We start from the raw sequence: 288358 nt of genomic DNA, 5'->3' as shown, positions 1-288358 counted from the left end.
ATTCTGCAAAAAAAAAGAAAAATATTTGCAGATTGATTTTTTTTTTCTTGCAGATTGCCTGCAAAGTTGTAGAAATAATGAATGGCATCCTATGGGATGGACTGGGGGGAGGGTGTAAATAGTTGCCAGTATTTTATTGCTAATCTGCCCAATCGAAATACCAACGATTGCATTGTGTGTAGGGACAGTAAGACCCCGGGTGGCGGGCATAAAACCACCTATTATTGGGAAACTTGCTCACGCAGGCCCGGATTACACCCAGGAAACTGTTTTACAATTTACTATACCTTGGCTTTCTCCTCTGCTACCAGCCAATAGAAGATGCCAAACTGTCCAAATAATGTATCAAATTAAACGTTATAATGTGTTCTTTAAAATAAGATATACCATGTTATGGTGTTATGTTCCATGTTAAAATGGGAGAGAGAGTAAGAGGGAGAGTACATTTCTTTAGAAAAAAAACTCCAAGCAGAAACGACTTCCTGTAGGATAGAACTCAGAGTGGAAAGGGTTTCATCCAGCGCAGACGGCCTAAGAAATGTGTCTCCACAGCTCATAATTCTTCTCATCTCCACTGAAAAGCAGCCTGTTCCATCGGCTTGTTCCCTCTCTCCTGGGCCCATAACCTGAATAGCAGCTTGTTCCATCGGCTTGTTCCCTCTCTCCTGGGCCCATAACCTGAATAGCAGCCTGTTCCATCGGCTTGTTCCCTCTCTCCTGGGCCCATAACCTGAATAGCAGCTTGTTCCATCGGCTTGTTCCCTCTCTCCTGGGCCCATAACCTGAATAGCAGCTTGTTCCATCGGCTTGTTCCCTCTCTCCTGGGCCCATAACCTGAATAGCAGCTTGTTCCATCGGCTTGTTCCCTCTCTCCTGGGCCCATAACCTGAATAGCAGCCCGTTCCATCGGCTTGTTCCCTCTCTCCTGGGCCCATAACCTGAAAAGCAGCCCGTTCCATCGGCTTGTTCCCTCTCTCCTGGGCCCATAACCTGAATAGCAGCTTGTTCCATCGGCTTGTTCCCTCTCTCCTGGGCCCATAACCTGAAAAGCAGCCCGTTCCATCGGCTTGTTCCCTCTCTCCTGGGCCCATAACCTGAAAAGCAGCCCGTTCCATCGGCTTGTTCCCTCTCTCCTGGGCCCATAACCTGAAAAGCAGCCCGTTCCATCGGCTTGTTCCCTCTCTCCTGGGCCCATAACCTGAAAAGCAGCCCGTTCCATCGGCTTGTTCCCTCTCTCCTGGGCCCATAACCAGGTGCCATTTTGATTTAAGAGAGTGTACACACCACACTACTGATGCCGCCCATTGCGGATCACACCCAAATCTCCTTGGGCGACATCGCTGGGCCCAGCTGTACAGACATGACACCAGAGCAGGATCATTCACCAGGCAACCTAGGCAGGTGCTTGGGGCCTAGTGGGTGTCAAGGGGCCCAACAGCCACCTACACAGACCTCTCTCCACTTCAGCTTACCAAAAAGATCACAAGGGTGCCCCAAATCTACCACCTTGCCTGAGGCCCCATTATATCTTAAAGAGACTCTGTAAAAAAATGTTCATCCTTATTTCTTCTATCATATAAGTTCCTATACCTGTTCTAATGTGGTCTGTATTACTGCAGCCTTTCATAGTTGCACAGTGGCTGTGTTATCTCTGTTATATAATCTAATCGTCTTTCCTCTGACGGCTTTGTCGGGCTCAGGCACTCAGGCAGGAGGAATGTGCTGCTCTGCTTGTGATAGGCAGAAGCTATACACACCCTCTCCACACCCCCTGCAGGCTCTGTATGAGTCACAGACTGAGCTTCTCTTAGCCTATCACATGCCCTGTCTGTTGTTTGTAAACACTGCCTAAAACTGGCAATTATGAGCCAGGGTCGCAGCAGGGAGTGGCAGACACAGCACAGAGGGGCCCAGGAGAACATAATAAATAGAATGGTATGCTTTTTATTGTAAGAATTTTACAGTACAGATTCTCTTTACTACATCTCTGAATGACACGCTGTATTGTTATGTGGTGGGGGCAGAGGGACGATGAAGCAGCAGGTGCATGAAGTCATGGCGCGTGGCATGAACAATAAAGTTGGCCGTTGCTGGGGTTAAGGTGATCCGCTGGGCTAATCCCTTGCATGTCGTGGGCCAGGTGTCTCCATACATACGCCTAATTATTGGCTAAGGCGGTCGTTTTTCAGCCGTCTCAGGCGACTTGAGTGAACAAAGCCTTATGCTGGGAATACACCATGCGTTTTTTCGGCAGATAGATGGTTCGATAGATCATTTCCAACATCTCCGATCTTACTCTCTCATAGAAGTAAAGGGAAATTGATATGAAAAGATAAGAGAATTGAGCGGGAAATCGAGTGGAAAAATGAATCGAAAATCGATCGAATGGTGAATCGAAAAAATGCATCGTGTATGCCCAGCATTGAAGGGACTCCGAGCTCTAAATAAAAACGAAATTAGTACTCACCTAGGGCTTTCTGCAGCCCACCATAGGTTGGGAGATCCCTCGGCGTCCATCTGGCTCCTGTCCCAGGGCCTGTACAGGACAAATAGTGGGGAGCATAAATACATGAGTTGTTCAAAACTCTGTACAACCAGGACATCCAGCAATACAAGGACATACATGGTATAGTTGAGTGGTTTGAGACATCACCAATACTGGTAGTATACATGTTCATATGATAAATTATAGCAGCATTAGAGACACTAGGAGGAGGTCCCTACCCTTGTGAGCTTACAATCTAGAGAGTAGTGGGGTGGAGACACTAGTGAAGGAGACACAGGGGATGGCAGATGAGACAGTGAGCCTTCAATGCTACTCAGGGGCGTAGCAATAGAGGTTGCAACCGCATCGGGGCCCTTGGGCCAGAGGGGCCCCGAAGGGCCCTCCCTCACTGACAGTATTAGCTTTCTATTGGTCCTGTGCTCATAATAATCACTTCTATAGATACTTTAAATTGTAGTAATCATTAATAAGCTGTTCCCCATCCCCTTCTTGCACCTCTGACACTGTAGTTGCCATAGGTAGGTGTTGGTACGCTGTATCAATTGTTATGTATAAAGTGCTTGGGGGGGCCCCATTTTAAAACTTGCATCGGGGCCCACAGCTCCATGGCTACGCCACTGATGCTACTGTCTGAACAGGTGTGTGTTGAGAGTATGTTTGAAGGTTTCCAGACTCGAAGCATGATGGAGTGGCTGTGGGAAAGTGTTCCAAAGGAGAGGCGACGCTCGTTAAAAGTCCTGGATGTGAGAGGAGAGGTGACCAAGCTAGAGGACAAGAGGGACCCCCCTCTGGCGACAGCCCACCTGTGCATGAGGCTTAGCAATAAAGACGTGAAAGCATGTGTACAGGGCTTTACTGCAGCATCCCAAAACTCCACACACCACAAAGTGCATTCTCTATCAGCACTCTAGCCACATCCTATTTCATAGGACTGACGATATGGGGTGTGAATAGCCAGATTTGTGCCGCCACCCCCCCCCCCCCCCATCCTTTCTCCAGAACACCATTGGATGACCTCATCACTGAGTTTTCCAGGCAGGAGGAAGTTTAACCACTTCGCTGCCCGGGTACAGTATATCTACGCTCCTTTGGACTTCAGTTTCCAGCCCAGAGCATAGATATACGCACCCCCCGCCGCTGTCGCCACTGTCCGCGCTCCCGCTCGCATGTGCGCGCGCTCCTGCAATCGTGCACGCTGACGCTCGCTCACTCGGAGATCAATGAATGGGAAAAACCATTCCCGTTCATTGATCTCTGCCCCCAGCAATGATCGGCTGCTTCTATGAGAAGCAGCGAGATCATTGTGAAAAAAAACAGTTTCCCAGGCTCCCTGAACTTCCTGTAAGCGTATTTCCTATGCTTGCAGGACGCATTTACAAAACATTACTGTGGCCATCTTGTGGCCAAAAACTAAAACTACACCCAAAAACATTTTTCACATACAAATACATTAGTTTACAATATAAATTAACTCACTTACTCCCACACTCCCCAAATGTTACCAAATATTTATTTATTTTTTGTAATAAAAAATAAATAAATAAAAAATTACAATTGAAAAAAAAAAAATAGTTACCTTAGGGACTGAAATCTTTAAATATTTATGTCAAAAGGGTATAACACTGTTACTTTATAAATTATGGGCTTGTAATTAGGGATGGACGCAAAACTGAAAAATATGCACCTTTATTTGCAAATAAAATATTGGCGCCAAACATTGTGATAGGGAAATAATAAGTTACAAGGATTGTAATTACAGTAGCATGCATTATTTAAAAACTATAATGGCCGAAAACTGAAAAATTATGATTTTTTTCCCTGAATGTTTTCCTATTTTCCCAGTAAAACACATTTAGAATAAAATAATTCTTGGCATAATGTCCCACCTAAAGAAAGCCTAATTGGTGGTGAAAAAAACAAGATATAGTTCATTTCATTGCGATAAGTAATGATAAAGTTATAGACGAATGAATGTAAGGAGCGCTGAAAGGTGAAAAATGCTCGGGTGCTGAAGGGGTAAAACCCCTCAGTGGTGAAGCGGTTAATTACTGAATGTAAAGGGGCACCATGAGGGATGGCCACGTAAAAAAGAACAAATAATTCCTGGTCATGTGCTTTAAACATTTCTGCCTCTGGGACGTGAGCCTCAATAACCGGGACAAAGGGCCAAATAAAATGTGTGGGTTTTATCCACAGTAGAATGTTTTATTTTAAAACTATAAAGGCTGAAAACTGTGAAATAATGCATTTTTTCTTATTATTCACATTATAATGCATTTAGAATAAAATAATTCTTAGCATAATATATCACCCAAAGAAAGCCTAATTGGTGGCGGAAAAAAAGGCAGAGGGCTGACAGAGCAGTGCAGACATGATGTCACGCGGTGGGTGGGGCAGGCCGTGAGAAAAAAAGTAACGGGCGGCGCTTAATGAAAACCTGTAACGAGAAGAACCTCCCCTGGGGGGTACTCACCTCGGGTGGGGGAAGCCTCCAGATCCTATTGAGGCTTCCCCCGTCCTCCTCAGTCCTACGACGGCAGAGAAAATCCTCCCAGAATGGCGGCGATGTAAATATTTACCTCCAGGGCTCCAGCGCAGGCACAGTATCGGCTCTGCACGGAGATAGGCGTAAATAGCCGTTCGCTGTTGGCCCGCTCTACTGCGCAGGCACAAGTCTCCTGCAAGTCTCCTGCGCCTGCGCAGTAGAGCGGACCAGACGGAGATCGGCTATTTTCGTCTATCTCTGGAGAGCCACAACAGCGCCCCCGCTGGAGCCAGGAAAGGTAAATAAATCAGCGCTTGTCAGCCTTGTCGAGGGAGGATTCCGGGACACTTCGGGGGAGCCAGCGCTGGACTACTTGCAGCTACAGCGGAGGGGGAAGCCTCATTGAGACCCTGAGGCTTCCCCCCACCTGAGCCAACTTTAATCTTGCATAGTCACGTAGAGGCCCCTCTGGGTCAGGATATGTCTTAACTCTAGCCCTATAACCAGGGCTGGTCCTAGACTTTTTGCCGCCTGAGGCAAACTTAGAAAAAATTGCCGCCCCCCCTGTCACAGGAGCCCTAGTGACTGACCGCACTTAGCCTTCTAAACGGTGCCAGCGCACAGATCGTGCGAACTCTGGTCGCAGTCAATGCGCAGGAACCGTTAAGAATTAGCCGCAGACAACTCAGAAGGGAGCCTGTGAGACACGGGTAATTACAACGTACACACGATTCCACGGTATCTGCCACCACCACTGGTATGGGCCAGTGGACCCGTTTTACTGACTGACTAATCCTGCGAATAAAACGGTTAAACACACGGTATTCTGTCTAGCCAACAACAAACAAACAGTAGCGTATCTTCAGAGACCCGGGATCAGTTCTGTGTGTGCTGATAAGCAGGGTAGCGGAACAGTGAATGACTTGGAGGAAGTCTTTTATTCACAGCAATATAAATAATTAATATATACAGACAATTATTAAAATCAACAATTATTAAAACAGTAATAGCCAGTATAAAAAATAAAAGAAGGGAGAAAAATACTTAGTTCCTGGAAAGATGTCCTTTTTGTGGGAAAAATCAGAGTTCTGGGTTTCAATCAAAGTTCAGAGTTCAGACCAGGTGGATGCCAGCATATCCTCAAGCTGGCACCGATGAGTTCAAGATGTTTTCAGGGTGGAGGACACTGAGTTTGGCTCCTCTGCCATTCTTATGCCCCTGATTCAGTAGGAGGGAGTGAGGGCGGGCCCACACACCCCCTTAGAACATGAGATGAGTCCTCCCCTTGTCCTGGGGGACCAGAAATCATGCCTTAACCATATATGGGCTCTATCTCACAGAACCGTACAGGTCAGGGCAGATTTACTAATATTTTCAGGTCTGCCTCGATTTACCCAGCGCCCTGATACCAGACATGAGGGGTGGGACCCCTGTGGTATCATCAGGGCACTTTCAAACTGCCTAACTGGCAGTCCTTACCGCAGAATGTTCTGAAACTTCCTCAGAACCAGCATCGGGACTCATGCTACACTTCCCCCACGTTTGGCGAAGCTGCCATCTCAGGAACCCAAGAAATATGACAGATCTGGGAAGTTATGGATTATGCTATGAGACTCAGGTTATTCAGGATGTGTTCTAGCTGCTAACAGCTGACTTCCCTTTGATCTTTACCAGAGAGCAAGGTGTCAAGACCTCCCGAGGATTCGTAGCCTGCCTGGCTGCACCTAGGCATCCTGATCACCCGTGGGTTAATTAACATCTACATGAGATCAGCTAGGTGTCACCTGGTTCCCAGAACAGAAAGGGGAATTGTGCCTTCCACAGGAATATGTCCAAGCTAATTAACACCTCCCCCCAGGCTTTCACTTCAGCTAAGACAGATCCCCCAGCTGTTCCTAGGCAGAGGGATACTACACATCAAATCTTGGTTCTATTGATCTAAAGCGCAATCGATGCAGGGAATCGAGTGCGAACGTTCTTTTCTTCACGGGCGGTTCCAGGACGCGCCTGCGGCCCCGCAACCGTCCGTGACACCCCCCCTCCAGCCGTGGGTGCAGGGGGCCGGCCGCCGAGCTGGAGGGGTAGCAGGCAGGAAGGGGGTATTGGGCAAAGAGGCAGGGCCGCCCACTGTATTGTAAGTGGACGGCGTTGCAGGAAGTGACGTCAGTGGAACGTACGCTGGAACACGGAAGAGGTGAGTGATCCCCGCCCGTTGCCTCTTACTAGTAGCGGCTGCTACTTAACTTTTTAAAGCTGGAGGGGGAGCGCAGATGGGGGACCCAGGTGAGGGAGGGGGGGTCCGACACCCTTCCCCGCCGCTAGGCCCAATACCCCCTTCCTGCCCGATACCCCTCCAGCTCGGCGGCAGGCCCCCCGCACCCACGGACAGGCGGGTGCCGCCCCCCCCAGAAGTCCCGCCTGAGGCAAATGTTTTACCCTGCCTCATGAGCGGGCCGGCCCTGCCTATAACATGCATAATGCAGCATGCAAGACCCATCTGTTCACCCTCCTTTACCCTCCATCTTCGTAGCTCCAACCCCCTCACGTGAACATACCACCCCTTATTTGCCCCTCCCCCCCGCCCTTTAGATTGTAAGCTTACTTGGCAGCGCCCTCTTCCCCGTGTGCTCTTCTCTACCACTATATGGACTCAGTGACTCATCTGATATACTTATCCCTACATTGTGGTCTGCGTGCCATTGTTTATTGTTATATCACTATTTTGTGTACCGTTTTTTAATGCTGTAATTAGTGGCGTAACTAGACTTAATAGGGGCCCCCTTGGTCCCTGAACCCTATGAGGGTCATGTGATCGGGAGTTGGCGAATGGCAGCAAGGAGTGTTGTGTTGTGAAGCAGAATATAATTACACGATTACACGTGCTCACGCTACTCTGCATGGCAGGTGGCAGGGACTTTTTTTGAATGAACTAGGAGGTGTTTTTTACTAATTGGCAGCACTTGCGGTTGGGGAGAAGAAGTAGGAGGAGCCTCAGGGCACCCCTGCGACCCCCGCCATCGCCCATGGCTGGAATGTCCCTGTGTAACACTGTTTAATGTTGTAATGTCAGCCCTATCTTGTGTACAGTGCAGCATGATATGTTAGTGCTTTATAAATAACTTTTAATACCGTATATACTCGCATATAAGCCGACCCGCATATAAGCCGACCCCCAACTTTTACCTACAAAAACAGGGAAAATTGATTGACCCCCATATAAGCCGGGGGTAGGAAATGCTGGATTGGTGCAGGCCGCGTGATCCCCCCAGTGTGTCCCAGTATAGCTAGTATAGTGCCCAGTATGGGTAGGTAGGGCCTCAGTATAGCTAGTATAGTGCCCAGTATGGGTAGGTAGGGCCTCAGTATAGCTAGTATAGTGCCCAGTATGGGTAGGTAGTGCCCCAGTATAGTTAGTATAGTGCCTCAGTATAGCTAGTATAGTGCCCAGTATAGCTAGTATAGTGCCCAGTTTAGCCAGTAAAGTGCCCAGTATAGCTAGTAAACTGCCCAGTATAGCCAGTAAAGTGTCCAGTATAGCCAGTATAGTGCCCAGTATAGCTAGTATAGTGCCCAGTTTAGCCAGTAAAGTGCCCAGTATAGCCAGTATAGTCAGTATAATGCCCAGTATAGCTAGTAAACTGCCCAGTATAGCCAGTAAAGTGTCCAGTATAGCAAGTATAGTGCCCAGTTTAGCCAGTATAGTGCCCAGTATAGCCAGTATAATGCCCAGTATAGCTAGTAAACTGCTCAGTATAGCCAGTAAAGTGTCCAGTATAGCAAGTATAGTGCCCAGTTTAGCCAGTATAATGCCCAGTATAGCTAGTAAACTGCCCAGTATAGTCAGTAAAGTGTCCAGTATAGCAAGTATAGTGCCCAGTTTAGCCAGTATAGTGCCCAGTTTAGTGATCCCCCGTCCGCCCGCAGCTCCCTCCGCGGCCGCCGCTGCTATTACCTCTTCAGCCGGCGGCCGCTTCCTCTACTGCGGGTGCCCCTCTCGCTCTGCTCGCCGTGTATCACAGCAGCGCGCCCGGCGCTGCTGCTGTGACGAGGCAGGAGAAAGCGGTTCCCCTGGTAACGGCGACGCTGTTACCAGGGGAACCGCTCTCTCCTGCCTCGTCACAGCAGTAGCGCCGGGCGCGCTGCTGTGATACACGGCGAGCAGAGCGAGAGGGGCACCCGCAGTAGAGGAAGCGGCCGCCGGCTGAAGAGGTAATAGCAGCGGCGGCCGCGGAGGGAGGGAGGGAGCGAGCGGGAGGGAGGGAGCGAGCGGGCGGGGGGCGCCGCGGACCACCACCACCACCACAATAGAGACTCGCATACAAGCCGACCCCCTAACTTTTGACCCCCTTTTTGGGGGTCAAAAATTCAACTTGTATGCGAGTATATACGGTAATAATAATGCAAGCATGCAATTCATCTGCTTGTATGTCATATAAAAAGAAAGAAAATATAAATAAGTATTGCTAAAGGAAAGGGTTCTTTACAGTAAGAGTGATTAAGATGTGGAATGCATTGCCACAGGAAGTCGTTATGGCAAACTCTATACCTGCATTTAAAGGGGGCTTAGATGCTTTCCTTGCGTTGAAAGACATCCATGGCTACAATTACTAGGTAATTCCTAATGGTGTTGATCCAGGGATTTTATCTGATTGCCATCTGGAGTCGGGAAGGAATTTTTCCCATTTGGGGCTAATTGGACCATGCCTTGTGGGGTTTTTTTCGCCTTCCTCTGGATCAGCAGGGATATGTGAGGGAGCAGGCTGGTGTTGTACCTTCCTCTGTATCAGCAGGGATATGTGAGGGAGCAGGCTGGTGTTGTGCCTTCCTCTGGATCAGCAGGGATATGTGAGGGTGCAGGCTGGTGTTGTGCCTTCCTCTGGATCAGCAGGGATATGTGAGGGAGCAGGCTGGTGTTGTACCTTCCTCTGGATCAGCAGGGATATGTGAGGGTGCAGGCTGGTGTTGTGCCTTCCTCTGGATCAGCAGGGATATGTGAGGGAGCAGGCTGGTGTTGTGCCTTCCTCTGGATCAGCAGGGATATGTGAGGGAGCAGGCTGGTGTTGTGCCTTCCTCTGGATCAGCAGGGATATGTGAGGGAGCAGGCTGGTGTTGTGCCTTCCTCTGGATCAGCAGGGATATGTGAGGGAGCAGGCTGGTGTTGTGCCTTCCTCTGGATCAGCAGGGGTATGTGAGGGTGCAGGCTGGTGTTGCGCCTTCCTCTGGATCAGCAGGGATATGTGAGGGAGCAGGCTGGTGTTGTACCTTCCTCTGTATCAGCAGGGATATGTGAGGGAGCAGGCTGGTGTTGTGCCTTCCTCTGGATCAGCAGGGATATGTGAGGGTGCAGGCTGGTGTTGTGCCTTCCTCTGGATCAGCAGGGATATGTGAGAAAGCAGGCTGGTGTTGTGCCTTCCTCTGGATCAGCAGGGATATGTGAGGGTGCAGGCTGGTGTTGTACCTTCCTCTGGATCAGCAGGGATATGTGAGGGAGCAGGCTGGTGTTGTACCTTCCTCTGGATCAGCAGGGATATGTGAGGGAGCAGGTTGGTGTTGTGCCTTCCTCTGGATCAGCAGGGATATGTGAGGGAGCAGGCTGGTGTTGTGCCTTCCTCTGGATCAGCAGGGATATGTGAGGGAGCAGGCTGGTGTTGTGCCTTCCTCTGGATCAGCAGGGGTATGTGAGGGTGCAGGCTGGTGTTGCGCCTTCCTCTGGATCAGCAGGGATATGTGAGGGAGCAGGCTGGTGTTGTGCCTTCCTCTGGATCAGCAGGGATATGTGAGCGTGGAGGCTGGTGTTGTGCCTTCCTCTGGATCAGCAGGGATATGTGAGGGAGCAGGCTGGTGTTGTGCCTTCCTCTGGATTAGCAGGGATATGTGAGGATGCAGGCTGGTGTTGTGCCTTCCTCTGGATCAGCAGGGATATGTGAGGGAGCAGGCTGGTGTTGTACCTTCCTCTGGATCAGCAGGGATATGTGAGGGTGCAGGCTGGTGTTGTACCTTCCTCTGGATCAGCAGGGATATGTGAGGGTGCAGGCTGGTAATGTGCCTTCCTCTGGATCAGCAGGGATATGTGAGGGAGCAGGCTGGTGTTGTGCCTTCCTCTGGATCAGCAGGGATATGTGAGGGAGCAGGCTGGTGTTGTGCCTTCCTCTGGATCAGCAGGGATATGTGAGGGTGCAGGCTGGTGTTGTGCCTTCCTCTGGATCAGCAGGGATATGTGAGGGTGCAGGCTGGTAATGTGCCTTCCTCTGGATCAGCAGGGATATGTGAGGGTGCAGGCTGGTGTTGTACCTTCCTCTGGATCAGCAGGGATATGTGAGGGAGCAGGCTGGTGTTGTACCTTCCTCTGGATCAGCAGGGATATGTGAGGGAGGAGGTTGGTGTTGTGCCTTCCTCTGGATCAGCAGGGATATGTGAGGGAGCAGGCTGGTGTTGTGCCTTCCTCTGGATCAGCAGGGATATGTGAGGGAGCAGGCTGGTGTTGTGCCTTCCTCTGGATCAGCAGGGGTATGTGAGGGTGCAGGCTGGTGTTGCGCCTTCCTCTGGATCAGCAGGGATATGTGAGGGAGCAGGCTGGTGTTGTGCCTTCCTCTGGATCAGCAGGGATATGTGAGCGTGGAGGCTGGTGTTGTGCCTTCCTCTGGATCAGCAGGGATATGTGAGGGAGCAGGCTGGTGTTGTGCCTTCCTCTGGATTAGCAGGGATATGTGCGGATGCAGGCTGGTGTTGTGCCTTCCTCTGGATCAGCAGGGATATGTGAGGGAGCAGGCTGGTGTTGTACCTTCCTCTGGATCAGCAGGGATATGTGAGGGTGCAGGCTAGTGTTGTACCTTCCTCTGGATCAGCAGGGATATGTGAGGGTGCAGGCTGGTAATGTGCCTTCCTCTGGATCAGCAGGGATATGTGAGGGAGCAGGCTGGTGTTGTGCCTTCCTCTGGATCAGCAGGGATATGTGAGGGAGCAGGCTGGTGTTGTGCCTTCCTCTGGATCAGCAGGGATATGTGAGGGTGCAGGCTTGTGTTGTGCCTTCCTCTGGATCAGCAGGGATATGTGAGGGTGCAGGCTGGTAATGTGCCTTCCTCTGGATCAGCAGGGATATGTGAGGGTGCAGGCTGGTGTTGTACCTTCCTCTGGATCAGCAGGGATATGTGAGGGAGCAGGCTGGTGTTGTACCTTCCTCTGGATCAGCAGGGATATGTGAGGGAGCAGGTTGGTGTTGTGCCTTCCTCTGGATCAGCAGAGATATGTGAGGGTGCAGGCTGGTGTTGTGCCTTCCTCTGGATCAGCAGGGGTATGTGAGGGTGCAGGCTGGTGTTGCGCCTTCCTCTGGATCAGCAGGGATATGTGAGGGAGCAGGCTGGTGTTGTGCCTTCCTCTGGATCAGCAGGGATATGTGAGGGAGCAGGCTGGTGTTGTGCCTTCCTCTGGATCAGCAGGGATATGTGAGGGAGCAGGCTGGTGTTGTGCCTTCCTCTGGATCAGCAGGGGTATGTGAGGGTGCAGGCTGGTGTTGCGCCTTCCTCTGGATCAGCAGGAATATGTGAGGGTGCAGGCTGGTGTTGTGCCTTCCTCTGGATCAGCAGGGGTATGTGAGGGTGCAGGCTGGTGGTGTGCCTTCCTCTGGATCAGCAGGGATATGTGAGGGAGCAGGCTGGTGTTGTGCCTTCCTCTGGATCAGCAGGGATATGTGAGGGAGCAGGCTGGTGTTGTGCCTTCCTCTGGATCAGCAGGGGTATGTGAGGGTGCAGGCTGGTGTTGCGCCTTCCTCTGGATCAGCAGGAATATGTGAGGGTGCAGGCTGGTAATGTGCCTTCCTCTGGATCAGCAGGGATATGTGAGGGTGCAGGCTGGTGTTGTACCTTCCTCTGGATCAGCAGGGATATGTGAGGGAGCAGGCTGGTGTTGTACCTTCCTCTGGATCAGCAGGGATATGTGAGGGAGCAGGTTGGTGTTGTGCCTTCCTCTGGATCAGCAGGGATATGTGAGGGACCAGGCTGGCGTTGTGCCTTCCTCTGGATCAGCAGGGATATGTGAGGGTGCAGGCTGGTGTTGTGCCTTCCTCTGGATCAGCAGAGATATGTGAGGGTGCAGGCTGGTGTTGTGCCTTCCTCTGGATCAGCAGGGGTATGTGAGGGTGCAGGCTGGTGTTGCGCCTTCCTCTGGATCAGCAGGGATATGTGAGGGAGCAGGCTGGTGTTGTGCCTTCCTCTGGATCAGCAGGGATATGTGAGGGAGCAGGCTGGTGTTGTGCCTTCCTCTGGATCAGCAGGGATATGTGAGGGAGCAGGCTGGTGTTGTGCCTTCCTCTGGATCAGCAGGGGTATGTGAGGGTGCAGGCTGGTGTTGCACCTTCCTCTGGATCAGCAGGAATATGTGAGGGTGCAGGCTGGTGTTGTGCCTTCCTCTGGATCAGCAGGGGTATGTGAGGGTGCAGGCTGGTGTTGCGCCTTCCTCTGGATCAGCAGGGATATGTGAGGGTACAGGCTGGTGTTGTGCCTTCCTCTGGATCAGCAGGGATATGTGAGCGTGGAGGCTGGTGTTGTACCTTCCTCTGGATCAGCAGGGATATATAAGGGAGCAGGCTGGTGCTGTGCCTTCCTCTGGATCAGCAGGGGTATGTGAGGGTGCAGGCTGGTGTTGCGCCTTCCTCTGGATCAGCAGGGATATGTGAGGGTACAGGCTGGTGTTGTGCCTTCCTCTGGATCAGCAGGGATATGTGAGCGTGGAGGCTGGTGTTGTGCCTTCCTCTGGATCAGCAGAGATATGTGAGGGTGCAGGCTGGTGTTGTGCCTTCCTCTGGATCAGCAGGGGTATGTGAGGGTGCAGGCTGGTGTTGCGCCTTCCTCTGGATCAGCAGGGATATGTGAGGGACCAGGCTGGCATTGTGCCTTCCTCTGGATCAGCAGGGATATGTGAGGGTGCAGGCTGGTGTTGTGCCTTCCTCTGGATCAGCAGAGATATGTGAGGGTGCAGGCTGGTGTTGCGCCTTCCTCTGGATCAGCAGGGATATGTGAGGGAGCAGGCTGGTGTTGTGCCTTCCTCTGGATCAGCAGGGATATGTGAGGGAGCAGGCTGGTGTTGTGCCTTCCTCTGGATCAGCAGGGATATGTGAGGGAGCAGGCTGGTGCTGTGCCTTCCTCTGGATCAGCAGGGGTATGTGAGGGTGCAGGCTGGTGTTGCGCCTTCCTCTGGATCAGCAGGAATATGTGAGGGTGCAGGCTGGTGTTGTGCCTTCCTCTGGATCAGCAGGGGTATGTGAGGGTGCAGGCTGGTGTTGCGCCTTCCTCTGGATCAGCAGGGATATGTGAGGGTACAGGCTGGTGTTGTGCCTTCCTCTGGATCAGCAGGGATATGTGAGCGTGGAGGCTGGTGTTGTACCTTCCTCTGGATCAGCAGGGATATATAAGGGAGCAGGCTGGTGCTGTGCCTTCCTCTGGATCAGCAGGGGTATGTGAGGGTGCAGGCTGGTGTTGCGCCTTCCTCTGGATCAGCAGGGATATGTGAGGGTACAGGCTGGTGTTGTGCCTTCCTCTGGATCAGCAGGGATATGTGAGCGTGGAGGCTGGTGTTGTACCTTCCTCTGGATCAGCAGGGATATATAAGGGAGCAGGCTGGTGCTGTGCCTTCCTCTGGATCAGCAGGGGTATGTGAGGGTGCAGGCTGGTGTTGCGCCTTCCTCTGGATCAGCAGGGATATGTGAGGGTACAGGCTGGTGTTGTGCCTTCCTCTGGATCAGCAGGGATATGTGAGCGTGGAGGCTGGTGTTGTGCCTTCCTCTGGATCAGCAGAGATATGTGAGGGTGCAGGCTGGTGTTGTGCCTTCCTCTGGATCAGCAGGGGTATGTGAGGGTGCAGGCTGGTGTTGCGCCTTCCTCTGGATCAGCAGGGATATGTGAGGGTGCAGGCTGGTGTTGTGCCTTCCTCTGGATCAGCAGGGGTATGTGAGGGTGCAGGCTGGTGTTGCGCCTTCCTCTGGATCAGCAGGGATATGTGAGGGAGCAGGCTGGTGTTGTGCCTTCCTCTGGATCAGCAGGGATATGTGAGGGAGCAGGCTGGTGTTGTGCCTTCCTCTGGATCAGCAGGGATATGTGAGGGAGCAGGCTGGTGTTGTGCCTTCCTCTGGATCAGCAGGGGTATGTGAGGGTGCAGGCTGGTGTTGCGCCTTCCTCTGGATCAGCAGGAATATGTGAGGGTGCAGGCTGGTGTTGTGCCTTCCTCTGGATCAGCAGGGGTATGTGAGGGTGCAGGCTGGTGTTGCGCCTTCCTCTGGATCAGCAGGGATATGTGAGGGTACAGGCTGGTGTTGTGCCTTCCTCTGGATCAGCAGGGATATGTGAGCGTGGAGGCTGGTGTTGTACCTTCCTCTGGATCAGCAGGGATATATAAGGGAGCAGGCTGGTGCTGTGCCTTCCTCTGGATCAGCAGGGGTATGTGAGGGTGCAGGCTGGTGTTGCGCCGTCCTCTGGATCAGCAGGGATATGTGAGGGTACAGGCTGGTGTTGTGCCTTCCTCTGGATCAGCAGGGATATGTGAGCGTGGAGGCTGGTGTTGTGCCTTCCTCTGGATCAGCAGGGATATGTGAGGGTGCAGGCTGGTAATGTGCCTTCCTCTGGATCAGCAGGGATATGTGAGGGTGCAGGCTGGTGTTGTACCTTCCTCTGGATCAGCAGGGATATGTGAGGGAGCAGGCTGGTGTTGTACCTTCCTCTGGATCAGCAGGGATATGTGAGGGAGCAGGTTGGTGTTGTGCCTTCCTCTGGATCAGCAGGGATATGTGAGGGAGCAGGCTGGTGTTGTGCCTTCCTCTGGATCAGCAGGGATATGTGAGGGAGCAGGCTGGTGTTGTGCCTTCCTCTGGATCAGCAGAGATATGTGAGGGTGCAGGCTGGTGTTGTGCCTTCCTCTGGATCAGCAGGGGTATGTGAGGGTGCAGGCTGGTGTTGCGCCTTCCTCTGGATCAGCAGGGATATGTGAGGGAGCAGGCTGGTGTTGTGACTTCCTCTGGATTAGCAGGGGTATGTGAGGGTGCAGGCTGGTGTTGTGCCTTCCTCTGGATCAGCAGGGATATGTGAGCGTGGAGGCTGGTGTTGTGCCTTCCTCTGGATCAGCAGGGGTATGTGAGGGTGCAGGCTGGTGTTGTGCCTTCCTCTGGATCAGCAGGGATATGTGAGGGAGCAGGCTGGTGTTGTGCCTTCCTCTGGATCAGCAGGGATATGTGAGGGAGCAGGCTGGTGTTGTGCCTTCCTCTGGATCAACAGGGATATGTGAGGGAGCAGGCTGGTGTTGTGCCTTCCTCTGGATCAGCAGGGATATGTGAGGGAGCAGGCTGGTGTTGTGCCTTCCTCTGGATCAGCAGGGATATGTGAGGGAGCAGGCTGGTGTTGTGCCTTCCTCTGTATCAGCAGGGATATGTGAGGGTGAAGGCTGGTGTTGTGCCTTCCTCTGGATCAGCAGGGATATGTGAGGGTGCAGGCTGGTAATGTGCCTTCCTCTGGATCAGCAGGGATATGTGAGGGTGCAGGCTGGTGTTGTACCTTCCTCTGGATCAGCAGGGATATGTGAGGGAGCAGGCTGGTGTTGTACCTTCCTCTGGATCAGCAGGGATATGTGAGGGAGCAGGTTGGTGTTGTGCCTTCCTCTGGATCAGCAGGGATATGTGAGGGAGCAGGCTGGTGTTGTGCCTTCCTCTGGATCAGCAGGGATATGTGAGGGAGCAGGCTGGTGTTGTGCCTTCCTCTGGATCAGCAGAGATGTGTGAGGGTGCAGGCTGGTGTTGTGCCTTCCTCTGGATCAGCAGGGGTATGTGAGGGTGCAGGCTGGTGTTGCGCCTTCCTCTGGATCAGCAGGGATATGTGAGGGAGCAGGCTGGTGTTGTGCCTTCCTCTGGATCAGCAGGGATATGTGAGGGAGCAGGCTGGTGTTGTGCCTTCCTCTGGATCAGCAGGGGTATGTGAGGGTGCAGGCTGGTGTTGCGCCTTCCTCTGGATCAGCAGGAATATGTGAGGGTGCAGGCTGGTGTTGTGCCTTCCTCTGGATCAGCAGGGGTATGTGAGGGTGCAGGCTGGTGGTGTGCCTTCCTCTGGATCAGCAGGGATATGTGAGGGAGCAGGCTGGTGTTGTGCCTTCCTCTGGATCAGCAGGGATATGTGAGGGAGCAGGCTGGTGTTGTGCCTTCCTCTGGATCAGCAGGGATATGTGAGGGAGCAGGCTGGTGTTGTGCCTTCCTCTGGATCAGCAGGGGTATGTGAGGGTGCAGGCTGGTGTTGCGCCTTCCTCTGGATCAGCAGGAATATGTGAGGGTGCAGGCTGGTGTTGTGCCTTCCTCTGGATCAGCAGGGGTATGTGAGGGTGCAGGCTGGTGTTGCGCCTTCCTCTGGATCAGCAGGGATATGTGAGGGTACAGGCTGGTGTTGTGCCTTCCTCTGGATCAGCAGGGATATGTGAGCGTGGAGGCTGGTGTTGTACCTTCCTCTGGATCAGCAGGGATATATAAGGGAGCAGGCTGGTGCTGTGCCTTCCTCTGGATCAGCAGGGGTATGTGAGGGTGCAGGCTGGTGTTGCGCCTTCCTCTGGATCAGCAGGGATATGTGAGGGTACAGGCTGGTGTTGTGCCTTCCTCTGGATCAGCAGGGATATGTGAGCGTGGAGGCTGGTGTTGTGCCTTCCTCTGGATCAGCAGAGATATGTGAGGGTGCAGGCTGGTGTTGTGCCTTCCTCTGGATCAGCAGGGGTATGTGAGGGTGCAGGCTGGTGTTGCGCCTTCCTCTGGATCAGCAGGGATATGTGAGGGTGCAGGCTGGTGTTGTGCCTTCCTCTGGATCAGCAGGGGTATGTGAGGGTGCAGGCTGGTGTTGCGCCTTCCTCTGGATCAGCAGGGATATGTGAGGGAGCAGGCTGGTGTTGTGCCTTCCTCTGGATCAGCAGGGATATGTGAGGGAGCAGGCTGGTGTTGTGCCTTCCTCTGGATCAGCAGGGATATGTGAGGGAGCAGGCTGGTGTTGTGCCTTCCTCTGGATTAGCAGGGGTATGTGAGGGTGCAGGCTGGTGTTGCGCCTTCCTCTGGATCAGCAGGAATATGTGAGGGTGCAGGCTGGTGTTGTGCCTTCCTCTGGATCATCAGGGGTATGTGAGGGTGCAGGCTGGTGTTGCGCCTTCCTCTGGATCAGCAGGGATATGTGAGGGTACAGGCTGGTGTTGTGCCTTCCTCTGGATCAGCAGGGATATGTGAGCGTGGAGGCTGGTGTTGTACCTTCCTCTGGATCAGCAGGGATATATAAGGGAGCAGGCTGGTGCTGTGCCTTCCTCTGGATCAGCAGGGGTATGTGAGGGTGCAGGCTGGTGTTGCGCCGTCCTCTGGATCAGCAGGGATATGTGAGGGTACAGGCTGGTGTTGTGCCTTCCTCTGGATCAGCAGGGATATGTGAGCGTGGAGGCTGGTGTTGTGCCTTCCTCTGGATCAGCAGGGATATGTGAGGGTGCAGGCTGGTAATGTGCCTTCCTCTGGATCAGCAGGGATATGTGAGGGTGCAGGCTGGTGTTGTACCTTCCTCTGGATCAGCAGGGATATGTGAGGGAGTAGGCTGGTGTTGTACCTTCCTCTGGATCAGCAGGGATATGTGAGGGAGCAGGTTGGTGTTGTGCCTTCCTCTGGATCAGCAGGGATATGTGAGGGAGCAGGCTGGTGTTGTGCCTTCGTCTGGATCAGCAGGGATATGTGAGGGAGCAGGCTGGTGTTGTGCCTTCCTCTGGATCAGCAGAGATATGTGAGGGTGCAGGCTGGTGTTGTGCCTTCCTCTGGATCAGCAGGGGTATGTGAGGGTGCAGGCTGGTGTTGCGCCTTCCTCTGGATCAGCAGGGATATGTGAGGGAGCAGGCTGGTGTTGTGCCTTCCTCTGGATTAGCAGGGGTATGTGAGGGTGCAGGCTGGTGTTGTGCCTTCCTCTGGATCAGCAGGGATATGTGAGCGTGGAGGCTGGTGTTGTGCCTTCCTCTGGATCAGCAGGGGTATGTGAGGGTGCAGGCTGGTGTTGTGCCTTCCTCTGGATCAGCAGGGATATGTGAGGCAGCAGGCTGGTGTTGTGCCTTCCTCTGGATCAGCAGGGATATGTGAGGGAGCAGGCTGGTGTTGTGCCTTCCTCTGGATCAACAGGGATATGTGAGGGAGCAGGCTGGTGTTGTGCCTTCCTCTGGATCAGCAGGGATATGTGAGGGAGCAGGCTGGTGTTGTGCCTTCCTCTGGATCAGCAGGGATATGTGAGGGAGCAGGCTGGTGTTGTGCCTTCCTCTGTATCAGCAGGGATATGTGAGGGTGAAGGCTGGTGTTGTGCCTTCCTCTGGATCAGCAGGGATATGTGAGGGTGCAGGCTGGTAATGTGCCTTCCTCTGGATCAGCAGGGATATGTGAGGGAGCAGGCTGGTGTTGTACCTTCCTCTGGATCAGCAGGGATATGTGAGGGAGCAGGTTGGTGTTGTGCCTTCCTCTGGATCAGCAGGGATATGTGAGGGAGCAGGCTGGTGTTGTGCCTTCCTCTGGATCAGCAGGGATATGTGAGGGAGCAGGCTGGTGTTGTGCCTTCCTCTGGATCAGCAGAGATGTGTGAGGGTGCAGGCTGGTGTTGTGCCTTCCTCTGGATCAGCAGGGGTATGTGAGGGTGCAGGCTGGTGTTGCGCCTTCCTCTGGATCAGCAGGGATATGTGAGGGAGCAGGCTGGTGTTGTGCCTTCCTCTGGATCAGCAGGGGTATGTGAGGGTGCAGGCTGGTGTTGCGCCTTCCTCTGGATCAGCAGGAATATGTGAGGGTGCAGGCTGGTGTTGTGCCTTCCTCTGGATCAGCAGGGGTATGTGAGGGTGCAGGCTGGTGGTGTGCCTTCCTCTGGATCAGCAGGGATATGTGAGGGAGCAGGCTGGTGTTGTGCCTTCCTCTGGATCAGCAGGGATATGTGAGGGAGCAGGCTGGTGTTGTGCCTTCCTCTGGATCAGCAGGGGTATGTGAGGGTGCAGGCTGGTGTTGCGCCTTCCTCTGGATCAGCAGGAATATGTGAGGGTGCAGGCTGGTAATGTGCCTTCCTCTGGATCAGCAGGGATATGTGAGGGTGCAGGCTGGTGTTGTACCTTCCTCTGGATCAGCAGGGATATGTGAGGGAGCAAGCTGGTGTTGTATCTTCCTCTGGATCAGCAGGGATATGTGAGGGAGCAGGTTGGTGTTGTGCCTTCCTCTGGATCAGCAGGGATATGTGAGGGAGCAGGCTGGTGTTGTACCTTCCTCTGGATCAGCAGGGATATGTGAGGGAGCAGGCTGGTGTTGTGCCTTCCTCTGGATCAGCAGGGATATGTGAGGGGCAGGCTGGTGCTGTGCCTTCCTCTGGATCAGCAGGGATATGTGAGGGAGCAGGCTGGTGTTGTACCTTCCTCTGGATCAGCAGGGATATGTGAGGGTGCAGGCTGGCATTGTGCCTTCCTCTGGATCAGCAGGGATATGTGAGGGTGCAGGCTGGTGTTGTGCCTTCCTCTGGATCAGCAGAGATATGTGAGGGTGCAGGCTGGTGTTGTGCCTTCCTCTGGATCAGCAGGGATATGTGAGGGAGCAGGCTGGTGTTGTACCTTCCTCTGGATCAGCAGGGATATGTGAGGGAGCAGGTTGGTGTTGTGTCTTCCTCTGGATCAGCAGGGATATGTGAGGGACCAGGCTGGCATTGTGCCTTCCTCTGGATCAGCAGGGATATGTGAGGGTGCAGGCTGGTGTTGTGCCTTCCTCTGGATCAGCAGAGATATGTGAGGGAGCAGGCTGGTGTTGTGCCTTCCTCTGGATCAGCAGGGGTATGTGAGGGTGCAGGCTGGTGTTGCGCCTTCCTCTGGATCAGCAGGGATATGTGAGGGTGCAGGCTGGTGTTATGCCTTCCTCTGGATCCGCAGGGATATGTGAGGGTGCAGGCTGGTGTTGTGCCTTCCTCTGGATCAGCGGGGATATGTGAGGGAGCAGGCTGGTGTTGTGCCTTCCTCTGGATCAGCGGGGATATGTGAGGGAGCGGGCTGGTGTTGTGCCTTCCTCTGGATCAGCGGGGATATGTGAGGGAGCAGGCTGGTGTTGTGCCTTCCTCTGGGTCAGCGGGGATATGTGAGGGAGCAGGCTGGTGTTGTGCCTTCCTCTGGATCAGCGGGGATATGTGAGGGAGCAGGCTGGTGTTGTGCCTTCCTCTGGATCAGCAGGGATATGTGAGGGAGCAGGCTGGTGTTGTGCCTTCCTCTGGATCAGCGGGGATATGTGAGGGAGCAGGCTGGTGTTGTGCCTTCCTCTGGGTCAGCGGGGATATGTGAGGGAGCAGGCTGGTGTTGTGCCTTCCTCTGGATCAGCAGGGATATGTGAGGGAGCAGGCTGGTGTTGTGCCTTCCTCTGGATCAGCAGGGATATGTGAGGGAGCAGGCTGGTGTTGTGCCTTCCTCTGGATCAGCAGGGATATGTGAGGGAGCAGGCTGGTGTTGTGCCTTCCTCTGGATCAGCAGGGATATGTGAGGGTGCAGGCTGGTGTTGTGCCTTCCTCTGGATCAGCAGGGATATGTGAGGGTGCAGGCTAGTGTTGTGCCTTCCTCTGGATCAGCAGGGATATGTGAGGGGGCAGGCTGGTGTTGTACCTTCCTCTGGATCAGCAGGGATATGTGAGGGTGCAGGCTGGTGTTGTGCCTTCCTCTGGATCAGCAGGGATATGTGAGGGTGCAGACTGGTGTTGTGTCTTCCTCTGGATCAGCAGGGGTATGTGAGGGTGCAGGCTGGTGTTGTGCCTTCCTCTGGATCAGCAGGGATATGTGAGGGTGCAGGCTGGTGTTGTGCCTTCCTCTGGATCAGCAGGGATATGTGAGGGAGCAGGCTGGTGTTGTACCTTCCTCTGGATCAGCAGGGATATGTGAGGGTGCAGGCTGGTGTTGTGCCTTCCTCTGGATCAGCAGGGATATGTGAGGGTGCAGGCTAGTGTTGTGCCTTCCTCTGGATCAGCAGGGATATGTGAGGGAGCAGGCTGGTGTTGTGCCTTCCTCTGGATCAGCAGGGATATGTGAGGGTGCAGGCTGGTGTTGTGCCTTCCTCTGGATCAGCAGGGATACGTGAGGGAGCAGGCTGGTGTTGTGCCTCCCTCTGGATCAGCAGGGATATGTGAGGGAGCAGGCTGGTGTTGTGCCTTCCTCTGGATCAGCAGGGATATGTGAGGGAGCAGGCTGGTGCTGTGCCTTCCTCTGGATCAGCAGGGATATGTGAGGGAACAGGCTGGCGTTGTGCCTTCGTCTGGATCAGCAGGGATATGTGAGGGAGCAGGCTGGTATTGTGCCTTCCTCTGGATCAGCAGGGATATGTGAGGGTGCAGGCTGGTGTTGTGCCTTCCTCTGGATCAGCAGGGATATGTGAGGGTGCAGGCTAGTGTTGTGCCTTCCTCTGGATCAGCAGGGATATGTGAGGGAGCAGGCTGGTGTTGTGCCTTCCTCTGGATCAGCAGGGATATGTGAGGGTGCAGGCTGGTGTTGTACCTTCCTCTGGATCAGGAGGGATATGTGAGGGTGCAGGCTGGTGGTGTGCCTTCCTCTGGATCAGCAGGGATATGTGAGGGTGCAGGCTGGTGTTGTGCCTTCCTCTGGATCAGCAGGGATATGTGAGGGTGCAGACTGGTGTTGTGCCTCCCTCTGGATCAGCAGGGATATGTGAGGGAGCAGGCTGGTAATGTGCCTTCCTCTGGATCAGCAGGGATATGTGAGGGTGCAGGCTGGTGTTGTGCCTTCCTCTGGATCAGCAGGGATATGTGAGGGAGCAGGCTGGTGTTGTGCCTTCCTCTGGATCAGCGGGGATATGTGAGGGAGCGGGCTGGTGTTGTGCCTTCCTCTGGATCAGCGGGGATATGTGAGGGAGCAGGCTGGTGTTGTGCCTTCCTCTGGGTCAGCAGGGATATGTGAGGGAGCAGGCTGGTGTTGTGCCTTCCTCTGGATCAGCGGGGATATGTGAGGGAGCAGGCTGGTGTTGTGCCTTCCTCTGGATCAGCAGGGATATGTGAGGGAGCAGGCTGGTGTTGTGCCTTCCTCTGGATCAGCGGGGATATGTGAGGGAGCAGGCTGGTGTTGTGCCTTCCTCTGGGTCAGCGGGGATATGTGAGGGAGCAGGCTGGTGTTGTGCCTTCCTCTGGATCAGCAGGGATATGTGAGGGAGCAGGCTGGTGTTGTGCCTTCCTCTGGATCAGCAGGGATATGTGAGGGAGCAGGCTGGTGTTGTGCCTTCCTCTGGATCAGCAGGGATACGTGAGGGAGCAGGCTGGTGTTGTGCCTCCCTCTGGATCAGCAGGGATATGTGAGGGAGCAGGCTGGTGTTGTGCCTTCCTCTGGATCAGCAGGGATATGTGAGGGAGCAGGCTGGTGCTGTGCCTTCCTCTGGATCAGCAGGGATATGTGAGGGAACAGGCTGGCGTTGTGCCTTCGTCTGGATCAGCAGGGATATGTGAGGGAGCAGGCTGGTATTGTGCCTTCCTCTGGATCAGCAGGGATATGTGAGGGTGCAGGCTGGTGTTGTGCCTTCCTCTGGATCAGCAGGGATATGTGAGGGTGCAGGCTAGTGTTGTGCCTTCCTCTGGATCAGCAGGGATATGTGAGGGAGCAGGCTGGTGTTGTGCCTTCCTCTGGATCAGCAGGGATATGTGAGGGTGCAGGCTGGTGTTGTACCTTCCTCTGGATCAGGAGGGATATGTGAGGGTGCAGGCTGGTGGTGTGCCTTCCTCTGGATCAGCAGGGATATGTGAGGGTGCAGGCTGGTGTTGTGCCTTCCTCTGGATCAGCAGGGATATGTGAGGGTGCAGACTGGTGTTGTGCCTCCCTCTGGATCAGCAGGGATATGTGAGGGAGCAGGCTGGTAATGTGCCTTCCTCTGGATCAGCAGGGATATGTGAGGGTGCAGGCTGGTGTTGTGCCTTCCTCTGGATCAGCAGGGATATGTGAGGGAGCAGGCTGGTGTTGTGCCTTCCTCTGGATCAGCGGGGATATGTGAGGGAGCGGGCTGGTGTTGTGCCTTCCTCTGGATCAGCGGGGATATGTGAGGGAGCAGGCTGGTGTTGTGCCTTCCTCTGGGTCAGCAGGGATATGTGAGGGAGCAGGCTGGTGTTGTGCCTTCCTCTGGATCAGCGGGGATATGTGAGGGAGCAGGCTGGTGTTGTGCCTTCCTCTGGATCAGCAGGGATATGTGAGGGAGCAGGCTGGTGTTGTGCCTTCCTCTGGATCAGCGGGGATATGTGAGGGAGCAGGCTGGTGTTGTGCCTTCCTCTGGGTCAGCGGGGATATGTGAGGGAGCAGGCTGGTGTTGTGCCTTCCTCTGGATCAGCAGGGATATGTGAGGGAGCAGGCTGGTGTTGTGCCTTCCTCTGGATCAGCAGGGATATGTGAGGGAGCAGGCTGGTGTTGTGCCTTCCTCTGGATCAGCAGGGATATGTGAGGGAGCAGGCTGGTGTTGTGCCTTCCTCTGGATCAGCAGGGATATGTGAGGGTGCAGGCTGGTGTTGTGCCTTCCTCTGGATCAGCAGGGATATGTGAGGGTGCAGGCTAGTGTTGTGCCTTCCTCTGGATCAGCAGGGATATGTGAGGGGGCAGGCTGGTGTTTTACCTTCCTCTGGATCAGCAGGGATATGTGAGGGTGCAGGCTGGTGTTGTGCCTTCCTCTGGATCAGCAGGGATATGTGAGGGTGCAGACTGGTGTTGTGTCTTCCTCTGGATCAGCAGGGGTATGTGAGGGTGCAGGCTGGTGTTGTGCCTTCCTCTGGATCAGCAGGGATATGTGAGGGTGCAGGCTGGTGTTGTGCCTTCCTCTGGATCAGCAGGGATATGTGAGGGAGCAGGCTGGTGTTGTACCTTCCTCTGGATCAGCAGGGATATGTGAGGGTGCAGGCTGGTGTTGTGCCTTCCTCTGGATCAGCAGGGATATGTGAGGGTGCAGGCTGGTGTTGTGCCTTCCTCTGGATCAGCAGGGATATGTGAGGGTGCAGGCTAGTGTTGTGCCTTCCTCTGGATCAGCAGGGATATGTGAGGGAGCAGGCTGGTGTTGTGCCTTCCTCTGGATCAGCAGGGATATGTGAGGGTGCAGGCTGGTGTTGTGCCTTCCTCTGGATCAGCAGGGATATGCGAGGGAGCAGGCTGGTGTTGTGCCTTCCTCTGGATCAGCAGGGATATGTGAGGGAGCAGGCTGGTGTTGTGCCTTCCTCTGGATCAGCAGGGATATGTGAGGGAGCAGGCTGGTGCTGTGCCTTCCTCTGGATCAGCAGGGATATGTGAGGGAACAGGCTGGCGTTGTGCCTTCGTCTGGATCAGCAGGGATATGTGAGGGAGCAGGCTGGTGTTGTGCCTTACTCTGGATCAGCAGGGATATGTGAGGGAACAGGCTGGCGTTGTGCCTTCGTCTGGATCAGCAGGGATATGTGAGGGAGCAGGCTGGTGTTGTGCCTTCCTCTGGATCAGCAGGGATATGTGAGGGTGCAGGCTGGTGTTGTGCCTTACTCTGGATCAGCAGGGATATGTGAGGGAGCAGGCTGGTGTTGTACCTTCCTCTGGATCAGCAGGGATATGTGAGGGTGCAGGCTGGTGTTGTGCCTTCCTCTGTATCAGCAGGGATATGTGAGGGAGCAGGCTGGTGTTGTGCCTTCCTCTGGATCAGCAGGGATATGTGAAAGTGCAGGCTGGTGTTGTACCTTCCTCTGGATCAGCAGGGATATGTGAGGGTGCAGGCTAGTGTTGTGCCTTCCTCTGGATCAGCAGGGATATGTGAGGGTGCAGGCTGGTGTTGTGCCTTCCTCTGGATCAGCAGGGATATGTGAGGGTGCAGGCTGGTGTTGTGCCTTCCTCTGGATCAGCAGGGATATGTGAGGGAGCAGGCTGGTGTTGTACCTTCCTCTGGATCAGCAGGGATATGTGAGGGTGCAGGCTGGTGTTGTGCCTTCCTCCTGGATCAGTAGGGATATGTGAGGGTGCAGGCTAGTGTTGTGCCTTCCTCTGGATCAGCAGGGATATGTGAGGGAGCAGGCTGGTGTTGTACCTTCCTCTGGATCAGCAGGGATATGTGAGGGTGGAGGCTGGTGTTGTGCCTTCCTCTGGATCAGCAGGGATATGTGAGGGTGCAGGCTGGTGTTGTGCCTTCCTCTGGATCAGCAGGGATATGTGAGGGTGCAGGCTGGTGTTGTGCCTTCCTCTGGATCAGCAGGGATATGTGAGGGAGCAGGCTGGTGTTGTGCCTTCCTCTGGATCAGCAGGGATATGTGAGGGTGCAGGCTGGTGTTGTACCTTCCTCTGGATCAGCAGGGATATGTGAGGGTGCAGGCTGGTGTTGTACCTTCCTCTGGATCAGCAGGGATATGTGAGGGTGCAGGCTGGTGTTGTGCCTTCCTCCTGGATCAGTAGGGATATGTGAGGGTGCAGGCTAGTGTTGTGCCTTCCTCTGGATCAGCAGGGATATGTGAGGGAGCAGGCTGGTGTTGTACCTTCCTCTGGATCAGCAGGGATATGTGAGGGTGCAGGCTGGTGTTGTGCCTTCCTCCTGGATCAGTAGGGATATGTGAGGGTGCAGGCTAGTGTTGTGCCTTCCTCTGGATCAGCAGGGATATGTGAGGGAGCAGGCTGGTGTTGTACCTTCCTCTGGATCAGCAGGGATATGTGAGGGTGGAGGCTGGTGTTGTGCCTTCCTCTGGATCAGCAGGGATATGTGAGGGTGCAGGCTGGTGTTGTGCCTTCCTCTGGATCAGCAGGGATATGTGAGGGTGCAGGCTGGTGTTGTGCCTTCCTCTGGATCAGCAGGGATATGTGAGGGAGCAGGCTGGTGTTGTGCCTTCCTCTGGATCAGCAGGGATATGTGAGGGTGCAGGCTGGTGTTGTACCTTCCTCTGGATCAGCAGGGATATGTGAGGGTGCAGGCTGGTGTTGTACCTTCCTCTGGATCAGCAGGGATATGTGAGGGTGCAGGCTGGTGTTGTGCCTTCCTCCTGGATCAGTAGGGATATGTGAGGGTGCAGGCTAGTGTTGTGCCTTCCTCTGGATCAGCAGGGATATGTGAGGGAGCAGGCTGGTGTTGTACCTTCCTCTGGATCAGCAGGGATATGTGAGGGTGCAGGCTGGTGTTGTGCCTTCCTCCTGGATCAGTAGGGATATGTGAGGGTGCAGGCTAGTGTTGTGCCTTCCTCTGGATCAGCAGGGATATGTGAGGGAGCAGGCTGGTGTTGTACCTTCCTCTGGATCAGCAGGGATATGTGAGGGTGGAGGCTGGTGTTGTGCCTTCCTCTGGATCAGCAGGGATATGTGAGGGTGCAGGCTGGTGTTGTGCCTTCCTCTGGATCAGCAGGGATATGTGAGGGTGCAGGCTGGTGTTGTGCCTTCCTCTGGATCAGCAGGGATATGTGAGGGTGCAGGCTGGTGTTGTGCCTTCCTCTGGATCAGCAGGGATATGTGAGGGTGCAGGCTGGTGTTGTGCCTTCCTCTGGATCAGCAGAGATATGTGAGGGTGCAGGCTGGTGTTGTGCCTTCCTCTGGATCAGCAGGGATATGTGAGGGAGCAGGCTGGTGTTGTACCTTCCTCTGGATCAGCAGGGATATGTGAGGGAGCAGGCTGGTGTTGTGCCTTCCTCTGGACCAGCAGGGATATGTGAGGGAGCAGGCTGGTGTTGTACCTTCCTCTGGATCAGCAGGGATATGTGAGGGTGCAGGCTAGTGTTGTGCCTTCCTCTGGATCAGCAGGGATATGTGAGGGTGCAGGCTGGTGTTGTGCCTTCCTCTGGATCAGCAGGGATATGTGAGGGTGGAGGCTGGTGTTGTGCCTTCCTCTGGATCAGCAGGGATATGTGAGGGTGCAGGCTGGTGTTGTACCTTTCTCTGGATCAGCAGGGATATGTGAGGGTGCAGGCTGGTGTTGTGCCTTCCTCTGGATCAGCAGGGATATGTGAGAGTGCAGGCTGGTGTTGTGCCTTCCTCTGGATCAGCAGGGATATGTGAGGGTGCAGGCTGGTGTTGTGCCTTCCTCTGGATCAGCAGGGATATGTGAGGGTGCAGGCTGGTGTTGTACCTTTCTCTGGATCAGCAGGGATATGTGAGGGTGCAGGCTGGTGTTGTGCCTTCCTCTGGATCAGCAGGGATATGTGAGGGTGCAGGCTGGTGTTGTGCCTTCCTCTGGATCAGCAGGGATATGTGAGGGAGCAGGCTGGTGTTGTGCCTTCCTCTGGATCAGCAGGGATATGTGAGGGTGCAGGCTGGTGTTGTACTTTGTTCTCTGGTTGAACTCGATGGACATACGTCTTTTTTCAACCCAAATAACTATATAACTATGTAAAAAAATTACATATCCTCCTAACACCCCTCTCCTGGGGCAAATAGCGCATCAAAACCAAGGCCCTTATCCAATTAACCTATTCTCCCAAATTTTCTCCCAGGGGATAATTTTACATTTTATTTAAAAATATCTTTTCAGCACTTAGGAATGTAAAACGTCCTAAAAATCTTGGCAGCTGCAGCCTGATTGGTGGCTGACGAGCTGGGGGCGGGCCGTGACCATGCAGGAGGATGTCCCTGCACGTTTTTTCCAGAGTAAAATGAGCCATAAATTAGTTTTCTCCTATGTTGCTGTCACTTACAGTAAGTAGTAGAAATTTGAGAGAAGTGACAGGGTTTAGATTAGTCCATCTCTTCATGGGGGATTCTCAGGAATTTATTTATTTTCAAACACATTTAGTGAATGGCAGTTGCTCTGTCCAACTGCCAAAAAACTGTGTAGGGAGCAGGGAAGCTGGCCAGCATCATTGTATAAATCCTTTTTAGGGAATATCTTTATAAAGAATAAAGGCCTTGCTGAGAATCCCCTATGAAGAGATGGAGTAGTCCAAAACCTGTCACTTCTGTCAGATTTCAACTACCTACTGTAAGTGACGGCAGCATAGGAGAAAAGTAATTTATGGCTCATTTTACTCTGGAAAAAACGTACTTCTTATTTGTCCGTTTGCACGTTTTCAATTTTAAATTTTTTTGCCAAGACAATTAACGCTGGACAATCCAGGCAGACAGATCTGCTCAAACTTTGTACATCTACGTTAAAACTTTTTATATAGATATATAAGTTCTCTCTACAGTGAGACAGGTCCAACTAATTAACAAGCAGACAAAAACTTCAAACTCACTTCCTGCTAAAACACCTTTCCCTCCTCCGCTGCACAGGAGAAAACAAAGAAGGACAGCTGAAGTACAGCCTCATCAAATATTAAGGCCTAATTATCCCCACTTCCCCAGCACAGCGGTACCTGATTGGCTTTAGCTGCTGCAGACTGACACTGAGTGCAAGCCATCCTTCTCAGAAACTTTCAGATGTCACAGGGGAACCTTTCATGTCTTGTGATTCTGTGTGAAGATTGCACTTGTATTCCCGCCTGAAAGGTGACGCTTCCTCGCAGGAGACAGATACGCCTGGGATGCGGTATAATAAGCAAATTTCTGCACGGAACAAGGGCTGATGGATTTGTAGACGGAAAAGGCAGCTGATGTTGCTGGAAGAGGAAAGAAAACATAACTTATTACAGGTGAAAAAGATGAGCTATCATTTTACTTTTTTTTTTAAAGAGAACCCGAGGTGGGTTTGAAGAATATTATCTGCATACAGAGGCTGGATCTGCCTATACAGCCCAGCCTCTGTTGCTATCCCAAACCCCCCTAAGGTCCCCCTGCACTCTGCAATCCCTCATAAATTACAGCCACGCTGCTGACAAACAGCTTGTCAGAGCTGGCTGTGTTTATCTCTATAGTGTCAGTCTGCTGCTCTCCCCGCCTCCTGCAGAACTCCAGTCCCCGCCTGCATCCCTTCCCTCCCTGCTGATTGGAGGGAAGGGACGGGGGCAGGGACCGGAGCTATGCAGGAGGCGGGGGAGCAGCTGAGACTGACACTACAGATGTAAACACAGCCTCACAGCACGGCTGTGATTTATGAAGGATTGCAGAGTGCAGGGGGACCTTAGTGGGGTTTGGGATAGCAACAGAGGCTGGGCTGAATAGGCAGATCCAGCCTCTGTATGCAGAGAACATTCTTTAAACATACCTCGGGTTCTCTTTAAGCTGTACTTTGGGAAAACATAAAAAACACAATTTTACACAGCGATGTATAAAACTTTAACTGTACGGTTATGAGAAACCTTTAGGGCTCTATGGCAGCATCTCTGATTTTGTGCAGTTTTGTAAATGTGCGTGTTTGGCATACACATATGGTTTGCCAATGAACTGCTTTTAACATTCCCACTGCGAGTTGTTGCATTTGCAGTGCATCCTCGGCGATCCCCAAACACAATGCATGTTGCATTTTTGGTGTCCTGCCATTCAATGGGACTCAGCAATGCCACCAAAAAACATAAACGCACAGGGAAAAACGCTGGTGCTCTTCCTGTGCGCTTTGCGATCTGAGGGGTGAAAGGGCCCTAAGGCACATACATCCAAAAACAGCACCTGGAAATTTGGGCACAGGGTGAAGCTGAAAAAATGGTTCATCCTGCTTCTGCAAAAGTCCTGGCGTCATTAACCCTTTCAGGACCGGCTGCCTAACCACGGGGGGTGAGTTTGGTGGGTCAGGCAGCCGGATTCCTGCTAGAGCTTAGGTGGGCATAGTCTCCCTAGTGCGGCCAGGTGTCCCCTGTATTGCGGGCAGCCTTTACTCACCTCCCAGGCTCCAGTGATGAGCGGACCCTTCCACTCTCGCTGGCATCCCCACTCGTACTGCCGCTAAGTCCCGGGTCGTGGCTTGATGTCGTCATCAAGCTGCGACCCGGGACTTATGTCAGAGTAAGCAGGGATGGCGGCCAGAGCGGAGGGGAGCGGCGATCGCTGGGGGAACGTCAGGAAGGTGAGTGGATTCTTTGCCCCTTACCACTGCAGCTGTAATGGTGATCCGCCGGCGAACGTAGTGATCAAGTGATCAGGAGCCAAGCTTGATGGTTGGTGATCACTGAGGGGAGATGTCAGCTGCCATATGACAGCTTAATCTCTGTTCTCGGGTGCGGACGATCACGGCGGCAGTGGAAACAGAAGGCGGCGTAAGTCCTACGCCATATCAGGTTTAAACTGCCACAAGTGCGGTGTTGGATTTCATGTCGGCGGTCCCCAAAAGGTTAAAGGATACCAGATGTGAAAAAACCTAGAGAAACCGGGGTTACAGGCGTATGTTGTTACTTGTCCTGATGCCTTCCGCTCCTCTCGTTCTCCTCTCTGACCCCGCACAGATGAGAACAGGTGGAGTGCAGTGAACCCCCGGCCACAGACGCACTGTAGGATGTGCACAGCCCAGCCAGCGCCTGCGCAGCAGTGTCCGACTCCGGCAACCCGAAAGAGGCTGCCGGAGGGGCATTTAGGTAGACTGCTGGGGCAGAGAGAACGGGAGGAGCGGTAGGCATCAGGACAGGTAACAATATAAGCCTGCTCCCCCCCCCCCAACATTTTTCTAGGTTACTTCCTTTAATTACCATTCCCCCTCCAGGCCGACTATGGACTCAGCTATTGCTGGCGGGCAAACTGCCGGTTGAGCTCCATCTTTTTGCCAGGGCCCAAATTACTATCTGAGCGACGCTATAGCCGCGTAATCCACATTACAGCCTATAGCGGTGCCCATATGTCCGGCACCCTTTTAACTCACCCTAAGGATGGGTTCCTACTTGAGTCAGCCTACAACTGCCAGCGGGAGCGGACAGTCTAGTGTCCCCTCCGATGGTCCATTTGTGGTCCGGAGCAGATGTATTTCCACCATAGTCTATATGGGAAAGGCATCTGCTTAGCTGTGTCTGCATCGTATCTGGAAAGACGCATGATGGCACACAGTGGAAACAGGCCCTAAGGGACTGACCCTGCCCTTGTGAGCTTACAATGTTACCAAGAAAATGGTTGCATCTCATATTTAGTTTGTGCGGATCACTTTTTGGAATCAAGACCCAATATGGAGAGGTCTAACACAGGACTTTTAAGGGAATTTATATACAACTAGTTGACCTAAGCTCGTTTAAAAACGGAATATAGGTCTCTTCACGCTGCCACTGCTGCCACTTAGTGCGCGCGCGTTCACCTGCCCGCCACACGCGCACACCCGCCCGCCATGTGCGTGCACCCATCCGCCGGCCACACATGTCCGCCCACTTGGCCGGCCGGCCGGCCCGCCCTGCGTCCTGTCCCAACGGCTGTCAGTGCGTGACATGCAAAATAGCGCAAAGCACTGACACAGGGACAGACGCAAGGACACTTGTATTTTATTATATAGGATAAGGGCTTGCTCACACCTAGGGCGTTTTCGCTATTTTTTAAGCGCCGACATCGCCTTAAAAGCGCTTGTGCAATGATTCCTTATGGGACAGTTCATATCATGCGTTTCATCTGCTTTCCGCTGACCAAAGCGATGCCTGTACCATTTTCGGGGCTATTTTGCTACAATGGAAGGTATAGGAAAAGCGCAAAACGCCCAAATCGCTGTATGCGGCGACTGCATTCGCGATTTTAAAAATAAATACATTGTATTTATTCTTTTCCGGGTCAAAGAGTTCACTTCCTGACTTGTCTCAGGAAGTGAAAAAACAAACCGCTCTGCAAAAGCACTTTACACAAAATCGTCGTGCGCAGGTAAGCGCCGGGAGGGGAAAGAAAAATCACTCTCAAAATCACAAAACGTGGCTGTCAGCGATTTCGATTTTAGATGTGAACAAAGTCTAAGGGCTCAGCCACACTATAATGATATAATGATTCCTGAGCAAAGCCAGACTGAATGCTCAGTCGGGGATTTTATCAGGGCTGATAACAAGCAGGCTGAGCAGTGAAGGATGAAACAGAGAGCAGGGTAGGTGTTTTATCTAATGTTCCCACTGATATATATGGTAAAATACATGAGGGTGCTTTGTCTCTGGTTCCCTTTAAGGGGGCAGAGACCGCTGGTACTGGTACTGGTTAAAGAGTACCTATGATGAGATAGATGAGCTTTTTGTCCCTAGGCTTTTGCAAAGGACTAGAGGACATTATCTGCGCATGTAGGAAAAAACATGTAGCCATTTATTTATGAAAGGGTTCTTTACAGTAAGAGTGGTTAACATGTGGAATGCATTGCCACATAAAGTAGTTATGGCTAATTCTATTTCTGCGTTTAAAGGAGCTTAGATGCTTTCCATGCGTTGAAAGACATCCATGGCTATAATTACTAGGTAATTCCTAGGGGTGTTGATCCAGGGATTTTATCTGATTGCCATCTGGAGTCAGGAAGGATTTTTTTCCCTTCCAGGACTAATTGGACCATGCCTTGTGGTGGTGGGGGGGGAGGGTTGCCTTCCTCTGGATCAACAGGGATATGTGAGGGTGCAGGCTGGAGTTGTACTTTATTTTATGGTTTATCTTGATTGACATATGTATTTTTTCAACCCTAATTACTATGTAACTATGGTCAAAATTAAATACTCACCTGTCCTAATGTCTTCCCTCCAGGCAGGTGATCCCTTCGACTTGGGCCCAGGCAATATTTTGTGCCTGCTGAAGCTCTGGCCATGCCCACCTGAGCTGTCGCGACACACAGTCAGAGGTTTCCAACAGCTTTAGCTGTCTTCAGAAAAATAGTCGCTACTGCAAGGAGCATCACCTGTGACCCGAAGACGTCAGGACAGGTGAGTATTTAACCCTGCAACCCCACCATCCATCCTCATTCAGTTAGAGCCTGTCATTACAGGCTCTGTCTTTTTTAACATTAGGTACGCCTTAAGCCATTCACAGCTTCCATAGAGTTACCTCATTTCAGATAAGTGCACTGCTTTTCAACTCAGTCGGCAGAACGTGTTGTGCTGTAAATATCTTGAAATGCTTTGATCTCTCTCTACTGGCAGAAAATACAGAAACTGAAAACAGAGGTGCTCTGTTATTGTGTCACACTGCCCCCTACTGACACGTGGCCATAAATACATTTTACAACAGTACTAATGAAAAGCCAGGAAATGTAACTAATAAGAAAAGAAATGTGGTAAAATAAATTGGCCTGAAACATTTGCGAGCCTCTAAATAAATTGGCTGCTAAAGGGTTAATAAGCAGGAGCACATGTATTCTAAATAAAGTGAACACTAGATGTGACACCAGGTGTTTATCAAAAATGAATACCAACATTTCCTGTATAAATTCCATAGGGCGTTCTCTATCCGTGTCCGCCGGGTAGCGGTCTCCCCGATGGCATTCATATTTTATGTTAAAAGGGCACCGTAGCGTAGAAAACATGCATTAAGCAAACGGCAGCCTCCTTATAAATATATTTCAGGGCTGCTTTATGAACAGACATTGTCAGCAATCTATCAATAACATTATTACGAATACAGATGCTGGAATCAATAAAGCAGACAGGTCCAAACCATATAACAGATAGAGTATGTATACAATTACCCGTATAAGATGTGAGCTATCGATCTCTCCGTCCTGCTCCAAATGTAACATGTTCAGAATGCATTCGTTGTTTTTATTGTGCGGCTGGACAATACGGATTATTGTGAACTAAATCAGTGAATCTCCAACCGTCTGATTATAGCCAGAGAGTCTTAAAGACTGAATACGTTAGCGCAGACTTTTAATAATCCAAGATGTGCACTCAGCAGTCATAATGATAGAAGCTCTCCCTGCAGCCAAGGTGGGATTTCTGGCCAATTGCATTAAAGTGGAACTTCACTCAAACTTTTTCTTTTGATAGTGGAGGGAAGAGGTGTACATGTGGGGAATGTACATGTGGGGAATCAGGAAAAAAGGGTGCAGCAGACCTTGCAGTAAAAATAGTGCCATATTTTCACTTTATAGTCGCATATCGTGGCTTTGCGGAAGAAGGCGGTTAGCTTTAGAAGTGGGAATCTGGGATAAGGTGCCACCTAGGAGGGGTTAGGTTTAGGCACCATGGGGGGGCCTTAGGGTTAGGCAGCACTGGGTGGGTTTAGGGTTAGGCACCACCGCAGGGGGGGGGGGGGGGTCTTAGGGTTAGGCACCAAAGGGGGTTTAGGGTTAGGCACCACCATGGGGGGGGGGTCTTAGAGTTAGAAACCACCAGGTTACGCCACTGAAACTCGCACTGGGGCATCAAGCTCCTTAGTTACCCCACAGAAACTCACACTGGGGCAACAAGCTCCTTAGTTACTCCACTGAAACTTGCACTGGGGCATCAAGCTCCTTAGTTACGCCACAGAAACTCACACTGGGGCAACAAGCTCCTTACTTACTCCACTGAAACACGCACTGGGGCCCCAAGCTCCTTAGTTACGCCACTGAAACTCGCACTGGGGCAACAAGCTCCTTAGTTACGCCACTGAAACTCGCACTGGGGCAACAAGCTCCTTAGTTACTCCACTGAAACACGCACTGGGGCCCCAAGCTCCTTAGTTACGCCACTGAAACTCGCACTGGGGCATCAAGCTCCTTAGTTACGCCACTGAAACTCGCACTGGGGCATCAATCTCCTTAGATTACGCCACTGAAACTCGCACTGGGCATCAAGCTCCTTAGTTACGCCCCTGAAACTCGCACTGGGGCATCAAGCTCCTTAGCTATGCCCCTGAAACTCGCTCTGGGGCCCCAAGCTCCTTAGTTACGTCACTGAAACTCGCACTGGGGCCCCAAGCTCCTTAGTTACGTCACTGAAACTCGCACTGGGGCCCCAAGCTCCTTAGTTACGTCACTGAAACTCGCACTGGGGCCCCAAGCTCCTTAGTTACGTCACTGAAACTCGCACTGAGGCCCCAAGCTCCTTAGTTACGTCACTGAAACTCGCACTGGGGCCCCAAGCTCCTTAGTTACGTCACTGAAACTGGCACTGGGGCCCCAAGCTCCTTAGTTACGTCACTGAAACTGGCACTGGGGCCCCAAGCTCCTTAGTTACGTCACTGAAACTCGCACTGAGGCCCCAAGCTCCTTAGTTACGTCACTGAAACTCGCACTGAGGCCCCAAGCTCCTTAGTTACGTCACTGAAACTCGCACTGGGGCCCCAAGCTCCTTAGTTACGTCACTGAAACTGGCACTGGGGCCCCAAGCTCCTTAGTTACGTCACTGAAACTCGCACTGGGGCCCCAAGCTCCTTAGTTACGTCACTGAAACTCGCACTGAGGCCCCAAGCTCCTTAGTTGCGTCACTGAAACTCGCACTGAGGCCCCAAGCTCCTTAGTTGCTGGCCGTACAGATAAATACAGTTGTTTTACGTGTCTGATTTTAGTATTAGCAGAAAAATCTGCATATATAGCATCAGTCCATCTTGGAATTTGCTTGCTTTGGATTTTTCTTTGATTTGGTTGTTAGACGAGTAAGAACACATCTTTCTCTGTTATTCTGGCATCCACATGCCATACTTCACTTTAGGTCACTTTAAAAGGATTGGAAAATGATCTAAAGCAAAATTAGATTTTGTTAAAATGATTGGTTTCCTGTAGAGCTGACTGAATTCAATCAAAAGTTTGTGCCTCTCCCTCTCAATTGTTTGATCACATTAAAGTAGACCCAAAATAAAAATACAAGATTTCAGAAATAAAATCTATTTTCTAACTTATAATAATAAATAGCAGCCTTTTTCAGCTGCATGATGACAAATATAAAATATTTTACATTTATTGGAGGAACCCCTCCCTTCCTTTCATATTGCTGGGACAGAATCCGGCAGACTGGTGGAGGAGATAAAAAACATAAACACAGGCTGCTACTGATGATGTCACAGGGGAGGTGATCTCAGCTTGTGTGAGATGTCACATAGACGACGCCCCTGTGAGGGAGGGTAGCTGATGACACCCATGGTCTATAACCCCCTACTAAGCTCAGAAGTAATGGCTGCCACCTGTATAACCCTAGTTATGAAAAGAGAAGGGTGAAAAGCATGCACTGAAATGCTCATAGGCTTGAAGGAGTGTTTTATTTATCTTTGTATGTGTCAGAGTGGTGCAACTAAATACTTTGAATTAAAAAAATGTTTGGTTTGGGTCCCCTTTAAGAAAAAACAGTGCAGTTAGGGCTCGATCAGGAGTTCGGGTTAAATACAGGGCAGTTAGCAGTGAGGTCGGTAAGCTGTGATGTCACTGAGTGCCAGCGCCCAATCCTTACTTTCTAAATCCACCTGCTATGGGCCTTGTGGCCCTGTTACAGTTAAACACTCAAGGTTCTTTTACACTACATGCAATTCCGATTTTTGATGCTGCGATTCCTTCATGCTGCATTTTTTCTGTGTTTTTCTTCTTGTGGTGCTAGCAGGCCCAGATTTACCCCACGAGAGCCTATAGGCACAGATGTCCTGGCACCCTAGACTCCGCCCTCCATGCATGCAGGCCTGGATTTACATCACAGGAGCCTATAGGCACAGATGTCCTGGCACCCTAGACTCCGCCCTCCATGCATGCAGGCCTGGATTTACATCACAGGAGCCTATAGGCACAGATGTCCTGGCACCCTAGACTCCGCCCTCCATGCATGCAGGCCCGGATTTACCCCACGAGAGCCTATAGGCACAGATGTCCTGGCACCCTAGACTCCGCCCTCCATGCATGCAGGCCCGGATTTACCCCACGAGAGCCTATAGGCACAGATGTCCTGGCACCCTAGACTCCGCCCTCCATGCATGCAGGCCCGGATTTACCCCACAGGCGCCTATAGGCTAGAGATGTCCTGGCACCCTAGACTCCTCCCTCCATGCATGCAGGCTCGGATTTACATCACAGGAGCCTATAGGCACAGATGTCCTGGCACCCTAGACTCCACTCTCCATGCATGCAGGCTCGGATTTACATCACAGGAGCCTATAGGCACAGATGTCCCGACACCCTAGACTCCACCCTCTATGCATGCAGGCCAGGATTTACATCCCAGGAGCCTATAGGCACAGATGTCCTGGCACCCTAGACTCCGCCCTCCATGCATGCAGGCCTGGATTTACATCACAGGAGCCTATAGGCACAGATCTCCTGGCACCCTAGACTCCGCCCTCCATGCATGCAGGCCAGGATTTACATCACAGGAGCCTATAGGCACAGATGTCCTGGCACCCTAGACTCCGCCCTCCATGCATGCAGGCCTGGATTTACATCACAGGAGCCTATAGGCACAGATATCCTGGCTCCCTAGACTCTGCCCTCCCTGCTTGCAGGCCCAGATTTACATCACAGGAGCCTATAGGCACAGATGTCCTGGCACCCTAGACTCCGCCCTCCATGCATGCAGGCCTGGATTTACATCACAGGAGCCTATAGGCACAGATATCCTGGCACCCTAGACTCTGCCCTCCATGCTTGCAGGCCCAGATTTACATCACAGGAGCCTATAGGCACAGATGTCCTGGCACCCTAGACTCTGCCCTCCATGCTTGCAGGCCCAGATTTACATCACAGGAGCCTATAGGCACAGATGTCCTGGCACCCTAGACTCCTCCCTCCATGCATGCAAGCCCAGATTTACATCACAGGAGCCTATAGGCACAGATGTCCTGGCACCCTAGACTCCGCCCTCCATGCATGCAGGCCCAGATTTACATCACAGGAGCCTATAGGCACAGATGTCCTGGCACCCTAGACTCCACCCTCCATGCATACAGGCCAGGATTTACATCACAGGAGCCTATAGGCACAGATGTCCTGGCACCCTAGACTCCACCCTCCATGCATGCAGGCCAGGATTTACATCACAGGAGCCTATAGGCACAGATGTCCTGGCACCCTAGACTCCGCCCTCCATGCATGCAGGCCAGGATTTACATCACAGGAGCCTATAGGCACAGATGTCCTGGCACCCTAGACTCCTCCCTCCATGCATGCAAGCCCAGATTTACATCACAGGAGCCTATAGGCACAGATGTCCTGGCACCCTAGACTCCGCCCTCCATGCATGCAGGCCCAGATTTACATCACAGGAGCCTATAGGCACAGATGTCCTGGCACCCTAGACTCCACCCTCCATGCATACAGGCCAGGATTTACATCACAGGAGCCTATAGGCACAGATGTCCTGGCACCCTAGACTCCACCCTCCATGCATGCAGGCCAGGATTTACATCACAGGAGCCTATAGGCACAGATGTCCTGGCACCCTAGACTCCACCCTCCATGCATGCAGGCCAGGATTTACATCACAGGAGCCTATAGGCACAGATGTCCTGGCACCCTAGACTCCGCCCTCCATGCATGCAGGCCAGGATTTACATCACAGGAGCCTATAGGCACAGATGTCCTGGCACCCTAGACTCCTCCCTCCATGCATGCAAGCCCAGATTTACATCACAGGAGCCTATAGGCACAGATGTCCTGGCACCCTAGACTCCGCCCTCCATGCATGCAGGCCCAGATTTACATCACAGGAGCCTATAGGCACAGATGTCCTGGCACCCTAGACTCCACCCTCCATGCATACAGGCCAGGATTTACATCACAGGAGCCTATAGGCACAGATGTCCTGGCACCCTAGACTCCACCCTCCATGCATGCAGGCCAGGATTTACATCACAGGAGCCTATAGGCACAGATGTCCTGGCACCCTAGACTCCGCCCTCCATGCATGCAGGCCAGGATTTACATCACAGGAGCCTATAGGCACAGATGTCCTGGCACCCTAGACATCACCCTCCATGAACCTACAAACACCCGCCGAACTGCACCACAAGTGTGCTGGCTGTCCCAGCTGTCACTTATTCCTTAGTTACCTTGCCTGTTAGCAGCAGGTGCCCCTTAGCATTACATAGTCAGAAGTACCCTCAGTAATAAATAGCTAGAGGTACCCCCAAGTATTAGCTAGGTAGAAAAACCTCAGTATGAAGTAGCTAGAGGTGCCTCTGACTGAAGAGAGATCTCGTCAGTGGAATGCAGAGAGCAGGGTGCGTAACCTCTCATTTACACTCTCATCAGGCCTCTGCATAGGGAAGGAGGGAGGTGCTCAGAGAGGGGAGTGAGCTGCCTTTCTATCATCAGGTGTCTGTAGGCGCATGCCTACAGTGCCTTATGGTAAACCTGGCCCTGGTTGCTAGCATCCAATGAAAATCGCAAATCAGAATCGCCAATCGGAATTGCCATGTGCAGTGTAGAAAGATGCCTTGTACAGTATAATTTTGTAGTAATATACTCTCATTTAGCACCATTATGAGTATATGGGTGTAACGCCTAGTAGAGTAAATAGAACTTCGGTCATAGTGAACCTGCTTTCTGGACCCTGCGGTACTCTGTGGACAATGAGAGGGCAAATGCTTCATGCGTCAGTCGGAGACCTGTGAGCCATAGTCGGTGGGTGGGCCGGCATCCACTTGTAGCCTGCTTGCTATCAGTACCCTACCATGAGCCCGCATGGCCGGTGCATTGGCTAAAGACCACAGGCAGAAAGGCAGAATCTGCTGGTGAGGCCTATACTTCCTCTGTAAGCTGCTGCCTGATTACTGCAATCTGCCTATAGCAAGCCCCCCAAGTGTCCCGAATCCTGCGGGACTGTCCCAATTTGGGGGGGCTTTCCCGCTAGCCTGCTATGACCCCCCCAGTGTCCCGGCCAGCAATGGGCAGAGAGTGGGGGGGGGGAATGATCAAGGCGCCAGCCGCATTAATGTGACAAGTGGGTCTGGCATTACATACATTCCTCCCTCCCTCCGAATATGCCCCCCTGTGTCCCCCATGTTTGCAGAGTAAACTGTGCACAGGCTGTCATCTAATCTTACCATTGATCCTCGCGTACCGGCATCTGGCTTCACTCTGCTTCCTCTGACGTCACAGGAAGGAAGCAGAGAAAAGCCAGATGCCCAATGACAGCCCGCTCCGCTGCGCACACTTTACTTTTTTTCCGCCTCCTCTCCAGTGGCACCCTCCTCCCCACCCACCGGGCGAAGGGATATTAATTTTAAAAAAGTATTTCGGAGAAAATCTTTATGGGATGCATGACTAGGGGTGTGTTGGGGGTGTGGTTAGGTTCCGATTTGAAAATGTTGGGAGGTATGCTACAGGTCGCTTGTTGAACTGAGGGAATTGCCTATCATCTGTGACTTGCTTGTGCATGATTCCTATGCAATACATATATTGACTGTACAGTGATGTTTTTCTCCTTCAGTGCGTTATACTGTATGGTTATTTACTTACTTTAGTTCGCATTTTCAGTAAAATGCCACTGAAATAAAAACATGACAATTTCTGATATACAGTTTAATCTCGTTAAAATAAACTCTGGTATAGTAGACATTTGGGTATGGTAAACTACAGTGTTCTCCCCAGGCTCTTTTAGCCGGGTGCTCCGCCCGGCTAGTTTTGGTGAACACCCGGCTGTCATCTGCTCAACTCCTCCTCTGCTATAAGCAAAGAAGCGCCAGCCCTGCATTCTCTCACCTTGCCCCATCTGGCTACTTTGAGTGTAAAAAAATTCTGGGAAGAACACTGAACTACCTCTCCAGGTCCCGGCAAATCTTCATTATAAGTCTATGGTGGCAACGCCTGGTAAAGTAAACTCTGATATAATAAAACTTCTGTTATAGTAAACATGTTTTTGGCCCCTACGTGATGCTGACTCTGGGTATAGTAAACAGTGGGTGCTGCATGCGTCATTTGTCAGTGTGAAATGCATCATGTGCAGCATGCGCAGAAGACTCCAACTGACGCAACTCAACCAGTTACCAGGGCTGGTCGTGGCTGAACGGCAGACTGCAGGAGGACGGCAAGGAACTCAAACGTGTTTATGGGGTGGGAGGAAGCCCCGGGTAAGTATCCAATCTTTAGTTTTCAACATCTCTGGTACACTTTAAAGAAATATGAGGAATATGGAGGCTGCCATATTTATTTCCTTTTAAGCAATCCCAGTTGTCTGGCAGTATTGCTGATCCTCCCCCTCATATACAGATCAGGTGTCTCTGTCATTACTATTAGATCTGACCAGATAAGCTGCAAGCTTGTTTCTGGTGTTATTTATGCTGGGAATACAGAACACGTTTTTTGCCGCCCGATCCTCCACTTGATTCTCGTATCTTCCGTTCATTTTTCTAAACTTGTTCCTTTCACTTCTATCAGAAATCGAGCGGCAAAACAATCGTACGTGAGATCGGACATGAAGGAAAAGATCTATTGAACCATCTATCTGCTGCAAAAACGCATCGTGTATTCCCAGCATTAGACATTATTGCAGCTAAATAGATAAGCAGGGCTGCCAAAGCAACTGGTATTGTGTAAAAGCAAATAAATATGGCAACCTTCATATCACTCTCACGTCAGGTGTCCTATAAAGAAATAAGGCTAGAGGGATCACTAGAAGGGCCGATACTACTATTAAATTACTTAAATACTTTGGTCACATAATGAGAAGGCCAAACTCTTTAGAGAAATGCTTGGAAAAATTGAGGGCAAAAGAATAAGAGGATGGTAGAGGCTAAGATGGATAGACAGCATAAGTGAAGCTATGAACATGCCTATGCAACAGCTGAAATAGGCAGTGACTGATATACACATCTGGCGTGCAAAAGCTCATATGGTCACAAAGAGTCGGAGTCAACTAAACGCATCAGGAGGAAGAGGTGAATTGCACAGTGAAATGCATATTCTCTTAAAGTTGCCTGTATTGAGGTTGGTGGATAGGTGGGACATGGGCCTCAATTCACTAAGATCATGCTGGAGATAATAAGGCAAGTAAGAGAGTTATCTTATCTCTTCATTCCTTACGTTACCTCTTCTGTAGTTAATTTACCTCCTCTGTAGTTAATTTACCTCCTCTGTAGTTAAGTTACCTCCTCTGTAGTTGTTTTCACATGCAGTTAATGAACAGCCTGTCTTTAACTCTGGAGTTATTTTAAGGATTAAAGAGTTAACTTAAAGACAGAAGAGTTAACTTTAGGTTTGCCTGAGGTAAAAGGTTTCCTGAATACTACATGCCTTATCACCATGGTAACAACTCTAGAAGAGTTATTAAAGACAGGAGATAAGCTTAGTGAATTGAGGCCTTTGTCTGCAGAACAAAAATGAAATATGATTGTTATTAACAGGTTGAAAATCAGAAAATGTATAGTTCTGACAATGGTCCATCTGCTAACTCCATACTTGTCCTAACAGTTAAAATGTAAATGATGGGCATGTTTGTAAGAGCGGGATGTTTCCTGTGAGACAATGTGCGTTGGTTCCAACACGCCACTAATTAATTTTTAAACACCGTCGCTATTAAACAGCAATAAAATGCAGCATCTCAGCCTAAGCCTTACTTACTAATTAGACAAACAAGTCTTCGCTATCTCCCCTGTCAGGACATCTGACCTTCTGCCCAGAATCCCGTCTGTGAAACGCGAAGCTGTTTAATAAGCACCCCAGACGATTCTCATCCACTGGCTCATCACATTCTCCAACATGTAAATGAAGGCATCTGTGTACATGTGGCTGAATAATGGCTCCCAGAACTTAGGTGGAAGAAAGGCATTCGTCCTGATGATTTATTGTGCCTGAGAAAGACCTCAGTCCAGGGCTCAGAGGTACACATTATTTTAGGTATGCTGTCCACATCAATTAAAGGGCTACTACCACAAAGCATTGTAAAATGCATGTGCATGCCTATGCCAAGTGTACATGTGTTCCAGAGTGGTATGCACTATAAATTTAATTATTCCTATCTCATTTATACTTATAATAGGCAGTACAAATCTGACAGGTTTTGGACTAGTTCATCTCCTCATGGGGGATTTTCAGAATCTCCTTTATTCTCTACAAAAGCATTCTATGGAAAGGATTTAAACTAAGACGCTGGCTGCCCACCCCACTCATTTGCACGTATTTGTGTGTGAGCATGCTGCCATCACTCAAAGCCTTGACCGATTTCCCGATTCCATCAAAGCTTGGTATACAGATCCCATACTACCTGGGAAGATATGTTCTGGGGGGTTTACCCTCCTCTCACCCCCCCCCCCCCCCAGCCCCCCTCACCCCCCATTCATGTCAGTAGGAACATTTAAAAGGGTTTCATTAGCACAGTAAGAAAGCCAGAGTCCCCAAACTTGGCACAGTTGGTCACTAGGTGACCGAGGTAAAAAAAAATTCAGTGGGCGGAGCATAAAACAGCCAATCAATTTGTTTGATTGATAAACTGCTTCCATTCTCACATTATTGATCCTAATAACCCCAAAGCTCAGAAACTTGAGTGACTGTGTTTCAAGGTTAGAAAAAGAGGATGGAGCCAACAACTACCGTGTTTCCCCTATTATAAGACATCCCCCAAAAATAAGGCCTAGGTTATATTTCAAGCATGCTTGAAATATAAAACCTACCCCGAAAGTAAGACCTAGCAGGGACGCTTTGTTTATGTGGGGGGGGGGTCTCTTACTGCAACTCTCTTGTGGCTGCGCCCCCCTCAATTCCAAGTAATTTCTCCAGTGGTGATGGCGGGGGCATATTATTCAAGCTGTGAGGGCGCCCTTTGACCCTCACACTGACGCTACACGCAGTATGCTAAGTAGGCTCTGCACTGGTGCTCCCCTCTTGTAATAATCAATGTGTGCCTGGGACGCATCAGCTGGACGCACATGATTATGGCCTCAATTCACTAAGATCATGCTAAAGATAATAAGGCAAGAGAAAACTTACCTCCACACGTGAGAGAGTTATCTTACCTCTTCATTCCTTAAGTTACCTCTCCTGTAGTTAATTTACCTCCTCTGTAGTTAATTTACCTCCTCTGTAGTTATTTTACCTCCTCTGTAGTTAATTTACCTCCTCTGTAGTTATTTTCACATGCAGCTAATTAACAGCCTGTCTTTAACTCTGGAGTTATTTTAAGGATTGGAGAGTTAATTTAAAGACAGAAGAGTTAACTTTAGGCTTGCCTGAGGTAAAATGTTCCCTGAATACTACATGCCTTATCACCATGGTAACAACTCTAGAAGAGTTATTAAAGACAGGAGATAAGTTTAGTGAATTGAGGCCATTGATAAGAAGGGAGCGCCAGCGATGAACCGACTTAGCGTAATGCGTGCAGCGTGAGGGTCAAATTACTTGGAACGGAGGGGGGCACAGCCAGAAGGGATTTGCGGTAAGAGCCTCCTCATACATATAGCGATTTAGCGGGAGAACGACGGAACGATGGGACGTTCAAACGACCCGTCATTCGCGGAAATCCGACGTGTGTATGGGCCTTTAGTTTGAGGACCACTGGCTTATTGTTTCAGGCCTTGGATTCTGCATCCTAATTAGTGCTGATGTAGGCTATAGGCTGTAGAAACTACGTCCTTCATTAAAAATCGCCACTGCGCATGTATGTAATTGTGCGCATGCGTGGGTATGGTCGCGCACATGCACAATTCTGTGTTAAAAGTGAAGGCTTGTTGCTAGCAAATAGCAACAATCATTCAAAGAGTTAGGCAAGAAAAAAAGGACTTGTTTCCACCAGCCGCGGTGCGATGATCGCATCGGCTTGCACCCGAACGGAGCCAATGCAAGTCAATGATACAGTTTTGCGATACGATGCGACCTGGGAAAAAATCAGATGCATGCTGCAGATTCCTGCTCTAAGAAGGCATTTATTGTGGTCTATGGCTGCGATTCCTTATCTGTGAGGGTTATGCTATAGTCTGACTCAGTCCCAAACGAGACAGAAATTGTTGCTTGCATACCTGATGTTTAACTCTTTCAGGCAGCGAAAGAAAAAAAAGGAACACAGCCTAGTTATTTGTGAGCTGTACATACCCATGTCTATCTCATCATGTCACATGTCACTTCGGGTATCCTTTAAATGACATCCTAACTCCCTCTCAGCGTGGCCCAAAAATGAAGTTACAAATGAAGAAAAAAATGCAGAGCTAATTGGGACTTTCATCCAAACCCTTCCCTGAGCCAGACCATCACCTCTAGCCGGCTTTCTTTTTACGCACGTCCGTACTCAACAGTTAAAAAGCAGTATTGATTTCATTCGGTAATTGCATTGTACTCTATGAATAAATTTGAATAATTGGCCTTATATTTAGTTTCAGCCGAGAACTTTAGTTCATAATAGGCTGCGCGGAAAAAGAAAAAAACCGAAGATTGAGTCTATGCTAATTTTCAACCCAGGCAAAGCGCCGTTCTTTTGTGTCGCCACGTCGGCTTGCTTCTTACGGTATACAAAAGCGTACACTGTTATCAGGAATTTGCATGAGAAAGGTCAAAAACTGTGAAAAAGTCACCCAAAGAAAAAAAATCCTCCCAAACCCTTCGCTTTCAAGTTCCGTGGCAAGCAAAATGGGTTGCGTTAAAGGCGCTATTTTTCCCGGTTACATTAAGCTTTCATTATTTCCAAATGTCAGAAAGGGCAGATAACTGCGCGTAGGTAGTTTGTAGACGGGTTTTTTTTTTCCTTTTTCTGCTCAGATAACAATCCGAACGGCTTTAGAAGACGACGCCGCGATCAATGGACCGCCAGTGGGAATTGCAGTGGAAAATAGTGTTTTATAGCGGGTGGATGGATAAAAACAAGAAATCGGTAATTTATAGGCCATCCTGGTTACAAATCCTGCCTCATGAATGTTTCATATTCGCTTTTATATTCTATTGAACAAAACACCAGCTCAAAGTCAAAGAGCACATTTTCACCATAGACAAAAAATAAATACAAAATGATCGCTACAGATTTATACGTCACCCCAACATTGTGGCGTTGTGCAACTAAATGCAGGGGCAAACGCAGGATTTTTAAGGGGGGGGTTCCTGAAAGGTCCAGAAGCACGTATGTCCCGAGTGCTTCCGAATACAGGTGGCTCCATACTGCCCATGCACAAAAGTGCGCTGGCGTATTACGGAGCTGCCTATCTTTGGAAGTACTCAAGGACACGAGTGTTTCTGAGGGCTTCTGGTAGCAGCAAATGTGAACGGGGTACAGCGCTGGAACAACTCCCCAAGAGAGGAACAGGAGATAGACTTAGTTTGGACAATCCAGTGGAATATGCTACATAGTGTCACATAGCGCAAGCGATACCCATATGATGCAGGGATATATGCATCTGCGGAAGATGGCGGCGCTATATAAATACTAAATAATAATATTTTGCCTCACCAGGATTGCACTTTTATTTAGCTTTCCTGTAAGACAAGAACACACAGTCAGCCAGCCAGCACTAGGGGAAGAGGGAAACAAAGGTGAATGAGGGAGAACTGGTGCACACCAAGAGTGCTTCTGAGCGTTTTTCAAATCAACAGTGATTTGAAAAGCGCTTGGCTAATGTTACCCTATGTGGGTGTTCCCACAGCAGCGTTGTGATTTTTTCAAAATCGCAGGTATACTGCATGTAGCATGTTTTTGAGCAATTCATTCAAAAATCGCTCTGAAAATCACTTCACAAAATCACACTCACAAATTGCTAGCGATTGCTATTGTCATTTTGGCGTGCACTAGCCCAGAGAGAGGAGTGGAGAAATTGAGAATAGCCCCGGAGATGGAGCAGAGAACTTATCTGTATTGAAGTCCCACATCACACAGGCTACTTGCCTGTAATCGGACTCCTGTCCCTGTCAGTCTCTCACACAAGTCAGAAAGAAGCCCTCCTGGAGTCTAGGGACTGTCAAAAACTTTTCAGCTTGTTATCCACACCTTATCCACACATGCAGTCATTATAACAATGGGGAGAGACCAGACAGATGTTTGCCCACAGACCCTGAGTCCAGGCAAGCTCTGCATCATGCTGTGCATATTTACCAGCTTGCCTGCACTCTAATTTCATCATGTCTGACACTTCTGTGCTGTGGAGAGTCCAGGACTCCATAATCAACATTCTCTCACTGTAGGCTGCATCTTCTTGTGAGGGTTGTGAGGGAAGCTCGGGCTCGGCTGCCTCTCTCATTCTATTAGCTGGAGGGAGGCACCAGAAGTAAGAAGGGAGGGAAAATGAGGCTGTTTATATTATGCGGGCTTCCCTGGCTGAATACACAGCTCAGTGCAGGGGGGAGGTTCCAGACACCCGGAATAGCCCCCTGAGTTCGCCAGTGGGTGTATAATGCAAATGACAAACGATGGCAATACAGATACTGTTACAATACAGTTGTATGGCACCCTTTGTACGATCAACAATTGGATAGGTCACTATAAAAGATGAATATCTGCGCACACACACAGCCTGTTGCAGTGGCGTAACTAGAACTCATTGGGCCCCGCTGCGTAACTTTGGATGGGGGCCCCCCTTGACCCTACTGAACACTGAATAGGGACTGTCTGCAAAACTTTGTACGATTCCTTATCCGTGACTGAGCAGATGCAGTCATTAGAAAAAATGTGTAGAGAGCAGAATTTTTTTCTCTCCATACCCTTAGGCCCGGTTCACATTAGAGTTCCCTGTCCGGATCCACCTGATCGGATCCGGACCGTATACTGTACAAACAGAACGTCCGTTCCGCATAGCAATGCAAAGGCTATGCAGACGTTCACACGCGTCCGTTCCGTACAGTACGGAGCCGGATCGGATCCGGACACTTTTCCAACATGCGCTATTTTTTGGTCCGGCTCATCCGGCCCACACACCTGGACCGGAGCCTGAGTGCACCATCCGGATATAGAAAACCAATGGGAAACGGAAGCACAGAACACACTGGAGACAACACCTGACGTTCTACCCCACTTCCTATGAGGATTTATAGCGGCCATTTCGGATGGGGACACATGAGCCCAGCATATCTGGAGTGGAGCAGCAGTGACAGATGTGCTGGAGCTGTTTTGGCAGTATGTCGGAGGTGGAGGTGAGGCCTAAACAGCGGAGGACCTGATTCTACAGGTGCACCTTCTGCTGACCCCAACAAATTTTAAGGTTTTTTTTTAATCTTTTTCCCCCACGGATCCGGATGGCAGCCTGAAGCAGTCCTGATGCAAACGGACCGGATCCGGATCGGAACCGTACGGTTCCAATCCGGATCAGGTCCTGATAGGATCCGGATCCGGTCCGTTTGCATGCCAAAACGCAAGTGTGAACGGGGCCTTAGTTGTCAGTCTCGAAGGACAGGGAAAAGAAACTCCTCCCCCACGGGGCCCTTTGCAGCTTCTGGCCCCCCTGCAGCTGCATCCCTTGCAGGGTCTATAGTTACGCCCCTGCCCTGTTGATATATCAGTAGGTGACAAAGCTATGACTTACACACAGTCAATGAGTTATATAAAAAGCTCTGTAACATACTTGCTTAGCTACAAATGCTAACAAGAATAAATTACATTAATCATATATACTGTAGTCCATGAACATAAGTCCTTATGGTGTATCTTCCTCAACGTCAGGTGTGCTCAGGGCTGGATTTACTGTAAGGCATTGCAGGCACGTGCCTACAGGCGCCTGATAATGGAAAGGCGGCTCAGTCCCCTCCCCTAGTGCCTCCCTCCCTCCTTCCCTATGCAGTGTCTCGAGCAGAGTGTAAATGAGAGGTTACTCACCCAGCTGTGGACATTCCTCTGATAAGATCTCCCTTCAGTTGGGGGCACCTCTAGCTACTTAATATTGAGGGTACCTCTGGCTACCTAATACTAAAGGATGTAGCTATCTATGACAGGCAAGGGAAGTAAGGGAGAAGTGACAGCAGGGACAGCCAGCACACTTGCGATGTGGGTTCAGCGGGGGTTTATAGGTTCATGGAGGGCGAAGTCTAAGGAGCCAGGACATGATCTGTGCCTATAGGCTTCTGTGATGTAAATCCGGACCTGGGTGCGCTGGAGCTATAGGCAGAGGAAAACCTCCTTGGATTACATGCTATAGAACCCCCTGATGAGTCATGTGATAGTTGAGTAAACTAGTTGGGCAGAGCCTCTGACGGCATTGCCATAGCAGGAACCACGAGGGGACCAGGAAGGAGGGTTGGGAGTGTTACTTCGGCAGTCTGACGTAGTAGTGGATAGCGCTCTCGCCTTGCAGCGCTGAGTCCCTGGTTCGAATCCCAGCCAGATCACTATCTGCAAGTAGTTTGTATGTTCTCCCTGTGTCTGTGTGTTTCTTCCGGGCACTCTGGTTTCCTCCCAAAAACATACAGCTAATTTATTTGGCATCCCGCTAAATTGACTATAGATACGATACACTACATGATATATACATAGACATATGACTATGGTAGTGATTAGATTGTGAGCCACTCTGAGGGACAGTTAGTGACGAGACAAGATAGCATCAAATTCACTCTAAAGGCGGGCACAGATTCACAAACCCATGACAGCCACTTTTCAGCACACTGGTGGCTCTAGGCCAGTGATCTGCAAACTTGGCCCTCCAGCTCTTAAGAGAACCAGAGATGAAGCACCCTCTTGTATTTTACCTTATAAATCAGTGGGAACATAACAGTAAACACCTAATCTGCTAAAATGTTTCATTGTTCTCTGTTTAATCTGACTGTTATCACCTCTGAGAAGAATCCCAGACTGAGCACTCAGTCTAGCTTTGCTACGGAAAGATTATAGCTGAGTCTGTCTTCTCTGGTGTCTTTTCAAGCCCAAGCCTGCCCCCTTGTGGCTCTGCTATAATGACTCAGCTATAATTATTCCCTGCAAAGCCAGACTGAATCCTCAGTCCAGGATTCTTATCACAGCTGATAACAGACACTTTTAGCAGTGAGGATGAAACAGAGAGCATGGTAAGTGTTTTCTCTAATGTTCTTACTGATATATATGGTAAAATACACAAGGGTGCTTCCTCTCTGGTTCCCTTTAAAGAAAACCTGTAACGAGAAAAAGTTCCCCTGGGGGGTGCTCACCTCGGGTGGGGGAAGCCTCCGGATCCTATCGAGGCTTCCCCGTCCTCCTGTGTCCCACGGCGCTGGCAAAAAAAGCTCCCAGAACGACAGGAATGTAAAAATTTACCTTCCCGGCTCCAGCGCAGACGCAGTATCGGCTCTCCGCTCGGAGATAGGCTGAAATAGCAGATTGCTGTCGGTCCGCTCTACTGCGCAGGCGCAAGTCTCCTGCACCTGTGTAGTAGAGCGGACCTGACTGCGATCGGCTATCGCCTATTTCCGCCTATCTCCGTGCTGAGAGCTGCAACAGCGCCCCCGCTGGAGCCTGGGAAGGTAAATAAATGTAGCTTTTCAGGCTTGTCGAGGGAGGATTGCCGGAGACTTCGGGGGAGTCAGCGCTGGACTGCCTGCAGCTACAGGGGAGGGGGAAGCCTCATTGGGACCCTGGGGCTTCCCCCTTTTGAGGTAAGTACTCCCCATGGGAAGTTTCTTTTGTTACAGAGTCTCTTTAAGGAACTACAAGTCCCACAAAACTTTATGAATCATGACTGTGGCTGTCAGACTCCAGCAATGCATTGTGGGACTTGTAGTTCCTCAACAGCTGGAGAGCCAAGTTTGCAGATCACTGCTCTAGGCTCATGCCTACTGCTAAAGCTAATTACCCACTGAAAGAAACAACCAACGAACAATCTTATCTTTCAAAATCTTCATGAGATGTGATGTAAAGGTAGTCATACATTTATAGATTTGCAGCAGATTCGACCATCAGATAGATTTCTGTCAGATGCCTGTCAAGTGGAATCTGCCAGGAATCTGATGTGTGCCACCCACTAGGCACAGATTTCCAATAGATTTCAGAATGAAATGTATTGGAAATCGATCTAAATGCATTATTGGACCATTAGATCCAATGCAACTCTATGGGCCATGGATCTGCTACCAGCAGTGGATCGATTTTCCATCCTGTCAGATAGATCAAATTCATCTAAATCGATTTGATAGAATCGATTTCTGATAGATTCTATAGAATCGATTGATCAATTGATGGCTGAAATCGACCAGTGTATGGGCCCCTTCACACCAGCTGAGTTCTGTTTTTGAAAAGGCTTGCAATTTTCAAAACGCAAGTACTGCAAAGATACAATTGGAATCGTGGGAATGCATTCGCGTTTTTTGTAAAAAGGCTGCATTTTTCCTGCGTTTCCATTGAGGCCAACATAGTGGAAATTGCAAAACACCAAAGGCGTTTTGCGATTTTTGGTGTGAAAGAGCACTGAACGACGTGATAACACCGACGCATGATACGCTAAACGATACAATCGTTACACAATGGTGGATGAAGGCAGATTGCCTACATCCATCATAGTTTTCATGGACACATTGTTCAATAATCGTTCATAGCTCTGTACACACTGCTGCCTATGAACGATTATCTGCCTATGTGATCCCTTATGACGGTCATTTGAAAGCCATGAGAAATGAGTTTGCTGAATTTTCCCCACCAAGATCATACCGGCGATGTGTCACTCATACGTTTTGTGAGAGTTTTCATTGGGTATTGGCCTTAAAGAGGAGCTGTTAGGTATAAGGTCTCAGAGAAAATAAACACATATATCAGTAGCTAAAGATTGGCTGTACTTACATTACATATGCATTTCACTGTCCACGTTTGGATTTCACAGAATTTGTATATAGTATATGCAGAGATAGATGCTCCTGACAGCTCATGGCAGGTTCCATGTTTTTCTGTCAAATGTGTCGTCATGTCCTGCCTGCTTCCTGATCACAGATAAGCTGGTACTAAATAACACAGTGTGCAGTGAATATTAATGAGCCATGTGGCTAGGAACAATAGCTGACTCCTGCAGTGTACTCTGCCCGGAGATTTATCAGTGCTACGCGATTACAAGCTGCTGTAACGTCTCATTAGCAGCCAAGGGGAGAGCCCCAGAATGCTTTGCAGTATGGTATGCGGCTTGCGTCTTCTTGCGCCTTGCTTATAAGCACACATCAAAGGTAACTGAGATTTTTATCTTCACTAATGGCTTTTGGGCTTCCTTCTAAACTGTTTAACACAGGAGAATAGAGGTTTAAATTAGCTTCTGCAGCCTGACAGTTACTCTTTAAAGGATACCCGAAGTGACATGTGACAGGATGAGATAGACTTGTGTATGTACAGTGCCTAGCACACAAATAACTAGGCTGCATTCCTTTTTTCTCTGTCTGAAAGAGTTAAATATCAGGTAAGTGGCTGACTCAGTCCTGACTCACACAGGAAGTGACTACAGTGTGACCCTCACTGATAAGAAATTCCCCTTTTTTATCTCTTTCTTGCTCTCAGAAACAATTTTCTGCTAGGAAAGTGTTTTATGATTGGGATTTCTTATCAGTGAGGGTCACACTGTAGTCACTTCCTGTCTGAGTCAGGACTGAGTCAGCCACTTGCATACCTGATATTTAACTCTTTCAGGCAGAGAAAGAAAAAAAGGAAAACAGCATAGTTATTTGTGTGCTAGGCACTGTACATACACATGTCCAGTTCGGGTATCTTTTAAAGAGAACCTGAACTGAAAATTAAAAGTCAAAATAAACATACACAGGTCATAGTTACCTCCTGTGTAGTCTACTCGTCAGTCTCTTTCTCCTCTCCTGCGTCTTGTTTGTCCACTCTGATTGAGGCTAGGTCCACACTAGACCCGGTTGCAGGACGGACACTGCAGTCCGGAACAGGGGAAGAACCCACCGTACTTCAAACTGATGAAAGTGCATCAGTTTTGCATCAGTTTCCGTTCAGGTTTTTCCCTGACAGAAAACTTCTCCATCATTAGGAAGGAGTGGGAGGATTTTTTTGGGCCAATCATAAAGCTCAGGCTATCCGTTTTAACATCTGTTTTTTGCCTGTGGAACTGGAGATGCGTTTTCTCATTGCTTTCACTACCCCTGCGTGTATCCGTGGTCCTGATCCGTTGCGTGAAAATGCAGCAGATCCGGACCTTCCATTCAGGTTTTGAAAACGGATCCCCGCAAACGCAGACGGATCCGTTTTTTACTTGGGTGAGGCTGGCTGCTATTATCAACATTAGTATCCGGGACTCCGTTTTTCATCAGGTTTGAAAAACGCAGCCATGGATACGTTTCCGGACCTAGTGTGGACCAACTCTAATGGAATTATCCGTCCTCCATATTGAAAATGGCCATAACCCCATAACATCTTCCTGGTCAGCACACTGTTAAACTGTAATATCATCCACTTGAGCCATAGGGAAACATGGACATTACCTTGCGCATTCAGTTGTAACTGACAGCTGCTGATATAACTGACAGCAACTGGTATATTTCAGTTCTGACAAAATCTTGTCAGAACTGTGTAACGATCGGTGTCAGCACACAGAGAGAATCTGATTATTGGTGATCTGCAGAGGCGTATCTAGGCAATATAGCGCCCATGGCAAACACTGAGATTGCGCCCCCCCAAGTAGTCACATGCCTCCAGATAATCAAGTAGTCACTGCCTCCAATTAAAATTTTTAATTAGTCGTTTTTATTAAGTAGTTACACACCTCCAGATGCAATAATTTAGTAACCAGGTGCCTCACAATAAGCATTACAGTCAGGGGCATCAAGATCAAATAATTAGGTAGCCAAGTGCAGAAGAAGTTAGATTGTAAGCTCCTCTTGCACAGCCAGCCCGATCCCACCTCCCCCACACAAGGTATGCCTGCACCGCTGTAACAGAATTAGCAAATGCATTGCAGATGACAAATGATTCCGATGATAAATCACAACTAAATGATATCCCTGTGATGGTAAATTAGATGAGACAACAGAGTCTAACAGCATCTAATTCTGGAAATCCTGCTACTGTAACATCGTCACTCCACTAATGCCAAACATTGCTTCATACAAGAGTCCCAGAAATCAGCCTCCTGTGATGTAAAGAAAACCAGCCTATATTGAGCAGAATAATAAAACGTGATTCTGTAATATTATACATTGTTATTATACCACCAAAAGTGTGAATGGAATCACATAAGCAAATTACAAGGATAGCAAGAGGTCCTGTAGAGACATATAGCAGAAAGCAGTAATGAGGTCCTGTGGTGACATATAGCAGAATGCAGTAAAGAGGCCCTGTAGAGACATATAGCAGAAAGCAGTAATGAGGTCCTGTGGTGACATATAGCAGAATGCAGTAAAGAGGCCCTGTAGTGACATATAGCAGAATGCAGTAATGAGGTCCTGTAGTGACATATAGCAGAATGCAGTAAAGAGGCCCTGTAGTGACATATAGCAGAATGCAGTAAAGAGGCCCTGTAGTGACATATAGCAGAAAGCAGTAAAAAGGGCCCTGTAGTGACATATAGCAGAAAGCAGTAAAAAGGGCCCTGTAGTGACATATAGCAGAAAGCAGTAAAAAGGGCCCTGTAGTGACATATAGCAGAATGCATTAAAAAGGCCCTGTAGTGACATATAGTAGAATGCAGTAAAAAGGGCCCAGTAGTGACATATAGCAGAATGCAGTAAAGAGGCCTTGTAGTGACATATAGCAGAATGCAGTAAAGAGGTCCTGTAGTGACATATAGCAGAATGCAGTAAAGAGGCCCTGTAGTAACATATAGCAGAATGCAGTAAAGAGGCCATGTAGTGACATATAGCAGAATGTAGTAAAGAGGCCCTGTAGTGACATATAGCAGAATGCAGTAAAGAGGCCCTGTAGTGACCTATAGCAGAATGCAGTAAAGAGGTCCTGTAGTGACATATAGCAGAATGCAGTAAAGAGGCCCTGTAGTGACATATAGCAGAATGCAGTAAAGAGGCCCTGTAGTGACATATAGCAGAATGCAGTACAGTAAATAGGCCCTGTAGTGACATATAGCAGAATGCAGTAAAGAGGCCCTGTAGACATATAGCAGAATGCAGTAAATGGGCCCTGTCGTGACATATAGCAGAATGCAGTAAAGAGGCCCTGTAGTGACATATAGCAGAATGCAGTAAATAGGCCCTGTAGTGGCATATAGCAGAATGCAGTAAAGAGGCCTTGTGGTGACATATAGCAGAATGCAGTAAAAAGGGCCTGTAGTGACATATAGCAGAAAGCAGTAAAGAGGCCCTGTAGTGACATATAGCAGAATGCAGTAAAGAGGCCCTGTAGTGACATATAGCAGAATGCACTAAATAGGCCCTGTGGCGACATATAGCAGAATGCAGTAAATAGTCCCTGTAGTGACATATAGCAGAATGCAGTAAATAGTCCCTGTAGTGGCATATAGCAGAATGCAGTAAAGAGGCCTTGTGGTGACATATAGCAGAATGCAGTAAATAGTCCCTGTAGTGGCATATAGCAGAATGCAGTAAAGAGGCCCTGTAGTGACATATAGCAGAATGCAGTAAATAGGCCCTGTGGCGACATATAGCAGAATGCAGTAAATAGTCCCTGTAGTGACATATAGCAGAATGCAGTAAATAGACCCTGTAGTGGCATATAGCAGAATGCAGTAAAGAGGCCTTGTGGTGACATATAGCAGAATGCAGTAAAGAGGCCCTGTAATGACATATAGCAGAATGCAGTAAAGAGGCCCTGTATTGACATATAGCAGAATGCAGTAAAGAGGCCCTGTAGTGACATATAGCAGAATGCAGTAAAGAGGCCTTGTGGTGACATATAGCAGAATGCAGTAAAAAGGGCCTGTAGTGGCATATAGCAGAATGCAGTAAAGAGGCCCTGTAGTGACATATAGCAGAATGCAGTAAAGAGGCCCTGTAGTGACATATAGCAGAATGCGGTAAAGAGGCCCTGTAGTGGCATATAGCAGAATGCAGTAAAGAGGCACTGTAGTGACATATAGCAGAATGCAGTAAAGAGGCCCTGTAGTGACATATAGTAGAATGCAGTAAAGAGGCCCTGTAGTGACATATAGCAGAATGCAGTAAAGAGGCCCTGTAGTGACATATAGCAGAATGCAGTAAAGAGGCCCTGTAGTGACATATAGCAGAATGCAGTAAAGAGGCCCTGTAGTGACATATAGCAGAATGCAGTAAAGAGGCCTTGTGGTGACATATAGCAGAATGCAGTAAAGAGGCCCTGTAGTGACATATAGCAGAATGCAGTAAAGAGGCCCTGTAGTGACATATAGCAGAATGCAGTAAAGAGGCCCTGTAGTGACATATAGCAGAATGCAGTAAAAAGGCCCTGTAGTGACATATAGCAGAATGCAGTAAAGAGGTCTTGTGGTGACATATAGCAGAATGCAGTAAAAAGGGCCTGTAGTGTCATATAGCAGAATGCAGTAAAGAGGCCCTGTAGTGACATATAGCAGAATGCAGTAAAGAGGCCCTGTAGACATATAGCAGAATGCAGTAAAGAGGCCCTGTGGTGACATACAGCAGAATGCAGTAAAGAGGCCCTGTAGTGATATATAGAAGAATGCAGAGGCCCTGTAGTGACATATAGCAGAATGCAGTAAATAGGCCCTGTAGTGACATATAGCAGATGGCAGTAAATAGGCCCTGTAGTGACATACAGCAGAATGCAGTAAAGAGGTCCTGTAGACGTCACCTGACCTCTAGCAGCTAGCTGCACTACACACACATGCTGTTTCCGCTCCCAGGCCAGTCCCACCCCCATCAACCCCAGCGGCACGCACGGCCACGGAAACAGCCAATCAGGAGGGGGGAAATATCGCTGGGGGTGAGAGGCTCAGAGTCAGCTCAGCCGGGCAAGAAGTGGCGCCAGTCGGTGGCCGCCGTTACTATGGCGACCACACGCTGGGCAGCGCAGTGGGAAGGACTGTTTTGGGGGACAGATCGCCAGCTCAGGATTGCCAGCCGGCGGGGATGCGAGGCAGCAAGTGGGGGTGGAGCTGAGTCGCAGAGTGGGGGCGGAGCCAGCCGAGTCGCCGACGTTACCATGGCGACCACACAGACGCTGGGGAAGAGCGAGGACGGAGAGCTGAGCAGCGGCACAGGGAGGACTGTCACTGCGCTAGTGCGCTCAGAAGCAAGCCGCGCAGGAGGAGGAGCCGCCGATGATGACGAGGACAGCACGTGGGTGGAGGTGGAGGAAGAGAGTCGCTGACATTGCTATGGCGACCTGCCGCGACCACAAATGCTGGTGGGCGGGCCCGGCGGGGAGGAACAGAGAGGGAGGTGAATCAATGGGCAAGCTGTGGGCGGCAGCCGCCCGCACACACACGCAGACAGTGCCGGCGGCGCCGCTCTCCTGACCGGACCTAGGGGGCGATTAATTGCTTACTGGGGGATGCGCCTCCCCCCAGGTGAGTGACAAAGGGCGCCCATAGCAGCTGCCCCATGTGCACCCCCGTAGATTCGCCTCTGGTGATCTGCAGTATAACCAAGAATACAGATATATACCTGATTATTGATGATCTGCAGAATCACCGATAATACAGATATATTACTAACCTCTGGACACCTGTATATATAGTGAGTGTTTGGTGCAACAGTAATGACTTTGAGTAAACCACCTGATGAGCAGGTGGTCCTTGGCAGTATGGGCAATACTATTTTTGAGAAGCATGAGAACCTTCCAGCAGCCTGAGACCTTCCAAGGGGTGGAGTCTCAGGCTGAAGGTAGGAAGGGCCAGTGAGTGAGTGACACCTGAAGGTGGATGTCACTAGCTGGTCTGGAGACTATCTCTTAAAGGGAATGTCCAAGCAAAATAAAAAAATGAGTTTCACTTACCTGGGGCTTCTACCAGCCCCATGCAGCCATCCTGCGCCCTCGTAGTCACTCACTGCTGCTCCAGTCCCCCGCTGGCAGCTTGCCGACCTCGGAGGTCGGCGGGACGCATTGCGTACATTATTATGCATTCCCGCTAGTGCAGGAACATTAACACATACATTTTTACGCGTTACTGGTTCAATGCGTAAACATTTACGCATTGAACCAGTAACGCGTAAAAATGTATGTGTTAATGTTCCTGCACTAGTGGGAATACGTAAAAATGTACGCAATGCGTCCCGCCGACCTCCGAGGTCGGCAAGCTGCCAGCGGGGGACTGGAGCAGCAGTGAGTGACTACGAGGGCACAGGATGGCTGCATGGGGCTGGTAGAAGCCCCAGGTAAGTGAAACTCATTTTTTTATTTTGCTTGAACATTCCCTTTAAAGGGGAGAGTTAGCACTCGAGGTCGGGCAAGCAACACACGGACAGAAAAAGTACAAAGACAGAAGGCTGATTCGGTATCCAAGGCAGGCAGGGTTGGCAACGGATAATCAGAGGTGCATGGTACCAAATCAGAGAGCAGAGGGATAGTCAGGAAAGCAATAAGTCATAACAGATATCAAACAATGCCTAGTCTGGGTGTGAGGTCCGTGGTCTCTACACCCTGGAACTAGTCTGATGTATAACAGAATGATAACACAAGTTCCCTAATCTTGGGTGTGAGGTCAGTGGTCTCTACACCCTGGAACTAGTCTGAAGTATAACAGAATGATAACACAAGTTCCCTAATCTTGGGTGTGAGGTCCGTGGTCTCTACAACCTGGAACTAGTCTGAAGTATAACACAATGATAACACAGTAGTAATCTGGCTCAGTGTGAATTCCCAGGTTTTCCTGGTTCAAACACACTGTTGGAACTAACTAAGGTCTGAGTGCTTCCACGTAGTGTTCGCAACAGCAGACAACTTGTGACTGGCCAGCAGTAACTATATATAGAGCAGCGCTCTCTGGCGCAACCCCTAAGTGATAGACCAATAGTCACTTGCTCTGAGGTCAGTTGACCAGCCTGGTCAGCTGATCCCCCCTTGGCCGTCATAAAAGTTTTGCCTCTCAACGCGCGCGCGCGTATTCCTGAATCTGTGTGAACTAACAGACCCAGCCACACCAGACGCATGCTGCTGCGTGCAAACCGCCACGCTGGACGCTGAACCAGCCGCCTTGCTATCAGTACACGCGGCGGCTTTTCCGCGTTCTCTCACAGTACCAGACGCACGCTTCTGCGTGCAAACCGCCGCGCTGGACGCGGAATCAGCCGCCTTGCTGTCAGCACACGCGGCGGCTTTTCCGCGTTCTCTTACAAACTGGAAGGGATCATCGTAAGAAGAAAATGTTGAGCTTCTGAGAGGAACTGACGGTGAGGTTTGTATGTAATATTCATTTGCAGCTACGTCATGTGTTTATTTTATATAATTGTACGCAGTTCAGGTTCCCTTTAAGGTCAGCCATTCCTTTCAGGCTAAAGCATAACAAGACACCGGTTACAATAGACATTATTTCACACAGTCCAGAGATATGAATAAAAATGAACTATCTACCCTGTTGGTGGAGTTCTTCTCTAAGTAGCTCCCTGTGGTGATTTATTTGTTCGAAATTGCCGTAGATGATGATGAAAAACCTGACAAACATTCCAGCGCTTGTCAAAAAAAATAGTCTGGCTGGATAAGTATAAATACCAAATGAAAGAGGGACAGGTCCACTTTACTTGAAAGATTGTCCCTCATTAACTGTATAAGCTATAAAAAATAGTACATAAAGTAGAGAACAATGTCTTCTTCATCCCTTTATCTTCTTTATCTTCGTATAGTATATAAAAAAGAAAGTCCCTGTCGAATAGCCTAAGCAGAAACCTCCTCACCGCACAGCAGCATTTCCCGCCCATCTCTCCAGTCCTCACCAATCTCTCCAGTCACAGCGTGCATCACGTGACTCGGATCTCTCAGTCACAGCGTGCATCACGTGACTCGCCCCCCTCTGACTCGCGGCGCGCTCGCTGAGTGGATAGGTTTGGTCCTCGCAGTCTGCCGTCCCCAGCTATAAGCCTGACAAGCCGGAAGTGACGTCCCTCTCCCCTCTGTCTCCTGGCCTCGTACTGGTGAGTGATCCTTGCGGTGGAATCCGGCGGCATCCTCGGTGGGGATTGGGATGAGGCGGCGGGACAGGGTGCTGGAGGGTGGAGGGGATATGCGGGGATTGGAGTGGGGGGTTATTTCCAGGGTGCCGGGTGGTTATACGGAGGGGTAACGTCTCTGTGTGTGTCTTGCAGGTCCCGGATACAGCGCTGCAGCCATGGTGAGTACTGCTCGTGTGACTGTGAGATGCTGGGGGGTCTCTGCACGTGTCAGCTGAGCTGCCCTATAATGTGTCAGAGGTACAAGATGGGGAGCAGCTTACTGATGACCACTATGCAAAGTATCTATAGAAGTGATTATTCCTAGCACAGGACCAATAGAGCTAATACTGCAGATGAGGGGGGCCCTGATGCGGTTGCAACCTCTGCACCCCCTATTGCTACGCCCCTGTGTGTCATCTCTGCTGTAGCAGGGAGGACATTACTGGGCCAAAGTGGGCAAACTCCAACTTTAGCACTGTGTTTTGGGGTTCGTAAAAGGAAGACTGAGTACATTTATATGTAGTATACATAATTTATTCCTGATATTTAGTATTGGTGCTGACTGCAGCTATTTAGGGTACATAGTCATGTCACTGAGTGTCCTCAGAGGAGCTCACACTCTAATCCTACCATAGTCATAGTCTAATGTCCTACCATATTATTATTATGTATTTATATAGCACTGACATCTCCTGCAGCACATTACAGAGTACATAGTCATGTCACTGACTGTCCTCAGAGGAGCTCACAATCTAATCCTACCATAGTCATACTGTAATGTCCTACCATATTATTATGTATTTATATAGCACTGACATCTTCTGCAGCACATTACAGAGTACATAGTCATGTCACTGACTGTCCTCAGAGGAGCTCACACTCTAATCCTACCATAGTCATACTGTAATGTCCTACCATATTATTATGTATTTATATAGCACTGACATCTTCTGCAGCACATTACAGAGTACATAGTCATGTCACTGACTGTCCTCAGAGGAGCTCACAATCTAATCCTACCATAGTCATAGTTTAATGTCCTACCACATTATTATTATGTATTTATATAGCACTGACATCTTCTGCAGTACATTACAGAGTACATAGTCATGCCACTGACTGCCCTCAGAGTCCTCACAATCTATTCCCTCCATAGTCTAATGCTGGGGATACACGGTACGTTTCTGTACCGTGTATCGGCCAGCTGATAATATTCAGCTGGCCCGATCATGCCGCTCAATTCCCGCTGGCGGACAATTACAGGGAATCGAGCGGTCATAAGGAAGCGCCGGCGGGGACGAGCGGCAATCTATCCACGCGGAAGAGCGGGCATGCGCCGGCATCGAGCCGCTGGCTCGATCCAGCGCCCAAAACGAGCCGTGTATGTATAACGTAATATATATGTGTGTGTCAATCTATATGTCACCAGGGCTGTGGAGTCAATACAAAAATCATTTGACTCAGACTGCTCAGTTTATAAAACCTCCAACTCCAGGTACCCAAAATTGCTCTGACACCACAGCCCTATCACTGACATCTTCTGCTGCTCCTTACAGAGTACATGGTCATGTCACATGCTGTCCTCAGAGCTCACAATCTAATCCTACCATAGTCCTAGTCTAAAGCCGCATCTACACGAGTAAATGCGGCCGCGATGCTCCTTATCAATCGAGCCGCTAATGCGGCTCGATTGATAAGATCCGACAGGACGGATCTCCGCACCGCCGATTCCCTGCTCGCTCCCCGCGAGGGGACAATGGCAGGGAATCGTGCTGGAGATAAGCGGGGACGAGCGGGGAATCGAATGCGGGGTCGCGGCGGGCACGCGGAAGAGGCGATCCAGCGGCTAATCGAGCCGCCGGATCGCTACAATGTAGCATGGTGTAGATGGGGCTTAAAGCCCCATACACACGCTTAACAGCAGTCTTTTATGCAGCACAACTGTTGAACAACTTTTGTTGTGAAACAAGTTGAAACAGTTCGTCTTTTGCTGTTCAAAAAGCTCTAACTGTTGGATTGACTTATCAGTCTTATCAGCTTTTTGAACGATAGCAAAAAATAAAAAAACATTTTCTTTTGCTTTTTCAATTTGACGATGTGCAGAGGCGCCAATAGGATAAAAGATAATTAAAAAGTTTAAAATATTCGGGTGGCGGCGGTGGACCAGCCACTCAAAAATGGACTTGATGCGTCAGTCAAGAAACATAAAATTTATTCACATACTCCAAATGAACAAAATCGCAACGCGTTTCACGGGCAAAAACCCCGCTTCATCAGGCATTCAATAGTAGGAGTACAACACTTGAACAGGTCCAGTATACGCTTGGCACCTCTGAGGTGCCAAGCGTATACTGGACCTGTTCAAGTGTTGTACTCCTACTATTGAATGCCTGATGAAGCGGGGTTTTTGCCCGTGAAACGCGTTGCGATTTTGTTCATTTGGAGTATGTGAATAAATTTTATGTTTCTTGACTGACGCATCAAGTCCATTTTTGAGTGGCTGGTCCACCGCCGCCACCCGAATATTTTAAACTTTTTAATTATCTTTTATCCTATTGGCGCCTCTGCACATCGTCAAATTGTGATTACCACCCTGGGTGGAAGGGTGACAAACCCTCTTCTTTCTTCAGAGAGCGACTTCTTAATCCTGAGTGGGGACAGGTCTAATCTCCCCACCTGCCTATACAGTGGTTACCTGAGAGGTAACCCATGTTTGTGAGTATAATACTTACATGTCACATTTCCTCTTTGTATCAAACATACTACACCATATTGGGCTCTCGGTTTCTCTCCTTTTTATTTTGCTTTTTCAACTTGTTTCACAATTGTGCTGCATAAAATACCACTGATGAGCTTGTGTCTGGGGCTTAATCTCCAACCATATTTGTTTATATAGCACTGACATCTTCTGTTGCTTTTTACAGCGTACATAGTCCTGTCATTGACTGTCCTCAGGGGAGCTCACACTCTCTAATCCTGCAATAGTGACATATCCATCACAGTGTAGGGCCAATTAGCTTACCTATATGCTTTTGGGACATGGGAGGAAACCAGAGTGGAGTGTGATGGGGATCTTTATTGTAGCTTTTCATGCTCTGATGTGCTTTCTCCCACCACTTATAGCAAATATTTTTTTTTTTAGGATCTGTTACCACTATACCCCTTTTTTTGTTGTTTTCCATTCATTGCTAACAGGACAGTCAGTGAACGGCTACCGTGTTATACAGTCACGCTGCAAAGCGATTCGCTGGATCCATTGCAGTAAGTGGACCACACTTCTGTGCAGTCCGCAGCCCGGACAGGCAGATGCATCTGGCCCAGGCTGCACACATCGCTGCTGCTTGGTCCCTGTATTCAGGGAAGAAGCATGGGGATCCTCATTGGGCTGCAAGTCACACATTTCAATTATCAGCAACATTGACAATTCTCATTGGTTCATGGTGAACCAATAAAAATTATTCCTGTTGCTAGGGAGAAGTGGCCTAATGCAACCTATGGAGAGCACCCTGCTTCTGCTGACCTCAGAGAGGGACCAATTAGTGATCGCTTTCAATGGCACGCGGAGCGGATGCAAAATGGATGGAGCGCATCCGCCTAGCGAGTGTACTTAGCATTTTTATTTTTTCCATCTGCACTCGTGGGAACGCAGCCCTTAGAGATGAGCTTAAACGAATACTTAAGTGGGGAAAAAGTGAACTTACCTGGGGCTTCTTTCAGCCCCTTGGACTCGTTCTGTGCACACAACGTTGTCCTGGTCCACTCTGACCAGCTGCTACAAACCCTGCAAAGCTGGTTGGTCGGCTAGAGTCGGCGGCTACTGAGAAACCCAAGCCACACACACCCTGATCGTGCTTCCGCAGCCGGGAGCTTTCTGCGCAGTAGCGATTATCACGCAGAATGCTCCTGGCCACGGTAGTGCGATCAGGGTGTGCGCGGCTTGGGGTTTCGTAGTAGCAGTCAACTCTCCGACCACCCAGCTTTTCAGGGGTCACCACTACTGGCCAGAGGGGACCAGGAGGACGTCATGGGCACAGGATGAGTCCAGAGGGGCTGGAAATATCCTCAGGTAAGCTAAAATCATATTTATTTCCCTGCTTAAAGAGACACTGAAGCGAGCCTAAATCTCGCTTCAGCTCTCATATATAGCAGGGGCATGTGTGCCCCTGCTAAAATGCTGCTATCCCGCGGCTTAACGGGGGCCCCTTCACCCCCCAACCCACCCCCCGCAAACCTTGGTCGCAGACTTGGTCGGCGTTTTCTTCTTCCTGGAGGCAAGGGCTAACGGCTGCAGCCCTGCCTCCCAGCGCGTCTATCAGACGCGCATCGCCGCCTCTCCCCCGCCCCTCTCAGTGAAGGAAGACTGGGAGAGGCGGAGATACGCGTCTGACAGACGCGCATGGGGCAGGGCTGCGGCGGTTAGCCCTGCCCCAATGCGGAAGCGCTCCCCCGCATTACGGAGGGGATTTGGGGGGACAGGGACCCCCATTAAGCCGCAGGATAGCGGCGTTTTAGCAGGGGCACACGTGCCCCTGCTATATATGAGGTCTGAAGCGAGATCTATTCTCGCTTCAGACTCTAAGTATTCCTTTAAATTGGATCTGAACCCTTGTACAGACTAGAGGGAAAACCTAGAGAAATGCACCCTGTATGTATCTAGAGAGTTGTCTAATTCCCCCTCATCTGTCACTAATCAGCCTGGCATTTCCGGACTTATAAAATTCTTCCTCTGTACCACGATGGTCTGAGCCATGCTTATGCGCTTTGAATCTTACGGGAGAAAAGCGCTCTACAAATGTTGGTTGTTGTAATCACAAGTTTTAATCTGATCTCTCCCCTGTCACGTGACTGCCTATCGCAGAGATGGCAGATAAGCCCATTTGAAATCACTGGAGTTTAACCATATATCTGCTTTCATGAATCAGGAAGTAGGAACAGTGCAGATTTTAGGATTTGTATCGGCTTAAAAAAAAAACCTTTTTTGTTTAACCTCCTTGGCGGTAACCCCGAACGTAGTTCGGGGTAAGCCGCCGGAGGGTGCCGCTCAGGCCCTGCTGGGCAGATTTGTTAATTTTTTTTTTTTTTTGCTGGACGCAGCTAGCACTTTGCTAGCTGCGCCAGCACCCTGATCGTCGCCGCCCCGCGCACGATCGCCGCTATCCGTCGCGCCGCACCCCCCCCCCCACGACCCCGTGCGCTGCCTGGCCAGTCAGTGCCAGGCAGCGCCGAGGGGTGGCCCGGGACTCCCAATGACGTCCCGACGTCAGTGTCGTCATCCCGCCCCGTCGCCATGGCGACGGAGGAAGCCCTCCAGGAAATCCCGTTCTTTGAAAGGGATTTCCTGATCGGAGATCGCCGAAGGCGATCGAAGAGGGCGGGGGGATGCCGCTGAGCAGCGGCTATCATGTAGCGAGCCCTGGGCTCGCTACATGATAAAGGAAAAAAAAAATTAAAAAAAACTGCTGCGCTCCCTCCTGGCGGATTTTTTTATACCGCCAGGAGGGTTAAGGAGAACCAGAGATGAAGCACCCTCATGTATTTTACCTTATAAATCAGTGGGAACATGACAGTAAACACCTAACCTGCTCTTTGTTTCATTGTTCTCTGTTTAATTTGCCTGTTATCACCTCTGATAAGAATCCCGACTGAGCAGTCGGTCTAGCTTTGCTACAGAATGATTATAGCTCAGACTGTGTTCTTTGGTGTCTTCAAGTCCAAGCCTGCCCCCTGCTGGCTCTGCTCAGGAATCATTATAGCTGAGTCATTATAGCAAAGCCAGACTCAATGCTTAGTCCGGGATTCTTATCACAGCTGATAACAGACACTTTTAGCAGTTAGGATGAAACAGAGAGCAGGGTAAATGTTTTCTCTAATGTTCCCACTGGTTTCTATGGTTAAATACATGAGGGTGCTTCGTCTCTGGTTCACTTTAAAGCTTCTCCTGTTGTGTATAGTTTAGAGCAGAGAGGAGTTCTGAGTTCAGTTCTGCTTCAAAGAGAAACTCCAACCAAGAATTGAACTTTATCCCAATCAGTAGCTGATACCCTTTTTTTACATGAGAAATATATTGCTTTTCACAAACGGACCATCAGGGGGCGCTGTATGACTGATTTTGTGCTGAAACCCCCTCCCACAAGAAGCTCTGGGACAGCGGTACTTTTGGCAGTTTGTTACAATGTAACAAGGCTCACAGACAGGAAATAGCTGCTTACAGCTGTCTCTAACAGCCAAAACAGCTTGCAGCAGCTACATAACCTGCCCACAGTAAAAATGTCACCATGTAATGTCAGAATGTAAATCCGGAACAGGAAAGATTTTACAATGAGCAAACACTGACTAAATCATTTATACATAATTATTGTAAAAATGAAGCACTTTTTTTATTGCATTATTTTAACTGGAGTTCCTCTTTAAAGTACACCATAACTGAGAGAGATATGATGGCTGCCATATTTATTTCTTCTTAACCACTTCAGCCCCGAGAGCAATTTTCAAATATCAGCGCTGCTCCCATTCATTCGCTAATAACTTTTTACTCCTCATCACAGCTAAATGATCTATATTGTTGTTTTTCAGGACAAATTCAGCTTTGTGTGTTAATTTTGTTCAGTAATCACCTTATTTTCTATGCATTTTAAAGGGAAACTAAGGGAAAAAATTGAAAAACCAACTATTTCTCCATTTACATCCATTATAGCTTTATATTAAACAGTACTAACTATAAGTTAAACTGACTAATTTTATTTGCTCATCCATCCTGGTCATTGGAACATTTAGATTATGTTCCTAGTACAATGTATGGTGACAATATTGTATTTGGAAATAAAGGCCTTTTTTTTTTTTTTTTTTTTTTCCTCATTGTACACTATCGATTACGAGGCCTTATTTTGGAAAATAATAGTAATATACCCTCATGGCATACATATTTAACCTCCTAGCGTGTTCTGGACAAGCTGAGCTCGTCCAGAGACGCCGGAGGTCACCGCTCAGGCCCCGCTGGGCCGTTTTGAATATATTTTTTTTTTTTCAAACACGCAGCTAGCACTTTGCTAGCTGCGTGTTTGCTGTGATCGCCGCTGATCCAACGCGAAAGAGGGCCCTCCCCCGCAGACCCCGTGCGCAACCTGGCCAATCATTGCCAGGCAGCGCTGAGGGGTGGATCAGGACTCCCTATGATGTCACGTCGATGTCATTCCGTTCGTCGCCATGGCAAGGGGGAAAGCCCTGAAGGAAATGCCGTTCAGAACGGGATTTCCTGATGGGCATAGGTGGCGGCGGCAATCGGAAGGGTGGGTGGGAATTGGAAGGTAGGGGGTATCATGCAGCTAGCGCTAGGCTAGCTACATGATTTAAATAAAATTTAGGTTTAAAAAAACCATGTGCGACTGCGCATAATCAAAACGCCAGGGAGGTTAAAAAGCCAGGTTCCTAAGGTAATGTTTCTTTCATATTCTGTCACTTTGTTTTCATTTTACAAGTCTCTTATTTTGGTACAGAATGTGCGAAATGTTTGTTTTGATTCAGTTTGACTAAAAAACTACAGGAGACATGCGCCTCAACCCTAAAACTCTTTACACTCTGTTCATGGTTAAAATGATACCTCATATGTCTTGTAGTGCTACTAAAACTTTCCCAAGTTAAAACATATTTCTGAAAATGACTTTGAGTTTGTCCCTACCTATTTTTCATGTCACGTGGTTCACAGCTTTTAGACACATCAAAATGTATTCTACAACTCCTCACGGTTAAAATTATACCACATGTGCCTCATTTAGTAACAAACTGGTAGTGCACTGTCCTCAACAACACTGGACAAATATATTCGTCCAGTTAGGCTTAAAGGACTTCCGAGGCCGAAATTAATAAAATCACACTATACCCTTTTTTTTTTTTTTTTGCAGAATCCACGGAGGACGTCCTGCCCGCCCTCCGCTCCGTTCCGTCATCAATGCAGGTCTTTTCGTTCCCCCAGGGCTCGGCCAGACCTCACCGAACGGGTCGCATCGATGCCACCTCTAACATGGCCGCCGCCTTGCTCCGCGGCTGCACAGTACGCTTTGTCGCTGACGTACGCTTGGGGAGCATGCCGGGACCTAGTACGCGGCGGGAGGCGGGCAATAGGCTGCACAGTCGCGCTAGCGACAAAGCGTACTGCGCAGCCGTGGAGCAAAGCGGCGGCCATGTTAGAGGTGGCATCGATGTGACCCGTTCGGTGAGGTCGGGCCGAGCCCTAGGGGAACGAAAAGACCTGCATTGATGGCGGAATGGGGCGGAGGACGGGCAGGACGTCCTCCGTGGATTCTGCAAAAAAAAGGTATAGTGTGATTTTATTAATTTTGGCCTCGGAAGTCCTTTAAAGGGAACCAGAGAGGAAGGACAGTAAAAAAATAAAAATTTTATACATACCTGGGGCTTCCTCCAGCCCCATAAGCCCGAATCGCTCCCACGCCACAATCATCCGCTTCCTCTATCGCCGGTACCGGGTCCCGTCACTTCCGGCGGACGCGACCAATTGTCCGCATACACATTGGCTCCTTCCATACCCTTACGCATGCGGCTGCGTAGTAAGGCGCCACACGCGGAAGGATAAGGAGAGGGCACCAGTGATGTGGAAAATTGGCCACATGCTTCCGCCGACTGGCCGAAAGTACGGGACCCGGTACCGGTGAATACAGGCAGCGGAGGACGGCGGCTTGGGAGCGATCCAGGCCATAAGCCATAAGGGCTGGAGGAAGCCCCAGGTATGTGTAAAATCTTTTACTTTCTGCAGCTCTGGTTCTCGAAGTGGTTCAAGCGGATCCGAGATGAAAAACTAACTAGTAACTTGTCTCTATAGAGTGATGGGAAAAACTATTTGCCCCCTTCCTGATTTCTTATTCTTTTGCATGTTTGTCACACTTAAATGTTTCTGCTCATCAAAAACCGTTAACTATTAGTCAAAGATAACATAATTGAACACAAAATGCAGTTTTAAATGATGGTTTTTATTATTTAGTGAGAAAAAAAAAACTCAAAACCTACATGGCCCTGTGTGAAAAAGAAATTGCCCCCTGAACCTATTAACTGGTTGGGCCACTCTTAGCAGCAATAACTCCAATCAAGCGTTTGCGATAACTTGCAACGAGTCTCTTACAGCGCTCTGGAGGAATTTTGGCCCACTCATCTTTGCAGAATTGTTGTAATTCAGCTTTATTTGAGGGTTTTCTAGCATGAACCGCATTTTTAAGGTCATGCCACATCATCTCAATAGGATTCAGGTCAGGACTTTGACTAGGCCACTCCAAAGTCTTCATTTTGTTTTTCTTCAGCCATTCAGAGGTGGATTTGCTGGTGTGTTTTGGGTCATTGTCCTGCTGCAGCACCCAAGATCACTTCAGCTTGAGTTGCTGAACAGATGGCCGGACATTCTCCTTCAGGATTTTTTGGTAGACAGTAGAATTCATGGTTCCATCTATCACAGCAAGCCTTCCAGGTCCTGAAGCAGCAAAACAACCCCAGACCATCACACTACCACCACCATATTTTACTGTTGGTATGATGTTCTTTTGCTGAAATGCTGTTACTTCTACGCCAGATGTAACGGGACACGCACCCTCCAAAAAGTTCAACTTTTGTCTCGTCAGTCCACAAGGTATTTTCCCAAAAGTCTTGGCAATCATTGAGATGTTTTTTAGCAAAATTGAGACGAGCCTTAATGTTCGTTTTGCTTAAAAGTGGATTGCGCCTTGGATATCTGCCATGCAGGCTGTTTTTGCCCAGTCTCTTTCTTATGGTGGAGTCGTGAACACTGACCTTAATTGAGGCAAGTGAGGCCTGCAGTTCTTTAGATGTTGTCCTGGGGTCTTTTGTGGCCTCTCGGATGAGTTTTTTCTGCGCTCTTGGGGTAATTTAGGTCGGCCGGCCACTCCTGGGAAGGTTTATCACTGTTCCATGTTTTTGCCGTTTGTGGATAATGGCTCTCACTGTGGTTCGCTGGAGTCCCAAAGCTTTAGAAATGGCTTTATAACCTTTACCAGACTGATAGATTTCAATTACAGTACTTTATTCTCATTTGTTCCTGAATTTCTTTGGATCTTGGCATGATGTCTAGCTTTTGAGGTTCTTTTGGTCTACTTCTGTGTCAGCTCCTATTTAAAGAGACTCTGAAGCGAGAATAAGTCTCGCTTCAGAGCTTATATTCAGCAGGGGCATGTGTGCCCCTGCTAAACCGCCGCTATCACGCAGCTAAATGGGGGGCCTTTACCTCCCAAATCCCCTCGAGGAGTCCCGGGGATCTCTTCCTGATTGAGGCAGGGCTAACTGCTGCAGCCCTGCCTCACGCGCGTCTGTCAGCGCGTATCTCCACCTCTCCCCCCGCCCCTCTGTCTTCCTTCACTGAGAGGGGCAGGGGAGAGGCGGCGATGCGCCGCTGATAGGCGGCGCTGAGAGGCAGGGCTGCAGCCGTTAGCCCTGCCTCAACAGCAGCAAAATCTACGACCAAGTTGGTCGTAGATTTTGCAGGGGGGGGGGGTTGGGGGGTAAGGGACCCCCCGTTTAGCCGCGGTATAGCGGCGTTTTAGAACGGGCACACATGCCCCTGCTGAATATAAGCACTGAAGCGAGATCTCGCTTCAGTGTCTCTAAGTGATTTCTTGATTGAAACAGGTGTGGCAGTAATCAGGCCTGGGGGTGACTACAGAAATTGAACTCAGGTGTGATAAACCACAGTTAAGTTATTTTTTAACAAGGGGGGGGGGGACAATCACTTTTTCACACAGGGCCATGTAGATTTGGAGTTTTTTTTTTTTCTCACTAAATAATAAAAACCATCGTTTAAAATTGCATTTTGTGTTCAATTACGTTATCTTTGACTAATAGTTAACGGATTTTGATGAGCAGAAACATTTAAAATGAACCAGAGACGAAGCACCCTCATGTATTTTACCATAGAAATCAGTTGGAACATTAGAGAAAACATTTATCCTGCTCTGTTTCATCCTCACTGCTAAAAGTGTCGGTTATCTAGCTGAGATAAGAATCCCGGACTGAGCATTGAGTCTGGCTTTGCTATAATGACTCAGCTATGATTCCTGAGCAGAGCCAGCAGGGGGCAGGCTTGGACTTGAAAAGACACCAAAGAACACAGTCTCAGCTATAATCATTCTGTAGCAAAGCCAGACCGACTGCTCAGTCTGGATTCTTATCAGAGGTGATAACAGGCAAATTAAACAGAGAACAATGAAACAAAGAGCAGATTAGGTGTTTACTGTCATGTTCCCACTGATTTATAAGGTCAAATACATGAGGGTGCTTCATCTCTGGTTCTCTTTAAAGAGAGTCTGAAGCGAGAATAAATCTCGCTTCAGCTCTCATATATATATATAGCAGGGGCATGCGTGCCCCTGCTAAAACGCCGCTATCCCGCGGCTTAACGGGGGTCCCTTCACCCCCAGATCCCCTCCGTAATGCGGGGAAGCGCTTCTGCATTGGGGCAGGGCTAACCGCCGCAGCCCTGCCCCATGCGCGTCTGTCAGACGCGAACCTCCGCCTCTCCCCCGCCCCTCTGTCTTCCTTCACTGAGAGGGGCGGGGAAGAGGCGGCGATGCGCGTCTGATAGACGCGCTGAGAGGCAGGGCTGCAGCCGTTTGCCCTGCCTCTGGGAGGAACAAAATCTACGACCAAGTTGGTCGTAGATTTTGGGGGGGGGTGGGTTGGGGGGTCAGGGACCCCCGTTTAGCCGCGGGATAGCAGCGTTTTAGCAGGGGCACAGATTTAGTCTCGCTTCAGTGTCTCTTTAAGTGTGACAAACATGCAAAAGAATAAGAAATCAGGAAGGGGTCAAATAGTTTTTCACATCACTGTAGCTTATCTAAAGTTTAGATAAGACGCAGCATATCTAGCTGCAAACAGCTTCAAAAGCTTATGATTAATTATTGCTGTGATACAATGAGGGCAGCCATGTTCTGTTTGTCACAGGCTGAGGCCTGGAGATGCTATCAGCTTGCCTGTGTGTAAATTCAGCCCCCTCTACTCCCCCCCCCCCCCCCCCCTGAAATTATTGGCTAGTAACCTCCTCCTGCCCAGATTGAGCCCCCATAAGCCCTTGCTACAGTGTCAAGGCACTGTGAAAAGCTGTGGGCGTGGCTTGTTTAGTTTATAGGGAATTAGAGTTTTTAAAACAAACCAAAAAAAAGGATTTGGCTTGAGGAATGCCCTATAAACCATATGTAAGGAACACAATTGTGCAAGGAGTAAAAGTTTATCTCGGATCCACTTTAACCTCACTGGCGTTAGGATTATTTCCAGACTTGGGGTCTAAAAGCCGTGACATTTTTCACAAGCTTTTTAGACCCTAAAAATAAGTGGTAAAAAAAATACCACAGACAGATCTACAGCAGCTCCTGAATATCTCACTCAGGCTCGGGATTACCGCTCTGGGCTGCGTATTTCCGTCCTGAGTCTGACTTGGGATTACTGCTAAGGAGGTTTAACAATACCAGTTGCCTGGCAGTCCTTCTGATTTCTATGGCTGCGTAGTGTCTGACTCATACACCTGAAACAAGCATGCAGCTAATTCAGTCAGAGCATCTGCTCTGCATGTTTGTTCAGGGGTGCTAAGGGCAGCACGGTGGTGTAGTGGTTAGCGCTCTCACCTTGCAGCGCTGGGTCCCCGGTTCGAATCCCAGCCAGGTCAACATCTACAAGGAGTTTGTATGTTCTCCCCATGTCTGTGTGGGTTTCCTCCGGGTACTCTGGTTTCCTCCCAAATCCGAAAAAACATACAGATAAGTAAATTGGTTCTAGACTATGATAAATACATATGGCTATGGTAGGGACTAGATGGTGAGCCCCTCTGAGGGACATTCAGTGACGACTATATACTCTGTACAGCGCTGGGTAAGATGTCAGCGCTATACAAATAAAGTAAATAAAAGTATAAATAAATACTGATTGTCTAGCGCTTCTAAGATTAGATCACACTGCTTCACTTTAATGGTTCAGGTTATTGGAGCCGCTCACTCAGTGGGGTGTAGCAAGCAGAGGATCTAAAAAAAGATGAATGGAGTATTCCATAGTGTAAAACCAATAAAAAGTTTAATGTTCGCAAGTGCAAGAATTACTTACAAGATTGCAGTTAAAATGTCGCATGTAAACAGCAGATTGACACGTCCTCCTTCCAGTAGTGTGGGCACCGCCAGGCTGTGGCCAGCAGCAAAGCGTCCATTCTCGGGGAAAGTCCTCTCACTAGTGGGAGGCATGTCCTCGCTCGTCTCTTGCCTCTAGCGTGATGACGCGTTTCGGCATCCCTGCCTTCATCAGATCACAAGAGAGGTGGGCACAGAGGCAAGAGGTGGCACAGAGGGACACAGTGGTAGCCGCCTGCAATTTGCACTAAGCGGATGCAGGTGATAGAACACCTGCGGGGCTTAGTCCAGGGGCATGGCGCTCCAGGCAATGGCCTGTAATGCCTATGCCTAAAAACTCCCCTGAGTGGTGTGGAGGGTAGAGAGTCAGAAGTCTTATAGGCAGGAGTGAGACAAGGTGACAGTATTCCTAAATCATTGCAGTACATTTAAAAAAACACCTATTACTGAAATTGATGTCAGCTGAAATGGAGCATTGCTCAGTGCAAATCAGGTTATGATTAATTACCTGACAGTTTCATTAATCAAGCTGTAAAGGACTCTCTCATTTGACTAATGATTGTAATTAACTTGTTTAAAAGTTCTTCCTCAGCCCATGCTAATTCTGGGTCATGTAAGGTGCAATTTAGCTTACATTTTTTGTTACCCTAAGTGGAGTGTCAGCTCCCCTAGGATGAAGCGCTCGGTGACTAATTGGGCGCCAGCAATAACTGGAAGCCAAATTGCATCTTTCCCCCACTGATCGCTGCCTCTCCCGGACCCTCTCAGTGAAAGAAGACTCAGTGGGGCAGCTAGAGGCGGTGATTGAATGGCCTGGAGGCAGACCTACAACCCAAAGCTCTGCCTTCTCCAGGAAGTAACAGAGGATTCTGCCCGGGGGATTTTGGGGATAAAGACCTCTTTCACGGAGGCGGTGATTGAATGGACTGGAGGCAGAGCTACAGTGCACAGCTCTGCCTCTCCTGGGCAGCAAAATCTGAGACTTTGAAAGTCGTAGGATTTTGCTCCGGGATTTGGGGGGATAAAGACTTTGGACGGCCGTGGGGATGCAGCAAATCATCTTGGCTGATACTCCTCAAGAGGATTCTGACAAAGGTGTTTTTGCTCGCTTCAGTTTTATAAACCAGATAACTGGCAATCTAAACTATGATGCAGAGTTTGGGGTTTTATTTCAGTGTATATAACAGTATTAGCTGGTGAGATGGGGCGCTTATTTTTTTTTTTTTTTCTATTGAACTAGCACTGCTGCCTGGTCTTTTTGTATGTATGTATATGTAGGTTTATTCGTTTGAAAGTCATCATGTTGCTTTCTCTTTTTAGCCTCGCAAAATTGAAGAGATCAAAGACTTCCTGCTCACAGCCAGGAGGAAGGATGCCAAATGTAAGTAGCAGAAGTAGCCTATAGATGGTTCTTGCATACAAAATAGCGGTGCTTATCCTACATAGATACATGGATGGTTCAGAGCAGTCTCTTCAGATGCTCTATTAACCATTTCAGCCGCCTGGACGTGGCGCGTGCCCCTGTGCCGTCCCCCAGTAGCCCTGGGATCAGTGAACGGGAACATGGTTCTTGATCACCGATCCGTGTCCCCAGCAGAAAAACCGAAGCGCTCTTACTAGAGGCTTCAGTCTTTCTGCAAATAAAATTTTCCACGTCCCCCTTGTGCTTCCGGTTAGTGAGAAGCACAAGGAGAAAAAAACTCCAAGGTGGCCAAATAGTAAAAGTACATCTACATATGTTTTACATTACAATTTACACATATAACAGTAAACATTAACTGTTTATTTCCCACACCAAAATACTACTCAAATAAAATTTTTAATGGAAAAGAAAAATTACAATAAAAAGTTACCTAAGGGTCTGAACGTTTTAAATATGCATTTGAAGGGGGTATACTATGAACCTTTTTTAAATTATAAGCTTGTAAATAGTGATGGACGCAAAAAAACGGAAAAAAATGCACCTTTATTTCCAAATAAAATATTGGCGCCATACATTGTGATGGGGACAAAATTTAAATGGTGTCATAACCGAAACAAACGGGCAAATAAAATACATAGGTTTTAATTATGGTAGCGTGGATTATTTTAAAGCTATAATGGCTGAAAACTGAGAAATGAATTGTTTCCATTTTTTTTTCCTTATTAATCCTGTTAAAATACATTTTATAAAAAAATTATTCTTAGCAAAATGTACCACCCAAAGAAAGCCTAATTAGTGGCGGAAAAAACGAGCTATAGATCAATAAATTGTGATAAGTAGTGATAAAGTTATTAGCAAATGAATGGGAGGTGAAAATTGCTCTGATGCATAAGGTGAAAAATCTCTGCAGGCTGAAATGGTTAAGAACGCTTCCATTGACTTACATTAAAATCAAAGCAAAATAGTCGCGATTTTTTTAAAAAGTCTCCTTTCTGCCACGGTTTTACTGCAATTTAAGTTAATGGAAGGGTTTGAAAAAAAAACAACCTGCAAAATGCTTTTTGGTGTAACAGGGCCCTTTGACTTTGGAAGTGATGATTTATTATGCAAGTCTGTGATATATATTTACTGTACTCTGTAAAGAACTGTGAAAAAATGCAGGTTTTTTTCTTTAATGTGTATGGCCCACTCTCCAGTGTGCTGTTTGCATTGCAATGCATGTGGCCTTGCATCCTATATAAAATGAGTGGCATTCGTGTTGTCCTCCAATGCACTGCCAATCTCATTCATTTACAATGAATAGGATCTCTCTGCATTTGCGCAAATAGCATACGACCATTCATTGTTACCAAGCCGAATCTCTGCGCATGGTTTCAAACCTCAGAGGTTGTGAGTTGCTGAAAACTTGATGAGCAGTACACAAGTGGGGAAACGGCCTGATCATTCTTAAGGTGTGTGGCTTTATAGGGGTTTTTAAATGTATTTAATGTCTTCTTTCCTGTAGCTGTTAAGATTAAGAAGAACAAGGATAATGTGAAGTTCAAGGTGCGCTGCAGCAAGTACCTGTACACTCTCGTCATCACAGACAAGGAAAAGGCAGAAAAACTGAAACAGTCCCTCCCTCCTGGTGAGTTCCTGCTTAGCTTCTTATTGTTTATTAACCTTGGCAAGAGCTTAAAGTGAACCAGAGATTAAGCGCCCTCGTGTATTTTACCATATATATCAGTGGGAACATGACAGTAAACTCCTACCCTGCTCTCTGTTTCATCCTTCACTGCTCAACCTGCTTATTATCAGCCCTGATCAAATCCCCCACTGAGCATTCAGTCTGGCTTTGCTCAGGAATAATTATAGCTGAGTCTGTCTTCTCCCATGTCTATTCAAGCCCAAGCCTGCCCCCTTGCTGGCTGTGCTCAGGAATCATTATAGCTAAGTCATCATAGCAGAGCCACAAGGTGGCAGGCTTGGGCTTGAGAAGACAGACTCAGTTATGATTCCTGAGCAAAGCCAGACTGAATGCTCAGTGGGGGATTTTATCAGGGCTGATAACAAGCAGACTGAGCAGTGAAGGATGAAACTGAGAGCAGGGTAGGTGTTTTCTCTAATGTTCCCACTGATATATATGGTAAAATACACAAGGGTGCTTCGTCTCTGGTTCCCTTTAAGACTACGTTTCCACTAGCCGGCGCACACTGTTGCGAGACGTGCGGTGGCACTTCCTGGTCTGTGGGTACGCAGATGAGTCCCAGATGGGATTCGCCGAGTCCTGCACGGCAACTGATGGCAGAGTCGGGCGAATCGGCCGGCGGCTCCATTATTTCCTATGGCAGTTTCCACGTGTGGTTTGCCTGCGGGGTAACTGTGAATTTGGCCCGGTTTCCGCACTAGTGGGAACCTTATGCTAGCTACACACGTTGAAATTTACTGCCATATGGATTACTTCCAACTTGTCCAATCTGATTTTTTTTTTTTTTTCTCCCTTCATAGAAGTGAACAGAAAATTGATTGGAAATCAGATCGGACATATTGGAAATAATCGATCTGACAGTAAATCTGTCAGAAAATTGCATCATTTATACCTAGCATAAATCGAGAGGGATATAGCAGCAGCCATATTTCCTTTTAAAGTGGACCTGAACTCTTGCACAGGACACAAGGAAAACATAACAGAAATACACCCTGTATGTATTTAGAGAGTTTAGCCTGTCTAATTCCCCCTCATTTGTGTCTAATCACTAGTTGTAATTTGATCCTCTCCTGGGACTTTAAGTGATGGGCATTTTGTACCAGTTAATGCATTTGACCATTTTAAAAACAGCCTCTAGGTTTGTTGCTGCACGCATGCGCCTCTGACCACCGCACTCGGTCGGCCCGCCTCTTGGCCCCTGCATCCTGTCCCAGTGGCTGTGTCAGTGTAGGACATGTGCAGGGACACTTGTTCTTTAAATTCACCAGCAAGCAAGACATGATCCTACCTAAAAGTGCACCAGGCATTAAGAAACATAAGTTTTATGCATACCTGAGGCTTCCTCCAGCCCCCCTCCACACTGATCGCTCCCATGCTGTCTTTCTTCGCCTCCTCCTTCTTGTAGAAGCCCTGCAAGTTTGGCAAGTCTATCCTATGCAAGAATTCAGCTACACTTTGACTTTGTCACCACTGTCTACTCCTAATAGCATTTGCATCACTGATAGTTTTGCAATGGAATCTTGTCCGTAAAAACCTTGCTTGCGGAGTTCCCATCATACTGTGTAGGTCAGGGGTCTCAAACTCGCAGGCCATTTGCGGCCCTCGATACAATATTTTGTGGCCCTCGCCGGCAAAAGCTTCCTTATAGTTCGTTTCAGTGCTCCCAAGTAATCCGCCGCATCCCCACCGCCAAATGAGGGCTGCAGAGCCCCCAAATTGCCCGGGGGGCAATCCGCCGGCATTTCCTCGAAGTGGCAGAGCTTTCAGCTGCAGCTCTGCCCCTCCTGACGTCAATCGCTGCACGGATCGCCGCCTCTCCCCGCCCCTCTTTGTGAAGGAAGAGTGAGAGGGGCGGGCAGAGGCGGCGATGCGCAGCGATTGTGAAATTCCTTATGCGGCCCAGCCTCATCCTGACTTTGCCTCCTGCGGCCCCCAGGTAAATTGAGTTTGAGACCCCTGGTCTAGGTGCTGATGGGGTTTGTGAGAATGGTATTTAGCTCGGCTGGCACTTTTGCAGCTGTAGACTTAACAAATGCTTGCAACTTGTGGATGGGGTTATATAGGTAGTTGCATTATGCTAGATACACACTGAGATTTTCTGGCAGATTTACTGTCGGATCGATTTGCAACATGTCCGATTTGATTTCTGACAGTTTTCCGTTCACTGTAATAGGATATATCAGAAATCAGATTGAACATGTTGAAAATAATTGATCTGCCAGTAAATCTGCCAGAAAATCTGTGTGTACCCAGCATTACACAACAAAGATGGCGCTGCCTACAATCTCCACTCCAGCAAATGTAAATTCTGGCAAGTATTTTGCTAGGTTTTTGACTGTCCCCTGTGCAGTGGGAAATATAATTGTATAAAATGTAACACAGATGTTTTTGTAGAATGATTTTTCTGATGGGTTTTTTGCTTTTTCTTTTCCAGGTCTGTCAGTGAAAGAACTGAAGTAAAAAAAATTTTGGCCTCTTGTTCAATAAAACTGTTAAAAACCAACTACGTTTCCTGTCGTATGTGAAAGTCCCTATAGAGGTTAGCGGTCTTGGCAGCTAGGGTCATTGGCTTCTGTAACACACCATTAGGCTTGCTCATCACGGATTAATCACGAGTAACTACGGTGGTTACTCGTGATTCAAATTGGCTCTAATTGCTGCAGCTGTGCAGGTAGATGCGGCGGGGTTAATTACCCAGAACACTGCTCTTTGCCCAGCGTTTCAACAAGCTCAAGCATCCTAATGGACACGTTGCAAGCCTGGCTATGGAGCACTTCCTCCTTCAAGGACAATGCAGTGTGGTAAACTACAAAGCATGGACCCAGGAGAGGAGGCAGATCAGCATGGGTTGTGTGAATATACAAAGCTAGTGCTAATTGCACAATTGTCCTGGCATGTGCAGGGTTGCATGCATATCATGACTGGAGAAGGTTAAAGCCTCATACGCATGCTCAACAAGTCTTTTCAATGCACCATTATCAAACACCTTGAAGAAGTTGGTCGCCTCTTATCAGTGATATGACAAAAGTTATCCAACGACTGAGAAGACGCAGCTCAAGTCAATCCAACTGTTGGATTGACTTGAGCTGCGTCTTATCAGTCGTTGGTTGCCTCTTATCAGTGATCTTTTACTTGACAAAAGTTGTCCAACTTCTTCAAGGTGTTTGATAATTATGCATTTAATAGACTTAAGTGTGTGAGGCTTAAGGCTGATCCGAGATGAAAAACTAACAAGTAACTTGTCTATATATTTTATCTAAAGTTTAGATAGTTTACACAGCAAATAGAGCTGCAAACAGCTTAAAAAGTTCGATTTATAGCTGTGATACTATGAGGGCAGCCATGTTCTGTTCGTCACCCTACACGGAGGCAAGTTGATGGCATATCCATCTCTTAGCCTGTGGAAAATTTCACTCCTCCTCTCTGCCTCTGAAATCTCTGGCTAGTAACTCCTCCTCCTGCCCAGACTGAGCTCCCATAAGCCCTTGCTACCTGAGCCAAGTGCCAAGGCTCTCTGAAAAGCTGTGGGCGAGGCTTGTTTAGTTTATAGGGAATAAGAGTATTAAAACAAAAAGTATTAGGCTTGAGGAATGCCCTATAAACTATATATGAAAGGAACACAATTATGCAATGAGTAAAAGTTTCTCGGATCCACTTTAAGGCCTCATTTCCACAAGCAGTTGATAAGCAGTGAAATGCCTCTCAAATTCTTATGGCCCATTCACTTGAGCGTTTTGCCGGCGATTTCGGCAAAACGCTCAAGCACTGGCGGTTTTTAAAGCGCTAGGGTAATAAGTCTATGGGCCCGTTCTCATTTGAGCTATTTGTGCAAATCGCCCAGAAACGCAAACGCGTAGCCTGCACCATTTTCAGGTGATTTCCCAGCGATTGCGTTTCAGTGCTATAGAAGCTCAAAATGCGATCGCAAAAAAAATTGACAGGTGTGAATGGTTTTTTTTTGGGGGGGGGGGGGGGGGGGCCTTAATCGCCAAAAACACCAGAGCAAAATCGCTAGTGTCTTGCGATCAGCAAGTGTGACTGGGCCCTTAGGGCCTTTTTCCACTACCCTGGGATTTGCATTTTGATTCTAATCGCAAGGTACATTAAACTAATGGAAGCTGCAGCAGCAATTTCCATTAGTGTGATCCGATTGTGATGCGATTTTGGTCCAAGGGCAATCGTCTTGCTGTGTTTTGGATGCGATTAAGCTCTACTGAGTATAGTAGATCAATCGCATGGTGGGAATTGAAACGTGATGGCAATTGCATTTCATAGTGGAAAAGAGCCCTTAAAGGGAACCAGAGACGAAGCACCCTTGTGTATTTTACCATCTATTTCAGTAAGAACATTAGAGAAAACACTTACCATGCTCTCTGTTTCATCCTCACTACTAAAAGTGTCTGTTATCAGCTGTGATAAGAATCTCGGACTGAGCATTCAGTCTGGCTTTGCAGGGAATAATTATAGCGGAGTCATTATAGCAGAGCCACAAGGGGGCAGGTTTAGGCTTGAAAAGACACCAGAGAAGACAGACTCAGCTATAATCTTTCCATAGCAAAGCTAGACTGAGTGCTCAGTCAGGGATTCTTATCAGAGGTGATAACAGTCAGATTAAACAGAGAACAATGAAACAAAGAGCAGATTAGGTGTTTACTGTCATGTTCCCACTGATTTATAAGGTAAAATACAAGAGGGTGTTTCATCTCTAGTTCTCTTTAAAACTACTCACTGCTGCCTGGTAACTGCTTGCTGAGCACACAACTGCCCATGGAAATGAGCCCTTACACTCCTGTGTAGCTTTCTCTCTATTGACCTGCACACTACTCTCCATCTTCCCAATGGAAGTGTAGGGAAGATCGGCGTAACATGGTGGGAGGTGTAGACAGGCGAGTTAATCCTCTGAGGTCTAAATCCCTTTATGGCATGGAACCCACTAGCAGCACATTTTCAAGCGCTTGCGATTTGAACATTTGGCTAGCGTTGTGTTAGCCAACTTGAGGGATTTTTTTTTTATCCGTTTTATAGCATTACATTAGCAACCGCTTTTCAAATCACAGGCGCTTAGAATAGTGCTGCTAGTGTCCCAGGCCTACGTGCTGGGCCAGTTTATCTGTTTGAAGAATGGTTCTTGCTCATTGGCAGCAGGAAGTCTGCCTAACTCTGCTGCGCCTGTGGTGAGTGTGAAAGCAACTATCTGCTGTGCGGCTCCATCTACCTGTGGGAAACCACTGTATGCTGTGATTCCATGTTATGTAAGTGATGTCAGTACATGAGGCTGCGTACAGGCACTCCTGGCGGCAAAGGGGAGTATAGGAGGCGCAGAGGGGAGCTGCTTCCACACTTGCGCCATACTCCTACATGCCCAGCATGGATGCATTCGTACAGATGACAGCTCGCCTATGAATTAGTGTCCTGGCCAGCAGCCATGTGGGTCCAAGGAGGATCTAGGAAGTATCTGGTCTAGTCAGAGGCTTCCCACTACAGTATAATGTTATAATAAACGTTAGGGTATGGTACGCTAAAGACCCCCATACATTAGCGATTATGGACAGATTTGATTAAAGGTGGCCACTAATACAATCTTTCATCCAATTTTACCAAATCTATGCATTACAAGGGTAAGCTGAGTGATATATTGAATGGATAATTTAGGCAGTTACCTTATATTACATAGAAATGGTAAGATTGGATGAAAAAGATTGTATCGTTAGTGTCCAGCTTATGAGACAAATCTCGCTCTAATCAGATCTGATATGAGAGAAATCTGTTGGCTGCCCATGCTGAAATTGATCAGGAATTGGTCTTGTCTGCTGCCTTGCTGCACCCCTCCCCCCCCCCCCCCCCCCCCCCGCACTATACATTACCTGTCCGTTGCTTGTCCTCCGTTTATTCCGGACACACTCCTTGCTCCATACATGCGCCCCACGTGGCTGGTGGTGTACATGCGGATGTGTGTGACATCACACACGTGCCCTGTTACTCTGGCAACCACTTGGGCCATGTTTTATGGAGCACGGAGTGTGTCCAGAGCCAGTGGAGGGCAAGCAGCAGACAGGTAATGTATAGTGCACCGGGGGTGGGGGCTCCGTCGTGGTTGTCGCTTGTGCCGATATATTGCTTGACGTTATGCCCACGCACACGATTAAGCCAGTCGGCCTTGCATTTCATCTAGAAATTGGTCGCATTGTTGATCGAGCATGCGCTTGGCCCCGATTTTCTTCCGATTATAATAATCGGGTGATTGGTCACTAAGTCGCACAATGTAAGGCCACCTTAAGTGTCCAGGTCCCGGCCAAGCATTGTTATATGTATATGGGAAGAATGCCTGGTATAGTAAACTCTGATATAACTTTAGTTGCTGTAAACCGTTTTTTTTTTTTTTTTTGGTCCCTGAGGTATTGGCTAGTGTGGAAAGTGGGCAGGAGCATGTGTTATACGTCTGTTGAAGACCCTTGAGCCTTGTGGCTGGGCTGGCATCCACTTGTAGCCAGCTCACTATCTACATTCTACCCTGCACAAGCCGGTGAGACGTATGCTTCCTGTGTAAGCTGCCACTGCCTGATTACTGAGGTACCTGCCTGTCATCCGTGACTTGCTTGTGCATGGCTGCAACAGTACAGTATCATCCAGGATGCACAGACTTATGGACAGAGGAGCACACTATAAATACTGTACCTGCATGAACTGGTGATGTGTATGATTCCTGTGCAAGATGTGTGATTATTGCATGCAAATCCTTGCATAATGAGCACTGTGCATTTTTGTCTAGCTTAGACGCTGTCTGCGCTCGCTTGCTGATGCATTGGAAAGAAAAAAATACTCCCAACTAAGATACAGTACCATAGTATTCTTTTGTTTGCTTGAGTATGACAATTTCTAATATAGTAAACTACTTTGGTCTCTTAGGCCAGGCTCACACTTAGGGCCATTTTCCAATTGCAATCACAAACGCCAGCAATTGTGATTTCTCATTACCTTTGTCATGCGATTTTTCATTTGCATTATCACTCTCAAAATTGCTCCAGAAAGCGGTTATTTGCAAATCGAATCACTATAGTGGAAAATAATTACCGTGATTTCTAAGATATTTAGAAATCACCAGTGATTTGCGATTTTTTACGATTCAGCTGTGCAGTGGAAAAGGGCCCTTACCAGAATTGCATGTGTTTTCCACTATGTGCTATGGGGAAAACATGCGATTCTGCGAAGTGTGACCCTGGCCTTAGAGTTTGCTATAAAGGATTGAGCTAATTAACCTCCCTGGCGGTACGCAGTTTCTGAGGCTGCGTCCGTGGGAGGGATTTTTTGGATTAAAGTTTTTGTAAACCTTGTAGCTAGCACTAGGTTAGCTACCATAGTCTCCCGCACCCTTCTGATCCCTCGATCGCCGCCGCTATACGATAGTTGCGATCCCAAGAGAGCCGCAGACTCCCCAATGAGCTTCAGTTGTTGCTATGGCGACAATCGGACATGACGTCTGATGTCATCGACGTCATGCGCAATCCCGATCCCATAGCGAAGCCCGGAGCTGATTGGAGAGGCTGCGCCATTGCGGGATCCAGGGGGATGGGGGAAGGTATGTGTAACTGCAGCGATCGTGGGGGGGAGAGGAGGGACTTAGGGGGACTATGGTAGCTAGCGAAGTGCTAGCTACAAGGTTTACAACAAGTTTTATCTGAGAAATCCCCTGCGGCGGCTACCCCGAGTGTAGGTGGGGGTTACCGCCAGGAGGGTTAACATCTTGAGCCCATATGGCTGCTGGACTAGACAGTAATTCATGGCTGTGCTCCTGTCTGTGTGAATGCATCCGTACTGGGCATGTGCAAGTATGGTCCACGCATGCCTTTCAGCACAAAGCCACTTGTGCACGGAGGGAAAAACCATGCAAGAGCGGCTTTGTGCTACTGGGCATGTGCAGACCCTATCCACCCATGCTCAGTACGGATGAACTCATTCATGGACAAGAGCGCAGCTACGAGAACATATCTGGCATGTCCTCATCAAATCTGTTTACGAGGACCCATCGCTGTTATGGTGGGTACCAGGAAGATCCAGAAAGCCTCGAATAGCCAGAGGTTTCCTACTACTGAGGTAAGTGTGTCGTTTTCATGCAAGAATTTGATTCGGGTATGCTTTTAACCTGAACTCTTGTACAGGACAGAAGGGTAACAAAGAGAAATGCACCCTGTATGTATTTAGAGAGTTTAGCCTGTCTGATACCCCCTTATCTGTAAACAATCACAACTGTAATTTGATCTCTCAGCTGTGTCAGCTGGCTGCCTTGGCAGAAGAGCTAATTTGTAAATACAGGATATCAACCCTATGTCTTCTTCCATGAAAGCAGGAAGTAGGCACACTGCAGATTGTTACAGCTGATACAAATCCTGAAACACAAGGTCATTATGCTGTTGCTTATCTTTTAGAGCGGAGAGGAAGTTGTGAGTTCAGGTCCGTGAGCTTTATCCCTCTGTGAACGTGGACTGTCCTGAAGAGTGCAGCACATGCACCAGCTGATCAGGAGGACCATGTGGATGATACACATAAGCTCTATTTGTCATATAACTCAATTGCCTTGTGCCATGTGACTCCATCCACACTGCTGCCATATGGAAATAATTATAAGAATTGTGACTTCTTAAAATCCAATTAGGAAACAGAAAACTGCAAACATATCAAAGCTACATTACAGTATAATCTTGTTATAGAAAACTCCAAGGGACCAGAAAAAGCAGAAACTTTCCTAGAAATGGCCCAGCATGCCCAGGTACGTTCTCTGCTGCTAAGGACCAACGCTGTACTCTCATTTCAGGCATAGTGCAAGCACTGGCTCATTTGGTGCACTACAAGGTTAAAGGGAAGATCCGCGCAGATTATAAAAAACAAACTGCACTTACCTGGGGCTTCTTCCAACTCCTGGCAGTCGATCGGTGCCCTCGCCGCAGCTCCTCTCCCTTCCGGCGTCCAGCGGTGAAGAAGCCGACCTCGCCAGGTCGGCTTCTGTGCGCTCCACGGCGGGCGGGGGGGGGGGGTCACGTGGTGTAGGGGAGTCATTGGGTCTCTAATGCGTGGGCGCAGTGCAGTAGAGACCAGATGATGTCACACCACGTGACCCGCACCGTGGAGCGCACATGAAACCGACCTGGCGAGGTCGGCTTCTTCATCGCTGGACGCCGGGAGGGAGAGGAGCTGCGGCGAGGGCACCGATCGACTACCAGGAGTTGGAAGAAGCCCCAGGTAAGTGCAGTTTGTTTTTTTATAGTCTGCGCGGATCTTCCCTTTAAGTATACCTTAGGGCAACATAGCCAGACTAGACAAATTGCTGGTACAGTATCCAGGGCTCCTTAAAAATTGCAGCTGTCACTGAATAGGGGCAGCCACTCGCTTCCTGTGAGTGGCGCCGATACCTCAGTAGGCGGGACTTGCAGCACATGTCCTGCAAAACTTTCTGCTCACACTTGAGCCAATCAGGAAGCCTCTCTTCAAAATGCAGCCAATCATGATAAGCCACTTGCATTGTAATGCGAATGGGTTTGATACCTCCAGAGGTGGGACTTAGCACTCTCCTTAGTTTTGTAGCAAGTAGACCCGCACTGATCTGCACTACAAGTGAAAGTATCCTGTGTGCGCTCCACACGCTACAAGGAGCGTCATCACTAACAAGGGAAGAGATACCCGAGAGTGCGTACAATCCCGTGGGAGGACTGTGATGATACTTTTATCAGTGATTGCAAAGTGGAAGTGGTAACGCTGCATCCTCTTTTGTTTATGTTCACATTATTCCTCATTTTCCCTTTACCATTCTTTTTGTCCTACAAATGTTATCAGGCATCAGCTCACCAGCCCATGGGTTTCACACTGACATATGATGCATGCTCCGCCCACTGACATGACGCATACACCGCCCACTGACATATGATGCAGCTCCGCCCACTGACATATGATGCATGCGCTGCCCACTGTTTACTGTATCCAGAGTCAGCATTACATAGAGGCCAAAAAGCATGTTTACTATACAGTAACAGAAGTTTTATGATATCCGGGTTTACTGTACCAGGCGTTGCTCCCATAAGCCCGTTCTACACCATACAATTTTTTTGTGCGTAACGATTCAATTCGATTGAATCTGACATGTCCGATCAAGACTCGATTTGCCATTATTTTGCAATGGCAAATCGAATCCCGATTGGACATGTCGGATTGAATCAAATCGAATTGATTAATCGAATCGCACAAAAAATTGTATGGTGTAGAACTGGCTATAGACTTATAATGGAGACTGGCTGGGACTTGTAGTGGTAGTTTACTATACATGAGTTTATTTATAGCGAGATTATACTGTATAGATTAGTGGAAAACAAGTAATGCTTGATGTCCTGGATAAGTATTGGGCATTATTAGTATATATTACATGTTTCACAAGTTGCTATCTGAGTGCAAGAGGAGAGATTAGCTCCTTACTTGTGGTGGTACATCCCATGCTGAGGTGTGCATTGTACACAGTGCTGCATGCGTGTTTTTGTTTTTTTTAATAATCTTTTATTTCAGCAATACGGAATGCAATATACAAAACCAAAGATGCTCCATAGTATACAGAACATGGTACATTTTAAAGGTAACAGTAAACCTATCAAGGCAGTACTACTATTGGTAGAATGAAATAGTAATGATTGAGACACAAACTGAAGGAGAAGCGTGCTACCTGGACAGGTGAGTTGGCTCCGCTGCCAATACTCTGCAGGTCCCCTGGGGGACAACTATTTACTTGGGAAGGGGAAGCTCATCTGGCTCTAGGGCCTTGAGCAATTGCCTAGTCTGACCCTATGTAAATTTTGGCTCTGCTTATGGCGGTAACCCTGAGCTACACTCTGGGTAGCCGCCGCAGAGGATTTCTCTGCCCTGGGAGGGATTTTTTAAATTAAATTTGCTTTAGCCTTTGTAGCTAGCACTTTGCTAGCTATCATTGTCCCCCACCCCGCGATGGCGCAGCCTCTCCAATCAGCTCCAGGCTTCGCTATGTGGAGGTCCGGGATTGCGCATGACGTCGATGTCAGACGTCATGTCCGATCGTCGCCATATCGACGACTGAGGGCCCTTTTCCACTAGAGCGATTGTGATTGCTGAATCGCAAAATCGCAAATCGCTAGTGATTTTTAAATCGCTAGGGTTGTTACTTTATCATAGAAATCATGAGAAGTATTTTCCACTATAGTGATTCGATTTGGAAATCGCTAATCGCAAATCGCAATCGCTTGCTGGAGCGATTTTTACAATGATAATGCAATGCAAATGAAAATCGCAAATCGCAATCGCATAACAGAATTAATGAAAAATCGCAATCGCAATCACTGGCGTTTGTGATTTGTGATTGCGATTGCTAGTGGAAAAGGGCCCTAAAGCTCATTGGGGAGGCTGCGGCTCTCGTGGGATCGCGACTAAGTATCGTATAGCGGCGGTGGTCGGGGGGATCAGAAGGGTGCGGGGAGACTTGGGGGACAATGGTAGCTAGCCTAGTGCTAGCTACACTTTTAACCAGAAGGAAGGCGAGCAAACATATTCAAGCAATAAGGTTTTGCTAATATAAACACAAATGTGTTCTATGTAAGGGGGTAAGGTCTTCGACCTGACTATGAAACTATACAATTAAAGGAAAAGCACCACCTGAACAGTAGAAATATTACAGGAACAAATAACTGGTGCAAAAGTCCAAAGTATATGCAAATACTACTTTTATTAAACCAAATACATAAGGAATAAAAACAATTAAAAACAAGGCAACGCCGTGCCCAGCCAACACATCCCTTGTACAATATAAATAACAATATTTGTATGCTCTGCTATGAGTTGGTGAACTGCGCAAACAGTGACTAGAGTTGGGCCGAACGGTTCGCCTGCGAATGGTTCCATGCGAACTTCAGTGGTTCGCGTTCGCGTCCCGCAGGCGAACCTTTGCGGAAGTTCGGTTCGCCCCATAATGCACATGGAGGGTCAACTTTGATCCTCTACATCACAGTCAGCAGGCCCAGTGTAGCCAATTAGGCTACACTAGCCCCTGGAGCCCCACCCCCCCTTATATAAGGCAGGCAGCGGCGGCCATTACGGCCACTCGTGTGCCTGCATTAGTCAGAGTAGGGCGAGCTGCTGCAGACTGTCTCTCAGGGAAAGATTAGTTAGGCTTAGCTTGTTCCTGTCTGGCTGCATACCTGTTCTGTGAACCCACCACTGCATACCTGTGCTGTGAATCCACCACTGCATACCTGTGCTGTGAACCCACCACTGCATACCTGTTCTGTTCAGTGGACCCGCCACTGTATACCTGTTCATTGAACCCACCACTGCATACCTGTGCTGTGAACCCACCACTGCATACCTGTGCTGTGAACCCACCACTGCATACCTGTGCTGTGAACCCACCACTGCATACCTGTGCTGTGAACCCACCACTGCATACCTGTTCTGTTCAGTGGACCCGCCACTGCATACCTGTTCTGTTTAGTGAACCGCCACTGCATACCTGTTCTGTTCAGTGGACCCGCCACTGCATACCTGTTCTGTTTAGTGAACCGCCACTGTATACCTGTTCTGTTTAGTGAACCCGCCACTGCATACCTGTTCTGTTCAGTGAACCCACCGCATCAGTGCGCATACCTGTGCAGTTAAGTGAACCCGCCACTGCATACCTGTTCTGTTCAGTGGACCCGCCACTGCATACCTGTTCTGTTTAGTGAACCGCCACTGTATACCTGTTCTGTTTAGTGAACCCGCCACTGCATACCTGTTCTGTTCAGTGGACCCACCGCATCAGTGCGCATACCTGTGCAGTTAAGTGAACCCGCCACTGCATACCTGTTCTGTTCAGTGGACCCGCCACTGCATACCTGTTCTGTTTAGTGAACCGCCACTGCATACCTGTTCTGTTCAGTGGACCCGCCACTGCATACCTGTTCTGTTCAGTGGACCCACCGCATCAGTGCGCATACCTGTGCAGTTAAGTGAACCCGCCACTGCATACCTGTTCTGTTCAGTGGACCCGCCACTGCATACCTGTTCTGTTTAGTGAACCCGCCACTGCATACCTGTTCTGTTCAGTGGACCCACCGCATCAGTGCGCATACCTGTGCAGTTAAGTGAACCCGCCACTGCATACCTGTTCTGTTCAGTGGACCCGCCACTGCATACCTGTTCTGTTTAGTGAACCCGCCACTGCATACCTGTTCTGTTCAGTGGACCCACCGCATCAGTGCGCATACCTGTGCAGTTAAGTGAACCCGCCACTGCATACCTGTTCTGTGAACCCGCCACTGTATACCTGTGCAGTTAAGTGAACCCACCTACCTACGTGAGTGCACGCAGTGTGATATACCACTCCGTGCATACCCGATATGGACAAAACAGGTAGAGGAAGAGGTAGTGGCAGAGCCAGAGGAAGGCCACCCGGCAGGTCTGCGCGAGGTCGTGTAAATGTAATTTCGTGTGGACCTGGCCCACAGTACAGTGCTCGGAAGAAGGCACGTCCCATCACCTCCCAAGATTGTCAGGACGTGGTTGAGTATTTAGCGACACAGAACACCTCATCTTGCTCAGCCACCAGCGCTACTACTAGCACCACTTCCGCTGCATTTGACACTTCGCAAGAATTATTTAGTGGTGAAATCACTGATGCACAGCCATTGTTGTTACAGCCAGATGAATTTTCACCAGCTCATATGTCTGAGTTACGCGGCAACATTATGGATGTAACGTGTAAGGAGGATGAAGGACCTACTGATGTTGGTGCATGTTTGGATTTGTCTGAGGCAAGCGAAGCTGGGCAGGATGATTACGATGATGACGATGATAGGGATCCTCTGTATGTACCCAATAGAGGAGATGAAGAGGGGGACAGTTCAGAGGGGGAGTCAGAGAGTAGGAGGAGGAGAGAAGTTGCTGAAAGAAGCTGGGGCAGCTCTTCGTCAGAAACAGCTGGTGGCAGTGTCCGGCACCATGTATTGCCACCTATGTACAGCCAGCCAACTTGCCCTTCAGCATCAGCTGCTGAGGTCCCCATAGTGCCCACATCCCAGGGTGGCTCAGCGGTGTGGAAATTTTTTCATGTGTGTGCCTCAGATCGGAGCAAAGCCATCTGTTCGCTCTGCCAACAAAAATTGAGCCGTGGAAAGGCCAACACTCACGTAGGGACAAGTGCCTTACGAAGGCACCTGGAGAAAAGGCACAAACAGCAATGGGATGGCCACCTGAGCAAAAGCAGCAGCAGCACACAAAAGCAAAGCCACCCTCCTTCTCCTCTTCCTCCTCCATCAGGTGCATTATCTGCTTCTGCCGCTTTCTCCCTTCCACCTTCACAGGCACCCTCCTCCACTCCGCCTCTGCCCTTGAGCGCTTCCTGCTCCTCTGCCCACAGCAGCAGTCAGGTGTCCGTGAAGGAAATGTTTGAGCGGAAGAAGCCAATTTCGGCCAGTCACCCCCTTGCCCGGCGTCTGACAGCTGGCGTGGCGGAACTGTTAGCTCGGCAGCTGTTACCATAGCGGCTGGTGGACTCTGAGGCCTTCCATAAATTTGTGGCCATCGGAACACCGCAGTGGAAGATGCCAGGCCGCACTTATTTTTCGAGAAAGGCCATACCCCAACTGCACCGTGAAGTTGAGAGGCAAGTGGTGTCATCTCTTGCGAAGAGCGTTGGGTCAAGGGTACACCTGACCACGGATGCCTGGTCTGCCAAGCACGGGCAGGGCCGCTACATTACCTACACAGCCCATTGGGTGAACCTGGTGGTGAACGATGGCAAGCAGGGCGCAGCGGACCAAATTGTGACACCTCCACGGCTTGCAGGCAGGCCTCCTGCCACCTCCTCTCCTCCTGCTACATGCTCTTCGCTGTCCTCCTCCTCCTTGGCTGAGTGGCAGTTCTCCTCTCCAGCTACACAGCCCCAGCTCCGCAGGGCCTATGCTGCATGCCAGGTACGACGGTGTCACGCCATCTTAGACATGGCTTGTCTCAAAGCGGAGAGTCACACTGGAGCAGCTCTCCTGGCTGCTCTTAAGAAACAGGTGGATGAGTGGCTGACCCCGCACCACCTGGAGATAGGCAACGTGGTGTGCGACAACGGCAGCAATCTGCTTGCCGCTTTGCATATGGGGAAGCTGACACACATACCCTGCATGGCACATGTCATGAATCTAGTGGTTCAAAGATTTGTGGCAAAGTACCCTGGCTTAGCGAATGTCCTGAAGCAGGCCAGGAAGTTCTGTGGGCATTTGAGGCGGTCTTACACAGCCATGGCACGCTTTGCGGAAATTCAGCGCAAAAACAACATGCCGGTGAGACGCCTCATTTGCGATAGCCCGACTCGCTGGAACTCGACCCTGCTCATGTTCTCCCGCCTGCTAGAACAGAAGAAAGCCGTGACCCACTACCTCTACAACTACAGTAGAATGAAACAGTCTGGGAAGATGGGGATGTTCTGGCCCGACAACTGGACACTGATGGAGAATGCATGCAGGCTCATGCGGCCGTTTGAGGAGGTGACCAACCTGGTGAGCCGCAGTGAGGGCACCATCAGCGACTTAATTCCCTACGCTTACTTCTTGGAGCGTGCTGTGCGTAGAGTGGCGGATGAAGCTGTGAATGAGCGTGACCAGGAACCGTTACGGCAGGAACAGGCATGGGACCAATTTTCATCAGACCCAGCTGTTTCCTCAACACCTGCGGCAGCACAGAGGGGGGAGGAGGAGGAAGAAGAGAAGTCGTGTGCAGAAGACGAATCAGACTCAGAGGATGATGAGCAAGGTGTTTCTTTGGGGGAGGAGGAGGAGGAGGAGGAGGGGACAGCGGCAGGAGAACAACCTCAGCAGGCATCGCAAGGGGCTTGTGCTGCTCAACCTTCCCGTGGTATTGTTCGCGGCTGGGGGGAGGAGGTTGACTTACCTGACGTCACTGAGGAAGAGCAAGAGGAGATGGAGGGTACTGGATCCGACTTTGTGCAGATGTCGTCTTTTATGCTGTCCTGCCTGTTGAGGGACCCCCGTATAAAAAACCTCAAGGGGAATGAGCTGTACTGGGTGGCCACACTACTAGACCCTCGGTACAGGCACAAAGTGGCGGACCTGTTACCAACTCACCGGAAGGTGGAAAGGATGCAGCACATGCAGAACCAGCTGTCAACTATGCTTTACAATGCCTTTAAGGGTGATGTGACGGCACAACGCCAGCAAGGTACCACTGCCACTAATCCTCCTCCCGTGTCCACGCAGTCAAAGACAGGACGCTCCAGCGATCTCATGGTGATGTCGGACATGCGGACGTTCTTTAGTCCAACGCCTCGCCGTAGCCCTTCCGGATCCACCCTCCACCAACGCCTGGAACGGCAGGTAGCCGACTACCTGGCCTTAAGTGTGGATGTAGACACTGCTGTGAACAGCGATGAGGAACCCTTGAACTACTGGGTGCGCAGGCTTGACCTGTGGCCAGAGCTGTCCCAATTTGCCATCCAACTTCTCTCCTGCCCTGCCGCAAGCGTCCTCTCAGAAAGGACCTTCAGCGCAGCTGGAGGCATTGTCACAGAGAAGAGAAGTCGCCTAAGTCACAAAAGTGTTAAGTACCTCACCTTTATCAAAATGAATGAGGCATGGATCCCGGAGGGCTGCTGCCCGCCCCAAGACTAAGTCAGTCCCCGCACACACAGCATCTCTGCCTGCACGCCGTGTGACTGGCTGCCTGGCCTGCCCCAAGAAGACTAAGTCGCTCCCAGTCCCTCCACACAGCATGTCTGCCTGCAGGCCGCTTGACTACCTTCTCCGCCACCACCAACAGGGTCCGGGACTCCAGGCGGATTGCTGAATTTCTTAGGCCGCTGCTAGCAGCGGCCGCTGTAATAATTTTTCGGGTGCGTGTACATGACTGCCTAATTTTTCTGGCTGCACTGCGGGCAGCTGCAACAACAAAAGAAAAGGCATGTACATGCGCCCATTCCCCTTCGTGATCATTACCTTGCCGTGGTGAAGAGGCTTGCGTATCACAATGGAGCAATGACCGGCGCCTAGATGAGTGTCTCGGGGGGCACACCCACGATAATAAGGTCGTTGCCTCATTGTGGTCAGACCAAATTTGATCAGCTGGACAGTCACTGTTCTGTCATTCAGCTACATCAGCCAGGTGAACATATGGGCTGTAAAGCCACCAAAACCTGCACTCTCGCCATGGTGCGCACCAGTAAAGCACGGCCGTCACTACACAAACAGCTGTTTGCGGTGCGTTACACGGTGAGTTTGGTGTGTCAGTGTGAAGCAGTACTCTAATTACACTCCCTGATTGATGTATACACATGCAAGATGTTTGAAAGCACTATAGGCCTGTCATTTAGCATTCAATGTGATTTCTGCCCTTAAAACGCTGCTTTGCGTCAAATCCAGATTTTTCCCGGGGACTTTTGGCGTGTATCCCACTCCGCCATCCCCCCCTCCAGGTGTTAGACCCCTTGAAACATCTTTTCCATCACTTTTGTGGCCAGCATAATTATTTTTTTTTTTCAAAGTTCGCATCCCCATTGAAGTCTATTGCGGTTCGCGAACTTTAACGCGAACCGAACCTTTCACGAAAGTTCGCGAACCCGGTTCGCGAACCGAAAATTGGAGGTTCGGCCCAACTCTGACAGTGACCAAAAGTTAATGGTTATGTAAATAGCATTATGCTAGATGTAGCATGTATAACCCGATATGCAACACCAGTGTCACAGTAAAGGTATTTTAATAAATAATTTGTATAATAGACACTGTATTGCTAGAGTCCACAGGATACACATGCAACCACAGCAAAATGCAGTTCAGGTAATAACATCTCCTGTACAAAGCATGAATTCAAAAACGTGTGCTGCCCAATCTGTGACTCATCATGTACAATAGGACCTCATGGAGGATAATTAAAGTTTGATACAAACAACAACAGTGCAAACCTAACAATGGGTCAAAGACCACTACTATAAAGTGCAAAGGAGTGAAGTATGACCACGTCCCACAGCAGCTTCGGCGGAACTAGTCGGACGGGCGCAGGAGCGCCGTTGCAGCCGTCCCCAGCCCTCCTCACACCATATACTTGGTAAGCTCTGCGATCTTTCTCCTCTACTTGGCCCCACTTCACATTTTTCATACTTCACTCCTTTGCACTTTATAGTAGTGGTCTTTGACCCATTGTTAGGTTTGCACTGTTGTTGTTTGTATCAAACTTTAATTATCCTCCATGAGGTCCTATTGTACATGATGAGTCACAGATTGGGCAGCACACGTTTTTGAATTCATGCCTTGTACAGGAGATGTTATTACCTGAACTGCATTTTGCTGTGGTTGCATGTGTATCCTGTGGACTCTAGCAATACAGTGTCTATTATACAAATTATTTATTAAAATACCTTTACTGTGACACTGGTGTTGCATATCGGGTTATACATGCTACATCTAGCATAATGCTATTTACATAACCATTAACTTTTGGTCACTGTTTGCGCAGTTCACCAACTCATAGCAGAGCATACAAATATTGTTATTTATATTGTACAAGGGATGTGTTGGCTGGGCACGGCGTTGCCTTGTTTTTAATTGTTTTTATTCTTTATGTATTTGGTTTAATAAAAGTAGTATTTGCATATACTTTGGACTTTTGCACCAGTTATTTGTTCCTGTAATATTTCTACTGTTCAGGTGGTGCTTTTCCTTTAATTGTATAGTGCTAGCTACACAGGATAGAACAACTTTAATTCAAAAAATCCGTACCGCGGACGCAGCCTCAGAAACTGCGTGCCGCCAGGGAGGTTAAAGCGGATCCGAGATGAAAAACTAACTATAACAAGTAACTTGTCTATATATCTTATCTAACGTTTAGATAATTTACTCAGCAAATCTAGCTGCAAACAGCTTCAACAGTTTATGATTATTTATTCCTGTGATACAATGAGAGCAGCCATGTTCTGTTTGTCACATTACACACAGGCAAGCTGATCTGTATCTCCACCCCTCAGCCTGTTAAAACTCCACTCCCCTCTCCTACTCCCTCCTCCCCTCTGCCTCTGAAATATCTGGCTAATAACCTCCTCCTGCCCAGACTGAGCTCCCATAAGCCCTTACTACTAAGGCTGAGAGTGCCAAGGCTCTCTGGAGAAGCTGTGTGCGAGGCTTGTTTAGTTTATAGGGAATTAGAGTATTAAAACAAAACCAAAAAAAGTATTTGGCTTGAGGAATGCCCTGTAAACTATATGAAAGGAACACAATTATGCAATGAGTAAAAGTTCATCTCGGATCCACTTTAAGTGGGATTCCTGCCTTAGATTGCCAAATTTAGCAATGAGTCTTAAGCTGGATACTCACGTTACATTTTTTCGTGCCATTTTGCGACCCAATCATTTTTTCGGCACTATTCTGCACTCGATTCTGCACTCAATTCTCTTATCTTCATTCTTATCTTTTTCCATTCACTGCTATGAAAAATCGAGTGCAGAAACGATCGGGAGCAACATCGGACATGACAGATTTTATCTATCTGATCCATCTATCGCACGGAAAATCGTACCGTGTCCGTGTGTACCCAGCACCACACACGAAATGATTGATGATGTGCTAAGTTCTGTTGCAAACTGCACACAGCTCAGAATTAATTTTGGAACAAATGCAGCAGCTTCTGAAGTTTTGAGTTATCAAGCTGCATGCTCTTTTCAACCAATTTAGAAAATTAGCATCTCACTTGCTCATCACTGACTGCCACACATTAAAAATGTGTATTAGTTTGAGATATGATTAACGATATCAAATCTGGCCACTAGATGGGGATGGCGCACCATGTGACACTTGTAGACAAATTTAGCAATTACCCTCCGGACAAAGATGTTATCTATCTATAGCTATGAGCCGAATTCTGCAAAACGATGATTAACTTGACTCCGCAGACACCGGGGTTTATTCTAGTTTCAGAAGTATAAATTGCAATCTTGGCTTGAAAATAGCTCCGTATTTCACCCTGTCCTCATGGCTGTTAATAAATTAAAGTCACATTTAATAAAAGTGTGAGGTTAAGGAACCAGAGACTGTCATTTTTCATAGGCTCTTTATAAAATGCTAAATGCCCAGCTGTCTGCTGATTCCCTGCCTGCAGTTGTTCTAGAGACACACCTGCAGCCAGTACAGTCTGTACATTGGTTTAACAGGTGACATTTGGCAAACAGATGGCTGTTATCATGTGTGGCAAGACAGTTATCCTGTAAATAAATTGTGGAGAGGAGATATGAAAGCACAGAAAGAATGCTTGCAATCACTATCAGTGATGCAAATGCTATTAGGAGACAGTGGTGCCAGAGCCATTACCATACCTCCCAAATGTATGAGATGAGAAAGAGGGACACTTAAGCCACACCCCTGCCACACCCCTGATCACGCCCCCGTCACACCCCTAGTCACGCGTACCATAAAGATTTCATAAGAAAAACATGTTTTATAATTTAAACCACACTGATCCTTTCTATCCTGGTTCATTTCGCCTTCATATTAATATTTTAAAATTAGTAATATATCAATTTAAAGGATGGGAATAAAGTTTAGATTCACTCAAACACATTTTGTAGTGGAGAAATATATAAATATTTACATAGAAAGAGGGACAAAGTCCTGAAAGAGGGACAAATGAGGAGAAAAGAGGGACAGTTGGGAGCTATGCATTAATGTGGAACTGAACTCTTGCACAGGTCAGAAGGAAAACACAGAAAACTGCACCCTTCTATGTATTTAGGGAGTTTAGCCTGTCTTAGGCCTGGAATTGGTAAGTAATTGGCTATTTATAATTGAAAGCCTGCACCACCAAGCTTTAGGCTGCACTGCATTTTTAAAGGATACACGAAGTGACATGTGACATGATGAGATAGACATGGGTATGTACAGTGCCTAGCACACAAATAACTAGGCTGTGTTCTTTTTTTTTTCTTTCTCTGCCTGAAAAGAGTTAAATATCAGGTAAGTAAGTGGCTGACTCAGTCCTGACTCAGACAGGAAGTGACTACAGTGTGACCCTCACTGATAAGAAATTCCAACTATAAAACACTTTCCTAGCAGAAAGTGGCTTCTGAGAGCAGGAAAGAGATTAAAAGGGGTCAATAGGTCATAGATTTTAGCTCTGGCATACTTCAATGAATGTGTCATTGAGTACAACCAATAAAACAGTTAAAACTTAAAAAGTAGATTTAGGCTTCTTGCACACCAAGACGTTGCATTAGGTGGCACGTTAAGGTCGCATAGCGTGCACCTAACACAACGTATGGTGCTGCAAGAGCCGACGGTAGAGTGAGCCGCGTTAGGCGGCTCGAGTCCTATAAGGTCTCCCAGAGTGGCGCTGATTGGCCGGCGGGACCACGTGATGCGGAGCGAGACACTCCGCATCACGTGGTCCCGCCGGCCAATCAGCTGCCGCCAGTGCAGTGAATATTAAGTAGCCATGTGCGCGGCTACTGTAGCTGGCTCTCCCCGCCTCCTCTCCGCCCCCCACTGCGCATGTGCAAACAGTCTAACGCGGCTATAGCCGCTGTAACGCCGTAGCATGCTGCACTTTGCACCGAACGTGCAGCATTACATGTAACGCAACGTGGGCTGTGTGAACAGCCCACTTGTGTTACATTGCTGTGCGTTGGGGGAGCGTTACAGGCGCACTAACGTGTGCCTGTAACGTCCCTGTGTGTAAGCAGCCTAAACCATAAAATAAAACTGTGGACTATCTTAAAAAGTCATTTTAGGATAAGGAAGATAGATACAATCATTTATTTATTTAGTTTATTTTCACTTTGGATGTCCTTTAACTGTACAGACAGCAGACAAAAAATGAATGGGACTGAGTTGGAGAGGCTTAAGCAGACACTACAGAGATGACAGTAGTGAGGAGAGCAGCGCCAGTGAACGTATGCAACATGTTGCTTACATGTTTAATAGAAAAAACATTGGGAAAAAAGTTTATTTAAAAAAAAATGAAATACAATCCTAGTAAGCGTATTTAGAAAGAAAGTCTTTGAACAGGGCCTGGAGACGCCTGCATGACTCACACACACACACACGGTTAGTTTCTTGTGCACCTAATTGGCACACTGATTGCCATGTCCACCACCAAAAGAACAGCGAAATGGTTAAATTGTAAAAAGATGCCTAATTGTGATCCTGTGACTCTGCTGAGGGGGTGATGGGTACACAGACATGTGACTCTGCTGAGGGGGTGATGGGTACAGACATGTGACTGTCCTCTCCACTGACACACCAGTGTTCCAGCCACAATGGAAAACTTGATGTTTTATTATGGACTATCCGAGAGGAAGCAGTCTGTGCACTTCTAGTTTCTATAATGACCTCTGGCAGGGACAGTGGATGGATCACAAGGCTGAGATCCACTTGAATTTTAAGGCTGGGAACACACGAGGCAGAAACGCTAGTATTAATGCACCTAATGCAAATACAAGGGAAGAAAATATGGCCTATAGAATAGCACCACTCGCTGAGTATAGAGAAGTGTGAGCAATCTATATTAAAGTGCAATAATTAGTGCATATACAACATGGGATCAAGAATCCATTATTGTCAGTGAGAAATCCATAAAGCACAATATTATCGATGTGCAAATGATCCTAAACTGCACACTCGCTAACAGGGCCGGATTTACCATAAGGCACTGTAGGCACCTGCCTACAGGCGCCTGATGATGGAGGGGCAGCTTACTCCCCTCCCCTAGCGTCTCCCTCCTTCCCTATGCTGAGTCCTGAGTGGAGGGTAAATGAGAGTTTACTCACCTTGCTCTCAGCACTCCACTGACAAGATCTCCCTTCAGTCGGGGGTGGGGGCACCACTAGCTACTTAACCACTTGATGACCACAGTGCTAACCCCCCCTAACGACCAGGCTGTTCTTTGCTGCACTGGGCTGTCTAGGCTTTTCAGCCTCCTGCACAGCCCAGCTATGGAGCCCAGCAATCAGACTCACCTCCTTTTTTGTCCCTAGGGGACATGCTGCCGGAGGTGTCTGATCGCTGTGGCCGTTTATTTACTTTTTTTTTTTTTTAGCCTGTATAGTCTCCTTCCCTCCCTCCTCCCTCCCCTTCCCTCCTCCCCTCCGTGCTCTGAATTGGAACAGGACAGCGATCCGTCCTGTTCCGCCTCTCATAAGCATCGGCCTGATCTCGTACAGAGCTGCTGGGGACCGCAGCACTGTACGGATGTAAACAAAGGGGATTTCTTTCCCCTTACGTTTACAAACAGCCTGTTAGCCGCGATCGGCGGCTAGCAGGCTAATAGCGGCAGGGAACGATCGCGCATGCGCGCGCCCGTTCCCTGGGAAACTGCAGCTCCAGGGCTTCACGCCAATTGGCGTCAGGCGGTCCTGGGGCTGCCGCCGCGTTCACGCCCATTGGTGTGATGCGGTCGTTAGGTAGTTAATACTGAGGGTACCTCTGGCTACCTAATGCTAAGGGACATCTGTAGCTACCTATGACGGGTAAGGCAAGAGGTGACAGCTGGGACAGCCAGCACACTTGCAGTGCGGTTCAGGGGGGATTTGTGGGTTCCTGGAGGGCGGAGTCTAGGGTGCCAGGACATCTGTCTCTATAGGCTCCTGTGATGTAAATCCTGGCCTGCATGCATGGAGGGCGGAGTCTAGGGTGCCAGGACATCTGTGCCTATAGGCTCCTGTGATGTAAATCCTGGCCTGCATGCATGGAGGGCGGAGTCTAGGGTGCCAGGACATCTGTGCCTATAGGCTCCTGTGATGTAAATCCTGGCCTGCATGCATGCAGGGCGGAGTCTAGGGTGCCAGGACATCTGTGCCTATAGACTCCTGTGATGTAAATCCGGGCCTGCATGCATGGAGGGCGGAGTCTAGGGTGCTAGACATCTGTGCCTATAGGCTGCTGTGATGTAAATCCGGGCCTGCATGCATGGAGGGCGGAGTCTAGGGTTCCAGGACATCTGTGCCTATAGGCTCCTGTGATGTAAATCTGGGCCTGCATGCATGGAGGGCGGCGTCTAGGGTGCCAGGACATCTGTGCCTATAGGCTCCTGTGATGTAAATCCGGGCCTGGTGTGATGTGCACGTTTACATAGGAAGTGCGATGCAACCTTTCGGCAATGATTAAAGTATGATCACCCCACAGTGGATTGAGCACAGCGTGTAAACAGTCTGTGTTCCGGTTTGGCTTATACTTTGCGAGGAATAAGGGTAAACATTGTTTCTGCGGGTTATTTTTATAAGCATCTAAAACACAGTCGATCCCTGATGCGTGTACTGTACTGTACAAAAAAACAAAAAAGAGGTTGGGTTCACACCATGTGGGAGCGCCAGCGTATCTGTACAGCATGCATGGCACTATGGCGGTCCGTGGCGGTGCCCCCTGCACTCGGGATCTTGTGGGTGCCTTTCTGTCAGAGAAATCGCAACACATCCAATGTCCAAAACAATCGCGCAGATCGCATTTGTCCACCTCCGAAATGCAACGCACAAACCCAGAAACCGAAGCAGGCAGACGTGTGTGAATAGACCCATAGGGAAGCATGAAGATATTTTGCATGTCTGTTGGTCTGCGGCCGTCTGATTGGGTAAACCTTCCAGCAGTGCAACTAGTGTGGGCAGTGGCAACAGTACTCCTAACGTAATCCATGCTGTACTATTGCCAAGGTTGCAAAAAAAGAGGGATTTGCAGAAGTATCGCAAAAGGGGATGTAGAGATTGAAACCTCATCTGCGGCCCTTCTCCGATTGGTGCATTTGCTCTTTATTGGTGCTGTAACGGTAATGATCACCTTTTTATGTGCTTTGTATAGTGACAATCATTGACAGAACATTCCCTTTCCTCTGCTTACACCCCTCTCACACAATGACTGTTCTTGGAAAGGCAGCTTAAGTTAGGTGGTCTGTATCTTGAGATTATAATACATACAATGGGGAGGGCAGGGCAAAATTTGCACTGGGATCCATGGCTGTGTAATCATGGCTATTTGAACTGATTTTCAGTTTAAAGGCGGCCATACATTAGAAGATTATGGGCAGATCCGACCAAGAGCAAAATGTATCTCTAATCGAATCTGATTAGAGATAAATTTGTCTCTAGTGGTATCTGCCCATACTCTACAGGCCGATTCCTGTCCGATTTCAGCATGAAATCATCAGGGAATCGGCTGAGCCGCCGCCGTCCGCCCCGCCGCCGTCCGCCCCGCCGCTGCCCCCAAAATGTATAAATGTATGTAATGTAGTGCATTTATACATTACCTGTCCTGTAGCTAGCGGCGCATAGCGTCTGACATCAGCCGCTATGCGCCTTCGTGACATCAGAGCGCCGCCGGCGTCTATGCGAAACCCAGAGATGGACGGAAACCGCGTGGAGGCCGACACCGGATAGGTAATGTATAAATGTATGTAGTGTAGTGCATTTAAACATTACGTGTCCTGTAGCAGCTCGCAGAGTCCATCCGTCCATCTGGCCGGGTAACAGCCGCATACACACTAGCGGCGCATAGCGTCTGACGTCAGCCGCTATGCGCCTTCATGGCATCAGAGCGCCGCCGACGTTTATGCGGAACCCAGCGAGATGGATGGAAACCGCGTGGAGGCTGACACCGTACAGGTAATGTATAAATGCAGTACACTACATACATTTATACATGGCGGTGGCGGGGGTTTCATCGTCTCATCGCTCGTTCGCAATTTGGCCGCCGTACCTCCGCACACCCGACCAACCAAACTCGGCCCGACATTTTCTAACATGCGCGATCGACTGTGCGGCCAATTTCTGTCCCGAAATTGGTCGCTTTGTCAGTCGGGGCATGCACTTGGCAGCACCAGTTTTCATCCAATTCGATTATAATAATCGAATTGAATGGTCAATTGGTTGGTTGGTCAACTAGAGTATAGCCCCCTTTAAGCAATACTGAAAGGATACCTAAAGGTGCGTACACACGCACTACCGGCAGCAATGACGGGTCCGCCGGACCCTTCCCCTGGGCGGACGTTCTGCCGAAGTAGCATGTGTGTATGCGCTGTCTGCAGACTGATAAGACTGTTTCCGCTGTTACCCTCAGCGGATTGTTCAGAAACAGCCTTATCAGTCCGCCGACAGTGCGTGCACACGCACTACTGTCGGCAGAACGTCCGCCCAGCGGGAGAGTCCGGCGGACCCGGTCGTCATTGCCGCCGGTAGTGCGTGTGTATGCACCTTTATGCTGGGAATACACAATCAGATTTTTCATCAGATTTACTGTCCGATCGATCCTCCGATCATTTTTCTGATCGTTTTTTTTTATCGATTTCCATTCACTTTTAAGAGAAATCAATCAGAAAAATGGTCAAAAATCAGATCAGACCTGTTGGAAATGATCTATCGACCCATCTATCTGCTAAAAAATCTCATTGTGTTTTCCCAGCATAATGCTAGGTACACAGTACAATTTTCTGACAGACTTACTGTCAGATTGACTATTTTCAACATGTCCAGTCTGATTTTGAATCCATTTTATGAACGATTTTCTGTTCGCTTCTATGGAAAATCAATCAGAAATTAAATCGGACCTGTTGGAAAAGTAAATCTGTCAGAAATTTTTATCGTGTATACCTAGCGTTAGCCCACAAAAGAAATCCATGACCATGTGCCACGCAATCAGGGAGCGCCTGCACAGTCTTCCCGACCCTCTGACCAGGAAGTAGCTTCAGAGGGTCGGTGCATGAAAGCGGAGGGCAACGGACGAGAACGGGGGGAGTGGTGGGCAGGGCTGCTCAAATCCGATCCGGGAGACATCCGGATTGTTCTATCCGGATATCTCCCAGTTACCTGTGCGGGGTGGGCGGGGGTTAATCTTACCTGTCTGAAGTCTTCTTCGGTCCGTCCCTCGGCGCCTCCCACGATGCAGTCCAAGCGGCGGTCACGTGATTACAAACACTTCCTCCTTCCTGGTTGAAGGAGGAAGTGTTTGTAATCACGTGACGCGCATCGTGGGAGGCGCCGAGGGACGGACGAAGAAGACGTCAGACAGGTAAGATTGACCCCCCCCCCCCCCGCCCAGGTTTACTGGGAGATATCCGGATAGCAACTATCCGGATGTCTCCCGGATCGGATTTGAGCAGCCCTAGTGGTGGACATTAGGAGAGTCCACTACACATGCCTGCTGTCCCTGTGTTCCACCAACTGGTTGAATACGCCTTCGGTAATTCCTCATGAAGGCTTTGGAAGTAGTCACATTCCCGAGTGCGCCCAAAGATGAGCGGGTCCATACTGTGAGTGTGCTTCCGCGCATGTGCAGTACGGGGGCGCCCGTTTTTTAAAAGCACTCGAGGACACAAGTGTTTCCGAAGTCTTTTGAGTAGTCCCAAAGGCGTGGACTTTCACAGGGAATAGTGGTGGGCGGAGTACAGGAAATACTCCAGTGCTAGGCCCAGAGGGTAGGGGGAGGGCCTAAAGTCTACCTTGTAGCAGGGCCATTGTGGCTCAGAGGTCTCCTCCCTATCTTCCAGATTGGGGATCTATGAGAGATGGATGTGGAGATTCCTGAGCTTAAATGTGATGGAATCAGGGTGCATCTTTACAGGGCCGCCAAAAGCCCTGGCAGTCTTTCCACACACACCACCATACACCAGCATGCCTGTGAGTTTTCCCTGGATCTGGCTGTGTGTAACAGGATTACTCACATATCTGCGCTGTTATCGTCACATCAGGTCTGAATTATCTGAACACAAGACAAGAAAGTAATGGATGGCAGATGTTAACAGAGAATTCTAACTAGCATTTTTACAAAGTCTCAAGATTCCGACAGTTAGCTTAAATTTGCATTTCCTGCTCCCATGGCGATTCCCTAGTGGGCAATATAACGCTAGAAAGGAAATTGCCTGAATATAGGTAAAAATGACTGATGTCGCTCGGTTACGGCAATGGGAGGGGCTACTGTATCAGAGGCAGGGAGAGTAGGAAGGTGGGAGCTTCATGGCCCTAGACCCTCACGGGCTGCACCCTCAGTAATTACCCCTCTGGCCCCACCCCTGAGGAGTCCAATTAGAGACAGCTGACCTCAGGCTCTAGACCTTCGCAGCTGCACTAGGATCGCCACTTTAATTTTAGCACCTGCGCAGTTTGCATAGCCGCTAATCAGGTCTACAGCCCCGCCTTCCCGGCGTCATCGCTCCCAGCCTCCCAGCGCGCTTGCAGACTTCAAGCGGGTGCTAAATTTAAAGCGGCGATCCTTATCTATATCAGATAGGGCGACCATGGGGAGGGTCGGGGTCTGCTCCGGAACCTGCAACAACATAATGGAAAGTGAAACGGATGGGGTGCGGCCTGTCTACCAGGAGGACTGCGGTGTTAAAGAGGTACCTAACTTTTTTTATGATTCGCGTCGTAAGCCGTTTCCACTTGTGGCGCAAGACTTTCTGGTGTGCGGATACTGAGATGAATCCCATCAGCCGGGCCATGCAGGGCTATGGGATTCGCATCCTCCTGCGCCATTTCGGATGCAAATGTCGGCCGAATCGCTTACGCTAGCGATTCAGTCAGCGGCGCCATTATACCCTATGGCAGAGTTTCTCCGCGCGATTTGCCTGCGGGGAAATTCGGCGCGGAAACCACACCAGTGGAGACGCCCTAACAAGGCTGGTAATAGTAAAAATCGCTACTACTATATACACGGAAGTGTATCACAAAAATAATTATTAAACGCTTTAATGAATAATAACTAAAACAGCATAACAGTAACAGTAATAAAGTGACTATAAGCTGATGTAAAAACTATAAAACTAATGTGAATATCATACAAAGAGTGACCTCTAGTGTTGCACACAATGCCATCCTTATCAATCATTATTGATTATTATTATTGTACATCTGCCGCTAGGGGCAGGGCAGGTACAGTCAGCAGATGGCCACAATCACACGCGGGTTGGATGTACGCGCAGCGCGCCCCCGCGCACAGTGTCAGTGGCCGCGCAGCGCGCCCCCGCAGAGAGTTGCCGGAGTGTTGGGAGCGGAGCGGGGATAGCGGGGATGGCGGCTGCACGCGTGGAATACATCACTCCCTGGTGGGTGTACTGGCTGCACAACGTACCCCACCTGGATCTCACCCTGCAGCCCCGGAGCAGCGACTTCCAGCCCGGAGACCCCGGCTACAGGCAGGTCAGTCAGTGTGTGCAACTGGGAGCAGCAGCCTGATCACTCCTGTGTGTAAGGGGGGCACAGCAGCCTGGTCACTCCTGTGTGTAAGGGGGGCACAGCAGCCTGGTCACTCCTGTGTGTGAGGGGGGCACAGCCTGATCACTCCTGTGTCTGTTCACTGCTGTGTGTAAGGGGGGCACAGCAGCCTGATCACTCCTGTGTGTAAGGGGGGCACAGCAGCCTGATCACTCCTGTGTCTGAGCACTGCTGTGTGTAAGGGGGGGCACAGCAGCCTGATCACTCCTGTGTGTAAGGGGGGCACAGCCTGATCACTCCTGTGTGTAAGGGGGGTACAGCCTGATCACTCCTGTGTGTAAGGGGGGCACAGCCTGATCACTCCTGTGTGTAAGGGGGGTACAGCCTGATCACTCCTGTGTGTAAGGGGGGTACAGCCTGTTCACTCCTGTGTGTAAGGGGGGTACAGCCTGATCACTCCTGTGTGTAAGGGGGGTACAGCCTGATCACTCCTGTGTGTAAGGGGGGTACAGCCTGATCACTCCTGTGTGTAAGGGGGGCACAGCCTGATCACTCCTGTGTGTAAGGGGGGCACAGCCTGATCACTCCTGTGTGTAAGGGGGGCACAGCCTGATCACTCCTGTGTGTAAGGGGGGCACAGCCTGATCACTCCTGTGTGTAAGGGGGGCACAGCCTGATCACTTCTGTGTGTAAGGGGGGCACAGCCTGATCACTTCTGTGTGTAAGGGGTGTACAGCCTGATCACTCCTGTGTGTAAGGGGGCACTCCTGTGTGTAAGGGGGCACAGCCTGATCACTCCTGTGTGTAAGGGGGGGCACAGCCTGATCACTCCTGTGTGTAAGGGGGGCACAGCAGCCTGATCACTCCTGTGTCTGATCACTCCTGTGTGTAAGGGGGGCACAGCAGCCTGGTCACTCCTGTGTGTAAAGGGGCTACAGCCTGATCATTCCTGTGTGTAAGGGGGGCACAGCCTGATCACTTCTGTGTGTAAAGGGGCTACAGCCTGATCATTCCTGTGTGTAAGGGGGGCACAGCCTGATCACTTCTCTGTGAGGGGGGCAGCAGCCCGATCACTCCTGTATGTCAGGGGGGCACAGCCTGATCACTCCTGTGTGTAGGGGGGGCACAGCCTGATCACTCCTGTGTGTAAGGGGGGCACAGCCTGATCACTCCTGTGTCTGATCACTCCTGTGTGTAAGGGGAGCACAGCCTGATCACTGCTGTGTGTAAGGGGGGCACAGCCTGATCACTCCTGTGTGTAAGGGGGGCACAGCCTGATCACTCCTGTGTGTAAGGGGGGTACAGCCTGATCACTCCTGTGTGTAAGGGGGGTACAGCCAGATCACTCCTGTGTGTAAGGGGGGCACAGCCTGATCACTCTTGTGTGTAAGGGGGCACAGCCTGATCACTCCTGTGTGTAAGGGGGGCACAGCCTGATCACTCCTGTGTGTAAGGGGGGTACAGCCTGATCACTCCTGTGTGTAAGGGGGGCACAGCCTGATCACTCCTGTGTGTGAGGGGTGCACAGCCTGATCACTCCTGTGTGTAAGGGGGGCACAGCCTGATCACTCCTGTGTGTAAGGGGGGCACAGCCTGATCACTCCTGTGTGTAAGGGGGCACAGCCTGATCACTCCTGTGTGTAAGGGGGGCACAGCCTGATCACTCCTGTGTGTAAGGGGGGTACAGCCTGATCACTCCTGTGTGTAAGGGGGGCACAGCCTGATAACTGCTGGGGGGCACAGCCTGATCACTCCTGTGTGTAAGGGGGGCACAGCCTGATCACTCCTGTGTGTAAGGGGGGCACAGCCTGATCACTCCTGTGTGTAAGGGGGGCACAGCCTGATCACTCCTGTGTGTCAGAGGGGCACAGCCTGATCACTCCTGTGTGTAAAGGGGGCACAGCCTGATCACTCCTGTGTGTAAGGGGGGCACAGGCTGATCACTGCTGGGGGGCACAGCCTGATCACTCCTGTGTGTAAGGGGTGCACAGCCTGATCACTTCTGTGTGTCAGAGGGGCACAGCCTGATCACTCCTGTGTCTGATCACTCCTGTGTCTGATCACTCCTGTGTGTCAGATGGGCACAGCCTGATCACTCCTGTGTCTGATCACTCCTGTGTCTGATCACTCCTGTGTGTCAGAGGGGCACAGCCTGATCACTCCTGTGTCTGATCACTCCTGTGTGTAAGGGGGGCACAGCCTGATCACTTCTGTGTGTGAGGGGGGCACAGGCTGATCACTTCTGTGTGTGAGGGGGGCACAGGCTGATCACTCCTGTGTGTAAGGGGGGCACAGGCTGATCACTCCTGTGTGTGAGGGGGGCACAGGCTGATCACTCCTGTGTGTGAGGGGGGCACAGGCTGATCACTCCTGTGTGTGAGGGGGGCACAGGCTGATCACTCCTGTGTGTGAGGGGGGCACAGCCTGATCACTCCTGTGTGTGAGGGGGGCACAGCCTGATCACTTCTGTGTGTGAGGGGGGCACAGGCTGATCACTCCTGTGTGTAAGGGGGGCACAGGCTGATCACTCCTGTGTGTAAGGGGGGCACAGGCTGATCACTCCTGTGTGTAAGGGGGGCACAGCCTGATCACTCCTGTGTGTAAGGGGGGTACAGCCAGATCACTCCTGTGTGTAAGGGGGGCACAGCCTGATCACTCCTGTGTGTAAGGGGGGCACAGGCTGATCACTCCTGTGTGTAAGGGGGGCACAGCCTGATCACTCCTGTGTGTAAGGGGGGCACAGCCTGATCACTCCTGTGTGTAAGGGGGGCACAGCCTGATCACTCCTGTGTGTAAGGGGGGCACAGCCTGATCACTCCTGTGTGTAAGGGGGGCACAGCCTGATCACTCCTGTGTGTAAGGGGGGCACAGCCTGATCACTCCTGTGTGTAAGGGGGGCACAGCCTGATCACTCCTGTGTGTAAGGGGGGCACAGCCTGATCACTCCTGTATGTGAGGGGGCACAGCCTGATCACTCCTGTATGTAAGGGGGGCACAGCCTGATCACTCCTGTGTGTAAGGGGGGCACAGCCTGATCACTCCTGTGTGTAAGGGGGGCACAGCCTGATCACTCCTGTGTGTAAGGGGGGCACAGCCTGATCACTCCTGTGCGTAAGGGGGGCACAGCCTGATCACTCCTGTGCGTAAGGGGGGCACAGCCTGAGTGATCACTCCTGTGTGTAAGGGGGGCACAGCCTGAGTGATCACTCCTGTGTGTAAGGGGGGCACAGCCTGAGTGATCACTCCTGTGTGTAAGGGGGGCACAGCCTGAGTGATCACTCCTGTGTGTAAGGGGGGCACAGCCTGAGTGATCACTCCTGTGTGTAAGGGGGGCACAGCCTGAGTGATCACTCCTGTGTGTAAGGGGGGCACAGCCTGATCACTCCTGTGTGTAAGGGGGGCACAGCCTGATCACTCTTTGTATGTCAGGGCACAGCCTGATCTCTCCTGTGTATTGGGGATGATGGGGTTACAGCCTGATCACTCTTTGTATGTCAGGGCACAGCCAGGGCACTTTGTGTTGATATTCGTTATGCCCATCGTGGTGAAGCAGAATGATGAGAATGCCGTTATCTTCTCAGTGGTTTCCCTTCTGCAGGATATTATTTCTCAATACTGGAGTTGGAAGTAAGATCAGATCCACAGATTACAGTGGGAATAATGGTTATTGACATCCGTTGGAAACATTCTTTGTCACCTGTAGAAATTGCTGTACCAGAGCTACCGATGAGCGCTAAGCTCCCCTCGCCCTTCTCCTATATATAGTTACTGATACCCGACTGCAGAGTGAGGGGGTCAGGTGCACCGATTAGAGATCTTTGGGCTTAATGTATCCATCCAGGCAAGGAAATTCAGCACTAGTCTACTTTAGGGGACCCAACAGGGAACCTCATCGGGAAATTCAGCTAACACGTTTGGGTTGACGGCTCTCTCTTGCTCTGCTAGATTTCAGATAGGTTGTAGTAAACCACTCCCCCACACTATTGAGCCAATCACAGAGGAGATTTCCAGGTGTAGAAGTCTGATTCCTCCTTGCGCCAGTTTTCTCTCCATTCTGTTCTGTTGTTGTGATAAACCTGCCCCAGTGATTAGACAGGTGCTTCCTCCCTTGCTTTTATCCGTGAGGGATTTGGCCATACTCTGGGGACCCCAATGAAGACACCACAATCCACTTCTTGCTTCATGTAATCTCTTTAGTGAAATCACATCTCCGTTCCCCCCTCTGGCTTTGTCTATCCTCCCAAACAGGGCTGGTAATTGCTTGCAGGCACTAATGTATATGTCTCCCTCCTATACAATGATGCTCTCACCCCTCCCCCTAGCTGTTATTTTCCTGCCCTCCAGGGATGCAGATCTGCCAGGATCTCACAGACAGTGTGTAAAAATGCCTAATGAATTTGGGGAGGCTGTTAAGTCTGTAAATTAGTGTTGTGTTTTGCACATGAGACGCGTGGAAAGCAAACTAAGTATCTAACTGGACGTGAAATGACTGTATTAGTATGCTTTTGGTGGCGTAACTAGAGGGAACAGCTCCTGGGACTGCAGGAGGGCCCAGAGGTGAGTAGGGGCCCTCCCCCAACTACTACCCTTCCCTTTCTCTGAAACTGCAGATATAGAGGTATTGTGGCTACACGTGTTATGGGCGTGAAGAGCCTGATGGCAACACTTGTTTTATGTTTTTAACCTTTGGCCACCATCTATGTTACAATATCCCGCCGCACCCAGTGTTCTCCCCAGAAATGTTTTTCCAGCCGGGTGGCATGAAAAAGTAGCCGGGTGGGGCGAGATGAGAAAATGCAGGGCCGGTGCTTCTGAGAGCAATTATGCTTACAGAATAGGAGGAGGTGAGCTGATGATAGCCGGGTGCTCATCAAAACTAGCCGGGTGGAGCACCCGGCTAAAAGAGCCTTGGGAGAACACTGCGCACCGCCTGATAGCAGCCTGACCCGGAAGTGGTGGGCGGAACTACACTACGTCCACTTGCCGCTCTGCTGCTAGCTGGCTAATAGCGGTGGGAGGCTGTGCATGATAGGAGAAGACGCTTACCACCACCGGGACTCAGCTCACTCCCTTCCACGCTACTTCTGATGACGACGGATGGATCGAGAGGCTTGCGTCCCCACCCAATCCTAAAGCTGGCCACTAACGGTCCAATTTCTAGCGAAAAATCGTTTGTGCGATCAGAAATTCTGATCAGAAGTGAAATATTGTAATACATCGTTCACTACACTATCAACGAACCAATCTTTGCTTCCTTTCTATCACATTTTTTTTCACTCGTTTATAATCGATTGTGTCCACCAATGGAGATTATTTACAACCAATTCGATCAGAATTTCTGATCGCTCGAACGATTTTTCGCTAGAAATTGGATCATTAGTGGCCACCTTAAGAGGGACATATGCGCTGATCGGCTGGGCACTCACTGACAGCCACACGAAATCCAGGTGAGACCTGTCCTGGATAGCACAGCAGTGTCTCCAATTACTTGATAATCAGAGCACTTATTTTTTTGTCTTTTTTTTTTTTATACACTTATTTTATGAGCCTTGTGAGATGGACCCCCAGGCTGTGAGGGTCACCAAGGGGAGGCAATGGGAGGGTTGTGAACGTTAAAGTGAATGGGAACCTCTATAGAAAAAAAATAAACCAAATACTCACCTAAGGAGAGGGAAGGCTCTGGGTGCTATAGAGCCTTCCCGCTCCACTCGCGGATCCATCGTTCCAGCGCTGGCTCTACCATAGCAGTAAGAAGTCCTTGGGCAAGACTTCCTAACACAGCAGGGTGGCCTCTCGAGCACGCCCTTAGTGGCTGCAGCTCTTGTGCGATTTAAGTCCAACAGGAGAAAGGCGCTGTACAATTGTTAGGATTATTAGGATTAAGTAACTTTGACGTCCTCTAAACGGGTGGTGTCTCACTCGTGTTCGCCCCTCACCTCTTTTTATACTATACGTTATGCTGTTTGGCCAAGAGTTCAGACGTGTGTCCAGAATTGTTGCCCCGAGGGATCTCTCTACCGGGTAAATATTGATGCCCTCCTCATTGAAATTTATGATCGATTTCCATGTGAAATTGATGGAAATTAGCGATCGGTCCAGAGTGAAGATTTCCATTGCTCAGTGGCCATTGGTGGCAGTAGATCAACGGCCCGTAGAGTTGCATTGAGCAGTGGGTGGCTGCTGTTCGATGGATAGATTTCTGGATGAGCAGCTGATCAGTTTTTTGTTTAAACTAATCGGTTTGTTACAAAAAGCTTCAGGTTTTCATCCCCTTCACAACGTTCGCCGTCACATTCGTGTTCCACGGCCGCCGCTCGGGTCCTCTGCACAGAAGAAACGCCAGTATACAGATCCAAGAGCCCCATCAGGAGCATCGGCCTCCCATCAGCTTGCAAAAGACCAAAGGGAATCCTTCCTGTGAACCAGGGAAGTTTTTCATTGGTCCACCACTCAGTCAACCAGTGAGAATCCTCCCTGTGGAGGGACGATTGCCACGTGGCTGTGGAGTACTAAAATCATCCAACTCAGTTTATGAAACCTCCGACCCCAGGTACCCCAAATGCTCAGACTCAGACTCCGACTCCTGAGTCTAATTCTTACCAAGGCTATGGATTTGGTAGAAAAATCATCTGACTCCTCAGTTTATTGAAATCCCCGACTCCAGGTACCCAAAATTGCTCTGACTCCTCGACTTCGGCTCCACAGCCCTGAGTTCCGAGTGGTCCATTGCAAACCAGTTGTATCTTGATGCTTCTGATGGGGATCTCGGCTCTTTATACTGGCGCTTCTTTCGTACAGTGGAGCGAACGGCAGCGGCAGGGAGGTTAAGGGCTCTGCCTCTGACACAGGAGACCTGGGTTCAAATCTTGGCTCCTCCTGTTCAGTCAGGGCTGGTGCACACCAAGCGGCTTTTTCAGCATTTTTACAGCTGCTTGCGGCTGCGTATCCGCTTGGTCAATGTATCTCAATGGGGTGGGTCACACCAGAGCTGGAGGCGTTTTGCTGAAACGCATACTCCCGGGGTGAGGCATTTTTTGGATTGTGGAGGCGTTTCTGTTAAGTATAGGAAAAACGCAAGTATAGGAAAAACGCAAACCGCTTTGAAAAACGGCAGTTCAGAGCGGTTTTGCAGGCGTTTTTGTTACAGAAGCTACAGAAAAATAAGAAAAAGCGTTTTAAAATCTGCTAGCATTTTGCGGATCTGCTAGCCGGTTTTGGTGTGCACCGGGCCTAAGCCAGCACCTATTCAGCAGGAGACCTTAGGCAAGTCTCCCTAACACTGCTACTGCCTATAGAGCGCGTCCTAGTGGCTGTAGCTCTAGCGCTTTGAGTACGCCAGGAGAAAAGCGCGATATAAATGTTCTGTGTTCATTTGTTTAGTGGACGGTGGCAGGTGAGTATGTGTGAAATGGGGGCGGCGAGCAGTCTAGTCAGAATGGACACCTCATAGGTGGGCATCCGTTGTCATTCACTTTGTCCGGATGATCTGGAAAAGCCGTGCAGGATCCAAAGTTGCACCCCACTCATCGGAATGGACTGATCTGAACGGATCAAATGACTCTGCATAGGATCTGTTTGATCCATTCCGTTTCATGCTGCTAAACTGAACTTTTTTGTGCCAGTGTGAACGAAGACTAATGCTGGGTACACACGTTGCCATTTCCCACTTGATCCGCGGGATCGATCGATTATTTCCCGCATCTTCGATTCAGTTTCGTTCGATACAGTATACAAGCATGCAAAATCGACGGCTGTATCGAACGAAACCGAATCGAACATGTCGGAAATAATCAATACCGATCGATCCCGTGGATCAAGTGGGAAATTGCAATGTGTGTACCCAGCATAAGGGTTTTCAAGCTAATCTCTGTGCTCTGTTTCCTTCTGTAACGGCGCGTACACTACACACGCCGTATTTTTACAAGCGACTGGCCCCTCAGACCCTCCCGCGGAGCAGTCGTTCTGCCAACAGTAGCACATGTGTACAAGCTGTCGGCAGACTAATAACTGTTTTTGACTGATCCGCACTGTCGGCAGAACGTCTGCTCCGCGGGAGGGTCTGACGGACCCGTCGCTTGTAAAAATACGGCGTGTGCACGCGCCTTTATGTGCCAAAGTTCAGGTCCACTTTATTGTAATGTCTTCTCCTGGGCAGTGCTCAGCCTTTCTATTGTCTATAATGATTAGCGGTTTGTCCTTGGAGCTGTAATGCTGGGAATACACAATGCGTTTTTGTTGGCATATTTAGGGCCCGTTTCCGCTATGGTAAATTTGCATGCATTATCTGTATGCAAATTCGCATAGCCATGTATTTCAATGGGCCTTTTTCCATTACAGGCTAAATTTACTTCCCTCCGTAGGCAAAAAACCCAGCTGCCTCTGTAACAATTTTCTGCGCGTTTTATGTGTTTTTGCGTTAACACATACGCATTTTCACATGCAGAAGTCAATAGTAATGACCGGCAACGGGAAAATTAACACGTGTGAATTCACATGAAAAAAATGCCCGCAAACACACACAAATTCGACTACGCAGGCGAATCTGCAAGCGTTATTTTCTATGCGGATTTGCCTAGTTATGGTGGAAATGTAACCTTACTTTCCGATCACTTTCACTTCTATGAGAAATCGATCAGAAAAATTATCGAAATCAGATCGGACCTGTTGGAAATGATCTATCGAGCCATCTATCTGCCGGAAAAACTGGTGGTGTATTCCCAGCATTAGTGGCAGGTTTTCTTATCTCAAGCTCCTGACTCACACACATCAGTGAATCAGATGCTAGAGGGAGCGTTGGAAAATACTGGTTTTCTTTTACAACGTTAAAAAAAGGGAACAAAGTTAGTTTCAATTTGACGTTTCTACTTCCTGTATGGACTATGCAGATTCAAGTATTTGAGTGATTTACTGGTGGCGAATTATACACTTATGCTGGGAAAACGCGATACCATTACCCGTCCAATCGGCTGGAATCGGCATTGGATTCCGACATGTCCAATCTGTTTCCGTTCGAGAAAGGGATACATTTTGCAAAGATATCAGGAAATCGATCCCTTTATCGATTAGGAGCAGTTTGGACATGTACACGCTACAGCTTCCTGTCTGATCACCCATCCATAGGACGGTATATTGCATTGTGTGTTCCCAGCATTAAGCCTAATACAAACATCCAATTTTGATTGCCTAATCACTGACCCAGTTTCCCCACCTCCATGTAGTATGAGAGTTAACCTACACAATCTGCTCAAAATTAGCTGTATGTGCCAGGCAACTGGTATTGATTAAAAGGAAGTAAATATGGCAGCCTCCGTATACCTCTTACTTCAGTTCCCCTTTAATTGGCCAATGTTACCACTTCCATGTGGTATGAGCCAAAAGATTTTATTCCATGAACAGACTGAGGAAGAATGCTCTTATACTACGTGGAGGTGGCAAAATTGGCCAATAAAAATTGGATGTGCGTATGTACCCTTGAGTTAGGCAGGCTTCCCACTAGTGGCTGAATAGTGTCATTGTTAAGGGCTTTGCCTCTGACACAGGAGACTGGGGTTTGAATCTAGTCTCTTCTTGTTCAGTAAGCCAGCACCTATTCAGTAAGGAGACATTGGGCAAGACTCTCTAACACTGCTACTGCCTATAGAGCGCACCCTAGTGGCTGCAGAGTCAGGAGAAAAGCACGATGTGTCTTTGTCTTGCGAGTTGTTTTGCCAAAGTTTGCAAGCTTTTTTTTGTATCGCAAAGCTCAAACAACTGCCTAATAAAATAATGGTTCATAGCAACTCACATTAAGTGCCTAACCTAGACAAAACTGAGCTCCTGATCTTTCCACCCATGCTGCTGCACCCCTCCCAGATTTCCACCTCACAATCGACAACACAGCCATTGTCCCTACCTCCCAGGCCCGCTGTCTGGGTGTCACCTTGGACTCTGAACTCTCCTTCATCCCCCACATCGAAAACCTCACCAGAGCCTGCAATTTCCACTTCTGTAATATCTCCAAGATCCGCCCCTTCTTAACCCCGGACATGACCAAACTGCTCATCCATGCCCTCATCATCTCCCACCTTGATTACTGTAACTCCCTCCTTTCTGGACTCCCCTTGAAACGCATTGCCCCCCTGCAATCAGTGATGAACGCGGCTGCAAGACTCATCCATTCTTTGCGATGCTCCAATTCCACATCTCCCCTTTGTGAATCCCTGCACTGGCTCCCTATCAGATTCAGGATAAGTTTCAAGATTCTATGCCTGGCGTATAAATCTGTGCACAAAACCTGTGCTACCTACATCTCAGAGCTTGTTCACAGGTATACACTGATCGTCCCCTCCAATCCTCCAACGACCTTGGCCAAACGCATTTCCCACTCCCATGTCGCGCCTGCAGGATTTCTCAAGAGCTGCCCCCACCCTCTGGAACTCCCTTCCACCACTCATGACTTGCTCCCTTCTTCAACACATTCAAGCAAGCCCTCAAAATCCACCTCTTTAAGATGGCATACCCACCCCCTACCACATAGTAACTCTGTACTGAATATTTATTCCACAGCCCTACCTAGTAAACCCCCCCAGCCCCCCCCCACCTTAGATTGTAAGCCTCTGGCAAGGTTCTCCTTTCCTTAGTGTAGTCTACAGGATCGTGTGCTCCTGTCCTACGACAGCCTGTACTTGTATTACTGGGCCTACCTAACCAGCCCATATTGCATGATCATGTATTTTGTACAATTTGTATGTATAACTTTGTCCTATATTGTAGAACCTTGTTATGTCTGTCAACCTTGTATCATTGTATATATTTATTGTCCAGCGCTGCGTAATATAGATAGAAAGGACCAGTGTGGTTTGAGTTATAAAGCAACTTATTTTTCTTATGAAAACTTTGTTATGCATAACGAGGGGTGTGACAGGGGCGTGACTTAAGTGGGAGGTATGGCAAGCATGCAGACCAGATGTCTCTGACTAAAGTGTGACTGCATTAGCTGCATGCTTGCTTCAGGTGTGTGATTCAGACTCTACTAATGCATGACAGATCAGTAGGACAGCCATGGAACTGGTATAGTTTAAAAGGAAATAAAAATGGCACCCTCCATTCCCCTCTCACTTCAGGTGTCCTTTAAAGTGGAGCTGAACTCTTGCCCAGGACAGAAGGAAAACAGAGAGAGATGCACCCTGTGTGTATTTAGAGAGTTTAGCCTGTTTAATTCACCCTCATCTGTGACTAATGACAACTGTAATTTGACCCCTTGCCCTGTCAGCTGGCTGCTTAGGCAGAGCAGCTAATTATTAGACACAGGATGTTAACACAATGGGCCTGATTCACAAAGCGGTGCTAACAGTTAGCACGCTGGTGAAAAGCCCTTTATCACGCCTAAACTCTGTTTAGGCGTGATAAGTTTAGGCATTATAAGTTTAGGCATTATAAGTTTAGGTGTGATAAGTTTAGGTGTGATACGTTTAGTCATGATAAGTTTAGGTGTGATAAGTTTTTTTAGGCGTGATACGTTTATGTGTGATACGTTTAGGCGTGATACGTTTAGGCGTGATACGTTTAGTCGTGATACGTTTAGTCGTGATACGTTTAGTCGTGATACGTTTAGTCATGATACGTTTAGGCGTGATACTTTTAGTCATAAGTTTAGGTGTGATAAGTTTTTAGGCGTGATAAGTTTAAGCACCAACTGGGTTAGCACCGCAGTGCACAGCTGATCAAAAGTTTTGCGCTAGCAAAGTCTGCTGCACTTTGCATAGAGTTTAATGGCGCTGCTTTGCGTGCGGGACTTTGCCTGCGATCTAAACTTATCTAAACTTAGCATGCCTAAACTTATCATGCCTAAACTGAGTTTAGACATGATAAAAATGGTTATCACGCCTAAAGTCTCTAACTGGGTTAGCACCGCTTTGTGAATCGAGCCCTATATCTTCTTGCGTGAAAGCAGGAAGTAGTCACACTGGAGATTGATTGCAGGATTTGTGTCAGCTGTTGCGCATCTTTTAGAGCAGAGAGGAAGTTCTGAGTTCAGGTTCCACTGTAATCCAGAGGAAGAAGATGAGTTGCCGGTTGCATTTGACCCATGAAACAGGAGTTTACCTGCTTTGCTTTTATATACCGTTTATGTTCACATTGCAGTCTGATTGCTGTTAGAATTTGGCTTGCTGAGTTTGGTTCTGGTTGGGCTTCAAAAACAGAAGAATTGCATGATGGGAAGGCATGGCTGCGATCTGGGCACGTGCACGACATTCGCTGACCCCAAACACACATCTCAGTGTGATTAGGGAGACGCAACTCTGATTGGCCGCCGCGGCTTAGCGCACAAGACCTCCGTGCTGCATTTTGCCACTTTGAATCAGCCGGTGGCGGGTTGACGTGCGTCTCCAGGATGACAGCTCTGTCGTGTAATATTTAGGGTGTGATTATGAAATGTGACAATGGGGGACGGGTAGGGCTTAAAGAGGAACTCCAGTGAAAATAATGCAATAAAAATAGTGCTTCATTTTTACAATAATTATGTATAAATGCTCAATGTAAAATCTTTCCTCTCCCCGATTTACATTCTGACATTTATCACATGGTGACATTTTTACTGTGGGCAGGTTATGTAGCTGCTGCATGCTGTTTTTGCTGTTAGAGACAGCTGTAAACAGCTGTTTCCTGTCTGTGAACATTGTTACATTGTAACAAACTGCCAAAAGTACAGCGGTCCCAGAGCTTCTTGTGGGAGGGGTTTCAGCACAAAATCAGTCATACAGCGCCCCCTGATGGTCTGTTTGTGAAAAGCATTATATTTCTCATGTAAAAGGGGGTATCAGCTACTGACTGGGATAAAGTTCAATTCTTGGTTGGAGTTTCTCTTTAAAGTGACCTGCGTCCAAAACCTGCCGAGTAGCGTGAACCTGTGAAAACGTTACGCACATTGCTATCTCATGATTGCTCTGTCTTGCTGTAAGTTTGCTTCACTTAGAGGAATGCTTTTTATTATGTTTGTGGAATGACTGTAGCCTGGATTGTAAATTGTGCCCGCCCCTTCCTGACTCGCTAAACTGCTCCCAGCGGCGTCACTAAGGAGCTTTGGGCCCCAGTACTAGTTTTATATCCCCCCCCCCCCAAACACTCTATATATAACAATTGCGCTTTGAGTCCTATGGGAGAAAAGCGCTTTACAAATGTTATTGTATTGTATATGGCGCAACTAAAACTGCCAAGGACAGCCACAGTGTCAGAGGTGGAGGAAGGGGATGGGGAACAGCTTGTTAATGATTACTGCTATTCAAAGCATCTATAAAAGTGATTATTACCAGCACAGGACCAATAGAGAGCTAATACTGTGGTTGAGATAAGGTCTCTCAGGGCCCCTCTGGCGCAAGGGCCCTCTTGCGGTTGCTACCTCTGCACCCTGTATTGCTACGCCACTGGCTGCTGCCTCTGGCTCCATCTCTAGTCATGTGATATATAGGTGCTAGTATTAGTGAGCGTCGGTATTTAATTAACCTAGCACAGCTCTACTTACCTTAAAGAGAACCTGTACTGAGTAAAATTATTTAAAATAAACACATGAGGTAACTTCAAATAAATATTACACACTTACCTTGACATCAGTTCCTCTCAGAAGCTCACCATTTTCTTCTGACAATGATCCCTTCCAGTTCTGACAACATTTTGTCAGAACTGAAATATATCAGTTGCTGTTAGTTATAGATCAGTTGCTGTCAGTTACAGCTGAGAGGAGAAATGATGTGTCCATGTTTCCCTATGGCTCAAGCGGGCGATATTACAGTTTAACTATGTGCTGACCAGGAAGCTGTTATGGGTAATAGCTATTTTCAAAATGGAGGACGGAGAATTCCCTTGATCACAGTGGACAAACAGGACACAGGAGAGGAAAAATAGATTGAACAGTAGACTATACAGGAGGTAAGTATGACTTGTGTATGTTTATTTTGACTTTTAATTCTCAGTACAGGTTTTCTTTAAAGAGAAACTGTAACCAAGAACTTCATTAAATTAAATTATTAAATTCATTATTAAATTATTTTTACGGGAGTTCCGCTTTAATGCCAACCTGGGACATTTAAAAATGAAAAAGTTGTATCATTACCTCGGTAGAGGGAAGCCTCTGGACCCCCCATCAATGTTGACCCCCAAATCTTGCGGTCATGCTCCTGCTTGTGAATGGGCGTGGCCACACTGTGCAGGGGCAGGACGGCCTGTGCAGTAGCATGGAGCCGTCACTCTGGCTCGGCAGACAAAGCAGAGTCCATGCTGTGCTAGTGCGCTGGCCCGAGATGCCTGCCCCTGCGCAGTGTGATCGAGCTCCGTCGGCAAGGCCTTGATGATGGGCTTTGGGGGTCCCAGCCCTGGAATGGCGAGATGGAGGGGGACAGCGGAAGCCTTTGGATTATCCAGAGGCTTTCCTCTACCGGGTGAGTACCCTAACTGGGCACTTTTTTCCACATCAGGTACACTTTTAGCTGAGTTCACACATGAAATAAAACTCAGCAGAGGTCGGCCAATAAGAACCGCCTTGGTACTAGTTCACTTCAGGGGACAATTGTCCAATCACAGCACCGTCTTACAGCACAAACTGTTGTGATTGGCCAAATAGTGTGGGCGTAGTTTACTACAACCTAGCAGTGCAAGAGGGTGTCGTCTACCCAATCACATTAGCTGAATTTCACCGAGGTCCCCTGCTGGTTCCCCTAAAGTGATCTAGGGTCACTGCCTCTGCCAATAATCTCACGTGTGTACAGCGCCCCCCTATGCTCAGTGCCCCCTATCCTCAGAATGTGTCACTAGCCTAGAGGCTAACAAAGGTTCTGTACAGCCTCAGCCCTGCAATGTCACCTGAAGAATTCAGCCCGTATACAAGGCTTTTGGGTGCATACAATCATTCAATTTGATTGACCAATTTTAAGGCTAGGTGCACACTTGCAGAAATGCAAGCGTTGCGGAAAACGCTGCGTTTTTGCTGCTAAGGGCCCGTTCTCACGGCAAACCGCTAGCGGTTCTGCAAGAACCGCTACACAATGTAGCGAGTGGCAGTGTTCTCACTGCTGCGGTTGCGGTTAGCGATAACCGCAACCCCGCTGCATGCATCGGTTTGCCGGCGACGAGCGTCCCGCGATTAACGATCGTGATTAGCTTGCACAGCACGCTAATCGCGATCGCTCCAATACCGCCGCAGTGTCCAGTGACTTTTCCACGCTAATCGTGGGAAAATCACTCTCGCAAAACGCCGCAGGTGTGAACGGGCCCTTAGAATGGAAGTTTGCGTTTTTGATGCATGTGTTTTCAAAAATGCTGGTTTTGTTGCATAACCTTCAAAAACGAATGAGTCAATGGAAACGCAATGGTATGCATTTTCCATGCATTTTTCTATGTGTTTTTGGTTAAAAGAATTGTTTGATGTATTGCTGCTTCCTGTTGTCTTCCTAATGATTTGCATAGAACACGAAAGAAAAACGCATACGTGTTTTGTATATGCGAACCTCAAACGCATAAAAACGCCCAAAATGAAACCTGACATAAAACGCAGCCTTTCATGTCATGTCATGTGTGCACTCAGCCTAAAAGTAAGTATAGAAATCGTGCATGTAAACAAAGTGGTGGACACAATCGAGACAGGCGAAATGGGCTCAGGAAATTTGGGCTCACCATAGGCCGTAATGTGGATTAGACAGCAATTTGGGCGCTGTCAAAGGACGGAGCCCAAATTACTATAAAACCAGTGTAAGGTGGCCACCAGCAATAGCTGGAAGCTGAATTACGTACCGTATATCCCCAGTGTCCATGGCAGCCAGGATGAGGAATAGTAACTAAATACGCCACGACTGAAAGGGCAACTGGAGTGAGAGGTATATGGAGGCTGACATGTTTATTTCCTTTTAAGCAATACCAATTGCCTGGCAGCCCTGCTGATCCTCTGCCTCTAATACTATTAGCCACAGCCCCTGAACAAGCATGCAGCAGATCAGGTGTTTCAGACTTTAAAGTCAGATCTGACCAGACTAGCTGCATGCTTGTTTCTGGTGTTATTCAGATACTACTGCAGAGAAATAGACCAGCAGGGCTGCCAGGCAACTGGTATTAATTAACCACTTGAGGACTGCAGGGCTAAACCCTAGTGACCAGGCAATTTTTAGCTAAATTGGCCACTGCAGCTTTAAGGCCTTGCTGCAGGGCCGCACAACTCAGCACACAAGTGATTTCCCCCCCCCCCTTTTCTCCCCACCAACAGAGCTCTCTGTTGGTGGGGTCTGATCGCTCCCCCCATGTTTATTTTTTTAAAAATAAATATTATTGTTATGTTTTTTTTACTTAAAACCCCTGTTTCTTTAAGTTTATTCCCACCCTCGCTCCCTCCCTCCCCACAGCCAGCCAATTATGGCGATCGGCTGTCATGGGCTTCTGCCTATGAGAGCCGATCGCTCTCTTGTCCCCCAGGGGGACAGCCGTGTCACACGGCTGTCCCCAGTGCAGCGCTGCTGCTGATCGCAGCGCTGCACCTAGAAATAGACGGCGTGATCGCCGTCTAACAGTCTCCCGAGCGGCAATAGCCGCTCGGAGAAGGCGGGGCGGAGCTCCGCCCTCCGAGCATGAGATGCGCGCGCACTATGCGCGCGATCTCATGCAAAACAGAGCCCCAGGACTTTACGCCAATTGGCGTTAGGTGGTCCTGGGGCTGCCGCCGCGGCCACGCCTACTGGCGTGACGCGGGCGGCAGAAGGTTAAAAGGAAATAAATATGGCAGCCTCCATATACCTCTCTCTTCAGTTCCCCTTTAAGCTGGAGCAGTATGAGATGTTTTCTGGCTTAGCCCTGTGCCAGAATTTCCCATCACCTTAATTACATACATGCGGACACAATACATTTTTCACAAGTCTAATGCGTTTACTGCTGCAATACTGCTCGTTTCCTCTCCTTTCTGGATTTAGCTGGTGGGTGGATCAGCCAGGTGTGATTATGTGATGCCCAAAGCAGGAAGAACAATAGATCCTGCCGTCTTACTACATCTCCCAGCATTCCCTTATGACAGATTTACACAGTAGAGGGTGGACGAGGCTTGCAGGTTACCTGAATCCAGTGTTGAGTAGTTATAAAGGGAACATGACCTGAGAGGTATATGGAGGCTGCCATATGTATTTCCTTTTAAACAATAATAGTTACCTGGCTGCCCTGCTGATCCTCTGCCTCTGATTTTAGACGTAGACCCTGAACAAGCATGCAGCAGATTAGATGTTTCTGACTGAAGTCTGACTGCATTAGCGGCACGCTTTTTTCTGACACTACTGCAGCTAAAGAGATCAGCAGGACATCCAGGCAACTGGTATTGTTCAAAAGGAAATCAATATGGCAGCCTCCATATCCCTCTCACTTCAGGCTCCCTATAAGACCACAGTTTAGTGTCAGAAAGCTAGAGACAATAGAGCTTTTATCCTTGTCTATACGGCTTCACAGCTGCACAATGTTTTCTTTGCATTAAGAAAAGATCCAGAGGTAATAATTACCATTTAAAGGGGTTCATTGGTGGTGTAAAAAAAAAAAAAAAAAAGACACTTACCTGGGGCTTCTACCGGCCTACTGCAGCTGTCATGTCCTGCGCCGCCCTCCTAACAAGACGAATAGTGCTCGCTCCCGCGCGCGTCATCAGGAGCTTACTGTGCAGGCGCAGTGCAAAGTTTTCTTGTACAGCGTTTGCGCAGTAAGCTCCCAATGACTGCGTGCATGAGTGCGCAAGTGCACGGCTACGCAGCCGCAGTCTAATTACATAGTTATTTGGGTTGAAAAAAGACATGCGTCCATCGAGTTCAACCAGAGAACAAAGGGACAAACAGCTCATCCGCCAAGCTTTTATATTGCCCTCTGATGTATTTATACATGTTAATTAGATCTCCTCTAAGGCGTCTTTTCTCTAGACTAAATAAACCCAGTTTATCTAACCTTTCTTGGTAAGCGAGACCTTCCATCCCACGTATCAATTTTGTTGCTCGTCTCTGCACCTGCTCTAAAGCTACGTACACACATGCGACAACGATCGTTCGTTGTGAACGACAAACAAACTTTTAATTGACGAAAGAACAACCTAAGTAAAGTTAGTTTTTAAAGGTGTGTAACGATCTGATCTGATCTGTTAGAACGAACGTTACATCACGTAAAGCAACTATTGCGCTTGCGCATAAAAATGAAAAGTTCCATGGAAAAATAGCGAAATGCGCATGTCAAGCCTAGTACGAACGATCGTTTCTAACGATGTACTACTTTTGCAAACGATCGTCATTGGAAAAAATCCGCCGAGCTATATCGTTCGTTTTTAACGAACTAGCTTGTCCGTCGTTAGACTTAATGATCACTGGCTCCTTTTTTTTTAAACGATCGCCGTTTGAAATGATCGGGGAACGATCGTTTCAAACGACTATAGTCGCATGTGTGTATGCACCTTAAGACTGCAATATCTTTCCTGTAATGTGGTGCCCAGAACTGAATTCCATATTCCAGATGTGGCCTTACTAGAGAGTTATACTGGGGCAATATTATGCTCGCATCTCGAGTTTTTATTTCCCTTTTAATGCATCCCAAAATTTTATTAGCTTTAGCTAATTAGACGCGTTATTAGACTGGCACCGGCGGTGGGGAACCGTGGATCGGAGGAGGACGGCGCGGGACATGACAGCTGCAGGGGACGATAGAGGCCCCAGGTAAGTGTCTTTTTTTGGTTTTTTAACACCACCAAAGAACCCCTTTAAAGGACAAGGGATATGGAGTGAGAGGGATAAGGAGGCTGACATATTTATTGCCTTTTAAACAATGCAAATTACCTGGCTGCCCTGCTGGTCCTCTGCCTCTAATGCTTTCAGCCGTATACCCTGAACAAGCATGCAGCAGATCAGGTGTTCTGACAGATCTGACTAGATTAGCTGCATGCTTGTTTCTGGTGTGATTCAGACACTACTGCGGCCAAATAGATCAGCAGGGCTGCCAGGCAACTGGTATTGTTTACAAGGAAATAAATATGGCAGCCTCCATATACCTCTCACTTCAATAGTCCTTTAAACCAATCAGAGCGATTGCTTTGAGAATTAGCTTTGTTTAATGCGGAACTACTTCCTCGCTATAAGATAAGCAAGAGCATAATAACCTTTAAAGAAACAAACATTCATTTGTTACAGCTGATATAAATCCTGCAATACAGCTGCAGTTTGTCTACTTCCTGCTTTCATGGAAACAGACATATTGTTTACAGCCTGTGCTTTAAAATGAGTTTATCTGCCATGGCAGTCAGCTGACACAGGGGAGAGATCAAATTATAACTTGCCATTAGTCACAGATGAGGGGGAATTAGACAGGCTAAACTCTCTAAATACATACAGGGTGCATTTCTCTGTGTTTGCCTTCTTTCCTGTGCAAGAGTTCAGGTGCTCGTTAATGTTGGTTTTAGATATTGGAATGCATTGGATGTGGCGTAAATGGCTTGTTTGGCCAAGTGCTGCAGAACAGGTAGTGATGCAGGTAATACGAGGGTCCGTTCTGTATGGCGTAGACCGTGCGGTGATATCGGCGGCCTCAGCAGGCGCTGTGTTAAATAGCAGATGTGACGGCGGGACATAAACTCCCCTTTGATGAAAGGTTTGCAGGCCGTAGTTAACATAACTCTCGGGGTAATGGAGGGCTAATGTGTAAAAATGGACCCGTTCCGCTCTCATAATGGAGGCTAATGAGTGGGTAGGGAGAGGCCATATACATGGGTATTATTATCCTTCATTCCCAGCGCTATAAATGGCAGAGGAAGGGGGGACTGGTAATCTTTCTCTGCGTAATCTCTATTTAAGGTGCGTTATTTAACCCTGTAATAGGGGTTAGCTTTTTACAAACCCACTTTTTTGTCCTTTTTGCTTTTACAAGCCTTAAAGTACCCGAGCCGAAGCAAAATGAGATACTTCCCTAAAGGGAGGAAAGCCTCAGGATCCTATTGAGGTTTCCCTCCCTGCTGTGTTACCCCCAAAGCATTGTCGCTAATCCTATCGGGGCGCACAGCTCTTTTTCCTCCAGCGTGACCGTGCAATAGCCGACGCCGCGCAAGCGGGCTGTAGTTTGCCCAGCGCTGGTTTAGCCTGTTTAATTCCCCCTCATCTGTTTACTAATCACAAGTTGTAATTGGACTCCTCCGCTGTCAGCTGACTGCCATGGCAGAGCAGCTAATTTGTACACAGGATGCTAAAGGGACTCAGTGCTGATATATAAAAAAAAGATTTATACATACCTGGGGCTTCTCCTGTGGCTCTGACTGAAGTGACAGGACCCGGTTCCCGAAACTGCAGATAGCGGAGGACGGCGGCGTGGGAGCGATCCGAGTGGATGGGGCTGGAGGAAGCCCCAGGTATGTGTAAATCTCTTTTTATATCTCAGCTCTGGTACACTTTAACCCTCTGGAAGCAGGAAGTAGACACACTGCAGATTCTTTGCAGGATTTGTATCGTCTGTAACAAAGGAATGTTTTTTTCTTTAATGGTTGTTATGCTGTTGCTTATCTTTTAGCGCAGAGAGGAAGTTCGGAGTTCGGGTCCGCTTGGAAGTTTTCCATGTTCGATGTCCGGGATAGGTGCGCGTTCAGCAGTGGTTGTTCCTGTAGTTTATTTATAGGCACAACCCTTTGTCTTTATGGGCCTCGGTGAATTGAAGCATATTTCCATGTTTCTAATGCTGGGAATACACAGCTCGATTCTGAGCCACTTAGACGGCTCGATAGATAATTTCCGACATGTCCGAGGTCCGGCCCGACCGTTTCCCCGCTCGATTCTGCATGGAGGACAATGGGAAAAGATAAGAAAAACGAATGGAATATGAGAGAATCGCCCGTAGAATCGAGCACGGAAAATGATCTGCCGCGGAATCGAGCGTCAAAATCGACCCGCGTATTCACAGCATAAAGCTAGGAATACACCATGAGATTTTTGGGCAGAGAGATGAGTCGATAGATAATTTCCGTCAGGTCCGATCTGATTTCCGATCGTTTTTCTGATCGATTTCTCATAGATAGAAATGGAAAAAAACGATCGGCACGTAAATCTGCTGAAAAATCTTCTTGTGTATTCTTAACATAATATGTTTCCATTGGTTTTCAGGAACTGCATTGGAAGCATTTTGTGTTTTCTGAACATAATTCCGCTTTCTGAGCTTCCTTAATGTTATCGGCCGGTCTGCCACCTTCTATCCTGAGCGCCCCCCCCCCAGGAGGCCACCTCACCGGGGTGGGGAGATCCATACAAGCCGTACATTGTGGTCACCCATCTAATAGCAGGTGCAGAAAGGGTCCCTCAGGGGACAAGAGGTCAGGGAAAGGTCATCGTTTAGAAAGTTTTTCATTCTTTAGGTTGGTTTCCTAGCAAAGGTAATGAATTAATAATGCTGATGCCTCTTACTGCGGAGAGGCCTTCCTTTCAAGGGAACCTGTCAGCTGCTGCTATTAACACTTTTCAGACATGAAAATTTTAAAGGGACATTACTCCACTAAGGGCACTTCTTGTGCCCTTAGAACGGGCTCAGTTTTTTGTGCCATGGGTACAAAGTCTCACTTGTTTGTACTGGGAGGGACTGAGATGCAATTCCACTAAATAATGCAGCACGCGGTACAATTTTTACGAAATGAGCAAGCACAGACCGCTCCTGGCTACGGAAGCACGATCAGGAGGTGCGCGGCCTACGGAAGCGTGATCAGGAGGTGTGCGGCCTACGGAAGCGCGATCAGGAGGTGCGAGGCCTACGGAAGCGCGTTCAGGAGGTGCGAGGCCTACGGAAGCGCGTTCAGGAGGTGCGAGGCCTACGGAAGCGCAATCAGGAGGTACGAGGCCTACGGAAGCGGGATCAGGAGGTGCGCGGCCTACGGAAGCGTGATCAGGAGGTGCGCGGCGTATAGAAGCACGATCAGGAGGTGCGCGGCCTACGGAAGCGCGATCAGGAGGTGCGCGGCCTACGGAAGCGTGATCAGGAGGTGCGCGGCGTATAGAAGCACGATCAGGAGGTGCGCGGCCTACGGAAGCACAATCAGGGGGTGCGCGGCCTACGGAAGCGCGATCAGGAGCTGTGCAGTCCGGGGCTTCTCATGCAGCTTTCAGGGTGCACAGCTGCTGTTAGGTAAGATTTCTTCTTCTATAAAGCTTTGTACACACGTCAGATGAAACTCGACCAAATTAGCCGATTACAACCACCTCTGTCCAGCTTGTGTATGGCAGCCGCAGCCCCTGACCCCTTTTGGCCGAGAGCATTGTTCCCCCCACTTACCCGGCTCCCATGTGATGTCACTCCAGTTCCACTCCACGCCCCCACCCCGGGCATAGGAAAAGAACACATCACTAGCCTAGAGGCTAGTGACGCATCCGCTAGCCTTGCCCCTGCAATATCACCCAAGTGATTGAGTACCAAATGCATGCCTAGCATTACATTTTTGCCCGGACAGTCATTTTAAAGGTAACCTGGACCATGTAAAATTTAGAATAAACACCTGATGTACCTGCAAATAAATATTACATACCCACCTCGCCGTCAGTTCCCCTCAGAACCTCACCATTTTCTTCTTACAATTCCTTTCAGTTCTGACAAGATTTTGTCAAATCTGAAATATATCAGTTGCTGTCAGTAATGTATCGGTTGCTGTCAGTTATAATTGAAAGGACAACTGATGTGCAAGGTAATTTCCATTTTCCCTATGGCTCATGTGGGCGATAATATAGTTTAACAGAGTGCTGACCAGGAAGCCGTTATGGGGTAATGGCCATTTTCCAAAAAGGACGGAGAATTCCATTGACCACAGTGGCCAAACAGGTCAGAGGAAAGGAGAAAGAGATTGATGAGTAGACTACACTGGAGGTAAGTATGATGTGTGTATGTTTATTCTGACTTATAATTTTTAGTTCAGGTTTGCTTAAACTAGATGGCAACTGGTGTGGTGTTTTCCTCTGATCGGAAACCGATAGTAGCAAGGCAAACATGTTTTGTAAGAATCTCTGTAAGAGGAAGAACACTGGAGGCGACATGCGGACAGGAAGAGGGGATTTGTCTTGTGATATAGAAAACAGGAAGTGGATGCAGTGGGAGTATTAGGCAGATGAGAGGGTTTAATTGCCTTTATCCTGCTGCATGTTGAGGGGGGAGGGAAGGGGGGATACTTCCTTATAACTTGTCACTGCTTTCATCATAGTTGCCAAAAAGTGATAATATCTTCCAGAGTCTGAGACATCTGGTCTCATTTCCCTGATCCTTCACGTCTCTGTCACAGATACTGCAGCAGAATGAAGCTATAAGTCCATACCCACCATGCAGTTTTTCCACGAGGAACGATCGTTTTCAGGATATCACGTAACCTTGTTTAGCAAATAATCGTTAAATGGTGATTGACGATGTGTGACCCCTCACTGCGGTCTTCGTATTGAACGACCATAGTGACGGATTATTGGATGAGCTACTGTTCAGATCGCTATTGCCGCTCACGTAAGTTACAACGATCCTTCAGATAATTGTTCGCACCGCAAGGTTTGCTTGTCGCTTTCACGATCACTGAAGTTGCATCGGGGAACGATTGTTGTTCGTCGCTGACTCCCCAAGGCCTCTTCACGTGGGTTCTCAGCTTTAGGGCCCTTTTCCACTACTCTGCATTTTGCGATCTGATTCTGATCATTAACAGATGGCAAAACGCAAGGTATGGTAAAACTAATGGAAATGGCAGTTGGTTTGGTTTGAAACTCAATCTCTTCGTAGCACGATTGGGATTGCCGCTGCATTGCATAGTAGAAAACAGCCCTTACGGTCAGGACGTTTTTATTGGTGTTGAGCTCTGTACACACGCCTGAGCTAAGGCGGGCGATAATGATTGCCTATGCCCAGAATCCAGCGTGTGTACAGCAGCCCCTGACCCCTCCTGACCGCTCGTACAGCGATCCATTCTGGCGGATCACTTTGGCTACTCGACTACTGAGAGCAGTGTCCTCCCCACTTAAACTGTCGGACATAAAATAAAAAAATCAATATCTAGTCAACAAGTAGTAAGGATGCTAACCAGGTAATCCAAAAGTTAAAAATCACTATTTATTTTCTTGTTGATAAATGATCATTCCCCAGTTTACCTGACTGTTATTTGGTACATTGCCACACAAAGGAAGTTGCAGGGCATGCTGGGTTGTTTTTTTTTTTTGCTTCTTTAAAGGACCAGTATGGCGAATGGGCTTTGCAGTGAGTCTCTTATGCTCAACAGGTGCCCCCAGCAGCACCAGCGCAGACGTGACTCTAAAGGTCCCCTCCGCAGGCTTCCTGAGTGAATAGCGGTGACGTCACCTGTCAATATGACAGGCGCTCCCGCTGTGTCTGCGAGCAGCTATATCAGCGCTGGTTTGGAACGGCCGATGGAGGCAGAGGTGAGAGCGGTATACCTACTTTGCAACTGCCGCTTGTACACCCCTATACTGACTTAATCTACACCATGTCGCCATCGCCTATACAGGGGGGGATTGAATGCATAAACTAAGTTTTTATTTTTCATAATGCACAATAAGAAGAAATAAATGCTGGTAACTACTACCCACATTACACCAGCTCTTAACCACTTAACGACCGCCTAACGCCGATAGGCGTCGGCGGGTCATTAGTGGTATAGCATGGAAACGGCCGCTCGATTGAGCGGCCTTTCCATGCCAGTTCACGTAGGCTGTCTCCGTGAACAGCCGGAGAGCCGCCGATCGCGGCTCGCCGGCCAAATGTAAACACGCGGGGAAGAAATCCCCGCTGTTTACATCACAAGGCACTGCTGCGCAGCAGCGCCGTGACGTAGGTCGGCGATCCCCGGCCTCTGATTGGCCGGGGATCGCCGGCATATGATAGGCTAAAGCCTATCCTAGGATGCGCAGGACGGACCTCTGTCCTGCGCATTACGGATGAAGAGGGAGAGGGAGGTGAGCGGAGGGAGGGCGGAAATGGCTGCGGAGGGGGGTTTTGAGGAGCCCCCCCGCTACTCCGTAATAGCCGGCGGCGATCAGACCCCCCCCAGCAGGACATCCCCCTAGTGGGGAAAAAAGGGGGGAAGTCTGATCGCCCGGCCACATTCCTGATCGGTGCTGCGGGCTGTAGAGCCCACGCAGCACCGATCATTAGAAAACCCCCTGGTCCTTAAGTGATTAAGGCAACTATTTGTAAAAAAGCCCATTCGCGATACTGGTCCTTTCCCCTCAGACATAACTAATGCAGCCTGAATGGCTGAAGCCTCTTTCCCTCCTGTTTTCCTCTCCCACACCTCGGTTCCTCTCTGATTGGCCAATATTTCTCATGCTGAGACAATGCACTTTCTATTGCAGAGCTGGGTGGGAGTGCCTGAAGACTGGGAGAAGGGCGGGCAATGCAGAGGAGGGTAAGGGAGGAAATGACATCAGGTCTCAGCTCAGCGTTGATGTTCCCTCCCTAATGTGAAAGCTTACTGTCCCTCAACAGCAAACACCATAGACAACATTCGTACATTACTGTGTAAACTCAAGGAAAAGGAAGGGGGTTCAATTTCTGGTCATAGTGTCCTTATCTTATCCAAAATAGGAAGATTTCTGTTACTTGCATGCTGGTATAAGTATTGTTACTGTAGCAAGAAAAAACCCACTCTCCACAATCCTGCTGGCACTGCACAGTTCCTGCAGTTAGGCAAAGGCAACCAGATCATTTTTTTTTTCATTTTTGGATCTTACAACCCCCCTAACTATGGCTTGTAATTTTGCTTTAAAAATGCTATAACCTACATGAACTAATCGAAGAGATTCCATACATAAGAAAAAATAATAATGGCCATCGCTGAGTGCTGCACAAGACTGGGGAGACACAGCAGCCTGGCGAAAGCCTTCAAGTGTTTTACTTCTGGATCTAGTCCAGCTTAAAGCATAATAATGATATATATACTCTGGATGGCTGCATGAGACCAAAGCAGATAGTTATCAATTTTTAATAAGTCGCTAACAGGTCAGCAAAGACTGAGCCAATGTGGTTAATCTAGTAGATGAAAAATAATCTCTCAGGATGATAAAAAGCACATGCAGCAGTAATGTGATCTCCCCATTACTATACAGAGCAGGGCGAGCAGCTATCTCTACACTTCCGTCATAGGCTCCTGTATATAGCTATTGTTACTATTATTAACTGATGGGCAATATTGGATCCTCCCACAGGTTTACTGTCATCTCCACCTAATACAGGAAGGAAGGGGACAATCTGCAGCAGGACACTGACAGCAATAAAATCCTTTTTCTCTGGACATCCTCGGACAGCACCCTGAGAGATGTCCACTTCCACACTCACTGGACAGGACTGCACTAAAAAATGGGCATATATACCTATTCATTAGTATCAGCTATAGGAAGTAGCATTAGACATAGTTCAGTTCTTGTCTTGTCCATGCAGGATGCACATTGTCGGAACCTCTGAGGCTTTCCATGCCAGTGAGCAGGGGCTGACTTTCAAAGGTGCCCATATATCTAGCCATGTATGGGCAGATCATCCAAGAGACAGATCTCTCTCCTATCGAATCTGATCAGAGAGAGATCTGTCGGCTGCCCACACACCCCAGGCCAGTACAAAATCAATTTCAGCATGAAATCTGTTGGGATATCGGCCTTGTGACTCCATCGCTATCCTCCCAAATGTTAGATGTGCCCCTCGGTGCCTGTGCATTAACATATCTCACCTATCCACCGTCTTTGCTCCTGCTCCACATTTGCATCCCACGTGACTCCCCCGCACGGCATGTGGTGCACAAGTGATGTCACACACCAGTGCTGTACACGGAAGCCACGCGGGACCCGAATATGCGGCAGAAGAGCAGGTGGACTCGCAGCGACCGTGGACAGGTGAGATATTTTAATGCAGGGGCACATGTAACATTTTGGGGGGACAGCGGCCGGGGGTTCTATCCCATTTGCTGCCTGCCCAAATATCGCACACGATCCGCCATATTGACCCGAGATTTTGGTTGAATTATCGATTAACAACAGATTCAACAATAATTATCAAATCGGACAATCGCCCACCCAATCGTCAGATGTATGGCCACGTGTCTTCAGGGGGGATCCTGTACACTAGTCTCGTGTCCGGGACTGGTCAGTCTTATGTGTTTACAAGGCTTTGCCCTTCCCCCTCTATTTCATACTAAAGGATGCCTGTTTTAAAGGACAACTGAAACAAGAGGGATATGGAGACTGCCATATTTATGTCCTTTTAAAAAGTGCACATTACCTGGCTGTCCTGCTGATGCCTCTAATGCTTTCAGCCATAGCCCCTGAACAAGCATGCAGCAGATCAGATGTTTCTGACATCATTGTCAGATCTGACGAGATTAGCTGCATGCTTGTTTCTGGTGTGAATCGGACACTACTGCAGCCAAGTGGATCAGCAGGCAACTGGTATGGTTTAAATGGAAATACGGTAAATATGGAGCCTCCATATTCTTCTCACTACAGTTGTTCTTTAAAGAGACTCTGAAGCGAGAATAAATCTCGCTTCAGAGCTCTTAGTTAGCAGGGGCACGTGTGCCCCTGCTAAACCGCCGCTATACCGCCGCTAAACTGGGGGTCCCTTCGCCCCCAACCCCCCCCGCATACCTTGGTCGCAAACGGGTCTTATATTTTCTCTTCCTAGAGGCAGGGCTAACTGCTGCAGCCCTGCCTCTAGTCGCGTCTATCAGACGCGCATCGCCGCCTCTTCCCCGCCCCTCTCAGTGAAGGAAGACTGAGAGTGGCGGGGGAGAGGCGGAGGTACGCGTCTGACAGACGCGTGGGAGGCAGGGCTGCGGCGGTTAGCCCTGCTCCAATGCGGAAGCGCTCCCCGGCTGCACGGAGGGGATTTGGGGGTGAAGGGACCCCCGTTTAGCGGCGCGATATCGGAGGTTTAGCAGGGGCACGCATGAGGTCTGAAGCGAGATTCATTCTCGCTTCAGACTCTCTATAAAGTGTAACTGTCGGGCATAAAATCAAAAATCATTTTTTTTAATCTGGTAAACAAGTAATAAGGATGCTAACCAGGCAATCCAAAAGGCAAAATCACTATTACTTCTCTTGTTGATAAATGATCATTCCCCAGTTTACCTGACTCTTATTTGGTACACAAAAGGGAAGTTGCAGGGCATGCTGGGTTGTCCTTTTTTGCTTCTCTACTTCCCCTCAGATTTAAAGGGAACCTAAACTGAGAAGGAGATGGATTTTTCATTTTAAAATAATACCAGTTGCCTGACTCTCCTGCTGATCCTGTGTCTCTAATACTTTTAGTCACAGCCCCTGAACAAGCATGCAGATCAGGTGCTCTGACTGAAGTCAGACTGGATTAGCTGCATGCTTGTTTCAGGTGTGTGATTCAGCCACTACTGCAGCCAAATAGATCAGCAAGACTGCCAGGCAACTGGTATTGTTTAAAAGGAAAAATCCATATCCCTCTGTTTAGGGTCCCTTTAACTAATGCAGCCTGATTGGCTGAAGCCTCTTTCCCTCATGTTTTCCCCTCCCACACCTCTGTTCCTCTGTGATTGGCCAATATTTCTCATGCGGAGACAATTCAGTTTCTATAGTGGAGGACGGGCAATGCATATACAATCAGGCAGAGGAGAGTAAGGGAGGAAATGGCATCAGGATTGGCTTCAAAATAGCCACAGTTAAAATGGGAAATGCTAAGAAGGATTTTTTTCTTTTCTTTTTTTTTACTGTAGAAAAATTACTAAAATCAAAACGTGGACAGTGCAATGCATCTGTAAGTAGAGCAAGTATTTATCTACTTATATATTTGTTTTTTTTTTCTGAGATAGTATGGCTGACAGCTCCTCTAAAATTCTATGTTAACAACCTGCATTCAAATAGCGAGGAAGGAATAAAAACCCTGCTTTGCCAATCCAGAGGACCTGGTTTTCCCAGAAAAGCTCTTTCTATACGTAGTATCCACAAACGTTTCAAATCTCAGGCCCGCACACACGCTAAATCAAGGTCATCTGACGGGGATTGGGACCCGATACTTCTGGCGACGTTGCAGGCCTGAGGCTGTGCAGACAAGTCATCCGCTGGTGAGCGAGTGACGTGTTCAGTTCTATGCAGGAAGAGAGTGGGCAGTTCTGGAGTGACGGCACGTGGTGGGCAGGTTAAAGTGGAGCTGTCAGTCATACTATCTCAGAATAAAAAAAAATATATATAAGTTATATAAGTACCATTAGATAAATACTTGCTCTACTTACATAACATATGCATTGCACTGTCCACGTTTTGATTTTAGTAATTTTGATACAGTAAGAAAAAAGAGAAAATCCTTCTTAGGATTCTCCATTTTAACTGTGTCTATCTTGAAGTCAATCCTGATGTCATTTCCTCCCTTACTCTCCTTCCCTGAAGCTCTGCCCTTTATTGTCAGTAAAGTGCAAACACATTGTGTATAGATGACGATCATATGAAAAAATATCGCAGATATAAGTAACTAAAATTGCATTTGTTATTCCATGCAGATTTCGAGATCACAGCTTTTTTGCTGTCATGATCGCGAATTGGCAGTGGAAGAGCCCCTTATGGTATAATTATATGAATAGTCCTTTCTGCCTTATTCACTCTGACCTCTGCTGCCTGCCTCATCCACCTCTCCTCCCCCTCCTCTGATGCAGCTTCTCTTTGCTGATCCCTACTGACCTCTGCTGCCTGCCTCATCCATCTCTTCTCCCGCTCCTCTGATGCTGCCCCTCTCTGCCAATCCCTACTGACCTCTGCTGCCCATCTCATCCACCTCTCCTCCCTCTCCTCTGATGCTGCTCCTCTCTGCCAATCCCTACTGACCTCTGCTACCCACCTCATCCACCTCCCCTCCTGCTCCTCTGATGCTGCCCCTCTCTGCCAATCCCTACTGACCTCTGCTGCCCATCTCATCCACCTCTCCTCCCTCTCCTCTCTCTCCTCTGATGCTGCTCCTCTCTGCCCATCCCTACTGACCTCTGCTGCCCACCTCATCCACCTCTCCTCCCACTCCTCTGATGCTGCCCCTCTCTGCCAATCCCTACTGACCTCTGCTTCCCCTCATCCACCTCTCCTCTCGCTCCTCTGGTGCTGCTTCTCTCTGCCAATCCCTACTGACCTCTGCTGCCTGCTCATCCACCTCTCCTCCCGCTCCTCTGATGCAGCTTTTCTCTGCCAATCCTTATTGACCTCTGCTGCCCATCTCATCCAACTCTTCTCCCGCTCCTCTGATGCTGTCCCTCTCTGCCAATCCTTATTGACCTCTGCTGCCTATCTCATCCACCACTCCTCCCGCTCCTCTGATACTGTCCCTCTCTGCCAATCCCTACCGACCTCTGCTGCCCATCTCATCCACCTCTCCTCCCACTCCTCTGATGCTGCCCCTCTCTGCCAATCCCTACTGACCTCTGCTGCCCATCTCATCCACCTCTCCTCCCGCTCCTCTGATGCTGCCCCTCTCTGCCAATCCCTACTGACCTCTGCTGCCCACCTCATCCACCTCTCCTCCCGCTCCTCTGATGCAGCCCCTCTCTGCCAATCCCTACTGACCTCTGCTGCCCATCTCATCCATCTCTCCTCCCGCTTCTCTGATGCAGCCCCTCTCTGCCAATCCCTACTAACCTCTGCTGCCTGCCTCATCCACCTCTCCTCCCGCTCCTCTGATGCTGCCCCTCTCTGCCAATCCCTACTGACCTCTGCTGCCCATCTCATCCATCTCTCCTCCCGCTCCTCTGATGCAGCTTTTCTCTGCCAATCCCTACTGACCTCTGCTACCCGTCTCAACCACCTCTCCTCCCGCTCCTCTGATGCCGCCCCTCTGCCAATCCCTACTGACCTCTGCTGTCCATCTCATCCACCTCTCCTCCCGCTCCTCTGATGCTGCCCCTCTGCCAATCCCTACTGACCTCTGCTGCTCGCCTCATCCACCTCTCCTCCCGCTTCTCTGATGCCGCCCCTCTGCCAATCCCTACTGACCTCTGCTGCCCATCTCATCCACCTCTCCTCCCGCTCCTCTGAGGCAGCCCCTCTCTGCCAATCCCCACTGACCTCTGCTGCCCGTCTCATCCACCTCTTCTCCCGCTCCTCTGATGCTGCTCCTCTCTGCCAATCCCTACTGACCTCTGCTGCCCGCTTCATCCACCTCTCCTCCTGCTCCTCTGATGCTGCCCCTCTCTGCCAATCCCTACTAACCTCTGCTGACTGCCTCATCCACCTCTCCTCCCGCTCCTCTGATGCAGCCCCTCTCTGCCAATCCCTACTGACCTCTGCTGCCCATCTCATCCATCTCTCCTCCCGCTCCTCTGATGCAGCCCCTCTCTGCCAATCCCTACTAACCTCTGCTGCCTGCCTCATCCACCTCTCCTCCCGCTCCTCTGATGCTGCCCCTCTCTGCCAATCCCTACTGACCTCTGCTGCCCATCTCATCCATCTCTCCTCCCGCTCCTCTGATGCTGCTCCTCTCTGCCAATCCCTACTAACCTCTGCTGTCCATCTCAACCACCTCTCCTCCTGCTCCTCTGATGCAACTTCTCTCTGTAAATCTCTCCATTGGCTACCTATTACCCAAATGATTTAGTTTAACCTCCTCACGCTATCATACAAATCTCTACATCAATTGTCACCTCCTTACATTTCCTCACTAATCTCCAGATACTACCATCCCATCAGCAACCTTTGCTCCTCCCAGAATAGCCTCAAGCTTGGTTACCTCCTCTCACTCCCACATCTGGACTTCTCACGAGCATCATCTCTCCTTTGGAACTCTCTCCTCCAGCCTGTCCGTTGTGCATTGAGCCTGGAAACCTTGAGGGTCCTTTCACACTGAGGCCCTTCCGCAGCCTAATGCTAATAGAATGGGGTAGTTCACACTCCCCACGTTGCGGTAAGCTGCGCCGGAAGTGCCCTATCTAACGCACTTCAATACCTATGTTGCCTGTGTCGGGCCGGAAGTCATGTAAGTCTATGGTAACATGCGTACATTTTAAAAAACCTGCCACAGTTATCTGTGCCGCGCATGCGCGGAAGCGAATTTTAGAGATATGCTTCCGCGCACGACATTGATTGCCAAATAGGAAGTGAGCGTCACTTCCTGTTTGGCTGGATGCCAGACAGGGATTACTGCATACTAACTCTGTGATCCCTGAAGGCCGGTGTTTGGCAGTACCTTTAACGTTCTCTTGGCAGTTCCTTTAACGCACCTGTTCGGACAAGCCTATAATTTGCTATAGGTAGCATTGGAGGCTCACTGCCTCATCCGCTAACCCCGAGACAGGCAAAAGCGGTGCAGGAAATTCGGACACACCATGTGCTGCCATAGGCCGTAATGTGAATTACAGTTTACAGCGGTGCTGTAAACTGTACTATAAAAACCGCGTAATTTGGCCGCCATCGGAATAGCAACACCGCTGGGACTTTTGCAGGAGCAGGATGAGCCATTTTTCGGCTTTACCCCATGCCCTAATTTCCTGACTCCTTCATTTCATGCTTTCCATTGCCTCATCCGCTAACCCCCGAGTCTCATTTCCCTAATGTCTCCACCTCACTACTCTCTAGATTGTAAGTGTGCAAGGACCTCCTCCTAGTGTTTATTTGCATATTTACCAGTATTATCAGTAGCCTTAAAGCGGTATTGTCACAATAAAAATCAAATTTCAACAGCAACTGGTCTGAGTGTATTAACCCTCTGGGGGATAATCCCGAGCTGAGCTCGGGGTAAGCCGCCACAGAGGATTTCTCAGGCCCTGGTAGGCCGATTTGCATAATTTTTTTTTTGTTGCACGCAGCTAGCACTTTGCTAGCTGCGTGTATATACCGATCGCCACCGCTCCGCGCTGATTCACCGCTACCCGCCGCACCGCTCCCTCCCCCCCCCAAGATCCCGTGCACAGCCTGGCCAATCAGTGCCAGGCAGCGCTGAGGGGTGGATCAGGACTCCCTCTGACGTCGTTGACATCATCCCGATCATTGCCATGGCGACGGGGGAAGCCAAACAGGAAATCCCGTTCTTAACGGGATTTCCTGTTTGCTTTGATTGCCGGAGGCGATCGGAGGGGGTAGGGGGATGCCGCTGCACAGCGGCTATCATGTAGCGAGCGCTAGGCTAGCTACATGATTAAAAAAAAAAATAATTTTTAAAAAATGTGCTGCGCCGCCCCCTGGCGATATTATTGTATCGCCCAGGAGGTTAAGTGATAAAGATGCTAATCCTGCATTCAAAACTTGCAAAACTTTTTCTGCTCTTATGGTCTGTATTTATCACATACTTTAGGAGCACTGGCCCTAGTGCCAAACAGTGCCAAAGAGTTGAATGCTGGGAGTTCTTTTTATCTATAATATATTCCTCCTCTTCCATTTATTTCCCTGCCTAGCTGCTTATCTGAAACACCCTCTGATCACTTGTGTTTACAAGCAAGGCTGAGGTGACTCAGTGATTGGAGGATAAGACAGTGCAGTTCCTAGTATACACCTCAGTGGGAGTGTCTGAAGACTCTGGGAGGAGGGCAGCTAATGAATACACAATGAGCAAGAGAAGGGAGGGGGGAAAACAAGAGTCAGGGAGGATATGATGTCAGCATTAGCTTGGCAAGATGGCCACTGCCTTGAATAGAATTTTCTGCTTTTCCTTTATAAAACTCACAGGAATCATTACGTGGATAGCACAATACATCTGTTATGTAAGTAGAAGTAGTATTTATCTACTTATATATGTGTTTTTTATTTGTAGGTTAGCATGGGTGTCGTTTGTTCTTTAAAGGATACCCAAGGTGAAAATAAACGAATGAAATAAACACTTGTATCTATCCGCCTTCTCCTAAAAATGACTTTTTAAGGTGTTTCACGGTTTTATTTTATATTTAATTCTACTTATTACGTTTTTACTGTTTTATCCAGAGCAAGAGCTAAAATCTATGAACTTTTGACCCCTTTTATCTCTTTCCTGCTTTCAGAAGCTATTTTCTGTTATTAAAGTGTTTTATAGTTGTAATTTCTTATCAGTGAGGGTCACACTGTAGTCTGACCCAGTCCTGACCCACTTACATATCTGATGTTTAGCTCTTTGAGGCCCAGTGCACACCAAAAACCTCTAGCAGATCTGCAAAACGCTAGAGGTTTTTGAAGCAGATTTCAGAGCGATTCTAGGCATGTTTAGGGCCCGTTCTCACCTGAGCGGGAATTGCGCGATTCCCGCTCTCGGCACACCGCTAGCGGTTTAGCAAAAACCGCTACACAATGTAGCGAGTGGCAGTGTTCAAACTGTTGCGGTTAGCGATAACCGCAACCGCGCTGCATGCAGCAGTTTGCCGGTGACGAGCGTTCCGCGATTAGCGATAGTGATTAACGTGCAAAGCACGCTAATCGCAATTGCTCCAAAACCGCTGCAGTGTCCAGTGATTTTTCCGTGCTAATCGCGGGAAAACCACTCCCACAAAACGCCGGCAGTAATCACCGGCGTTCTGCGATTATAAGTGTTCTTCTCTTCTCAGCTTCTGTAACAAAAATGCCTAGAAAACTGCTCTGATCTAGCGTTTTCCACTTTCCTATACTTTTGAGGCAGAAACGCCTCAGAAATCGAAACAATGCTGCAGCCCCCCAGTTTGCGTTTGGGGAAAAAACGAGCCGCCCTGGTGTGCACCAGCCCATTCACTTTCATTAGCCAAGCGGTTTTCCCCCTGCGAGCGTTTAAAAAAAAAACGCTCCAGAACCGCTCTGGTGTGCACCAGGCCTGAGACAGAGAAAGATAAAAAAAAAGGAACACAGCCTAGTTATTTGTGTGCTAGGCACTGAACATTTCTGGGCAGCACGGCGGCGTAGTGGTTAGCGCTCTCGCCTTGCAGCGCTGGGTCCCTGGTTCCAATCCCAGCCAGGTCAACATCTGCAAGGAGTTTGTATGTTCTCCCCGTGTCTGCATGGGTTTTCTCCGGGCACTCCGGTTTCCTCCCACATTCCAAAAAACATACAGATAGGTTAATTGGCTCCCCCTTAATTGGCCCTAGACTGCAACACATACACTACACAATACATACATAGACATAGGACTATGGTAGGGAATTAGATTGTGAGCTCCTCTGAGAGACGGTTAGTGACAAGATGATATACTCTGTACAGTGCTTCGGAAGATGTTGGCGCTATATAATACTAAATAATAATAATAATCTTATCATGTCACTTCGGTTATCCTTTAACCACTTAAAGAGAATCTGTATTGTTAAAATCGCACAAAAGTAAACATACCAGTGCGTTAGGGGACATCTCCTATTACCCTCTGTCACAATTTCGCCTCTCCTCGCCGCATTAAAAGTGGTTAAAAACAGTTTTTAAAAGTTTGTTTATAAACAAACAAAATGGCCACCAAAACAGGAAGTAGGTTGATGTACAGTATGTCCACACATAGAAAATACATTCATACACAAGCAGGCTGTATACAGCATTCCTTTTGTATCTCAAGAGATCATTTGTGTGTTTCTTTCCCCCTGCAGCTATCTTCCACTGAAGTGTCAGGCTGTTTCTTCCTGCAGAGTGCAGACAGCTCTGCCTGTATGTAATTCCTCAGTATGTGAAAGCCCAGCCAGCTCAGAGGACGATTTATCCAGCTTGTAAAAGATAAGAGAGAAACTGCACTAATCTAAATAACACACAGGCAGTGTGCAGAGAGGGGCCTGGAGGGGAGAGATGCATCACAGAACCACAACACTGAAGAACTTGGCAGCCTTCCAGACACAGGCTGACAAGTCTGACAAGAGAGAGATAAGTTGATTTATTACAGAGATGGTGATAGTAGAACGTGCTGCAGTAAGCCAAAACACATTAGAATAGCTTTTGGAACGTGTAGGATGGAAGAAAACCGGATGCAATTTTTGTTACGGAGTCTCTTTAAGGACCACGGGCTTAGACCCCCTAGTGACCCGGCTATGTTTGCCACTGCAGCTTAAAGGGCTCACTGCAAGGCTGCACAGCTCAGCACAGGATAAATTTAATACATTTTACTATTTGTTTTTATTTTGTTATTCCTCCTTCCCTCCCCCCGCCAGCCAGTTACAGCGATCGGCTGTGATAGGCTTCAGCTTATTACAGCTGATCGCTTCTCTGCCCTTAAAGGGGACAGCCATGTCACAGTCCCCAGTACATCGCTGCCATAGAGCGCAGCGCTGTACTATATAAATAGACAGCAGTTTAGCCGTCTAACCGTCTCCTAGCGGCAATCTCCGCTGAGAGACTGATGGTGGAGCGGAGATGCTCGTGCAACGGCGCGCACGATCTCCTGCAAAACCCCGCACCAGGACATCGTTGGCTGCGTTCATGGCAATTGGTGTTACGTGGTTGGCAAAGGGTTAAACCCCAAATCCGCTATGTTTGTATTTCTATTGCTGGATATTCTAATTATACAGCGTTCTTAACCTCTTGTATCTACGCCCCCCACCATTTGTACTGTTCTATGTACGGGGCAACGGAATGTGTTGACACTATATCAATGAAAAGTAATAAAAGTCATTTAGATTTCAGTTGTGCTGTGTAATATTTTAAAGGTTTTCGTAAATGGAGGATATCTAAAAATAGTAAAGTTAGAAAATAAAAATCCCACCGGCGAGAAGTTAGCCAGCTGTTTCGGAGCGTGTCGTCGCCTATCTCGCAACTATCACATCCTTTTATTGCTGGGAGCCTAATTGAGAAGGCTCGGTGACACGCAGCGTTTAATGGCGTTTGATGTGGTCGTTATCTGCTTGTCGATCTCCTGGAGTCAGGGGACGGTTTCCTGCCATGAGAAAGAAGCCAGATTATTATTAGGAACAGAATGGTGGAAGTGATGAGATCAGGAAATTGAGGAAGAGGAGGGGGAGGGGTATAATTCTTCTGAAACATAAAGGCCTATACGTCCCTTCTCCCCCCCCCCCCAATTCCCACAGACATCACAAGGTTCGGATCTCTTGAGTCACGCGGGAATGTTGGGGGGGTACACAGCCCAATCCTCAGCCAGTAGCAGCTCTGGGCCGGGAGGACGCGAGGCAGGCAGCCTGGGGATGTGGTTTATGGAACGCAATAGCCAGACACTGAGCTCAGCGATTTTCGCTTTGACCGTTTTACCTCAGAAGAACTTTCTTTTGAAAACTGAGGAATGCATGTTTTAAAGGATGAGAGAATTTATAATTCTAATAGGAGGAATCAAGTCCAAATTGCTCCCTGGTGAATAATGCAATTATGACCAATTACTGATTTTGCTGCCGTGAAGCGATCTGTTCCTTTCCTTGGCTCCGCGATCTTTACACTTTTCCTGTTAGCGGCAGTCTGTACACTGTGTACACTTACCCTGCTATTTTACCTACCTATCTACTCACTTTAGTGGGGCGGGGTTGTCCGAACACCCTAGAGCGTCAAACTCAAATACAAAGTGGGGCGAAATTGAGCTCTGGGACCAAGTTGTGGGCCGAGCTCAATGCCTAGTGGCAACCTCTTTCCCTTCTAAAGTTCCCTGGCGTCTAATCCACTATTTAATTCCCTGGTGTCTAGTGGTCCTCCCTCCCCTTTGCAGTTTCCTGGGGTCTAGTGGCCCCCCTCCTTCCCCATACTAGGGGTCAGGAACCTTTTTGGCTGAGAGTCATAAACGCCACATATTTTAAAATGTATTTCCGTGAGAGCCATACAATATGTTTCAAACTGGTAAAGTGTACATGAGCAGCAGAGGGCTCACGTCCCTGTTGCCATGGTGATGTGTATACAGTTGATCCGCCAGGCAGCAAAAGTGTCAGACACGTCTTCAGCTTCTCTTGGGTTTCAGCAACATCAGCAATTTCCCAGAGAGCCAGACAGGAGAAATACCGACTAACAGCTTGTACAATTAGCGAGCTGACTTGGGGTTGATTTACTTTATAGGACAAGATCCCCGCACTTTGGCCCAATAGGCTGCCTGTCAAGTGACAGGCAGCCTATTGGGCCAATCAAAGTGTGGGGATCTCGTCCTACAAAGTCACTGGACCTGACAGGGTCCAGAGTGGGACAATTGGAGCAGCTGTTAGTTTTGGGGGAGAGCAAGTAAGTTAGTAGTACATGCTACAGCAGTAGTGTGCCTACTTTGAAAATGTTACTTGCGCTGCCACACTAAGCTGCGCTGCTTGAGCAGTGTAGCTTAGTGAATCAACCCCTAACTGTCAGCCAGATGTAGCCATCAAAAGAGCCACATCTGGCTACCGAGCCCTAGGTTCCCTACCCCTGTCCTATACAGTTCCCTGGTATCTAGTGCTTTGCCCCTCTCTCCCCCATATGACTTCCCTGGTGTTGCAGATAGAGGCGCTATTCGTGCTACTGACGAGCTACTGTTTGTCCCCTATCTTATTGCCTGATGAAGCGGGATGTGCCTGCGAAACGCGTTGCATCTTTTGGGGTACCAATAATAATTGTATTTGTTTAATTCGGACAGTATTTTGAGTCTGCTTTCCGGAGGTAAGTCCACCACTGCCTCCTAGCAAATTTTAAAACTTTTATGACCTTTTATCCTGCTGGCGCCTCTGTTCTCCTACTACAATAATACTGTGTCCACCCCTGGTGGAGGGGTGACCTACCCCTACTTTCCTGATCTACAGAGAGCGACATCTTAATCCTGAGTGAGGACAGGTCTAATCTCCTAACCTGCATCTACAGTGGTTTCCAATACATACTACACTATATTTGGCTCTCTGTGTTTCTTATTTATCCCTGGTGTTGTAGGGCTTACCCTCCAATATCGCTTCCCTGGTGGTCTAGAGTGGACCAAACATAATGCAAAGTGGGGTAACCACCTGAGGGCCAAATCTGATGGCTCCAAAGGCCATATTTGGCCCACTGGCCGGACTTTGACATGTATGCCCTAGAGAGAAAAAATACAAGACGGTGGTAGCCCAGATAGGGTAGCACATTTGTAGCTCAATTATGGTTTTGATATCGCCCAGTTGAGCCATAGGGAAACCTGGACATTACCTTGCTTATCAGTTGTCCTTTCAGTTATAACTGACAGCAACTGATATATTTCAGTTCTGACAAAATCTTGTCAGAACTGGAAAGAATGGTTCTAAGAAGAAAATGGTGAGCTTCTGAGAGGAACTGACGGTGAGGTAAGTACGCAATAATCGTTTGCAGGTACGTCATGTGCTTATTTTAAATAATTTTACCTGGTTGAGGTTCACTTTAAGGTCCATACCCATGGCAAGATTGTCATTTGTTTTCATAAACAATCATTCGTTCAACGCGATATTGTGTAACTGTCATCTAACGCGACCGATTGTGATGTTTCCGCCTGAGCCCAATCAGAAAGCCGCTACTGCATCTGAGCTGGAGCCAGGGATGGTAACTATTGCAGATTTTTTGGGGGAGCCAGCATAGGACTAGGGGGGAAAGCCTAATTAGGATCTAGGACCTTCCCCCACTGAGTTAAGTTTCCTGGGGGGGGGGGGGGGGGTGTTACAGTTCTTCTTTCAGGCTACTTTCACAGTAGGTCGTTGAGTTTGATGCGACGTTAAGGTCGCACAACGCAGCTGTAACTCTAAGCATATACACTTTCACTGTGCGACATTAAAGTCGCACGTTAGAAAATGTATTTACTGTGGAACGAAAACTGCGCATGCGAAACATTTTTAAAAAGAAAACAAATATTACTGAGCATGTGCAACACAAATAATGCAGCAGATTCATTGCTAAACGCACAGCATGCAGCACTGTCTAATAACGCCACACGTTACACACTAACGCAACGCAACGTGTGCACTGTGAATGTCGCACAGACTTTCCATTGCTGTGCTTTACTCTACGATAAAATATTTTATAACGTGCGACTTTAACGTCACACTGTGAAAGAGGCCTAAGCGTTAAAGTGAACCTTAACTGAACAAAAGAAAGTTTCACTTACTTGGGGCTTCAACCAGCCCGCTGCAGCCTTCCTTTGCCCCGGTACCAAACTGATCCTCTGCTACCCCACCGCGGCCTAGTTTCGTTTCTGCCAACTAAGTGATCAGTCGGTGGTCCACTGCGTTTGCGCGCCCCTGGTCGCACGCATCCCCGTGCGCGTTAATGTCAGCGATCGCGTCCTGAGCCGGCACAGTAAGATGCTTTCTCTTACGGTGCTTGTGCAGGACTCGCTCACCGACGTAACAGGCAGCAGGGGAATAATGAGGGGGAGATTGGTCTATGAAATGCATGTCAAACTCCAGCCCATGGGCCAAATCTGGCCTGCAGATCCATCAGATTTGGCCCGCAAGTAGTTTCCCTACTTTGCATTATGTTTGGCCCACTGTAAACCAGCTATATTGGAAGTGAAGACTTTGATCACCAGGGAAGCCATAGGCAGGGAGGGGGGAAGCACTGGACACCAGGTAACTGTATAGGGGAGGGAGGGGGGCCACTAGGCACCAGGGAAATGTATAGGGGAGGTAGGGGGGGCTCTAGACACCAGGGAACTGTATAGGGGAGGGAGGGAAGGGTCACTACACACCAGGGAACTGTATAGGGGAGGGAGGGGGACCACTAGACACCAGGGAACTGTATAGGGGAGGGAGGACCACCACTAGACACCAGGGACGTATATAGGAGAGGGAGGACCACTATACACCAGGGAACTGTATAGGGGAGGGAGGGGGCACTAGACACCAGGGAACTGTATAGGGGAGGGGGCACTAGACACCAGGTAACTGTATAGGGGAGGGAGGGGGGCTACTAGACACCAGGGAACTGTATAGGGGAGGGATGGGGGCCACTACACACCAGGGAACTGTATAGGGAAGGGGGGGGACACTAGACACCAGGGAACTGTATAGGGGAGGACCACTACACACCAGGGAAGGGAACTGTATAGGAGAGAGTGGGGCCACTAGACACCAGGGAACTGTATAGGAGAGGGAGGGGGGGGCACTAGACACCAGTGAACTGTATAGGGGAGGGAGGGGGGCCACTAGACATCAGGGAACTGTATAGGGGAGGGGAGGGGGGCCACTAGACACCAGGGAACTGTATAGGGGAGGGAGGGGGGCCACTACACACCAGGGAACTGTATAGGGAAGGGAGGGGGCCACTAGACACCAGGGAACTTTATAGGGAAGGGAGGGGGCCACTAGACACCAGGGAACTGTATAGGGGAGGGAGGGGGACATTAAGCACCAGGGAACGTTGTAAGGGAAGTAAATGGCCACTAGACATTGATGTTGGCCCGTGTCTTGGTCTCAGTGTTAATTTTCAGCCCACTTTTTGTGTTTGAGTTTAACCCCCGCTGCTCTATGACTTTGCACGGCAGTTTTCTTTATTTTCGAAAACTTTTTTTTTTTGCATAATCAATTTGAAAATAAAGTTCTGTTGATTGCTTGTAATTAAACCGCGCCTGAACTTTGGGCTTCGAGTCAAGAGTTATTAAAGCGATTCTGGCTTGTATAAGACTGCTTGAAGAGGCTTTTATCAGTCCCTTGAGCGATCACCCGAAACTGCAGCCGATACATCAGATATTTTGGAATCAAACAGAGATGATTTGCTGAGAAATCAATGTTGTCTGCGGTAGTAAATATTGTGCATGGTTGCTGAATTTTTACATTAGCTGTACCTCCTACATGTGGACTTAGGCAATGTTATAAACCAGCGCTTTTGAAAGCAGTTTTTTGCGGGTTTTTTTTTAAAATCGCCTTTCCCTGCGCTGTACAAAGCGCGTTTTTAAGTGCTTTTGCTGAGGGATTTTTTTCAATTCCTGGTGTCAGTCAGGAAGTGAACTCTTGTACCCAGAAATGAATAAATACAAGTATTCATGAAACTGCTGGGGAAATCTCTATACAAAGCGGTTTTTCAAGCACTTTGCGATTTCCTTCTCTTCCATTATAGTTCCAACGGATGAGACTGGCACCATCAGGAAAGTATATGCTCTTTTATTTAATACCAGCCATTATAGCGACGTTTCAGGGCAGCCGCCCCTTTATCAAGCTAAGCTGTCTTGCAAATTTCACTCGTACAAGTACGCCTTATATACACAACATGCTATGCATCAGCCAATCAAATTAAATACTGTTTACACCAATCATATGGTCCATCCTCACAGCGGACCTGATGGGAAACTAAGTTAATTGGCTCTAATAGGTCCGTTTGAACATATGCCCACCTCCCTCCCACACTCACCATCAGTCAGAAGGAAAACGGCAGGTCAGGTTGCCGGGGACGCTTTGCTGTTACTCCCACCAGGCCGCCGAACCGGCGAACCTGATGGGGAACCTGCACGCGTGACGTGTGCGGAGACGGCGACCGCCGTCCCCGCCCACGTTTCCCAGGCAACAGCAGACGCATGCGGCGAACAACGCTGCTCTGCGCTGCAGATGACAGCAGACCCGTCATAATCCGCCGGGCCAATGGGAGACCTGGAAATGGTAAATAGAAACTCCATACTATATCTACACACGGACCACTTCGTCACAAAACCTAGTAGGAAAGTCAGGTTAGGAATAGGCTATACATCATAAAATATCGCCAGTTGTCTATCACTAAAGTATCTACCACTCAGATAATAATTTCATCATTATGATCTTCCGGGGGAATTACATTGTATCCAGTGGTTTATACCCTCTTAAAGGGATAGTAACTACATATAAGATGTTGTTGGGCATTATAATAATCAGTCTACAAGCATAAAATGTTCTCTTATTAGAGAGGCAGACAGGACAGAAATACATTTATATGAATGGTAATAAATCCAACTGCCGGTTTAAACCCCGGTGTTCCATTGTATTTAGTTTCTTGATCCAATAAGCCTCTCTATAGAGTAATTTTTTTATTCCATCTCCTCCTCTACTGAGCACACCCACCTGTTCAATTATCATGTATCTTAACTGACTAACTTGATGGTTAGCTCCTTTAAAATGGAAAGAAACAGCCTGATCAACCAAGGATTCCCTGATCGCATGCTTATGTGAAGATAATCTTTTTTTGATCTTCTGGGTCGTTTGACCAATATATAGTAGGCCACATGGGCATTTAAGCGCATAGACAACGTATGCAGAATCGCATGCGAAACAACCATGTAACTTGAATTTAATGCCTCTGTGGGTGATAGTGTCACCCTTAACCACCCTGGCGTTCTATTAAGATCGCCAGGGCAGCTGCATGAGGGTTTTTTTTAAATTAAAAAAAAACTATTTCATGCAGCCAACTGAAAGTTGGCTGCATGAAAGCCCACTAGATGGCGCTCCGGAGGCGTTCTTCTGATCGCCTCCGGCGGCCAAAAGTAACACGGAAGGCTGCAATGAGCGGCCTTCCGTGTTTTGTTTACTACGTCGCCATGGCGACGAGCGGAGTGACGTCGTGGACGTCAGCCGACGTCCTGACGTCTGCCGCCTCCGATCCAGCCCTTAGCGCTGGCCGGAACTATTTGTTCCGGCTGCGCAGGGCTCAGGCGGCTGGGGGGACCCTCTTTCGCCGCTGCCCGCGGCGGATCGCCGCAGAGCGGCGGCGATCGGGCAGCACACGCGGCTGGCAAAGTGCCGGCTGCGTGTGCTGCTCTTTATTTGATCAAAATCGGCCCAGCAGGGCCTGAGCGGCACCCTCTGGCGGTAATGGACGAGCTGAGCTCGTCCATACCGCTAAGGTGGTTAATAACTGAACTGCAATGCACACAGTTCATACAAGGAAAGGTACCAATGCGATTAGACCTTGATCGACTCAAGGTGCCACTTCCCATATCAGCGCGGACCAAACGGTCTCTCCAATTGGGCGCTCTTTTATATGCTATAATTGGTGGTTGTTTAAATTGCTCAATATTCGGAAAACTGTCCGATAATAGATGCCAATGTCTCCTAATTATTTTTGCTACATTTTCACTTTGTGTGTTGAACCTAGTAACAAACGGAATTCTCTGACTATTGTCCCTTCTAGTTCTACCTCCATAGTTATCTCTCTGTGCTCCACTCCTTGCCACCTTCACTATTTCCTCAGGATACCCCCTATCAATGAATTTACAGTGCATTTCATCAAGTCTCTGAGTCCTGACTACCTCATCCTCAACTATCCTCTGTACCCTCTGAAATTGTTCAAACGGACCTATTAGAGCCGATTAACTTAGTTTCCCATCAGGTCCGCTGTGAGGATGGACCATATGATTGGTGTAAACAGTATTTAATTTGATTGGCTGATGCATAGCATGTTGTGTATATAAGGCGCACTTGTACGAGTGAAATTTGTTCTAATGCAAGACAGCTTAGCTTGATAAAGGGGCGGCTGCCCTGAAACGTCGCTATAATGGCTGCTATTGAATAAAAGCATATACTTACCTGATGGTGCCAGTCTCATCCGTTGGAACTATTACAGCGCTGGAGTTTGGCCGCTTGACTGTGGCACATCGCATTGAAGTTATAGAGGAGTGCTCCACCAAAACTACTAGGAGCTTCTCTTCCATTATAGGCAAATCACCCCAGAAATGGTACAGGCAGCGGTTTGGGGAGCGGATTGAACGCAAACCGCTCATATGCGAACCTTCTCATAGGGAGTCATTGCATACGCGCTTTTAGGGCGATTTTCAAAATAGCCGGCGCTTAAAAAAACCCATTAAAACGCTGTCGGTGTGAATGAGCTGTAAATCCAGTTTGCGCCGCGAGTGCTTCAGGGCATTAGAACGTCACATGCGTCCTATCAGCGGCGGCGTACATTTATTGTAGCCTGTGGTTTTCCAGTCTTTTGCTAAGTGGCGATATTGTCTGCCGTGTAGGGTAACCGGTGTAATTTCTGTGCACCGCAGATTGTAATTGGCTGTGCCGACTTGGTGGCAATTAAAAACACTGATCTACGTCAACCTTTAGGCTGCTTCCACACAGGGACGTTACAGGCGCACGTTAGTGCAGCCTGTAACACAAGTGGGCTGTTCACACTGCCTACGTTGCGTTACATGTAACGCTGCATGTTCTCCCGAAAGTGCAGCATGCTACGGCGTTACAGCGGCTTAAGCCGCGTTAGACTGTCTGCACATGCTCAGTCAGGTTGGGGAGGAGCGGAGAGCGGCCGGGCACATGGCTAATTAATATTCACTGAACGTTGTGACGTGCAGTGTTTACTTCCTGGAGCATCCGCTCTGTGCGGCGATTGGCCGGCGGGACCACGTGATGCCGCATGCGTCCAAGAGTACGCATCACGGCATCACTGACGCCAGAGTGAGCTGCACAACGCGGCTCACTCTGACGTCCACATCGAAGAGCACCAGGCCTTGCGTTAGGGGCACGTTATGCGACCTTAACGTAGCACCTAACGCGACGTCCTGATGTGCAAGTAGCCTTATGGTGCCCATACACAATACAATAAAAACTTTCGATTTTCCCGTTTATTCGATCTAAATGATCGAATTGAATGAAAGTTGAAAATATTTTTTTTTTCGATCAAGAAATTCGAACGATTATCCCGTTTTTTCGGGAAAAATGATCGGACATGCTGGAAAAATCTTTATATTCGATCTAACAGAATAATCGAACTAAATTATCTAATTGAAAATTGTACCATATATGGCCACCTTAACAGTGCTCATTAAAGATACCATTTTAGCTTTTGGTCCTTTTTGGCCCCTTGCACACTGCTAGGAGTCCTGGATCACCATGAGCTGGCTGGGCTATCTGTCCCTCTAGGTGTTTCAGGTCCTACACCTTAGAGCCGCAGTAACCCATGCCATGCACTGATGAGGATCAACCAATCCCAAACAGTCTGTATGCATGTTGGATTGTTGTGAAAGTTTAGCCTCACTCCCCCTCATCTGTGACTAATCACAACTTTAATTTGATATCTCAGCCGTGTCAGCTGGCTCCCTTCGGCAGAGCAGCTAATTTGTAAACACAGGATGTTAACCCTATGCCTGCTTCCATGAAAGCAGGAAGTAGACACACTGCAGATTTATTGCAAGATTTGTATATGCTGTAAGGCCTGGTGCACACCAAAAACCGCTAGCAGATCTGCAAAATGCTAGCAGATTTTGAAACGCTTTTTCTTATTTTTCTGCAGCGTTTCAGCTAGCATTTTGCGGTTTTGTGTAGCGGTTTTGGTGTAGTAGATTTCATGTATTGTTACAGTAAAGCTGTTACTGAACAGCTACTGTAACAAGAAACGCCTGGCAAACCGCTCTGAAGTGTCATTTTTCAGAGCGGTTTGCGGTTTTCCTATACTTAACATTGAGGCAGAAATGCATCCGCAATCCAAAATCTGCAGCAGCCCGGGAGTATGCGTTTCTGCAAAACGCCTCCTGCTCTGGTGTGCACCAGCCCATTGAAATACATTAACCTAGCGGATCCGCACCCGCAAGCAGATCGCAAACCGCAGCGGAAACGCTCCGGTGTGCACTAGGCCTAAAACAGAAGTTGGTTTTCTTAAATCAGAAGGTATTTACAATTATTCAGGTTGGAGTGAGGGGAGTTGTGGTTCACCATGAGCTCGCTGGGTGTTTCAAGTCCTACTCCATAGAGCCACATTAATCCATGGCATGCACTGATGAGGATTAACCACGCTGAAATAGCCTGTATGCATGTTGGATTAGTGTAGGTCTGTAGTATTAAGAAGCTGACACATCATTGCATTCCACTGGTTTTGGAGATGTTTTTAGCCATCAGGGACAACAAAGGATGATTTGCATATTCAGCAGTGATGCATTGTGGGACATCTCAGAGCTCACGCCAACCTGAATAATCGCAAATACTTTATTTTTTTAACAAGGCAAACATCTGTTTTTCATATCATCTTATTAAGAGGACTCTTTTAGCTCCTTACACAATTCTGGGAGTTGTGGTTCACCATGATCTAGCTCAGTACTCTGTAACTATCAGCAGTGATGAAGAAATGCTTTTCTGTAAAGGTTATTGTGCTGCTGTTCATGTTTTAGAGAGGAAGTTCTGGGTTCAGGTCCGCTTTGAGTGTCATCCTGTCCATATTATCTGTTATCTGTCATCCTGTCCATATGAGTGAACTATTGCATATATGTTCCCCGCTGAGCTGGGCTGACTCGTCTCTTTGTCGGTCTCTGAGTTGTCCATCCAAGGTTGCATTATATTCATTCTTTTCTCTTTAACCCTTCAGTCGCTGCTGTTCTGGGCCTTGGTCATCGCAGGCTGCGCCTTCCTCAACCTCCTCTTCATCACCATCTATCTCCTCTGCTTCTGCTGCAGCAAGAAAGATGAAAGCGTGGAGACCAAGAGGCCGCGTTCCTGCTGCGTCACCTGGACCGCCACCGTGTCCGGCCTGCTCTGCTGGTAAGACAGACGCTCTCTCACGTGACGTTTTCCAGAAGTCCTGCGCCCCATAAGCTAAGCTGCCGTTTTGTTATCCGCAAGGCTGTCTGCAAATATTTCCCCCTCTTGCCACTAATCAGGCACTTCCGGGCCGCCGCCATGTGCCCAGACTTCCACCTTATGCTGAAAAATACGGCTTTTATTATAGGCGCCTGTGGTGGCGCTGGTTTTTTCGTAAGTGCTCCTGTTCTTTTTTTCCCATTTCGACAGCAACCAATCAGAAATGAGTTCTTAATGTTGTTCAGTAAGTTATAGCAACCAATCAGAAATGAGTTCTTAAGCAACCAATCAGAAGTGAGTTCTTAATATTGTTCAGTGAGTTACAGCAACCAATCAGAAATGAGTTCTTAATGTTGTTCAGTAAGTTACAGCAACCAATCAGAAATGAGTTCTTAAGGTGGCGACTAACGATACAATTTGCTGAGCGATCATTTACGAACGATTATTCGTATGAGCGATCAGATTGATCGATCCGAAAATCAGATTGATTTCATTGATCTGATTCGATCGGTTAGGCGGTTTTTGTCTGTTCGTTTATATATTTATATAATAATCGTTTGTAAGCAATCGTTCACCGCATTGTATCCTTCGTGGCCACCTTTGGAGGGTTTGCGAACTAACAACCAATCAGAAATAAGTCCTAAAGGTAGCCATACACCTGACGATTATGGGCAGATTCGACATAGAGACAAATTTATCTCTAATGGAATTTGATTAGAGATAAGTTTGTCTCATGTCGAAGCTGCTCATATATTACAGGCCGACTTCCGTCCGACTTCTACATGAAATCTTCAGGGAATTGGCTGAGCCCTCCATGTCTGTCCTGCCGCTGCCCCCAATGTATAAATGTGCCCCCCCCTAGTGTGTGCATTTATACATTACCTGTCCTGTAGCAGCCTCCACGCGGTGACCACCCATCTCGCCGGGTAACAGCCGCATAGCGTCTGACGTCAGACGCTATGCGCCGCTACCATGTATGAGTGTATGCTGAACCCGGCGAGATGGATGGACACCGCGTAGAGGCCGACAGCTGACAGGTAATGTATAAATGCACATACAGGGGGCACATCTATACATTGCAGCGGCAGCAGCGGGGGCTTCGCTGCTCGTTCCAAAATCGGCCACCGTACCACTGCGCAACCAAATTCGGCCCGATATCTTGCAGCATGCGCGATCGACCATGCGGCCAATTTCCGTCCCGAAACTTGGCGGCACCGATTTTCATCCAATTCGATCATAATAATCGAATTGGATGGTCGATAGACCGCCAACTTGCCTGATGTATAGACACCTATTGTGTTGTTCAATCAAATCTTCATAGAAAGCCGTACGCGCTTCTTTAAAAATCACTGCAATGAGCCTTTATGGTAGCAGATAGCAAAAACCATCAGGAGGATCCCCCATCAGGTGTGAACTCACCAGATATGTAGACCATCAAGGCCAGATCCCACAGCCTCTCCGGCAAGTCTCCTTCCACTCAGACGGGTTTCCCAGATGTCCAGTGCTGTTAATATAACAGACAGAGACTCCTCATCGCGTAAAAGTCTTACTGCACTTTATTAAAAAAACTTCAAAAAAGTCCAATCAATGTGCATAGGACACAGCAAGGGTCACTTACAACTAAGCTCAGTTGAGCACGTGGGGAATGCATAAGGCAGAGCCATATAAAGCTGGATGGTCAGGCTCCCTGCCACTAACAATCTAACCCACTGTTGAGTAAGTTTGACCCGCCAAGATAGCTATAAAAGTTAAAACCAGCAGCATGTACTCTCCAGCCGCGTCCGACCGGTATACACGCGTGACGTTACGCCGTAGCTCCGCCCTCCGCGTCTGAGTGGAAGGAGACTTGCCGGAGAGGCTGTGGGGTGGCCCATACCCCAAACGTGAGATCTGGCCTTGATGGTCTACATATCTGGTGAGTTCACACCTGATGGGGGATCCTCCTGATGGTTTTTGCTATCTGCTACCATAAAGGCTCATTGCAGTGATTTTTAAAGAAGCGCTTACGGCTTTCTATGAAGATTTGACTGTTTAATGCTTACACACATTATGCAGGAGCGCTCCACATAGCAGGAAGCCTATGGACTTTCATATGTGTTTTTAGAATATATGTTTTTGATGCACTGATTTGCTAATAGATTGCCCTCATACATCAGTGAATGAGCGTTAGCTTTAATATTTCTTGTGTTTAGGCTGGTTGTATGTACACTGAGCGCAGCTTTTACTGTGTGTTTATTTATTGGTAGTGTTGTTCAATAACTTACAGCAGCCAATCAGAAATGAGTTCTTAGTGTTGTTCAGTATCTTACAGCAACCAATCATAAATGAGTTCTTAGTGTTGTTCAGTAACTTACAGCAACCAATCAGAAATGAGTTCTTAGTGTTATTCAGTAACTTACAGCAACCAATCAGAAATGAGTTCCAAGGCTCAACACACACCATACAATCTTGGTTGTTCAATCTTACCACTTTCATGTAGTATAAGAGCTTTTCCAATCAATCATTCAAGGTATTTTCAATCTGTTGGCCCTTATACTACATACATTTGGTAAATCTGTACAACCAAGATTGTATGGTGTGTGTTGAGCTTTAGTGTTATTCAGTAACTTACAGCAACCAATCATAAATGAGTTCTTAGTGTTGTCTAATAACTTACAGCAGCCAATCATAAATGAGTTCTTAGTGTTGTTCAATAACTTACAGCAACCAATCATAAATGAGCTCTTAGTGTTGTTCCATAACTTACAGCAACCAATCATAAATGAGCTCTTAGAGTGCTGTTTGCTGTGGGTTACTTTTAGTGGTACACCTGCACTACTTCTCCCATACATTGCCGGATATATTAGATCTTCACGCCAGCCAATAGAACTCTGTCTAACAGCAGGGCTGTGGAGTCGGGGCAATTTCGGGTACCTGGAGTCGGAGTTGGAGGTTTCATAAACTTAGGAGTCTGTGTTGGATGATTTTTGTACCAAATCCACAGTTCTGGTAACTATTATTCGGAGTCGAGGAGTCTGAGTCAGAGCTATTTTGGTTTCCTGGAGTCGGAGTTGGAATCAGTGATTTCAGAAACTGAGGAGTCGGAGTCGGATGATTTTTGTACCGACTCCACAGCCCTGTGTAACAGTCTCAGTTATAGTCTGACCCTTGGAGCAGCATCAACAGCTTTTATTGCAGACACTTGGATAAATGAGGCCACATTGGACAGTCACAGCAGGGATTATCATACATTTCAGCATCAGGTTTATATGACGCCCCTCCCAGCCTTCAATCCCTTCCTTGGCTGATGGTTGGGGGGAGGAGGGGGGGGTTAGGGGGCCAGACCACGAATCATTCTAATTACATTTCGCTCTCTGCAGGGCTTAGCGTGAGGATTGTGTTTATAATCTGCAGCAGCCCGCGAAGCGCTGATGTGAACGCTGGGATCAGGATGGGGGTGTACCGAGGGAAATGACAGGTCAGCTTTTCAAGATGAGGCCCAGTGTCATTATGTGACATGGCAGTATTAAGCCCTCTGTTTGTTGTGTGTATGAGGACGCCGTCTGGCTTCTCATCAGAAATATATTGTCAGCTGTGAGCCAAGTAGAGACCAGTGCGAGATGATGGTCCCCCCTCCCTGAACACCGTGAATCCAGCGCAGGAGAGATATCACCACCTGTGAGATATACTGTATATATATATGTATATATATATATATATATATATATATATGTATATGTATATGTGTATATATATATATATATATATATATATATATATATATATATATATATATATATATATATATATATATATATATATACAGGATCTTCTCAAAAAAATTAGCATATTGTGATAAAGTTCATTATTTTCTGTAGTTCAAGACTTTTATTGTTTTAATATTGATGATTTTGGCACACAGCTCATGAAAACCCCAAATTCCTATCTCAAAAAATTAGCATATTTCATCCGACCAATAAAAGAAACGTGTTTTTAAAACAAAAAAAGTCACCCTTCAAATAATTATGTTCAGTTCTGCACTCAATACGTGGTCGGGAATTATTTTGCAGAAAGGACTGCTTAAATCCGGCGTGGCATGGAGGCAATCAGTCTGTGGCACTGCTCAGGTGTTATGGAGGCGCAGGATGCTTCGATAGCGGCCTTAAGCTCATCCAGAGTGTTGGGTCTTGCGTCTCTCAACTTTCTCTTCACAATATGCCACAGATTCTCTATGGGGTTCAGGTCAGAAGAGTTGGCAGGCCAATTGAGCACAGTAATACTATGGTCAGTAAACCATTTACCAGTGGTTTTGGCACTGTGAGCAGGTGCCAGGTCGTGCTGAAAAATGAAATCTTCATCTCCATAAAGCTTTTCAGCAGATGGAAGCATGAAGTGCTCCAAAATCTCCTTATGGCTAGCTGCATTGACCCTGCCCTTGATAAAACACAGTGGACCAACACCAGCAGCTGACGTGGCACCCCAGACCATCACTGACTGTAGGTACTTGACACTGGACTTCAGGCATTTTGGCATTTCCCTCTCCCCAGTCTTCCTCCAGACTCTGGCACCTTGATTTCCGAATTACATGTAAAAGTTGCTTTCCTCTGAAAAAAGTACTTTGGACCACTGAGCAACAGTCCAGTGCTGCTTCTCTGTAGCCCAGGTCAGGCGCTTCTGCCGCGGTTTCTGGTTCAAAAGTGGGTTCATGCTTCCATCTGCTGAAAAGCTGATGAAGATTTCATTTTTCAGCACGACCTGGCACCTGCTCACAGTGCCAAAACCACTGGTAAATGGTTTACTGACCATGGTATTACTGTGCTCAATTGGCCTGCCAACTCTCCTGACCTGAACCCCATAGAGAATCTGTGGGATATTGTGAAGAGAAAGTTGAGAGACGCAAGACCCAACACTCTGGATGAGCTTAAGGCCGCTATCGAAGCATCCTGGGCCTCCATAACACCTGAGCAGTGCCACAGGCTGATTGCCTCCATGCCACGCCGCATTGAAGCAGTCATTTCTGAAAAAGGATTTCCGACCAAGGTGCCCTCGGGGGAGCCAGCGCAGCACTGAGGGCGCCGGGAGAGGAGAGGGAAGGCTCATTAGGACCGAGCCTTCCCTCTCCTTAGGTGAGTATCTGACTTTTTTATTTTTAAAACGGTATCCACTGGCTTTAAAGCACATTCCCTGGCTGTCCTGCTGATCCTCTGCCTCTAATACTTTAAGCCATAGACCCTGAACAAATTTGCAGATTATTATTAAACTATTATTATTAATTAGTATGTATATAACGCCGACATATTACGCAGCGCTGTACAAATTATATTGTCACTAACTGTCCCTCAGAGGGGCTCACAATGTAGTCCCTCCTATAGTAATATGTCTATGTATGTATCATAGTCTAGGGCCAATTTAGGGGGTAATCCAATTAATTTATCTGTATGTGTTTAAGATGTAGGAGGAGACCGGAGTGCCCGGAGGAAATCCACACAGACATGGGGAAAATGTACAAACTCTGTGATAGCACCTTGGCTGGGATTTGAACTGGGGACCCAGCGCTGCAAGGCGAGAGTGCTAACTGCTACGACACTGTGCTTACATATTATGCTGCTCTGTACAGTGGATAGGGGAGACATTTCAAATTTTAACAATGTTACACTTGGACAGTATATCTGCTGCTTTTTTCAGGTGTGTGAATCAGACACTACTGCAGCCAATAAAGTGAACCTGGGGCTACTGCCGTGTTCACGCCAATTGGCGTGGAGCGGTCGGCAAAAAGTTAAACAATACCAGTTGCCTGGCTGTCCTGCTGATCTATTTGGCTGCAGTAGTGTCTGAATCACACATCTGAAACAAGCATGCAGCTAATCTTGTCAGATCTGACAGTAATGTAATGGCGGCCACTAATGATCCAATCTTTTTCATCCAATTTTACCAAATCTATGTAGTAGAAGGGTAAATTGAGTGAATATATTGAAAGGATAATTTATGCAGTTCCCTTTATATTACATGAAATGGTAAGATTGGATCATTAATGGCCCCCATTAGAAACCCCTAAAACTGCATGCTTGTTCAGGGTCTGTGGCTAATAGAACTAGAGGCAGAGGATCAGCAGGACAGCCAGGCAACCTGCATTGTTTAGAAGTAAATAAGCCAGCCTGCATATGCCTTATTACTTGGTGTCCTTGAAAGAGACTCTGTGTTAAGTAAAACGTCCCCTGGGGGGTACTTACCTCGGGAGGGGGAGGCCTCAGGATCCTAACGTGGCTTTCCCCGTCCTCCGGTGTCCCGGGCAATCTCCTGCTGCAGCCCTCGAAGTACGGAGATGTAAATATTTACCTCTCCGCGCAGTAGCCGCTCTTCCTTCGGGTAAGGCGGAAACAGCCGCACCCAATTGTATCCGCTCTACTGCGCGGGCACAAGTGTTTTTGCGCCTGTGCAGTAGAGTGATATGAATACCCCAGAGGAATTATTATTTTTTTTGTATACAGAGTCTCTTTAAGATAATACTAGGAAATAACAGGCCAGGAATTGGTTCCAGGCTGGTAACACTCCCTCCTTAGCTTGGAAGATTCATGTTATGATGGATTCACTTACAAGGACCTATCTGTAGAGATTTTATGTGATAATTTACACAGAGAAGAGGCCTGCGGGCCCTGGTGATGCCTCCCTGTTCCCGTGAGGTGACATTTTCCTGCGACACGTTGCTGTTATGTAACATTAATACTGCAGTACCCATCCCGTTAAAAAAAGGGATTCCTGTATAAAAGGTGTGAGGTGGAGCTCACTGCTTCCCACCTACCAAGAATAACTTCAGCGCCTCCGAGGTGCCAAAACCCATCATTTTACTGATACCGCTTATGGAGCGACTGCAGTGCTCGGTGCTTTCTGCTGGGATCTGCAGACGGGTTCTTTAAAGTGGAGATGAACTCTTGCACAGGACAGAAGGAAAACAGAGAAATGCACCCTGTGTGTATTTAGAGAGTTTAGCCTGTCCAGTTCCCCCTCATCTGTGACTAATCACAAGTTGTAACTTGATCTCTCAGCTGTCTCAGCTGGCTGCCTTGGCAGAGCTGCTAATTTGTAAAAACAGGATAGAAACACACCCTACGTCTGCTTCCATGAAAGCAGGAAGTAGACACACTGCAGATTGATTGCAGGAGGTCTCTAAGCTGTAACAAAGACATTTTTCGTTGAAGGTTATTAAGCTTTTGCTTATGTTTTAGAGTAGAGAAGAAGGGCAGAGTTCAGGTCCACATTAAGGTGGCCATACACAATGCAACCAAATATATAGACTTTTTTTTTTTATTTCAAAAGTTTTATTGAAATTTTCATTTTAACAAAACAATTAGTACATAAAAACAGCTTCAACGTAGGAAGGGTAGTGGGAACCGCTTGTACAGTTATTCTTAGCATATACATTTCACTTAGAGGGAAAAGGACAGGTATGATAACCAGTACTGTAACATTATGGTGGTTAGTGCATCTTGAAAAGAGGCTGTTACTGTCAGAGATGCTTTTCCTATAGGAAAATCTAAAATAATGTTCTTACCCCCAAATCTTTCAATGAATGTCTTGTGTATGTGTTGGAAAAATCAAATAGAAAAATACAGAAATTGATCCTTTTATTTGATTACTTAAAAAAAAAAAAAAAAAAAAAAAAAGCAGTCAAGTGTATGGTATAGCGGTTCAGATTTTCAAATTAATCAATCGGAAAAATCGAATGGATTTTCTGGTAAGAAAAAAAAAATTGAATTATGTTTGGCCACCTTTTTGGCCCATTATCAGTTCACAAAAGGGCCCTTTTGTAGAGGAGCAAAATCGGTTCACCCTTTTCACACTCTCATGCAAATCCTCGCTGCAGAGCAGCCAATCAGGAAGCAGCACTATCCAGACAGCTAATCTAAGAGCAGAGGTGTTATTATTCTGCGCTCTCCCATACGCCACACAGAGGCTCCTCTGGGTCAACATGTGTCCTAAAGGCAGCCATACATGGGAAGATTCGACCAAGAGACAAATCTCTGTCTAATCCAATCTAATTACAGAGAGATCTGTTGGCTGCCCACAGGAATCGGCCTTGTGACATCTGCTGTCTCGCTGGTCCAATGCTGTCCCCCCATGTCAAATGCCCCCACCCCCCCAGTACCCGGCGTATCATACTTTACCTGTCCGTGTCTCCGTCCTCCGTCTGTACACGTGGCCCATGGAGTAACGTTGGCGCTTGTGTTATATCACACCTGCCCACGTCAGCAACCACGTGGGACGAGTGTATGGGCGGAGCCAGCAGCAGGCATGGACAGGTAAGGTATAGTGCACCCGATGGGGGGGGACATTTGACATAAGGGGGGACAGCGCATGGGGGTTTTGTGCATTTCTTTCTCGTCCCTATACCGCTCGTCTTTAGTGCCGCAGAGCCGATCGACCACGACGGCCCGGCATCTTGCAGCATGTCTGCGGCCACCGATGCGCGGCTGCCCTAACCTCGGCTGTGCAGCGAACACATCACTCCCATCGCAATGCGTCGGTCAGGTATGAAAGGCCCCATAGACCTTCATTGCCTTAGCATTAACCTGCGCTAACGCAACGCAATGAAAATGCCCCAGTGTGAAAGGGGCATAAGCGTTTTCTCTTGTCCTCTGCTCTGCCATTTACAGAGATTAAAGTGCATCTGAAGTGAGGGAAATGGAGGCTGCCATATTTATTTAAAGGACATCCAAGGTGGAAAAAATATGAGATAAACAATTGTATCTATCCTCCTTCTCCTAAAAATGACCTTTTTTTTGCTATCCTGCAGTTTTATTTTATATTTATTTTTATTTATTTATTGTATTTATAAATCGCCAACATATTGCGCAGCACTGATTTTAAAGTCAGTTTTAAAGTTTTTACAGTTTCATGGCGTTTTTTTCAATGTTACATTCATTGAAGTATGCCGGAGCTAAAATCTATGAACTATTGTCCCTTTTATCTCTTTTCTGCTCTCAGAACTGAAGCCATTTTCTGCCAGGAAAGTGTTTTATGGCTGTAATCCCTTATCAATTAGGGTTATGCTATAGTCTGTCCCAGTCCCGACCCAGACAGAAACTGTCACGTACATACCTGATTTGAACTCTTTCAGGCAGAGAAAGAAAAAAAGGAACACAGCCTAGTTATTAGTGTGCTTGGCACGGTACATACACATGTCTATCTCATCATGTCACATGTCACTTCGGTTGTTCTTTAATTTTAAACAATGCAGATTGCCTGGCAGTCCGGCTGATTCTCTCCCTATTATACTTTTAGCCATAGACCCTGAAAAAACATGCCAATGAAATGTCTAACTGGATCAGCCGCATGCTTGCTTTTGGTGTGATTCAGACACTACTGCAGACCAGAGATCAGCCGGACAGCCAGGAGGTAATTGGGATTTTTAAATATGGCAGCCTTCATACCCCCCTCCTTTCAGTTTCCCTTTAAAAACGAGCCATGCAATGGCCTGTAATAATCAGCTACTGGATGCCGGCTTGGCCGTACTGATAGCTGAACAGTCTTACTTTTGTGACTGCAGGTAACCTTTAAAATGTTCCAAATTCTCGGACGTTTCTCTTAAATGCATGCCAAGGTGTGAGCCGCTAATACCGGTGCTGCAGCAGGGCCCGCGGCCCGCTGTAATTCTCTGCTGCGTTTCCTCAGACTCTGTGCTGGAGCCTCGCATCGGCGCTCGCTCTGTCCTGGTTTGACCCCTCACCGTCTTCCCAGCCGTTTTTTCCAGAACGGTCTGTGCGGCTTCTATAGAAGAGAGCTGCGAGAGCGTCTGCAAAATACAGGAGTTAACCATTCCTTCCGCGGCTGATCTTATTGTATTCCCAGAAGCGTTATGAATTCCGTATGCCTATTCGATTTTAATTCATTCCGGTCTCCAACACCCAGAAGTAGTGGGAAGCTTCCCAGATTGACTGCTTACACCCCTTCTCCCTGTAAATAGCAGACTACACATATAGTAGTATCGCAGCGGTGCTGTGGGCCTTCCTGCTGGTCCCCGTTTCTTTCCCACCTGTTGCCCACGGCTGCGTGTAACAGTGTAGTCATATATCTGTTATCTGCACATCAGGTCTAAAACTATAATGCATGCTGAGAGCAGGGATCAGACCTGATTATCAGATAGCAGATCACCTATACGTGAGCAAAGGCATTACTGCTTACCCTGAGGTCCCCAATTCCACCGGGCACACTTGGGTCTCCCTAGAGGATTTAAGTAAACAGTGCAATACTCCCATAATGGCAACCAGTGCACAGTATGAGGACACTAATGTAAGCTCTCACCCTTCCCACATATCTTTAAAAGACTCTTGAAGTGAGAGGGATATGTAGTATGCCATCCTTATATATTTTTAAACAATACCAGTTACCGGCATCCTGTTGATCTTTCTGGCATCAGTAGTGTCTGAATCACACACCTGAATCAAGCATGCAGCCAATCTTGTCAGAAACATCTGCATGCTTGTTCAGGGGCTATGGCTAAAAGTATTGGAGGCAGAGGATCAGCAGGGCTGCCAGGCAACTGGTATGGTTTAAAAGGAAATAAATATGGCAGCCTCCATATACCTCACTTTAGATACATCTCAGAATTAAAAAAATAAAGAAATCATATTTACTTACGTGGTGCTTCCTCCAGCCCTTGGAAGCCTGTATGTACCTCGCCACAGCTCCACTCCAAGGCGTTCTCTGAGGGTCCATACAAGGTCACTAGCCTCTGCGCATGCGAAAGTGCGCAGCTGCACCACTCGAGCTACTGTGGCAGGAACGTTCTGCGCAGTGCTTATGCGTGTGCGCAGAACGCTCCTGGCTATGGAAAGCAATAACAAGTGGCAGGGTTTTGCACATACACAGAGGCCACCAACCTGGCCGGCTCAGCACCTGCTATGGAGGGGACCCTGGAAGACAGGCTTGGAGCAGAACTGCGGCGGGACACACACACAGGCTTCCAAGGGCCGGAGGAAGCACCAGTTAAGTAAATCCGAATTCTCAGATGTGTCCTTTAAAGTGAACCAGAGAGGAAGCACCCTTGTGTATTTTACCATATATATCAGTGGGAACATTAGAGAAAACATTTACCCTGCTCTCTGTTTCACCCTCACTGCTAAAAGTGTCTGTTATCAGCTGTGATAAGAATCCCGGACTGAGCATTCAGTCTGGCTTTGCAGGGAATAATTATAGCTGAGTCATTATAGCAGAGCCACAAGGGGGCAGGCTTGGGCTTGAAAAGACCCCAGAGAAGACAGACTCCGCTATAATCTTTCCATAGCTAAGCTAGACTCAGTGCTCAGTCGGGGATTCTTATCAGAGGTGATAACAGTCAGATTAAACAGAAAACAATGAAACAAAGAGCAGATTAGGTGTTCACTGTCATCTTCCCACTGATATATAAGGTAAAATACAAGAGGGTGCTTCATCTCTGGTTCTCTGCGCAGGACAGAAAGTCTTCTGGATATTGGTACCTCTCCTGCAGGGTCTTGTGACCAGTGACTTCACTTTCTACAGGAAAGGAACTCTGTGTGCTTACATCCAAAACCCTATTAGATAAACTCAGTGGGAGTGTCATTAGGTATCGCCATGTGATTGGCTCATGTACTATACCTGTTTAGGCATTCCAGTGCGGATAAGGGGAGGTGAAACCCATTAAGGCCCCTCCGTCCTCTCAAGAGGTGTAACCAATCTTGGATGGGGAGGGGCCGCAATTGTTGAGGGTTTTCCTGACCTGCTCTTTCAGCCTCTATGCAAGTCATCATTTGGCATCAGTGAGCGCATAGATGTCATCAGCCCTTGTCCGTTGACTGCATGATTTTAAGTAAGCCTGATTTCTGTGTTCGCAGATACACTACAATGAAAAGACAACAGCAAAGTTGTTAAAATAAAGGGAAGGAACTGTAGAGATTCATAAAATAAAAAACAAAAAAAAGAAACCCAAAACAATAACGCCTATAAAGGACCATTCCGGGGAAAAAGGTAATCGGTTAAAACGTGACAGAACCGTCAGGTTTTCGACTAGTCCATCTCCTCTGTGCTTTTTTAGGGTTTTACTTTGTTTTTAGAAGCATTTCCTGAAGGTCAGTTTAAAGCGAACCTAAACTCAGAACTTCCTCTCTGCTCTAAAAGCAACAGCATAACAACCTTTGAAGATAAACATGTTACAGCTGACACAACTCCTACAATAAATCTGCAGTATGTCTACTTCCTGCTTTCATGGAAGCAGACCTATTGCTAACCTCCTGTGCTTTCAAATGAGCTTGTCTGCCATGGCAGTCAGGTGACACAGCTGCGAGATCAAATTACAACTTGTGATTAGTCCCTGATGAGGGGAAATTAGCCAGGCTAAACTCTCTAAATACATACAGGGTGTATTTCTGTTTTCCTTCTGTCCTGTGCAAGAGTTCAGGTCCACTTTAACTGCCAAAATAGTAAGACGCTAGCCTCCCTACTCGCTGGCAAACTACATTGTCAGTTAGACTCGGGAACTGCCATTCTGGTAATGCTTTTGAAAACAAAGAAAACTGTGAGAATCCCCCCTGAGGTAATGGACTAGTCTGAAACCTGTTAGTTCTGATTTTAACTGCTTACCGTTTTCGCTGGAGCGGTCCTTTAACTAAATCATTAAAAACGCTCTTCACAGCAAACAGCTGGTGCACGGCGGGCATCATCGATAACGTTTAGCGCCTTCTATTATCCCGGCGGTGAGCTATTGACATCCTATTTTTACGCGGACGCGATGTTGGGAAGAGGAGTCGGGGCCATTGATTGATGCTGCGCTGTGATGACAGGCGGAGAGATCCGCGAGAGGCCGAAGCAGGCGGAGGCTGAGTGGCTGATCCTGGATTCGGGCCGCTGAGAGGGATCTGCTTATATAACAGAACCTCACGGCGCTTTTTACTTTTTTATATTTAACAGGCAGGCCTTAAAATAGCACCACGTGTGTTATCATCTCCTCACGATGGGCGCACTGGAGAGCTCATTATTCAGGAAGAGGGGACACTGAGCTGCAGATGCAGAGCTATGCAAAGCAGAAAAAGCAACAATAGCCATATCCAGTCTCTCAGTGATATTGGGAAGTCGTAGCTTACCTTCTGGGTGTTATTCTGGTTTGAAGTGAACCTAAAGCGAGTACAATTCTTTAAAGGATCTCTGTCGCAAAAATCTTAAAATATACAATACATGTAAACACATACAAAGAAGTACATTTCTTCCAGAGTAAAATGAGCCATACATTACTTCTCTCCTATGTTGCTGTCACTTACAGTAAGTAGTAGAAATGTGAGATTACAGACAGATTTTGGACTAGCCCATCTTCTCATGGGCGGTTCTTAGGGTTTCCTTTATTTTTAAAAGCACTTAGTGACTGGCAGTTGTTCCGTCCAACTGCCAAAATAGTGTGCAGCGAGCAGGGAGGCTGGCCAGCATCTTTGTATAAATCTTTTTCAGGTAATGTCTTTATAAAGAATAAAGGCCATGCTGAGAATTCCCTATGGAGAGATGGACTAGACCAAAACCTGTCAGTAATGTCAGATTTCTACTACATATTGTAAGTGACAGCAACATAGGAGAAAAGTAATTTATGGCTCATTTTACTCTGGAAGAAATGAACTTTTTAGTTGTATATGTTTTAAATTTTAAGATTTTTCCTCTTTAAAATAAACACATGACATAGCTTTAAATGAATATTACATACTTACCTCACCATCAGTTCCTCTCAGAAGCTCACCATTTGTTTCTTACAACAATTCCTTTCAGTTCTGACAAGATTTTGTCAGAACTGAAATATATCAGTTTCTATCAGCTATAACTGAAAGGACAACTGATGAGCAAGGTAATGTCCATGTTTCCCTATGGCTCACATAAGCGGTATTACAGTTTAACAGTGTGCTGATCAGAAAGCTGTTATGGGGTTACGGCCATTTTCAAAATAGAGGATGGAGAATTCCATTGATCACAGTGGATGGACTGGATGCAGGAAAGGAGAAAAAGATTGATGAGTAGAATACATGTTAGGTAAGTATGAAGTGTGTATGTTTATTTTTACTTCTTGAATTTTCAGTTATGGTTTGCTTTAAAGTGGTAGTGCACTATTGTTTGAAGGGTGACTTCACTTGAGTAAAAAATCTTCAGGCAGGTAACTTGGGAGCAGCGCCTGTTAACCACTTTACCCCCGCGCGTACGTATTTCTCCGCCCCTTTTTCCATCCTTTAACAACCAGGGACGTAGAAACACGTACTTTCCGCGTTCCCGACGCTGCCCGCGCTCCCGCTCGTAAACACGCCGCCCGCCGCTAGTAAACACGCCGCCGCCCGCTCGCCCAGAGATCAATGAACGGGAAAATCCATTCCCGTTCGTTGATCTAAGCCCCGCAATGATCAGCTGCTCTCCTATGGGCAGCGCGATCATTGTGAGAAAAAACTCACGTGTCCAGCCTCCTTATACATCCTCCAAGCTTCCGGAGGTCGCATTAAAACAAAAAGTTACTGTGGCCATCTTGTGGCCAAATAGTAAACTACACCCTACACATTTTTCACATACAAATAAATGACTTTTACACATAAAATTAACTCATTACCTCCCACACTCCCCATTTTTTTTTTTTGTAATTAAAAAAAAATTAAAAAATTTACAATTAAAAAAAATACATAAATAGTTACCTTAGGGACTGAACTTTTTAAATATTTATGTCAAGAGGGTATGACACTGTTACTTTATAAACTATGGGCTTGTAATTAGGGATGGACGCAAAAATGAAAAAAAATGCACCTTTATTTCCAAATAAAATATTGGCGCCAAACATTGTGATAGGGACATAATTTAAATGGTTTTATAACAGGGACAAAAGGGCAAATACGTTTCATGGGTTTTAATTACAGTAGCATGCATTATTTAAAAACTATAATGGCCGAAAACTGAAAAATAATTATTTTTTTCCCCACATTTTTCCTATTTTCCCATTAAAACACATTTAGAAAAAAAATAATTCTTGGCATAATGTCCCACCTAAAGAAAGCCTAATTGGTGGCGGAAAAAACAAGATATAGTTCATTTCATTGCGATAAGTAATGATAAAGTTATAGACGAATGAATGGAAGGAGCGCTGAAAGGTGAAAATTGCTCTGGTGCTCAAGGGGTAAAACCCCTCAGTGGTGAAGTGGTTAATTTGGGTGCTGCCATAGACCACAATGTTAATTGAAGCTAAAGCACAGCCCAGTATATAACCACTTCAGCCTAACTGGACGAGTATACACGTCCAGTGTAGTTGTGGAAGGTGCACCACCAGTTTGTTACTAGATGAGGCACGTGGTATCATTTTAACCGGAACAAGATGATGAATGTTTTGGTGTGTTTTCAAGCTTGGACCCATGTCACATAATAAATAGGTTGTGACAAAGTCAATTGAAAATAAAAATTAAATTATGATCAAACTTGAGAAAGTATTAGTAAAACTACACAAGACATATGTGGTAACATTTTACCGTGATAAGTAGTAGAATAGATTTTAAGTGGTTAGGGTTAAGGGCTTGTGTATTCTTTTAGTAACAAAACTGAATCAATAGCAATACAATTTTCATATATTCTATACCAAAACCAAGACTTGTAAAATGAAAACAAAGTGACAGAATATAAAAGAAAATAACTATATTGTTACCTTAGGAATCTGGGTTTTTAAATATGTATGCCATTAGGGTATATTCCTGTTATTTATGCGAATAAGGTCTTGTAATCATTGACAATGTACGATGAGAATGCAAAAAGCACAGAACAGAAAAAAAAAGACACCTTAATTTCAAAATACAATATTGTCAACATACATTGTGCTAGGAACATAATCTAAATCTAGTAATAACCAGGATGGATAAGCAAATACAATTTGTGGGTTTAACTTATAGTTTGCACTGTTTATTGTAAAGCTATAATGTGTGTAAATGGAGAAATAGTGTGGGTTTTTTTTCTAATTTTTCTCTTATTTTCCCTTTAAAATTCATAGAAAATAAGGTAATTGCCAAAATGGGAAAATTAATCATATATATTGCATTATTGACTATGGATCCATTTTAAGTACACTTTATAGTATACTTTTATCCTCCTTACGAAAAAGCAATCTTATAAAATTATCTGTATTTATGTTTCAAGTATATTAGCAAGCTACATTACACTGACATGCCTGAACTTAAAGTGGACCTGAACTCTTGCACAGGACAGAAGGGAAACAGAGAAATGCACCCTGTGTGTATTTAGAGAGTTTAGCCTTTCTAATTCCCCCTCATCTGTGAGTAATCACAACTGTAATTTAATCTCTTAGCTGTATCAGCTTGGGAATCTCCTCTGCCATGTTAGAGCTGCTAATTTATAAATGCAGGATGTTAACAATATGTTTGCTTCCGTGAAAACAGGAAGTAGACCCTCTGCCAATTAATTGCAGGATTTGTATCAGCTGTAACTAAGAAATGTTCTTCTTTAAAGGTTATTATCCTGTTGCTTGTCTTTTAGGCTTCTTCCGTACAGGGACGTTACAGGCGCACGTTAGTGCGCCTGTAACGCTCCCCCAACGCACAGCAATGTAACACAAGTGGACTGTTCACACAGCCCACGTTGCGTTACATGTAATGCTGCACGTTCTCCCGAAAGTGCAGCATGCTACGGCGTTACAGCAGCTTAAGCCGTGTTAGACTGTGCGCACATGCTCAGTAGTGTTGGGGAGGAGTGGGGAGCGGCCAGGCACATGGCTAATTAATATTCAGTGCACGGTGTGATGTGCAGTGTTTACTTCCTGGAGCGGCCGCTCTGTGCGGCGATTGGCCGGGCGGGACCACGTGATGCCGCATGCGTCCAAGAGTACGCATCACGGCATCATGGACGCCAGAGTGAGCTGCACAATGCGGCTCACTCCGACGTCCATATTAGAGAGCACCAGGCATTGCGTTAGGGGCACGTTATGTGCCCTATAACGTCCCCTAAACGCAACATCCTGGTGTGTCACTAGCCTTAAAGCAGAAAGGAAGTTCTGAGTTCAGGGTCTCTGTAGAGAAAGCCCGTGATAAATCCATAATGGGCAGGGTCTTTAGATTCTCTTGGTGGACTCATCCCCTTGAATTTTTTATTCTGTATTCTGCGGTGTGGATTGGGATAGCATGTGGGGTCCTTCTGCCTCCCCTCCCCCACAGGAGGGTAATTGGGATCTTAGCTTGGAGCACCTCCGGGGGCCAGTCTCTTACTCCAGATATGTCAGAGGAGGTTAGTGACGCCACGTTGGCCCCGAATCGCTGATATCTGCTAATTCCATAGACTGCTGCCTCTCGCTACCTGAACAGAAGCCCTGAATGCAGGAGGTACCCCGCAGGCGAGCGCGATCTCCAGGACTATAAATGACATATGTAATGACATATGTAACCACTGAGGCCATGTCCTCATGTGCAGATTATACTTCCCATGTTCTCCACCAAATTCCATCGAGGATGCACCCACTCTGAACATTCATTACTATTAGTCAATTGGCCTCAATTCACTAAGATCATGCTGGAGATAATAAGGCAAGAGAGTTCCTTAAGTTACCTCCTCTGTAGTTAATTTACCTCCTCTGTAGTTAATTTACCTCCTCTGTAGTTAATTTACCTCCTCTGTAGTTATTTTCACATGCAGTTAATTAACAGCCTGTCTTTAACTCTGGAGTTATTTTAAGGATTGAAGAGTTAACTTGAAGACAGAAGAGTTAACTTTAGGTTTGCCTGAGGTAAAATGTTTCCTGAGTACTACATGCCTTATCACCATGGTAACAACTCTAGAAGAGTTATTAAAGACAGGAGATAATCTTAGTGAATTGAGGCCAATATTGTCAACATTCGTTTCTCACCATTTCTACACATAGCACTGTATCATATTATTATTGTTGTTTTTTTATAAGATTGCAGCAAGATCTTTAGACAGATGTTGAGGCCCTTGTCTAAGACAAGACAAATAACGTATTATTGCACTTTTCTCCTGGCGGACTCAAAGCGCCAGAGCTGCAGCCACTAGGACGCGCTCTATGGGCAGTAGCAGAGTTAGGGAGTCTTGCCCAAGGTCTCCTTGCTGAATAGGTGCTGGCTTACTGACCAGCAAGAGCTGAGATTCCAACCAAGGTCTCCTGTGTCAGAGGCAGAGTCCTTAAAGTGTACCTGAGACGTAAGGATTTAAAAGTTTTATACATACCTGGGGCTTCCTCCAGCCCCCTCTGCAGCGAGCGCTCACACGCTATCTTCCTCCACCTCCTCTTCTCCTGGTAGAAGCCCCTTTAGCTTGACCAGTCGGCACAGTTCACCCACGCGCGCTCCCGTCTTGCTCCTGCAGCAAGGATAGTGACATTTAGAAGAATGCAGTACTTTATTCGGGACACCCAATTTTACGTTTATCTTCCGGGTTTCACCATCAGCAACACCTGCTGTATGTGTACGTTGAATGTAGCCGTTCACATCAAATGCGCTGCGCAGCAGTACGATGCTCTATGATGCGCTTGTGTGGTGCTGCATGCATTCTGACCGCAAGCGCAGAGCTGACCAATTCACTGTTAATGGGTGTGTTCAATGTGCACAGCATTCTCAGTGGATTCCCTGCAGCTCTGTGGGGAGTGCATATGTAGAGTATAGTACAACTGTGTAACAAAGTAAACCTGAGACAGATGAAATTAAAGTTTTATACATACCTGGGGCTTCCTCCAGCCACCTTCAGGATAATCAGTCCCTCGTTGTCCTCCTCCACCACCTGGATCTTCTGCTATGAGTCCAGGTACTTGAGCCAGTCAGGCGTAGTGCGCATGCACACACTCCGCCGCCAGGAGCATACTACACCTGTGCAGCACTGTTGCCCAGGTGCAGAATGTTCCTGGCTGTGGGAGCGGCATGCGGCCGGACAGTGCTGACTGGCTGAATTACCAGGACTCATAGCAGAAGATCCGGGTGGTGGAGGACAGCGAGGGACTGATTAGCCTGAAGGGGGCTGGAGGAAGCCCCAGGTATGTATAAAACTTTACTTTTCATCCGTCTCAGGTACCCTTTAATTTGTAGTCACCAAACCAAATTTTAATAACATATCAAATTATTTGATTTCATCAGCAAAGGGAGTGCGTACATTTGCATGAATCAGCATCAATGCAGAATGATTTCCATCTCACTGACCATCTCTATTAGTGACACAGCTACACATCAGGCTTTATACTTACAGCATAGATGTTATTTAGTGTGTACACATCATATATACAGTCACAATCCGATATGTATATCTGACTTTAAAAATACGGGGACTGCTTTATTGAAGCAGCAGAAGTAACTATTTTTGATTGGTTTATTTCATTTTTGTGGGCTAACAGCTATTACTGTATATATAAATAATTTATGATGACTATTATCTGAGAAATAGAACATTTTATCATATATTCTTTTTTAATTACAATTTAAATTCATTAGGAGTCGGAGTCTGTGCATTTTTCCCGACTCCGACTCCAGGTACCCAAAAATTGCTCCGACTCCACAGCCCTGATGTATAATTATAGCTTTGTAATAAAACAGATGTGAAAAAATAACTTATCCATCCTTTTTTGTTTTCTTTTTGCAGTGCTGCGGTGGGCATCGGTTTCTATGGAAACAGCGAGACCAACGACGGCGTTTACCAGCTGACCTACTCTCTGGATGACGCCAATCATACGCTGGCTGGTGTGGACAGCCTGGTAAGGAGCGGGAAAGACGTTCTATTTGTCGCGTGTGGCACCGTGTGCGGGGCAAGGCATATGTCCAGCGCCGTCTCCTTATGTCGCTGTGCTTTGCCGTGTGACACTGGAGCGCTTTGTGCCGCAGATGAAAGCGATGAGTGCAGCTGTTCCAGGCGGTGCAGAGTTGATGGCTCGCTGTCCCCTCCGCACATTCGCTTCTTGTGGCATTCCTCCGCTGTGTGACTAATGGAGAGATGATGGACTGTTCTGGGAATGCCCGCGTCCGACTCTCACCAGCCATCTGTTTGGAGGAACGTGTGGCAGCTGAGGAGCAACTGCTCTAAAGAGGTGCCAGAAGCAATAGAACAGACCCCAGGCAGCTGTGAGCGGCAACAGGCAGTTTATGGGCTTCTCAAGTGGCCTTTGGTTGGCCAGGAAATGAGGGCAGTCTACAGAGAAGCTTTACAGGCGGGACTGGGGCCATTTTTGTTCCTGATTTGCCGAGCGTTCGTGCATGTCGACAGTAACCGCACTGCTGCCTGGCGCTGCTTGTTGCCATGGTATACCCTTACTGGGATACTTATGTATTTACATGGCACTGCCATCTTTTGCAGCGCTTTACAGAGTATCTGATTCAAATTCCTCCCAGACAGATGGCTGGTAAGAGTCAGACTTGGGCATTCCCAGAAGAGCCCATCATTTCTTCAGTATAGGCACATAGTAATAGCTTGTACTATACATACTGGAAGTAGCAGAAATCAGCACACACTGCAGCTAGTTTATTATCAGTGCAGGCACAGAGTAACAGCTTATACTGTACATACTGGAGGTAGCAGAGCTCAGCACACACTGCAGCTAGTTTGCTATCAGTACAGATACAGAGTAACAGTTTATACTGTACATACTGGAGGTAGCAGAGATCAGCACACACTGCAGCTATTTTACTATCAGTATATCAGTATAGACGTAGTGTAACAGCTTATACTGTAGATACTGGAGGTAGCAGAGATCAGCACACACTGTAGCCAGTTTACTATCAGTACAGGTACAGAGTAACAGCTAATACTGTACATACTGGAGGCAGCAGAGATCAGCACACGCTGCAGCTAGTTTACTATCAGTACAGGCACAGAGTAACAGCTTATACTGTACATACTGGAGGTAGCAGAGATCAGCACACACTGCAGCTATTTTACTATCAGTATATCAGTATAGACGTAGTGTAACAGCTTATACTGTAGATACTGGAGGTAGCAGAGATCAGCACACACTGTAGCCAGTTTACTATCAGTACAGGTACAGAGTAACAGCTAATACTGTACATACTGGAGGTAGCAGAGATCAGCTCACACTGCAGCTAGTTTACTATCAGTACAGGCACAGAGTAACAGATTATACTGCACATACTGGAGGTAGCAGATATCAGCACACTCTGCAGCTAGTCTACTATCACTACATGCACTGATGCACAGAGTAACAGCTTATATTATACTGTACATAATGGGGGTAGCAGAGATCAGCACACACTGCAGCTAGTTTATTATCAGTACAGGCACGTAGTAACAGCTTATACTGTACAGACTGGAAGTAGCAGAAATCAGCACATATTGCAGCTAGTTTACTATCAGTATAGGCAATAATAATAATAATGGTGACATACCAATTTTTTTTGTAAATGAGGTAAAACTGGTATCAGTATATCTTGCATGACTGATTAGGGATCCTCGTTTGAGCACAGTATGTGTAATTTCACTAACACTGATCACTTCCCCCTCTGATTGTGTCTCTGGCCACATGCGGACAGCACTCAGCAGGATTTTACATGCAGAGGTTACATAATTGCTTGTGTTTGGGAAAAGCCATTATATTCAGCTGTTTGTCTTCCTAATACCATGGCAGCTGCTTCAGAGTGAGACGAAAGGCCTCATTGGATGGCTGCGGCATCCCGTCCATTCTGCACTCTCGTCCCCCACGATCTCACATAAGCCGTGAAGAAACAACTGCAGGAGCTCGATAAGCCTGGACAGGGCAGTAACTGGAGACGGGCAGCTCAATAGCACATCAAGGAAAAGAAAGTAAAAATGTCTTCACGGTCCGTGTGTCAGGCCAAGTATTGAATCCGGCAGCTATTATGTTTCGCCCAGCTTCATCGCCGCTCGGGGAGATATATCACACAAGAAGTGCGCACTGTGGCAGTAACTGGGCAAACTATATTCATTTCATTCATTTCTTCTTCTCTCACTTCTTTGGCTACCCATAAAATGGAAAATTCGGTTTAAAGTGGAACTGAAATAATACAAAAAACAAAGAGTTTCACTTACCTGGGGCTTCTGCCAGCCCCTTGCAGCCTTCCTGTCCCGCGCCGGTCCTCCACGATTCTCCGGGCTCTCTCACCGCCAGCTACTTTCAGTGGACTCGGCAACTGCGCCAGCGCGCCCTGGGCTACACGTATCTTTCTACGGGTTCCCCGCCCACAATAGTCTCCTGCGCTAAGAGCGCAGGATACTATTGCGAAGAAGGATACGCGTGGCCAGAGTCGCGCAGGCACAGTTGCCACGTCAGCGATACCGTAAGTAGCTGGTGGCAGGAGAAAGGAGAACCGGCGCAGGACAGGAAGGCTGCAAGGGGCTGGCAGAAGCCCCAGGTAAGTGAAACTCTTTGTTTTTTTTATTTTAGTTCCGCTTTAAGATTGGCTTATTGACATTACAAACCCTTGCCCAATTTGGGCTCTGGATATGTAAAGGACTTGTTGCAACTGCATCACAATCGTAGACCAAAGGGATCTAATAAGTCTTCCTTAGCCTGGGATCAAAGTGGAGCTGAACTCTTGTACAGGACAGCAGGAAAACCTAGAGAAATGCACCCTGTGTGTATTTAGAGAGTTTAGCCTGTCTAATTTCCCCTCATCTGGGACTAATCACAAGTTGTAATCCAATCTTTCCCCTGTGTCAGCTGACTGCCATGATTGAAAGCATTGGATGTAAACAATACAGTGGTGTGAAAAACTATTTGCCCCCTTCCTGATTTCTTATTCTTTTGCATGTTTGTCACACTTAAATGTTTCTGCTCATCAAAAACCGTTAACTATTAGTCAAAGATAACATAATTGAACACAAAATATAGTTTTAAATGATGGTTTTTATTATTTAGTGAGGAAAAAAAACTCAAAATCTACATGGCCCTGTGTGAAAAAGTGATTGCCCCCTTGTTAAAAAATAACTTAACTGTGGTTTATCACACCTGAGTTCAATTTCTGTAGTCACCCCCAGGCCTGATTACTGCCACACCTGTTTCAATCAAGAAATCACTTAAATAGAAGCTATCTGACACAGAGTAGACCAAAAGCACCTCAAAAGCTAGACATCATGCCAAGATCCAAAGAAATTCAGGAACAAATGAGAATAAAGTACTGTAATTGAGATCTATCAGTCTGGTAAAGGTTATAAAGCCATTTCTAAAGCTTTGGGACTCCAGCGAACCACAGTGAGAGCCATTATCCACAAATGGCAAAAACATGGAACAGTAATGGACCTTCCCAGGAGTGGCCGGCCGACCAAAATTACCCCAAGAGCGCAGAGAAAACTCATCCGAGAGGCCACAAAAGGCCCCAGGACAACATCTAAAGAACTGCAGGCCTCACTTGCCTCAATTAAAGTCAGTGTTCATGACTCCACCATAAGAAAGAGACTGGGCAAAAACAGCCTGCATGGCAGATATCCAAGGCGCAAACCACTTTTAAGCAAAAAGAACATTAAGGCTCGTCTCAATTCTGCTAAAAAAACATCTCAATGATTGGCAAGACTTTTGGGAAAATACCTTGTGGACCGACGAGACAAAAGTTGAACTTTTTGGAAGGTGCGTGTCCCGTTACATCTGGCGTAGAAGTAACACAGCATATCAGCAAAAGAACATCATACCAACAGTAAAATATGGTGGTGGTAGTGTGATGGTCTGGGTTTGTTTTGCTGCTTCAGGACCTGGAAGGCTTGCTGTGATAGATGGAACCATGAATTCTACTGTCTACCAAAAAATCCTGAAGGAGAATGTCCGGCCATCTGTTCGTCAACTCAAGCTGAAGCGATCTTGGGTGCTGCAGCAGGACAATGACCCAAAACACACCAGCAAATCCACCTCTGAATGGCTGAAGAAAAACATAATGAAGACTTTGGAGTGGCCTAGTCAAAGTCCTGACCTGAATCCTATTGAGATGTTGTGGCATGACCTTAAAAAGGCAGTTCATGCTAGAAAACCCTCAAATAAAGCTGAATTACAACAATTCTGCAAAGATGAGTGGGCCAAAATTCCTCCAGAGCGCTGTAAAAGACTCGCTGCAAGTTATCGCAAACGCTTGATTGCAGCTATTGCTGCTAAGGGTGGCCCAACCAGTTATTAGGTTCAGGGGGCAATTTCTTTTTCACACAGGGCCATGTAGGTTTTGAGTTTTTTTTCTCACTAAATAATAAAAACCATCATTTAAAACTGTATTTTGTGTTCAATTATGTTATCTTTGACTAATAGGTAACGGTTTTTTATGAGCAGAAACCTTTAAGTGTGACAAACATGCAAAAGAATAAGAAATCAGGAAGGGGGCAAATAGTTTTTCACACCACTGTATGTCAGCTTCCATGGAAGCTGGATGTAGAAACACTGTAGACTTATTCCAGGATTTGTATCAGCTGTGTTTAAAGAAATGGTTTTCTTTAAAGGTTATTTTGCTGTTGCTTATCTTATAGAGCAAGAGAGGAAGTTCTGAGTTCAGGTCCGCGTTAGGTGTGTGTTAGGTAATGTTCCCCTTGCTAGCAGAGCGTGTTGCTGGGGGCCACGCAGGACCTGTCACACCTGTCACATTGCTGCAGTAGTGTGGATGGGAGGTCGTTATCTGGAGATAGAGCAGTGTATGGAGAGGGCAGAGATGTGACATGCTCTGTACAGCTCAGGCTGGGATACGGATAGTGTAATGCCCTCCACACTCTCATTTCCTTTCTCTACAGTGCTGAATGCTCACTCTGGAGGCCACTGCCCCGCTCTCCTCCCTCCGGAGGCCACTGCCCAGACAGGCCAGCAGCTGGACAACGCCAACCCATTTCCCCCCCCCCCAGCGCAGTCTGCTGCTCAGTCCTAAATCCTCATCCTCCAGGGAATGCGTCCTGCTTCTCTCTCTGCCATCCTCCATCCCTGCACTGCCTTCATGGGGCTCTCCTTCCCTCCCAAACTTCCCCCTCCCTGTTCTGTATGTATTCTATCTTCTGTCTCTTTCCTGGTCTTCTGTTTTTCCTCCTCTCTCTGTATCTCCCTCTCCCCCATTCTCTCTCTCTCGGTCTCCCCGCCTTCTCTTTCATCCTTCTGACTCTTGAAATACGATAACAGAGGCGCCAAGTAGAATAAAATTAGTTAAAATTGTTAAAAAGGGGGGAAGTGGGTGGACTCACTTCCCTTCTGAAAAAAAGGCCGGACAATGGACAGGTTACTTACAGTCTAAAGTAACATTTATTAGTAATTTCAAAAGTGCAACGCTTTTCACGGGTAACAGTCCCGCTTCTTCAGGCAAACGATTTTTGGAGGGTGCAAAATCAGGTCATGAACCGGGAAGAGCGCTCTCTCTCTCCAGAACCCACTTCTGGAATTTGTGACTTTAAAGAGAACCCGAGGTGGGTTTGAAGAATATTATCTGCATACAGAGGCTGGATCTGCCTATACAGCCCAGCCTCTGTTGCTATCCCAAACCCCCCTAAGGTCCCCCTGCACTCTGCAATCCCTCATAAATCACAGCCATGCTGCTGACAAACAGCTTGTCAGAGCTGGCTGTGTTTATCTCTATAGTGTGAGTCTGCTGCTCTCCCCGCCTCCTGCAGAACTCCAGTCCCCGCCTGCATCCCTTCCCTCCCTGCTGATTGGAGGGAAGGGACGGGGGCAGGGACCGGAGCTGTGCAGGAGGCGGGGGAGCAGCTGATACTGACACTACAGATGTAAACACAGCCTCACAGCATGGCTGTGATTTATGAGGGATTGCAGAGTGCAGGGGGACCTTAGTGGGGTTTGGGATAGCAACAGAGGCTGGGCTGTATAGACAGATCCAGCCTCTGTATGCAGATAACATTCTTTAAACACACCTCGGGTTCTCTTTAAAGTCAGAAAACCACTGTGCCTGCGCAACCGCGCCCTTGCTTCCGCTGATGTCACCAGAAGTGTATTGCGCAGGCACAGTGGTTTTTCCGACATTAAAGGGGACAGAAGTATCGGTGAGTGGGTGCGCTGACACAGAAACTCTGCGGGGGACCACTAGAAGCACAGGTAAGTTAAACTCTTTTTTTCCCCCGACCCCTCCCTACAGTAGTCCTTTAAATCTGGTTTTCCGTATCTTTCAGCGGTCTCTAGGGACAGCTGTGCACACGCACGCTAGGTTCTTAGCTAACACAGCCCAGATCAATCTATGTTTTGTACGGAGCTTTAGACCAAATCCCGGCTCATCATTCATCTGCAAGTAATTGTAGACGTATTGACCACTGCGGTAATTTGTTTAAATTGTACAATGTTGGAACTCTCCGCATGTTTACAGAACAAAGCACTGTTGTCAACTTAAAAACTGCCCGTATTGATATATGTGCCGAACGATTACTTTTATCAGGCACTAGTAGAGGATGTTAAAGGGGAACTCCGCTTGGAACTAACGCTGCTCAGCAAGACTTTTTGGCATTTAATGCCATTCTCTTTATTTTGCAGCCAGCCTTTCTAATGATGAGCAATGGTGCCCGCTATGCAAACTGTGGCTACAAATAGTGGTCATGAAGCGCCCGCATTTCCATCATTTACAGGTGTAACATGGGAGTATGATAGTGAAGAGCATGGTAAGGTTTGCAGAGTTGGCGGTGGTTAGGCATTGGGGAAGGGGGGTAGGTTAAGTGTAGGCATCGGTGGTGGGGATCATTTAGGACCCTGTATTGTATTGTAGGAGGTGTTTGTAGGAGGTGGCTGGAAAGTGCACTGGTTAAGGGCTCTGCCTTTGACATGGGAGACCAGGGTTCGAATCCTGGCTAGGTCAAGTACCTATTCAGTAGGGAGTTCAAGGCAAGACTCCCTAACACTGCAGGGTGGCCTCCTGAGCGCGTCCCAGGGGCTGCAGCTCTTGAGTGCTTTGAGTCCGACAGGAGAAAAGCGCTATACAAATGTTCAGATTATTATTATTATTATTATTATTATTTGTTAGGGTTAGACATAGATGACGGGATTGTTTAGGGTTTGGCATCGGTGTAGGGGGGGGCTCGCTTAGGCATTGGTGGGGTGGGGGGTGATTGACGTTATGCATCATGGGGGAGGGGTTTTTAGGTTAGGAATCGGGGGCGGGGGTGTGGTTGTGTTGGGCACCGGTGGGGGGATCGGTTAGGGTTGGGCATCAGTGGGGGGGGGGGGGGGGTGCAGGTTAGTTAGGGGTAGGTGTCAGAAGAGGGCTGTTCAGGGTTTAGGCATTGGGAGGGGGCTGGTTAGAGTTAGGTGTCAGAAGGGGGCTGGTTAGGGTTGGGCATCAGCTGTGGGGCTTATTAAGGTAAGACATTGGGAGTGGGGGGTGGTTATGGTTAGGCACTGCCTGCCAGGTTATGGTTAGGCACTGCCTGCACTCCCTGTGGGTGTTTAGGTTTAGGCATCAGTAGAGGGAGGATCCTGCGTGGGGATAGGGTTAGGTTTAGTGATAGTAAAATTTCAGTAACATTTATAGATCTTGTAATATCAGAATTACCATAGTGGAATTCCCCGGTGCCCTTTTTGGATGTACACATCCTGAAATATCCAGAAAATCACCGGTACAGTCATTTGTGCCTTGGGGAGATAATCAAAAGCAATGTCTGGCTATTGGGTGTTAATCTAACCACATTTGGAAAGCAGTAATGTTCTATTTATGTGAGATGCATTTTAATTTCACATAAGTGTGCATGAAGTGACTCCGCCCACCAATGAGAGTGTAGCTGTTTCATGGTTGTGCAGTGGGGCTGTTGCCATCCGCACCAGTCTAAGTATTCTTCTTCTGATCTCGCCCACGTTTCGCCCGCAGGTGTCCGGCACCACCCACAAGATGAAGGAGAGTCTGGATCAACATCTGCTGCGTCTGAACGAGATATTCGCCACACACGGGGACTACGTACAGACCCTGCGCTTCATGAAACTCATGGCCAACAACGTGGTGTCACAGCTCAGCAGTCTGCCCAGCTTCCAGGTCACCAACGGACAGCTCTCTGCGTTCGCCAGACAGGTCAGCTTCATCGAGTATTACAGGTGAGGCTGACTGAACCTTCGGGCGACACTTAAAGAAGAACTCCAGTGAAAATACTGTAATCAAAAAGTGCTTCATTTTTACATTAATTATGTATAAATGATTTAGTCGGTGTTTGCCCATTGTAAATTTCTTCCTCTCCCTGATTTACATTCTGACATTTATCACATGGTGACATTTTTACTGTTGGCAGATGATGTCAGTAGAAGGAGATGCTGCTTGCTTTTTTGGCAGTTGAACCCAACTGTAAACAGCTGTTATTTCCCACAATGCAACAAGGCTCTCACAGTGCTTTGTCAGAACCCTGGTCCTGACATTACACTATGGGAGGAGTTTCACCACAATATCAGCACAACGCCCCCAGATGATCTGTTTGTGAAAAGGAAAATATTTCTCATGGGAAAGGGGGTGTCAAGTTCAATTCTTGGTTATGGTTTCTCTTTAAAGTGGGATGACACGCCATATTAACTAAAAAAAATAAAAAATCATCCATTAAGAAATGACAATTTTTTTTTTGTTCTTACCTATGCTGCTGTTTTTAGTGTTGCGAACGGTCAGCTTTAAAGAGAACCAGAGACGAAGCACCCTCATATATTTTACCATATATATATCAGTGGGAACATTAGAGAAAACACCCACCTTGCTTTCTGTTTCATTCTGCACTGCACAGCCCGCTTCTAATCAGCCCTGATAAAATCCCCTACTGAGTATTCATTCTGGGTTTGCTCAGGAATATTTATAGCTCAGTCTGTGTTTTCTCATGTCTTTTCAAGTCCAAGCCTGCCCCCTGCTGGCTCTCCTCAGGAATCATTATAGCTGAGTCATTATAGCTGAGTCATTATAGCAAAGCCAGACTGAATGCTCAGTCGGGGATTTGATCAGGTCTGATAAGAAACAAGCTGTGCAGTGCAGAATGAAACAGAGAGCAGGGTAGGTGTTTTCTCTAATGTTCCCACTGATATGTATGGTAAAATACATGAGGATGCTTTGTCTCTGGTTCACTTTAAGAGAAATGTGGTATGAAAAAAAAGAATATTTCTGCTGGCTTCCTGTTTCTCTGTGACATCACTTCTGCCCCTTTTTTCCCCCCAGTGCAGTGTTAATTGTACCTCCTGCTACCACAGCTTACTGCCCCTCCCACAGCAGACATCGCCTAGACAACAGGCTTACATCACTGTGTAACCTCTTCAGAAGACAGGAGGGGGAGGGATTCAGTTACTTTTTTGGCCATTAGCCAAGTACCCAAGGGACTATAGATTGTGGAAATCTACTGACAAACAATCGTTCTACTATCTATTAAGCGTTTTGAAAAGGCAGATGAAGGTTACGCTAACAATTGGATTGTTAAACGATGGATAACGTTCTGTAGACTTTAGCGGAAACATTGTTTAAAGATCTATACATATATATGAGTGTCGTTAAACAATCGGTTCCTTTGTGATCCATCATAACTGTCTTTTAAAACGAATGATCATCGCCGTACATCGGCCGTCTTTTACTGGTGTTTGCCACTTTTTCGTGTAGTGATATTTACACAATGTTGGCTGGAACGAATGTTAATCTGTCAAAATGGCATAGAGAATCTTAAAGAGAACCTGTACTGAGTAAAAATATTTATAATAAACACATGAGGTAACTTCAAATGAACATTACATAGTTACCTTGCCATCAGTTCCTCTCAGCAGCTCACCATTTTCTTCTGACAATAATCCCTTCCAGTTCTGACAATATTTTGTCAGATCTGAAATATATCAGTTGCTGTCAGTAAAATATCAGTTGCTGTCAGTTATAGCTGAGAGGAAAACTGATGTACCAGGTAATGTCCATGTTTCCCTATGGCTCAAGTGGGCGATGTTACAGTTTAACTGTGTGCTGACCAGAAAGCTGTTATGGGTAATGGCCATTTTCAAAATGGAGGAAGGAAAATTCCCTTGATCACAGTGAACAAACAGGACGCGGGACAGGAGAAAGACACTGAGGAGTAGACTACATGGAAGGTAAGTATGACTTGTGTATGCTTATTTTGACGTAATTTTCAGTTCAGGTTTTCTTTAAGTTGGTATGGACCCACAGTGTCCTTATCTTATTCGAAATAGGAAGCTTTGTCTTATGCATGCTGAGATAAACTTGTTACTGTAGCTGAAGTAAAAAAAACTTCCCACAATCCCGCTGACACTGCACTGTTCCTGCAGTTAGGCAAAGGCACCCAGACCAGGTAAAAAATAAATATTTTTGGATGTTACAACGCCCTTTTAATAGTTGTATTCAGGAGTTTGGCCAACATAGGAACCACAGACATCAATAGGTGAAACCAGTAAGATGTAAACTCTGTGTACATTATAGGTCTACCTTCACCAGGATAGGCTTGGGGGATGCAAATGATTTGTTCATTGTTATTGTATCTGCTGGCAACTTTTGAAGTGTAATTTGGCCTCAGGAATATATAGGAGGGACCCTAAGAATAAAAAGTATACAAGCTAAGTCCAACCCTATGTAGACCACTGACCGTTCTCACAGTCTCACCTGAGTTTTAACCTCCCTAGCGCAGAGGCGCCGGAGGCCACCACTCAGGCCCTGCTGGGCCGATTTGAATAATTTTTTTTGAAGCACGCAGCTAGCACTTTGCTAGCTGCGTGTTTCTCCGATCGCCCCCCATCCACCCCCCCCCGCCCCTCAGACCCCGTGCGCTGCCTGGCCAATCGGTGCCAGGCAGCGCTGAGGGGTGGATCGGGGACTCCCTATGACGTCACGGCGTCGATGACGTCATTCCGTTCGTCGCCATGGCGACGGGGAAAACCCTCAAGGAAATCCCGTTCAGAACGCGATTTCCTGACGGGCAAAGGCGCCAGCGGCGCTCGGAAGGGTGGGTGGGAATCGGAAGGGAGGGGGGGATCATATAGCTAGTGCTAAGCTAGCTACATGCGGCTGCGCATAATCAAAACGCCCAGCAGGTTAAGGTGGCCATACACACACTGATCAGAGAGGGATCTATTCCTACCGCACACAGCACATCGATTTTCAATCCATTTCAGCAGGAAATCTGTTGAAAATTGATCGAACCACCGGGTTGCACTGCTTGATGTAGCGCAATGCTGTGGGCCGTTGCACTATGCGGCCATGCTGCTTTTCAGATGGGCAGGGGGCTTAGCATTGGGGAGGTGAAAGACCTCACCAAAGCCGGATCATCCACTAGGCAACTTAGGCAGTTGCCTAGGACCTGATGGACGTCCAGGGGCCCGACTGCCACATTTTCTGTCTCCTGTTCGCCACCTTACGTTATAAAAGAAGCCAGGTGGCCAGCAGGGGGAGCCAATTCTTGTATCTTGCCTTGGGCCCCATTTCATGTTAATCCTTCTCTGGACAGCACCGACTAGTAGTGCATTTAGCACTGGTGGGAAGGTTATGATGCGTGTAGCAGAACAAGTATGCTGTGTTGGTCAGGCCTTTTAGAAGTTTCTTCTTCATGTTGTGTCTCCCTAGGTGGCTCTCCTATCTCCTTCTATTCATCGTGGACCTGCTGATCTGCCTGGCGACGTGTTTGGGATTGGCCAAGCGATCCAGATGTCTCCTAGTCACGTGAGTACACAACACAACAGCACATCGGGAATGTATGGGGCGTCTGTGAGCAACAAGCTGACCACTGCTATGAACTGATGTTGCATTCGGGCAAATCCCCAACATCTTTCATTAGCTTTGGCTGGGTGGCTTGACGGTCTTAGAGCAGAAAGATTTAACCTCCCTGGCGTTATTTCCACATTTTAGCTTCTGAAAGCCGTGCAATTTTTTTCTCAAGCTTTTCGACCCTAAAATCATACCGCTAGATAGATCTGTGGCAGCCCTGCACATTACTCACCTCCCATGGATCCAGCTCGGGGTTACCGCTCTGAGTTGCAGATTTCTGGCCCGAGCATGACTCGGGATTACCGTTAAGGTGGCCATGAATCTATCGAATTGGGGGCCGATTGACCACCGGATTCAATAATTATTATTGAATTGGATTAATATCGATGCCACTAAGAGCTGGAATTGGTTGCATGCATTGATCAGACTTGCTGCAAGTTGTCGGGCCGTCTGGGTTTATTGGGTGTGCGGCGATAACGCCGAGCGATACCAGGATGAATGCGACAAAACAATCGGCGCCGTCTTCCCTAATGTCAGATGTACAACATCCCCCTCATCTCCCCCAGCCTCCCTCGTGCACTATACCTGTCCGTGTCCACCAGTGGCTCCATCATCCCTCCATACACACCAGCGCACCAGATGCCGGCGTACCCTTGGGCGCCTGTGTGATGTCACATGGAGCCCGGAGCCAGTGCCGGACACGGACAGGTAGAGTATAGTGCACCCGGGGGAGGGGGGACATTTGACATTAGGGGGGGACAGCGTCGGGTCAGCGAGGAGGTGGAGACGGCGTTCCTGAACAATTTTAGCATGTAGTTACGGCGCCATCTAGGGGTGACCTCCCGCACAGCATGACTAGGAACATTACAGCCAAGCCACACCCACTGCAGGTTCCCCACTGTAACTTCCAGACAAGCCTTTATGGGATACTTCTGGTGGTCTCTTCTCTTCCCACCATCCTAATCATATTTATAAAGACACACACATCTATATATAGAAGTTAAGCCAATTAAAACGCCCCTTAAGTGCAGCCGGCTCTGTAAATGTGCAGCAGTTAAGTGATTGCATTGGCCGAGCCGGCGTTAGGCGATGATAATTGGCTCGTTAGGGTGTGCTGGAAGCCTTTCTTGTCTCGGAGCGTGGGAAACACGTAATCAGAGCAGCAGATAGAGGCAGTGAGGCTTTCCATCTGTTCCCGGGATCCCCCTGGGACGCTCTGATTACCGGTTCCTGCCTCTCCCCCTCCTCCCAACGCTGCACCCATGGATTTCGGATCATCTTGTTTGGGATGGGGAGGGAGAGAGTCGGTATCAGGGCACAGATAGCAGCTATTAGCACAGGAGACAGGTCTGCAGCAGCCATGAATAATACAGGAGGGAGAGAGATAGGCCTGAGTGCTTCTGCCTGGATTCAGACCACACAGATAAGATACAACATGGGAAGGGCACCGCATGCTCCTTCTCACTACAGGCGCTTGTTCATTTTTTCAAGCGCTGGCAATTTTTTAAAATCGCCTTGAAAGCCAGAGCTATGGAGTTGGAGTCGGATGATTTTGTACAAAATCCACAGCCCTGGTAAGTATTAGACTAAGGAGTCGAGGAGTCGGAGCCATTTTGGGTAACTGGAGTCAGAGTTGTAGTCGGAAGATTTTTGTACCGACCCCACAGCCCTTACACCATGCTTTCCTATGCGCTAGTTCAGATTGGGGCGTTCCGTTGGCTTTCCGATCTGAAAATCGTTGCATGGACATTTTTCGGGGCGATTCCGCCTCAATGGAAGGTATAGGAAAAATGCAAACGTTCACAAAATCTGTTTGAGCAGCGATTGCGTTCCCGTTTTTAAGAATAAATACATTGTATTTATTCTTTTCCGGGTCCAAGAGGTTACTTCCTTACTTGCATCAGGGAGTGAATTAAAAAAAACGCGCCATCCACCCAAGCGCCGGGAATCGAAAAAAAAATCACATCTAAAAACTGACGCAATAGGAACGCAATGTGAACAAGGTCTTAAAGTGGAGCTGAACTTTTGCACAGGACAGAAGGGAAAACACAGAGAAATTCACCCTGTATGTATTTAAAGACTTTAGCCTGTCTAATTCCCCCTCATCTGGGACTAATCACTAGTTGTAATTTGATCCTCTCCTGTGTCACATGACTGCCATGGCAGAGATGGCAGATAAGGCCATGTGAAAGCACAGGCTGTAAACAATATGTCTGCTTCCATGAATCAGGAAGGAGAAACTGTGCAGATTTATTTTAGGGTTGGTATCAGCTGTAACAAAGAAATGTTTTTTTGTTTAAAGGTCATTATGCTGTTGTGTATCTTTTAGAGCAGTGAGGACGTTCTGAGTTCAGGTCCACTGTAAAGGACAGCTGAAGCGAGAGGGATATGGAGGCTGCCATATTTATTTCCTTTTAATCAATTCTAGCTGCCTGGCTGTCCTGCTGATCCTCTGCCTCTGATACTTTCAACCACAGCCCCTGAACAAGCATGCAGCAGATCAGGTGTTTCTGACATTATTGTCAGATCTGACAAGATTAGCTGCATGCTTGTTTCTGGTGTTATTCAGATACTACTGCAGCCAAATAGATCAGTAGGGCTGCCAGGCAACTGGTATTGTTTAAAAGGAAATACATATGGCAGCCTTCATATCACTCTCACTACAGTTGTCCTTTAAAGGGAACCTGAACGGAGAGGAGTTTGGAGGTTTGCCATATTTATTTCCTTTCAAAGCGGAGCTGAACTCAGGACTTCCTCTCTACTCTTAAAGAGGAACTCCAATGAAAATAATGTATTAAAAAAGTGCTTCATTTTTACAATAATTATGTATAAATGATTTAGTCAGTGTTTGCCTATTGTAAAAGCTTTTAAATCCCTGATTTACATTCTGACATTTATTACCTGGTGACATTTTTACTGTTGGCAGGTGATGTAGCTGCTGCATGGTTTTTGGCAGTTGGAAAGAGCTGTAAGCAGCCATTTCCCACAATGCAACAAGGCTCACAGACAGGAAACTGCCAAGAGTACCCCAGTCCTCAGAATTTCTTTGTAGGAGGTGTTTCACCACAATATCAGCCATACAGCGCCCCCTGATGGTCTGTTTGTGAAAAGGAATATATTTCTCATGTAAAAGGGGGTATCAGCTACTGATTGGGATAAAGTTCAATTCTTGGTTGGAGTTTCTCTTTAAAGATAAGAAATGGCATGATAACCTCTAAAGAAAAACATTTATTTGTTACAGCTGATACAAATCCAGCAATAAATCTGTAAAAACCCTGCAATAATCCTGCAGTGTGTCTTCTACCTGCTTTCATTAAAGGAGAAATATTAAAAAATTAACAAATTATTTATTTGTTACAAATAACGTATTTACAAATTAGTTGCTCTGCTGAGGACTGCCGAGATTCCTCTGCTGACACAGCTGAGAGATCAAATTGCACTTGTGGTTAGTCACGTATGAGAGGGAATTAGACAGGCTAAACTATCTAAATACATACAGGGTGCAATTATCTGTTTTCCTTCTGTCCTGTGCAAGAGTTCAGGTCCACTTAAAACAATACCAGTTGCCTGGCTGTCCTGCTGATCACTTGGGCTGCAGTAGTGGCTGAATCACACACCTAAAACAAGCATACAGCTAATCCAGTCAGACTTCAGTCAGAGCATCTGATCTGCTGCATGCTTGTTCAGGGGCTGTATGGCTTAAAGTATTAGAGGCAGAAGATCAGCAGCACAGCCAGGGAATGTGCATTTCTTAAAGGACACCTGAAGTGGGAGATATATTGAGGCTGCCATATTTACAGTTGGGTTTATAAATGGTTCTAATTTTGGTTCTGTACATTACCACCATGAATTTTGAATTAAACAACTCTGATTCAATTGAATTGCAGACTTTTAGCTTCCATTCAGTGGATTGAACAAAACGATTGCATAAATGTCCACGTATGCGTGCACACACGCAACTTGCTTGGCCCACAATGCAATGCGGTTCACAGACAGGAACTGTTAGGACCATGGTCATGACATCACACTGTGGGAGGGGTTTCACCACAATATCAGCCATACAGAGCCCACTGATGATCCGTTTGAGAAAAGCAATAGATTTCTCATGGGAAAGGGGGTATCAGCTACTGATTGGGATGACGTTCAATTTTATGATAAAGTCCCTCTTTCTGGTTCTTGGTCTACGTGAGGAGGAGGATCTCTGAAGAATTGCGTGATACAGACAAGCTTTCTAAGCACAGTCGTTGTGTGAGCAGAGGAAAAAGAATGGTCTGTCAGAGGCGTATCTAGAGGGGTACACGCATGACTTGTGCCATGGGCGCCACAGCACCATGTGCGCCATGGCTGCCTCCTCCTCCCTCATGCTTCACCAATATACTGAAGGATGCCTCTCAGGCATTTGTACCTGCTCTTATACTGGAGGACATCTCTCACTACCTATACTGGGGGGTCTACTTATACTGGGGGACACCTGCCAAATCTATACTGGGGTGGTTACTTATACTTAGGGGAACCTCTTATTACCTATACTGAGGGACTATACTGGGGGATACCTCTTACCACTTGTGCTAAAGAAGGTTACTTATGCTAGGGAGAAATCTCTAATTACATATACTGGGAAGGCAGCGTAAACATGGGTCTACTAATACTGGGTGAGCTACCTCTGGCTACCTATACTAGGGTGCTACCTCTGGTTACTTTTAAACAAACCATGATGAGATAAGAAATGAGGTGGGTATGGCCCGGGCAAACAAAAGTATAATAGTCACCAAATATAGTCAAAATACAAAAACTTTATTATTAATTGCATATGTAATAGAAAGGATTAAAAATATGCCCCCCGGCCTCCCCCACAATCCCCTCCCTCCTGCCTCTGATGTAAACACGGATCCAGTCAGCCCCAGCATGCACATTCACACATACCAACATACATACAAAACTGTATAGCCATACAAACAAAGCTAAAAAAATGTATGTCTTTGTTATTGGATCCAGAAAAAATGTGTATATTCAGGCCAATCCTGAGTATGTTGTGATGGGCAAAGGTCTTTGCTGTGCCCAAAGTTCCTATTTTTCAATCAGATTGGTATAAGCAGAAAGATTATCCATCCGGAAACATACAATATAGGCACAACAAGGGGTTAGTCCAGCCTCTGATTGAATATCACTCCAGTGTTAGTAAAGATGCAGCATGCAGGCAATCCCTCAGCCAAGCCCTCTGATTAACGTGAGATTTCTGGCATATGCAGCAGTTCAAGCCAAATAATGCAATAATCAAATTCCAGTAACTAAAGCATCTTATATATGTTGTATAACTCAGGCAGATGCTCACACAGTATCAGCTTGATAATGGCAGTCCACATACACAAACAAGAGTCATGCCCGTGGGGCTGCTTACGTGTCCAGAATGAAGATGCTGGGATGCAGTGTAGCCATACTTGCTACTCGTGGTATGGCCAGGATTAGTGCCTGAAATGAATGTGGTATCCAGTGTGGGGAAAAAACAGAGGCTCAGTCCGTACTTGATGGTGTCCCACAGTGAGTGTGCCGGGCTGGCTGGAGAGCGGGGAGAGAACTCCCGGACAGGCTTGGGAGGAGGCGGTGTGGCGGCCGGGACGCAGTCCAAGCGTCCTCTACCGGTTTCGCCGGACTTCCGGCTTCCTCTGGAGGTTCGTCAACTTCCTGTGTCCCGCTGATTTTATTCCCCCATCGGCGGGACGCGCCCAGCCGGTCAGCCACGCCCGCCCCCGCCAGCGGCCAATGCCGGGCGAGGGGGCGGGGCGGGCGGACACAGCGGACAGGCGCAAAAGCAACCTGCCCGATACGTCCGCCAAGCCCCGCCCCCACGCCCGACGCGCCGCCGGAGGGGGCAGGCGAGACCAGGATGCACAGCCACGCACATCCAGCAGAGGGGGAAAAGGAAACATAAATCAGAGGGCAATTGCGTAAGGTATATAAACGTCATTGATTCATGCATACCTCAAACACACAATATCCCCATTTAATTTCTGGTTACTTTTACTTGGGGGTTAACTCTGTACCCCTATACTGGGGAGACTTGTATCATTGCAAGAAAATAAGCTGTTATTATGGGACAAGGTGGTCTGATGGGGGGAGGGGGGTGCAATATCAGTGTTTTCCATAGGTGCTATGTCTCTGAGATACGCCCCTGGTTCTGGTAATGGTTACCGCTATGTAAAGCACGTATAGAGGCATCCACTACTATTACAGCGCTAACAAACAGCTAATACATTTCACATCGAATATTTGAACCATAACTTTGTATTCTATGCTGTGCACGATCTGGCTTTGCCGCTGCCTATGTTACCTGCTGTGCTGGTTGGGGGTGGTGGGTGGGCCAGTTTAGTTGGAGTCCATGGGGTTATATTGTTTTGTTATATGTAACTTTGTTGACAAATCAGTAAAACTGTTTTTCAAATCCCCCATAAAATCAGCTAATGCAGTGACTGTAGGAGGCCCCTTAGTGGCCAGGGATCCTGGTGCGGTTGATGCAATTTTTTTAAGCCAAATTTTTGTCTTCTGAAAATAGATGAATCAGATTCAGATTCTGCCAAGTTTGATTGGTTCATTGTTAAGTAGCATAAAATTGCTATAAAATTAGCATCAGCTTGAATAATTAGCATGCCATTGACCATCACAACGCATAATGGGGTAATGTTTACAAACAGCCGGCAGCCAGAGGGGGTCTCTGGGCTCTTCGGGGGTATGAGGTGTTTGTGGGCTGGTATTGTATATTACTATATTATGTAATAAGCATTGTGTTTTGTATTGCAGGATGCTGCTGTTTGGGCTGGTGACGATGTTACTAAGCTGGACGTCCCTGGCACTGGACACCTCCACCGCGGTGGTGAGTTTGCATCCTTCTGGATATTCTTCATTAAAGAGGAGCTGTCGCGGAAATCTTAAAATTTAAAACGCATACAAAAAGTTAATTTCTTCCAGAGTAAAATGAGCCATAAATGACTTTTCTCCTATGTTGCTGTCACTTACAGTAGGTAGTTGAAATCTGACATTACCGGCAGGTTTTGGGCTAGTCCATCTCTTCATGGGGGATTCTCAGCATGGCCTTTATTCTTTATAAAGACATTCCCTGAAAAGGATTTATACAAAGATACTGGCCAGCTTCCCTGCTCACTATACAGTTTTTTGGCAGTTGGACGGAGCAACTGCCATTCACTAAGTTCTTTTAAAAATAAAGAAAACCCTGAGAACCCCCTATGAGAAGATGGACTAGTCCAAAACGTGTCGGTAATGTCAGATTTCTACTGCTTACTGTTAGTGACAGCAACAGGAGAAAAGTAATTTATGGCTCATTTTACTCTGGAAGACACGTACTTCTTATTTGTATGTGTTTACATGTATTTTAAATTGTACGATTTTCGCGACAGAGGTCCTTTAAAGTGGTGCTTAATGAAACTGTGCCCACAAACCTAAACTGAGAAGTATATGGATTTTTCCTTTTAAAATAATACCAGTTGCCTGACTCTCCTGCTGATCCTGTGTCTCTAATACTTTAAGCCACAGCCCCTGAACAAGCATGCAGATCAGGTGCTCTGACTGAAGTCAGACTGAATTAGCTGCATGCTTGTTTCAGGTGTGTGATTCAACCACTATTGCAGCCAAAGGGATCAGCAGGACTGGCAGGCAACTGGTATTGTTTAAAAGGAAACATCCACATCCCTTTCAGTTTAGGTTCCCTTTAACAGTCAATTGGGGTTCACTTTAGTTACGTCAAGTAAGAGGTGATTTCTGATTGGTTGCTTTTGAGAGTGTCCCAGTTCTTCTTCTGGCCAGGACACGATCTGCATGGAGCTTGTATGTTCTGAGTAAATTTGTCTGGGTTTCTTCCAAGCTATTTAGTTTCTGCGCACATCCAATAACAAAACTGGCAGCTTAAATGACTTGCCCAAAAACCACTGTGCCTATAAAGTAACCAGGACATTGGATTGGGAGTTACTCAAGGGACTGTTGGTAAAGAGGAGAGTTCAGTGTTCAGCATTGATCTTTGCTGAAAGGCTGGTCCTGGGCTACGTCCTCTTTAAAGTGTAACCGTCATTCCTAAAATCAAAAATCAATTATTTGTTTTTATCTGGTAAAGAAGTAATAAGGCTGCTAACCCGGCAATCCAAAAGGTAAAATCACTATTACTTTTCTTGTTGATCATTCCCCAGTTTACCTGACTCTTATTTGGTACACACAAAATTTGGTACACAAAAAGGAAGTTGCAGGGCATGCTGGGTTGTCCTTTTTTGCTTCTCTATTTCCCTTCAGACTTAACTAATGCAGCCTGATTGGCTGAAGCCTCTTTCCCTCCTGTTTTCCACCCCCACACCTCTGTTCCTCCCTGATTGGCCAATATTTCTCATGCTGAGACAATGCACTTTCTATAGTGGAGGGCGGGCAGTGCATACACAATCAGGCAGAGGAGAGTAAGGGAGGAAATAACATCAGGATTGGCTTCAAAATAGCCACAGTTAAAATAGGAAATGCTAAGGATTTTCTCTTTTTTTTTACTGTAGAAAAATCACTAAAATCAAAATGTGCACAGTGCAATACATGTGTTATGTAAGTAGAGCAAGTATTTATCTACTTCTATATATGTGGGGGCCAGGAGGAGCTGCTGGTATGAGGTTTTTACCCCCCACACACTGCATCTATCATTTTTACCAGATCCTTTTGGTTCTGGTATCCTTTAATAAAATGTTATGAGAGGCTAAGGGGCACTAGTCTAATTGAGAGGACACAGCAGGAATCCTCATAAGGAACAGCTCTCCAATCACAGTACCCTCTTACAGCACGAAGCATTGTGAGTGGCAGTGCACAGAACGCAGCATTATGGGGGGGAGGGGGGGTGTGGCAGTGCACAGAATGCAGCATTATGAGGGAGTGGCAGTGCACAGAACGCAGCATTATGAGGGAGTGGCAGTGCACAGAATGCAGCATTATGAGGGAGTGGCAGTGCACAGAATGCAGCATTATGGGGGAGTGGCAGTCCACACAATGCAGCATTATGAGGGAGTGGCAGTGCACAGAATGCAGCATTATGAGGGAGCGGCAGTGCACACAATGCAGCATTATGAGGGAGCGGCAGTGCACAGAATGCAGCATTATGGGGGAGTGGCAGTGCACAGAATGCAGCATTATGGGGGAGTGGCAGTGCACAGGATACAGCATTATGGGGGAGTGGCAGTGCACAGAATGCAGCATTATGGGGGAGTGGCAGTGCACAGAATGCAGCATTATGGGGGAGTGGCAGTGCACAGAATGCAGCATTATGGGGGAGTGGCAGTGCACAGAACGCAGCATTATGGGGGAGTGGCAGTGCACAGAACGCAGCATTATGGGGGAGTGGCAGTGCACAGAATGCAGCATTATGAGGGAGCGGCAGTGCACACAATGCAGCATTATGAGGGAGTGGCAGTGCACAGAACGCAGCATTATGGGGGTGTGGCAGTGCACAGAATGCAGCAATATGGGGGTGTGGCAGTGTACACAATGCAGCATTATGGGGGAGTGGCAGTGCACAGAATGCAGCATTATGGGGGAGTGGCAGTGCACAGAATGCAGCATTATGAGGGAGTGGCAGTGCACAGAATGCTGCATTATGGGGGAGTGGCAGTGCACAGAATGCAGCATTATGGGGGTGTGGCAGCGCACAGAATGCAGCATTATGGGGGAGTGGCAGCGCACAGAATGCAGCATTATGGGGGAGTGGCAGTGCACAGAATGCAGCATTATGGGGGAGTGGCAGTGCACAGAATGCTGCATTATGGGGGAGTGGCAGTGCACAGAATGCAGCATTATGAGGGAGTGGCAGTGCACACAATGCAGCATTATGGGGGAGTGGCAGTGCACAGAATGCAGCATTATGGGGGTGTGGCAGTGCACAGAATGCAGCATTATGGGGGTGTGGCAGTGCACACAATGCAGCATTATGGGGGGGTGGCAGTGCACACAATGCAGCATTATGGGGGGGTGGCAGTGCACAGAATGCAGCATTATGGGGGAGTGGCAGTGCACAGAATGCAGCATTATGAGGGAGTGGCAGTGCACATAATGCAGCATTATGGGGGAGTGGCAGTGCACAGAATGCAGCATTATGGGGGAGTGGCAGTGCACAGAATGCAGCATTATGGGGGAGTGGCAGTGCACACAATGCAGCATTATGGGGGGGTGGCAGTGCACAGAATGCAGCATTATGAGGGAGTGGCAGTGCACATAATGCAGCATTATGGGGGGGTGGCAGTGCACACAATGCAGCATTATGGGGGGGTGGCAGTGCACAGAATGCAGCATTATGGGGGAGTGGCAGTGCACAGAATGCAGCATTATGAGGGAGTGGCAGTGCACATAATGCAGCATTATGGGGGGGTGGCAGTGCACAGAATGCAGCATTATGGGGGAGTGGCAGTGCACAGAATGCAGCATTATGAGGGAGTGGCAGTGCACAGAATGCAGCATTATGGGGGAGTGGCAGTGCACAGAATGCAGCATTATGAGGGAGTGGCAGTGCACAGAATGCAGCATTATGGGGGAGTGGCAGTGCACAGAACGCAGCATTATGAGGGAGTGGCAGTGCACAGAACGCAGCATTATGAGGGAGTGGCAGTGCACAGAATGCAGCATTATGGGGGAGTGGCAGTGCACAGAATGCAGCATTATGGGGGAGTGGCAGTGCACACAATGCAGCATTATGGGGGAGTGGCAGTGCACACAATGCAGCATTATGGGGGGGTGGCAGTGCACAGAATGCAGCATTATGGGGGAGTGGCAGTGCACAGAATGCAGCATTATGAGGGAGTGGCAGTGCACATAATGCAGCATTATGGGGGTGTGGCAGTGCACAGAATGCAGCATTATGGGGTAGTGGCAGTGCACAGAATGCAGCATTATGAGGGAGTGGCAGTGCACATAATGCAGCATTATGGGGGAGTGGCAGGGCACAGAATGCAGCATTATGGGGGAGTGGCAGTGCTCAGAATGCAGCATTATGGGGGAGTGGCAGTGCTCAGAATGCAGCATTATGGGGGAGTGGCAGTGCACAGAATGCAGCATTATGGGGGAGTGGCAGTGCACAGAATGCAGCATTATGGGGGAGTGGCAGTGCACAGAATGCAGCATTATGAGGGAGTGGCAGTGCACAGAATGCAGCATTATGGGGGAGTGGCAGTGCACATAATGCAGCATTATGGGGGAGTGGCAGTGCACACAATGCAGCATTATGGGGGTGTGGCAGTGCACACAATGCAGCATTATGAGGTTGTGGCAGTGTACACAATGCAGCATATGGGGGAGTGGCAGTGCACAGAATGCAGCATTATGGGGGAGTGGCAGTGCACAGAATGCAGCATTATGGGGGAGTGGCAGTGCACAGAATGCAGCATTATGGGGGAGTGGCAGTGCACAGAATGCTGCATTATGGGGGAGTGGCAGTGCACAGAATGCAGCATTATGAGGGAGTGGCAGTGCACACAATGCAGCATTATGGGGGAGTGGCAGTGCACAGAATGCAGCATTATGGGGGTGTGGCAGTGCACAGAATGCAGCATTATGGGGGTGTGGCAGTGCACCCAATGCAGCATTATGAGGGAGTGGCAGTGCACAGAATGCAGCATTATGGGGGAGTGGCAGTGCACAGAATGCAGCATTATGGGGGTGTGGCAGTGCACAGAATGCAGCATTATGGGGGGGTGGCAGTGCACCCAATGCAGCATTATGAGGGAGTGGCAGTGCACCCAATGCAGCATTATGAGGGAGTGGCAGTGCACAGAATGCAGCATTATGGGGGAGTGGCAGTGCACAGAATGCAGCATTATGGGGGCGTGGCAATGCACAGAATGCAGCATTATGGGGGAGTGGCAGTGCACAGAATGCAGCATTATGAGGGAGTGGCAGTGCACACAATGTAGCATTATGGGGACGTGGCAATGCACAGAATGCAGCATTATGGGGGAGTGGCAGTGCACAGAATGCAGCATTATGAGGGAGTGGCAGTGCACAGAATGCAGCATTATGGGGGAGTGGCAGTGCACATAATGCAGCATTATGGGGGAGTGGCAGTGCACACAATGCAGCATTATGGGGGTGTGGCAGTGCACACAATGCAGCATTATGAGGTTGTGGCAGTGTACACAATGCAGCATTATGGGGGAGTGGCAGTGCACAGAATGCAGCATTATGGGGGAGTGGCAGTGCACAGAATGCAGCATTATGAGGGAGTGGCAGTGCACAGAATGCAGCATTATGGGGGAGTGGCAGTGCACAGAATGCTGCATTATGGGGGGGTGGCAGTGCACAGAATGCAGCATTATGGGGGAGTGGCAGTGCACAGAATGCAGCATTATGGGGGTGTGGCAGTGCACCCAATGCAGCATTATGAGGGAGTGGCAGTGCACCGAATGCACCATTATGGGGGAGTGGCAGTGCACAGAATGCAGCATTATGGGGGTGTGGCAGTGCACACAATGCAGCATTATGGGGGAGTGGCAGTGCACACAATGCAGCATTATGGGGGAGTGGCAGTGCACAGAATGCAGCATTATGGGGGAGTGGCAGTGCACACAATGCAGCATTATGGGGGAGTGGCAGTGCACACAATGCAGCATTATGGGGGAGTGGCAGTGCACAGAATGCAGCATTATGGGGGAGTGGCAGTGCACAGAATGCAGCATTATGGGGGAGTGGCAGTGCACAGAATGCAGCATTATGGGGGCGTGGCAGTGCACAGAATGCAGCATTAAGGGGGGCGTGGCAGTGCACAGAATGCAGCATTATGGGGGCGTGGCAGTGCACAGAATGCAGCATTATGGGGGCGTGGCAATGCACATGTGGCAATTCACAGCATGCCGTGCGGCTTTGCACTCTAGTGAACAAGTTCCACTGTGTGGAAGAGAATTTGTGCTGATTCTGCATTTCAGGTGAAATACTGAACAAATTCTTGCATGGGGACTGCTGATAACCGGTTCTCTTTGAAGAAATATCCAAAGAAAGTGTTAAGTCTCTCCACATCCCCGTAAAGGGGGGAGGGGCTTAGAGCGATTTACATCAAGCCGAGCGTTAATCAGAGCAAGAAGCCTCCAGTGTGCTCTGTGGCTCAGCTTCCTCCGCAGCGCTACATCTGCAGTGCTGGAATCTCCAGGAACTAGTTGCTATCGCAGTGCAGGTCAGAGAGACAGGACAGTATTGCTTTCCATAGTCTGTTATTATCAGACGTTGATTTCATTACATCCTCAGTAAGGGCCTGAGCCTAGTAACACACTTGTATCTGCTTTTCAGCATCTGTAACATTGATGTGCTGCTGAAAAGCGGACACAACTGCGTTAGTGGGCTCCGGCCCTTCCTGTACGAGTGGCAGCTTTTTAAATTCAAAGAAAATGCCAAAAGCTTGTTTAAAATGTTCCATAGCCCAGAACAACTCGGCAGAGGGCTCTTTTCCACTATGAAAAGTGATCACAATCGCATTTCAGTTTCCACTATGCGATTGCGATTGAGCTTTTGTACTGAGTATAGTACAGCTCAATTGCATTCAAAACGCGGCAGAACCACGATTGTGCTTGGACCAAAATTGCTATCGGATCGCACTAAGGGCTCTTTTCCACTATGAATCGCAATTGTAATCGCAATCGCATTTCAATTTCTACTATGTGATTTAAGATTTAAGATTGCGATTTAGCTACTATACGCAGTATAGTAGAGCTCAGTTGCATTCAAAACGCGGCAGGACGACGATTGCGCTTGGACCAAAATCGCGACGCAATCTGATCGCACTAATGGAAATTGCTGCTGCTGTTTTCATTAATTGAATATACTTTGCGTTTTGTGATCCGTTAGCAATCGGAATCACATTGCAAGGTCGTGGAAAAGGGCCCTGAAGGTGTTAACAGCAGCAGGGCCAGTTCTAGCTACACTGGGGCCCTGGGGCAAAAGTAACTTGGGGGGGGGCGCGCCTCGACACCACCCTTGCAAGCAAACGCCTACAAGGCCTCTGAGCCATCTGCCAGGCCCAATATACCCCCCCCCCCCCGCGCGTCCCATCACACAATATCATTAGGTGTTTATCATATACAGTATCCCCTAAAAAGCATTTTTGGTGTTCCCAATATTCACCCCCTTTTCCTGTACAGAGTAACACACACAGCATCCCCTGTCATGGGTCACCATAGCTGGAAGGGAGGAGGGGCACCTTGGGGGGCCCCGCACAGGCTCTGTGGCCCTGGGGCAATTGCCCCCTTTGGAGTTAAATCCCGCATGATGCAGAAAATACAGAACTATTATTATTATTATTTAGTATTTATATAGCGCCGACATATTACGCAGCGCTGTACAGTGTATATATATATTTTCTTGTCACTAACTGTCCCTCAAAGGAGCTCACAATCTAATCCCTACCATTGCCATATGTCTATATTATGTAGTGTAAGTACTGTAGTCTAGGGCCAATTTTTAGGGGGAGCCAATTAACTTATCCGTATGTTTTTGGAATGTGGGAGGAAACCGGAGTGCCCGGAGGAAACCCACGCAGACACGGAGAGAACATACAAACTCTTTTGCAGATAGTGCCCTAGCTCGGATTCGAACCAGGGACCCAGCGCTGCAAGGCGAGAGAGCTAACCACTACGCCACCGTGCTGCCCAACTAACTATAACTGGCCAGTGAAATGGATAACATCTGTGGTCATTTTCAGATGCTGTGTGAAGATTTGGGAAGAGTCTTTGTCTTTCTATTCTCTGCGTGATAAAGGCAAAGTTTTGTGTTAAATAGGCTGCTATTCTAGGACTCAGCTGTATCTCCTCGGTGGTCCTTTTCATCTAACCTCTCCCAGGATTCCCCAGTGATGAGATTTGTCCCTCGTCCCACGGGGGTCCTGGGGTCACCGCCTAATGGACCAGACTCTCTTTGTCCTCGCAGGAGCCTCCCCGGGGCCTTTTAAGCAGATTACTAAGTGTCCATTTAATTCACATCCTTCGGTTAATGCCCATGTCCTTGATGTCATTTTTACGGATGTCCTTGTCAGAACAAAGCTCTGTTAGGCCATATATGAAAAGGAGTTAGGAATCTTTCGCCCTCCCTATCTACCTGCCACCAAGACAGACTCTCCATACTCCATCACCGCCACTAAAAACGACAGTCGATGAATGGAGGATATAAAAACTGAGTTGACATATTCAGTATGGCAGGGAACACACTTGCAGGGTTGTTTTACCCTGCAGTGGCCGGTCTCCATCAGCTTTTGCGTTCGCTTTCTCCGTGAACGTATTGCCGCAATCGTTATGCGTTTTTACCATGTTTGCGGCAGCGTATACTGTATGCGAACGCACGTGTCATGCAGGAAAATGCGAAAAGCTGTTCGATTTAACAATGTGCGGTAAATCGCAAACAAATGGTCACGACGAGCATTTCTCACTTGAGGCTATTGACTTCCATAGCCTGTGGAATTGTGTGCGTTTTGCCGCAATCGCATCTAGTGTGTTTCCTGCCTACAGGATGTGCTTCCTGCTAAAAGAATAACTATAGTGATAATAACATAATAAATAAAATTGCTATTTATTTTTACAATAACAATATTAATCTATAGATTATTTACCCACTGTTTGCCCATTGTAAAATCTTTCCTCTCCCCGATTTACAATATGAAATAAATAAATGACATTTATCACAGGTAGTGACCTCTTTAGTCCTGTCAGGTGCATCACTGCTGAATGTTTGTTTACTGAGAGTTCTGAAGCCAGTGCAAAATAAATCTGATGTCCCAGAATGTGTGGGGGTGGGCTAAGCATCACGAGAGGGCGGGGCTACATACAAATATATATATATATATATATATATATATATATATATATATATATATATATATATATATATATATATATATATATATATATATATATATATATATATATATAGTATTCCTGATGCTTAAACCAGGATAATGACCATTAAAGTGGGCGTTCTTCTATGTGCTAAGACAGCAGTTTTACTTTTCTGTTCTTACCTCTTCAAATATACAGACAAACCAGAGGGTTGTAGCTCAAGCTTCCTCAAGATTAAAATTTGTAAACACAATCAGAAGAGATGTCAAGTAAAACCAGAGGGGGGTTTCTCTGACCTGCTCAATTCAGAAGCAGAGTTCAGATGCAGCCACTAGATAGAGTATGAATAGTATACATGGTGCCCATATATTTGTGTAACGTAACGTTAAATGACAATAACGTTATTGTACTTTTGCTAGACTGTCATTTTCTGTCATCACTTTTTGTTTTTTTTGCTGAGGTTGCTGAAAAAACAACATGACCCTTTGTGAACTGAGATGACAGTGGGGAGATAGTTACTGTGGTTCAATTCCTTCTTCTCATTGGCCAACAACACTGCAAATCATAATGCTGATTTGGCACCTAGTATAGTCAGCGAGGTATTATCTGAAGTGAGAGGGATATTGATTTCCTTTTAAACAATGCACATTGCCTGGCTGTCTTGCTGATCCTCTGACACTAAAGCTGGCCATACACTAGGCCGATTACCCGCCAATCGACAGCAGGTTCGATCACTGGGATCGAATCTGCTGTCACATTGTTAACGCTCAACGCTAAATTTTGATCTATTTCGTCCCGAAATAGATCGATCCCTTTGTGCGGAAAATTACCGTCGATCGCCCGTGGGTAGTGAGCGCGTCGCTAGCGGCATACGATCGACGCAGGTATACATTACCTGAAGCTGGCTCCCGGCATCTTCTCCGCATCACCTCCCGGCTCCCGGCTGGCATCTTCTCCGCATCACGACATCCGCGTATAACTTCCTGTGTCACTGCAGTGACAGCGGAAGTACAAATAGAGGGCGCTCTATTTGAACTTCCACTGTCACTGGAGTGAAAGAAAGTTATACGCGGATGTCGTGATGCGGAAGGTGATGCGGAGAAGATGCCGGCCGGGAGGTGATGCTCAGAATATGGGGGGACAGCGGCAGCTCAGCAGATTGTGAACGGTTTCGGGCTGCAATCGATTCACAATCTGTTTGCAGTAAAGGCAGCCATACGATCCCTCTCTGATCAGATTCCATCAGAGAGGGATCTATCTGTTGGTCGAATCTGATGGCAAATCGACCAGTGTATGGCCACCTTAATACTCTTCGCCATAGACCCTGGACAAGCATGCAGCAGATCAGGTGCTCCGACTGAAATCTGACTGCATTTGCTGCATGCTTGCTTCAGGTGTGTGATTTAGACACTGCTGACGGATGATGGAGCAGCAAGGGGCCAGGCAACTGGTATTTTTTAAACGGAAATAAATAATACAGCCTCCATAGCCCTCTCACTTCAGCTGTCCTTTTTCGCAGCTACTAGCCACTGCTAAGGATCATGGGAATTGTAGTTCTATGGTTAGTAGGCAATTGATGAAGAATGCAGCAGTAATCTCACCCAATAGTAATCCCACTGCTAAGATGGTGCAGTTCTTATAGAAAGATGATGTCATCATCATGTTAAAAACGAATGTTAGGGTATCTGCATGCATTCATTTCAACGTTTTAAACTGAACCTGATCTATGGAGGGTCAGCAATATGTATGCTAGATTTTCCAAGACTCTAGATTTCCTATTTACAGTAAGACCTGACTTGTGTACAGAGACCGAGATATGATTATTCCAGGATTTAACGGAAAAAACAATAATATTGAGTAGCAGGCTATTGCATGCCAGCCTGATCACACTGCAAGCAGTCCTGCTGTAATGTGGACCTGAACTCTTGCATAGGACAGAAGGAAAACAGAGGAATGCCCCCTGTATGTATTTAGGGAGTTCAGCCTGTCTAACCCCCCTCATCTGTGACTAATCACAACTGTAATTTAATCTTAGCTACGTCAGCTTGCTGCCCCTGCAGAGCAGCTAATTTGCAAACAGGATGTTAACCCTATGTTCTGCATCCATGAATGCAGGAAGTAGACACACTGCAGATTTATTGCAGGATTTCTATCAGCTGTAACAAAGAAATGTTTTTTTTTCTTTAAAGGTTATTCAGCTGTTGCTTATCTTTTAGAGAAGAGAGGAAGTTCTGAGTTCATTTGCGTTCGGTCTTTTCAGCATACAGGTTGTGCTCGAGATTTACCGTATGTCCGTCGCGCGGCAAGACATCCGCGGACGACATTTGTGCTCATAAAATCGCGCCATCCATTTTTCTCCCCCTCCCCCCGCGCTCCGACGTCTTTCCCTTCCCCGCGATGCTCTTAGCGGTGATAAAGGAGATTTATATTGAGTCCCATCTGTGCTGCAGCGTCTCCCCAGCGCTCCCGAGTGGATTGTGTCACCGCTGAGCCACACATCTCCCGCTGCTCCGGGGGTGATCGGGTCACACATGTGGCATCTGGGCGAGATGTATCGATCGTACGTAAGACCTTTAGCCTGTCATACATTACCCTGATTACCAATTAACTAATTAGAAAGATGGAGGCATTCCTCTGATGCTGCTGTTTTGTCACCTGGAGAAGGATGTGAAGCCCTGGCCATCATCATATCGGGAACAGAGGATATTATTGCAGGAATTGGGGGGTATGCACTAAACTGCATTAAAGGGGCACTATTGCTAAATGTATCTATTTTAGATCCTTTAGCATACATATGTGTTGTTGGAGGATTGTTTTATCACATTATGCCCTCTTTTGCGAATGTTTTTTTTCCTGTCAATAAACATTTAGAGACATGCATTGACGTCAGTTGTTTTACCTTTCCGACGCCAATGCAGCCTATACCATTCTGAAAGGGGGAGGCATCTTGTCCTGTATAGTGAGTGGCCGTTATTTTCCACCCCTCTGGCCATCTCATGTATTTTTGCCCAACTTGTAACTGCTCTATCGAGCAGTTACTTAGCTTACAGCAGCCGCCGTAAAGAGATGGACACAGCCTCCTCCGTGCTGGGTACTATGTTGTGAGTGGCTGTGTGTAAGCTGCCCGGCCGCCAAGGACCCCTTTTCCTATGCAGGCAATGAAACGGACACCTATTGTTGTCAGTTTCCATGGTAACCTGACCGGCTTCTTGCTCAGCGCAGGCTTGCGGTGGCGGCATCAAAGAGCCCACACAAGCCCTGTAGCTGTGTGATGCTCTTGTTTGCAAATTGATGCACATTCATTTATTTCATTTCTGCAAAGTATTTTTAAAGGATTTTTTTAGCTGAGAAAGGATATACATATATATATATATATATATATATATATATATATATATATATATATATATATATATATATATATATATATATATATATACACACATATATAAATACACAAGTGATATAGATATATATGTATTCCAAGTGATTTGCGTACATGGAGATATATAAAAACACATGCAAAACGCATATGTGTTTTGTATATGCAAATGCAAGCACACTAAAAGCGCAGTTAAAACGCACAAAAAACGCACACAACATTTTGTTGTGCGCTTCCATGTAGTATAAGCGCTCACCCACACAATCTGCCCATAGTATTTATCCTCCTACTACATGGATCTGGTAAAATACGCCAATTAAAATTGGATATATGTTCCAGGCTGGCTGGTTTCTATGACTGGCTAGTTTCCTGTTATTTACCAGCTACTTCCTGTGAAATATAAGTCCCGCCTCCTCATGGAAAAACATGTTTTGTACTGCCAGGAAAGGGTTAGATTTTGTGTATGTTTTAAGGTTATGGTTTTGACAGTTAAGGGGCCCATACACTGGTGGATTCCAGCCTTCGATCGGCCGAATTGATAGATCGGAAATAGATTGTCCGATCGATTTGTGGCCGATTTTGATCGATTTGATCTATCTATCACGATTGAAAATCTAGGTCAATCTGCTGCTGGTAGCAGATCCATGGCCCATAGAGTTGCATTGGATCTAATGGTCCAATAATGCATTTACATCGATTTCCAATTCTGAAATGTAGTGGAAATCTGTGCCTAGTGTGTGGCACACATCAGATAGATTCCTGTCAGATTCCACTTGACAGGCATCTGACAGAAATCTTATCTGATGGTCGAATCTGCTGTAAATCTTTAAAGTGGATCCGAGATGAACTTTTACTCATTGCATAATTGTGTTCCTTTCCTATAGTTTATAAGGCATTCCTCAAGCCAAATACTTTTTTGTTTTTGTTTTAATACTCCAATTCCCTTTAAACTAAATAAGCCCCACCCACATTTTTCAGAGAGCTTTGGCAGTAGCAAGGGCTCATGGGAGCTCAGTCTGGGCAGGAGGAGGGGGAGGTGTTACTAGCCAGAGATTTCAGAGGCAGAGGTGAGGAGGGAGGAGGAGTGGTGATTAGGTTTTTTTCAGTCTGAGTGCTGATGGTGCAGATAAGCCTGCCTCTGTGTAATGTCTACAAACAACATGGCTGCTGTCATTGTGTCACAGGAAGAAATAATCATATTCTATTAAAGCAGTATGCAGACAGATTTGCTGTTTAAACCATCTAAACTGTACATAAGATATGTAGACAAGTTACTTGTTATAGTTAGTTTTTCATTTCGGATCCGCTTTAAGTGTATGGCCACCTTTAGACTTTGGTTGAAATGGATGAACAGTTACACTAGTTTTTGTTTATTTTTTTAACCCCTCTTCCAATTTTTTGGAGCAAGCGCCACCTTTCATTGGAAACTCTGCAGATAAAGAAAAAAAAATCTACAAAACAAATATATGAGCTTAATTTTCACAGGAAGGGAGATTCACCCATCCAATATTTAGGCTGGCCAAAACATGCCTGTTCATCCTATAAGAAAATGCACTATGGGGTCTATTGTCTGCGAACGGTCAGCCTGTTACTACTGGCGCAGACAGAAACACACATGACTGCCCCATGACACACAGAACATTGTTGTTTGTGCTTTGCCCTTGTTACTAAATTTAAACTCTAGTAATAAAAGCCGTTCTGTGGGTGAGATGACCCCCCAGGCGGAACTGTAGTATGAATGTTAAGAATAAAATTGCTTTTTTTTTTGTTTAGCTTTTTATTACCATATTTGTGTATTTATAATTTATTTAGCCAGTATTTGCTCATTGTAAAATCTTTTCCCCCTCCCTAGATTTACGCTCCGTTCTGAACTATTTCTGAAATTTATCACAAGTGGCGACATTTGTAGTCCTGTCAGAGGCAGCACTGTGGAATGGTTGTTTAAGGGGGGATTCCGAAGCCACTGAAAATAATGCCTGCTCTCCCAGAATGCTCTGAGAGGAGAAGAATTCTGCACAGCTAATCAGCCTAGGCTGTGACATCACTGGGAGGGCGGGGTTTTATAATATACTGCAATATATAGTTATAGGAAGTAATTCTGATGCTGAAAGGGAGTATCCTGAATAATTTCCCGCATTCTACTATATGTCACTACAGGGCCTCTTTAGCAAAGTGTCGATCGTGGATCTACTGTGTACATTGGATCAGTAAAGTGCTATTAGATAAATATTATTTGTGCTTTATATGGCGCCATAATCTTCGGTGGCCCATATGATGAATAGATTATAAAGGAGATAATAAAATCTTAAAGAGAATCCGAGGTGGGTTTGTGAAATCATATAAGGATCCAGGTCACATCCCAGCCAGGGCACTATCTGCAAGGAGTCTGTATGTTCGCCCCGTGTCTGTGTGGGGTTCCTCCGGGCACTCCCGTTTCCTCCCACATCCCAAAAACTTACACGTAAGTTATTTGGCTTCCCTTTAAATTGGCCCTAGACTACAATACATACACTACATGATACATACATACATATGACTCTGGTAGGCATTAGATTGTGAGCTCTTCTGAGGGACAGTTAGGTGACAATATACTCTGTACAGCGCTGTGGAAGATGTTGGCGCTATATAAATACTAAATAATAATAATAATTAGGACACAGAGGTACGTTCTGTATACAATGACCTGCCTCTGTGTCCTTGCATTGCCTCTGCTGTCTCCCATTATAAAAAGCGCCAGGCTAGCGACATGCAGATTGTCGTTAGCCTGTTATTCCCCTCAGACTACCACTCACCGCTGCTCCCCCGCTCACCGACTGCATCCCTTCCCTCCCCGCCTCTGTAGGCTTCCTCCAATCGGCTTACGAAGCTGGGAGGGAGGGGACGCAGGCGGGGAGCTAGCGACAATCTGCGTGTTATGAGGCAGAGAACATGCCTCTGCCTCCCCAAAAAACACCTTGGGTTCTCTTTAAAGAAAACCTGTCACGAGAAAAAGTTCCCCTGGGGGGTACTCACCTCGGGTGGGGGAAGCCTCTGGATCCTATCAAGGCTTCCCCCATCGTCCTTGGTCCCACGGCGATCTCGCTGTGCCTCTCCGAACAGTGGCGATGTAATTATTTAACTTCACGGCTCTGTACAGAGTAAATGACAAACATGGAGTACATAATACACACAATGGTAAACACAAAGTATAGACACTGATACAAACGATAGAATCAGTAGGCATAATTACAGTTAGAACTGTAACATGCTGATCAAACTATATAGCAGATGTCACACAAATAGGGTGAGCGAGTCCTGCCCTTGCGGGTCTCCAATCGTTGTACTGTAACTCCAGAGCTGCCCGCTGCACCCCGGATTTACACGCGGCTAAATAATGCACCCCCCACCACCACTGGCTCCCTCCAGTAATAGCGGGTGCTGGTCCTTTAGAAGGTGTGCTGAGGTTGTGTTATGTGATCAGTACAGCTCAGGGTTTATCCTTCAGAGTAACAGACCAGAGGCTGCGCCATACATATAACATTACCGCTCGTCAGCATCTCCGCATCCACAATCAATAGCATTTACAAGGAAACGCGCAGAGGTGATATCGTCATGTAAATGATTTGGATCCAAACACGGTGTCCAGCCACCCACTGTGATCAGCTACAAGGATTTCACAAACCATTATCAATCAGTTCAGGGGAGGCAATAACCCTCCAGTGAGCAACACAAACTGCTTATTGCACTCCGGGGTGAAAGTGGGCCAGAGCGGCCCACAGGACAGGAGTGGCGATTGTTGCGGCTACCTGATCCGCTCAGCCCCCCGAATAAGGTAGGCTAGTTTTTTTTCGTATTTCGTTAGCCCACCTCGCCTCTCTTTAAATGGATCCTACTTGGATCAGGCCATTTGGCTCGGGGGATCTGCAGGCCTCAACGATCAGTAATCAGGCACCCACTATTGGTAATCGGGCACTCACTATCGGTAATCGGGCACTCACTATCGGTAATCACTATTGGTAATCGGGCACTCACTATCGGTAATTGGGCACTCACTATCGGTAATCACTATCGATAATTGGGCACTCACTATCGGTAATCGGGCACTCACTATCGGTAATTGGGCACTCACTATCGGTAATCACTATTGGTAATCGGGCACTCACTATCGGTAATTGGGCACTCACTATCGGTAATTGGGCACTCACTATCGGTAATTGGGCACTCACTATCGGTAATTGGGCACTCACTATCGGTAATCACTATCGGTAATTGGGCACTCACTATCGGTAATCGGGCACTCACTATCGGTAATCACTATCGGTAATTGGGCACTCACTATCGGTTATCGGGCACTCACTATCGGTAATCACTATCGGTAATTGGGCACTCACTATCGGTAATCGGGCACTCACTATCGGTAATCACTATCGGTAATTGGGCACTCACTATCGGTAATTGGGCACTCACTATCGGTAATTGGGCACTCACTATCGGTAATTGGGCACTCACTATCGGTAATCGGGCACTCACTATCGGTAATTGGGCACTCACTATCGGTAATCACTATTGGTAATCGGGCACTCACTATCGGTAATTGGGCTCTCACTATCGGTAATTGGGCACTCACTATCGGTAATTGGGCACTCACTATCGGTAATTGGGCACTCACTATCGGTAATCACTATCGGTAATTGGGCACTCACTATCGGTAATCGGGCACTCACTATCGGTAATCACTATCGGTAATTGGGCACTCACTATCGGTAATTGGGCACTCACTATCGGTAATTGGGCACTCACTATCGGTAATCGGGCACTCACTATCGGTAATTGGGCACTCACTATCGGTAATTGGGCACTCACTATCGGTAATCACTATTGGTAATCAGGCACTCACTATCGGTAATTGGGCACTCACTATCGGTAATCGGGCACTCACTATCGGTAATCGGGCACTCACTATCGGTAATCGGGTACTCACTATCGGGAATTGGGCACTCACTATCGGTAATCGGGCACTCACTATCGGTAATCACTATTGGTAATTGGGCACTCACTATCGGTAATCAGCCACTCACTATCGGGAATTGGGCACTCACTATCGGTAATCGGGCACTCACTATCGGTAATCGGGCACTCACTATCGGTAATCGAGCACTCACTATCGGTAATCGGGCACTCACTATCGGTAATCGGACAGTCACTATCGGTAATTGGGCTCAGGGAGTTGGGTGCGCAATGCGGATAGTAGCAGATTGGCTGCTTCATGGGAAATAATGGTTGTAGACGATTAGTTACAATTAGCGGTTGTTTGGGCGCCGGGGTTAGTGTTAGGATTTATGAGGGGGGTGTTTTGGGCATTTAAAAAAGGGGGTGAGTGTTTAGCATTAGGTGTGTGTGTGTGTGCAGTGGGGGGGGGGGGGGGGGTGGTTAAAGAGGGAATGGGTGTCAGGCAGTGCATAGGAATATTGTAAATTGTAATGTAAATTACCAATACTTTTTGCTAGCGCTGGCAAACAACTTGTGGCGACGCTGCAATACATGCTGAAATATCATTGCGGTTCCTGTTTTAAAGTGGAATTGTTTAAACACGTGCCCCGTGGGCCGCAGAGAAATGGCTGATCTCTCCCCCAGGTTTATAGGTGCAGCGTCCGGCACGGCTGCGGGTCTCTCGGCGGAAGTCTGGCAGAAGGGTTATGGAAAAATGAAGTCCCAAGCCCAGCACTGGAGCCTGTTTGGGTCTCTAGTGCTGGGCTCTGGCCACCATTTTCCTGTAGCCCTGCTCTGCCTGTAAGCATAACGCGGGAGATTTGCAGCCAGAGCTGCGGAGAGCAGCGTTGGAGGACAGGAGGAGTCACCTGCCAGGCGAGTACTTCATTTATAGGCGCCACCACTGACGCCAGCCATATTAGGATGCCCTAACTGGGGGGAAAGAGAAACCAGTTTTAAGGGGAACTCTGCCTCATATATTTTATGGGGGAAATGCGGCCTAATGTGTTTTTTTTTAAGGGGAAAAATAGCTAATTATGTATATTTCGGGGGGCAACCACTGCCTTATTGTTTGTTACATTGGCACGATTCACAAAGCGTTTTCACCTGTTTTCCTGTTTTCACCTTATCTATGTTACATTTTTAAGTTCCTAAAGAGCAAATATATAATGTAATTAAGGTAAGAAAAGTAATATTGAAATCAAGTTAACCAGGAACAACTTTCTTTGATTATTTTGCTTGCAAATTTGCTGAAAGATTATTTTGATCACTTTGGTGATAAGTAATTTATGAGAAGTTTTGTGAACAGAGCCCATTAGGAGGGAATCGCTATCAAAAATGTGCATTTCTGGGTCAACCTTTAGTTAGTTTTCTGTTTATGAAAAACACAGGGGGTACATAGGCTCGGGGATGGGCCGCAGGGGGGTACATGCACTGCAAAGGTTGAGGACCAGTGACATAGAGTTTATAAAGTGTAGGTTCGCAGGGGCATTGCTCTCTACCTTTTGCTTCTTGTAACTGCTGTGCGTTCTGTTAGGCATTATTGTTTTAGTCATTGTGACAACTAATTCAGCTCCACTTTAAAGGGAACCTTAACTGAATGGGGGGTAAAGAGTTTCACTTACCTGGGGCTATTACCAGCCCCCTGCAGCAGTCCTGTGCCCTCGGAGCCGCTCTGGAATCCCTTGGTCCCCCGCTGTCACTTAGTTTTGTTTTTGATGACTCACCAGTCGGCTGGCCGCCATGCGTATTATTGGACGCATTCCCTACTGCAATTAGCGCTGTTGCGGACCACAACGCGTACAAAAATACACGTTGCCGCATATCTACGCGTGCGGAATGCGGCAACACGTATTTTTGTACGCGTTGTGGTCCGCAACAGCGCTAATTGCAGTAGGGAATGCGTCCAATAATACGCATGGCGGCCAGCCGACTGGTGAGTCGTCAAAAACGAAACTGAGTGACAGCAGGGGACCGGAGGATTCCAGAGCGGCTCCGAGGGCACGGGACGGCTGCAGGGGGCTGGTAATAGCCCCAGGTAAGTGAAACTCTTTACCCCCCGTTCAGTTAAGGTTCCCTTTAAGCATTAAAGGGGAACTTCAGCCTAAACAAACATACTGTTATTAAGTTACATTAGTTATGTTAATTAGAATAGATAGGTAATATAATTTTTTACCCACCCTGTTTTAAAAAAACAGGCAAATGTTTGTGATTCATGGGGGCTGCCATCTTGGTCATCTTTTTGGTTGAAAGGAGGTGACAAGGAGCATGAGACACAGTTCCAACTGTCCTTTGTGCTGATTACCCCTCCCAGCTGCGCACGCTAGGCTTCAAATGTCAAATTCAAAATGTAAAAAAAAAAAAATTGCACCAAAACAGCAGAACGAGAACAACAAAATCAGAAATCCCATCATGCTTTGCACAGCATCAGGGGAAAAAATCCCGGGCAGTTTTCTTCTGTGCAGCTAAAAATGAGGCTTGTATAAGAGAAAAAAAGTTCTGATGCTGTGAAACTGTTAAAGAAACACAAAGCCTTCTCAGTGCTGCTGAGTCGATTTTTAGTCCGGAGGTTCACTTTAAAGCAAAAGAACAGTTTCACCTCACCGCTGCCCGTCGGCGCCCTCTTCTTTAGGAACACGTCTCAGATGTAATAAAGACTATGTAACTATAGTGATTATCGACATGGTTACATGATCACAGTTTTCCCTGTCTTGTCCAAATGTGTCTAGGAAGAGGTACTCTGTGTGCAGTCAAGAGGCAAGCCCTGCATCTGCTTCAGGCTTGGAATAGGGTGGAGTTTTCAGGCTGCTGCTCACTGTCAGCCTGGGGAGAGAAACAGGTGATTTTTCCTGAGATCTGGATCATGAGGAACCACTCCACTGTTCTCCAGATACTCTGCCCCCATCATGCTTTGCAGTGTAACCATGAAAGGGATAAGTGTGCACTGATCCCCATGTATATTATCAGAGCACTTTTTTGCCAGTCAGTCAGTTTTGTATTTACAATAAATCTGCAGTGTGACTACCTGCTTTAATGGAAGCAGGCATATTGATAACATCCTGCGTTTACCAATCGGCTCTCTGCCATGGCAGTCAGCTGACACAGCTGAGGGATCAAATTACAGCTTGTGCTTAGTCACAGATGAGGGGGTATCTGACAGGCTAAACTCTCTAAATACATACAGGGGGCATTTCTGTGCGTTTTCCTTCTGTCCTGTGCAAGAGTTCAGGTCCACTTCAATAAAAAAGCAAACTTTTATTCATCCTCCTTTAAAAAGGTTCATCTAAGATTAATCAGATAACAGCAAATCGATTGGGAAGCGCTTTATTCACTATAGCAGGTGACAGCAGAGTACAGAGAGGGTGGCAGATGTTTCGCACCATATGTCAGGTGCTACATCGGGAACTTTGCAATATAACAGTAGCAAGTTTGACACCAATTAAGTAATTGGTAATTAGCTACTGATGTCAAACTGTAAGGTTGGGCCAGGTAATAAAGTTCTTAAATTAAAGCGGAATATAACCCTGCATTTCAACTTTGCTCTAAAACATTATTTACAGTATATTATATGCAACCAGCATTTTTTTTTTTACTAGACCAGCATTGGAAGGGTTACACAGTGCTTTAAAGTTCCTGGAGATTTCTGCAGACGCATCCGAAGCTGAAATAGATACATTTTGTTTACATAAATGTATCTAAGTGTTGAATGTGACTCATCTCTCTGACTGAGAAGGAGCTGGAGGACAGCCAAAGAGTGTGTAACATTTCTCAATAGATACATATAACTAAATAGAATGTAACAATCTGAACTTCTGCATATCTCTCCACTGAACTTTAAACCTCTGTGTTTAACCCTTCCAATGCTGGTCTAGTAAAAAAAAAATGCTGGTTGCATATAATATGCTGTAAATAATGTTTTAGCGCAAAGTTGAAATGCAGGGTTATATTCCGCTTTAAACAAAAAAGACTTTGGACCAGGTTGAAATGCTGTTGAAACCTTTCTTACTTAGAAGGATGTAAACAAAACGCAATGCTGAAAACAAAAGGTGTACATATCCTATTTAAAGGGAACCTGAGGTCAGAGTGATATGGAGGCAGCCATAATTCCTTGTAAACAATACAGGTTGCTTGGCAGTCCTGCTGATCTCTTATGCTGCAGTAGTGTCTGGATCATACATCTGAAACTATCCAGTCTGACTTCAGTCAGAAACACCTGATATGCTGCATGCTTGTTCAGGGTATATGGCTAAAAGTATTAGAGGCATAGAATCAGCAGGACAGCCAGGCAGTTTGCATTGTTTAAAAGGAAATAAATATGGCAGCTTCCTTATCCATTTGACTGCAAGTTCCCTTTAAAGAGGAACTGCCATGAAAATCTTAAAATTTAAAACACATACAAATAAGAAATACAATTCTTCCAGAGTAAAATGAGCCATAAATTACTGTTCTCCTATGTTGCTGTCACTTACAGTAAGTAGTAGAAATCTGACAGAAGCGACAGGCTTTGGGATAGTCCATCTCTTCATGGGGGATTCTCAGCATGGCCTTTATTCTTTATAAAGACATTCCTTGAAAAATATTTATACAGTGATGCTGGCCAGCTTAATTAAGTGCTTAATTTTTCCAATAATTATTCATAAATGATTTAGTCAGTGTTTGCCCAACAATTGTAAAATCCTCCCTCTCCCTGATTTATATTCTGAAATGTATCACATGGCGACATCTTTACTGCTGGCAGGTGATGTCTGTGGAAGGAGATGCTGCTTGCTTTTTTGGCAGTTTAAAATAGCTGTTATTTCCCATAATGTAACAAGGCTTCTACATTGTGATGTCAGTACCTAGGTGCTGACATCACACTGTGGGAGGGGTCCTCTTTAAAGAGACTCTGTAACATAAAAAAGTGCCCCTGGGTGGTCCTTACCTCGGGAGGGGGAAGCCGATGCTTCCCCCGTCCTCCTCCAGCCCACCGGTGGCGGCGCTGACCCCCCCAAACAACAGTCGACAAATTGTCGTGCTGTGCCGCAGTAGCGCCTGCAGTATTACCCTCAAGCCAGGCACATTAGTGGCTCCCCGATGGGCTAAGGTGGAAAGCCGAGCCTTATCGGGTCTACTCTACTGCACAGGTGACTTGCACCTGCGCAGTACAATGGACCCGATTGGGATCAGCTATTTCCACCTGATCCCGAGCCGAGAACTGCTACTGCGCCTGTGCTGGAGCCGGGAAGGTAAATATTTATATGGCTGTTAGGGGACCTCTAACGCTGCCACCGTGGGCCGAAGGACGACGGTGACGATAGGATCCAGTGGCTTCTCCCTCCCGAGGCAAGTACCTCCCAGGGCAACTTTCTGAAGTTACAGGTTCTCTTTAAGTCTTGGATGCCCGCCAAATGGTTCTCGGCCAGTTGAGGTTGCCGCTGCCGATAATCTAGCCTGTGTATGGTGGTCCCCAATTATCATCGGGAGATCTGGACTGGTGGATCGTCTCGGCCGAGTGTGGACTAACCTTATTGTTCTTCTGCTTGCCTTGCCCACTCAGTTGTGCGCAACACCGTCGGCCCATCGCAACATTAGGCATCGCTAGTCTGTAGGCTAGCAATGCAACTGTGTAGAACTGTGCTCTGAACTGTTACTGGAGGTATCCAGTTCTGATCCCTGCGGGGGAATTGCGCATGCGCACACCTCTACTTCCCATCTAACATTGAGTAGCAGTCAATACAGCACACAGCAGCAACTCCATATCCATCGAGTCTCGGAAGACTCAATCACACCTGTGACAGGAAATTTGGGGAAGTTTGTGTTACTATCAGCAATTGAGGGAAATTTTAGCCGGCACCTAAACTTATCTCAATTATCGATAACATGGATGCTTATAGGGTGCCCAAACTTCTGTGTCTTTTTATCTACAGCAGGGAAGGTGGCATGGTTGTTGGCGGGGTTGGTTAGGGTTTGGCATCAGTGGAAGGGCTGATTAGGGTTAAGGTGCCCACTAACGGTCTAATTTAGTCTCTAGTCTAGGAGGGAGATGACAAGGGTGTGGATAAGCAGTTTTAGTGGTGTCAGGGGACAGGTAGGAGGTGATCCTGGAGATCTTGCGTAGGTGAAAATTGCATATTGCATTAGGACCTGACCCCACTCAGGTTAAGAAGTCGCTATCTTGTAGATAGGAGACGGGGTGGACTTGAGAACGTAGCAATAATGGAACAGAGGAGCTTGGCAGCAACACTGACCAGTACTAGTTATTGCTCCCGTTATTGCCTGATGAAGTGGGCTTGATCCTGAGAAATGCGTTGCATTGTAGTGCAACAATTTCATTGTTTATTATTAAATGAACTAATTCAGTGTCTGCTTACTTGGGAGGTAAGTCCACCACTACCTCCTCTTTTTAACGGTTTTATCCTGTTATTGGCGCCTCTGTTCCATTCTTGCTACATTCTCGAGAATACCCAGACAGCTCAATGTGACCCAGAACCACCAGGAAAGTATAAATGGTCAGAGGAGGCCGAAAGCCCTCCTACTAAAAAGCAACGCTTCATGTAACTTAATTTCTAAAACAGAAGCTATTCTGCTATATACTCTAATGAATCTAAAGTTTATCCCTCAGCAGGTGAAGGTGAGCAGACTTTTAAGTAAGGTGGGGGGGGGGGGGGGGGAGACACGAGAGCCCGATATGGTGCAGTATGTACTGGTAGTTAAAGGACAGTGTGAAAAATGTTTGAGTGATACTCACAAGTCAGGGTTACCTGCTAGGCAACCACTGTGTAGGCAGGTGGGGAGATTAACCTGTCCCCACTCAGGAATAAGAAGTCGCTCTCTGTAGATAAGGAAAAAAAGGGGCCAATACCCCTCCACCAGGGGTGGACACAGTATAGTAGACGATGTTACAGAGGCGCCAGAAGAATAAAAATAAGTAAAATGTTTGAAAAACAGGGAGGCAGTAGGTGGACTTACCTCCCCGATGCAGACACAAGGAAATGCCGAGTTTACGACAAAATAACGATTTATTTAAGTACTCCAATACTTTGCAACGCGTTTCGTGGGTTCAACCCACTTCATCAGGCTATAAAAAGGAGCAATCAAAAACTTGTAAACAGCTTCAGTCAGCTTAGCTCAGTTATTTGTGTGCTAGGCACTGTACATACACACATGTCCATCTCATCATGTCACATGCCACTTCGGGTATCCTTTAAAGAGGAACTCCAGTGAAAATAATGTAATAAAAAGTGCTTCATTTTTACAATAATTATGTATAAATGATTTAGTCAGTGTTTGCTCATGGTAAAATCTTTCCCCTCCCTGATTTACATTCTGGCATTTATCACATGGTGAAAATTTTACTGCTTGCAGGTGATGTCAGTGAAAGGAGATGCTGCTTGCTTTTTTGGCAGTTGGACCAAGCTGTAAACAGCTGTTATTTTCCACAATGCATTGAGGTTCACAGGCAGGAAACTGTCTGGACCATGGTCCTGGCATCACACTGTGGGTGGGGTTTCAGAACAATATCAGCCATACAGAGCCCCGTGATGATCCATTTGTGAAAAGGAAAAGATTTGGAATGTGGGTATCAGCTACTGATTGGGATGAAGTTAATTTCTTGGTTACAGTTTCTCTTTAACCCTCCTGGCGGTACGCAGTTTCTGAAGCTGCATCTGCAGGAGGGATTTTTTGAATTAAAGTTGTTTAAGCCTTCGTAGCTAGCACTAGGCTAGCAACCATTGTCCCCCAAGTCTCCCTGCATCCTTCTGATCCCCCGTTATCACCGCCGCTATACGTTACCTAGCCGCAATCCTGCGAGAGCCGCAGCCTCACCAATGAGCTTCAGTCGTAGCTATGGCGACGATCGGACATGACGTCATCGACATCATGCGCAATCCCGATCCTCCCCATAGCGAAGCCTGGAGCTGATTGGAGAGGCTGGGCCATCGCGGGATCGGGGGGGGGGGGGGGGGGAGTATAACAGGGACGATAAATAAAGAGCTGAGGGGCTTGGGGGACAATGGTAGCTAGCGAAGTGCTTGCTACAAAGGCTAAAACATCTTTTATTCAAAAAATCCCTCCCGGGGCAGAGAAATCCTCTGCGGCGGCTCCCGAGTGTAGCTCGGGGTTACCGCCAGGGGGGTTAAGCAATACCACTTGCCTGGTTATCCTGCTGATCCTCTGCTACTAATACTATCAGCCATAGCCCCTGAACAAGCATGCAGAAGATCAGGTGTTTCTGACATGTCACATTTGACTAGACTAGCTGCATGCTTGTTTCTGGTGGGATTCAGACACTACTGCAGCCAAAATGACCAGCAAGACAGCCAGGCAACTGGTATAAGGAAATAAATATGGCAGCCTCTATATACCTCTCACTTCAGTTGTCCTGTAAATTCCTCTGGAATATCGGTCTGTTTATCCACTTTTCCCCACTCAATGCTAATCGAGTTCTGGGCCTGGTTGAGGCTCTGCGGCAGCCTCCAGGTTTGACTCATTTGTAGATAATGACTGTGTGCAGAGCAGGTAGTTTGGTGCAGTAATGAGGTGGAGGGAAATGAGGGGAGACTGTGATTGTCAGTGATTTTCATTAAAGGCAAGGTTACGCCTCACTGGCCTATGTGTCTGTGGGGAGGTATAGACTCTTCTGCCACGACTGGTGGAGAGAGTGTTATAGCTACGCTGCAGGTATCATAGAGATCAGTACGTTGCCCGCACGCTTCCTAATGCTGGATTCCTGCCATAAAGCTGTTTAAGACCCTTAAAGGGAACCAGAGACGAAGCACCCTTGTGTATTTTACCATATATATCAGTAAGAACATTAGAGAAAACACTTACCATGCTCTCTGTTTCATCCTCACTGCTAAAAGTGTCTGTTATCAGCTGTGATAAGAATCCCGGACTGAGCATTCAGTCTGGCTTTGCAGGGAATAATTATAGCTGAGTCATTATAGCAGAGCCACAAGGGGGCAGGCTTGGGCTTGAAAAGACACCAGAGAAGACAGACTCAGCTATAATCTTTCCGTAGCAAAGCTAGACTGAGTGCTCAGTCGGGGATTCTTATCAGAGGTGATAACAGTCAGATTAAACAGAGAACAATGAAACAAAGAGCAGATTAGGTGTTTACTGTCATGTTCCCACTGATTTATAAGGTAAAATACAAGAGGGTGCTTCATCTCTGGTTCTCTTTAACACCCGAGGTGAAAATAAACTAATGAAATAAACAATTGTATCTGTCCTCCTCCTCCCAAAAATGACTTTTTAAGATATTCCACAGTTTTTACTGTTTTTATTGCTTTTGCTCAATGACACATGCATTGAAGTATGCCAGAGCTAAAATCTATGAACTATTAGCCCTTTTTATCCCTTTCAGGCTCTCAGAAGCTATTTTCTGCTAGGAAAGTTTTTTATAGTTGTAAGTTCTTATCAGGGAGGGTCACACTGTAGTCTGACCCAATCCTGACTGAGACAGGAACTGCCACTTACATACGTGATGTTTAACTCTTTCAGGCAGAGAAAGAAAAAAAGGAACACAGCCTAGTTATTTGTGTGCTAGGCACTGTACATACACATGTCTATCTCATCATGTCACATGTCACTACGGGTATCCTTTAAAGGACACCTGACGTGAGAATGATATGGAGGCTTCCAATCTTACAGGTGAAACTCGAAAAATTAGAATATCATGCAAAAGCCCATTTATTTCAGCAATTCAGCTTAAGGAGACTCTGAAGCGAGTGAGAGAGGATTTGATTAGTGTAAAGCACCTTACATAGTGCATGAGGGGTGTTTACCCCCAAAATCCCCCCTGCAAAAGCTACAACCTTCTCGGTCATGGATTTTGCTGCTCATGGAGGCGGGTACTGTAGAAAGTGAAATCCGCACGACGTCGGTGGAATCAAAAATGGCTTCATTTAATCAATACACATGGCAGGCTAAAATCCATCACCACATGCTGTCATGTTTCGGGCGTTACACGCCCTTAATCATAGCATAGGCACAAGTGAAAAGGGGTGACCCATATATAGAACAGAGCCACACCCGGTAACACATGCGCAAATAACCCCACCCACAAAGAGGAGTGCATATAAAACTATTGGGGAAAAAAGAAGACAAAAAGAACCCCCAATTAATGTAATCAAATACATAAAAACATAGTACAATGGTAAAAATGTAGTTGCATATAATTAAACACAATTTACCATTAAACAGCAATGAATTTAAAAATCTTCATGAAATTGTAAAGTCTAAACATACAATTAAGTAAAAAACGACAGGCAAACATGAACAATGCAACCACTTTAAGTAACTGAGTTAAGGTCCCATTTAGCGTTAAGCCCTCCTGGTGAGCGCGTCCCTAATTGGAAAATCCAATACGCCTCCCGGGTGAGGAGTCGTTTATAGACATCCCCCCCTCTCGTAGGCCTCGGGACACGCTCAATACCCTGAAATGAAAAAGAGGACATATTGCCCAAGTGGACCAATCGAAAGTGCTTCGCTACATTAGACACCTCCAATGTTAACCAGCCCGCTCCCCTATAATGTTCCGCTATACGTTGTCTGAGGTGTCTGGTGGTGCACCCCACATATTGAATGTGGCATAGAGAACATGAGATAAGGTAAATTACGTACTTCGTGCCACAATTAATGTATTGTTTTATGGGAAAAGTTTTGCCATTAAAAAGAGAAGTAACAGAACGAGTAAATTTATGAACAACACAGTAGTTGCAGGTTGAAATGAGCTGCAGCTCTGCCTCCATGCGCGTCTATCTGCCAGCGGATCTCCGCCTCTCCCCCGCCCCTTTCTGTGAAGGAAGACGGAGAGGGGCGGGGAGAGGCGGGAATTGACGCGCTGAGAGGCAGAGCTACAGCCATTAGCTCTGCCTCAATCAGGAAGCGCTTCTCGGACCTAGAAGAAGGGATTTGGGGGGTAAAGTCCCCTCGTTTTGCCGCGGGATAGCTGCAATTTAGCATGTAAGGTGCTTTACACTAATCAGATCCCATCTCACTCGCTTCAGTGTCTCTTTAAAGGGAAGGTTCAGGGACATAAAAAAAATAAAAATCCAAATCCACTTACCTGGGGCTTCCGCGTGGCAGGCAGGAGGTGCCCTCGGCGCCGCTCCCGGTGGTCTCCGATGGCGAGCCTGACCTGGCCAGTCGGGCTCACCACCGGCGACCATCGGGAGCCTGCGGAGCGGCGCCGAGGGCCCCTCCTGCCTGTCACGGGCTGGAGGAAGCCCCAGGTAAGTGGATTTGGATTTTTATTTTTTTTTTATACAGCCCCTGAACCTTCCCTTTAAGAGGTGAAACAAATATATGAAATAGGAACCATTTGCAGGTGTTTTGGATTCATTGGCTTATTTTGAGTCTGACATTTTCAGCCTAGAATATTGAACATTTTCATAGTATTCTAATGGTCTAAGATTTTGAGGTTCTCATAAGCTGTAAGCCAGAATCATCAAAATTATAACAGAGGGTTGACATATCTCACTTTGCATGTAATAAGTCTATTTCATAAACTGTATCAGTTTCACCTTTAGGCTGCTTTCACAGTGGGACGTTACAGGCGCACGTTAGAGCAGCCGGTAACGCAGCCCACCGCACAGTAATGAAAAATCAATGGGCTGTTCACAGTGCCCACGTTGCATTAGACAGTAACGCTGCACGTTCTGGGAAAGTGCTGCATGCTGTGCGTTATAGGTGGCTTAAGCTGCGTTAGACTGTTTGCACATGCTCAGTAATTCGTTTTTTGGGGGGGGGGTTTGTTATTTTTTGCGCAGGAGAGGAGGAGGGGAGAGTCCGCTATTGCGGCCAGCCATATGGCTAATTGGTATTCACTGCACTGCAGTGTTTACTTCCTGGAGCGGCCGCTGATTGGCTGGCGGGACCACGTGATGCGGAGTGTTCGATCACGTGGTCTCCGCAGTCTGTAGGACTAAAAAGCTTAACGCGGCTCTATGTAGCGTCCTCCTAATACCATCACCATGCGTTGCGTTAGGGGACGTTATGCGACCTTAACGTCACCTAAAACGCAACGTCCAAATGTGAAACGTCCCTTAAAGTTGAATTGCTGAAAAAAAATTACTTTTCCCTGATAGTCTAATTTGTTAAACAATACCAGCTGCCTGGCAGGCTGCAGTAGCGTCTGAATCACGCACCTGAACCATCTGATCTTAGAAGCAGAGGATCAGCATGACAGCCAGGCAACTAAAAAAAAAAAATATGGTAACTTCCATATCCCTCCAACTTCAGGTGTCCTTTAAAGGGTAACTGCACCCTTTGAGCAAATTACATCCAACAGAATGTCAATAAAACAAATAACCTGAGGTGAACTCTGACACAGGAATTCTATATTGTGTACCAGTATCTGTATTCCGTACCCATGTTTGTCTGTAAATATTACATATGACAGAGCTCTATAAATAATAATAATAATAATCCTATACAATGTGCTTAAAGTGGGTCTGAATTCACAACTCCCTCTGTGCTGTAAAAGATAAGCAACAGCATAATAACATTTAAAGAAAAACATTTGTTACCACTGATACAAATCCTGCATTAAATATGCAGTGTGTCTACTTCCTGCTTTCATGGAAGCAGGCCTAGGGTTAACATCCTGTGTCTACAAACTAGCTGCTCTGCCGAGGCAGCCAGCTGAGAGATCAAATTACAGTTGTGTTAAGTCACAGATGACAGGGAACTATACAGGCTAAACTCTCTAAATACATACAGGTTGCATTATATTGTGTGTGTTTTTTTTTTTTTTTTCATTTTGTCCTGTGCAAGAGTTCAGGTCCATTTTAACACCTTTGCCAACAGTTGGACATACCACTGTCGGGAAAATCTTAAAATGTAAAACACATACAAATAAGAAGTACATTTCTCCCAGAGTAAATGAGTCATAAATTACTCCTCTGCTATGTTGCTGTCACTTACAGTAAGTAGTAGAAATCTGATATTACCAACAGGTTTTGGGCTAGTCCATCTCTTCATAGGGGATTCTCAGCATGGCCTTTATTCTTTAGAAAGACATTCCCTGAAAAAGATTCATACAAAGATGCCGGCCAGCCTCCCTGCTCGCTGTACACTATTCTGGCAGTTAGACAGAGCAATTGCCATTCACTAGGTGCTTTTAAAAATAAAGAAAACACTGAGAACCCCCCATGAGAAGTTGGGCTAGTCCAAAAGCTGTTGGTAATGTCAGATTTCTACTACCTACTGTAAGTGACAGCAACATAGGAGAAAAGTCATTTGTGGCTCATTTTACTCTGGAAAAAACGTACTTCTATTTGTATATGTTTACGTGTACTTTAAATTTTAAGACAGAATGACTACCAGCATAGGTGCAATAACTTGACCGCAGGGAGAGGTGGCAGCTCTTCCTAAAGCAGGCTGCGTCTGAATGACTACCAGCATAGGTGCAATAACCTGACCGCAGGGAGAGGTGGCAGCTCCTCCCAAAGCAGGCTGCGTGTAAATGACTACCAGCATAGGTGCAATAACATGACAGCAGGGAGAGGTGGCAGCGCTTCCCAAAGCAGGCTGCGTCTGAATGACTACCAGCATAGGTGCAATAACATGACAGCAGGGAGAGGTGGCAGCGCTTCCCAAAGCAGGCTGCGTCTGACTACCAGCATAGGTGCAATAACTTGACCGCAGGGAGAGGTGGCAGCTCTTCCTAAAGCAGGCTGCGTCTGAATGACTACCAGCATAGGTGCAATAACATGACAGCAGGGAGAGGTGGCAGCGCTTCCCAAAGCAGGCTGCGTCTGAATGACTACCAGCATAGGTGCAATAACATGACAGCAGGGAGAGGTGGCAGCGCTTCCCAAAGCAGGCTGCGTCTGACTACCAGCATAGGTGCAATAACATGACAGCAGGGAGAGGTGGCAGCTCCTCCCAAAGCAGGCTGCATCTGAATGACTACCAGCATAGGTGCAATAACATGACAGCAGGGAGAGGTGGCAGCTCTTCCCAAAGCAGGCTACATCTGAATGACTACCAGCATAGGTGCAATAACATGACAGCAGGGAGAGGTGGCAGCGCTTCCCAAAGCAGGCTGCGTCTGAATGACTACCAGCATAGGTGCAATAGCATGACAGCAGGGAGAGGTGGCAGCTCCTCCCAAAGCAGGCTACATCTGAATGACTACCAGCATAGGTGCAATAACCTGACAGCAGGGAGAGGTGGCTGCGCTTCCCAAAGCAGGCTACATCTGAATGACTACCAGCATAGGTGCAATAACCTGACAGCAGGGAGAGGTGGCTGCGCTTCCCAAAGCAGGCTACATCTGAATGACTACCAGCTTAGGTGCAATAACATGACAGCAGGGAGAGGTGGCAGCTCTTCCCAAAGCAGGCTGCGTCTGAATGACTACCAGCATAGGTGCAATAACATGACAGCAGGGAGAGGTGGCAGCTCCTCCCAAAGCAGGCTACATCTGAATGACTACCAGCATAGGTGCAATAACATGACAGCAGGGAGAGGTGGCAGCGCTTCCCAAAGCAGGCTGCGTCTGAATGACTACCAGCATAGGTGCAATAACATGACAGCAGGTAGAGGTGGCAGCTCTTCCCAAAGCAGGCTGCGTCTGAATGACTACCAGCATAGGTGCAATAACATGACAGCAGGGAGAGGTGGCAGCTCCTCCCAAAGCAGGCTACATCTGAATGACTACCAGCATAGGTGCAATAACATGACAGCAGGGAGAGGTGGCAGCTCCTCCCAAAGCAGGCTACATCTGAATGACTACCAGCATAGGTGCGATAACATGACAGCAGGGAGAGGTGGCAGCTCTTCCCAAAGCAGGCTACATCTGAATGACTACCAGCATAGGCGCAATAACATGACAGCAGGGAGAGGTGGCAGCTCCTCCCAAAGCAGGCTGCGTGTAAATGACTACCAGCATAGGTGCAATAACATGACAGCAGGGAGAGGTGGCAGCTCTTCCCATAGCAGGCTGCGTCTGAATGACTACCAGCATAGGTGCAATAGCATGACAGCAGGGAGAGGTGGCAGCTCCTCCCAAAGCAGGCTACATCTGAATGACTACCAGCATAGGTTCAATAACATGACAGCAGGGAGAGGTGGCAGCTCCTCCCAAAGCAGGCTACATCTGAATGACTACCAGCATAGGTTCAATAACATGACAGCAGGGAGAGGTGGCAGCTCCTCCCAAAGCAGGCTACATCTGAATGACTACCAGCATAGGTTCAATAACATGACAGCAGGGAGAGGTGGCAGCTCCTCCCAAAGCAGGCTACATCTGAATGACTACCAGCATAGGCGCAATAACATGACAGCAGGGAGAGGTGGCAGCTCCTCCCAAAGCAGGCTGCGTGTAAATGACTACCAGCATAGGTGCAATAACATGACAGCAGGGAGAGGTGGCAGCTCTTCCCATAGCAGGCTGCGTCTGAATGACTACCAGCATAGGTGCAATAGCATGACAGCAGGGAGAGGTGGCAGCTCCTCCCAAAGCAGGCTACATCTGAATGACTACCAGCATAGGTTCAATAACATGACAGCAGGGAGAGGTGGCAGCTCCTCCCAAAGCAGGCTACATCTGAATGACTACCAGCATAGGTTCAATAACATGACAGCAGGGAGAGGTGGCAGCTCCTCCCAAAGCAGGCTACATCTGAATGACTACCAGCATAGGTTCAATAACATGACAGCAGGGAGAGGTGGCAGCTCCTCCCAAAGCAGGCTACATCTGAATGACTACCAGCATAGGTTCAATAACATGACAGCAGGGAGAGGTGGCAGCTCCTCCCAAAGCAGGCTACATCTGAATGACTACCAGCATAGGTTCAATAACATGACAGCAGGGAGAGGTGGCAGCTCCTCCCAAAGCAGGCTACATCTGAATGACTACCAGCATAGGTGCAATAACATGACAGCAGGTAGAGGTGGCAGCTCCTCCCAAAGCAGGCTGCGTCTGAATGACTACCAGCATAGGTGCAATAACATGACAGCAGGAGAGGTGGCAGCTCCTCCCAAAGCAGGCTGCGTCTGAATGACTACCAGCATGGGTGCAATAACATGACAGCAGGGAGAGGTGGCAGCTCCTCCCAAAGCAGGCTGCATATGGATAACTACCAGCATAGGTGCAATAACATGACAGCAGGGAGAGGTGGCAGCTCCTCCCAAAGCAGGCTACATCTGAATGACTACCAGCATCGGTGCAATAACATGACAGCAGGGAGAGGTGGCAGCTCCTCCCAAAGCAGGCTGCATCTAAATGACTACCAGCATAGGTGCAATAACATGACAGCAGGGAGAGGTGGCAGCTCCTCCCAAAGCAGGCGGTGTCTGAATGACTACCAGCATCGGTGCAATAACATGACAGCAGGGAGAGGTGGCAGCTCCTCCCAAAGCAGGCTGCATATGGATAACTACCAGCATAGGTGCAATAACATAACAGCAGGGAGAGGTGGCAGCTCCTCCCAAAGCATGCTGCATCTAAATGACTACCAGCATAGGTGTGCAGAGCCTAAATATAGACAGGGCACAGTTCTTGTATGCAAAACAGAGTGACTAGAGGGGAAATGTGCAATACGTTCCAAAAACATGACATACCGGTAGTAAAGATCTAAAATGGGCGAATGAAAGTTGACGGTTAGATAAATGTTCCATCCCACATTTATGTCTTGCAGGGAACCAGCGACTTCTGTGTTGCCCCCGACAAATTCATCATGAACATGACCCAGGATCAGATCAGTGCGGGTAATCTATCTGTCTGTCTATCCTTCTATCAGCTTGTTTATTATCTACTGTATATACCTTATTTTCTATGCCTTTAAAGTGGACCTGAAATCAGAACTTCCTCTCTGCTATTAAAGATAAGTAACAGCATAAATCACCTTTAAAGAAAAAAACATTGCTTTGTTACAGCTGATACAAATCCTGCTATAAATCTGTGCTGTGTCTACTTCCTGCTTTCATGGAAGCAGACGTAGAGTTAACATCCTGTGTTTACAAATTAGCTGCTCTGCTGAGGCAGCCAGCTGACACAGCTGAGAAATCTAGTTATACTTGCGATTAGTCACAGATGAGGGGGGATTAGACAGGCTAAACTCTCTAAGTACATACAGGGTGGGTTTTACTATGTTTTCCCTCTGTCATTTGCAAGAGTTCAGGTCCACTTTAAAGTGGATCCGAGGTGAACTTTTACTCATTGCATAATTGTGTTCCTTTCCTATTGTTTATAGGGCATTCATCAAGCCAAATACTTTTTTGTTTTTGTTTTAATACTCTAATTCCCTATAAACTAAATAAACCACACCCACAGGTTTTCAGAGAGCCTTGGCAGTAGCAAGGGCTCATGGGAGCTCAGTCTGGGCAGGAGAAGGAGGAGGTGTTACTAGCTATTTATTTCAGAGGCAGAAGGGAGGAGGAGAGGGGATTAGGTTTTTTTCACAGGTTGAGTGCTCAAGATTAGAGGTGGGCGAACAGTTTGGCTGTGTTAGCCGAACTGTTCGGGCTGCCCAATCTGTCATTTATCTATGCCTCTTACTACTTCCAGGTCGCAATGACCCGGAGTAGTACGTCTGCGCTGCCCGGCGGAGCGCGTCCTAGCGACGCGCTCCCGTTGCCGGGCACTTTCTGCGCATGTGCGTGACGTCATGAGTGACGTCACGCACATGCGCAAAAAGTGCCCGGCAACGGGAGCGCGTCGCTAGGACGCGCTCCGCCGGGCAGCGCAGACGTACTACTCCGGGTCATTGCGACCCGGAAGTAGTAAGAGGCATAGATAAATGACAGATTGGGCAGCCCGAACAGTTCGGCTAACACAGCCAAACTGTTCGCCCATCTCTACTCAAGATACAGATAAGCTTGCCTCTGTGTAATGTTTACAAACAACATGGCTGCCCTCATTGTATCACAGGAAAAAATAATAATATACTGATGAAGCTGTTTGCAGCTAGATTTGCTGTGTAAACCATCTAAACTTTAGATAAGATATATAGACAAGTTACTTGTTATAGTTAGTTTTTCATCTCGGATCCGCTTTAACTCATATTTTGTTAAATTCAATGTAATGTCTAATCTGTTAGAGACAGTGGCCAGTGTCTGCCTGTCCGGAAAGAAACCCTTCAGAGGCAGAGGATTAGCACCGCAGCCAGGAAAGTGATGGGGGGGATTTTCTGTTTTTTAAATCTCACATTCTCGGTATCCCTCTCCAGAGTCTCCATTATGTTGTGCTTACAGCTGCTGTGTGTTGTGAGTCACTGATTTCTCTTTTCAGATGTCGTCCATTACTACCTGTACTGCAGCCAGAGCCTGAAGAACCCCTTCCAGCAGGTAAGCCCATAACCTGCGGGAGCTGTGCGGTTACCGGTACATACACGCTGCAGTCTCCAATGCAACCCATTATTCCGTCAGATATAGGGGGTCACAGAGGAACTTTTACCGGAGGGAGAAAATAATTGCATCAAGACAGTGGAAAAGTGAGGAAAAGAAATAGGAAAAAGATCAAGAAATGATTGATACTTATAATTTGTTCATAAAAAATATTTCAAAAAACAAGCGCTACTTCAAATTAAAAAGTTACAAATTAAAAAGTGATACAATGGCCTCAATTCACTAAGATCATGCTGGAGATAATAAGGCAAGAGAAAACTTACCTCCACACAGTAAGAGTTATCTTATCTCTTCATTCCTTAATTTACCTCCTCTGTAGTTATTTTCAGATGCAGTTAATAAACAGCCTGTCTTTAACTCTGGAGTTATTTTAAGGATTGGAAAGTTAACTCAAAGACAGAAGAGTTAACTTTAGGTTTGCCTGAGGTAAAATGTTTCCTGAATACTACATGCCTTATCACCATGGTGACAGCTCTAGAAACGTTATTAAAGAGACACTGAAGCGAAAAAAAAATGATGATATTATGATTTGTATGTGTAGTACAGCTAAGAAAAAAAACATTAAGATCAGATACATCAGTCTAATTGTTTCCAGTGCAGGAAGAGTTGAGAAACTCCAGTTGTTATCTCTATGCAAAAAAAGCTATTAAAGGACTTACGAGGCCTGATTTTAAAAAAATAAACAAAAAAAGTTAGATACCTGTGTGTTTTTGTAAGGCACGGAGGACGCCGTCCGCGCCCTCCGTGCCGTTTCGCTGGGTCCCCGCTGCTGAATATCCCCCCGAACGACCGCACGGCCCGGGTCGGGCTCTCCAGCCTTCACCAAGATGGCCGCCGGAGCTGGCCGCGGCTGCGCAGTCCGCATAGCCGCGAGTGCGGCTGCACAGCTATAAGGCCAACTCCCCGATCCACGCTACTGTTACGTGGATTGGGGGGTTGGCCTTAGAGCTGCGCAGCCGCACTCGCGGCTATGCGGACTGCGCAGCCGCGGCCAGCTCCGGCGGCCATCTTGGTGAAGGCTGGAGAGCCCGACCCGGGTCGGGGGTCGTTCGGGGGGATATTCAGCAGCGGGGACCCGGCGGAACGGCACAGAGGGCGCGGACGGCGTCCTCCGTGCCTTACAAAAACACACAGGTATCTAACTTTTTTTGTTTATTTTTTTAAAATCAGGCCTCGTAAGTCCTTTAAGCTCTCCGACTAACTTAAGGGGCCCATACACTCAGCCGATTTTCTGGCCGACCGATCGATCGTTTGCAAATCGGTTGGCCAATCGACCGATCGATGATCGATTTCCATCGAGCTGGCAGGATGGAAAATTTAGGTCGATCTGATGAGATTGCTTATCAGTTTGCATTGGCCTTAATGGAAATCTGATGGCAAAAAAATGCCATCAGATAGAATTCCAATAGATTTCAAACTGAAATCTATTGGAATTCTATCCTGGTAAAAAATGTTCTAAAAACGCATCAGATAGGTCATCAGATGCATTTCTTATCTATCTGCTGCCAATCTGACGAGTGTATGGGCACCTTAAGTCGTAGAGAGGACTGTTATCTGACTTATTATCTCAACTGTAATTGAACTATTTACTTTTCCTCTGCTAGAGGAGAGGTCATTACTTCACAGACTGCTCTGAAAGACTCATTTTGAATGCTGAGTGTTGTGTAATCTGCACATATTATAGGATGATGCAATGTTAGAAAAAACACTATATACCTGAAAATAAAAATATGAGAATATTTTCTTTGCTGCTAATCTTCTAGTAATTATTCATAGTACACAACCAATTCATTATATCATATATTTTTTTTTCGCTTCAGTGTCTCTTTAAAGACAGGAGATAAGCTTAGTGAATTGAGGCCAATATCTTTAATTTGTTTACACACTCCGTAAAATCCTGAAAAAAACAACATAAACCAATTTCATTAATCCTCTCACTCTCACTTCATACATACTTAAAGTGTAATTGTCGGGCATAAAATAAAAAATCAATTCTTTATTTTTATCTGGTGAACAAGTAATAAGGATGCTAACCAGGCAATCCAAAAGGTAAAATCTCTATTACTTTTCTTGCTGATAAATGATCATTCCCCAGTTTACCTGACTCTTATTTGGTAAGTTGCCGCACAAAGGAAGCTGCAGGGCATGCTGGGTTGTCCTTTTTTGCTTCTGTACATTAGTTTAGTCTGAGGGGAAATAAAGAAGCAAAAAAAGACAACCCAGCATGCCCTGCAACTTCCTTTGTGCGGCAACGTACCAAATAAGTCAGGTAGACTGGGGAATGATCATTTATAAACAAGAAAAGTAACAGTGATTTTAACTTTTGGATTGCCTGATTAGCATCCTTATTACTTGTTCACCAGATAAAAATAAAGAATTGATTTTTTGATTTTATGCCCGGCAGTTACACTTTAAGTAACGACCACACAGGAGGGCTCTTCTGATTCTCTATAAGCTGTGCAGAAAACAGTCAATAGGCCATAGAAGGCGCGGTGCTTAAACACAGTAATTGCAGCGATCATTTCTGATACTTATATTAAAACTCTATTAAAAATCAGTTCATGCTCGGCAGATTCACCTTAGAGGTTTTCTCATATGTATGTCCTCCAAATATATTCTTTATATACTCATATATACTTCTCCAATCTTAATTTGGATGTAATTAGTTATAACTCACAGTCAGGGCGTATAGCCCGATCTCCATTACCCAATATACACCCCAGGGAGTCCACAGTCTTCCGCGACTAACATTGTCGCTCTCCGTGATTGATCCAACCTGGGAGTGTTGTCGGGTCCCCGTGATGACAATTGATCTATTCACAGCCTCCCACCACCGGCGGTTCTGCTCACGTGAGCGCCACTCTGGCTGACAGGTCCAATGCGCTGCTCCCTGCACTTCCACACTCAACTGTTTCCGGCTGATGTCAAATTAGGTGACGTCACCTGGAGTCTTGGAACGTCATAGACGGGCGGCCGCTGCGCGCTTACACGGCCAACCCAGTTCATTAGATCAATATCATTTTACTGTCCTTAATCCTCTACACGTTTCAGCTGATAAAAACGTCAGCCTTCATAATTTGTTCATGTTTGGTACACTTTACCCCTATGGCAGACTTGGAAAAAAAGACAGCACCAACCGTCCTTATCTATAAACATACCCGTGTGTGTGTATATGTATAATATATATTAATATAAATATATATATATATATATATATATATATATATATATATATATATATATATATATATACATACACACGCCACACACACCATACATTACATACATACATACAGCATGCATGCTTGTTCAGGGGCTATGTCTAAAAGTATTAGAGGCAGGGGATCAGCAGGTCAGACAGGCAACTTGCATTGTTTAAAAGGAAATAAATATGGCAGCCTCCATATCCCTCTCGCTACAGCTGTCCTTAAAGTCCAGACAAATGCAAGTGGCGTTCCACTAGTTAGTATTCCACCAACATTACTTGGAAAATCGCTTTGACTGCATCTGCCAGCTCAGGTGTTCTTTAATGACAGACCACTTTTTGATGATCAATCCTAACCTCCTCTGTAATCCTGACGAGGAACGCTAGCGTTCTAACCATAACTGATAAAGATAACGTCACCTGACCAATACCCCAACCATAAGCCTAATCACCATTTGACTGTCATTGCCTGCTTCAAAACCTCCTGCTTAACCTTGTGGGGGACCGCATGTAGTAAATCCTACGTAGGATTTACGCCACCTGCCATTTCCGCTCCCGACGTGATCAGGCGCACCCGAGAGTCATATGACAGCTGACATCTCCCCTCTGTGATCAGTAGCCATCGCGATTGGCTCCTGATCATGTGATCACTACGATCGCCGGCCGATTGTAGTGATCACTATTGAGCAGCAGGGGTAGGAGGGAAGGGAGAGGACGGGGACTCACCTTCCTAACGTTCCCCCCGCAACCGTCACTCCCGTCCGCTCTTGCCGGCATCCCTGCTCGCTCTGCCTTAAAGAGGAACTCCAGTGAAAATAATGTAATAAAAAAGTGCTTCATTTTTACAATAATTATGTATAAATGATTTAGTCAGTGTTTGCTCATTGTAAAACCTTCCTCTCTCTGATTTACATTCTGACATTGATCACATGGTGACATTTTTACTGCTGGTAGGTGATGTCGGTGGAAGGAGATGCTTCTTGCTTTTTTGGCAGTTGGAAACAGCTGTAAACAGAAAGGGAGTATCAACTACTGATTGGGATGAAGTTAAATTTTTGGTTACAGTTTCTCTTTAAAGTGATCCTTAAGTCAACTATAAAAAATGAGATTTACTCACCTGGGGCTTCCCTCAGCCCCCTGCAGCTGTCCTGTGCCCTCGCAGCCCCGCTCTGACGCTCCAGGACCCGCCGGCGAACACAGGAGGCAATAGCAGTATAGGGGGCGATATACAGGCTGGGAACGCGAACAATCACTCGAATTCCCATGCCTGTCGGCCGGTGACGGCCAAACCGAAAGTGTTCGCCGGCGGGTCCTGGAGCGTCAGAGCGGGGCTGCGAGGGCACCGATCGGCTGCTGGGGGCTGAGGGAAGCCCCAGGTGAGTAAATCTCATTTTTTATAGTTGACTTAAGGTTCACGGCTTACTGACGTCAAGCCGCGACCCGGAACTTAATGGCAGTACAAGTGGGGATGCCGGCGAGGGCGGAGGGGGCTAGAGCTACTCATCGTTCGAGCCTGGGAGGTGAGCAAAGGCTGCTGGCAATACGGAGGACACCTGGCTATACTGGGGACACCATGCCTAGCTAATTATACTGGGGATTTGGCTGCCGGACCCCCTTCCCCCAAACACCCCCCTTCCCGCATGTAAAATGGCCTGGTCCTTAAGGGGGGTTAGGCAGCTGGTCCCCAGAGGGTTACAGAGGAGCTTTAAAAAAATTAATGAATAAAATAGTTTATTTACAATACTGATTTATAAATTATTTAGTCACTGTAAGCCCATTGTACAATCTTTCCTCAACCTGATTTACATTCTATCAGAGATGGCGGCATCTTTACTGCCGGCAAGGTGAATCACTGTGAATATATATTTTTAATTTTCCACTGTGTAGTGGGCAGTGCAGATACTTATCTAAGAGGGAGTTCTCTGGATCCTTCAGAGGCTTCCCGTGTCCTCCTGGAGACCACCGCGGCTGCCCGAGACCCTCTTGAAGATCGCGCCACGCTCCTCTTCATGCACAAATGCGGCTGCACCTTAGCAATAGCCGCTTGTGCAGGAGCGGCACTGGCTTACTGCGCAGGCACGGCCGTACTTCCCAGACTGAAGAGAAGCCGGGTCATAATCAGAAATCTGATCGGATTTCTTTAGGGGGTCTGGGAGTGGCGACTGGAGGATGGCGTAGGAATCTAAGGCAGGATCCATAGGCTTCTCTTTTCTCAAGTAATTATGTGTTTTGTTTTTTTTTACATTAGCTTTGCCTTGGGTACATTTTAGAGGGTTGCTGAAGCCAAAAAAAAACCCAGTTAAACTTACCCTGGGGTCTTGCAGCTTCCTGGAGTCATCCTGTGCCTGCGTTGTCTTTCTGAGTCCCTCCAGCGAGCAGCGGCAACCCCTGTAAAGCTGGCTAGTCAGAGCCTACGGCGCATGCGCAGCCCTGAGCCATGCGCACCCTGATTGCCGGGAGCGTTCTGCACATGTGCAGTAGCGATTTTTCCGTACTATGCATGCGTGCAATGCTACCGTGCATGGTCACAGGATGACTCCAGGGGGCTGCAAGAAGCCCCAGGCAAGTTAAACTGATTTTTTTTTGTTTTCCCTCTTTAGATTTCTGACATTGTCGGGCATGAAAAATTAGCTGAAAGCGGTATGCCCGACACAGTGTCAGGCATACCACCCAGCAGGTTTTCTAATACCCTATGTGCCCAGAGAATAGGTAAGCTAGCTATCAGCACTCCAGTACCTCTTAGCTAGCTATATACCCCAGTATAGGTGTTCCCCTGCAGCAATTTCTCTCCCCCCTCTACAGGGAAAGTGCTAGTACAGGATCCCCCTCCCTGAAGCGGTGTCATACCCTCCTCTCTCCCTCCGCAGCGCAGGATCCCCCCTGCAGCAGTGTCATCCCCTCTCTCCCTCCGCAGCGCAGGATCCCCCCTGCAGCAGTGTCATCCCCTCTCTCCCTCCGCAGCGCAGGATCCCCCCTGCAGCAGTGACCCCCCTCTCCCTTCCTCCGCAGCGCAGGATCCCTCTCCCTGAAGCAGTGTCATCCCCTCCTCTCTCCCTCTGCAGCACAGGATCCCCTCTGCAGCAGTGTCCCCCCCCCCCCCCCTCTCCCTTCCTCCGCAGCGATAGCAGGAAGGCGGCCAGTGCAGTTACTCAACGTGTCTCTTGCCCGTGGCAAACGCACCACCAACTCCGTCTTCTCTGCCCATGGTACCAGGGCAAGCAGCTTGATGACGGCATCAAGCCAACGCACCCCGATACCGTGGACAGAGACCAGAGCTGGTGGTGCAATTGGTGAGGGATGGAGGCACGGTGAGTAACAGCACCGGCTGCCCACTATTTCTGCAGAGGGAGGGAGAGAGGAGGGGGGACCAATGCTGCAGGGGGGATCCTGTACTGTGGAGGAAAAGAGTGGGGACACCGCTGCGGGGAGGGGGGGGGGGTCCTGTACTAGTGCTATTGTTGCAGACGGAGGGGGGGTCCTGTACTGGGGGCACCTATGGCTGGCTAACCAGTAGTGGAGCACCTATGGCTGGCTAACCTATACCGGGGCACCTTTACCTGGCTAACCTATACTGGGGCACCTATAGCTGGCAAACCTATACTGGGGCACCTATGGCTGGCTAACCAGTAGTAGAGCACCTATGGCTGGCTAACCTATACTGGGGCACCTATAGCTGGCAAACCTATACTGGGGCACCTATACCGGACTAACCTATACTGGGGCTTCTATAGATAGCTAAACTATCCCGGGGGCACCTATACTTGGCTACTTATACTGGGGGCAATTATACTCGCCATCAGCGTGCTGATCCCTCGTCGCGTACCTCCGATAGTGACATGTTCCCCAGCGATCGGTGCTGATGATGCCAGGGTCACGCAGCGTCATCAAAACTGCGTCTGGCGGCAAACTAAATTTTTTTTTTAATTGAATCCAATACAATAACCTTCGGGGATTTAGAAGATGGATGAGCATGACACGGTGGGCGACACAGGACAGGTAATGTATAAATGCACACACTGGTTACATTTATACACTGGGGAGGGGGGCAGTGGCGAGGCGGCGTACATGGCCGATTCCCGAGAGATTTCATGCTGGAATCGATCAGGAATCTGTCTGCTGTGTATGGGCAGCCAGCAGATCTCTCTCTAATCAGATTGGATCAGAGAGAGATTAGTCTCTTGGTGGAATCTGCCCATCATCTTTAGGTATATGGCGAGCTTTACATTCATATTACTGCACACTGAGCAGCTGCAGCTCAGAACTTGTGTAAAATGATCACAGATTTTCGGGAGTAAGTTTGAAATTTGATTTGATTTTGTGTTTCAAGCTTTTATTATACACAAAATGTACACTAGATCCATACCTCCCAACTTTTTGAGATGAGAAAAAGGGACACTTAAGCCATGCCCCTGCCACACCCCTGGCCACGCCCTCACCACGCCTCTAGTCACGCATACCATAAAGATTTCATAAGAAACATATGTTGTTTTATAATTCAAACCACACTGATCCTTTCTATCCTGGTTAATTTTCCTTCATAGTAACATTTTAAAATTCGTAATATATCCATTTAAAGGTTGGGAATAAAGTTTAGAGTCAATCAAACACATTTTTAGTGTTGCAATATATATATTTACATAGCAAGAGGGACAAAGTCCTGAAAAAGGGACAAATGAGGGTGAAAGAGGGACAGGGCTCCCAAAAAGGGACTGTCCCTACGAAAAAGGGATGGTTGGGAGCTATGCTTGCTTGCCACAAAAAAGTAGCTGGGAAAAAAAATGGTTATGAGAATGAATTGGATCACTTTTTGCACAGGAATCCAGCAGAAACTGAACGCCAGGGAGGTTAAACTCTGATTGCCAGTCCACCATCCTTCCCAAAAAAACAGAAGGTGCCACCTGTTAGCTCGAATATTGTAGGTTGTTGCTTGAATTGGTCTTCTGAGTATGACATTTTAATGCAAATCTTATTTCCTTTTTTTCCCCCAAGGCTCTAAACGCTTTCCAGAAATCTTTGAGCACGATGCAAATCCAGGTTCAGGGGTTGTTGCAGTTTGCGGTACCGATATTCCCCACTGCACAGGTGAGACCAACCCAGGGCAAAAGAGAGTTACTGTTAGCCAGATCTTGCTAGTAAAACTTTTGAATTTAGTGGACATGTCCAAAGTCTGTCCAGGGGCCCAAATGCGGCCCGCAGAGCATTTTCTGGTGGTCCCCAAAGCTCTCTACAGTTGTTCATTCCAATGCAAGTCGCAGGCTGTAGCTGCAGTGCCACATGCAGGGGGGCACCTTGTATAGTCACTCTGCCCCCCCTTTGTTTGCTTGTAGGTTATCAGCCACCACTGTAGAAGCAGCCACTAATTAGCAGCTACCACTATGCCATTAGCAGTAACAGCCACTGATTTGCAGCCGCCACTGTGCCAGCAGCAGTAACAGCCAGTGATTAGCACCCACCACTGTGCCTGCAGCAGTAACAGCCACTGATTAGCAGCCAGCCACTATGCCAGCAGCAGTACCAGCCACTGATTAGCAGCTGCCACTGTACCAGCAGCAGTAACAGCCACCGATTAGCAGCTGCCACTACGCCAGCAGCAGTAACTGCCACTGATTAGCAGCTGCCACTATGCCAGCAGCAGTAACAGCCAGTGATTAGCAGCTACCACTATGCCAGCAGCAGTAACAGCCACTGATTAGCAGCTGCCACTGTGCCAGCAGCAGTAACAGCCACTGATTAGCAGCTGCCACTATGCCAGCAGCAGTAGCAGCCACTGATTAGCAGCTGCAACTATGCCAGCAGCAGTAGCAGCCAGTGATTAGCAGCTGCCACTATGCCAGCAGCAGTAACAGCCAGTGATTAGCAGCTACCACTATGCCATCAGCAGTAACAGCCACTGATTAGCAGCTACCACTATGCCATCAGCAGTAACAGCCAGTGATTAGCAGTTACCACTGTGCCATCAGCAGTAACAGCCACTGATTAGCAGCTACCACTATGCCAGCAGCAGTAACAGCCACTGATTAGCAGCTGCCACTGTGCCAGCAGCAGTAACAGCCACTGATTAGCAGCTGCCACTGTACCAGCAGCAGTAACAGCCACTGATTAGCAGCTGCCACTGTGCCAGCAGCAGTAACAGCCACTGATTAGCAGCCACCACTGTGCCAGCAGCAGTAACAGTCACTGATTAGCAGCCGCCACTGTGCCAGCAGCAGTAATAGTCACTGATTTGCAGCCGCTACTGTGCCATCAGCAGTAACAGCAACAGATCAGCAGCCGCCACTGTGCCAGCAGCAGTAACAGCCACTGATTAGCAGCTACCACTATGCCAGCAGCAGTAACAGCCACTGATTAGCAGCTGCCACTGTGCCAGCAGCAGTAACAGCCACTGATTAGCAGCCGCCACTGTGCCAGCAGCAGTAACAGCCACTGATTAGCAGCTACCACTATGCCAGCAGCAGTAACAGCCACTGATTAGCAGCTGCCACTGTGCCAGCAGCAGTAGCAGCCACTGATTAGCAGCCGCCACTGTGCCAGCAGCAGTAACAGCCACTGATTAGCAGCCGCCACTATGCCAGCAGCAGTAACAGCCACTGATTAGCAGCCGCCACTGTGCCAGCAGCAGTAACAGCCACTGATTAGCAGCCGCCACTGTGCCAGCAGCAGTAATAGTCACTGATTTGCAGCCGCTACTGTGCCAGCAGCAGTAACAGCAACAGATCAGCAGCCGCCACTGTGCCAGCAGCAGTAACAGCCACTGTTTAGCAGCCACTTCTATGCCAGCAGCAGTAACAGCCACTGATTAGCAGCTACCACTATGCCAGCAGCAGTAACAGCCACTGATTAGCAGCTGCCACTGTGCCAGCAGCAGTAGCAGCCACTGATTAGCAGCCGCCACTGTGCCAGCAGCAGTAACAGCCACTGATTAGCAGCAGCCACTATGCCAGCAGCAGTAACAGCCACTGATTAGCAGCAGCCACTATGCCAGCAGCAGTAACAGCCACAGATCAGCAGCTGCCCCTGTGCCAGCAGCAGTAACAGCCACTGATTAGCAGCCGCCACTATGCCAGCAGCAGTAACAGCCACTGATTAGCAGCCGCCACTGTGCCAGCAGCAGTAACAGCCACTGATTAGCAGCCGCCACTATGCCAGCAGCAGTAACAGCCACTGATTAGCAGCCGCCACTGTGCCAGCAGCAGTAACAGCCACTGATTAGCAGCCGCCACTGTGCCAGCAGCAGTAATAGTCACTGATTTGCAGCCGCTACTGTGCCAGCAGCAGTAACAGCCACTGATTAGCAGCTGCCACTGTGCCAGCAGCAGTAACAGCCACTGATTAGCAGCTGCCACTGTGCCAGCAGCAGTAACAGCCACTGATTAGCAGCCACCACTGTGCCAGCAGCAGTAACAGCCACTGATTAGCAGCCACCACAGTGCCGGCAGCAGTAACAGCCACTGATTAGCAGCCTCCACTGTGCCAGCAGCAGTAACAGCCACTGATTAGCAGCTGCCACTGTGCCAGCAGCAGTAACAGCCACTGATTTGCAGCTGCTACTGTGCCAGCAGCAGTAACAGCCACTGATTAGCAGCCACCACTGTGCCAGCAGCAGTAACAGCCACTGATTAGCAGCCGCCACTGTGCCGGCAGCAGTAACAGCCACTGATTAGCAGCCACCACTATGCCAGCAGCAGTAACAGCCACTGATTAGCAGCCACCACTGTGCCAGCAGCAGTAACAGCCACTGATTAGCAGCCGCCACTGTGCCGGCAGCAGTAACAGCCACTGATTAGCAGCCACCACTGTGCCAGCAGCAGTAACAGCCACTGATTAGCAGCCGCCACTGTGCCAGCAGCAGTAACAGCCACTGATTAGCAGCCACCACAGTGCCGGCAGCAGTAACAGCCACTGATTAGCAGCCACCACTGTGCCAGCAGCAGTAACAGCCACTGATTAGCAGCTGTCACTGTGCCAGCAGCAGTAACAGCCACTGATTAGCAGACACCACTGTGCCAGCAGCAGTAACAGCCACTGATTAGCAGCCACCACAGTGCCGGCAGCAGTAACAGCCACTGATTAGCAGCCACCACAGTGCCGGCAGCAGTAACAGCCACTGATTAGCAGCCACCACTGTGCCAGCAGCAGTAACAGCCACTGATTAGCAGCTGCCACTGTGCCAGCAGCAGTAACAGCCACTGATTAGCAGCTGCCACTGTGCCAGCAGCAGTAACAGCCACTGATTAGCAGCTGCCACTGTGCCAGCAGCAGTAACAGCCACTGATTAGCAGCTGCCACTGTGCCAGCAGCAGTAACAGCCACTGATTAGCAGCTGCCACTGTGCCAACAGCAGTAACAGCCACTGATTAGCAGCAATAACAGGCACTGATTAGCAGCCGCCACTGTGCCAGCAGCAGTAACAGCCACAGATCAGCAGCCACCACTGTGCCAGCAGCAGTAACAGCCACTGATTAGCAGCCACCACTGTGCCAGCAGCAGTAACAGCCACTGATTAGCAGCCGCCACTGTGCCAGCAGCAGTAACAGCCACTGATTAGCAGCTGCCACTGTGCCAGCAGCAGTAACAGCCACTGATTAGCAGCTGCCACTGTGCCAGCAGCAGTAACAGCCACTGATTAGCAGCAGTAACAGTCACTGATTAGCAGCCGCCACTGTGCCAGCAGCAGTAATAGTCACTGATTTGCAGCCGCTACTGTGCCATCAGCAGTAACAGCAACAGATCAGCAGCCGCCACTGTGCCAGCAGCAGTAACAGCCACTGATTAGCAGCTACCACTATGCCAGCAGCAGTAACAGCCACTGATTAGCAGCTGCCACTGTGCCAGCAGCAGTAACAGCCACTGATTAGCAGCTACCACTATGCCAGCAGCAGTAACAGCCACTGATTAGCAGCTGCCACTGTGCCAGCAGCAGTAACAGCCACTGATTAGCAGCTACCACTGTGCCAGCAGCAGTAACAGCCACTGATTAGCAGCTGCCACTGTGCCAGCAGCAGTAACAGCCACTGATTAGCAGCAGTAACAGTCACTGATTAGCAGCCGCCACTGTGCCAGCAGCAGTAACAGCCACTGATTAGCAGCTACCACTATGCCAGCAGCAGTAACAGCCACTGATTAGCAACTGCCACTGTGCCAGCAGCAGTAACAGCCACTGATTAGCAGCTACCACTATGCCAGCAGCAGTAACAGCCACTGATTAGCAGCTGCCACTGTGCCAGCAGCAGTAACAGCCACTGATTAGCAGCTACCACTGTGCCAGCAGCAGTAACAGCCACTGATTAGCAGCTGCCACTGTGCCAGCAGCAGTAACAGCCACTGATTAGCAGCAGTAACAGTCACTGATTAGCAGCCGCCACTGTGCCAGCAGCAGTAACAGCCACTGATTAGCAGCTGCCACTGTGCCAGCAGCAGTAACAGCAACAGATCAGCAGCCGCCACTGTGCCACCAGCAGTAACAGCCACTGTTTAGCAGCCACTTCTATGCCACCAGCAGTAACAGCCACTGATTAGCAGCCGATAACTGCACACATTATGAAGAATGGTGGCTTAGTGGTTAGCACACTTGCCTTTCAGCGCTGGGTCCCTGTTTCCAATCCTAACCAGGGCACTATATGCACAGAGTTTACATATGCGCCTGGGTCATGCTGGTGGCTAGTAGCGATTTCTATGGATGGAATCGGGGGCAACAGGCAGTCACTTAGTCTGCATTTGATGTGAGGATTAGCTTAGCTGCTGCCACATGCATTTCAATGTGCAACTGCATCCCAGAAAACCATTTAATGAATAAAATAGGTAATTGTAGTATCTGAGCCACATGAATGATTTTTGCTTACAGCTCTGACATCACCTACAGTCCCTGTTCACTTTGAAGTTCTAGGAAATAGACAATGGGGTCAGTGGTCGTTACTTCAGCTAGAGGAGCAGCCAGGATTGCATTTGCTGAGGTGTGCTGGAGAGACAGCGCCACAGAATGCTCCTGGACCACGGACGCACCAGGTTTAGAATGTTTTTTCCCTGTTTTTTGTTCTCTAAATCTAGGTGCGTCTTATGGTCCGAAAAATACGGTAATCCGTATCCTCCTGAATTGGTCCTACAGGATACATACACTATACAATACATACATAGACATATCACTATGGTAGGGATTAGATTGTGAGCTCCTCTGAGGGGCAGTTAATGACCAGACAATATACTCTGTACAGTGCTGCAGAAGATGTTGGCGCTATATAAATACTAAATTATAATAATAGGTATTAAATGTCATAGGTATTTAGTGTACCTAATCAGCAAAAATTGTGTCTAATTTTGCTAGTCCGGCCCCCTAGCTCTCTCAGGAACGTCAATATGGCCCTTGGCCTAAAAGGTTTGGACACCCCTGGAATAGAGAAACCTGGAACAAGCATGCAGCCAGTGAGGTCACACCAGAGGCACAGCATCTACTCTGCATGCTCATTCCGGGGCCAGTGACTTACAGTATGAGAGGCGGAGCATCAGCACAGATGTCAGGCAACCGGCATTGTTTATTACGGAATAAAGATGGCAGCCTCCGTATCTCTCAGTTCAGGTTCCCTTCCACTCCCTAAGTCCTCCAAAACACATTTATTCAGCTTTGAACAGAGCAGGATAGGATGAAGTTATTAATTGATAAAGACTGGGTAGAGTTATTGTCAGTGAATGATCTGGGCATTGTTGTCCTTTTCAGAAAGACCTCCTGGGCATCCAGCTTCTGCTTAACTCCTCCGAATCTAACCTGCACCAGCTTACAGCTCTGCTGGACTGCCGAGGACTCCACAAGGTGAGCCATGGGGCTGTGTCTGCTGCACAGGGCAGCCAATCAGAATACGCATGCTTATCTGCTATATAATAGGCAGTAAATATAAACATTTGCTTGGCTGTGTGTATGGCAACAAGCTATGGCCTGAACCAGGGCCGCCAATAGGGCATCACAGGAGGGACGTTAGAATGGTGCCAGAGGTGAGGCTGCGGCCCGAACTGTGGCACTCTCCCCCCGAGACGAGGCTGGGCCTAACACATTACACATTGCCCGCCCCCTTCTCCTACGGGTGCACATCGCGGGTGCTGCCGATCACATACTGCATCTTGGACACGTGTTGTACTGCCACTCAGGTGGGGGAGTTGCAAATGCCACTCACTCTGGTCTGCAGTGGAAGTTAGGGGGGGAGGGATATCGCTGTGGGGGTAGGGGGGGATGCTTGGGGTGAAACCATCTGCTGCCTCCTCCACATTAGAAATTAAGGGGGGAGAGGATCTTATTAAAGGTGAGCAATTGGTCAATTTGTGCTTGTGTGTTGGGGGGGGAAGGGGGGTTGTATGGGGCCCAGAAATTTCTGGCGGAACCAGGCAACATCTACGTGATCCTAGCTCCTTGTGAAATGGGAAGGGGGTCAGGCCTACACATTCAGTGCATTTATGGCAAAGGCAGCAGAGAGTGAAGGGACTGGCAGGGCAGTGCTGAACTTGCCAGTTCTAGCTCTACTGCAAAGGACAATGAACTATATTTTACCTTTTTTCTATGTTGCTGTGACTTACAATAGGTAGTGAAAATCTGACACATCTGTCAGGTTTTAGACTAGTCTGTTGCATCATGGGGAATTCTTAGACTTTTCTGCATTTACAAAAGCACTTGCTGAACTGTAGGTGCTCAGGCCAATTGCCATAATAGTGTGCAAACGAGTAGGGGAACTGGCTGACATCTTTGTATAGATTATTTCCGTGGGAGTGCTTTTGTAAAGAATAAAGGTAGTGCAGAGAATTCCCCATGATGAGGTGGATTAGTCCAACATCTGTCAGACCGGTTAGCTTTTTACTACCTTTTGTAATGCTAGATACACACCATACAATTTTCTGGCAGATTTACCTGCCAGATCGATTATTTCCAACATGTCCGATCTGAATTTCGATTTTTCGATTTTCCAATCATTTTTTTTGATCTATGTTCATAGAACTGAACGAGAATCGATCGGAAAATTGTTCGAAATTTAGATCGGACATGTTGGAAATAATGGATCTGGCAAGTAAATCTGCCAGAAAATTGTATGGTGTGTGCCCAGCATAAGAGCAGGGACGGATCAAGACCAAGTTGCGCCTGGGGCAAGGTCAGGTTTTGGCGCCTAAAGGTCAGGTTTTGGCGCCTAAACTGCCATTTATTTTGCCGCCTTTTTAAGAATTCAACAAACTGCGCCTGGGGCAAGATACCCGCTTGCAACCGTCCCTGCATAAGAGACAGCAACATAGGAAAAAGGTCATCTATAATGCTTTGTACAATGGAAACATTTACATTTTATATGTATATATGTATTAGCAATTTTTCGTCTTTTAATGACCGCTAAATTCTGTTAATCTGTTGTTCCCTGAACTGGCTCTGTGTATAAACGTCTTGGTGGCTCTATTTTTATGAGGGTGACATCTAATGCAGGGCATACACGGCGCGATTCTCCCGCTCGATTCTGCAGGCGATACTCTTATCTTCCGCTCGTTTTTCTTATCTTTTTGCATTGTCTTCAATGCAGAATCGAGCGTGGAAACAATCGGGCGGGAGATCGGACATGTCGGAAATTATCTATCGAGCCAACTAAGTGGCTCAGAATCGAACCGTGTATTCCCAGCATAACACAAGAAAGTTGTCAGATTTCCCTGCATGCACTGCTTCCCTCCTGAGTTTCGTGTTGTTCCTCCCCTTCTGCAGGACTATTTGGAAGCTCTCATCGGCATCTGCTATGATGGGGTGGAAGGCCTCCTCTATCTGGGCCTGTTCTCTCTCCTGGCAGCGTTGGCATTCACCGCCATGGCAGGAGCTGTGCCAAAAGCCTGGAAGCTCATCCTGGCAAGGTGAGACCATTATTTCACATTGTAATCTCCGACACAGAACTACACTTCCCATGGTTCCTAGCAGTGACTAGTAACTGTCCATACCCTGCTTTCTGATTGGCTTGTCCATCAGCCAACAATGATTGGCTAAGCAGTGGTGTCATAAATACCATCAGCCCCTGATCTGTGAGTGAGCCGCCTGCCAGGAACTGGGATCTCCCTTTTTAGTCGGTCTCTTCCAACAAACAAGACTTCCTATTGCCATAAGCTAGTGAAGTAATAGCTTATCAGGTGAAATAGACCTTGTGAAGGGGGAGGAGTCTGTGTTAGAAACAGGCAATTAGAAGTCTTCTCAGTTGGAATCAACCAAGTGAAGAGGAAGATTCCATTCTCTGCAGCCCTGCTGACAATAAACCTGTCAAATGTTAAAAGGTGGCACTGTTGAGAGATATTTGTGGCCCCTACCACTATCAACTCTTCCCTTTTATCATACGTAACCTCTGGTGTCCGCCTGTTCCCAGAGATAGAGTAAAGGGACACTTAAAGTGAACCATAGATGAAGCACCTCATGTATTTTACAATATATATCAGTGGGAACATTAGAGAAAACACCTACCCTGCTCTCTGTTTCATTCTGCACTGCTCAGCTTGCTTCTAATCAGCCCTGATAAATCCCTGATTGAGCATTCAGTCTGGCTTTGCTCAGGAATATTTATAGCTCAGTCTGTGTTCTGTCATGTATTTTCAAGTCCAAGCCTGCCCCCTGCTGGCTCTGCTCAGGAATCATTATAGCTGAGTCATTATAGCAAAGCCAGACTGAATGCTCAGTCGGGGATTTTATCAGGGCTGAAAACAAGCAGGCTGAGCAGTGAAGAATGAAACAGAAAGCATGGTAGGTGTTTTCTCTAATGTTCCCACTGATCTATATGGTAAATACATGAGGGTGCTTCATCTCTGGTTCCCTTTAAGCCTAGAAAAAAAATTTTTTTACTCACCTGCGGCTTCTACCAACCCCCTGCTCACAGTTGCTCATGGATCCTTCTGTCCCCGCCGCCAGCTACTTTCGATTTGCCGATAGGCCCGGCGACATGTAGTCTTCTTCGCGTTCCCATATGCAATAGTGCTATTGCAGACAGGAATGTGAGGAAGGAGACGTGTGGCCAGGCCTATGCAGGTGCAGTGAGCCTGTCGGCCGAAAACAACACTAGCTGGCGGCAGGGGATTGGAGGCTCCGTGGGTGACATCCGAGGGCACGGGACGGCTGCAGGGGGCTACTAGAAGCAGAACTAGCTGGCGGCGGGGGATCGGAGGCTCTGTGGGTGACATCCGAGGGCACGGGACGGCTGCAGGGGGCTACTAGAAGCAGAACTAGCTGGCGGCGGGGGATCGGAGGCTCTGTGGGTGACATCCGAGGGCACGGGACGGCTGCAGGGGGCTACTAGAAGCAGAACTAGCTGGCGGCGGGGGATCGGAGGCTCTGTGGGTGACATCCGAGGGCACGGGACGGCTGCAGGGGGCTACTAGAAGCAGAACTAGCTGGCGGCGGGGGATCGGAGGCTCTGTGGGTGACTGCGAGGGCACAGGACGGCTGCAGGGGGCTGGTAGAAGCAGAACTAACTGGCGGTGGGGGATCGGAGGCTCTGTGGGTGACATCCAAGGGCACGGGACGGCTGCAGGGGGCTACTAGAAGCAGAACTAGCTGGCGGCGGGGGATCGGAGGCTCTGTGGGTGACTGCGAGGGCACAGGACGGCTGCAGGGGGCTACTAGAAGCAGAACTAGCTGGCGGCGGGGGATCGGAGGCTCTGTGGGTGTCTGCGAGGGCACGGGACGGCTGCAGGGGGCTACTAGAAGCAGAACTAGCTGGCGGCGGGGGATCGGAGGCTCTGTGGGTGACTGCGAGGGCACAGGATGGCTGCATGCGGCTGGTAGAAGCAGAACTAACTGGCGGTGGGGGATCGGAGGCTCTGTGGGTGACATCCAAGGGCACGGGACGGCTGCAGGGGGCTGGTAGAAGCCCCAGATGAGTGTAAATGATTTTTATATAGGCTTAAGAGACCCTTTACAATGTAATGGTCAATAACTAGTCAAGTTAGTAGATTTGGGGTCCCCATGTGGTGCTTTCAGTAACCTGAAGTAGAGAGAGGCCAAACTTAACTCTATTAGCAGACCTTTGTTCTGCCCCCTGCGTTTGTCTTGAATTAACAGTTTAACACTTTCTCCTCCAGGGAAAGAGATTACAACGACTTTGATGAGGAGGACCCCTTTAACCCTCAGGCACGACGGATAGCCGTGCACAACCCCAACCGGGCGCAGATCAGGAGCTTCTGCAGCTTCAGCAGCAGTCTAGGCAGCCAGGCTAGTCTCCAGCCGCCGGCTCCGCCCATCTCTGCCGCGCCAGTGGCCGAGTATATGTGAGTACGCAGCGAAACCGCTGAAGGATGATGCCTTCAGGAAATATTAAGAGTGGACCCACTGCTAAGCATTATAAATAATAGCATATGTTATGTTTTGTAACTATTTACACATTCTGGGCTTAAGTCTTATTTTGTTATTTACGAGTTTTTAGCTTCCTGCTGCTACTCTCGTCTTTTGGGTTCAGTGTGTTATTTTTGAGTTAGGCCACTTGCCCCATAGACAGCATGGGCCACACCCTATCCCATACAGCACAGCAGGAGTATATATAGCATAATGGGCCACACCCACTCTCATATAGCACAGCAGAAGTATGAGCAATAGCATGGGCCACACCCTATCCCATACAGGAGGAGCATACACAGCAGCATGGGCCACACCCTATCCCATACAGGAGGAGCATACACAGCAGCATGGGCCACACCCTATCCCATGCAGGAGTATATGCAGCAGCATGGGCCACACCCACTCTCATATAGCACAGCAGAAGTATGAGCAATAGCATGGGCCACACCCTATCCCATACAGGAGGAGCATACACAGCATTATGGGCCACACTCTATCCCATACAGCACAACAGGAGTATATGCAGCAGCATGGGCCACACCCTATCCCATACAGGAGGAGCATACACAGCAGCATGGGCCACACCCTATGCCATATAGCACAGCAGGAGTATATGCAGCAGCATGGGCCACACCCTATCCCATACAGGAGGAGCATACACAGCATTATGGGCCACACCCTATCCCCTAGACTTGCAGTGTTCCCCAACCCTGTCCTCAAGGCCCACCAACAGTGCATGTTTTTTAGAAATCCACAGCTCTGGTGCCACACGAATCACCTCACCTGTGCATGTTTGTGGTTTCCTGTAAAACATGCACTGTTGGTGGGCCTTGAGGACAGGGTTGGGGAACTCTGCCTAGAGCACAGAAAAAAATGAGTAGAAGCATGGGCCACACCCTATCCCATACAGCAGGAGTATACACAGCATTATGGGCCACACCCTATCCCATACAGCAGGAGTATACACAGCATTATGGGCCACACCCTATCCCATACAGCAGGAGTATACACAGCATTATGGGCCACACCCTATTCCCCAGAGCACATCAGGAGAGAGCATGAGCAGCAGCATAGGCCACGCCCCCTCCTATAGAGCACAGCAGGAGTATGAGCAGCAGCATGGGCCACAGCCCCTCCCATACAGCACAGCAGTAGAAAGGATGAGCAGCAGCATGAGCCACACCCCCTCCCATAGAGCACAGCAGGAGTATGAACAGCAGCATGGGCCACACCCTATTCCTTAGAGAACAGCTGGAGAGATAAACAGCAGCATAGGCCACACCTCCTCCGATAGAGCACAACAGGAGTATGAGGAGCAGCATGAGCCACACCCACTCCCATAGAGCATCAGGAGTATAAGCAGCAGCATAGGCCACATCCCCTCCCATACAGCTGGTGTATCAGCAGCATCATGGGCCACTTCCACTCCCATAGTGCTCTGCAGGAGTATGAGCAGCAGCATGGGCCACACCCACTCCTTTAGTGCACTGCAGGAGTATCAGCAGCAGCATGTGCCACTTCCACTCCCACAGTGCACCCCAAGAGTATGAGCAGCTGCGTGGGCCACACCCACTCCCATAGTGCACTGCAGGAGTATGAGCAGCAGCATGGGCCACACCCACTCCTTTAGTGCACTGCAGGAGTATCAGCAGCAGCATGGGCCACTTCCACTCCCATAGTGCACCCCAAGAGTATGAGCAGCAGCATGGGCCACTTCCACTCCCATAGTGCACCCCAAGAGTATGAGCAGCAGCATGGGCCACTTCCATTCCCATAGTGCACTGCAGGAGTATCAGCAGCAGCGTGGGCCACACCCACTCCCATAGTGCACCCCAGGAGTATAAGCAGCAGCATGTGCCACTTCCACTCCCATAGTGCACTGCAGGAGTATGAGCAGCAGCATGGGCCACACCCACTCCCCCAGTGCACCCCAGGAGTATGAGCAGCAGCATGGGCCACACCCACTCCCCCAGTGCACCCCAGGAGTATGAGCAGCAGCGTGGGCCACACCCACTCCCATAGTGCACTGCAGGAGTATCAGCAGCAGCGTGGGCCACACCCACTCCCATAGTGCACCCCAGGAGTATGAGCAGCAGCATGTGCCACTTCCACTCCCATAGTGCACTGCAGGAGTATGAGCAGCAGCATGGGCCACACCCACTCCTTTAGTGCACTGCAGGAGTATCAGCAGCAGCATGTGCCACACCCACTCCCATAGTTCACTGCAGGAGTATCAGCATCAGCATGTGCCACTTGCACTCCCACAGTGCACCCCAAGAGTATGAGCAGCAGCGTGGGCCACACCCACTCCCCCAGTGCACCCCAGGAGTATGAGCAGCAGCATGGGCCACACCCACTCCCGCAGTGCACCCCAGGAGTATGAGCAGCAGCGTGGGCCACACCCACTCCCCTAGTGCACTGCAGGAGTATCAGCAGCAGCGTGGGCCACACCCACTCCCATAGTGCACTGCAGGAGTATGAGCAGCAGCGTGGGCCACACCCACTCCCGTAGTGCACTGCAGGAGTATGAGCAGCAGCGTGGGCCACACCCACTCCTTTAGTGCACTGCAGGAGTATCAGCAGCAGCATGTGCCACACCCACTCCCATAGTTCACTGCAGGAGTATCAGCATCAGCATGTGCCACTTCCACTCCCACAGTGCACCCCAAGAGTATGAGCAGCAGCGTGGGCCACACCCACTCCCCCAGTGCACCCCAGGAGTATGAGCAGCAGCATGGGCCACACCCACTCCCCCAGTGCACCCCAGGAGTATGAGCAGCAGCGTGGGCCACACCCACTCCCATAGTGCACTGCAGGAGTATGAGCAGCAGCGTGGGCCACACCCACTCTGACTTGTGGCCGCCATAAAAGTCTATATATACCCACACCCTGTATATCCAGTTACTAATGCTTCCCATGTCTTCTTTCTTACAGGAACCAGGCAGCTCTGTTCGGAGGGAACCCCCGCTATGAGAACGTGCCTCTGATTGGGAGAGGGTCACCCCCACCCACGGTACGTTGGGCCTCTGAATCCAAATCCTTCTTGTAACACAAATTTTATCTTTCTTTGATTTCATTGAGGAAAACTTGATTCAAACCAATCAGCATCCTGCTATTATGGTTACAATCACAAGCTGGAATCATCTGGTTGCTATGGGCAACACGAAGTCTTGTCCTATCTGCAATTTTTATAGGATTTCCATTGCTGGGCGTGGCAACGCTAGTGGTCTTCACTCCAGTCTGCTGAATAGGAGACGCGTACAATTCTCCCGCTCTCATTCAGTTCCCTGAGCATGGGAGGAATGTTTTTCCCAGAATCCTTCACTGATGACCTTGCACTATTAAATTATTGTATTGATCATTTTATTGGATTGGGAGAGATTCGATTATGTTCAATTCTACTCATTCAATGAAAATTGACAGATATATCTGGTTGAATCAACCAATTTACTCGATTGGACAGGATGGTAAATATAGGTCAATGGTAAAGGAATCAGCTGCTGTTCACATGATTTCGATCAACTCATACTCAATTTTTGGTTTCAGAGCATGGAGGCACATTGTTCAAATCGCTTAGCGAATGAGAATCTCATAGGATCTCACGTGTAGTGTGTAGGCCACTAGTCTATTGACTTTCAGTTGACCACACTGTTCCTGATTGCCCAAGAAAGTCAATCGCTTAACCGCTCTTTGTAAAATCGAGTTATGTTAGGGCACTTTTAAGGTGCCCACTAATGCTACAATTGGAATTGTTCAATCTTACCAGTTCTGTGTAATATGAGAGATTACCTTAAAGAGACACTGAAGCGAAAAAAAAATCAAGATACAATGATTTGTATTTGTAGTACAGCTAAGAAATACTAGGAGCAGAGACATAAGTCTAATATTGTTTCCAGTACAGGAAGAGTTAAGAAACTCCAGTTGTTATCTATGCAAAAGAGCCATTGAGCTCCACGACTTTCAAAGTCGCAGAGAGCTCTGTCTTCTGAAGCTTAGTATCTCAAGTGGCTTCTTCTGTAGAGAACAGTTCAAAAGTTCACTGGCCTGCTCCGTAAAATCATTCAGAATGCTGAGTAGTGTGTAAACTGCAAATATTAGAGAATGATGCAATGTTAAAAATAAATAAATAAATAAATATATATATATATATATATATATATATATATATATATATATATATATATATATATATATATATATATATATAACTTTATAACTGAAAATAGAAATATGAGAATATTTTCTTTGCTATTAATGTTCTAGTAATTATCCGTACTACACAACCAATTCATTATATATTTTTTCCGATTCAGTGCCTCTTTAAAGGACAACTGAAGCAAGAGGGGTGTGGAGGCTGACATATTTATTTCCTTTTAAAGGACACCCGAAGTGAAAATAAACTCATGAAATAAACAATTGTATCTATCTTCCTTCTCCTAAAAATGACTTTTTAAGATATTCCACAGTTTTATTTTATGTTTTCTGCTAGGAAAGTGTTTTATAGTTGGAGTTTCTTATCAGTAAGGGTCAAACTGTTGTCACTTCTGTCTGAATCAGGACTGAGTCAGCCACTTACATACCTGACATTTAACTCTTTCAGGCAGAGAAAGATAAAAAGGAACACAGCCTAGTTATTTGTGTGCTAGGCACTGTACATACCCATGTCTATTTCATCATGTCACCTCGGGTATCCTTTAAGCAATATTAGTTGCCTGGCAGTCCTGCTGATCCTCTGCCTCTAATACTTTTAGCCATAGCCCCTGAACAAGCATGCAGCAGATCATGTTTCTGACATTATTGTCAGATCTGACAAGATTAGCTGCATGCTTGTTTCTGGTGTGATTCGGACACTACTGCAGCCAAATAGATCAGCAGGATGCCAGTCAACTGGTATTGTTTAAAAGAATATAAACATGGCGGTCTCCATGCTCTTCTCATTTCAGTTGTCCTTTAAGTATCTATTTACACTGTATTCTCGGTTTATCCTTCTACTACATAGGTCTGGTAAGATTGTGCAATCAAAACTGTATCATTGATAAGCATCTTAAGATGATGTTATTCGTATATCCGAGCCTGGAGATGGACTTTAAAGTGGACCCAAAACAAAAAAACTTACCTGAGGCCTCTACCAGCACCCCTGCAGCCGCCCTGTGCCCGCCCCGTCACTCAGCGATGCTCCAGTCCCCCGCAGCGCCCGTCTCTCAGCCAGGCGACTCGGCGAGTTGATGGTCACTGCGCATGCGCTGCTGCGTATGTCCTCGATCATGCCCCCCGTCACTGTGACCTTTCTGCGCAGTATCGGAAAATTGTATACTTACCTTCGGTAATTTTCCTTTCCTGGTGCATCTCCATGGCAGCACTAGTGGGCAACATTTGTGTTTTTTGCCCTGATAGGACTCCTAACTAACAGTACTCAAAGAGTTAACTGCCAGAGAGGAGGAGATATAAGGCAGCCATTCCCCCTCCTCCCTATTCCTTATTACTATGTCCGAGCGAAAAAAGGGCGGGAACCAATGCTGCCATGGAGATGCACCAGGAAAGGAAAATTACCGAAGGTAAGTATACAATTTTCCGATTCCCCTGGTGCCTCCATGGCAGCACTAGTGGGCCCTAACTATGAAACATAATAACACTTGGGTGGGATGCTCAAACATAATTTTAATATAACAAAACAAAAGAAGAACAGAATACAATTCACATTTTTGCATTTACTGCAGAGGAAATTACAGCCTTTCCAAACTCTGCTGCAGACAACAATGCTGGATCTATTTTATAATGCTTAACAAAAGTATTATGAGAGGCCCAGCTGGCCGCCTTGCAAATCGTGTCCAAAGAAACCTTTCCATAGTACGCCCAGGAGGAAGCTATGCTCCTCGTAGAATGGGCCTTAAGTTCAGATGGAGGATTCAACCCCCTGTCCTTGTACGCTCTTTTGATAAACAACACAATCCATCTAGCGATAGTTCTAGAGGTGGCAGCTTTACCCTTGTTATATCCTGAGGGTATTATTAGCAAATTATCAGAACTTCTAAAGTCTCTGGTAGCACCAATATATGTACATATACAGTCTACAGGATCTAATGGGTGAGGATTTACCTTCCCTTCGGGATCCACATATTTGGATAGTGTTATTTCCTGATTGAAGTGGAACTGGGTAGAAACTTTTGGTCTAAAAGAATCCAGTGGAAGCATTACTACTCTGTTTTCAAAAACTGTTAAATAGGGCTCTCTACATCCCAGTGCTTGGATTTCTGAAACCCGTTTGCCTGAAGTTATTGCGATTAAGAATGCGTTTTTTGTTGTTAAATCTTGTATTGACATTTTTTCAGTATTAGAGAAGACAGGTGAAGAGGAGATAAAGTCCAGGACTAGTGACAGATCCCATTTAGGAAATCTACTCTTGATAGGAGGACTAAGTTTTATTGCAGCTGAAAGAAATTGTTTTATTAGCATATTTGCGGACCATTGTATCCCAGTGACTGCTGACAGTGCTGACACATGACTCTTTAAGGTAGACTGAGAAAGTTTCATTTCTAGACCCCTTTGTAAGAAAAGTAAAATGTCCTTTACTTGTGGTTTTAACGGATCGAATGACTCCTCTGCTGCCAACTGCAGAAATTTTTTCCAAACTCTATCATAAAGAACTCTAGTAGTTGGTTTTCTAGCTGCAATAAGTGTCTGTACCACTGAGGAATCACAACCTGCTATTAGAAGTCTATCCCTCTCAACTTCCAAGCTTTTAAATTTAATCTTTGGGGATTCGGGTGCAGGAAATCCCTCTGGGACAACAATTCCCGGAACACTGGAAGATGTAGAAATGTTCCTCGAGATAGTGTTAGAAGAAGTGAGAACCATGGCCTCCTTGGCCAATACGGGATTACAGCCAGGATTGTTCCTTTGAAATTGCTCACTTTCCGAAGAAATTTTGGAATCAGAGGAATGGGGGGAAAGGCATAGCCTTTGCTGAAGCCCCAGTCCTGAATTAGAGCGTCTGATGCTAGAGCCGCTTGAGTCGGAAACCTCGAATAAAAAACTGGCACCTTTTTGTTCATTTCCGATGCGAATAGGTCGATGTCTGGGATGCCCCAAGTATCCGTGATTAGTGTAAACACTGCTGGATGGAGAGACCACTCGTTGTTGTCTAAACGAACCCTCGACAGATTGTCTGCTAATTGGTTCTGACTTCCTGGAAGGTATACAGCAGAGATATTGGTTAGATACTTCATTGCCAACGTCATTATCGGAAGAGTTTCCTCCATTAGGGATATACTCCTCGTGCTCCCTTGGTTCTTGATATAAGCAACCGCCACCTTGTTGTCTAATCGCATGAGCACTGAATGTCCCTTGAGAAGTGGGAGAAAGGCGCATAATGCTTGATGAGCAGCTCTGATTTCCAAGACATTGGATACTAGATGAAGTGTCCGACTGTTCCACACTCCTTGAACTGCCCACTCTTGGTATGTCGCCCCCCATCCCCTCTGACTGGCGTCTGAGGTAATAACTTTCCAATGAACCTGCAGGAGAGAGTGACACCTTAGGAGATTCTTCTCTTGTTGCCACCAGATGAGACTGGTCTTCATCTGATCTGTAATAAATATCAATTGATTGAAATCGTGGTTTCTCCACTGACTCAGGAAACCCATCTGGAACGGCCGAAGGTTCCAATGCGCCCACCTCACCATGGGTATGGTTGACGACATTGAACCTATTATTGACATACACTGCCTTGCTGGAAGAGAGTTTTCGGTCTGAGTTTTTTTCATTTTGAAGATCAAAGGCTTCACTTTGCTTAGTGGTAAGGCAATCGTGTTCTTTATTGTACAAAACTGGGCTCCTAGAAAGACTAGCTGTTGGGTAGGCGTTAATTGGCTCTTTTTCTCGTTTAACAACCAGCCGAACTTCATCAGGGTTGAAATGGTTAGGTCTCGATGTTCTAACAGTGCCGACCGACTCTGAGCCAACAGTAGGATGTCGTCTAAATAATGCACGATCCTCACTCCCTTTTCTCTCAGATGAGCAATTACTACTAGCAATACTTTTGAAAACGTCCTTGGGGAGGTAGCTAGCCCGAAGGGGAGACATGTAAACTGTAGGTGGAGGTCTGCCACCACAAAACGTAAAAAGCGCTGATATGAAGGATGTATGGGCACATGAAAATAGGCGTCTCTTAGATCTATTGAGCAGAGCCAGTCTCCAGGATGGATTATCATTGTTACTGAATTTAAGGTTTCCATCTTGAATTTTGGGACTTTGATAAAGTGATTTAGTCTTTTTAAATCGAGGACTGGTCTCCAGTCCCCTGTCTTTTTCTTTACCATAAATATTGGTGAATAAAACCCTGAGTTCCTCTGCAGATGTGGAACTGGAACTGCTGCCCCCTGCTGGATCAAAGTTCTCACATAATCCTGCAGAATGATTTTTTTGTGAGTTGATTGAGGAATTCTCGTCTGACATAACCTTGGCATAGGAGGAGAGGTTTTGAACTTCCACTGGTGGCCCTGCGAAACAGTTTTTAGCACCCAAAGATCCTGAAAGTGTTCTCCCCAAACGGAAGCAAAGCTCTTTAGTCGAGCTCCTACCAGATCCATTTGAGGACAAAAATTGTCAAAAAGACTTCTGGTCTTCTTTGGGAGTGAAAGAGCTCCTAGGTTTGTTTACCTTAGAGAAACTTGTCTGAGTATTCCTCCAATTTCTGTTAAATGCTCTGCCAGGCCTATATGATTTTGCTTCTCTGAATCTTGAAGACTGCTGTGGTCTCTGCTGGATAAACCTTTGCCTCCCCATCTTTCGGTCTTGTGGTAACAAACCGGATTTACCACCAGTCACTCTAGCTATCGCCTCGTCCATTTTAGATCCAAAGAGACTCTTCCCATCATAAGGGATCTTGGACCAAGCTTGCTTCGAAGCAATGTCTGCTGCCCATGGTTTAAGCCACAATGTTCTCTTTGCTAAAACAGAGAACAACATAGATCTACTTGAAGAACGTACCACATCAATGGAAGCTTCTCCCATAAAATCAGAGGATAACTTCAAGTCTTCTAGAGAGGCAATTAAAGATTCCTTATCTGCATCCCTCCTAATGGCTTTTTCTATGTTATCGATCCATATCCTGTTTGCTTTCGCTACAGCTGCGAGTGCAACTGCTGGCCTAGCCGCTTCTCCAGATGATAAATATACTTTTTTAAGATCTAAGTCTATCTGCCTATCTAATACATCTCTAAAGAGTATTGAATCCTCAATTGGAAGAGTTACATTTCTAACCACTTTCATAAGAGAAGCATCTACGACTGGATAGGAAGTCAGTAATTTTTCATCTATTTCATCAAACGGATATAGTTTACGTAACCTATTTCTGGAGGATGGTTTTTTGACTGCTTTTGACCATTCAAGCTGGATTAACTCTTTAATTTCTTCTAAAAAAGGAAAGGAAAGCTGCTTTTTGTCCAATCTTTTATAGAAGCGTTTTCTTTTTGGTTTTGCTGAGTCTTGCTCATCTTCCCACCCCAATGTGTCTCTGACTTGGGCTACGAAAGGAGGAACTTTCGCAAATTCAAATTCTGTGTCTAAGTCTTCAGAATCGTCTGATTCCTCTGAAATCTCTTGTTCTAGAGGAGAACTTTCAGCAGATACTGCTGTAGGTTTATTTAATTCTGACATAGCATCCTTAACAACTTGTTTGATAATAGCTGATAAGTCCTGATTTTCGTTTGTTACATCACTGAGACAAGCTTCACAGACCATTTTGCCAGGAATCTTGGGTTTGCCACAAACCCAACACTGGTTCTCTTTAGGTCTCTTAGAATGGGATCTCTGTGGAGAGTGATGCTTGTAAGAGCGACTAGGTGACTCTGCCCTCTTCTTGTCACTATGCGATTTTGATTTGTCATGTGTGGAGGATGATCTTGCAACCTCTTGCATAGAAGTTCCTTCTCCAGCTGACTCTTGCCTTGCTGAAGGGGAAAGTCTTCCTGCCTCTTCTACCCTTTTATGGGTGCTTGATTTAGACTGATGATCTTTATTAGAAGAGCGCCCCATTATTTAAATGGTAGCTGCAAAAAAGTAAATTGCGTACCATGAGTGCTAAGATCCTGACTACAGCACTAATATCCATTAAAACATCTGTCATGGTGCACACAAGAAAGTAACCTGCTTTACAGTACCTTAATCCTGTGTGAATATCGCAGACCTCAGATGCAGCCGCCGGACCACGCCACTCCACGCTGGATCACTTGTCCCAGCCTCACTGTAGTGTTGGAGAGAAGGAAGGACGCTTAAATCCTGTTCCGGTGTGCTACTTCCTGTCTGACGTCATCGGAGACCAAGACGCAGACAGGAATCACCGGCAAGATGGCCGCCGTCACTCTCCGTTCCCGGAAGTCGGAATAGACCTGCCGGAGACTACCCGGGACGGACCCCAGCCACCGCTTGACCAGAGGAGTGAGGTGAGAGTATGGCATAGCTTAAGAAGCTATATCGCCGCCCCTGTACAATGCGACAAGGGGCTCCCCCGCAATCTGTCAGTTTAGACAGGACAGCCAGGGACTCCATACAGGGGAGGCACAGACCCTGTACGGTAACCTACCCCATTTAGAGGAGGTGGTAAGGAGGAAACAGGAAAAAAAGGAATCCTATCGTAGCGAGGACAAAAAAAGGAATAGGGAGGAGGGGGAATGGCTGCCTTATATCTCCTCCTCTCTGGCAGTTAACTCTTTGAGTACTGTTAGTTAGGAGTCCTATCAGGGCAAAAAACACAAATGTTGCCCACTAGTGCTGCCATGGAGGCACCAGGGGAAAAGGTTCTCCTGTCCACAGGAGAGCGATCAGTAGGCGTGCGTACTGAGGCCGCGCATCCGGTTGAGAGGGGCGCTGAGGATGACAGGAACATTGCGGAGTAACGATGCGGGCACAGGATGGCTGCAGAGGGCTGGCAGAAGCCCCAGGTACGTTCAACTTTTTTTTTTTTTTAGCACTTTAGGTTACCTTTAAAGCAAACCTAAAGCAGAAATATGCTTATGAGATGATTAATTGTATGTGTAGTACAGCTAAGAAATAGAACATTAGTAGTAGTAGTAGAAGAAGAAAAGAGTCTCATATTGTTCTCCAGTACAGGAAGAGTTAAAAGACTTCAATTGTTATCTATGCAAAAGAGCTTCTCTGAGCTCTTGGACCCAGTGGGTCAAATACAGTCCTGTTTTCTGAAGCACTTACAGAGCCAAGAAACAGTGAGAGGCAGCTTGAGATAAGGTTTTACTGCAGGACAGTTCAAAGGGTCATTATTTCTGATTTGTGTTAATGCTTAAAAGACAGAGTGTGGTTTCTAAACTGCAAAAACGACAGTGATGCAATGTTATAAAAAAAAAAAACCTATATAACTGAAAATAAATATTTGAGACACTGTTCTATTAATTATCTGTACTACACAAACCATTCATTATATCAAGGTTTTTTTTTTGCTTTGTTTGCTTTAAGGTGCCCATCATTGATACAATCTCGATTGTACAATCTTACGAAACCTTTGTATTAAGCTGGCCATCCACTCGACAATGTTACCCATCGATATGCAGCATATTCATTGTGATCGAATCTGCTAGAAACCGCTAACGTATGCGTTGCACGATCAATCGATTTCCATTCAAAATCGATTGATTGAATCAACGGCGCAGGATGGAAAATTTTGCTTGATTGGTGGCAGATCAGGAACGCATTGCTAGCAGCGTTTTATTTGGTGACGACAGACACCGAGTGTTGGCAGTACTCTCACTCCCGCAGGCGCGCATCCTCCCTCGTCCGGTGTCTTTCTCCTCCTCCCTGCGTCTTCTCTCCCGGTCATGTGACACAAGCTGAAGTACAAACACTAGAGGTTCGACAGCATACACGGCAAACCTCTAGTGTTTAAAGGGGCACTATGGCGAAAGTTAGCTGTTCCATTATCCCCACCATCCGTTATTTAATATACAGCTTGTTTTAAAGAAAAATAGCTTCCAACACCAAATCTACTCTCCTACACAGCTGAGCTACGTCATTACATCAGCTCTTCCTGATGAGAATGTGATTGGTTGGGCTGTTTCCCTGCTCTCTGCTAGCAGTTTCTGTCTCTGCCACAGCTGATTTATAATGCAGCTCACACAACGGCTAACACGCTCCAGAGCAGTGCTCTTGCTTTTCACATGTAGCTTTATAGTAAATAAACAGCCTGCTAAATCGTTACCTACTTCATGTGAAAAGCAATCGCACAACTCCAGAGTGTTTGTATGGATACTTTTTAGACAGTCCCTCATATGACATAGAAGTCTTAAGATTGGACAATCAAGATTGTATCATTAATGGGCACCGTTAGTTAGCAGATTTCTGTGGTATGCAGCACTCACAGTGAGAACTTTTGTCTGGACTGGTGTAGGTTTATTGTTTGAAGAAAAATGTTCTCACTGCAAGTTCATACACTTAGCTGCACAGGTATGAATTCTGTAGCGGGCCTCACTATGGTCCAGTATGATCCAGGCGTGGGTTGTAGACTCAGCACAAGTGATGGGCATTGAAATAAATGTCAATACCTTCAGCTTGCATGCAGATCCAATTAAAATTGCATGCACCTTGAAATTACAAGTACCTCCTTATACAGACGCATGGTTTCTGTTGTAAGCTGAATCCAGCGAGGAGAGGGGGCGAGCTGTGCTGCACTTTCTAGTACATTTGTTCCATGAAGCCGGTGCTTCTATAGGCTGCATTTATCATTCTGATTACTGCTAAGATAGGTTTACACTCAGCAGGTATCAGACAAGAGCTCTATACAAATCTTGCTTATTATGGATTTTATCACCAGCTTTATACTATGTGATACAGTGATACACTATGCAAACTTTCATCATTTATTGTCCCCACCTGAGACCTCTACAGACTGCTGTCGGCATCAGTTGTCTTAAAGGGCAACTGAAGAGAGAGGTATATGGAGGCTGCCATATTTATTTCCCTTATAAACAATACCAATTGCCTGGCTGTCCTGCTGATCCTCTGCCTCGAATACTTTTAGCCATAGCCCCTGAACAAGCATGCAGCAGGTCAGGGGTTACTGACATCATTATCAGATCTGACAAGATTAGCTGCATGCTTGTTTCTGGTGTGATTCAGGCACTACTGCAGCCATATAGACCAGCAGGGCTGCCAGGCAACTGGTATTGCTTATAAGGAAATAAATATGGCAGCCTCCATAGTCTTCTCACTTCCGTTGTCCTTTAAGCTGGCCACTGTTGAACCAAATGGATAATTTTCCTATTCTTTTGATCAAAATAATATCATATAGCAAAATGAAAGTATCAAGTTTTCTCAAATATGAAAGAGATTTTTCTTCTGATTTTTTTTCAATAAATATCTGATGGGATGTGTTGGAAAAATCAGATTGAAAAATTCGAAAATGTTTTTTTTTCCTTTCATTTTTTTTTTTTTTTTATATTTTTGGAAAAATCGATCATGATGTGTTTCGGTTTACTGATTAGGTTTTTTTTAAAATTATTCCATCAAGCCAAAAAAAACAATTGTATTTCTCTGGTTGGAAAAAAACAATGGTCACCTTAAAGTGGATCCGAGATGAAAAACTAACTTTGACAAGTAACTTGTCTATATATCTTATCTAAAGTTTAGATAGTTGACACAGCAAATCTAGCTGCAAACAGCTTCAACAGTTTCTTGTTTGTTTTTTCCTGTGATACAATGAGGGCAGCCATGTTTTGTTTGTCACATTACACACAGGCAAGCTGATCTGTATCTCCAGCCCTTAGCTCACTCCCCTCTCCTGCTCCCTCCTCCCCCTGCCTCTGAAATCTCTGGCTAGTAACCTCCACCTCCTCCTGCCCAGACTGAGCTCCCATAAGCCCTTGCTACAGTGCCAAGGCACAAAAGGAGCTGTGGGCGAGGCTTGTTTAGTTTATAGGGAATTCGAGTATTAAAACAAAACAAAAAAAGTAGTTGGCTTGAGGAATGCCGTATAAATTATATGAAAGGAACACAATTATGCAATGAGTAAAAGTTTATCTCGGATCCACTTTAAGAGTGGGCATGTCCAATCAATATTTGATCAATAACATTGCAATCACACATGCCCTAGTGTTCTCTTGATCTTCGATGGACTGGGGGGTTTTATCAAGTTTTGGGGCCCTTTTCCGCTAGCTGCAAATACGCAGCTTTTCTGTTGCGTTTCCATCGCATTTTGAAAAGTGCATTCTCATTCACTTGAATGAGAATTGCGGCAAAATCGACACAATTTTGAAAAATTGCAGTAAAATTTAGCACGGCAATTTCGCTGCCATTCTCATTCACGTGAATGCAATTGAAATGCGCAGGAGAAATTCACCGCTAGTGGAAATGGGTCTGTAAGCTCTAATCTATGTAAAACCACTTGCATTGCGTGATTACGTTTTGCATTTTCATTGTTCAAATTTGGGATGCCTCCTATGAAGCAAAGGAGAGAGTCCATATTTAGGACTGGAGTAGCGCCCGCCTCTTAGACTGTAATCATGGCGCCCTAGGAAGTCGCCCAGGTTGCACATCGCAAGCCCGCCCTAGGAGCCGGCATATCCCTCCGCTTATACGTTTCCTCAATGGCTGTGCGGCAATTTTATGCTGGTTCCACACCATAACGTTTTTCGGCAGATTTACCTGCCAGATCGATTATTTCCAGCATGTCCGATCTGAGAATCGATCGATTTTATTTTTTTTTTTTGTGATTTTGTGATTTTTGTAGAAACGAACAGAAATCGCTCAGGAAATCGCTCAAAAATTTGAACGATTCTCAGATCAGACATGCTGGAAATAATTGATCTGGCAGGTAAATCTGCCCAAAAATTGTGTGCTGTGGATCCAGTGCTTTAGACAGGTTCTCTTTTAGATACCAAGTCCTGTAGTTTTCCCCATCAGCACTGGGCGTTGCTCTTATCTTCTCATGATGAGTTATTGTTAGATATTTAATGATGCCATGTTTATTTCATATCAGTGGATATACAGCCTTGTGTTGCCAGACTGAGCAATTTGCTTTAACGTGGGGAAATCATTGGGCAGGCCTCGTATTTTCACCCGTTAATTGTCTCTTGGGTTTTAGCCAAGACATTTAACAAGGCCGACTTTATTGAGAATTCTCTGCTCTACGTAAATGTGATCTGATGTACTCAACGTTTCAGGACCGTTATTGTTTTACTGTTTGCTAATCCATCTTTTGTTTTTGCGCTCATGTATTGGAGCAAATGTAGTGTAAACAGTAAGTTGCTTCTGTGTCTGTGGCGTGTCCCAAGACCGTGTCCCCCTCGTCCTCCTCCGTCCATCTGATCTGTGGGGCATCATGACATCTCTCCAGACATGGATCACTGCTGGCCTTATTTAAAGGGTTCGTCCGCTCAGAAGCAATTGGCGGAGTCTGTTTAGCTGAGACACCTGCTGGCTATCTATGTGTCTCGGGGAGTCCAGCAGTGTTCTATCTCTATGCCATAGGGTCTCTCTCAGCATCTGCCCATCCTTGGGGTTTCCTGACCCACCTTCTTGTGTTCCTGTCTTCCTACTGCATATTATATGATAAATAGGGAGCCCCTTGCAATGGCTGCAGAAGCTGGATAGACCTAATAGTCAAGTGCAGAGATTTCACTAGAGAGAAAGGAATAGGTTGTTTAACTCTCCAGCCAATATCAATAAATTCTTTATGCATGTAACAGATTGTATGCCTACCTCCTATCCTGGTACCTTAGGCATTCCTCTCATCCTAGCATATAATGCCCTCCTCCTCCTGGTCACTCATTTTAGGTTCTCCTCCGACCCTGGCTTATAAGACCAGAATCAGAATCATTTATTTCACCAAGTACAAAGTGGGTATTGTACCGATTTGGCTTTGGTTCATACAGGTTCTGGAAGGAGAGGGGAAGGGTTGGATGGGGAGATGGCCCTCCTCCTTGTAAATAATTTTAGGTTCTCCTCCCACCCTGGCATCTAATGCCCTCCTCCCACCCTGGCGTCTAATGCCTTCCTCCCAGTCATTTTAGGCCCTCCTCCCACCCTAGTGTCTATGGTCCTCTTCCTACCCTTGAGTCTAGCTCTCTTCTTTGTCAGTAATTTTAGGTCCTCCTCCCACCCTGGTGTCCTAGATTTCGTCCATCTTCCACCCTCTCATCTCAGTATAGCCTCCTTGCCTGGGATTTCTGGCCCACCTCCTTACATGTCATCCTCAGCAATAGGCCAATCAAAATGGACACATTCCCACCGAGATGTTCATCTGGTTGGCACGTGACCTCCTCCTTGTTTGCGCTGGATATCTAGAAATCATGAGAGGGCTCCAATGTTCTTGTTACTTTCCCCCTAACCAATGGGTGACCTTCACAGCCCTGGGTCCCTCTGCAGTCCTAGTGGCTGCTCCACCTATAGTTATACATCCGGCAAGAACCAATGAGGTAGATATCTCATTCTTAGCTATAGACCTTCCATCTTCTGTCTTTGGGTCACATTATAGATGAGATCTCTGTGCCTGAAATCCCACCTGCCACAGATATTACTATCTGGTTTCTCTATTCCTATTGGATGTGGATTACATAAACCTCTGTAGAAGTCTCCCCCTAGTGGAGCAGCAGTAAAATGCTCCCCCTGGTGGAGCAGCAGTAGAAGGCTCCTCCTAATGGAGCAGCAGTAAAATGCTCCCCCTGGTGGAGCAGCAGTAGAAGGCTCCTCCTAATGGAGCAGCAGTAAAATGCCCCCCCCCCCCTGGTGGAGCAGCAGTAGAAGGCTCCCCCTAGTGGAGCAGCAGTAGAAAGTTCCCCCTAGTGGAGCAGCAGTAGAAGGCTCCACCTAGTGGAGCAGCAGTAGAAGGCTCCACCTAGTGGAGCAGCAGTAGAAGGCTCCACCTAGTGGAGCAGCAGTAGCAGGTTCCCCTTAGTGGAGCAGCAGTAGAAGGTTCCCCCTAGTGGAGCAGCAGTAGAATGCTCCCCCTAGTGGAGCAGCAGTAGAAGGCTCCCCCTAGTGGAGCAGCAGTAGAAGGCTCCCCCTAGTGGAGCAGCAGTAGAAGGTTCCCCCTGGTGGAGCAGCAGTAGAAGGCTCCCCCTAGTGGAGCAGCAGTAGAAGGCTCCCCCTGGTGGAGCAGCATTAGATGGCTCCGCCTAGTGGAGCAGCATTAGAAGGCTACCCCTAGTGGAGCAGCAGTAGAAGGCTCCCCCTGGTGGAGCAGCATTAGAAGGCTCTCCCTGGTGGAGCAGCAGTAGAAGGCTCCCCCTAGTGGAGCAGCAGTAGAAGGTTCCCCCTGGTGGAGCAGCAGTAGAAGGCTCCCCCTAGTGGATCAGGAGTAGAAGGCTCCCCCTGGTGGAGCAGCAGTAGAAGGCTCCCCCTAGTGGATCAGGAGTAGAAGGCTCCCCCTAGTGGAGCAGCAGTAGAAGGCTCCCCCTAGTGGAGCAGCAGTAGAAGGTTCCCCCTGGTGGAGCAGCAGTAGAAGGCTCCCCCTAGTGGATCAGGAGTAGAAGGCTCCCCCTAGTGGAGCAGCAGTAGAAGGCTCCCCCTAGTGGAGCAGCAGTAGAAGGCTCCCCCTAGTGGAGCAGCAGTAGAAGGCTCCCCCTAGTGGAGCAGGAGTAGAAGGCTCCCCCTAGTGGAGCAGCAGTAGAAGGCTCCCCCTAGTGGAGCAGCAGTAGAAGGCTCCCCCTAGTGGAGCAGCAGTAGAAGGCTCCCCCTAGTGGAGCAGCAGTAGAAGGCTCCCCCTAGTGGAGCAGCAGTAGAAGGCTCCCCCTAGTGGAGCAGCAGTAGAAGGCTCCCCCTAGTGGAGCAGCAGTAGAAGGCTCCCCCTAGTGGAGCAGCAGTAGAAGGCTCCCCCTAGTGCAGGAGTGGGCAAACTTGAAGTGGCCTGAGCCGCATTCCTTAAATTCCAACCCCCCTCCCTCCCTGCAGAGTAGCGAGCGGGTGGCAGGGGATTTGAAACTCGTTGCGTCTCCATGGCCTCAGTCGCGTCACATGACAGCAGGGTAGTCACATGACGTGATTTTGACATGTGCCAGCGTATTACATGCTGGCTGCCAGTGTGTAATAAGCTGGCACGTCCCAGCGTAAAGTCATGTGACGCCCTGTTGCCTTGGAGACGTGGGAATGGGTGACCGAGGTGAGTTTCAAATCCCCTGCCGCCTGCTCACATCTCTGCCGGGAGTGTGGGGGGGGGGGGGGGGGAGGAATCCGGCCGCTTGTCAGTGACAGCGCTGGCCCGCGTGTCCTAGTTTGCCCGGCGCTGCCCTCTAGTGTATCATCTCTTTCACACTGTAGTATTGTGAATGTGCGTACAGTACATTGTGATTTGTTTTGTTTTGTGCCTGTGTGCCGTTTTCTTATCCTATGACACACATGCAGCATTCTGTGCTTTTAAAGGGGATGTGAAGTGAGAGGAATACGGAGGTTGCCATCTGCATTCCCTTATAAACCATGCCGGTTGCCTGGCTGTCACAGCATCTGATCTGCATGCTCATTCTGGGTCAGTGACTTATAGTATTAGAGGCGGAGCCTCAGCACAGACGTCATGCAACTGGCAATGCTTATTATAGAATGCAAATGGCAGCCTCCATATTCCTGTCACTTTAGAGTCCCTTTACAATGCAACGCAGTGTGTTGTAAGCAGCGGACACAGAGTGACTGATATCAGCACATAGACACACATAATGAGCCGTCAGACTCCATATAAGGATGAGGCATTCCAGAGACTCTGCCGGGAATATATTTCAGTTTGAACCCCCTAAAGACAAAGGAAGCCGCTCGCCAGACTCCGCCCATATCGGAAAGCTCCACCTTCCTGCGGACTAACCCTTTAAATAGAGCTGGAGTTCTCTATGAGGCTGCTTGTGATATACTGTTATGTGTTTGTAAGGAATGCTTTACATCTAGATGGCTTCCTGCCTCTCCTCCCCTGTTCATTAGCGGGTGCATTTAGTATAAGTGCGGTTTTCCGTGAGTTAAGGATGGGATGTGCGCAGCGGGCTGTAAATGCAGAGTGGTCAGGCCTATTAACCGTGATAGATCACCCGCTGTAATGCGTAGCTGCCTGCAGGCCGGGGGGGGGGGGGGGGGGGAGGGTCCAGCCTACAAGCCTGTACAGCACAATCTGTCCGCGAAAAATCACCCAAGTCCAGCTTCAAAGTTATCATTGCATTTTAATGGAATGCTAATATGTACATACCTCCCAACGCTTTGAGTTCAAGTGGACCTGAACTCTTGCACAGGACAAAAGGAAACATAAAGAAATGCACCCTGTATGTATTTAGAGAGTTTAGCCTCTCTAGTTCCCCCTCATCAGTGACTAATCACTACTGTAATTTGATCTCTCAGCTGTGTCAGCTCAGGAATCTCCTATGCCACAGCAGAACAGCTAATCTGTAGTTACAGGATGCTAACAATGGCCCCGATTCACTAAGCTTATCTCCTGACTTTAATAATGCTTCTGAGCTGTTTCTAGAGTTATCAACATGGTGATGAGGCATGTTGTATTCACTAAACAATTTACCTCAGGCAAACCTAAAGTTAACTCTGCTGTCTTTTAGGAGAACCCGAGGTGGGTTTGACAAATCATATTAGGACACAGAGGCAAGTTGTGTATACAGTGACCAGGGGCGTAACTAGCAGTCCCCGGGCCCCCCTGCAAAAATTTGAGCGTAGACCCCCCACCCCCACCCTGGGCCCGCTCATGGCCGTTTTGGGGGGGCAGGAGGGGTCGCAGCATGAGGGGAGAGCTTTGCACATCAGCGTGGAGGGGGGGATAGCCCCCCCCCCCTCCCTCACCTCGGGCTCTCCCCTCTGCACTCCCCTCCTGTATATAACTGTCAGCAGCGGCAGCAGCATCAGCTATAATTACCTCCATTCACCACTGGAGGTCTCTGATCTGCAAGGGCTTCACATTAGCCACAGCCAAGCTAGCGACACGCAGATTGTCACTAGCCTGCTATTTACCTCTGCCTGTCAGTCACCGTCGCTCCCCCACCTCCTTTATTATACAGCTCCCCCGCCTGCGTCCCTTCCCTCCCCGCCTCCATAAGCCGATTGGAGGAAGCTTACAGAGGCGGGGAGGGGAGGGACACAGGCGGGGAGCCGCACTATACAGGAGGCGGAGGAGCGGCGGTGAGTGACAAGCAGAGGTAAATAACAGGCCAGCGACAATGTGCGTGTTGCTAGCCTGGCGCTTTTTATAATGGAGGACAGCAAAGCGGGGGGGGGGTACACAGGTAGCCGTCCTGTGCCCTCACAGTCACTCACACAGCCTCCGGTCCCCCGCCGCCAGCTGGTTCTGCTTCTACCAGCCCCCTGCAGCCGTCCCGTGCCCTCGCAGTCACTTACAGAGCCTCCGGTCCCCCGCCACCAGCTAGTTCTGCTTCTACCAGCCCCCTGCAGCCGTCCGGTGTCCTCGGATGTCACCCACGGAGCCTCCGGTCCCCCGCCGCCAGCTAGTTCTGCTTCTACCTGCCCCCTGCCGCCGTCCTGCCGTCCTGTGCCCTCACAGTCACTCACTGCTGCTCCAGTCCCCCGCCACCAGCTAGTTCTGCTTCTACCAGCCCCCTGCAGCCATCCTGTGCCCTTGTAGTCACTCACTGCTGCTCCAATCCACCAACTGCCAGCTAGTTCTGCATTCTCCTGCCCCATGCAGCCATCCTGTGCCCTCGTAGTCACTCACTGCTGCTTCTGTCCCCCACTGCCAGCTAGTTCTGCTTCTACCAGCCCCATGCAGCCATCCTGTGCCCTCGTAGTTACTCACTGCTGCTCCAGTCCCCCGCTGCCAGCTAGTTCTGCTTCTACCAGCCCCATGCAGCCATCCTGTGCCCTCGTAGTCACTCACTGCTGCTCCAATCCACCAACTGCCAGCTAGTTCTGCATTCTCCTGCCCCATGCAGCCATCCCGTGCCCTCGTAGTCACTGCTGCTCCAGTCCCTGCCGCCACCAGCTAGTTCTGCTTCTACCAGCCCCATGCAGCCATCCTGTGCCCTCGTAGTCACTCACTGCTGCTCCAGTCCCCCGCCACCAGCTAGTTGTGCTTCTACCAGCCCCCTGCAGCCATCCTGTGCCCTCGTAGTCACTGCTGCTCCAGTCCCCCGCCGCCAGCTAGTTCTGCTTCTACCAGCCCCATGCAGCCATCCTGTGCCCTCGTAGTCACTCACTGCTGCTCCAGTCCCCCGCCACCAGCTAGTTCTGCTTCTACCAGCCCCCTGCAGCCATCCTGTGCCCTCGTAGTCACTGCTGCTCCAGTCCCCTGCCTCCAGCTAGTTCTGCTTCTACCAGCCCCATGCAGCCATCCTGAGCCCTCGCAGTCACTCACTGCTGCTCCAGTCCCCTGCCTCCAGCTAGTTGTGCTTCTACCAGCCCCATGCAGCCATCCTGTGCCCTCGTAGTCACTGCTGCTCCAGTCCCCCGCCGGCAGCTAGTTCTGCTTCTACCAGCCCCATGCAGCCATCCTGTGCCCTCGTAGTCACTCACTGCTGCTCCAGTCCCCCGCCACCAGCTAGTTCTGCTTCTACCAACCCCATGCAGCCATCCTGTGCCCTCGTAGTCACTCACTGCTGCTCCAGTCCCCCGCCACCAGCTAGTTCTGCTTCTACCAGCCCCCTGCAGCCATCCTGTGCCCTCGTAGTCACTCACTGCTGCTCCAGTCCCCCGCCGCCAGCTAGTTCTGCTTCTACCAGCCCCATGCAGCCATCCTGTGCCCTCGTAGTCACTCACTGCTGCTCCAGTCCCCCACCACCAGCTAGTTCTGCTTCTACCAGCCTCATGCAGCCATCCTGTGCCCTCGTAGTCACTCACTGCTGCTCCAGTCCCCCGCCGCCAGCTAGTTCTGCTTCTACCAGCCCCCTGCAGCCGTCCTGTGCCCTCGTAGTCACTCACTGCTGCTCCAGTCCCCCGCCGCCAGCTAGTTCTGCTTCTACCAGCCCCATGCAGCCATCCTGTGCCCTCGTAGTCACTCACTGCTGCTCCAGTCCCCCGCCGCCAGCTAGTTCTGCTTCTACCAGCCCCATGCAGCCATCCTGTGCCCTCGTAGTCACTCACTGCTGCTCCAGTCCCCCGCCACCAGCTAGTTCTGCTTCTACCAGCCTCATGCAGCCATCCTGTGCCCTCGTAGTTACTCACTGCTGCTCCAGTCCCCCGCTGCCAGCTAGTTCTGCTTCTACCAGCCCCATGCAGCCATCCTGTGCCCTCGTAGTCACTCACTGCTGCTCCAATCCACCAACTGCCAGCTAGTTTTGCATTCTCCTGCCCCATGCAGCCATCCCGTGCCCTCGTAGTCACTCACTGCTGCTTCTGTCCCCCACCGCCAGCTAGATCTGCTTCTACCAGCCCCATGCAGCCATCCTGTGCCCTCGTAGTCACTCACTGCTGCTCCAGTCCCCCGCCGCCAGCTAGTTCTGCTTCTACCAGCCCCATGCAGCCATCCTGTGCCCTCGTAGTCACTCACTGCTGCTCCAATCCACCAACTGCCAGCTAGTTCTGCATTCTCCTGCCCCATGCAGCCATCCCGTGCCCTCGTAGTCACTGCTGCTCCAGTCCCTGCCGCCACCAGCTAGTTCTGCTTCTACCAGCCCCATGCAGCCATCCTGTGCCCTCGTAGTCACTCACTGCTGCTCCAGTCCCCCGCCACCAGCTAGTTGTGCTTCTACCAGCCCCCTGCAGCCATCCTGTGCCCTCGTAGTCACTGCTGCTCCAGTCCCCCGCCGCCAGCTAGTTCTGCTTCTACCAGCCCCATGCAGCCATCCTGTGCCCTCGTAGTCACTCACTGCTGCTCCAGTCCCCCGCCACCAGCTAGTTCTGCTTCTACCAGCCCCCTGCAGCCATCCTGTGCCCTCGTAGTCACTGCTGCTCCAGTCCCCTGCCTCCAGCTAGTTCTGCTTCTACCAGCCCCATGCAGCCATCCTGAGCCCTCGCAGTCACTCACTGCTGCTCCAGTCCCCTGCCTCCAGCTAGTTGTGCTTCTACCAGCCCCATGCAGCCATCCTGTGCCCTCGTAGTCACTGCTGCTCCAGTCCCCCGCCGGCAGCTAGTTCTGCTTCTACCAGCCCCATGCAGCCATCCTGTGCCCTCGTAGTCACTCACTGCTGCTCCAGTCCCCCGCCACCAGCTAGTTCTGCTTCTACCAACCCCATGCAGCCATCCTGTGCCCTCGTAGTCACTCACTGCTGCTCCAGTCCCCCGCCACCAGCTAGTTCTGCTTCTACCAGCCCCCTGCAGCCATCCTGTGCCCTCGTAGTCACTCACTGCTGCTCCAGTCCCCCGCCGCCAGCTAGTTCTGCTTCTACCAGCCCCATGCAGCCATCCTGTGCCCTCGTAGTCACTCACTGCTGCTCCAGTCCCCCACCACCAGCTAGTTCTGCTTCTACCAGCCTCATGCAGCCATCCTGTGCCCTCGTAGTCACTCACTGCTGCTCCAGTCCCCCGCCGCCAGCTAGTTCTGCTTCTACCAGCCCCCTGCAGCCGTCCTGTGCCCTCGTAGTCACTCACTGCTGCTCCAGTCCCCCGCCGCCAGCTAGTTCTGCTTCTACCAGCCCCATGCAGCCATCCTGTGCCCTCGTAGTCACTCACTGCTGCTCCAGTCCCCCGCCGCCAGCTAGTTCTGCTTCTACCAGCCCCATGCAGCCATCCTGTGCCCTCGTAGTCACTCACTGCTGCTCCAGTCCCCCGCCACCAGCTAGTTCTGCTTCTACCAGCCTCATGCAGCCATCCTGTGCCCTCGTAGTCACAAACTGCTGCTCCAGTCCCCTGCCACCAGCTAGTTCTGCTTCTACCAGCCCCCTGCAGCCGTCCCGTGCCCTCGCAGTCACTCACGGAGCCTCCGGTCCCCCGCCGCCAGCTAGTTCTGTTTTCGCTGACTGGGATTCTGTGGCCTTTCTTCTCCTGCGCAGGCCTAGCCACTCATATCCTTCTTCATGTTCCCATCCTCAATAGCGTCCTGCACAGGTACAGAACGCTATTGCGGACGAGAACGCAAAGAAAAATGTTGGGCCTGTCAGTGAAAAGGAAAGTAGCTGGCAGCGAGGGACTGGAGGCTCCGTCAGTGATTTTTGTCTATTAGTGGTCCTAAGCGATAAAATCATTTGTAAACGATTGTTCAGCAAATTTGATCGTTAGTGGCCACCTTAAGAAATATATTGATTTAAAGGATGGGAGTAAAGTTTAGAGTTAATTAAAAACTTTAAGTCAGACCTGAACGCAGAACTTCCTCTCTGCTTTAAAAGATAAACAACAGAACAATATTTAGAAAAAAAACCGTTACAAGCTGAAACAACTCCTGCAATAAATGTGCAGTATGTCTACTTCCTGCTTTCATGGAAGCAGACATATTGTTAACATCCTGTGTTTACAAATTAGCTTCTCTTCCATGGCAGAGGAGATTCCTGTTCTGCCATAACTGAGAGATCAAATTACAACTTGTGATTAGTCACAGATGAGGGGGAAATAGACAAGAAAAACTCTAAATACATACAGGGTGCATTTCTCTAGTTTCCTTCTGTCCTGTGCAACAGTTCAGGTCCACTTTAAGGGGAATAATACATATATTTACGTGGACATGAGTCCAGACTTGGTTCCCAAAGAGGGTCTGTCCCTCAGAAAAAAGTATGTATGTACAGTAGAATCCCTTTATAGTAAACAAGGGACCTGGCCAAGTAATTGACTGTAACAGAATTGGTCAGACATTGTCCATTTATACAGACACATTTGCCGGAACCTGGGAACAGAGTTTACTATATCCAGAGGTTTACTATATCGAGATTCTAATGTATTGAAAATATTGGAAACATTATTTCTTATTCAACATAAGCCTACAGGACTCAATTGCGGCCAGATCGCCACCATCAATAACTCCTTCACCCTTCCCCCTCTTCTCGGCTCCACCCTCCCTGTAAGTCTGGCGGTTTTCCATTACTGTGGGGGTGTGGCTGTGATGGGGCTTTCAGCTGGCTCCACCCACCCGTAACCACACCAACCTGACTGAGAGGAGGGAGTCTGTGAAGAGGCTGCAGATTGTCGGGCAGTGACAGAAGTGGTCACAAGTGATCCGCTGCAACCATTACTATTGTTTATTAAATGCAGTTTTCAAAATTAGATCTGAAAAGGGGATTTTATTAATAATGGTGCCTGCAAAGTGATACTCTGTGTGTGGCTCCTGCCTGTGCCCATAATGTATTGCCAACATGTGCCACGTCATCCTGCGCCAGCCTGTGCCCCGGCATACTGTCTACCTGTGCCCCAATATACTGCATCATCCTGTGCCCCGGCGTACTGTCTACCTGTGTCCCCAACATACCACATCAGCCTGTGCCCCGGCGTACTGTCTACCTGTGTCCCCAACATACCACATCAGCCTGTGCCCCGGCGTACTGTCTACCTGTGTCCCCAACATACCACATCAGCCTGTGCCCCAACATACCATATCAGCCTGTGCCCCGGCATACTGTCTACCTGTGCCCCAATATACTGCATCATCCTGTGCCCCGGCGTACTGTCTACCTGTGTCCCCAACATACCACATCAGCCTGTGCCCCGACATACCACATCAGCCTGTGCCCCAGGATAATGTCTACCTGTGCCCCAACATACTACATCAGCCTGTGCCCCGGCATACTGTCTACCTGTGCCCCAACATACTACATCAGCCTGTGCCCCGGCATACTGTCTACCTGTGCCCTAACACACCACATCAGCCTGTGCCCCGGCATACTGTCTACCTGTGTCCCCAACATACCACATCAGCCTGTGCCCCGACATACCACATCAGCCTGTGCCCCAGGATAATGTCTACCTGTGTCCCAACATACTACATCAGCCTGTGCCCCGGCATACTGTCTACCTGTGTCCCCAACATACCACATCAGCCTGTGCCCCGACATACCACATCAGCCTGTGCCCCAGGATAATGTCTACCTGTGTCCCAACATACTACATCAGCCTGTGCCCCGGCATACTGTCTACCTGTGCCCCAATATACTACATCAGCCTGTGCCCCGGCATACTGTCTACCTGTGCCCCAATATACTACATCAGCCTGTGCCCCGGCATACTGTCTACCTGTGCCCCAACATACTACATCAGCCTGTGCCCCGGCATACTGTCTACCTGTGCCCTAACACACCACATCAGCCTGTGCCCCGGCATACTGTCTACCTGTGCCCCAACATACCATATCAGCCTGTGCCCTGCATACTGTCTACCTGTGCCCCAATATACTACATCAGCCTGTGCCCCAGGATAATGTCTACCTGTGCCCCAACATACCACATCAGACTGTGCCCCGGCATACTGTCTACCTGTGCCCCAATATACTACATCATCCTGTGCCCCGGCGTACTGTCTACCTGTGTCCCCAACATACCACATCAGCCTGTGCCCCGGCGTACTGTCTACCTGTGTCCCCAACATACCACATCAGCCTGTGCCCCGGCGTACTGTCTACCTGTGTCCCCAACATACCACATCAGCCTGTGCCCCAGGATAATGTCTACCTGTGCCCCAACATACCACATCAGCCTGTGCCCCGGCATAATGTCTACCTGTGTCCCCAACATACCATATCAGCCTGTGCCCCGGGATACTGTCTACCTGTGCCCCAATATACTACATCAGCCTGTGCCTCCTACATACTACATCAGCATGTCCTGGCATACTGTCTACCTGTGTCCCCAACATACCATATCAGCCTGTGCCCCGGCATACTGTCTACCTGTGCCCCAACATACCACCTCAGCATGTCCTGGCATACTGTCTACCTGTGCCCCAACATACCACATTAGCCTGTGCCCCGGCATACTGTCTACCTGTGCCCCAACATACCATATCAGCCTGTGCCCCGGCATACTCAGTGTTCTCCCCAGAAATTTTTTCCAGCCGGGTGGCATGAAAAATTAGCTGGGTGGAAGGAAAAAATTAACCGGGTGGTAGGAAAAATTAGCCGGGTGGGGCGAGATGAGAGAATGCAGGGTCGGTGATTTTATGTGCAACTCTGCTTACAGCATAGGAGGAGGTGAGCTGATAACAGCCGGGTGCTAACCAAAACTAGCCGGGTGGAGCACCCGGCTAAAAGAGCCTGGGGAGAACACTGCATACTGTCTGCCTGTGCCCCAACATACCATATCAGCCGGTGCCCCGGCATACTGTCTACCTGTGCCCTAACACACTACATCAGCCTGTACTCTTTCATACTGTGTACCTGTGCCCCAACATACTACATCAGCCTGTGCCCCAACATACCACGTCAGCCTGTGCCCCGGCATACTGTCTACCTGTGCCCCAACATACCATATCAGCCGGTGCCCCGGCATACTGTCTACCTGTGCCCTAACACACTACATCAGCCTGTACTCTTTCATACTGTGTACCTGTGCCCCAACATACTACATCAGCCTGTGCCCCAACATACCACGTCAGCCTGTGCCCCGGCATACTGTCTACCTGTGCCCCAACATACCATATCAGCCGGTGCCCCGGCATACTGTCTACCTGTGCCCCAACACACTACATCAGCCTGTACTCTTTCATACTGTGTACCTGTGCCCCAACATACTACATCAGCCTGTGCCCCAACATACCACGTCAGCCTGTGCCCCGGCATACTGTGTACCTGTGCCCCAACATACCACATCAGCTGGTGCCCCGGCATACTGTCTACCTGTGCCCTAACACTACATCAGCCTGTACTCTTTCATACTGTGTACCTGTGCCCCAACATACTACATCAGCCTGTGCCCCAACATACCACGTCAGCCTGTGCCCCGGCATACTGTGTACCTGTGCCCCAACATACCACATCAGCTGGTGCCCCGGCATACTGTCTACCTGTGCCCCAACACACTACATCAGCCTGTGCCCTGGCATACTGTCTACCTGTGCCCCAACATACCATATCAGCCTGTGCCCCGGCATACTGTCTACCTGTGCCCCAACACACTACATCAGCCTGTGCCCTGGCATACTGTCTACCTGTGCCCCAACATACCATATCAGCCTGTGCCCCGGCATACTGTCTACCTGTGCCCCAACATACCATATCAGCCTGTGCCCTGCATACTGTCTACCTGTGCCCCAATATACTACATCAGCCTGTGCCCCAGGATAATGTCTACCTGTGCCCCAACATACTACATCAGACTGTGCCCTGCATACTGTCTACCTGTGCCCCAATATACCACATCAGCCTGTGCCCTGGCATACTGTCTACCTGTGCCCCAACACACTACATCAGCCTGTGCCCCGGCATACTGTCTACCTGTGCCCCAACATACTACATCAGCCTGTGCCCCGGCATAATGTCTACCTATGCCCCAACATACTACATCAGCCTGTGCCCCAGGATAATGTCTACCTGTGCCCCAACATATTACATCAGCCTGTGCCCTGGCATACTGTCTACCTGTGCCCCAACATATCATATCAGCCTGTGCCCCGGCATACTGTCTACCTGTGCCCCAATATACTACATCAGCCTGTGCCCCAGGATAATGTCTACCTGTGCCCCAACATACCATATCAGCCTGTGCCCCGGCATACTGTCTACCTGTGCCCCAACATACTACATCAGCCTGTGCCCCGGCATACTGTCTACCTGTGCCCCAACATACCATATCAGCCTGTGCCCCGGACAGGATGATATTCATCCCGGACGGGTAAATGTTACCGGCAGCGATCAGGAGGATCAAAGGGGACCAGAGGCACTTGGGGGGCATACTTAGCTAGCGAAGTGCTAGCTGAAGACTATAAATAACATTGTATAGGCAAAAATCCTCCCAGGGCCATATGATCCCCTGCGGCGGCTGGCCTAAGCCTAGGTCAGGCTTACCGCCAAGGAGGTTAACCTCCCTGGCGGTAAGCCCGAGCTGAGCTCGGGCTATGCCGCGCAGGGGGAGATCTCAGCCCCTGGTGGGGCGATTTGTGCGCTGTAAATTGCTGTGCGCGCAGCCAGCACTTTGCTAGCCGTGCGCACAGCTTGATCGCCGCCGCTCTGCGGCGATCGGCCGCACGCAGCGGCTGAAGAGGGGCCCCCCCCCGCCAGAGCCCTGCGCTGCCCGGACCAATGAGTTCCGGGCAGCGCTATGGGCTGGATCGGGTGTGCCTGACGTCAGGACGTCGGCTGACGTCCATGACGTCATCCCCGACAGGAGAAGCCAAACAGGGGAACGCGTTATATACGCGTTCCCCTGTTTGCTATAGATGCCGGCGACGATCGGACTAGAGGGCCACATGCGCCCTCTAGTGGTGTTTCATGTAGCTACCACTCTGGTAGCTTTACATGAAACAAAAATTTTTTTTTAAAAAAAAAAGGATTTTTTTAAATTAGAAAAAAAAAAATTAACCGCCAAGGAGGTTAAACCACCACCACAACAATGAAACCTATGTAAAGTGCTTTTCTCCCATAGGACTGTAAATAGTGATGTGTACAGGGGGAAAAGTAATGTAATCATAAATGCCAGACTAAACAGGGTCTCTTCATTTTTGATTTAATGGTGTCCAGGGTTGGAGCTGTCTTCATTAAGTTTGGCAAGGCATTCCACAGGGTAGGAGTAGCATGACAGAAAGCCCTGGCTTCAAAGGTTTTTAGCTGGACTGTGGGGGGTGGTCAAGTAAAAAAAAAATAGTATGTTCACTTTGGACAGGATTGTGTGTTCAATATGAACTGCACATCTCCTTTGGTAAATTGCCCTCCTCCCCATCCATCCCACACCGTAGCCTGAAATGTTGGCCTCCCCTTCCTGTCTTGCCGACCCGGTCTATATCATCCTTAACCTTTTCTGTGTTGTGTAATCGTCATATGTTGTCATTTATGGTGATTTGAAATAATGCCTCTTCTTTCCCGTTTTATTTCAGTACTCCTCCACGTATCTCTGCGTCAACGAAGATTCGTCCAATATATACGGGAACGATATTCCAGCCTAGCCTCTCTTCTCTAATTGGCCTACGCCCAACGGCGGCCATGTTGCATGCGCAGCCTTTGAACTCTTCCGTGCTGCAGAGCATAAGGAACTAACTGCAGCAGGCAGTGGCTGGTCGGCGACTATTTCACTACAGATACCACGGACCACGGAATTAAGCCTTCAAGCAGCTGACATGTATCAAAAACTGGACTTCAAAGTGAACCACACCTTGTTCAAGTGTCTGACCTGCTGCTTTGTAAGAAATTCTGCAAGCAAGTCACTTTTTGGACTGACGACACTTTGGATCTTCTGTGCTGCCATGGTTTTACAACCTCCTGAACGTATTACAATAGTATAGCAGTGTAAATACTGATCTTGCCCTAAAATGGTTAATAATTAATGAAAGAATCGTGTAAAAATTCTGTGGCTCCACATCGCCACCTCTTGTCCAGAAGTGGTAATTGCAGCTGTGCTGTTTTAGAACGTTAATTCAGAAATACTCAATTCTTTAGGGCTCTTCTAGGTAGATGTAAAAGTCTCCTTTGAACCAATAATGAAACTGACACGCAGGCCTTTATTGTAAAAGGACGGAGCTCAGTATGACTCCGTGTGAAATCCGTCCTGTATTCTGACTGTTCCAAACCAATGAAAGCTGATGTCTGGTTGGTTGCTATGATAGCTCAGCAAACCCATTATTGTTGTACTTAATCCAGAGACAACTCCCATCTCCTGAATTGCAGAAAAGTGACCCTCCTATTAATTGGTCAGGGGCGACAGCTAAAGACCACCTCAGTGTGTTTAGAAGCCCCCCCCAGCAGGAACGTAACCACATTTGGCTGTGCCCCTCAACCCCCTCTTCCTGCTCCCCCAAACCCCCCCCCCCCCCCCGCCAGATCTGTCAGTCCGCCCTTCCCATACCTCCATCCTGTAAAGTGTGGTGGCGGGAGCTTTGGTGGCCCGGTCCTGTACATAATGTGGAGCAAAACTATATACATTACCTGCTCCTGGTGGCCATACAGGTCCTCTTCATCTTCCTTTTGAGTTTGCCGGGCCATCAGCCAATCGCCATGCAGCTTCCATCTCTGTCACATGACATGGGTCAGAAGCCGCATGGTGATTGCCTGGCGGCACGGCTCTTGTAAATTGAAGAAAAAGTGGAGAAGGATCTGTTGGTGGCCGCCGGAACAGGCAGTGTGTATAGTAGAAGAATGCACTCGGGTATCACACTGCGCTGCGGCTGTGCATTAAGGAAGGCCCACTAGGCCTAGGCTCCCAAGCTCCTTCCACCCCGCGATGGCGAAGGCTGTTATGTCTCGTCCAGACATCGCCTAAAGATTCAACATGCTGACCCAAGGTCTGATGCCAGAGCGTATTGTTCTACTACTCATAATGCCGCCGTTGCACACCGTGCATCCTCCCTGCTCCGTAGTCAGATGGTTCTGTAGCCTAGCGACGCGTCTGTACAGAACTCGGCCTCACACTGTTGACCAAGCGATGGAGTCCCGATCCCAGCGTGCGACAGTCCTCGGACATGTGTACGATGCGGTAATGGGTTGTTTGAGAGCTTTACACAAGCAGGTAGAACTATGTATGTAGGTTCATTTTTTATCACCTGAAACATTCATGATTGTTTATAGCGATATTCGAACGCTCTGCCAAACAATCTGATGTGTGCTATGGAGAGGTGAGGACAAGCGGGAGGCTGTGAGCAGTTGGTTAAGTACACCGGACCACAACCCGCTTTCTTTTCATAGAGGTTGGCGCTCACGATGCTTTTGAAGGCTCAATGACTGTATGCACAACACATTCAAGGTTTACAATACTACACATTCAAAATTAAAAGTCCATCAATAAATAAAAAAAGTCCATCAATAAATAAAATTCTTCATCAGAACGAATTGCAGATCTTCAGATGTATAGAGGCCACCACCACACCCTTTGTGTGCCACTCACCGCAATACACAGACCAACCAATGGTCTATATGCACATCGGGACCGTTCCCGGGTCGTCCCCCACCTCTCTGGCACCAATAAGTTGCAAAGTCCTCCCTTTAGGCCGACTGTCCTCTTGGTTACCTCAATAAAAAGCCTCATATAGTGCAATATCGCTTTAAAAGGTTTATTTAGTAAAAAGTACAAGTTACACTCACATGCTCCTCCATAAAAATGCTCGCTCAGAGTAATTTTTTAAAACGGGCTCTCCCCCGTGATTGATGGCCAGGGCTGGCAGGCTCCGGATAAGCGTATGCTCCCTCTCACCTCCGCCGCGCGCTCGGTAGATGAAAGGACCTTCCGCGTTCGCCGCCTCGCCACTGCTTGTAAGACGCTTCAGTCCTTCCGCATCAGACTCCGCCCGATCGATTTCGTCATAAATGACTCATCAGGGGCCCCTGATGGGTCATTTATGACGAAATCGATCGGGCGGAGTCTGATGCGGAAGGACTGAAGCGTCTTACAAGCAGTGGCGAGGCGGCGAACGCGGAAGGTCCTTTCATCTACCGAGCGCGCGGCGGAGGTGAGAGGGAGCATACGCTTATCCGGAGCCTGCCAGCCCTGGCCATCAATCACGGGGGAGAGCCAGTTTTAAAAAATTACTCTGAGCGAGCATTTTTATGGAGGAGCATGTGAGTGTAACTTGTACTTTTTACTAAATAAACCTTTTAAAGCGATATTGCACTATATGAGGCTTTTTATTGAGGTAACCAAGAGGACAGTCGGCCTAAAGGGAGGACTTTGCAACTTATTGGTGCCAGAGAGGTGGGGGACGACCCGGGAACGGTCCCGATGTGCATATAGACCATTGGTTGGTCTGTGTATTGCGGTGAGTGGCACACAAAGGGTGTGGTGGTGGCCTCTATACATCTGAAGATCTGCAATTCGTTCTGATGAAGAATTTTATTTATTGATGGACTTTTTTTATTTATTGATGGACTTTTAATTTTGAATGTGTAGTATTGTAAACCTTGAATGTGTTGTGCATACAGTCATTGAGCCTTCAAAAGCATCGTGAGCGCCAACCTCTATGAAAAGTTTTTGATATATTGCTATAGAGGAGGCGAACTGGTGTTATATATGTGACAGGAGTTTGGAAAGAGTCTTTGCTGTGAGCGCTAACCTCTTGCTACTACAACCCGCTTTCTGGTGAACCCGCAACCCGCACCGGACCACAACCCACTTTCTGGTTAACCCGCTACCCACACCTGACCCACAACCCGCTTTCTAGTGAACCCGCTTTCTGGTTAACCCGCTACCCACACCTGACCCGCAACCCGCTTTCTAGTGAACCTGCACCAGACTACAACCCGCTTTCTGGTTAACCCGCTACTCGCACCTGACCCACAAGCCGATTAAAATAATAACGGGTACCCGAACCTGACCCGCATTTAGGTTAACCTACAGGTACCCGACCTGATGCCCTGTGGGGGTCTAATTTTTTTAGACCTGCACCTGCATTCTGGTGAATCTGTTCCTGCACCCGATTAAAATCAAAACCGGGTACCCAAACCTGACCCAGATTTCAGATAACCCGCGAGTACCTGACCTCTACCCCAAGCATTTATTGTTCCCTGGGACTTCCTCCAGTCCATATGGGCCAATGGGCATTGTCCTCCTGGGCCACTCTGTTCTTCTGCAGGCTTCTCCATTAAATTCTCCAGTCACGCTCCACTGCGCATGTGTGCGTACCCTAATGTCGCTCCCTCAGGCGGGAGCGTCATACGCACTTCGCTTAAGACTGTAACTGCGCAGGTGCAGACAGGCGACAGGCGCGCAGACAAGGACGTATGCGGCTAGGGCCATGTATGGGTAGTAGTCAGCTTCTACTGGAACTGACTACAGAAAAATGGTGCTGCCTAGGATGACTACAGGGTGCTGGAGGAAGCCCCAGGTACGTATACATGCTTGGGGTCCTCTCATCGCCGGTTTCCTTTAAAGAGGAACTTCAGCCTAAACGAACATACTGTCATTAAGTTACATTAGTTATGTTAATTAAAATAGATAGGTAATATAATCTCTTACCCACCCTATTTTAAAAGAACAGGCAAATGTTTGAGTTCATGAGGGCAGCCATCTTTTTGGTTGAAAGGAGGTGACAGGGAGCATGAGACACAGTTCCAACTGTCCTGTGTCCTGAGCACTTCTCCCAGTTGCTAGGCAACGTGAATAAGGAAATCCCATCATGCTTTGCACAGACTGCATCAGGGAAAAAAAGCCCGGGCAGTTCTTTTTGATGGGTGGAGCTTAGCTAAAAATGCAGCTTTGGTAAGAAAAACAAAGTTCTGATGCTGTGAAACTGTTAAAGAAACACCAAGCCTTTTCAGTTCTGCTGAGTAGATTTTTAGTCACTTTAAGAGCCAAAACAACCTTAGGTCAACAAAAATGTTTCATTTTAGATACAGAGGGGGGAAGTGTTACCATATTGTGCAGGGTTTTATTGCTGCTTCTGTTCTTGTTCTAGAGAAATTTTATTGGTTTCTTGTCTTAAAGGACATCCGAGGCGAAAATAAACTGATGAGAAAAACAATTGTATCTATCCTCCTCCTCCTAAAAATTACTTTTTTAGATATCCCAGAGTTTTATTTTATATTTAAATCTAGATTTTAAGTAATAATCTATGAATTATTTACCCTTTTTATCTCTTTCTTGCTCTCAGAAGCCATTTACTGACAGGAAAGTGTTTTATGGCTGTAGTTACTTATCAGTGAGGGTTAAGCTATAGTCTGACCCAGTCCGACCCGGACAGAAACTGTCACGTACATACCTGATATTTAACTCTTTCAGGCAGAGAAAGAAAAAAAGGAACACAGCCTAGTTATTTGTGTGCCTAGGGCACTGTACATACACATGTCTATCTCATCACGTCACATGTCACTTCGGGTATCCTTTAACAGGAAGTAGAGTAAATCTTAGTAAATCAGGTAGATATCTATAGAAAAGAAAACTTCTAGGTGTGGAGTAAGAATTATTTGCACGGTTATTTGTGCTGTTGCACTAATGACTACGTGGGTAGCCCGGATTATCACAGCACAGGAAGTGAGGTATGCTTTTTTGCTTCTTAATTTTTAGAGGTTAAGGCTGCTGTTGGTGGGACATCGTTTTCACAAATAGGGGCATCCTTTTTTGATTGGCTGTTAACCATTACGTCGTCTGTTTTTGTTTTTTTTTGCTCCAGAATCCTTAAAGTGGATCCGAGATGGACTTTTACTCACTGCATAATTGTGTTCCTTTCTTATTGTTTATAGGGCATTCCTCAAGCCAAATACTTTTTTGTTTTAATACTCTAATTCCCTATAAAGTACACAAGCCACGCCCACAGGTTTTCAGGGTGCCAAGGCACTTTCAGACAGTAGCAAGGGCTCATGGGAGCTCAGTCTGGGGAGGGGGAGGGGGGAATTACTAGCCAGAGATTTCAGAGGCGGAGGGGGGGTAGGTTTTTTGCTCAAGATGCAGATAAGCCTGCCTCTGTGTAATGTTTACAAACAACATGGCTGCTGTCATTGTATCACAGGAAGAAATAATCATATTCTGTTAAAGCTGTTTGCAGCTAGATTTGCTGTGTAAACTATCTAAACTTTAGGTAACCTGTATAGACAAGTTACTTGTTCTAATTATTTTTTCATCTCGGATCCGCTTTAATGCACCACTGCAGTCAACAGCGCCCCCTATGGGACCAATGTACAGGACCAAGGTATAGGGAGAGTTCTCTCGATCCAAACTAACAGCTATGTATGTCACTGCTTCTTTTGTTCCGGGACAGTCATTATCTGATCATTTTTACCGGTGCTCCTTGTTAAGGTACAATAGTTCTTACTCGCAGGATTTTACTGGAACCCAGATTTGGGCATGAACCCTTCCCTAGCGCTGGGCTGCAGGAGAAGCTGCTGGATTAGCTGATGCCAAATATATCAGGTTTAAACAACGTTACTCTAATCATGACCTGCGGACGGACTTCAGGCTGCCACCTGAGTGACCAGTGAGTCTGTGCCCCGCCCCTTGCAGTCTGACCGCACCCCTCCGCTGTGCAATGAAAGTCTATGGAGACGTTCATACTGCTACGTTGTGACATTTTCGCTGCATCTCCGACGCAGAGCCAGAACTACGTTACCGTGCGGATTCTGCATTGCGGTATGTCGGCCGGGAAGACATGTTGAGGGGCCCATACACTGGTCGATTTCCGCCATCGATCGATTCTATAGAATCAATCGATCGATCACAAATCTATCAATTTCCCAGATCGATCGATTTGTGGCCGATTTAGATGGATTTGATCTATCTGACAGGATGGATAATGTAGGTTGATCTGTTGCTGGCAGCAGATCGATGGCCGATAGAGTTGCATTGGATCTAATGGTCCAATAATGCATTTAGATCGATTTCCAATAGATTTCCAAAATAATTAATTCTGAAATCTATTGGAAATCTGTTCCTAGTGGGTGACACACATCAGATAGAGATTCAACCTGACAGGCATCTGACAGAAATCTATCTGATGGTCGAATCTGCTGCAAATCTATAAGTGTATGGCCACCTTAAGTCTATGGCGATGCGTAGATTTTTAAGCAAACACAGTCGCGGCGTGCATCACTAACGCCGGTTTATAGTCTGAAACCGGCCCGAGGATGCTACGCCAAGCAGCAGCCGCCTAATTCGCCGAGTCTGCTGTTACGGCCTTCAGCTGGGCTGCTTTAAGGGGAACCTGAAGTGAGAAGAATATGGAGGCTGCCATATCAAACAATACCAGTTGCCTGGCAGTCCTGATGATCTCTTTGGCTGCAGTAGTGTCTGAATCACACACCTGAAACAAGCATGCAGCTAATCTCGTCACACTTCAGTCAGAAACATCTTATCTGCTGCATGCTTGTTCAGGGGCTATGGCTAAAAGCATTAGAGGCAGAGGATCAGCAGGGCTGCCAGGCTATTTGTATTGTTTAAAAGTAAAATAAAATAAAGTAGCTTCAATACTCCTCTCACTTTAGGTGCGCTTTAAGATCTGTGACCAGATTTTTATATTGGAATTCATCTCTGCTGAAGCTTAAGGTGCCCATACATAAGAAGATTATGGGCAGATTCGACCAAGAGACAAATTTATCTCTAATCGAATCTGCCCATACACTACAGGCCGATTAGCGTCCGATTTCAGCGTGAAGTCATCAGAGAATCGGCTGAGCCGCCGCCCGCCCCGCTGCTGCCCCCATAATGTATAAATGTATGTAGTGTAGTGCATTTATACATTACCTGTCCTGTAGCAGCTTCCGCACACTGTCCGTCCATCTCGCCGGGTAACGGCCGCATACACGCTAGTGGCGCAGAGTCTGACGTCAGCCTCTATGCGCCTTCATGGCGTCAGAGCGCCGCCGGCATGTATGCGGAACCCAGCAAGGTGGACGGAAACCGCGTGGCAGCTGACACCGGACAGGTAATGTATAAATGCACTACGCACTGCATACATTTATACATTGCAGCGGCGGGGGTTTCGTCATCTCAACGCTCGTTCGCAGCTCGGCCGCCGTACCGCCGCGCACCCGACCAAACAACTTCGGCCCGACATCTTCCAGGATGCGCGATCGACCATGCAGCCAATATCTGTCCCGAAATTGGTCGCTTTGTCGGTCGGGCATGCACTTGGCAGCACCAATTTTCATCCAATTCGATTATGATAATCGAATTGGATGGTCGATTAGTTGGTTGGTCGGCTAATGTATGGCCTTTAGTTTGACATAAAACGTAACATTTGGGCACTCTGATTAGATTGTATAGTAGTCTGGTGATTAGACAAGTATAGTAGTCCGGAGCTGGCCTTCAAAGTGATCATTTCAGGGGACTATCCGGTACCTGCACAGGTGTCCATGAATATTGCCACTCAGATCCCTGATTGATGAATCACCGAAGTAAATACTACTGATTATACTAATCTTTCCGGATTGAGGTTTTTTTCCATCGTATCATTACTCCCCAGCCTGCTTGGCCCACTGATGTGTCTGTTACAGGGTAAACTGTCACCCAAAATGATCACAGATTTGGTTTATTTGCCCGGTAGTGGTAAGGGCACACAGATGATTTACCGCGGCTGCCATGAATATTGCACCGCAGGGCTGTATCTCTGCCGTATGGCACCCGGGTCCTGCCACCGCACAGACCGATATCAACATTTATTCCATTGTAGTTCATTGTTTTACATAAGGAAATGTCCAATTTTTTATGGACAAGTGCTTTATTTTTTAAGTGAAACCTGTCTTTCTTAATGACTCATGAAAAGAATAAAAACGTGTAAATGACTGAATGTCGTGTTGCAGTTCTTTAACCTCTCGAGTTCTGCTGCTTAAAGAGAAACTCCAACCAAGAATTGAACTTTATCCCAATCAGTAGCTGATACCCCCTTTTACATGAGAAATATATTGCTTTTCACAAACCCGACCATCAGGGGGCGCTGTATGACTGATTTTGTGCTGAAACCCCTCCCACAAGAAGCTCTGAGGACCGCGGTACTTTTGGCAGTTTGTTACAATGTAACAAGGTTCACAGACAGGAAATAGCTGTTTACAGATGTCTCTAACAGCCAAAACAGCATGCAGCAGCTACATAACCTGCCCACAGTAAAAATGTCACCACGTAATAAATGTCAGAATGTAAATCAGGGAGAGGAAAGATTTTACAATGGGCCAAACACTGACTAAATCATTTATACATAATTATTTTAAAAATGAAGCACTTTTTTATTACATTATTTTCACTGGAGTTCCTCTTTAAAGCGGTATAAAACTCTGACAATGTTCAATAAAAACATGTTTTCCAACTTCTTATATCCCATGCAGTTATCATATTTGCTTGTGTGCATAGGTATTATTATTCATTTAGAAATTACAAGTTCCCAAATCACATTTTTTTGCTCTGAGAGCTGACATAGCATTTTATTCATAACTGGTGTATTCATACTGTAATGTACCCAGAAATGCTTTCTGAGTATCTGTCTGTGTTCTGGAGTGTCTGAATTGCCAGAGAATGTTTACATTCCTCACTTGATACAATTAAGTAAACACAAGATAATGTTATCTCCAGTTTGGATGCGTCCAGCTTTCCCTGCAGGGAGCTTGCAAGTCCTGTGTTTAACTAGTTGAATGCTGTTCTGGTAAAACAAAAAATGGTGGTAGTATATAATACCACATGATGCGCATAAAACAAGGGTGAATGGCCCCAAAGCCCTGGCATTTCAGCACTGCCTTGCTTTTTAACTTTTCATGCAGGAGTAACTAGTTGCACAATGCGGAAACAGTTGTTGCTTGTTTTCCACATCTGCACAAACCAACTTGACTGCCTGGATCCTGATCCTCTGATGCTCCCAATCTTAATAGAGTCAGACAGATCAATATAGAGTTGCTGAGCATTTGAATTCATTTAAATAAGCTAACCCATATACAGGGCTTGCACTTCCATAGGTGCTGCTACCTAGGCAATTGCCTAGGGCCCTCAAGCAAGTTGCTGGGCTCCCCCTAAGATAATTGTGATCCCCAGGGTCCCTTTACAGAGCAAACTTACCTGTCCGGCCAACATGCTTCTCCATTAGTCTGTGCGCTCCTCTCTTCTTCCCCCGCTGGTGTCACTGAAGAGAGGCGTGGGCGAGGATGAAGTTGGGAGCTCAGACTTATGGAAGAAGACCCCGTCTGCACAGATGAGTTACTTACTAATACCCTGCAGGGGCAACAAAAACTACCACTCACTGGGGGGAGGGAGGGGGAGACCTGGGGGGCTTGCCAGCTGGTTCTGGGGCTTTGGAGACACACCCTATCCTCTCTGGTGAGGTGTCAGAAATAAAGGGGCAAAGCCGGATCACCCATGAGGCAATTCTAGGCAGTTGCCTAGGGCCTGAAGAGAGTCTAGGGGCCTGGTGGATGCTAGCAGCCAGCAAATCTAACTACAAAAGCCAGGTGACCATCGGCACTGGAAAAAAAAAGTGAATTCTTGCCTAGAGTCCCACTTCATCTTCATCCTTTTCTGCAAAGGGCCACCTAATGCCACTTGAGGATAGGGGGGGGGGATTTTGTTCAGGGACAAAGAGGTTGTCTGATGCCTCTGGGGAGCCCCCATATTATTTTTGCCCAGGACCCCATTGTGCCACAAATCCTAACAATATGTAAAGCTGAACAGAAGGGATTGCCTATGTCCAATAAAGAGTGAAATGTCGCTGTCAAGCAAGCCTGAGATATGAGATAAAAATTGTATGTGCAGTTCAGATAAATAATAGTACATTAGCAGCAAAGATAGGAGTCTCATATTGTTTCCAGTACAGGAAGAGTTAAACTGCAAAAGAGCTTCACTGAGCTATTCATCCTATTACAGTCCTGTTTTCTAAAGCACTCAAAGGGAAGGCCCAGGAAGAATAAAAATAAACAATCCACTTACCTGGGGCTTCCTCCAGCCCCCTGCATCTGTCCTGTGCCCTCGCCACAGCTCTGGTGGTCTCCTCCGGTGCAGATGCCGATCTCGCCAGGTCGGCATCTACTTGCGCTCCAGCGTGTGGCTCATGGATTTGCACTGACGTCATCCGGACTGTACTGCGCCTGCCCAGTCCGGATATGTCAGCCGACTCTGTGAGCCGCACATTGGAGCGCAAGTAGGCCTCTACCGGAGGGGACTCCGGCCCACCGGTGGGAAGCGGAGCTGCGGCGAGGGCACAGGATGGCTGCAAGGGGCTGGAGGAAGCCCCCCAGTAAGTGAATTCTTTATTTTTACTTTTCCTGGACGTTTCCTTTAACCACTTTACCCCCGCGCGTACGTATTTCTCCGCCCCTTTTTCCACCCTTTAACAACCAGGGACGGAGAAATACGTACTTTCCGCGTTCCCGACGCTGTCCGCGCTCCCGCTCGTAAACACGCCGCCCGCCACTAGTAAACACGCCGCCGCCCGCTCGCCCGGAGATCAATGAACGGGAAAATCCATTCCCGCTCGTTGATCTAAGCCCCGCAATGATCCGCTGCTCTCCTATGGGCAGCGCGATCATTGTGAGAAAAAACTCACGTGTCCAGCCTCCTTATTCTTCCTCCAAGCTTCCGGAAGGAAGCTTGGAGGTCGCATTAAAACAAAAAGTTACTGTGGCCATCTTGTGGCCAAATAGTAAACTACACCCTACACATTTTTCACATACAAATAAATGACTTTTACACATAAAATTAACTCATTACCTCCCACACTCCCCATTTTTTTTTTTTTTGTAATTAAAAAAAATTAAAAAATTTACAATTAAAAAAAATACATAAATAGTTACCTTAGGGACTGAACTTTTTAAATATTTATGTCAAGAGGGTATAACACTGTTACTTTATAAACTATGGGCTTGTAATTAGGGATGGACGCAAAAATGAAAAAAATGCACCTTTATTTCCAAATAAAATATTGGCGCCAAACATTGTGATAGGGACATAATTTAAATGGTTTTATAACCGGGACAAAAGGGCAAATACATTTCATGGGTTTTAATTACAGTAGCATGCATTATTTAAAAACTATAATGGCCGAAAACTGAAAAATAATTATTTTTTTCCCCACATTTTTCCTATTTTCCCATTAAAACACATTTAGAAAAAAATAATTCTTGGCATAATGTCCCACCTAAAGAAAGCCTTAGGCCCGGTTCACACTTGCGGTGGCCCTCCGGAATCGCCGTGCCGGAGCCGCACCGCCTGCAGAACGGACGGAACGGACGCACGGCATAGCAATGAAAGCCTATGCGTCCGTTCACATGCGTCCGTTCTGCCGGACCGGAGCCGGACCGGATCCGGGCCGGATCCGGACTCCGGCCTCCGTTCCAACATGCGCTATTTTTTCATCCGGCCCCTCCGGCAGCCGTATCCGGGGGGCGGAGCCGGACTGCACCATCCGGCCAATACAAACAAATGGGAACCGGAGGCCGCACAACACACTGGCTGAGAAATCCGGATGTTCTACCCCACTTCCTATGCGGATTTTTGCGGCGATATTGGCTGGGGACACATGGGCAAGCATTTTGGAGTGGAGCAGCACAGCTGGATCCGGATCCGGAGATGTTGGCAGCATGTCGGAGGTGGAGGTGAGTGCTAAACAGCAGAGGGCCTGATTCCACAGGTCCCCCTTCTGCTGACCTCCCAGACCCCAACATTTTTTTTTTTTTTTACGTTAACTTTGCCAAACGGATCCGGATCGCATCCTGATTACCACCTGATGCAACCTGACCGGATCCGGATCGGATCCGGATCAGAACCGTACGGATCCGGTCCGGATCCGGTCAGGTCATCCGGTCCGTTTGGCAAACAACCGCTAATGTGAACCGGGCCTAATTGGTGGCGGAAAAAACAAGATATAGTTAATTTCATTGCGATAAGTAATGATAAAGTTATAGACGAATGAATGGAAGGAGCGCTGAAAGGTGAAAATTGCTCTGGTGTTCAGGGGTAAAACCCCTCAGTGGTGAAGTGGTTAAGCAGCCAAGAAACAGTGAGAGACAGCTTGAGATAAGGCTTTACTGCAGGAAAGTGCAAAGGGTCAATATTTCTGCTCTGTGTTACAGCTTAAGGCCTGGAACCCACTACAAAACTACAAAACGAATCGCAATTGCTAGCGTTTTGTATGAGCGGTTTGTAAGCGATATCATGAACGTTTTGCAAAAAGTGCATAGCTTTTTGTAAGCGATAGCGATAAGCGTTTAGCGATTTCCAATTTGATTGGTTAATTCAATTTTTTTTTCCAAACAAATGTTGCCAGTGTGTCTGGTTTTTTGAGCTTTTAAAGGGGACTACACACCTGTTTAACTGTCGGCATCACATACTTTACACAATATATTGTATACATAGATATCAATTGTGTGTAGTGAACACA

The 288358-nt window shown here is 47.9% G+C and overlaps 2 protein-coding genes across 8 annotated transcripts; both read left to right on the top strand.

Moving 5' to 3' along the window:
* The first annotated feature begins 30723 nt into the window (after nt 1-30723).
* RPL38 (ribosomal protein L38) lies at nt 30724-79193 on the top strand. Of its 2 annotated transcripts, none has more exons than XM_068264225.1 (5): nt 30724-30728; nt 60613-60638; nt 74901-74961; nt 76508-76630; nt 79125-79193. In XM_068264225.1, exons 2-5 carry the CDS (start codon nt 60636-60638, stop codon nt 79148-79150), a joined length of 213 nt encoding a protein of 70 aa, XP_068120326.1. In that variant the 5' UTR covers nt 30724-30728; nt 60613-60635; the 3' UTR covers nt 79151-79193. The 2 variants fall into 2 exon arrangements, with proteins under 2 accessions (XP_068120326.1, XP_068120325.1); XM_068264224.1 differs by lacking the exon at nt 30724-30728 and adding an exon at nt 60359-60441.
* A 26485-nt stretch (nt 79194-105678) lies between these two features.
* On the top strand, nt 105679-275933 carry TTYH2 (tweety family member 2). 6 transcript variants are annotated; one of them, XM_068262559.1, is made up of 14 exons: nt 105679-105830; nt 152852-153024; nt 172639-172750; nt 180777-180997; nt 184476-184571; nt 191412-191484; nt 225428-225497; nt 227020-227075; nt 235330-235422; nt 241049-241141; nt 243053-243195; nt 245401-245586; nt 248588-248666; nt 275468-275933. In XM_068262559.1, exons 1-14 carry the CDS (start codon nt 105702-105704, stop codon nt 275534-275536), a joined length of 1593 nt encoding a protein of 530 aa, XP_068118660.1. In that variant the 5' UTR covers nt 105679-105701; the 3' UTR covers nt 275537-275933. The 6 variants fall into 6 exon arrangements, with proteins under 6 accessions (XP_068118660.1, XP_068118664.1, XP_068118665.1 ...); XM_068262563.1 differs by lacking the exons at nt 105679-105830; nt 152852-153024; nt 172639-172750; ... (1 more) ...; nt 184476-184571; nt 191412-191484 and adding an exon at nt 203476-203547; XM_068262564.1 differs by lacking the exons at nt 105679-105830; nt 152852-153024; nt 172639-172750; ... (1 more) ...; nt 184476-184571; nt 191412-191484 and adding an exon at nt 203480-203537.
* Nucleotides 275934-288358: the final 12425 nt, after the last annotated feature.

Source organism: Hyperolius riggenbachi, chromosome 12, assembly GCF_040937935.1.
Source record: "Hyperolius riggenbachi isolate aHypRig1 chromosome 12, aHypRig1.pri, whole genome shotgun sequence".
NCBI classification, from domain to species: domain Eukaryota; kingdom Metazoa; phylum Chordata; class Amphibia; order Anura; family Hyperoliidae; genus Hyperolius; species Hyperolius riggenbachi.
This window is presented reverse-complemented; position numbering and strand designations above follow the sequence as displayed.

Excerpts from the sequence above, each read along its gene's own strand:
- TTYH2 (XM_068262559.1), top strand. The coding sequence starts at position 105,702 with ATGGCGGCTGCACGCGTGGAATACATCACTCCCTGGTGGGTGTACTGG. Across the intron at positions 191,485-225,427 it reads TGGACACCTCCACCGCGGTG|GGAACCAGCGACTTCTGTGT; the intron begins GTGAGTTTGCAT and ends TATGTCTTGCAG. Across the intron at positions 241,142-243,052 it reads ACTGCCGAGGACTCCACAAG|GACTATTTGGAAGCTCTCAT; the intron begins GTGAGCCATGGG and ends CCCCTTCTGCAG.
- RPL38 (XM_068264225.1), top strand. Across the intron at positions 74,962-76,507 it reads CAGGAGGAAGGATGCCAAAT|CTGTTAAGATTAAGAAGAAC; the intron begins GTAAGTAGCAGA and ends TCTTTCCTGTAG. Across the intron at positions 76,631-79,124 it reads GAAACAGTCCCTCCCTCCTG|GTCTGTCAGTGAAAGAACTG; the intron begins GTGAGTTCCTGC and ends TTTCTTTTCCAG.